This window comes from Crassostrea angulata, chromosome 4 (assembly GCF_025612915.1).
Source record: "Crassostrea angulata isolate pt1a10 chromosome 4, ASM2561291v2, whole genome shotgun sequence".
Lineage (NCBI taxonomy): Eukaryota > Metazoa > Mollusca > Bivalvia > Ostreida > Ostreidae > Magallana > Magallana angulata.
Genome location: NC_069114.1, coordinates 6,912,942 through 7,152,173, shown reverse-complemented (window position 1 = coordinate 7,152,173; position 239,232 = coordinate 6,912,942). Strand labels below are relative to the sequence as shown.

The following is a 239,232-nucleotide window of genomic DNA, read 5'->3' as shown; positions in this document are numbered from 1 at the left end:
GCCGGGTTTGAACCGATTGGTAAGCATTGCTTTCGGATCAATAAGGGAAAGATGAGGACCTGGAAAGTTTGTCAAATTTACAAAATAAAGTTACCGAAAGTTGGCATTGGAACCCACCTACCCCTCCCTCGCAGTACAGAATCCGCGCATGTTAGCTTCTTGTTTCACCAACGCTCAACCTTACAATTCAAAATTGTTGGTCATTAGGAGGATACTGCAAATCTAAATTATATTCGGATGCTCATACTTGGACGAAGGTCATCAGTGGATATGACTGAGCTTTTATAAAAAAAATAATAATACTAAAGTAATTAATTACAGCAGCCCCATCCAGTGAATGCATTTTAGACTATACCTGACACTGAGACAGTTTAAAGCCGCTTGACCCAGTTTACCTGTACTTATTAACCCTGACTTAATTATCCTCCGCAACGATTTTACCACGTTGGCTATTCATCGACATTGTGTTTCATTTTTAAACCAAACCGTTCAATACCTGCCCTTATGAACTACCTATTATTAAAGCTGTATGTAGACAGTGAAAGAGGACCGTCAAAAAAACAAACAACCCTTCATGATTGGCCGTGGAACAGTTATGTATAGATCTTAATTGGATGGTCAACGAAACGATCAATATATTTGCTCATTTTAATTTTTTTTAAATAAACAGTACACTTTTCATTTGTCGTTTACTGAACTATTTGAAAATGTTATTACAATTGAAAACTATTGGAGAAGAAAGGAAGCGAGAAGATACTTGATCTATCTATCTACCGTATATCCGATAATATTTGTGAAGATCTAATGTTCGCTCGTTTTCGCGATCTCTTTTAAATCGCAAATAATTGAATGCGCAGAAATTATATTCTGTATCATTTTCTATAAGAAACTTTCAAAATCGCAAAAATGACTGCTGCAAATTAAAAATATCATAGGCTTTCCCCATTTTAGGTCACAAAGTACATTTAATATGGATTTCTAATTCAGTAATACATGTATTACTGATTATTATTTTCTTGTACTTAGTCAGAATAAAGTCCCATGCCAAAAGAAAATAAACGACCCCCCCCCCCCCCCCCGAAGTATATACATGAAGATATGAAATTAAGATAACTTTTTAAAATGTCGTAATGTATTTCAAGTCAAAATTGAACAGAAATAAACTTTGATATTAGGTACTATCTCTCTTTCATTTCATCTTAGATCTAGCGTATGAAATGCAATTTACTCTTCTTCCCTTTGTCTGCTTGTAACCCCCCCCCCCCAAATTCTTCAACTCATTTTTCAATTCAAAGCATGTGATGTCTTCGCTGATTTGTATTTATTTCAATAATTCAACCTACAAAATTATAATGGATCTTGATATCTTATCATCAAAAAATACCGGAAATAGGTTAACGCGGAAGACCGAATTCAAATGCAGTACAGACTATAAACTTGACACCCGGTCTTCGCTCGGGTGCACCCTGTGCATTATCTACCTGTAGTGTAGTGTGTATGGGCAAGCAAGGCTCCGGTCTTTGCTTGGGTGCACCCTGTGCATTATCTACCTGTAGTGTAGTGTGTAGGGGCAGGCATGGCTCCGGTTACTGGTTCTGTGTTCTATCAGCACATTCTTCAATGGAACATCTTTTTGTGAAATTTGAAAAGTTGAAGTCGATAAAATCCGTTTAATAAAACAAAATGTTGTTTTGATTAGAGGTCAGCCATTTTATGACGATGTGTCATTCCACCTATAAAAGTTTAAATCTTTAGAGTAAAAGGACTAAATAGATTTAACCTACAGTTCGACTCATAATTGAATAAGAAATGAGAAATTGCATCGTGTGATTGACTGAGGAGAGTGATTTTTTGTGGACTGCACGTGTTCTGTGAGCTTTATCTGCCCTTCTTCTTCAGTTAAACTTGTACCGAGGCTGTAGTCCGGGTGTAATCATCGCCTGCAGTAAAATGATGGCCTGGTCAGATTAACTTAGTAGAAATTGAAATACATTTTATTTCATTTTATTTTCAGTCATTTAGCCACATGTATATAATTATGTTCCATGTGATCATAATCATTGTATATATGTAGATCTACATGTATAAATTAAAGGAACTTGTATAAATCAAACATGTGCATGTACATGTATGCATGCCATTTAATTATATGCACAGTAAGATTTTCCACAACCAGTCTTTTGAGTGCCAGAAAATGTGAATCTCTGGGTAATTATATATTATGTACGCTAGACATAGAGAGGATAAAACATATCGGAAATTGAAAAGTAATTCTTGGCTGTACACAATATAATACAAGTACACAGTATACATAATTCGCCATTAAGACACCACACACACGCGTTTCTTCACTTTGATACTCGCCAGCTCCGCTTCGAACGCACCCCCGGTCTTCTCATTCACCACCTGCAGAAGTTGGACAAGATCCGTTTTGACCCGGAAGCAGATGATTTTTTCCGGGGTCGGACAATTCCGGCCACAATAAATTGCGAATTCCCGCATCTGTTTGCTGAAGCTGTACCGCCTGATGTCGGCGTAATACCAGGTGTAAATTGGCTCGGGTTCGGACGACTCGTGGGGAAGCGGCACCCTTGGGCGCAGAATTATAGACAAGTTTCCCAAAATGAGTTTATAGCGTCTTGTTAAATTGAGTTCTTTCACATCCGGGGTTTGAATGATTGTGACGTCAAAAGAATATTCTGAAAAAAAAAAGATTTTAAGAATTGCTCAACTTTGAAAACAACAACTTTTTATGCTGCCTGTAAATCACTATACATTGTACACGAGACGTATGTAACTTTTACAGATATGTAAGTACAGTACTAAAGACATTGTAGGTGAAATAACTTTTGTGTTAATCAATGGTAACTACTCGGACATTTCCGTAACTACAAAATTAATATAACTTTAACTTTTAATCGGTTACGGAAAAGGGCGACCGTGATCCGAATGTTGTGTAGTAAAAAATCACTGGTAATTCAAATTTGTAAGGACTGAATTATGGATTTAGAATAAATTACTAATAAAGAAATTACGTCACAGACGAGCTTGCAGCTACTATACCTAGCTCAAGTTCTATACGTAACAAATATATATTAGAAGTAATTGGCATGTTGATTTGAAATCTTTTGTTCTGAATAAGAACTGAATATGTTTAAGTCGCTTTACGCCGAGTTTTCATAATTTAATTGCAGCTTGGATCATGTGAAATAAATAAGGTTTCACTAATTAAACGCCAGACCTAATTTATATAAATGGGTAAAAATGACAAACCGTGAACGTACATGTAGGTCAAGGACGTTTATATACTGACCTTTTATTAGACCTTCATACGGGGCCACTTTCTTTTCCCGCGTTTGTGCAATCTCAGAAACCAGCTCGTATTCATGAGGACCAGCTTGAATAGCGTCCACAAATTCGTAACCCTTCGGGTTTTGAGGTCCAACAGCCCCCAACTCCTCATATCCGGAACTTTTAAGGGTTTCCGAATTTTGTGTTTCCGTGGCGACAGGGTCATTCAAAGTTGAGGCGTGTGACAGGAGTTCGTAGTCTGGAGGGATTGGTTTAGCCAATGAATACACGGGGTTTGAGGCAGAGGAGGCGCGGTTTTGATTTTCCAAGCCGTTTACCGGGTCTTCATACACCTCAAACTGAGCAGAATCTCCACCATTCGATGCATCCATTTTTGTTTTAAATCATTCTGCTATATTTTCAAATCCAGTTATAATTGGAAAACTAAATCTAATGCTTTTATCACATTACATTCACGATCATTCTTCAAGCATCCCTCAAACATGAAGTATGGTTTTATTTATAATGACGAAATTTGCAAACTCCATTGTTTTCCACACTATAGAAAGGAACATTATTGACGTAACATTTCATTTGGCTATCCATAACAGGTGGACGTAATACAGTTGATGAAACAAAATCCTCCAAAAATGTATGTAGAAAATTCCCAATTCATTTGATTACACATGCATATCAGCCGTATCATTCACTGACGGATGTCATAATTAATTGTTCGTAGAACCACTACTAGTTCCGCTGTCCGATGTTATGTCCGCTTGACTATATCCGGTTCTTGCGTAACATCGTCACCTTCAGTCGGATGTTGGCCGGACGTCTGCTGGACTTTGTGTGGTGACGTCACACTTCATATAGATACATAGTGCTAGTAGCCTTGTTGAACCAGGCTGTCTCCGTAAAGAAACAGCCGAGCGTCTGGTTGAACGAGACTATGATACAAAGTTATATATACGGTTAACAAAAAATTTAAAAAGGGGAAATTCAGGTATAGTCTGGCCCAAGATATTTATGCTGCACATTTGGACGATTTTTTATAAAAATACACTTACCTGTGAAAGAAGTGCAATTGAAATAGTTGAAAGGGATATTTTTCAAGATAATTTCATTGACACATTATCATCTTTCACTCGGAAAAATTCACAGGAACGAAAACAGATTCCTTACGGAGATTTATAATGGGGAATGTTTACATCTTTTCTCCATTCAGAATACACTCGGAATACATCGCGCAATTTTTCAACGTTATCATCCGGGCTTGCTGCAATACAAAATCTCCGTAGACATCACATTTTTTTAGCATTGTATTGAAACCTGATAAGCTAACAGGGGCGTTTCGACTGAGAAATCTTGGAAATTTTTCATACTTTTGAATGAACATCGTTTGAATCCTGAGGTATTTATAAATATCAAGCAATTAAGCCAAATGTGAATCCAGAATATCTTGGGACAGAGTATAGTAACAATTTTACTGCGTTTTTTGGGATGATTTTTTTGGACTGACAAAAAAATAAAGCCGTGCATGTCGTTACCAATTTTTGCAAACAACTTTTGAACGGCCAAACACAATGTGTATATATATACATAGAGTTATTGCTCAGTGAAGAATTATACAGAGTGTATTATTATACTTTCATGTTAATTAAATACTGAAATCTGATTGGTTCAGACGCAGTTGGTAATCCGTTCTATTACCCTCAGCGTTAGCAACACACTTGACAACGGGTAACACAACGCATTGTCACAGGCACTATTGATATATTGTACATATTAAGCAATCTTAAAAAAAAACTCGAATTGTTTTATTTCACATTACATATCTATTATTTTAAAGGAAGAGGCCTTATTTTGGTTATCTGAATGTACGAATTTAATAAACAACCTACGACGTATTTATTACACGTGCATTCCTTTTATTTATGTCATTTACGATTTCTTAAAATAATTTTTTTTTCTGATTTGTTGTTTTGCGCTGGCATATGTGCGTTGGTTGTTTGTAGTTTAGATTATCAGAAGTTTCTAGAATAAAAGGGTACAAATATCTGGTTAAAAGATTTACGACAAATTTGATTCGAATGCAAGAGCAGTCAGGTGGACTGGACTCTCAGGCACAGAGCAACACGCAATGCTAATCTTAACATGTCGATCAAAATATTTACACCCCGAAGTTAACGAAAACAATTGATATACTCTACATCCTGTTCCCCCTTGAGGGTCCCTAAGTGGTCAATATTATATCCCATCTCCTCCCTGGGAATAAATCCGCGGCTAGTTTATCTATGTAGACACCTTAATGAGAGAGAGAGAGAGAGAGAGAGAGAGAGAGAGAGAGAGAGAGAGAGAGAGAGAGAGAGAGAGAGCACGGTAATATGGCCTATATATTTATTGCGATCACTAGCTCACTGGGTTAGATCATATACACTAAGATTAACAAATCCCTAACGATTTATTGAACGATAGACAAGTCTGGTGAATTCAAGTTCTAGAACTTGCCAAGTCATCGGATTTTAGAACATTTAATTTTGAAATACTTATAAATATTAGGTATTTAAAGTTCCGTTTGCAACGCCTTTAAGAATAATTGTAGAAAACACGCGAGTTAAAATACGCCGGATCTCACTACTATACACGTGTATTCATAAAGTGCCACATTACACATTTAAAAAGAAAAATTAAACGGGAAAAACAACTCCGGTGTCGTGTGAATAGCGTATCGATCCACGTGTGTAGAGCACACTAGCTCACAGTGAAGGAGCAGCAGATTTCATCATCTTTTTCAATCCCACGTTTGTTGTTGTTATTTTGAACACGACCCTGGGCCGGTGAGCAGCAGACAACAGACGGTAGGCTGTTTATCTCTTATATAACGTTCTTTTTAATCCTATTCATTAACTTAAAATGTAGCCCTTTAAAATTTATACTAAATTACTGAAATAGATAGGATATATGTTTTACGTGTACAGTATATATACATTGTAAAAGGTATGGTTGCATTTACGCCTGAAGCACGGTTCATGTTTTATTTTTTTTAACAGCGTTAACGACATGAACTCAATATTGGTATATTTATATTCTAACACTTAAAATAACTTTTGGAAACATCTGTTGGCTTACATTGATGACATATAGGAAATAAACAATCAGACTTACATCTTACTGTCCGCAATATGGGGGTACTTAACAGCTTAATGCCAAACTCTACACTATATATGTATGCACATACATGAAATACCAGGGTGACAATTTTAGATATTTTATGTTGTGATTGAAGAATATAAAATACAATTTTTTTTCACGCCAATTTGATTGAAATATTATTGATTCAGGCTAACGCAGTTCAAAATTTATCTTTCGACCAGTGATTAGTAATAAGCTATACATTTTGTACATTAAAGCTACACATATATCGATTGACGTATGGGTGGAGTTGTCATATTCATGGGGTGGGGTGTGGGAAGGGTGAAAATACAAAAAAATACAAAATTAGGTGAAAATACAAAATTATCCACAATATTGGCTGTATCATACCGCGTCATAGACGGAATGCGATTTAAGGTAAGGGAGGGGATGGGTCAACTCAAAATCTTGGACCTTAACTTTGCTAAGCTGACTCATGTGGAAAATAACTTGAAAATTAAACGTCTCTACAGGATCTTTTTTTCCCTGGTGAAGTGTAACACCCCCTCCCCCCACCCCCACCCCGACGAATCCTCCCCATAAATTAATTAACTTTGCAATCAAGCCATAATATAAATAAAGTTTTTATTGGAATGTAATATGTGCTATTGGTCCATGATTTCATTAAGATTAATATGAATCACTGATAACTAGATATGTTAAAACAGGACGTACCTGGGTGACATTTTAAATGATATAGAGCATCATTTTTAATGTTTTGCTTTCTGTCAATTGATAAATGACATTGCATTTTTCACATACGTTATAAATATTGAATTTTTGCACACGACTTAAACTCAGATGTAAAAGCAGGTAAACAAATAATTAGGTATTTTTTTTTCTGTGATCTTTTATGAATTGATTAACACCAATTATGAATGGAAAATTAAATTAATACAAAGAGGTAAATAGAATTAAAATTTGGTCAAGTACATGCGGTATGATGCAATAGCTTTTTCTAAAATACAAAAGTACATGTAGAATACAGTTAATATTTCCAGTCATGCAGTTTACGTAAGTACGCATAGAAGTACTATATCTCGTCCACGATATCTGCACAATATATCGACTAAGAATTAATAAGAATCGATAAGCCTTTACATATCCTTCTAGATATTTCCCCGTGTTCAGCGGTTCATGTTATTTTTACTGTTCTGAGTGTATTGGATGCGTGTATTTATCCTGTTACATGTGGTGCACGCGCATGTGTGGGGGAGGGGGTAAATAAAAAACAAGTGAAAGTCACAAAAGCTGTTGACCCTGTGGTAATGAAGTAAGTAAATATATATTAATTTATTTATTATTATGACTTGCATGAGATAAATGCGCTGTTCTGAAGGGGGTGGGGGTAATTCACATAGGTAAGTTATCGAAAATAATCCTCCTCCTCTATCCCTTGAAAACAATTTCTGGATCCGCGCACGTCATATCTATAAGTGCAAGCTAAAATCTAAAGTTTACCTATAACATCCGTGTTATAAATATACCTAAATGTCACTGATTTAACAATAGATAAATATAGTATCAGTACTGAATACCCCCCCCCCCCCACGTCCTCTGGAAAACAATACCGTTCCATAGTCCGGTTTAGGCCATGTTTTCATTTTACAAATATGATAACATTAATTTTACTAAATCTGAATAGTCCGAGTCTGTTAAAAATGGTTTGAATTTTTGGAATTTTTCTTTGTAACGATACATCGCCTGATATAGGATCAATTTTGATGCACGATGACCTTGGTTTCCATTCTTGTTCATCCAGAAAATTTTCCATTCAAATATAATTACGTGTCATATATTATTACTGATCCAGAGAAACATTTAAGATAATTATTGGTTATCATCAGTATCACTTCATAAAGTACTTAAAAAAAACTATGAGAGTGAGTATTACCCGGCGATCAATTGTGTTGATTTTTTGTCATTTTAGGTGCGGATAAAAAAAATTGTCATGTTGTAAATTTTGAATTTACCGGGTGGCAGTTAATACAAAATTTACAACATGACAAAATTTTCAAAAGGGAGGGGTGTGTTTATGTGTGTGCGTGTTGGGGGGGGGGGGGGGGTAGAGCCTATTTATTGTGTAGTATGGATATAACTTATTTCATATTACGCAGACCTAACTCAAAATATGGCAGAAAAATGGGAAATGGGATCATAAAATGACAAAATCAATACGGTTAATGAGAGCTACTGCATCATTAAGTAAACATGGTGTTCCAACACATAATGTATAAGACATACATGTATGCATATAGATATAGAATAGTCAGCGAAAATTTTCAATCAAATGGTATTCAACGGAGCAAGAATAGTTTGTGTTGATTGCAGGGACAAGGACAAATACATGAAACGTTCTCAGGTTCAAACAATTTGTCATTCCCATGCAACTTTTTAATATGCTGTTGTTGAAATAATTTTTTTGTTCATTTCCTTCAAGGCAGCATAGAAGAAAATACAATGGAGATGGAAAGAGCTATCGAAAATCGTGGATGCTGCCTCGTCCGGAAGTTCCGCAAGTCCTTGCGACGCCATCTGTTATTCATTCTGACTCTCTCGGCTGTCATCGTTGGGTTTACATTGGGCTTTTTATTGCGTCTGGCCGAACCGTCACCTGATGCACTGCTATGGCTGGGTAAGTGTGAACACAGTTATGGATAATTCTTTTTTGATGACCCAATGTTTGAAGACAGTAGATATGCATATTTTTTTATTCAGACGACCCACTGCTTCGATTATTAAACCTGAGTGACCTTGACCCTTGCATTGATTAAACTTTGATCTTCATTTTCACTGTATTTGATATATTTTGATTATTGTTTGGTATTAGATATAAATCAATCTTGAAAATGAAATAAGTATAAACAAATTAATTAAACAAATTATACGTCATATGTTTGCGAATAAATCCACAAAATGTTTTTTTTTACCAATGTTAATTTAGTAAAAGGAATGTTGTTTTCGTTTTACAGGTATGCCTGGGGAGCTATTTTTACGTTTGTTGAAAATGATGATCATTCCTTTGTTAGTGTGCAGTGTCATACACAGTGAGTGATACACCAGGTGTCATAACGGGTCAGCTGTTCACAGATGTTTTTATATCTAATGTTTTAACAGTGAAAGGCTATCTACTAAACAGATAAAAATAAAACTCTTTCCGTTAGCATTCTCGTAACTCTTCTTTTCATTTTAATTGTCTTTTTAGGCACAGCGTCTTTGGACCCCAAGTCTAACGGAAAGATCAGCATTGTGGCCTTCGCCTACATAATGCTTACAAACATATTGGGTTGTCTAATAGCAATAGCGCTGTTCTACGCCATCAAGCCAGGTATATAACGTCATCTAAATCCGAGCACTATATTTTTAACTTTGAAATCTAGAAAGCAATTGTTTGCTTCGATTAGTGTTTGTTATCAAATCTTTTCATTTAATAATGATAATGATGATAAATTATAAAGACTGTTTCTCCATACGATTCGTACTTGATTTTGCAGGTAGTGAAAGTCCCCTAGTTGAAGGCAAAACAAACGTATACGAGGCCGTCCCACAGGATATATTTGCAGATTTACTCAGGTAAAAACATATATATGTAATTATAATTAATGAACAATCAAGCATTTATAGAAGAAAAATATGAAGATGTTACTCAGAAAACAGCAAAAAAGTTTGATATTTTTCCCCATAAAGGAAATACTAGTATAGCAATTGTCAGCGTAGTCCATTGCAGTTTTATTTAAAAAAAAAAAAAACAATCCGGAATGTGTTATTTGTCAGAAAATTTTAAATAATTTTGCTTTTTCTTTTTCAATACAGAAACATAATTCCAGATAATATGGTGGAGGCAACATTTCAACAGACACAAACAAAATATTCCCATGAAATGGTAGAGCAATTTCAATTGGTTGATAATTCAACCCGAAAGAACATATCATCCAATCAAAATTCAACAATTCAAATGGTTCAGAAACTTGTGAAATCAGTAGGGAAAACAGATGGACCTAATATACTTGGTAAGTTCAACTTAATATTTTCTTACTATGATAAATCGATAGAACGTTGTCCGGTATTCAAAACTATATTATGATATTAGAAAGTATTATACAAGCAGCTTGCACCGGGCATTCAAATTATGCGTGTTGCTAAAACGCGGAACGGAAAACGGAAAAGAAACCGGAACGGAAATCGGAGAAATACTTTGACGTTTATCGCTTAAATATTGTATATATTGAATACAAACTTTTACTATGTAACATTTATTAATATTTTATAAATGTTTATTATTTATAGGTTGATTAATTATTTGATATCATTCTTACGATTATCTATCAACTAAATCATTGCATTCAATTTGCTGTAAAAAGTGCGAAACGGAAAAATGAAATGTACACACTTTGTGATTAATGGTTGAAGGGTTTGGTTGTGTTTTAAGTGACCTCGAAACTTGCTTGGGATTTTATACTTATTTAAAAAATTCGAACATGATGTACCATCATCCACATTAAATTTTTAGTGATCCATACTATTTTTAAAAATTATTAATAGAATTATGGATATAAAAAACATGACCGACGAACAACATCTACTATCATTGTTACGAGGTTTTGCTGCAACATCTGTTTGCTAACCTTTTCGTCCGCAATTTTGAAGATTATTTGTCGAAAACAGAATCATTTCATTGGATTCCTAACGCTCTAGATGTCCTACAAAGTCTCAATAGAAGTCTTCTAATATTGGCGTTTGTTTACCTACGTGATTGTACATTCCTGCAACTAAATCCAAATATAGAGCTCGATATGTTGTTTAGTTTGATAAACTGGGACTAGTGGTCAAAGCATATAATGTTAATTGTGAGAAAAATCATACATTTTTTTACACGTTAAGATGGATAACAGTTTAACAATATTAAAATATTACAAATAGTATATCGTTTTTAGTTTGTTTAATACATCTATCAAGTAAATAACATTACAATGTATATATATCATTTTCCCTATTCCTTTCCGTTCCGCTCTCCGTTCCGTTTTCCGTTTCCTGTTTAAGCAACACCCTTCAAATTATGTGTTACTGTAAATAATTGAATAATTATAATACGAGGGTAATTCTTAATTGTTTGAAGGTCTTATCGTTGCCTGTATGTTTTTGGGAACGGCTGCCGGAAAAATGGGAAAGAAAGCCAAACCATTCCTGGACTTCTTTGCCGTTAGCACCGAGGTGGTATTACAGGTGCTCCGATGGTTTCTTTGGTAAGGACATCGACAATGTGAATTCATTCTGTACAGATTCGTAATCTGTTTAAACACGCAGCTTTTAACACACGTTCAGTCTTTTAGAAGTTGCACAGTGTAACTATGATAGTTCATATCTTGAATATTTAACTCACTTAGGATGACACCGGTGGGTATATCAAGTCTGATCGCAGCCTCCATAGCAGGTACCCGTGACGTCACAGGCACCTTCTCCAGTCTTGGTCTGTTCGTTTTGACTGTGACCCTAGGGATCGTTCTTCATCAAGCGCTGTTTCTCCCCCTCATCTTTTTTCTCACCACTAGGAGAAACCCGTATACTTACTTTTTAAGTATAGGCCGTGCCTGGCTTATAGGATTTGCCGCCACTAGCACGTAAGTTTGACAATTCGCTTTTCTTAAAATAACCCAGATATAAATAAAAGATATCCGAATATTCGAGATTTTGAGGGTAAAATATTTAAAAAAAAAAAATAAGTAGTTGGGACTTACAAATCACTTCGACATATCCGTATTGTACTCGACATATCAGTGTTCGAGATATCGAAGTCTAACTGTAGTATACATAGTATACATGTATGTAATTACTAATGACGTATTTGTTTAACAGAGCTGTAGCCATTCCTGAAATGTTAAACGCTTGCGAGAACAAGAATCACATCGACAAGAGGGTCAGTCGATTTGTCATCCCTTTCTGTGTGACGCTTAACGCTGATGGCAGCGCCCTCTTTATTACAGCGGCGGCCATGTTTATCGCCAACATTTCCGGTCACCCGTTGACGTTTGGAGAAGTCGCCATTATCGGGTGAGTTCTGTTATATATTTAAAATACAAGGTTCAGATATTACTTTTCCCGCTCTCTGTTCAAGTAGATTTAATACAATGCATTACATGTACTCTCATAAAAATGCTAGTAGTATACCCTATTACTGACATGATGTCCTTTCCACTGTAAATGTAGTTTACATTACTGTCTATCTGTAATTCTACTTTATTTATTTTGTTACAGTTCACTCTACTGTATTTGCTTACAGCTTGCGTTACTGGTTTTTGTTTACAGCTTACGTTACCGGATTTTTGTTTACAGTTTACGATAACGTCTTTAGTCACGGTTTATATTATTTTCATTGTTTACAGTTTACTGACAGCCATTGCCAGCCTTGCCCTGCCATCTGTCCCTAGCTCAAGTATCGTCACCCTCATCATGGTCCTGTCCTCAATGAATGTCCCCGTACATGCTGTGTCCCTACTGTTTGCTGTTGAGTGGTTCTTGTAAGTATATTATAATTATCTACTGTTGAATTTTAGTACATTCGTCATTATGGTTGATAATCATGCGAGTTTTGGCACTCAAATATTATTTTAAATATGATTTAACCATACATAATAGAATACGATTTTAATAACCTTTACCTAGTTATTGTATTTGGTTTATTTATCCCGTTTTTATAGTATGTTTTAATGATCAACGCATTTTGTCGTAGATATTTTATTTTTAATTTTAGCTCATAATTTTTCATTATTTTTGTTCTTGCTTTAACCTTACGCACATTTTTATTTTATTCATAAAATAAGAAAGAAATGTCAAGATACAGAGCAATGACAGACATTTCATATTTCATTTCAGGGATCGAATTAGAACAACTTCCAATGTCTTAAGCCATACTCACTGCGCGGCCATCACGCATCATTTTAACCGACAGGGTCCAGGAAAAACGGAAGAACCGGAAATGATTGAGGAGGAAGTAGAACTTATAGTACATTCACCAGATGCGTACAACTCTTAATCTTCCGGATTGTGCAATATAAATTACAACAAATTACTGCCAAACAGCTTGTAAAACTAGGCATTGAATCTCAGTTATGTCATATATCATAATGTTGTGAAGAGTTATTTTTCGAAGAAAAAAAGATCATTTATTTATCTATTATTTTGTTTAAAAATATATAAGATCTTTATATTCACTGCTTTTTGTGATTATGAGCTTTTTACAAAAGGAGTTATTGTCTCTTTGTACAAGAAACCTCAAGTATGTTATACATACTACTGACGTTATATGTTGAACCGTTGTGATTGGTACTGTTGAATAAAATTCTATTTATTTTGCTAAAATATTGTAAAATTGAAAATCTGTTGGAATTTTATGAAACACGTGCTAGATGTCTCTTATCGCTAGTGCTGTTATACCAGCCATTGTATCCAGGGAAAGGCATACTCAAAGGTTTGAGAATTGGGCGGTTGTATGAAGATGACTCTCAATCTCGTGAAGTACACATGTACATGTACAAGCTGCTATATGCCATCGATATATTGTAGTGTGTACACTCTCATAACTGCTCAGAGTATACATTTTATCATATAAATTTATTTGGCTAAATGTTGAAAAAAAACCTGAACTTTATTTATTTTACAACGATTGATAAATAAAGTTCAGTTTTTTTTTTGTCATGTGTATTACAGTATCGTTATAACTCAAAAACAAATTCTCTGATTACTAAGTGTATCAGACAACAAGAAAGACATCCATGATATCGATGCTCTCAATAAGAATTAAAAGAATGGGGTTTTTTGTTTGCAATAGGAAGGAATCTGACAAAAATTCTCAGTGATGGGAACGTATTCTTGAATTTTCGATTCTTACATCTTATTATAGACTACAAACGGGAATTTCATAGAGCGTTGGTAAGTCAATGAAGCGTGCAATGCTGATTAAATTTACGTAGCATTCTTTAATCGATTTGTCATTTCTAGAATAACAGCTATACCATTTTCGTGCTTACAGATAACAGGTGTTGTAAGAAAGAACGAAATGATAAGTTTTTTGACATTTTTGAACACATTTATTTAGACTGATTCATAAATTAGTCAACTAGTGCAAAGAGTCTACAACAAATGCCTGCATGTATAATACTAGCGATCCATTCTCTGACAGGGTCTTCATGTAATACTAGCGATCCATACAGTCTCTGACAGGGTCTGCATTAAACACTGCATCGGCTATTCTTCATTACTAGACGACATCTGGACGTAGCCATCTTCTTTGGTATTTCAAGGTTTTCGAAAATCCCATTTTGTCGTTATTCGTCATGTGCGGGATATTTTGACTACATGAAGTTTGGAGTCCATCGGGATTTGTCCTGTTTCTCTTTCGTGGGAAACACGTCTCGGGCTCATTCCTAATCGCCAGGGATTAGACGACGACTTCATGTTCCATTTTCAGACAAAGTTCTCGTGGTTGAACATTTGCTTTTTCCTTGATTCCAGTCGAGTTAATCGTTCCGACATCTGAAAGAAAGAAAAACTCATTTGAAAATTTTACGTTCTTTAAATAATTATTTCAGTCTTTGAATTTAAGGCAATTAAAAGAAGCACGGTATCCAAGTGAAATAAAAGTTAAAAGCTATGGAATATTTAACAAGGTTATGCATGTACACAGGATTTTAAGTGCTATTAATTCCTATAGGCTGAATTCTGTTTCAAATTCGCTTATGTTGAGTTTTACCTTTTGAGCGATTTTCTGGGCGATGGTTTGACCTTGAAGTCTCTGAGCGGTGTCAAGGACGGTGTAGATGGCGCAGGTAGAAGTACACGAGTCTAGGAACTTCCTACAGATTTCCATCAGATCCGGCAGATCGTAGCGATGAGCAGCACACATCAGCTCTACAACAGATAAAGGAAAGATCATAAGTATTTTGTTTGACATAAAATAAGTTCTTATATTTTTTATTTCTCAGAGAGAGAGAGAGAGAGAGAGAGAGAGAGAGAGAGAGAGAGAGAGAGAGAGAGAGAGAGAAAATTGAATCGAACCTGTCAAGTCATATGGCTTGATGTCTACTCGTCCTGTATGGATGTAGTGCACGAGTTTTTTAAAGATGGACACGCTCACTTCCGGTATGTGGACCGTTGGTTTGGGGGTTTGTCCGATGTGTTTCTTACTAGACTTTTTCTTTTTAGAGAAGTGGGATGATTCTTTCACTGCCTTCAAGATCAGTTGATAGAATACCCTGTCAAAGAAAAAAAATCAGTTTTAAAATTTATTTTTCATAAACTTAGTCATTCATAAACTAAGTCAAACCTCTTGAATTTCTTGTTTCATGTAGTCTTTTTGGAATAAAACAAATTATGACAGTTTTCGGCCTAAATATGTATAACTCAATGTATATTGATTATAATCAATTTTGAAACTGATATAAAAGAGATCTATAATGAAAAAAAATGGACATACCTGCTTCGTGTAGACATGATGGATTTGACACCGTGGACGGGAGTCAAGGTGCTGCCAACCAAAAACGTGACGTCACAGAGGTCAGGCATATCCATGACAACGGTCAGAGCCTCGCTCACAGCCTCGGCATTTACATATTTCACGGAATCAGCATCGTCCTCGCTTTCAGAATCGGAGGAATCAGACCAAGCTTCCTCATTAAGCCACGCCCCTCTCTGTTTCCACGCCCCCTCTTCGTCCTCGCTTTCTGATTCGCTGATGCAGGAGTCTACGTCACTGATTTCAGAATCACTGTCGGAGTCGTCATTGCTTCTCCATGGTGACCATTGAAGGAAGTTCTTTCGTCGGTTGCTCTTTAAGTTTGTGTCCGAGTTGGAATCGTATCCGGACGAGAATCCTGTTAAATCAGACAAATCATTATTTGTTAAAGACAAGTAAAAAATGGGTCTATGAGCGATGTATGGAAAGTACTTGTTCGTCAATTGAGAATTAATCAAACTCATATACTAAGTCTCTCTGGAAGTAAAGGAAAAATGAGTTTAAGATTTTGCTTTTTTTGTTTAAAAAATCAAACAAGCTATATAAATTCATTACAGATGGTTCATTGAGTAAGAAGGCATGTCAAAAAAAATTTGTTGTTGTTGCAAGAACACCTGTGCATCAAGTTTGTCGCATAAAGACTTCGATTCTAACTGACACATTTCAATGACTATAAAATACGTATATTAACTACATGTATATAATATAATTTTTCCGTTGTTGGATTTTTTTTTTTGCATTTTTGTACGAGCATTATAGCATTGGTAATACCGAAATGTATTATTTTTTTAAATTTTATATCAGAGAGGCGTATTAGTTTCTTCTAAATATGGCTGGTGATTTATACAAATATAAGATGCAACTGATTTTATATTAATACATGACAACTAAATGGATTGCATAAATTATCTAAGGAATTTATTTTACTCTTTTAAGTTATACATGAAACTTTTTAAGTTAATAACCAAATGGGTGGGTAGATAGAACGAAGAAACCCATTTTATATTAAACACGTACCTTCAGGGGTTGTCTCTCTTTCCCCGCCCCTGTTGGAGCCCAGAAGACAAGTGGTGGATCCAAAATCTGTCATCTCCATACCTCTGAACGTATTCCAAATACTGTAGCTAAAGTGTGAATGTTAGGATGAATAATGGAATATTTCAAACACCCACGAGACTTTTATACCCTAGTCAGCGATGACAGAAGTTCGTTCACCCCGCTTGGCACGCTGACCACCGACCGTGACAGGTGTGACCGTTAAATCGGTGGTCAGCGTTGGGGGTTGACAAGCGAAGACGATTGGTTAATTGGTGGCAGAATATATAATTATCCTAATTAAGCAGTGTTGGTACAAATGGAATGATTGATTAGTTGTCGAATGTGACAGATATGTAGATGGTGTTTTATTTTTTAGTACAAAGTCTTGTAAACTGACCCTCCTCACAAACACCCACCCACCCTCACGTAAATTTTGCCACATACTAATGTATGCAAAACGGTTTGCTTAGACAACACAATAGAAAAGTTCTGGGGGCAAAATACCGTACACCAGGGCCATATTTATTACATAAATTCTAAAGAATTCATTGTCAGAGAGAGAGAGAGAGAGAGAGAGAGAGAGAGAGAGAGAGAGAGAATGGGGAGAACGGAAAAAAAATGTTGGGGAAAAAATTAGTTGTAACAGCAGGAAGGCGTTATAAACAAAAACATATTTTTTAGATACAAACGACAGATTAAATATGATGGGACTGTTTTATCGTTCATCAGTGCATTGGATGTTGTATTATCAACGTTTACTTTTTAAGCCTCATTAGAATTAAACTTTTTTACCAAAAAACCCTCTGATCGTAGTTTTAACAGGGCTTCATTATAATGGTTTATGTATACAAATTGGTATGGTAATTTAGCAAGGTATTGCATAATATAAAGCTGAAATGCACACTTTTTTTTACAAACCAACCGTTGAATATTATAAAAAATTAAAACGATAATGATCAGAATAGAAACACTGCATTTAAAAGAGAATCGGTTGTTGTCACTATACTTGATAAATCTCGCAGTGTCTACGGCATAAAATTATATGACAGATCATATTACCTGTATCAAACTCGATGAATAGAAAAAAAAAAGAGATAAGAGAGAGAAAAAATGGTTTTGGAGACAGCGAAAACGTATGCATCGTGGATAATTATGAAGTCAATTTTCTTTCTTAAAAACGATTCTTAAAGAAAGAAGATATGCAGATATTCAAATAAGCTAGCATATGGATAACAGTGACTAACTTACAACTGCGTTTTAGGATATCGTCTCCTACATGTGCCACTGATATAAAACTTCGGGGTGTTTGATTCTCCTGATTTGAACATATTTTATTGTATACATATAATAAGAATCGAACATATACAAATGGTTTGGACACAAGTTCTGACAACTTACTAGGTCTTTACCATTAAATAGAAAATTATACAAAACTTACAACTGTTATTGCATGATATAGAATTGCTATTACGATAAATGAAAATAGTTGATACACATGTATATACAAGAATAAGAAACATGCACATTAACAATATTAATAAAATCTACCAGTTTCATTGATAATTAATTGTACTAATGAGAATAATTGCTTGTTAATATCAAGGGATAATGACTCATCGCACCACAATAAAAGATGAGTATTAATTATATGAAAATGGTCTAGTTGACTAGTTATATCGGATTAAGGATTTCTCCTCTGATTCTCCTCTGAATAGTAATTTTATTTACAGTCATAAAATAATCGCTATAGATAAAAGATGATATGATTTTGACAGAATGAATATGCACTTTTCTGCTGTAACCGTACATAAACTTGTAAAAGCAAACTTGAAGTTTACAAAAGCTTTCGTTTTTATCCAACAATAGTTAACTAACTCCGTGGTCGACGACTTGGGGCGGGGGGGGGGGGGGGGTCTCATGCATCTATCTGCACTCGCTTTTTCTAAAAAAAAATGTTAAATCCTATATCTTCTATAGGTGTTTTTAAAGAGAAATGAGAAACCTCTGAAAAATTCGAAATTCCAAACCGAGTGTAATATACAAATCAGTCTATCTGACATGATTGATGCAGATAAAATTTTAATATAATGAATACGCCAATGGTCGTGCGATTTGAAAAAAAATGACACGGTTAGAAAAAAAACCCAATTGAATGAAGCAAATAGGATGTAACCAATAAATGGAATTCGTTACGAGGGTTGTTCGGAAATTATTGAGACAACTCGAATATTTTCTTTTCTAATTGACGAATTTTGGTGAAAATTGGCATTGACACTGAAGAAACGCCACCAAATAATAAAACAAACTAATATTAAAAGAATATTTAATATTTTGTTTACGACGGTAGATAAACAAGTCGGTGGTCGGGGTACCCGGCGCAGCTATGAACTCGGAAATTTAACAGCTTAAACATCTACTTTCTAAGTGTCCGTAGAATCACAGTTAATGATAAAAGAAATCAAATTAAATATGTTCATTTTGCTATTCTTTGCGACTAGCTTTTGATTAAGTTTCACCGATGTTCGAGTTGAAATACGGATATGGTACACAAATATTTACCAAACAATAGAAATCTGACAACGACTTTACATTGAATTTTGAAGTCAAGGCGGCGCATTGAAAACCGTCAAACTGGTTGAAAGCTCAAAAGAAGACCTTTTAAGGCCACGCATTGCTAAAAAAAACTTTACGATGACAGGACAAGTATAGAGCTTCAGCTCATCATATTTTTTTCACTGATTGTTTAACTAGATTAGGCCAATTAAAGGGATTAATTATCAAGTACTTTTGACACACTAACTGTTGTCAACAGTTCTAAAATATATAAAAAATAACTGCAAGAGACATTCACAGTAATTAGACTTTCGGGTAAAAATAACTCGATTTATCCCCTAAAAAAACAAGAATGAGAGAAAATGATGACATCTTGAAATGAAAACAAAAGATGAGAAATAAAGAATAATTCTTATTTCCGTTCGTTTGTAAGGTGTTTAAAACACAGGAGCAATAAGAAGCGTTGAAATGACGCTGCGAAAAGTTTGCGGTTGCGCCGGGTCACTGGACGAAGGCACGTTGGTCAGCTTACCAGGAATGATCTATTCATGCCATGGAAAAGAAAATTTTCAGATTGATAAGCATTATCCTTATTTACGTTTTGGGGAAATTTTAAGAGTTTATCTTTTTTATTAAAAGAATAATAGAAAATGTCTCATTAATTTCAGAACAACCCTCTTATGCATCAGTTTAACCTTACCGCAATAATGACTTTCATATTCATTTAACCAATGTCAGAGATGATTAGTATTATCCAGGGAACGTCAGCACTCTGTTACATGCACCGGACTCAAAAGGTCTCTGCCCCTTACTGCAGCATGCTCAATATAATAAAATTTTAATATAATGAAGACGCCAAGTTTATCTGCATCAAAATCAGACTTATAACGCAAGTTTGAAACGACCCAATTCAAAATTATGTAAAATCATCATTTCAGAGAGAGAGAGAGAGAGAGAGAGAGAGAGAGAGAGAGAGAGAGCTCGTGCCTTGTGGATGTATTTCCTAGAACTTTGGTACTTGTTGTCAAACATCAAATCTAAACGCTTATCGATTTTAAACTATCTTTATTAATTGAAAGATCAATAAGTTTTATAGATAAACGTGACAATCGAAAATAGAGTATTTTTTTCTGCATAGTAGCGACCCCCTCCCACTCGTATTGCGACCTACAATAATTATTTTGTTTGATAATTTATTTCCGAGGCCTTTTTTTTTTGGATAATAAACAATTTAGCAAATACCCGTACAAATTTAGCATTTTATTTATCGAAGACACATATAAACTAGACTCTTGTTGCAAAAGCAACAAAAAGGTCTTCCGTTTTGATATAGAAGTATCAATTTAACTGTAAGACATTACTTCTCTAACATAAATAAAAAATGGATACGAAAATATTGTGAATGATAAAAATATCAAAATTGGGTGTACTTCCTGTGACGACCGCAAGTTACGCCGGATAAAACAAAATAGTGTTAACACATGTACATACATAGGTCTATCATCCCACAAAGTTTGGTTGTTCAAGTCGTTACTGTTTTTGAGATCTCGTCGAAATCAGGTTTTTGGTCTCTGGACAGGAAACGGGCAAACGGAAGTGTTAAATTTAAATTGTATTCAATATTTCTTGTATACTTGCCTTTTATACATTATTTTTCATTTATCTAACTAAAATATATCAAAGGAAAACAGTTAAACTGATAGACAGCTCTTTTTTTAAACTCTTCCGGTATGGACCGGAAGTGACGGAAGACAAAATGAAACCGGTTAAACACATCTTCAATCAAATGATCGCTTATAGTTTCTGATATCTCGCGGGTACAAAATGTGTTTTAAAAAAGCTACCTGAGATAATCGAGATATCTCACCGGAAGTAGAAATTTTTTGTTGATATTACATCGCAGAGATTTCCTATGAATAGATTTATTCTTATATATTTATTCTATTGACAAAAAAATTGATGCGTAAAAAAAAATATTTTTTAAGTGCTTCCGGTGACGACCGGAAGTTATGACGAGCAAAACAAAAGTGTTTAAACACATCTACAGCTATAGGTCTATCATCCCACAAAGTTTGAATGTTTAAGTCTTTACCGTTTCTTAGATCTCGAGGTGACAAGCTTTTTGTCGCGGGACAGGAAACGGACGACCGGAAGTGAATTCAGAACATTTTTAATTAAAATCCTCTAGATCTTTTTATTTTCTGTCATTCCTGAAAATTTTATAAAAATCCATCAAGACATCTCTGAGAAATTCACGAGAGAAAAAGGGGAAAAAAATAATAATAATAATAACTAGACACTTGTTGCAAAAGCAACAAAAAGGTCTTCCGTTTTGATATACATGTACATGTATCAATTTAACTGTAAGACATTGCTTCTCTCACATGGAAAAAAAAGTGGATATGATAATTATTGTGAATGATATATCCAGACGTTACTTTCATGTAAAACAACGAGAATGAAAAAGAAATCAATTTTTGAAGTACTTTCTGTGACGACCGGAAGTAACGCCGAACTAAACAAAAATGTTAACCATTTGTACAATCATAAGTCAATTTTTCCTCAAAGTTTGGTTGTTCACATCTCTGCCAAATCTATGATCTCTTTGAAACAATATTTTTGTCTCGGGACCCGAAAACAGACAAACGGAAGTGATTAACAAAAAGAAAAGCTGGTATTTCTCGTACATTTGCTTAGCTTACATCACTGTTTACCAGGCTAGATGAAACACCCAAGAAAGTCAGTTAAACTGGTTAATAACATGATTTGTTTGAACCCTTCCGGTAAAAACCGGAAGTGACAGTTGACAAAATTAAACCCGTTAAACACATCCCCAATCAAATTTCTATCAATCATGAGAGCTTTGTGTCTCGATCATTTACAGTGACAAAAATCTCGCGGGCATCAAATTTGGAAAAAGGAAAGCTACACAGATATATTTAAGATATCTCACCAGAAGTAAAATTTATTTTCTAATTCAACATTATATAGATGACATATGTAAGATTATAAACTGATATTTTCATTAAATAATGTAAAATTAATAAAATATGTAAAAACCCAATTTTTTTAAGTGCTTCCGGTGACGACCGGAAGTTACGACGAACAAAACAATATAGTGTAAACACATGCACATACATAGGTCTATCATCCCACGAAGTTTGATTGTTCAAGTCGTCACCGTTTTTGAGATATCTAGGAATCAATGTTTTTTGCCTCGGGACAGGAAACGGACAAACGGAAGTGTTCGATGAAAAGAAAGATAGTATTTCTTTACCACTACACAACAGGACTTTATTGGCTATCATTTTGTCTTACATTGTCAAACAAAAACAGTTAAACTTTTAACCAACTTGAATTGTTTGAACTCTTCCGATGTGGACCGGAAGTGACGGTTGACAAAATAAGAGCGGTTAATCACATCTTCTATCAAATGTCTATCAGCCATGTAAGTTTAGTGTCTTGGTCACTTACAGTTTCTGAGATCTCGCTGTAATAATATTTGTTTTAAAAAGAGTACCTGAGATATTTGAGATATCTCACCGGAAGTAATTGTTTTTTGTGTATTAATCATCGGATAGATGACATATGAAAGCGCTTATTATTATATTTCAATGTTGTGTTAAACAAATAAAATGCGTAAAAACATAATTTTTGAAGTGCTTCCGGTGACGACCGGAAGTAACGACGAACAAAACAAAATTGTTTAAACACGTCTACAACTATAGGTCTATCATCCCTCAAAGTTTGGATGTTCAAGTCTTTATCGTTTCTGAGATCTCATTGTCCATAGCTTTTTGTCGCGTGACAGGAAACGAACGACAGGAAGTGAATTTTGAAAAAATGAAAAAAAATGCCTAGAGATATTATCATTTTCTATCAGTCCTTAAAATTTCAAGAAAATCCATCCAGCCATCTCTGAGAACTCTAGTTAAACTTTTTAAAAACTTGATTTGTTTGAACTCTTCCTGTGTGGACCGGAAGTGACGGTCGACAAAATAAAAACGGTTAAACACATCTTCTATCAAATGACTATTATCCCTGTAAGTTTCGTGCCTTGATCACTTACAGTTTCTGAGATCTCGGGGTTCAAACATTTGTTTTAAAAAAGGCTACATGAGATATTTGAGATATCTCACCGGAAGTAGAATTTTTATGTTTAGTTAACATCGGAAAGATGCAATATGAACTACTGTATCATTAAGTAAACATGGTGTTCCAACACATAATGTATAAGACATATGCATATAGATATAGAATAGTCAGCGAAAAATTTCAATCAAATGGTATTCAACGGAGCAAGAATAGTTTGTGTTGATTACCGGGACAAGGACAAATACTTGAAACGTTCTCAAGTTTCATGACGCAGGTTCAAACAATTTGTCATTCCCATGCAACTTTTTAATATGCTGTTGTTGCAATAAATATTTTGTTCATTTCCTTCAAGGCAGCATAGAAGAAAATACAATGGAGATGGAAAGAGCTATCGAAAATCGTGGATGCTGCCTCGTCCAGAAGTTCCGCAAGTCCTTGCGACGCCATCTTTTATTCATTCTGACTCTCTCGGCTGTCATCTTTGGGTTTACATTGGGCTTTTTATTGCGTCTGGCCGAACCGTCAGCTGATGCACTGCTATGGCTGGGTAAGTGTGAACACAGTTATTGATAATTCTTTTTTGATGATCCAATGTTTGAAGACAGTAGATATGCATATTTTTTTATTCAGACGACCCACTGCTTCGATTATTAAACCTGAGTGACCTTGACCCTTGCATTGATTAAACTTTGATCTTCATTTTCACTGTATTTGATATATTTTGATTATTGTTTGGTATTAGATATAAATCAATCTTGAAAATGAAATAAGTATAAACAAATTAATTAAACAAATTATACGTCATATGTTTGCGAATAAATGCACAAAATGTTTTTTTTACCAATGTTAATTTAGTAAAAGGAATGTTGTTTTCGTTTTACAGGTATGCCTGGGGAGCTATTTTTACGTTTGTTGAAAATGATGATCATTCCTTTGTTAGTGTGCAGTGTCATACACAGTGAGTGATACACCAGGTGTCATAACGGGTCAGCTGTTCACAGATGTTTTTATATCTAATGTTTTAACAGTGAAAGGCTATCTACTAAACAGATAAAAATAAAACTCTTTCCGTTAGCATTCTCGTAACTCTTCTTTTCATTTTAATTGTCTTTTTAGGCACAGCGTCTTTGGACCCTAAGTCTAACGGAAAGATCAGCATTGTGGCCTTCGCCTACATAATGCTTACAAACATATTGGGTTGTCTAATAGCAATAGCGCTGTTCTACGTCATCAAGCCAGGTATATAACGTCATCTAAATCCGGGCACTATATTTTTAACTTTGAAATCTAGAAAGCAATTGTTTGCTTCGATTAGTGTTTGTTATCAAATCTTTTCATTTAATAATAATAATGATGATAAATTATAAAGACTGTTTCTCCATACGATTCGTACTTGATTTTGCAGGTAGTGAAAGTCCCCTAGTTGAAGGCAAAACAAACGTATACGAGGCCGTCCCACAGGATATATTTGCAGATTTACTCAGGTAAAAACATATATATGTAATTATAATTAATGAACAATCAAGCATTTATAGAAGAAAAATATGAAGATGTTACTCAGAAAACAGCAAAAAAGTTTGATATTTTTCCCCATAAAGGAAATACTAGTATAGCAATTGTCAGCGTAGTCCATTGCAGTTTTATTTAAAAAAAAAAAAACAATCCGGAATGTGTTATTTGTCAGAAAATTTTAAATAATTTTGCTTTTTCTTTTTCAATACAGAAACATAATTCCAGATAATATGGTGGAGGCAACATTTCGACAGACACAAACAAAATATTCCCATGAAATGGTAGAGCAATTTCAATTGGTTGATAATTCAACCCGAAAGAACATATCATCCAATCAAAATTCAACAATTCAAATGGTTCAGAAACTTGTGAAATCAGTAGGGAAAACAGATGGACCTAATATACTTGGTAAGTTCAACTTAATATTTTCTTACTATGATAAATCGATAGAACGTTGTCCGGTATTCAAAACTATATTATGATATTAGAAAGTATTATACAAGCAGCTTGCACCGGGCATTCAAATTATGCGTGTTGCTAAAACGCGGAACGGAAAACGGAAAAGAAACCGGAACGGAAATCGGAGAAATACTTTGACGTTTATCGCTTAAATATTGTATAGATTGAATACAAACTTTTACTATGTAACATTTATTAATATTTTATAAATGTTTATTATTTATAGGTTGATTAATTATTTGATATCATTCTTACGATTATCTATCAACTAAATCATTGCATTCAATTTGCTGTAAAAAGTGCGAAACGGAAAAATGAAATGTACACACTTTGTGATTAATGGTTGAAGGGTTTGGTTGTGTTTTAAGTGACCTCGAAACTTGCTTGGGATTTTATACTTATTTAAAAAATTCGAACATGATGTACCATCATCCACATTAAATTTTTAGTGATCCATACTATTTTTAAAAATTATTAATAGAATTATGGATATAAAAAACATGACCGACGAACCACATCTACTATCATTGTTACGAGGTTTTGCTGCAACATCTGTTTGCTAACCTTTTCGTCCGCAATTTTGAAGATTATTTGTCGAAAACAGAATCATTTCATTGGATTCCGAACGCTCTAGATGTCCTACAAAGTCTCCATAGAATTCTTCTAATATCGGTGTTCGTTTACCTACGTGATTGTACATTCCTGTGACTTAATCCAAATATAGAGCTTGATATGTTGTTCAGTTTGATAAACTGGGACTGGTGGTCAAAGCATATAATGTTAATTGTGAGAAAAATCATACATTTTTTTTACACGTTAAGATGGATAACAGTTTAACAATATTAAAATATTACAAATAGTATATCGTTTTTAGTTTGTTTAATACATCTATCAAGTAAATAACATTACAATGTATATATATCATTTTCCCTATTCCATTCCGTTCCGCTCTCCGTTCCGTTTTCCGTTTCCTGTTTAAGCAACACCCTTCAAATTATGTGTTACTGTAAATAATTGAATAATTATAATACGAGGGTAATTCTTAATTGTTTGAAGGTCTTATCGTTGCCTGTATGTTTTTGGGAACGGCTGCCGGAAAAATGGGAAAGAAAGCCAAACCATTCCTGGACTTCTTTGCCGTTAGCACCGAGGTGGTATTACAGGTGCTCCGATGGTTTCTTTGGTAAGGACATCGACAATGTGAATTCATTCTGTACAGATTCGTAATCTGTTTAAACACGCAGCTTTTAACACACGTTCAGTCTTTTAGAAGTTGCACAGTGTAACTATGATAGTTCATATCTTGAATATTTAACTCACTTAGGATGACACCGGTGGGTATATCAAGTCTGATCGCAGCCTCCATAGCAGGTACCCGTGACGTCACAGGCACCTTCTCCAGTCTTGGTCTGTTTGTTTTGACTGTGACACTAGGGATCGTTCTTCATCAAGCGCTGTTTCTCCCCCTCATCTTTTTTCTCACCACTAGGAGAAACCCGTATACTTACTTTTTAAGTATAGGCCGTGCCTGGCTTATAGGATTTGCCGCCACTAGCACGTAAGTTAACAGTTTGACAATTCGCTTTTCTTAAAATAACCCAGATATAAATAAAAGATATCCGAATATTCGAGATTTTGAGGGTAAAATATTTAAAAAAAAAAAATAAGTAGTTGGGACTTACAAATCACTTCGACATATCCGTATTGTACTCGACATATCAGTGTTCGAGATATCGAAGTCTAACTGTAGTATACATAGTATACATGTATGTAATTACTAATGACGTATTTGTTTAACAGAGCTGTAGCCATTCCTGAAATGTTAAACGCTTGCGAGAACAAGAATCACATCGACAAGAGGGTCAGTCGATTTGTCATCCCTTTCTGTGTGACGCTTAACGCTGATGGCAGCGCCCTCTTTATTACAGCGGCGGCCATGTTTATCGCCAACATTTCCGGTCACCCGTTGACGTTTGGAGAAGTCGCCATTATCGGGTGAGTTCTGTTATATATTTAAAATACAAGGTTCAGATATTACTTTTCCCGCTCTCTGTTCAAGTAGATTTAATACAATGCATTACATGTACTCTCATAAAAATGCTAGTAGTATACCCTATTACTGACATGATGTCCTTTCCACTGTAAATGTAGTTTACATTACTGTCTATCTGTAATTCTACTTTATTTATTTTGTTACAGTTCACTCTACTGTATTTGCTTACAGCTTGCGTTACTGGTTTTTGTTTACAGCTTACGTTACCGGATTTTTGTTTACAGTTTACGATAACGTCTTTAGTCACGGTTTATATTATTTTCATTGTTTACAGTTTACTGACAGCCATTGCCAGCCTTGCCCTGCCATCTGTCCCTAGCTCAAGTATCGTCACCCTCATCATGGTCCTGTCCTCAATGAATGTCCCCGTACATGCTGTGTCCCTACTGTTTGCTGTTGAGTGGTTCTTGTAAGTATATTATAATTATCTACTGTTGAATTTTAGTACATTCGTCATTATGGTTGATAATCATGCGAGTTTTGGCACTCAAATATTATTTTAAATATGATTTAACCATACATAATAGAATACGATTTTAATAACCTTTACCTAGTTATTGTATTTGGTTTATTTATCCCGTTTTTATAGTATGTTTTAATGATCAACGCATTTTGTCGTAGATATTTTATTTTTAATTTTAGCTCATAATTTTTCATTATTTTTGTTCTTGCTTTAACCTTACGCACATTTTTATTTTATTCATAAAATAAGAAAGAAATGTCAAGATACAGAGCAATGACAGACATTTCATATTTCATTTCAGGGATCGAATTAGAACAACTTCCAATGTCTTAAGCCATACTCACTGCGCGGCCATCACGCATCATTTTAACCGACAGGGTCCAGGAAAAACGGAAGAACCGGAAATGATTGAGGAGGAAGTAGAACTTATAGTACATTCACCAGATGCGTACAACTCTTAATCTTCCGGATTGTGCAATATAAATTACAACAAATTACTGCCAAACAGCTTGTAAAACTAGGCATTGAATCTCAGTTATGTCATATATCATAATGTTGTGAAGAGTTATTTTTCGAAGAAAAAAAGATCATTTATTTATCTATTATTTTGTTTAAAAATATATAAGATCTTTATATTCACTGCTTTTTGTGATTATGAGCTTTTTACAAAAGGAGTTATTGTCTCTTTGTACAAGAAACCTCAAGTATGTTATACATACTACTGACGTTATATGTTGAACCGTTGTGATTGGTACTGTTGAATAAAATTCTATTTATTTTGCTAAAATATTGTAAAATTGAAAATCTGTTGGAATTTTATGAAACACGTGCTAGATGTCTCTTATCGCTAGTGCTGTTATACCAGCCATTGTATCCAGGGAAAGGCATACTCAAAGGTTTGAGAATTGGGCGGTTGTATGAAGGTGACTCTCAATCTCGTGAAGTACACATGTACATGTACAAGCTGCTATATGCCATCGATATATTGTAGTGTGTACACTCTCATAACTGCTCAGAGTATACATTTTATCATATAAATTTATTTGGCTAAATGTTGAAAAAAAACCTGAACTTTATTTATTTTACAACGATTGATAAATAAAGTTCAGTTTTTTTTTTGTCATGTGTATTACAGTATCGTTATAACTCAAAAACAAATTCTCTGATTACTAAGTGTATCAGACAACAAGAAAGACATCCATGATATCGATGCTCTCAATAAGAATTAAAAGAATGGGGTTTTTTGTTTGCAATAGGAAGGAATCTGACAAAAATTCTCAGTGATGGGAACGTATTCTTGAATTTTCGATTCTTACATCTTATTATAGACTACAAACGGGAATTTCATAGAGCGTTGGTAAGTCAATGAAGCGTGCAATGCTGATTAAATTTACGTAGCATTCTTTAATCGATTTGTCATTTCTAGAATAACAGCTATACCATTTTCGTGCTTACAGATAACAGGTGTTGTAAGAAAGAACGAAATGATAAGTTTTTTGACATTTTTGAACACATTTATTTAGACTGATTCATAAATTAGTCAACTAGTGCAAAGAGTCTACAACAAATGCCTGCATGTATAATACTAGCGATCCATTCTCTGACAGGGTCTTCATGTAATACTAGCGATCCATACAGTCTCTGACAGGGTCTGCATTAAACACTGCATCGGCTATTCTTCATTACTAGACGACATCTGGACGTAGCCATCTTCTTTGGTATTTCAAGGTTTTCGAAAATCCCATTTTGTCGTTATTCGTCATGTGCGGGATATTTTGACTACATGAAGTTTGGAGTCCATCGGGATTTGTCCTGTTTCTCTTTCGTGGGAAACACGTCTCGGGCTCATTCCTAATCGCCAGGGATTAGACGACGACTTCATGTTCCATTTTCAGACAAAGTTCTCGTGGTTGAACATTTGCTTTTTCCTTGATTCCAGTCGAGTTAATCGTTCCGACATCTGAAAGAAAGAAAAACTCATTTGAAAATTTTACGTTCTTTAAATAATTATTTCAGTCTTTGAATTTAAGGCAATTAAAAGAAGCACGGTATCCAAGTGAAATAAAAGTTAAAAGCTATGGAATATTTAACAAGGTTATGCATGTACACAGGATTTTAAGTGCTATTAATTCCTATAGGCTGAATTCTGTTTCAAATTCGCTTATGTTGAGTTTTACCTTTTGAGCGATTTTCTGGGCGATGGTTTGACCTTGAAGTCTCTGAGCGGTGTCAAGGACGGTGTAGATGGCGCAGGTAGAAGTACACGAGTCTAGGAACTTCCTACAGATTTCCATCAGATCCGGCAGATCGTAGCGATGAGCAGCACACATCAGCTCTACAACAGATAAAGGAAAGATCATAAGTATTTTGTTTGACATAAAATAAGTTCTTATATTTTTTATTTCTCAGAGAGAGAGAGAGAGAGAGAGAGAGAGAGAGAGAGAGAGAGAGAGAGAAAATTGAATCGAACCTGTCAAGTCATATGGCTTGATGTCTACTCGTCCTGTATGGATGTAGTGCACGAGTTTTTTAAAGATGGACACGCTCACTTCCGGTATGTGGACCGTTGGTTTGGGGGTTTGTCCGATGTGTTTCTTACTAGACTTTTTCTTTTTAGAGAAGTGGGATGATTCTTTCACTGCCTTCAAGATCAGTTGATAGAATACCCTGTCAAAGAAAAAAAATCAGTTTTAAAATTTATTTTTCATAAACTTAGTCATTCATAAACTAAGTCAAACCTCTTGAATTTCTTGTTTCATGTAGTCTTTTTGGAATAAAACAAATTATGACAGTTTTCGGCCTAAATATGTATAACTCAATGTATATTGATTATAATCAATTTTGAAACTGATATAAAAGAGATCTATAATGAAAAAAAATGGACATACCTGCTTCGTGTAGACATGATGGATTTGACACCGTGGACGGGAGTCAAGGTGCTGCCAACCAAAAACGTGACGTCACAGAGGTCAGGCATATCCATGACAACGGTCAGAGCCTCGCTCACAGCCTCGGCATTTACATATTTCACGGAATCAGCATCGTCCTCGCTTTCAGAATCGGAGGAATCAGACCAAGCTTCCTCATTAAGCCACGCCCCTCTCTGTTTCCACGCCCCCTCTTCGTCCTCGCTTTCTGATTCGCTGATGCAGGAGTCTACGTCACTGATTTCAGAATCACTGTCGGAGTCGTCATTGCTTCTCCATGGTGACCATTGAAGGAAGTTCTTTCGTCGGTTGCTCTTTAAGTTTGTGTCCGAGTTGGAATCGTATCCGGACGAGAATCCTGTTAAATCAGACAAATCATTATTTGTTAAAGACAAGTAAAAAATGGGTCTATGAGCGATGTATGGAAAGTACTTGTTCGTCAATTGAGAATTAATCAAACTCATATACTAAGTCTCTCTGGAAGTAAAGGAAAAATGAGTTTAAGATTTTGCTTTTTTTGTTTAAAAAATCAAACAAGCTATATAAATTCATTACAGATGGTTCATTGAGTAAGAAGGCATGTCAAAAAAAATTTGTTGTTGTTGCAAGAACACCTGTGCATCAAGTTTGTCGCATAAAGACTTCGATTCTAACTGACACATTTCAATGACTATAAAATACGTATATTAACTACATGTATATAATATAATTTTTCCGTTGTTGGATTTTTTTTTTTGCATTTTTGTACGAGCATTATAGCATTGGTAATACCGAAATGTATTATTTTTTTAAATTTTATATCAGAGAGGCGTATTAGTTTCTTCTAAATATGGCTGGTGATTTATACAAATATAAGATGCAACTGATTTTATATTAATACATGACAACTAAATGGATTGCATAAATTATCTAAGGAATTTATTTTACTCTTTTAAGTTATACATGAAACTTTTTAAGTTAATAACCAAATGGGTGGGTAGATAGAACGAAGAAACCCATTTTATATTAAACACGTACCTTCAGGGGTTGTCTCTCTTTCCCCGCCCCTGTTGGAGCCCAGAAGACAAGTGGTGGATCCAAAATCTGTCATCTCCATACCTCTGAACGTATTCCAAATACTGTAGCTAAAGTGTGAATGTTAGGATGAATAATGGAATATTTCAAACACCCACGAGACTTTTATACCCTAGTCAGCGATGACAGAAGTTCGTTCACCCCGCTTGGCACGCTGACCACCGACCGTGACAGGTGTGACCGTTAAATCGGTGGTCAGCGTTGGGGGTTGACAAGCGAAGACGATTGGTTAATTGGTGGCAGAATATATAATTATCCTAATTAAGCAGTGTTGGTACAAATGGAATGATTGATTAGTTGTCGAATGTGACAGATATGTAGATGGTGTTTTATTTTTTAGTACAAAGTCTTGTAAACTGACCCTCCTCACAAACACCCACCCACCCTCACGTAAATTTTGCCACATACTAATGTATGCAAAACGGTTTGCTTAGACAACACAATAGAAAAGTTCTGGGGGCAAAATACCGTACACCAGGGCCATATTTATTACATAAATTCTAAAGAATTCATTGTCAGAGAGAGAGAGAGAGAGAGAGAGAGAGAGAGAGAGAGAGAGAGAGAGAATGGGGAGAACGGAAAAAAAATGTTGGGGAAAAAATTAGTTGTAACAGCAGGAAGGCGTTATAAACAAAAACATATTTTTTAGATACAAACGACAGATTAAATATGATGGGACTGTTTTATCGTTCATCAGTGCATTGGATGTTGTATTATCAACGTTTACTTTTTAAGCCTCATTAGAATTAAACTTTTTTACCAAAAAACCCTCTGATCGTAGTTTTAACAGGGCTTCATTATAATGGTTTATGTATACAAATTGGTATGGTAATTTAGCAAGGTATTGCATAATATAAAGCTGAAATGCACACTTTTTTTTACAAACCAACCGTTGAATATTATAAAAAATTAAAACGATAATGATCAGAATAGAAACACTGCATTTAAAAGAGAATCGGTTGTTGTCACTATACTTGATAAATCTCGCAGTGTCTACGGCATAAAATTATATGACAGATCATATTACCTGTATCAAACTCGATGAATAGAAAAAAAAAAGAGATAAGAGAGAGAAAAAATGGTTTTGGAGACAGCGAAAACGTATGCATCGTGGATAATTATGAAGTCAATTTTCTTTCTTAAAAACGATTCTTAAAGAAAGAAGATATGCAGATATTCAAATAAGCTAGCATATGGATAACAGTGACTAACTTACAACTGCGTTTTAGGATATCGTCTCCTACATGTGCCACTGATATAAAACTTCGGGGTGTTTGATTCTCCTGATTTGAACATATTTTATTGTATACATATAATAAGAATCGAACATATACAAATGGTTTGGACACAAGTTCTGACAACTTACTAGGTCTTTACCATTAAATAGAAAATTATACAAAACTTACAACTGTTATTGCATGATATAGAATTGCTATTACGATAAATGAAAATAGTTGATACACATGTATATACAAGAATAAGAAACATGCACATTAACAATATTAATAAAATCTACCAGTTTCATTGATAATTAATTGTACTAATGAGAATAATTGCTTGTTAATATCAAGGGATAATGACTCATCGCACCACAATAAAAGATGAGTATTAATTATATGAAAATGGTCTAGTTGACTAGTTATATCGGATTAAGGATTTCTCCTCTGATTCTCCTCTGAATAGTAATTTTATTTACAGTCATAAAATAATCGCTATAGATAAAAGATGATATGATTTTGACAGAATGAATATGCACTTTTCTGCTGTAACCGTACATAAACTTGTAAAAGCAAACTTGAAGTTTACAAAAGCTTTCGTTTTTATCCAACAATAGTTAACTAACTCCGTGGTCGACGACTTGGGGCGGGGGGGGGGGGGGGGTCTCATGCATCTATCTGCACTCGCTTTTTCTAAAAAAAAATGTTAAATCCTATATCTTCTATAGGTGTTTTTAAAGAGAAATGAGAAACCTCTGAAAAATTCGAAATTCCAAACCGAGTGTAATATACAAATCAGTCTATCTGACATGATTGATGCAGATAAAATTTTAATATAATGAATACGCCAATGGTCGTGCGATTTGAAAAAAAATGACACGGTTAGAAAAAAAACCCAATTGAATGAAGCAAATAGGATGTAACCAATAAATGGAATTCGTTACGAGGGTTGTTCGGAAATTATTGAGACAACTCGAATATTTTCTTTTCTAATTGACGAATTTTGGTGAAAATTGGCATTGACACTGAAGAAACGCCACCAAATAATAAAACAAACTAATATTAAAAGAATATTTAATATTTTGTTTACGACGGTAGATAAACAAGTCGGTGGTCGGGGTACCCGGCGCAGCTATGAACTCGGAAATTTAACAGCTTAAACATCTACTTTCTAAGTGTCCGTAGAATCACAGTTAATGATAAAAGAAATCAAATTAAATATGTTCATTTTGCTATTCTTTGCGACTAGCTTTTGATTAAGTTTCACCGATGTTCGAGTTGAAATACGGATATGGTACACAAATATTTACCAAACAATAGAAATCTGACAACGACTTTACATTGAATTTTGAAGTCAAGGCGGCGCATTGAAAACCGTCAAACTGGTTGAAAGCTCAAAAGAAGACCTTTTAAGGCCACGCATTGCTAAAAAAAACTTTACGATGACAGGACAAGTATAGAGCTTCAGCTCATCATATTTTTTTCACTGATTGTTTAACTAGATTAGGCCAATTAAAGGGATTAATTATCAAGTACTTTTGACACACTAACTGTTGTCAACAGTTCTAAAATATATAAAAAATAACTGCAAGAGACATTCACAGTAATTAGACTTTCGGGTAAAAATAACTCGATTTATCCCCTAAAAAAACAAGAATGAGAGAAAATGATGACATCTTGAAATGAAAACAAAAGATGAGAAATAAAGAATAATTCTTATTTCCGTTCGTTTGTAAGGTGTTTAAAACACAGGAGCAATAAGAAGCGTTGAAATGACGCTGCGAAAAGTTTGCGGTTGCGCCGGGTCACTGGACGAAGGCACGTTGGTCAGCTTACCAGGAATGATCTATTCATGCCATGGAAAAGAAAATTTTCAGATTGATAAGCATTATCCTTATTTACGTTTTGGGGAAATTTTAAGAGTTTATCTTTTTTATTAAAAGAATAATAGAAAATGTCTCATTAATTTCAGAACAACCCTCTTATGCATCAGTTTAACCTTACCGCAATAATGACTTTCATATTCATTTAACCAATGTCAGAGATGATTAGTATTATCCAGGGAACGTCAGCACTCTGTTACATGCACCGGACTCAAAAGGTCTCTGCCCCTTACTGCAGCATGCTCAATATAATAAAATTTTAATATAATGAAGACGCCAAGTTTATCTGCATCAAAATCAGACTTATAACGCAAGTTTGAAACGACCCAATTCAAAATTATGTAAAATCATCATTTCAGAGAGAGAGAGAGAGAGAGAGAGAGAGAGAGAGAGAGAGAGAGAGCTCGTGCCTTGTGGATGTATTTCCTAGAACTTTGGTACTTGTTGTCAAACATCAAATCTAAACGCTTATCGATTTTAAACTATCTTTATTAATTGAAAGATCAATAAGTTTTATAGATAAACGTGACAATCGAAAATAGAGTATTTTTTTCTGCATAGTAGCGACCCCCTCCCACTCGTATTGCGACCTACAATAATTATTTTGTTTGATAATTTATTTCCGAGGCCTTTTTTTTTTGGATAATAAACAATTTAGCAAATACCCGTACAAATTTAGCATTTTATTTATCGAAGACACATATAAACTAGACTCTTGTTGCAAAAGCAACAAAAAGGTCTTCCGTTTTGATATAGAAGTATCAATTTAACTGTAAGACATTACTTCTCTAACATAAATAAAAAATGGATACGAAAATATTGTGAATGATAAAAATATCAAAATTGGGTGTACTTCCTGTGACGACCGCAAGTTACGCCGGATAAAACAAAATAGTGTTAACACATGTACATACATAGGTCTATCATCCCACAAAGTTTGGTTGTTCAAGTCGTTACTGTTTTTGAGATCTCGTCGAAATCAGGTTTTTGGTCTCTGGACAGGAAACGGGCAAACGGAAGTGTTAAATTTAAATTGTATTCAATATTTCTTGTATACTTGCCTTTTATACATTATTTTTCATTTATCTAACTAAAATATATCAAAGGAAAACAGTTAAACTGATAGACAGCTCTTTTTTTAAACTCTTCCGGTATGGACCGGAAGTGACGGAAGACAAAATGAAACCGGTTAAACACATCTTCAATCAAATGATCGCTTATAGTTTCTGATATCTCGCGGGTACAAAATGTGTTTTAAAAAAGCTACCTGAGATAATCGAGATATCTCACCGGAAGTAGAAATTTTTTGTTGATATTACATCGCAGAGATTTCCTATGAATAGATTTATTCTTATATATTTATTCTATTGACAAAAAAATTGATGCGTAAAAAAAAATATTTTTTAAGTGCTTCCGGTGACGACCGGAAGTTATGACGAGCAAAACAAAAGTGTTTAAACACATCTACAGCTATAGGTCTATCATCCCACAAAGTTTGAATGTTTAAGTCTTTACCGTTTCTTAGATCTCGAGGTGACAAGCTTTTTGTCGCGGGACAGGAAACGGACGACCGGAAGTGAATTCAGAACATTTTTAATTAAAATCCTCTAGATCTTTTTATTTTCTGTCATTCCTGAAAATTTTATAAAAATCCATCAAGACATCTCTGAGAAATTCACGAGAGAAAAAGGGGAAAAAAAAAATAATAATAATAACTAGACACTTGTTGCAAAAGCAACAAAAAGGTCTTCCGTTTTGATATACATGTACATGTATCAATTTAACTGTAAGACATTGCTTCTCTCACATGGAAAAAAAAGTGGATATGATAATTATTGTGAATGATATATCCAGACGTTACTTTCATGTAAAACAACGAGAATGAAAAAGAAATCAATTTTTGAAGTACTTTCTGTGACGACCGGAAGTAACGCCGAACTAAACAAAAATGTTAACCATTTGTACAATCATAAGTCAATTTTTCCTCAAAGTTTGGTTGTTCACATCTCTGCCAAATCTATGATCTCTTTGAAACAATATTTTTGTCTCGGGACCCGAAAACAGACAAACGGAAGTGATTAACAAAAAGAAAAGCTGGTATTTCTCGTACATTTGCTTAGCTTACATCACTGTTTACCAGGCTAGATGAAACACCCAAGAAAGTCAGTTAAACTGGTTAATAACATGATTTGTTTGAACCCTTCCGGTAAAAACCGGAAGTGACAGTTGACAAAATTAAACCCGTTAAACACATCCCCAATCAAATTTCTATCAATCATGAGAGCTTTGTGTCTCGATCATTTACAGTGACAAAAATCTCGCGGGCATCAAATTTGGAAAAAGGAAAGCTACACAGATATATTTAAGATATCTCACCAGAAGTAAAATTTATTTTCTAATTCAACATTATATAGATGACATATGTAAGATTATAAACTGATATTTTCATTAAATAATGTAAAATTAATAAAATATGTAAAAACCCAATTTTTTTAAGTGCTTCCGGTGACGACCGGAAGTTACGACGAACAAAACAATATAGTGTAAACACATGCACATACATAGGTCTATCATCCCACGAAGTTTGATTGTTCAAGTCGTCACCGTTTTTGAGATATCTAGGAATCAATGTTTTTTGCCTCGGGACAGGAAACGGACAAACGGAAGTGTTCGATGAAAAGAAAGATAGTATTTCTTTACCACTACACAACAGGACTTTATTGGCTATCATTTTGTCTTACATTGTCAAACAAAAACAGTTAAACTTTTAACCAACTTGAATTGTTTGAACTCTTCCGATGTGGACCGGAAGTGACGGTTGACAAAATAAGAGCGGTTAATCACATCTTCTATCAAATGTCTATCAGCCATGTAAGTTTAGTGTCTTGGTCACTTACAGTTTCTGAGATCTCGCTGTAATAATATTTGTTTTAAAAAGAGTACCTGAGATATTTGAGATATCTCACCGGAAGTAATTGTTTTTTGTGTATTAATCATCGGATAGATGACATATGAAAGCGCTTATTATTATATTTCAATGTTGTGTTAAACAAATAAAATGCGTAAAAACATAATTTTTGAAGTGCTTCCGGTGACGACCGGAAGTAACGACGAACAAAACAAAATTGTTTAAACACGTCTACAACTATAGGTCTATCATCCCTCAAAGTTTGGATGTTCAAGTCTTTATCGTTTCTGAGATCTCATTGTCCATAGCTTTTTGTCGCGTGACAGGAAACGAACGACAGGAAGTGAATTTTGAAAAAATGAAAAAAAATGCCTAGAGATATTATCATTTTCTATCAGTCCTTAAAATTTCAAGAAAATCCATCCAGCCATCTCTGAGAACTCTAGTTAAACTTTTTAAAAACTTGATTTGTTTGAACTCTTCCTGTGTGGACCGGAAGTGACGGTCGACAAAATAAAAACGGTTAAACACATCTTCTATCAAATGACTATTATCCCTGTAAGTTTCGTGCCTTGATCACTTACAGTTTCTGAGATCTCGGGGTTCAAACATTTGTTTTAAAAAAGGCTACATGAGATATTTGAGATATCTCACCGGAAGTAGAATTTTTATGTTTAGTTAACATCGGAAAGATGCAATATGTAAGCATTTATACTTATATTTCAATTCTCCGAGAAATATATTAAATGCGTAAAAGCGTAATTTTTGAAGAGCTTCCGGTGACGACCGGAAGTTACGACGAACAAAACAAAATAGTTTAAACACATCTACAACTATAGGTCTATCATCCCTCAAAGTTTGAATGATCAAGTCTTTATCGTTTCTGAGATCTCATTGTCCATAGCTTTTTGTCGCGGGACAGGAAACGGACGACAGGAAGTGAATTTTGAAAAAATGAAAAAAACGCCTAGAGATATTATCATTTTCTATCAGTCCTTAAAATTTCAAGAAAATCCATCCAGCCATCTCTGAGAAATCTTGTGGACAAAAAACGGACAAAAAAAAAAATAATAAGGACTCTTGTTGCTATAGCAACAAAAAGGTCTTCCGTTCCTCATGTATAGACATTAATCTGCACAAAAAATCCAGTTATCTTGTAAACAGAAAATGGATACATGTACATTTTGTCTTTCCTCAAAGTTTGGATGCTCAAGTTTTCGTTAGTTATAATATCTCGTTGAAAAAAGGTTTTTATCTAGGGACCGGAAACGAACAAACGGAAGTGATTTAAAAAACGGAAAGTAGATATGTTAGTTCATTTACCTACGTACGTTACTGTTCATCACATTGAGTAAAATGTTTTTAAAAAAGTTAAAAGTTTTTAAAAAAGTTCTATTGCTTTTGAACATTTCAAGTATTAACCGGAAGTGACGTAGGACCCAATGAAACCCATTAAACACATGTTCAATCAATGTCCATTATCTATATAAGTCTTGATCTATCACAGTTTCTTGTGGGTACTTTGTTTTTAAAAAAGAAGGCTACCTGAGAAATTTGAGATGTGTCACCGGAAGTAGATCTTTTTTTTTACCATGTGTACATGACTTTTTGTATTTCTATAGCTTAAATGTTACTTCCATGCTAAATAACCAAAATATTTTTAAAAATATCAAACTTGGGTGTACTTCCTGTGACGACCGGAAGTTACGCCGGATAAAACAAAATAGTGTTAACACATGTACATACATAGATCTATCATCCCACAAAGTTTGGTTGTTGAAGTCGTTACTGTTTTTGAGATCTCGTCGAAATCAGGTTTTTGGTCTCTGGACAGGAAACGGGCAAACGGAAGTGTTCAATGTAAATTGTATTCAATATTTCTTGTATACTTGCCTTTTGTACATTATTTTTCATTTATCTAACTAAAATATATCAAAGGAAAACAGTTAAACTGATAAACAGCTCGATTTTTTTAACTCTTCCGGTATGGACCGGAAGTGACGGAAGACAAAATGAAACCGGTTAAACACATCTTCAATCAAATGTCTATCATCCATGAAAGTTTCGTGTCTTGATCGCTTATAGTTTCTGAGATCTCGCGGGTACAAAATGTGTTTTAAAAAAGCTACCTGAGATATTTGAGATATCTCACCGGAAGTAGAAATTTTTTGTTGATATTACATCGCAGAGATTTCCTATGTATAGATTTATTCTTATATATTTATTCTATTGACAAAAAATGTGATGCGTAAAAAAATTATTTTTTAAGTGCTTCCAGTGACGACCGGAAGTTATGACGAACAAAACAAAAGTGTTTAAACACATCTACAGCTATAGGTCTATCATCCCACAAAGTTTGAATGTTTAAGTCTTTACCGTTTTATAGATCTCGAGGTGACAAGCTTTTTGTCGCGGGACAGGAAACGGACGACCGGAAGTGAATTTAGAACATTTTTAATTAAAATCCTCTAGATATTTTTATTTTCTGTCATTCCTGAAAATTTTATAAAAATCCATCAAGACATCTCTGAGAAATTCACGAGAGAAAAAGGGGAAAAAAATAATAATAACTAGACTCTTGTTGCAAAAGCAACAAAAAGGTCTTCCGTTTTGATATACATGAATCAATTTAACCGTAGACATTGCTTCTCTTACATAGAGAAAATAGTTAATATTATAAGTATTGTAAATTATGTATCCAGACGTTACTTCCATGTAAAACAACGAGATTGAAAAAGAAATCAATTTTTGAAGTACTCTCTGTGACGACCGGAAGTAATGCCGAACTAAACAAAACAGGTTACAAAGTTTGGTTGTTAAAAATTTGATTTATTTTAATCCTACCGGTGAAAACCGGAAGTGGCAGTTGACAAAATAAAACCCACTAAACATATCATCAATCAAATGTCTATCATTCATGAAAGCTTTGTGTCTCATTCACTTACGGTGACAAAAATCTTGCGGGCATCAAATTTGTAAAAGGGAAAGCTTCATAGAGATATTTGAGATATCTCACCGGAAGGAACAGTTATTTAAAAAATTTAACATTATAAAGATGACACATCTAAGATTGTATACTGATATATTCATTCCATGTAAAAGAAATAAATAAAGAAAAAACATATTATTTGTAGTGCTTCCTGTGACAACCGGAAGTTACACCGAACAAAATAAAATAGTTTAAAAAAATGTACATATATATGTCTATCATCCAACAAAGTTTGATTGTTCAAGTCGACATCGTATATGAGATCTCGTCGAAATAAGGTTTTTTTGTCTCGGGACAGGAAACGGACAAACGGAAGTGTTCAATGTAAATTCTACTAAATATTTCTTGTATACTTGTCTTTTGTACATTATTGTTCATCGAGCTCACTACAAATATCAAAGAAAAACAGTTCAACTGATAAAAAGTTCGATTTGTTTGAACTCCTCTTGTGTGGACCGGAAGTGACGGAAGACAAAATGAAACCGGTTAAACATATCTTCAATAAAATGTCTATCATCCATGAACGTTTTGCGCTTTGATCACTTATGGTTTCTTAGAACTCGTTTGTACAAAATGTGTTTCAAAAAAGCTACCCGAGATATTTGAGATATCTCACCGGAAGTAGAATTTTTTTGTTGATATAACATTGCATTGATAACGTATGTTTAGATTTATACTTCTATATCTATTCTATGGCAAAAGAATTTAATGCGTAAAAATAGTTATTTTTGAAGAGCTTCCAGTGAAAACCGGAAGTTACGCCGAACAAAACAGAATAGTGTAAACACATGCACATACATAGGTCTATCATCCCACAAAGTTTTATTGTTCAACTTGTCACCGTTTTTGAGATCTCATCGAAATAAGGTTTTTTGTCTCGGGACAGGAAACGGACAAACGGAAGTGCTTAATGTAAATTTTATTAGTTATTTTTTGTATACTTGCCCTTTGCATTTTATTGTTACTCGAGCACACTACAGATATCAAAGACAAAACGTTAAACTGATAATCAGCTCGATTTGTTTGAACTCTTCCTGTGTGGACCGGAAGTGACAGAAGACAAAATGAAACCGGTTAAACACATCCTCAATCAAATGTATATCATCCATAATAGTCTTGTGCTTTGATCTCTTATAGTCACTGATATCTCGTTTGTACAAAATGTGTTTCAAAAAAGCTACCTGAGATATTTGAGATATCTCACCGGAAGTGGAATTTTGTTGTTGATATAACATCGCAAAGATTACTTTTGTGTAGATTAATGCTTAAATATTTATTCTATTGAAAAGGAATTTAATGCGTAAAAGTTGTTAATTTTGAAGTACTTCCGGTGACGACCGGAAGTTACGACGAACAAAACAAAATAGTTTAAACAAATCTACAACTATAGGTTTATCATCCCACAAAGTTTGGATGTTAAAGTCTCTACCGTTTTTGAGATCTCGAATGTACAAGCTTTTTCAACGCGGGACAGGAAACGGACGACCGGAAATGATTTTTGAGAAAATGAAAAAAACGCCTCGAGATATTAACACTTTCTATTAGTCCTGAAAATTTCAAGAAAATCTATCCAGCCATCTCTGAGAAATCTTGTGGACAAAAAAAGGGGAAAAAAAAATAATAATAATAAAAAACCTTACAATCACTATAAGGTCTTCCGTTGGAAACGGAAGACCTTAATAATAATAAGAAAGAAAGAAAAAACCTAACAATCACTATAAGGTCTTCCGTTGGAAACGGAAGACCTTAATAACTAGACACTTGTTGCAAAAGCAACAAAAAGGTCTTCCGTTTTGATATACATGTATCAATTTAACTGTAAGACATTGCTTCTCTCACATTGAAAAAAGTGGATATGATAATTATTGTGAATGATATATCCAGACGTTAATTACATGTAAAACAACAAGAATAAAAAAAACTAGACTCTTGTTGCTATAGCAACAAAAAGGTCTTCCGTTCCTCATGTATTAATCTGTTAAGTCCATTTCTCTTGTAAACAGAAAATGGCTATAACATATACTGAGAAAGAATTCCAAAGAAATAAAAAAAAAACAAAAAGACAAAATGTCAATTTTTGAGTACTTTCTGTGACGACCGGAAGTTACGCCGGATCATATAGTACATAGTTAACATATATTCATACATTGTTTTGTCTTTCCTCGAGGTTTTGATGTTCAAGTTTTTGTAACTTATAATATCTCTTTGAAAAAAGGTTTTTAGTCTCGGTACCGGAAACGAACAAACTGAAGTGATTTAAGAAATTAAAAGTAGATATTTTAGTACATTTACCTACGGTACGTTTCTGTTCATCAAATTAAGTAAAATATTAAAACAAATCTAAAGTTAAAAAAAAACTTCTATTCCTTGAACGCTTCAATTGAGAACCGGAAATGACGTACGACCAAATGAAACCCGTTAAACACATGTTCAATCAAATGTTAATTATACATATAAATTTTGTTTCTTGATCTCTCACAGTTTCTGAGATCTTGTGGGTACTTTGTTTTTTAAACAGAAGGCTACCTGAGATATTTGAGATGTCTCACCGGAAGTAGAACTTTTTGTTGTTTATTTATAATGTATATATGAACTTTTGTATATCTATAGCTTAAATGTTACTTCCATGCTAATTAACCAAATATTTTTAAAAAATCAAAATTGGGTGTACTTCCTGTGACGACCGGAAGTTACGCCGAACAAAACAAACTAATGTTAACCCATGTACATACATAGATTTATCATCCCACAAAGTTTGGTTGTTCAAATTGTTACCGTTTTTAAGATCTCGTCGAAATAAGGTTTTTTGTCTCGGGACAGGAAACGGACAGACGGAAGTGCGCATTGTAAATTGTATTAAATATTTCTTGTATACTTGCCTTTTGTACATAATTGTTCATTAAAATAACTTAAAATATCAAAAGAAAACAGTTAAACTTATAAACAGCTTGATTTTTTTTAACTCTTCCTTTGTGGACCGGAAGTGACGGAAGACAAAATGAAACCGGTTAAACATATCTTCAATCAAATGTCTATCATTCATAAAAGTTTCATGATTTGATCATTTATAGTTTCTGAGATCTCGCGGGTACAAAAAGTGTTTTAAAAAAGCTACCTGAGATAATTGAGATATCTCACCGGAAGTAGAATTTTTTTGTTGATATAACATCGCATAGATTACTTATGTACAGAATTATAGTTTTATGTTTATTCTATGGAAAAGAAATTCAATGCGTAAAAATAATTATTTTTGAAGTGCTTCCGGTGACGACCGGAAGTTACGACGAACAAAACAAAATAGTTTAAACACATCTACAACTATAGGTCTATCATCGTACAAAGTTTGGTTGTTCAAGTCTTTACCGTTTTTGAGATCTCGAGGTGACAAGCTTTTTCGTTGCGGGACAGGAAACGGACGACCGGAAATGATTTTTGAAAAAATGAAAAAAACGCCTAGAGATATTATCATTCTCTTTCATTCCAGAAAATTTCAAAAAAATCTATCCGGCCATCTCTGAGAAATCTTGTGGACAAAAAAAGGAAAAAAAAAAAAATAATAACTAGACACTTGTTGCAATAGCAACAAAAAGGTCTTCCGTTCCTCATGAATTAATCTGCACAAAAAATCCATTTATCTTTTAAACAGAAAATGGCTGTACTATGTACATTTTGTCTTTCCTCAAAGTTTGGATGTTCAAGTTTTTGTTAGTTATGATATCTCGTTGAAAAAAAGTTTTTGTCTCGGGACCGGAAACGAACAAACGAAAGTGATTTAAAAAATGGAAAGTATAAATATTAGTACATTTACATACGGTACGTTACCGTTCATCACATTGAGTAAAATGTTTATAAAAAGTTAAAATAAAAAAAAAAGTTTTATTGCTTGAACGTTTCTAGTAATAACTGGAAGTGACGTAGGACCAAATGAAACCCGTAATACACAAATTAAATCAATGTCCATTATCTATAGAAGTTTTGTGTCTTGATCTAACACAGTTTCTGAGATCTTATTCATACTTTGTTTTAAAAAAAAGGGTACCTGAGATATTTGAGATGTCTCACCGGAAGTAGAACTATTTTTTAACATGTGTAGATGACCATTTTGTATTTCTATAGCTAAAATGTTACTTCAATGCTAAAACACCAAACTATTTCTAAAAAATCAAAATTGGGTGTACTTCCTGTGACGACCGGAAGTTACGCCGGATTAAACAAAATAGTGTTAACACATGCACATACATTGGTCTATCTTCCCACAAAGTTTGGTTGTTCAAGTTGTTACCGTTTTTGAGATCTCGTCGAAATCAGGTTTTTTGTCTCGGGACAGGAAAGGGCCAAACGGAAGTGTTCAATGTAAATTGTATTTAACATTTCTTGTATACTTGCCTTTTGTACATTATTTTTCATTTATCTAACTAAACATATCAAAGAAAAACAGTTAAACTGATAAACAGCTCGATTTGTTTGAACTTTTCCGGTGTGGACCGGAAGTGACGGAAGACAAAATGAAACCGGTTAAACACATCTTCAATCAAATGTCTATCATCCACGAAAGATTTGTGTCATGATCACTTATAGTTTCTGAGATCTCGCGGGTACAAAATGTGTTTTAAAGAAGCTTCCTGAGATGATTGAGATATCTCACCGGAAGTAGCATTTTTTTGTTGATATTACATCGCAGAGATTTCCTATGTATAGATTTATTCTTATATATTTATTCTATTGACAAACAATTTGATGCGTAAAATTTTTTATTTTTTAAGTGCTTCCGGTGACGACCGGAAGTTATGACGAACAAAACAAAAGTGTTTAAACACATCTACAGCTATAGGTCTATCATCCCACAAAGTTTGAATGTTTAAGTCTTAACCGTTTTTTAGATCTCGAGGTGACAAGCTTTTTGTCGCGGGACAGGAAACAGACGACCGGAAGTGAATTTAGAACATTTTTAATTAAAATCCTTTAGATCTTTTTATTTTCTGTCATTCCTGAAAATTTTATAAAAATCCATCAAGACATCTCTGAGAAATTCACGAGAGAAAAAGGGGAAAAAAATAATAATAATAAGAAAGAAAGAAAAAACCTAACAATCACTATAAGGTCTTCCGTTGGAAACGGAAGACCTTAAATAATCAATTTTTGAAGTACTTTCTGTGACGACAGGAAGCAACGCCGATCAAAACAAAAATGTTATCAATAACCATTTTTACAATCATAAGTCAGTTCTTCCTCAAAGTTTGGTTGTTCACGTCTCTGCCAAATCTAAGATCTCTTTGAAACAATATTTTTTGTCTCGGGACCGGAAACAGACAAACGGAAGTGATTAATAAAAACAAAAGCTGTTATTTCTCATACATTTGCTTAGCGTACATCACTGTTTGTCAGGCTAGATAAAACACCACAGAAAGTCAGTTAAACCTGTTAAAAACATGATTTGTTTGAACCCTTCCGGTAATAACCGGAAGTGACAGATGACAAAATTAAAGCCGTTAAACACATCCCCAATCAAATTTCTATCAATCATGAGAGCTTCGTGTCTCAATCACTTACAGTGACAAAAATCTCGCGGACATCAAATTTATAAAAAGGAAAGCTACAAAGATATATTTGAGATATCTCACCGGAAGTAAAATTTATTTGCTAATTTTACATTATATAGATAACATATGTAAGATAATATACTGATATTTTCATTTTATGTAAAATGAATAAAATATGAAAAAAAACCCAAATTTTTGAAGTGCTTCCGGTGACGACCGGAAGTTACGCCGAACATAACAATATAGTGTAAACACATGTACATACATACTTCTATCATCCCACAAAGTTTGATTGATCAAGTCGTCACCGTTTTTGAGATCTCTAGGATTCAAGGTTTTTTGTCTCGGGACAGGAAACGGACAAACGGAAGTGTTCGATGAAAATGAAAGTTAGTATTTCTTAACCATTACACAACAGGACTTTATTGGCTATCAATTTGTCTTACATTGTCAAACAAAAACAGTTAAACTCTTAACCAACTTGAATTGTTTGAACTCTTCCGGTGTGGACCGGAAATGACGGTTGACAAAATGAGAGCGGTTAACCACATCTTCTTTCAAATGTCTATCATCCATGTAAGTTTCGTGTCTTGATCACTTACAGTTTATGAGATTTCGCTGTCATAATATTTGTTTTAAAAAGACTACCTGAGATATTTGAGATATCTCACCGGAAGCAATTTTTTTGTGTTTATTAATCATCGAATAGATGACATATTAAAGCTTTTTTACTTATATTTCAATTCTGTGTTAAACAAATAGAATGCGTAAAAACATGATTTTGGAAGTGCTTCCGGTGACGACTGGAAGTTACGACGAACAAAACAAAATAGTTTAAACACATCTACAACTATAGGTCTATCATCCCTCAAAGTTAGGATGTTCAAGTCTTCATCGTTTCTGAGATCTCATTGTCCATAGCTTTTTGTCGCGGGACAGGAAACGGACGACAGGAAGTGAATTTTGAAAAAATGAAAAAAATCACTGGAGATATTATCGTTCTTTATCAGTCCTAAAAATTTCAAGAAAATCCATCCATGCATCTCTGAGAAATCGGGTTAAACTTTTAAAAAACTTGATTTGTTTAAACTCTTCCTGTGTGGACCGGAAGTGACGGTCGACCAAATAAAAACGGTTAAACACATCTTCAATCAAATGTCTATCATCCCTGTAAGTTTCGTGTTTTGATCACTTACAGTTTCTGAGATCTCGGGGTTCAAACATTTACTTTAAAAAAGGCTTCATGAGATATTTGAGATATCTCACCGGAAGTAGAACTTTTATGTTTATTCATCATCGGATAGATGACATATGTAAGCATTTATACTTATATTTCAATTCTCCGAGAAATATATTAAATGCGTAAAAGCATAATTTTCGAAGAGCTTCCGGTGACGACCGGAAGTTACGACGAACAAAACAAAATAGTTTAAACACATCTACAACTATAGGTCTATCATCCCTCAAAGTTTGGATGTTCAAGTCTTTATCGTTTCTGAGATCTCATTGTCCATAGCTTTTTGTCGCGGGACAGGAAACGGACGACAGGAAGTAAATTTTGAAAAAATGAAAAAAACGCCTGGAGATATTATAATTTTCTGTCAGTCCTGAAAATTTCAAGAAAATCAATCCAGCCATCTCTGAGAAATCTTGTGGACAAAAAACGGACAAAAAAAAAATAATAATAATAATAACTAGACTCTTGTTGCAAAAGCAACAAAAAGGTCTTCCGTTTTGATATACATGTATCAATTTAACTGTAAGACATTGCTTCTCTCAGTATTTCATAACCATTAGACAACAGGACTTAATTGACTATCAATTTGTCTTACTTTGTCAAACAGAAGCAGTAAATCTCTTAAACAACATGAATTGTTTGAACTCTTCCGGTGTGGACCGGAAGTGACGGTTGACAAAATAAAAACGGTTAAACACATCTTCTATCAAATGTCTATCATCCGTGTAAGTTTTGTGTCTTGGTCACTTACAGTTTATGAGACTTCGCTGTCATAATATTTGTTTTAAAAAGACTACCTGAGATATTTGAGATATCTCACCGGAAGTATTTTTTTTTTGTTTATTAATCATCGGATAGATGACATATGAAAGCGTTTATACCTTTATATCATTTCAGTGTTAAACAAATAAAATGCGTAAAAACATAATTTTTGAAGTGCTTCCGGTGACGACCGGAAGTTACGACGATCAAAACAAAATAGTTTAAACACATCTACAGCTATAGGTCTATCATCCCTCAAAGTTTGGATGTTCAAGTCTTTATCGTTTCTGAGATCTCATTGTCCATAGCTTTTTATCGCGGGACAGGAAACGGACGACAGGAAGGGAATTTTGAAAAAATGAAAAAAAATGCCTAGAGATATTTTCGTTCTCTATCAGTCCTATAAATTTCAAGAAAATCCATCCATGCATCTCTGAAAAATCGAGTTAAACTTTTAAAAAACTTGATTTGTTTGAACTCTTCCTGTGTGGACCGGAAGTGACGGTCAACCAAATAAAAACGGTTAAACACATCTTCTACCAAATGTCTATCATCCCTGTAAGTTTCGTGTTTTGATCACTTACAGTTTCTGAGATCTCGGGGTTCAAACATTTACTTTAAAAAAGGCTTCATGAGATATTTGAGATATCTCACCGGAAGTAGAATTTTTATGTTTTTTAATCATCGGATAGATGACATATGTAAGCATTTATACTTATATTTCAATTCTCCGAGAAATATATTAAATGCGTAAAAGCATAATTTTTGAAGAGCTTCCGGTGACGACCGGAAGTTACGACGAACAAAACAAAATAGTTTAAACACATCTACAACTATAGGTCTATCATCCCTCAAAGTTTGGAGGTTCAAGTCTTTATCGTTTCTGAGATCTCATTGTCCATAGCTTTTTGTCGCGGGACAGGAAACGGACGACAGGAAGTGAATTTTGAAAAAATGAAAAAAACGCCTGGAGATATTATAATTTTCTGTCAGTCCTGAAAATTTCAAGAAAATCCATCCAGCCATCTCTGAGAAATCTTGCGGACAAAAAACGGACAAAAAAAAATAATAATAATAATAATAACTAGACTCTTGTTGCAAAAGCAACAAAAAGGTCTTCCGTTTTAATATACATGTATCAATTTAACTGTAAGACATTGCTTCTCTCAGTATTTCATAACCATTAGACAACAGGACTTAATTGACTATCAATTTGTCTTACTTTGTCAAACAGAAGCAGTAAATCTCTTAAACAACATGAATTGTTTGAACTCTTCCGGTGTGGACCGGAAGTGACGGTTGACAAAATAAAAACGGTTAAACACATCTTCTATCAAATGTCTATCATCCGTGTAAGTTTTGTGTCTTGGTCACTTACAGTTTATGAGACTTCGCTGTCATAATATTTGTTTTAAAAAGACTACCTGAGATATTTGAGATATCTCACCGGAAGTAATTTTTTTTGTTTATTAATCATCGGATAGATGACATATGAAAGCGTTTATACCTTTATATCACTTCAGTGTTAAACAAATAAAATGCGTAAAAACATAATTTTTGAAGTGCTACCGGTGACGACCGGAAGTTACGACGAACAAAACAAAATAGTTTAAACACATCTACAGCTATAGGTCTACCATCCCTCAAAGTTTGGATGTTCAAGTCTTTATCGTTTCTGAGATCTCATTGTCCATAGCTTTTTGTCGCGGGACAGGAAACGGACGACAGGAAGGGAATTTTGAAAAAATGAAAAAAATGCCTAGAGATATTTTCGTTCTCTATCAGTCCTATAAATTTCAAGAAAATCCATCCATGCGTCTCTGAAAAATCGAGTTAAACTTTTAAAAACTTGATTTGTTTGAACTCTTCCTGTGTGGACTGGAAGTGACGGTCGACCAAATAAAAACGGTTAAACACATCTTCTATCAAATGTCTATCATCCCTGTAAGTTTCATGTCTTGATCACTTACAGTTTCTGAGATCTCGGGGTTCAAACATTTATTTTAAAAAAGGCTTCATGAGATATTTGAGATATCTCACCGGAAGTAGAATTTTTATGTTTATTAATCATCGGATAGATGACATATGTAAGCATGTATACTTATACTTCAATTCTCCGAGAAATACATTAAATGCGTAAAAGCATAATTTTTGAAGAGCTTCCGGTGACGACCGGAAGTTACGACGAACAAAACAAAATAGTTAAAACACATCTACAGCTATAGGTCTATCATCCCTCAAAGTTTGGAGGTTCAAGTCTTTATCATTTCTGAGATCTCATTGTCCATAGCTTTTTATCGCGGGACAGGAAACGGACGACAGGAAGGGAATTTTGAAAAAATGAAAAAAATGCCTAGAGATATTTTCGTTCTCTATCAGTCCTATAAATTTCAAGAAAATCCATCCATGCATCTCTGAAAAATCGAGTTAAACTTTTAAAAAACTTGATTTGTTTGAACTCTTCCTGTGTGGACCGGAAGTGACGGTCAACCAAATAAAAACGGTTAAACACATCTTCTATCAAATGTCTATCATCCCTGTAAGTTTCGTGTTTTGATCACTTACAGTTTCTGAGATCTCGGGGTTCAAACATTTACTTTAAAAAAGGCTTCATGAGATATTTGAGATATCTCACCGGAAGTAGAATTTTTATGTTTATTAATCATCGGATAGATGACATATGTAAGCATTTATACTTATATTTCAATTCTCCGAGAAATATATTAAATGCGTAAAAGCATAATTTTTGAAGAGCTTCCGGTGACGACCGGAAGTTACGACGAACAAAACAAAATAGTTTAAACACATCTACAACTATAGGTCTATCATCCCTCAAAGTTTGGATGTTCAAGTCTTTATCGTTTCTGAGATCTCATTGTCCATAGCTTTTTGTCGCGGGACAGGAAACGGACGACAGGAAGTGAATTTTGAAAAAATGAAAAAAACGCCTGGAGATATTATAATTTTCTGTCAGTCCTGAAAATTTCAAGAAAATCCATCCAGCCATCTCTGAGAAATCTTGCGGACAAAAAACGGACAAAAAAAAAAAATAATAATAATAATAATAATAATAAGAAACATTACAATCACTATAAGGTCTTCCGTTGGAAACGGAAGACCTTAATAATAATAAGAAACATTACAATCACTATAAGGTCTTCCGTTGGAAACGGAAGACCTTAATAATAATAATAACTAGACTCTTGTTGCAAAAGCAACAAAAAGGTCTTCCGTTTTGATATACATGTATCAATTTAACTGTAAGACATTGCTTCTCTCAGTATTTCATAACCATTAGACAACAGGACTTAATTGACTATCAATTTGTCTTACTTTGTCAAACAGAAGCAGTAAATCTCTTAAACAACATGAATTGTTTGAACTCTACCGGTGTGGACCGGAAGTGACGGTCGACAAAATAAAAACGGTTAAACACATCTTCTATCAAATGTCTATCATCCGTGTAAGTTTTGTGTCTTGTTCACTTACAGTTTATGAGACTTCGCTGTGATAATATTTGTTTTAAAAAGACTACCTGAGATATTTGAGATATCTCACCGGAAGTAATTTTTTTTGTTTATTAATCATCGGATAGATGACATATGAAAGCGTTTATACCTTTTTATCATTTCAGTGTTAAACAAATAAAATGCGTAAAAACATAATTTTTGAAGTGCTTCCGGTGACGACCGGAAGTTACGACGAACAAAACAAAATAGTTTAAACACATCTACAACTATAGGTCTATCATCCCTCAAAGTTTGGATGTTCAAGTATTTATCGTTTCTGAGATCTCATTGTCCATAGCTTTTTATCGCGGGAAAGGAAACGGACGACAGGAAGGGAATTTTGAAAAAATGAAAAAATGCCTAGAGATATTTTCGTTCTCTATCAGTCCTATAAATTTCAACAAAATCCATCCATGCATCTCTGAAAAATCGAGTTAAACTTTTAAAAAACTTGATTTGTTTGAACTCTTCCTGTGTGGACCGGAAGTGACGGTCAACCAAGTAAAAACGGTTAAACACATCTTCTATCAAATGTCTATCATCCCTGTAAGTTTCGTGTTTTGATCACTTACAGTTTCTGAGATCTCGGGGTTCAAACATTTACTTTAAAAAAGGCTTCATGAGATATTTGAGATATCTCACCGGAAGTAGAATTTTTATGTTTATTAATCATCGGATAGATGACATATGTAAGCATTTATACTTATATTTCAATTCTCCGAGAAATATATTAAATGCGTAAAAGCATAATTTTTGAAGAGCTTCCGGTGACGACCGGAAGTTACGACGAACAAAACAAAATAGTTTAAACACATCTACAACTATAGGTCTATCATCCCTCAAAGTTTGGATGTTCAAGTCTTTATCGTTTCTGAGATCTCATTGTCCATAGCTTTTTGTCGCGGGACAGGAAACGGACGACAGGAAGTGAATTTTGAAAAAATGAAAAAAACGCCTGGAGATATTATCATTTTCTGTCAGTCCTGAAAATTTCAAGAAAATCCATCCAGCCATCTCTGAGAAATCTTGTGGACAAAAAACGGACAAAAAAAAATAATAATAATAATAATAAGAAACATTACAATCACTATAAGGTCTTCCGTTGGAAACGGAAGACCTTAACTAGACACGATCTCGTTGCGAGCAACGAGGAGGTCTTCCGTTCGAATTTTAGAACGGATTTGACGTCAAAGACTTAAATTTTGACAACAAAACATGATCTGGAAATAGTAGTTGAGTACTAATGCTTTCCTGTAATGCTTTATAAGTTCTCTTACGTTGCTTTTTTAAATGCTTGCAATTCTTTCAATTGAGATAAAAATAAGATTAAACGTTTTACCTCTGGCCCCTAAAATCCCTAATTAGGTAACGCATGAGAAGATCATTAAATTGTTAGGTTAAATAAAAAAAAATTCAAACTGCGTAATTTTTTCAAAGTGCGTTGTATACCTTATTTTGCTTATGAAACCTATTAAAAACATCTCTCAGTAACTGACTATATAGATAAAAAGACTTCAGGCCCATCTTGATCCCTAATTTGAGGGGTCAGTCCCTTTTACTTTTCTTTCTTTTAATTTGAAACATATTTTGTTCAACACGTGTTGTTTAGAAATATGTTACCGTTCCTGAGATATACGGGAAAGAAAGTTTTAGGGACCAATTCATTATCACCTTAAAGGGACCGTTTAAAGACATTTTGAAGGTTGAATATTGTTTAGAACATCATTTTGAGCATCTTTTCATCTATACTGCATTTATATTTCCTTTCTGATATATTGGTGTTCAAATGTTGAACATTTGACCTCTGAAAACCTCTGATTACGTAACGCATGATAAAATCATTACATTGCTTGGATACATAACTGTAAGAGAACATTTCTGCTTTAATGACCTTTCACAAAATATCTCTCAGTAAACAGCTATAGATAACAGACTTTAGAGCCCTCTGGTCCCTTAATTTGAGATGCAAGCCCCCTTTTCTTGATATCGAATGAAATGTCAATATCAAAAGATATATTGGTGATCAAAATGTTCAACGTTTGACCCCTAAAAATCTAATTACCTCATTACGTAACACATGATTAAATCAATAGATTTCTTTGATACATAACAGTTAACAGTTAAGATCGACTCAAATTTTTAAATTTTTTACCTCACGTAATTTTAAATGACAACAGTTGTGAATATTAGAGATCACTTTGGAGAAATAAACAAGTATTGAAAATAATTCATGCCCAGGATCATGCACATGTCAAATAAAGTGTCTTACACATGTAAATCTTAATGTTAAAGCTGATTGGTCCGATTTTTAATAAAATATTTGTACGCTTTTAAACGATGGTTATGCTAAGTATGTGTGTAATGATATACGTTGCAGTGGTTTTCCTGGTCAATTAAGCCTTATTTCAATGAAAAAATAATATACCTTTTGAAACTTGTTGAATCCGGATGTTGTGTATTATTAAAAAATGTTGTGCAATCCGGATCTTGTCTATTCCGGCCGCGATGCTTATAATTAGTGAGAGTTATCTCCCGTAGTCCGGTCACTTATCGATCGATTGGCCTTCTGCGAGATAATTAATGCTCAATTATCGACAATTGTTTCTGTCGTCGCTATTGATTTAAACAACTGTGAATATAGATCCAAACTAGCAGCTCATTTCAGTTTATACCATTTTTTGCCAAAATTAGATAGGTAGATTATAGTTCACCCCATTTTTTTCCGGCCGTGATTCAGGATACCGCGGGAGTAAGACTGCCGATAACTTTTGTTATCCCCGTTGTATGGGTACACGTACAAAGTTGCATACTATTCTGTCAAAATTCTCAACTTTTATATATAAAATTCTCATTTATATATAAATATTAATCTATTGTTTCCTGCATAATAACAGTTCTCGCCATTAGTTAGTTCAGCCCACTGTTGACTTGTTAATGTTTTTTAACAATTTCCGGTTAAGAATTTTCAGGTGAATCGGATGATTGAAAAATTATCAATTACGATGATTTGATTGAAAAAGCTTTTCCATCGTATGTATTCCGTTATGGATTTATTGCCCCCCCCCCCAAAAAAAAAAAAAAAAAATGAAAATAAAAATAGGTACATGTACCGTTAATAAGATCGATGTAATCTAATATATTTCAAAAGAATTTTAAATTTTGCAAGAATACACGATCAAGACCTACTGCATTAAATACTATAATTTTTTTGCAACAAATATCTTTAAAAGGAAGTTGGCCATTCCGGCCAAGTTTTTTATCCACCGAATTAGACAAGTTTTACCGTACAATGTACAAATTTATTTACAAAATAAAGGACATAAAAGGGTTTCGCGTTATTTCGCCTCGTGTTTAAACTGGCCCCTTACGCCGAAGCTAGTATGATTGTATTACGATTTTGACAATAACAAATAAAATATACAGCATGACTATTTGATAAAAAAGTGTACATCTGTTCATTAATAGTTTTGAAGTTTACGTTGTTTATAATTGATGCAAAACATGCAGGATGAATAAACCCGGTCATTCGAAGGATGAGACCAAACAGTTAACCGTCCTAAACTATCCCATGATGTATTTATGGGGGTTTTGTATGCCCAATTATATTTATTTACTTTGAATATTTCTAACGTTAAAAGGCTATCAATTCCGTGTAAATACGAGTATCAAATAATTTTCCATGCAAACCAAATGAATGATCTTACAAAGATGTAATGGCCAATCGGAACATGCAGCCTAATAAAAATTTCTCCACTTATTATACTTCGAAACGTTATTTCAAATCAGCATCTAACAATGAAGGGAAATTGAAATATTCGGCGGATCTAAATGTTCAAATATTCTTATGATAAAATTTTGTATTTATGGCAAACGTAGATTAATGATATATATTTTTATCTCCTACAAGATATAATCGCACTTGTGTTTTGTATCCATCTTTTTTACACTCTTTGTAGCCAAATCTGTCAAATTCGTGGTCGTTTAACCCTCTTGTTTTAAACCACGCTGAAATGTTCACAATCGATGCGCTGTTAAACGAAAGAACTATTTTATGACATAGACAAGATCACAAAGAACAATTATGTACCACCTTTTTTCAATGACAGTCATACTATCTTTTTTTAAATTATGAGACCAAAACAGCATTCATTCGTAGGTTAAGGTATAATCTTTTGCAAAGAAATAAACTCATGTGTGCATTACAGCAAGGCGCAAATCTTGTGTATTGTATATCGGTATAGCTAGGCCGCTCGCTAGTCCAACCGCGACCTATTTCCTCGGCCGCAGGCAAGGGATCGGATGTTTAAAATTGTTTACATACACAGCTCGGAATCCAGATAGATTTTTAAATGCGACTCAAATTCATTGCATAGAAACAGTTCTTTTATTCATAATGTGTTTTACTAGAAAAGTATTAAACTGTTTAAACACTTTCCGCATGTAAGCTGGTTTACTGTCTATGGAAGTAGGTAAAGTCTTTAAAATTGGTATTTTTCTGTTTGAAGCTAAATAAATAAACCCATTGGTGCATTACAGCAAGGCGCAAATTTTGTGTATCGGATAACGGTAGACCGCTCGCTAGTCTAGCCGTGACCTATTTCCTCGGCCGCGGGCAAGGGATCGGATACGTAATTGTTCACATACACAGCTCGGAATCCAGCTAGATTTTAAATGCGACTCAAATGCATTGCATAGAAGAAGTTCTTTTATCCATAATGTGTTTCACCAGAAAAAAATAAAATATTCTAACCATTCCCGTAATATAAACTGGTACCCTTTATGTCAGTTATACGCACTAATACCCTGTTTATTTGCCAAATAAAACACAAATACATGGTAACAAGTCTAGCTTTTTACACTGATATTACGCAATACCCGAACAAAATATTATTGTTATGACATTAATTAGATCATAATGAACAACTTTTGCAGCGACAGCTATATCGAAATCTTAACCGCTTTTGGGTTATAAAGTGAAAACTTTAAAGGGTTCTAGGTCCCTAATTTTAGGGACCAGTCCCTTTTTCTTGATGTCAAACAAAATATCTCGTAAATATAAATCTTTTTTCTTCTACATGTCTTAACAAAATATTTACGAGAAAAGAGATAAACTAAAAAAACCAAGCAAAATTAGAACGCTTTTGTTATCTAGATTTTCGAGCCCTACCGAGCGCCGGCGTTTCTTGTGCTAGGAAAATATGAATGAGTTTGTTCAGAGAAGCAATCTTTTGTCTATCATCCCTGAAATTTTGAAATCGATATCTTTTGTAGTTTATGAGAACACTCTTGGACAAACCAACCCCCTAAAAATCATTAAAAGGCCAATATCTCAAAAACGGAAATGACGTCATCAACCAAAAAATTTTCCGATAAGGTTCACAACATAGTTAGTAAGATCTAAAAATTTCGTGCGAATCGGTTGAGCCGTTTCTGAGATATCACGTGCACAAAAAACCGTAAGAAAAAAAAAGAAGAAGAAGAAGAAAAAGAATCCGAAGAATAACAATAAGGTCTTCCGTTGGAAACGGAAGACCTTAATAAGAAACATTACAATCACTATAAGGTCTTCCGTTGGAAACGGAAGACCTTAACTAGACTCTTGTTGCAAAAGCAACAAAAAGGTCTTCCGTTTTGATATACATGTATCAATTTAACTGTAAGATATTACTTCTCTCACATAGAAAAAAAAGTGGATATGATAATTATTGTGAATGATATATCCAGACGTTACTTACGTGTAAAACAACGAAAATGAAAAAGAAATCAATTTTTGAAGTACTTTCTGTGACGACCGGAAGTAACGCCGAACTAAACATAAATGTTAACCATTTGAAGAATCATTAGTCAATCTTTCCTCAAAGTTTGGTTGTTCATGTCTCTGCCAAATTTAAGATCTTTTAGAAACAATATTTTATGTCTCGGGACCGGAAACGGACAAACGGAAGTGATTAATAAAAACAAAAGCTGGTATTTCTCATACATTTGCTCAGCGTACATCACTGTTTGTCAGGCTAGATGAAACACCCAAGAAAGTCAGTAAAACTTGTTAAAAACATGATTTGTTTGAACCTTTCTGGTAAGAACCGGAAGTGACAGTTTACCAAATTAAACCCGTTAAACACATCCCCAATCAAATTTCTATCAATCATGAAAGTTCCGTGTCTAATTCACTTACAGTGACAAAAATCTCGCGGACATCAAATTTATAAAAAGGAAAGCTACATAGAGACATTTGAGATATCTTACCGGAAGTAAAATTTATTTGCTAATTTAACATTATATACATGACATATGTAAGATTGTATACTGATATTTTCATTTTATGTAAAATATATAAAATATGAAAAAAACAAACAAATTTTTGAATGCTTCCGGTGACGACCGGAAATTACGCCGATCGAAACAAAATAGTATATACACATGTACATACCTAGGTCTATCATCCCACAAAGTTTGATTGTTCAAGTCGTCACCGTTTTTGAAATCTCTAGGAAACAAGGTTTTTTGTCTCGGAACAGGAAATGGACAAACGGAAGTGTTCAATGAAAATGAAAGTTAGTATTTTTAACCATTACACAACAGGACTTTATTGGCTATCAACATATCTTATATTGTCAAACAAAAACAGTTAAACTCTTAAACAACTTGAATTGTTTGAACTCTTCCGGTGTAGACCGGAAGTGACGGTTGACAAAATGAGAGCGGTTAAACACATTTTCTATCAATTGTCTATCACCCATGTAAGTTTTGTGTATTTGTCACTTACAGTTTCTGAGATCTCGCTGTAATAATATTTGTTTTAAAAAGAGTACCTGATATATTTGAGATATCTCACCGGAAGTAATTTTTTTTTGTTTATTAATCATCGGATAGATGACATATGAAAGCGCTTATACTTATATTTCAATTTTGTGTTAAAGAAATAAAATGCGTAAAAACATAATTTTTGAAGTGCTTCCGGTGACAACCGGAAGAAACAACGAACAAAACAAAATAGTTTAAACACATCTACAACTATAGATCTATCATCCCTCAAAGTTTGGAGGTTCAAGTCTTTATCGTTTCTGAGATCTGATTGTCCATAGCTTTTTGTCGCGGGACAGGAAACGGACGACAGGAAGTGAATTTTGAAAAAATGAAACAAATACCTAGAGATATTTTTGTTCTTTATCAGTCCTAAAAATTTCAAGAAAATCCATCCAGCCATCTCTGAGAAATCTGGTTAAACTTTTCAAAAACTTGAATTGTTTGAACTCTTCCTGTGTGGACCGGAAGTGACGGTCGACCAAATAAAAACGGTTAAACACATCTTCCATCAAATGACTATCATCCAAGTAAGTTTCGTGTCTTGATCACATACAGTTTCTGAGATCTCGGGGTTCAAACATTTGTTTTAAAAAAGGCTACATGAGATATTTGAGATATCTCACCGGAAGTAGAATTTTTATGTTTAGTAAACATCGGAAAGATGCAATATATATGCATTTATACTTTTATTTCAATTCTCCCAGAAATATATTAAATGCGTAAAAGCATAATTTTTGAAGAGCTTCCGCTGACGACCGGAAGTTACGACGAACAAAACAAAATAGTTTAAACACATCTACAACTATAGGTCTATCATCCCTCAAAGTTTGGAGTTTCAAGTCTTTATCGTTTCTGAGATCTCATTGTCCATAGCTTTTTGTCGCGGGACAGGAAACGGACAACAGGAAGTGAATTTTGAAAAAATAAAAAAAACGCCTAGAGATATGATCATTCTCTATCAGTCTCGAAAATTTCAAGAAAATATATTTAGCCATGTCTGAGAAATCTTGTGGACAAAAAAGGGGAAAAAAATAATAATAATAATAAAAAACGTAAAAATAATTTTTCTTATGTGCTTCCGGTGACAACCGGAAGTGATGACGAACAAAACAAAAGTGTTTAAACACATCTACAGCTATATGTCTATCATCCCACAAAGTTTGAATGTTCAAGTCTTTACTGTTTTTTAGATCTCGAGGTGACAAGCTTTTTGTCGCGGGACAGGAAACGGACGAACGGAAGTGAATTTAGCAAAATTTTAATAAAAATCCTCTAGATCTTTTTATTTTCTGTCATTCCTGAAAAATTTTTAATAATCCATCAAGGCATCTCTGAGAAATTCACAAGAAAAAAAGGGGAAAAAAATAATAATAATAATAAAAAGAAACATTACAATCACTATAAGGTCTTCCGTTGGAAACGGAAGACCTTAAAAACATTACAATCACTATAAGGTCTTCCGTTGGAAACGGAAGACCTTAATAACTAGACTCTTGTTGCTATAGCAACAAAAAGGTCTTCCGTTCCTTATGTATTAATCTGTACAAAAAGTCCATTTCTCTTGTAAACAGAAAATGGATATAACATATACTGTAAAGGAATTCCAAAGAAATAAAAAAAAACAAAAGACAAAATGTCAATTTTTGAGTACTTTCTGTGACGACCGGAAGTTACGCCGGATCATTTAGAACATAGTGAACATATGTTCATACATTGTTTTGTCTTTTCTCGAAGTTTTGATGTTCAAGTTTTTGTAAGTTATAATATCTCTTTGAAAAAAGGTTTTTAGTCTCGGTACCGGAAACGAACAAACGGAAGTGATTTAAGAAATTAAAAGAAGATGTTTTAGTACATTTACCTACGGTAAGTTTATATTAAAACAATATTAAAACATTAAAAAATAATAAAACAATATTAAAACAAATCTAAAGTTAAAAAAAAACTTATATTCTTTGAACGCTTCAAGTGAGAACCGGAAATGACGTACGACCAAATGAAACCCGTTAAACACATGTTCAATCAAATGTTAATTATACATATAAATTTTGTCTCTTGATCTCTCGCAGTTTCTGAGATCTTGTGGGTACTTTGCTTTTTAAAAAGAAGGCTACCTGAGATATTTGAGATGTCTCACCGGAAGTAGAACTTTTTGTTGTTTATTTATAATGTGTATATGACCTTTTGTATTTCTATAGCTTAAATGTTACTTCCATGCTTATTAGCCAAATATATTTCAAAAAAATCAAAATTGGGTGTACTTCCTGTGACGACCGGAAGTTACGCCGGATAAAACAAACTAATGTGAACCTATGTACATACATAGATCTATCATCCCACAATGTTCGATTGTTCAAATTGATACCGTTTTTAAGATCTCGACGAAATAAGGTTTTTTGTCTCAGGACAGGAAACGGACAAACGGAAGTGCTCAGTGTAAATTGTATTCAATATTTCTTGTATACTTGCCTTTTGTACGTAATTAATAATTAAAAATACTTAAAATATCTAAGGAAAACAGTTAAACTGATAAACAGCTCGATTTGTTTGAACTCTTCCTGTGTGGACCGGAAGTGACGGAAGACCAAATGAAACCGGTTAAACACATCTTCAATCAAATGTCTATCATTCATAAAAGTTTCATGATTTGATCATTTATAGTTTTTGAGATCTCGCGGGTACAAAATGTGTTTTAAAAAAGCTACCTGAGATAATTGAGATATCTCACCGGAAGTAGAGTTTTTTGGTGATATAACATCGCATAGGTAACTTATGTATAGAATTATAGTTTTATGTTTATTCTATGGAAAAGAAATTTAATGCGTAGAAATAATAATTTTTGAAGTGCTTCCGGTGACGACCGGAAGTTACGACGAACAAAAAAAAATAGTTTAAACACATCTACAGCTATAGGTCCATCATCCATCAAAGTTTGGGTGTTCAAAACTTTACCGTTTTTGAGATCTCGAGGTGACAAGTTTTTTCAACGCGGGACAGGAAACGCACGACCGGAAATGAATTTTGACAAAATGAAAAAAACGCCTAGAGATATTATCATTTTCTTTCATTCCAGAAAATTTCAATAATATCTATCCAGCCATCTCCGAGAAATCTTGTGGACAAAAAAAGGAAAAAAAAAATAATAATAACTAGACACGATCTCGTTGCGAGCAACGAGGAGGTCTTCCGTCTGATTTTTAGAAGAGGAAATGACCTTTCCTTTTATCTTCATCAACGAAACATATCAGGAAATGCAGATGTGATATTAAAGAGCGATGGATGAAGAATTATACACCCCGTTGGATCCCTAATTTGAAGGACCAGCCCCATTTTATTTCATTTTAAATAAGAGGTCTTTTGACCTAATAACACGTCTAATAACCTGTAATAAAAAGAAACCGAAGAAAAAAAAGAGGGTCACCCTTTGTAAACGGAAGACCCTAATAACAATAAGAATAGAAGGGTCTTCCGCTGAAGACGGAAGACCCTAATTATAAAAGACTGTTTTTGTCTAAATCTTAATTGAAGAGTGTTTTTCAACTTGAATTTTAGTCCTACAACCCTTTAATGTTGAATATTTTAGTTAGAAAATTAAATAAAAAGGAGAGAAAGAAATAAAGAGAAAGAAGAAATCTTGGCTCCGGCGAGATTAGAACACACAGCCTTTGCAGATGTCTCAAAACATGGCTGACGCAAAATAATTCCCGAATTTGTCTTTGAATTTGGGGCGTTTCCGCCCGGGAGAAGAGCTGAGTTTTTGTATGAGATGAAAAACAACGTGTGAGATGTCTGACTATTCAGGTTTGGTAACAGTGCGAGGTCATTTAAATATTGATGCGTGTTTGTGTCTGGAGGGGGGTGAAAAGACCTGAGCTTGATTTTCGTCGTAAATAAATCGAAAATACAATTTTGAGGTGTGGATCTCGGATTCGGTCATTACATGTAGTACAATAATCTAGACTTGAACTAGGTTGAAAATAAAGGTTCAAGATGACAGATCCAGTAAAATCAGGCCAGAAAAACTAAATTATTTTGTGAATAGGAGGAGGGGGGGTCGGTGCGTGTCCTGTGTAATATTAATTTCCCAGTATAGGCAATAAGCGCCGTTTAATCTCAGGAATTTCGTCTTGATTGTTAAATTCGCTGCATATTTGGCAGAAAATGAGAACGGTGTCCGAGGTTCATTTTCACGAATTTTCATTAGGATTGAATGAAGGGCTTGGGAGTTAATATATTTTTGCAGTACATGTCAATCACGACAATTGAAACTCAAATGCCAAAAACCTCATAACTCTGTTAATAATGAACAAATTGGTCTGGTAATTAGTACAGTAATCTAGAATGGTACTTAGTTGAATTTAAAGGCCCAAGATCAAAGATCAAGGAAAATCGGGCCAGAAAAACTTAATGATTTTATGAATGGGGGGGGGGGGGTCGGTCGGTGACTTCTATATTAAACGTATAATATTCTTAATATCACAAATAACACAATTTCTAAACAAAATACATATGTTAGAACAATGTATAAGCGTTGTTTGAAAGATGTAACTATTGATTTTTTAACATCTGTTTATCTTAGGCTCAAACACTCATAAACTGCTGGTCAGTTTTCCAACCTTGTCGCAGTCACCCGTTCGTTTGTATAGTTACGTGTATAAACTTTGGAGGTTTTTCTTAATCCCAGACAGGCAACAGATTTGTATCAGTATATAGACATGCACAAAAAAGGAAAAAGTACACCATCTTTAATAAAAATGACTTTTTAGCGTTGACTTCCAATCAGTATGAAGACAATCATTAAACAATGAATTTCAAATTGTTTGAATCCATAGACATTATCCCGTAACTTGAAATAAATACATGTATAATTTTTGGACGCCAATGTACATTTAGCCTCTATCCAATTTAATGCATGTTACCTGTACTAGTTCTTATTTAAATGCTAAAACATTTGTACTTTGAGAGAGAGAGAGAGAGAGAGAGAGAGAGAGAGAGAGAGAGAGAGAGAGAGAGAGAGAGAGAGAGAGGGAGATTTTTTTATAGTGTTTAGGGAATCAGTATATTAGCAACGTATGTCAATAAAAACATTTATATACATGCATGCGTGTATCTATATATGTGAATAAATACTAATCAGTCCTCCTTTTAAAGTAATGTTGAATACTTATTTAAACGTTGGTGCATTGCTAAATATTGTGTGTGTCATTGAGATGGCGGCATTTCTTTGATGCCGGCAAAGCGACCCAGCGTACTGCAGGGGTACTTTGGCGGCACGTCTTTGATGTCTGCGATGCGACGAGCGTTTGAATTTAGCGAACTGATGACAGAAACAAGCTATCTATTTGTAATTAAAAAAAGCCGCTATTATTTCTATATATAATAAATATAAAACGGAAAACATTAAAATCCATCATTTTAAAGATAAAATCGTTAAACAAAACAAAATTAAGAAAAAACCATCATTCGGCATGTTTTTGATACTGGCAATGCGACGAGCGTCTAAATTTAGAGAGCTGCTGACAGAAAAGAGCTCCATATTTGTACTGAAAAAAGCCGCTATTATTTTTAATTATGACAAAAATAAAACGAAAAAACATTCAAATCCATCATTTTAAAGACGAAATCATTAATCAAAACACAAATAAGAGAGAAAAAACATTCGGCACTCAGGGACTGAACCCGGGTCGTCTGGGCACAAGTCCAACACTCTAACGACTGAGCTACGCGGACCTTCGCTTCAGAAGTTTGGGGCCCAAAATCTCAAGAATGCGTGGATCGATTTTAAAACAAATTTCATATTTAGAAGTTTTGAGGGCGTCTCTATCGAATGAAATAATAAAAAAAATGCAAATCCAAAAATTTAAAAATTAAGGTTTTTCATTTCCTTCCGGTGACGACCGGAAGTGACGGCGGACGTTCGGATATGCGTAGTACACTGCGGCTGGACACTTTCTATCATCCCTGAAAATTTAAAAATTCTATCTTAAATACTTTTGGAGAAAACTTGTGAACAAGCAAAAACATAAAATTTGTAATATCTCGGGACCGGAAGTGACGACCAAAAAAATCCCATGTACTTTTCTTACAAATTTTGTCATAAACAAGATCTGAAAGTTTTATCAAAATCATCTGAAGCGTTTTTGAGAAAACGTGGGAGAAAAAAAAAAAGAATAATAATAATAGAGGAAAAGAAACAAAGCAATAACAATAAGGTCTTCCGTTGGAAACGGAAGACCTTAACTAGACTCTTGTTGCAAAAGCAACAAAAAGGTCTTCCGTTTTGATATACATGTATCAATTTAACTGTAAGACATTGCTTCTCTCACATAGAAAAAAAAGTGGATATGATAATTATTGTGAATGATATATCCAGACGTTACTTACATGTAAAACAACGAGAATGAAAAAGTAAACAATTTTTGAAGTACTTTTTGTGAAGACCGGAAGAAACGCCGAACTAAACAAAAATGTTAAGCAATTGTACAATCATTTGTCAATCTTTCCTCAAAGTTTGGTTGTTCACGGCTCTGCCAAATCTAAGATCTCTTTGAAACAATATTGTCTGTCTCGGGACCGAAACGGACGAACGAAAGTGATTAATAAAAACAAAAACTGGTATTTCTCGTGCATTTGCTTAATGTACATCACTGTTTATCAGGCTAGATGAAATTCCAAGAAAGTCAGTTAAACTTGTTAAAAACAGGATTTGTTTGAACCCTTCCGGTAAGAACCGGAAGTGACAGTTGACAAAATTAATCCCGTTAAACACATCCCCAATCAAAATTCTATCAATCATGAAAGATTCGTGTCTCAATCACTTACAATGACGAAAATCTCGCGGACATCAAATTTGTTAAAAGGAAAGCTACATAGGGATATTTGAGATATCTCACCGGAAGTAAAATTTATTTGCCAATTTAACATTATATAGATGACATATGTAAGATTGTATACTGATATTTTCATTTTATGTAAAATGAATAAAACAAATTTTTGAAGAGCTTCCGGTGACGACCGGAAGTTACGCCGAACAAAACAAAATAGTGTGTATACATGTACATACATAGGTCTATCATCTCACAAAGTTTGATCGTTCAAGTCGTTATCGTTTTTGAGATCTCCAGCAATCAAGGTTTTTTGTCTTGGGACAGGAAACGGACAAACGGAAGTGCTCAATGTAAATTGTAATTAATATTTTTTTGTACTTGCCCTTTCTACTTAATTTTTCATCAACTTCACTACAAATATCAAAGGAAAACAGTTAACCTGATAAACAGCTTTATTTGTTTGAACTCTTCCTGTGTGGACCGGAAGTGACAGAAGACAAAACGAAACCGAGTAAACACATCTTCAATCAAATCCATGAAAGTTTTGTGCTTTGATCACTTATAGTCTCTGAGATCTCGTTTGTACAAAATGTGTTTCAAAAAAGCTACCTGAGATATTTGAGATATCTCACCGGAAGTAGAATTTTTTTGTTGAGTTAACATCGCATAGATAACGTATGCATAGATTTATACTTATATATTTATTTTATGGAAAAGGAATTTTATGCGAAAAAGTAGTTATTTTTTAAGTGCTTCCGGTGACGACCGGAAGTTATGACGAACAAAATAAAATAGTTTAAACACATCTACAGCTATAGGTCTATCATCCCACAAAGTTTTGATGTTCAAGTCTATGCCGTTTTGGAGATCTCGTTGATACAAGCTTTTTCAACGCGGGACAGGAAATGGACGACCGGAAATGATTTTTGACAAAATCAAAAAATCATCTCGAGATATTGTCATTCTCTTTCATTTTAGAAAATTTCAGATAAATCTATCCAGTCATCTCTGAGAAATCTTCTGGACAAAAACTTGGAAAAAAATAATAATAATAACTAGACTCTTGTTGCAAAAGCAACAAAAAGGTCTTCCGTTTTGATATACATGAATCAATTTAACCGTAGACATTGCTTCTCTCACATAGAGAATTTAGTTGATATGATAATTATTTTGAATGATATATCCAGACGTTACATCCATGTAAAACAACGAGAATGAAAAAGAAATCAATTTTTGAAGTACTTTCTGTGACGACCGGAAGTAATGCCGAACTAAACAAAAATTTGTACAATCATAAGTCAATCTTTCCTCAAAGTTTGGTTGTTAACATTTCTGCCAAGTCTGAAATCTCTTTGAAACAATAGTTTTTGTCTGGAGACGGGAAACGGACGAACGGAAGTGATTAATAAAAAAAAAGCTGGTATTTTTCGTACATTTGCTTAGCGTACAACACAGTTTATCAGGCTACATGAAACACCCAAGAAATTCAGTCAAACTTGTTAAAAATATGTTTATTTGAATCCTTCCGGTGAGAACCGGAAGTGACAGTTGACAAAATAAAACCCGCTAAACATATTATCAATCAAATGTCTATCATTCATGAAAGCTTTGTGTCTCAATCACTTGCAGTGTCAAAAATCTTTCAGGCATCAAACTTGTAAAAATGAAAGCTACATAGAGATAGTTGAGATATCTCACCGGAAGTAACAGTTATTTGAAAATTTAACATTATAAAGATGACACATCTAAGATTGTATACTGATATATTCATTCCATCTAAAAGAAATAAATAAAGAAAAAACGTAATTTTTGTAGTGCTTCCGGTGACGACCGGAAGTTACGCCGAACAAAATAAAATAGTTTAAAAACATGTACATATATAGGTCTATCATCCCACAAAGTTTGATTGTTCAAGTCGACACCGTTTATGAGATCTCGTCGAAAAAAGGTTTTTTGTCTCGGGACAGGAAACGAACATACGGAAGAGCTCAATGTAAATTCTATTAAATATTTCTTCTATACTTGCTTTTTGTACATTATTGTTCATCGAGCTCACTACAAATATCAAAGAAAAACAGTTAAACTGATAAAAAGTTCAATATGTTTGAACTCTTCTTGTGTGGACCGGAAGTGACGGACAACAAAATGAAACCGGTCAAACATATCTTCAATTAAATGTCTATCATCCATGAACGTTTTGTGCTTTGATCACTTATAGTTTTTGAGAACTCGTTCGTACAAAATGTGTTTCAAAAAAGCTACCTGAGATATATGAGATATCTCACCGGAAGTAGAATTTTTTTGTTGATATAACATTGTATTGATAACCTATGTATAGATTTATACTTATATATCTATTCTATGGCAAAAGAATTTAATGCGTAAAAGTAGTTATTTTTAAGTGATTCCGGTGATGACCGGAAGTTACGCCGAACAAAACAAAATAGTGTAAACGCATGTACATACATAGGTCTATCATCCCACAAAGTTTTATTGTTTAAGTCGTCACCGTTTTTGAGATCTCATCGAAATAAGGTTTTTTGTCTCGGGACAGGAAACGGACAAACGGAAGTGTTTAATGTAAATTTTGTTAAATATTTTTTGTAAACTTGCCCTTTGTGTTTTATTGTTCATCGAGCACACTACAAATATCAAAGACAAAAAGTAAAATTGATAAAAAGGTCGATTTGTTTAAACTCTTCTTTTGTGGACCGGAAGTGACGGAAGACAAAATGAAACTGTTTAAACACATCTTCAATCAAATGTCTATCATCCATGAAAGTTTCGTGTCTTGATCGCTTATAGTTTCTGAGATCTCGCGGGTACAAAATGTGTTTTAAAAAAGTTACCTGAGATAATTGAGATATCTCACCGGAAGTAGAATTTGTTTGTTGATATAACATCGCAGAGATTTCCTATGTATAGATTTATTCTTATATATTTATTCTATGGTCAAAAAAAATAATGCGTAAAAATAATTTTTCTTATGTGCTTCCGGTGACAACTGGAAGTGATGACGAACAAAACAAAAGTGTTTAAACACATCTACAGCTATAGGTCTATCATCCCACAAAGTTTGAATGTTCAAGTCTTTACCGTTTTTTAGATCTCGAGGTGACAAGCTTTTTGTCGCGGGACAGGAAACGGACGAACGGAAGTGAATTTAGCAAAATTTTAATTAAAATCCTCTAGATCTTTTTATTTTCTGTCATTCCTGAAAATTTTTTAATAATCCATCAAGGCATCTCTGAGAAATTCACAAGAAAAAAAGGGGAAAAAAATAATAATAAAAAGAAACAGTACAATCACTATAAGGTCTTCCGTTGGAAACGGAAGACCTTAATAAAAAACATTACAATCACTATAAGGTCTTCCGTTGGAAACGGAAGACCTTAACTAGACTCTTGTTGCAAAAGCAACAAAAAGGTCTTCCGTTTTGATTTACATGTATCAATTTAACTGTAAGACATTACTTCTCTCACATAGAAAAAATAGTGGATGTGATAATTATTGTGAATGATATATCCAGACGTTACTTCTATGTAAAACAACCGGAATAAAAAAGAAATCAGTTTTTGAAGTACTTTCTGTGACGACCGGAAGTAGCGACGAACTAAACAAAACAAGTTAACCAGTTTTACTATCATAAGTCAATCTTTCGTCAAAGTTTGGTTGTTCGCATCTCTGCCAAATTTGAGATATCTTTGAAACAATGTTTCTGTCTCGGGACCGGAAACGGACGAACGGAAGTTTTTAAAAAAGGGCTCGTATTTCGCATACATTTGCTTAGCGTGCATCACTGTTTATGGGGCTAGATAAAACACACAAGAAGGTTAGTTAAACTTGTTAAAAACATGATTTGTTTGAACCCTTACGGTGGGAACCGGAAGTGACAGTTGACAAAATAAAACCCGTAAAACACATTTTCAATTAAATGTCTATCATTCACGAAAGCTTTGTGTCTCAATCACTTACAGTGACAAAAATCTCGCGGGCATCACATTTGGAAAAGCTACATAGAGATATTTGAGATATCTCAACGGAAGTAAAATTTATTTGCTAATTTAACATTATATATATGTAATAACTAAGATTGTATACTGATATATTCATTCTATGTCCTATATATAAATTAAGAAAAAAAAATTGATGAGCTTCCGATGACGACTGGAAGTTACGCCGAACCAAACAAAATAGTGTAAACACATGTACATACATAGGTATATTATCCCACAAAGTTTGATTGTTCAAGTCAATACTGTTTCTGGGATCTCGTCGAAATAAGGTTTTTTGTCTCGGAACAGGAAACAGACAAACGCAAGTGCTCAAAGTAAATTGTATTAAATATTATTTGTATACTTGTCCTTTGTACTTTATTGTTCATCGAGCACACTACAAATGTCAGAAGAATTATGTTAATTTGATTAACAGCTCGATTTGTTTGAAGTCTTTCTGTGTGGACCGGAAGCGACGGAAAACAAAATGAAAGCAGTTAAATACATTTTCAATCAAATGTCTATCATCCATGAAAGTTTTGTGCTTTGATCACATTTAGTTTCTGAGATCTCGTTTGTACAAAATGTGTTTTAAAAAAGCTACCTGAAATATTTGAGATCTCTCACCGGAAGTAGATTTTTGTTGTTGATATAACATCGCATATATAACTTATGCTTAAAATTTATACTTATATATTTATTTTATGATAAAGGAATTAAATGCGTAAAAGAAGTTATTTTTTTATGTGCTTCCGGTGACAACCGGAAGTCACGCCGAGCAAAACAAATAGTGGGAACACATCTACATACATTGGTCTATCATCCCACTTAGCTTGATCGTTTAAGTCGTTACCGTTTTTGAGATCTCGTCGAAAAAAGGTTTTTTGTCTCGGGACAGGAAACGGACGACCGGAAGTGCTCAATGTAAATTGTATTTAATATTTTTGTTGTACTTGCCTTTTCTACTTAATTGTTCATCGACTTCACTACAAATATAAAAGAAAAACAGTTTAACGGATAAACGGCTCTATTTGTTTGAACTCTTTCTGTGTGGACCGGAAGTGACGGAAGATAAAACAAAACCGGTTAAACACATTTTCAATCAAATGTCTATCATCCATGAAAGTTTTGTGCTTTTATCACTTACAGTTTCTGAGATCTCGTTTATACAAAATGTGTTTAAAAAAAGCTACCTGAGATATTTATGATATCTCACCGGAAGTAGAATTTTGTTGTTGATATAACATCGCATAGATAACTTAAGCATAAAATTTATACTTATATATTTATTTTATGATAAAGGAATTAAATGCGTAAAAGTAGTTATTTTTTATGTGCTTCCGGTGACGACCGGAAGTTACGCCGAGCAAAACAAAATAGTGGGAACACATCTACATACATTGGTCTATCATCCCACTAAGTTTGATTGTTTAAGTCGTTACCGTTTTTGAGATCCCGTCGAAACAAGGTTTTTTGTCTCGGGACAAGAAATGGACGACCGGAAGTGCTCAATGTGAATTGTATTTAAAATTTCATTTGTACTTGCGTTTTCTACTTAATTGTTCATCGACTTCACTACAAATATAAAAGAAAAACAGTTTTATGGATAAACGGCTCTATTTGTTTGAACTCTTTCTGTGTGGACCGGAAGTGACGGAAGATAAAACAAAACCGGTTAAACACATCTTCAATCAAATGTCTATCATCCATGAAAGTTTTGTGCTTTGATCACTTATAGTTTCTGAGATCTCGTTTGTACAAAATGTGTTTCAAAAAAGCTACCTGAGATATTTGAGATATCTCACCGGAAGTAGATTTTTGTTGTTGATTTAACATCGCATAGATAACCTATGCATAGATTTTTCCTTATATATTTATTTTATGGAAAAGGAATTTTATGCGAAAAAGTAGATATTTTTAAAGTGCTTCCGGTGACGACCGGAAGTTACGACGAACAAAACAAAATAGTGTAAACGCATGTACATACATAGGTCTATCATCCCACAAAGTTTTATTGTTTAAGTCGTCACCGTTTTTGAGATCTCATCGAAATAAGGTTTTTTGTCTCGGGACAGGAAACGGACAAACGGAAGTGTTTAATGTAAATTTTGTTAAATATTTTTTGTAAACTTGCCCTTTGTGTTTTATTGTTCATCGAGCACACTACAAATATCAAAGACAAAATGTAAAATTGATAAAAAGGTCGATTTGTTTAAACTCTTCTTTTGTGGACCGGAAGTGACGGAAGACAAAATGAAACTGTTTAAACACATCTTCAATCAAATGTCTATCATCCATGAAAGTTTCGTGTCTTGATCGCTTATAGTTTCTGAGATCTCGCGGGTACAAAATGTGTTTTAAAAAAGTTACCTGAGATAATTGAGATATCTCACCGGAAGTAGAATTTGTTTGTTGATATAACATCGCAGAGATTTCCTATGTATAGATTTATTCTTATATATTTATTCTATGGTCAAAAAAAATAATGCGTAAAAATAATTTTTCTTATGTGCTTCCGGTGACAACTGGAAGTGATGACGAACAAAACAAAAGTGTTTAAACACATCTACAGCTATAGGTCTATCATCCCACAAAGTTTGAATGTTCAAGTCTTTACCGTTTTTTAGATCTCGAGGTGACAAGCTTTTTGTCGCGGGACAGGAAACGGACGAACGGAAGTGAATTTAGCAAAATTTTAATTAAAATCCTCTAGATCTTTTTATTTTCTGTCATTCCTGAAAATTTTTTAATAATCCATCAAGGCATCTCTGAGAAATTCACAAGAAAAAAAGGGGAAAAAAATAATAATAAAAAGAAACAGTACAATCACTATAAGGTCTTCCGTTGGAAACGGAAGACCTTAATAAAAAACATTACAATCACTATAAGGTCTTCCGTTGGAAACGGAAGACCTTAACTAGACTCTTGTTGCAAAAGCAACAAAAAGGTCTTCCGTTTTGATTTACATGTATCAATTTAACTGTAAGACATTACTTCTCTCACATAGAAAAAATAGTGGATGTGATAATTATTGTGAATGATATATCCAGACGTTACTTCTATGTAAAACAACCGGAATAAAAAAGAAATCAGTTTTTGAAGTACTTTCTGTGACGACCGGAAGTAGCGACGAACTAAACAAAACAAGTTAACCAGTTTTACTATCATAAGTCAATCTTTCGTCAAAGTTTGGTTGTTCGCATCTCTGCCAAATTTGAGATATCTTTGAAACAATGTTTTCTGTCTCGGGACCGGAAACGGACGAACGGAAGTTTTTAAAAAAGGGCTCGTATTTCGCATACATTTGCTTAGCGTGCATCACTGTTTATGGGGCTAGATAAAACACACAAGAAGGTTAGTTAAACTTGTTAAAAACATGATTTGTTTGAACCCTTACGGTGGGAACCGGAAGTGACAGTTGACAAAATAAAACCCGTAAAACACATTTTCAATTAAATGTCTATCATTCACGAAAGCTTTGTGTCTCAATCACTTACAGTGACAAAAATCTCGCGGGCATCACATTTGGAAAAGCTACATAGAGATATTTGAGATATCTCAACGGAAGTAAAATTTATTTGCTAATTTAACATTATATATATGTAATAACTAAGATTGTATACTGATATATTCATTCTATGTCCTATATATAAATTAAGAAAAAAAAATTGATGAGCTTCCGATGACGACTGGAAGTTACGCCGAACCAAACAAAATAGTGTAAACACATGTACATACATAGGTATATTATCCCACAAAGTTTGATTGTTCAAGTCAATACTGTTTCTGGGATCTCGTCGAAATAAGGTTTTTTGTCTCGGAACAGGAAACAGACAAACGCAAGTGCTCAAAGTAAATTGTATTAAATATTATTTGTATACTTGTCCTTTGTACTTTATTGTTCATCGAGCACACTACAAATGTCAGAAGAATTATGTTAATTTGATTAACAGCTCGATTTGTTTGAAGTCTTTCTGTGTGGACCGGAAGCGACGGAAAACAAAATGAAAGCAGTTAAATACATTTTCAATCAAATGTCTATCATCCATGAAAGTTTTGTGCTTTGATCACATTTAGTTTCTGAGATCTCGTTTGTACAAAATGTGTTTTAAAAAAGCTACCTGAAATATTTGAGATCTCTCACCGGAAGTAGATTTTTGTTGTTGATATAACATCGCATATATAACTTATGCTTAAAATTTATACTTATATATTTATTTTATGATAAAGGAATTAAATGCGTAAAAGAAGTTATTTTTTTATGTGCTTCCGGTGACAACCGGAAGTTACGCCGAGCAAAACAAAATAGTGGGAACACATCTACATACATTGGTCTATCATCCCACTTAGCTTGATCGTTTAAGTCGTTACCGTTTTTGAGATCTCGTCGAAAAAAGGTTTTTTGTCTCGGGACAGGAAACGGACGACCGGAAGTGCTCAATGTAAATTGTATTTAATATTTTTGTTGTACTTGCCTTTTCTACTTAATTGTTCATCGACTTCACTACAAATATAAAAGAAAAACAGTTTAACGGATAAACGGCTCTATTTGTTTGAACTCTTTCTGTGTGGACCGGAAGTGACGGAAGATAAAACAAAACCGGTTAAACACATTTTCAATCAAATGTCTATCATCCATGAAAGTTTTGTGCTTTTATCACTTACAGTTTCTGAGATCTCGTTTATACAAAATGTGTTTAAAAAAAGCTACCTGAGATATTTATGATATCTCACCGGAAGTAGAATTTTGTTGTTGATATAACATCGCATAGATAACTTAAGCATAAAATTTATACTTATATATTTATTTTATGATAAAGGAATTAAATGCGTAAAAGTAGTTATTTTTTATGTGCTTCCGGTGACGACCGGAAGTTACGCCGAGCAAAACAAAATAGTGGGAACACATCTACATACATTGGTCTATCATCCCACTAAGTTTGATTGTTTAAGTCGTTACCGTTTTTGAGATCCCGTCGAAACAAGGTTTTTTGTCTCGGGACAAGAAATGGACGACCGGAAGTGCTCAATGTGAATTGTATTTAAAATTTCATTTGTACTTGCGTTTTCTACTTAATTGTTCATCGACTTCACTACAAATATAAAAGAAAAACAGTTTTATGGATAAACGGCTCTATTTGTTTGAACTCTTTCTGTGTGGACCGGAAGTGACGGAAGATAAAACAAAACCGGTTAAACACATCTTCAATCAAATGTCTATCATCCATGAAAGTTTTGTGCTTTGATCACTTATAGTTTCTGAGATCTCGTTTGTACAAAATGTGTTTCAAAAAAGCTACCTGAGATATTTGAGATATCTCACCGGAAGTAGATTTTTGTTGTTGATTTAACATCGCATAGATAACCTATGCATAGATTTTTCCTTATATATTTATTTTATGGAAAAGGAATTTTATGCGAAAAAGTAGATATTTTTAAAGTGCTTCCGGTGACGACCGGAAGTTACGACGAACAAAACAAAATAGTTTTAACACATCTACAGCTATAGGTCTATCATCCCACAAAGTTTTGATGTTGAAGTTTTTACCGTTTCTGAGATCTCGTTGATACAAGCTTTTTCAATGCGGGACAGGAAACGGACGACCGGAAATGATTTTTGACAAAATGAAAAAAACGCCTCGAGATATTGTCATTCTCTTTCATTCTAGAAAATTTCATAAAAATCTATTCACCCATCTCTGAGAAATCTTGTGGACAAAAAAAGGAAAAAAAAAATAATAATAAGAAACATTACAATCACTATAAGGTCTTCCGTTGGAAACGGAAGACCTTAATAAAAAACCTTACAATCACTATAAGGTCTTCCGTTGGAAACGGAAGACCTTAATAATAAAAAGAAACATTACAATCACTATAAGGTCTTCCGTTGGAAACGGAAGACCTTAATAACTTAGTTTGCACATATAAGCACAAACGAAAACATCTTCTGAGAGCACGTTTTGTATTTTGTGCGTAAAAAACACCAGCAACACAAAACAGTTTTATACCTTGGTTGATAAAAAACAAAAAAAGAAACTACCTGTAATATAAAAATAATTTGTGATTTTAAGATTCAGGTTTATTAACAGTTTTTAAACGGGCATAATTATACAGATTACAATTGATGTTTGATGAATGACGCAACAAGAAAATGGAAATAGTTTAATTCCAGTAAAATCTGGAATGCTATCTAAGCATAAATTCCTGAAAATAAACATTTGATTGAAATTAAATATTTGTAATGTTGAATTACTCTACAAAAAATACACACGATTAAAAGAAAAGGTATATGTGCGAGCATATAAACAAACAGGATTAAAGGAATGTTGTTGACAAACTTTAATTACAACGCTTGGTTTTTTTTTATTAAACAGGTGAATGTTCCTTATACGGACACAGTATTTACCTCATGTAGAGTGCATCAGTGTTCTTGGTGTTCGGGGGATGTAGAGTCTTTTTGTATATCGTGTCAATGTGGTCCGTGCCCCAGTGTAAAGAGAACCATTTAAAGGATATCATAACAATAGACCGTAATGATATGACATACATATACCGTGGTAAAATCAACAACATCCCAACACCAGAGTGTGAGACATCCCAGCAATGTTTACATTAAGTACTGTGTACCTTGTCAAGTTTTATTACGTGAACCCTCTTCTGAGGACCAATCGAACAGATTCAGACGTTTTTCCCTTGGAGAAAGTAAACACTGAATTCTGGATATGCAACGGTTCCCTCCGCTGGGCATCTAATGGTCGGGATGTATGAAGAGAAAGCAAGGGTAGGGAAGTTGCTTTGTAATTAACCCGGTACAACCAGAGCGGACAACTGACACAAACCTCGTTTTTTCCTTCACAATTAGGGCCAGGACAAGAGCCATGAGGAGGTTGTACTGACGCACTGTCACACATCCTGGTGTGTGGTGATTCCACCAAAACAGTACAGATGATAGACAACGGTCATTTCCTGTCATATCTACCGACGGAATCAAAAGAGATGGGTAGTCCAGACAGTCTGAGTTATGATGTCAACACTCACCGTCTCTTGGTCGGAACACAGCTGGACAACAAAAAGTTGTATGTCTACAGGTATATCACTAGATAGGACAATCTGACAGGTAAGTCTGTCATTCAGATGAAGAATATATGTATTAAGTATTATGCATTTTAATCTTAAATGAGATCTGCGTAAAACTTATTTATTTAAGAAATGAACTCAATATCTACCCAAGTTATACGAGTATAACCTGGGTTGGGGCAATTTACGCTTTATAATCCGCGAAGCGGATTATAAAAAAAGCGTAAATTGCTCCAACCCAGGTTATACTCGTATAACTTGGGTAGATATTGAGTTCTTTCCTTATAATTTAATTTTTCGTAATTTGCTGTACAAATTGAGTCCGTTTACTTTTAAAAATGATATTAATCTGTTCAAAATTCAATCGTAACGTCAAGCGGATTAGTACGTTTTTGACGTTAGTGCATTGTGACGTGTCTTGTGACGTGCAAACCAGGTTATACAAATTTAACTTAATTTTTCTATCCAATCAAATGCCGCGTTACAACCAGAATTAAATTATTGATGATATATCTGGCAGGTCTTTGCAAGTTGTTAAAGGGGCATGGTTACGATTTTGGTCAAAAATTATTTTTTTTTTGATTGAAATGTTTACAATGCCTAAGTAATGCATTTTTAATATGCAACCAAAATTTGAGTGTCATTTATTGAATTATGAGCGAGTTACAGAGCTTACAGTTTTTTGCTATGTAAACAAAACTTTTGTTTACATTTTGAATGTTGAAGTGAAAATTCCAGTTTTAGACCTAAATTGAATGTGTTAAACGCCAGAAACACATTGTATTAAAAAATGTATCAAAATGGGTACCACTGACTTTCCATACACTCCCTTCTTTTCATTTTGTTATTGCTTATTTGTTCTCCCCCTCCCACCCCCCTCCTCGCAAACTTTCCATTTTTTTTTACTCTGTTATCAATTTTGTTTTGTTTTTATTACATGTTTTTTCTTTTTTTTCTCATTTTTTCTCTACACTACATATACTTTTTTCTATTTTCAACCTTAGCAATTAACCATTATTTTTCTATTTTTTTCAATTTTCATTTTCCTATCATAAGCTACTTGTTTTGTTTATTTTTTTTACACTGTACCTCCTTTCAATGCTATTTATAATATCAATCTATTATACAAAATTCAGTTGCAATATATATATGTATATATATCTTATATGTAATTATATAATTACTCATATTATACCTTGACTACAGGAGAGAACATAAATAGGCATTATGCCTACTGTTCAATCCATTTCAATGTATCTATATACTTGAATAAAATACTTCTTATATTAAACTGTTTCTGTATGCCATAAATGAATAAAATAATAGACAAATCAGTTTGAAAAAGATTTTATCTGGTATATTGAACCTATGTAAACAAAAACGGGGCACGAGCCTTGTTTACATGACAAAGAATTGTACGCCCTGTATCTTGCTTAATAACTTTACCACTGAATCTCAAATGTTTATTTGATCATTTGAAATACATTTCTAAATCATTATCTTGGCGTAAACAAACAAATAAAAATAACAAATTAGTTAATTAAATTGTATGTATCATCTGCAATCTTTACATGTTCGTCAAGATGTATGTTAGTGTATTTGTCCGGATCAAATAGATGATAAAACAGAGTCTGATGGTTGACAGGTTCATTTTGTAGTAGTTTCTGCATGCCCATCAGATCCATGTGAGCACCAACGATGAAAGAATCCAAACAGTATACATAAATTGCAGATCTCATTCTGCTTGGATGAATGACAATTGAATTCAAACAATAAAAATAAAACAACCAATAACCAAAACCATTTTACTTCCTGTATTTTTGGGTAACTTCTTCAGGGCCATGGACATCAATTCTCCATACTGTGTTTCTCGGGTTACTAAGTGTACCTGGCTCTCCTGCTGATGACACTTTGTCGATTTGATGAACTGTAAATAAAAAACCCTTTATTGCTTAATATTCAGTAATAATACTTTTTTTTTATTAAGGTAAGGTTTGCGGCTTACATTTATAAGAAGTTGTACCAAAGATAATTATACCATTTTGTTAACTATATTTAAGGTTTTTTTTTTTAGAACATTTTATATGTGACTATTTTTGTGGTTATTTATGCTTGAAAGGAAAAAAAATTGTCACTTTTTATATTTTGATTCACTTTAATTAATTTATGATGAATTATCTAAAAATAGAATAAAATGCAACAACAGTCTTAATTTTGGACTACTATTATGTAAACGAAAATTTCTTATCTGAAACCTTTCCAAGTTCACCGATTTCAGGAACAACGTATCTTAGAATATGTGTAATCTGATGTTTCTAAAACATTATTCAAAACCATATGATGCGGACTTCGTTTCTGTGGAAATTAATGAATGTTTGTGTCCTGTTATTTTTTCATTGAAACTACAAAACCCCGCGAAATAAAAAAAAATGTGAAATCAATTATGACGTCATATAAATGTTGACATCATAGCTGAAATAAAGGGTAGTTGGTGTTACGTCACAATGAAAATGTGTGAGTTATCTTCCTATATTTACACTTGCAAATGTTTTCCCTTATATAACACTGTTTGAGCAATCCGCCGTTATTTCTGCATAACATCATTATGGGTCAAGAGGTCACGCTACGAGCGCGTATGAATACAATGACCTCGTGAGAACTAGGTTACTACTTTTACTACGAAAACAAATCCGACTGAAATCAACAGGAAGGCGTTTAAAACATACTTGCACATAAAAACCACGATAATTTTAGTACACAGAATAAAATCTGTTCAAAATACATTTATTTTTCAATTTATTAAATAATTAATTTGCATTTTAAAATATCCGTCTGCTTTTGGCATTCACTTCTCAAAACATGGCAGAATATGTTGATTTCAATATTAGTGAAAACGAGCCAGAACTATATCTATTGTTAGATAATGATATCTTGGCCTCATTGGATCTCCCATTTATGGCTCCTGTAAGTGTAGAAGAAACTAAAGAAGTTGAGGCTGCGCTCGAAATTTCAGATATGGAGGGCCTTCCTAGACCTTGGGTGCCTGCCCCCCCAAAGAGATTTAAATCTATGACTGAAGAACAGATTCAAATGTTTGAGGACTCCCGACAGTCTAATTCCACCAAACGAAATACGAAATGGGGAGTGAAACTCTTCCAAGGTATATGTTTGGCTCATTTAAAAATTATATCAGGAAACTTAACATGTCTAAAATTAAATGTAAAAAAACAACAACACAAATTTATTTACAGAAACTGATGATTAAAATTAACAATTTGAAAAAAATTAACAAAAAAAAGAATAAAACATACAATGATGATGTAGATATATCCTTGAAAATAAAGCAAATGTATGTTCTACAGATTTAATTCATGTATAACAAAACATTGACCAGCACAAAGGCATATCATTTTCTTTGATTGTACTACTGTACAATAACAGAAATAAAAAAACAAACCAAATCAAACAACGTTAATACAAACAAAACCAACAAATGAAAAACAATTTCAAAAATGTAAACAAAATAATAAACAGTAAAAATTAAACAACATTTAAAACAATAATAACAATTAATTCATTTAAAATTTATAGACTGGCACTTGGAGGCTTTTTCTGATGTCCTTGATTTCAAAACTGTCAGTGCAGATGTCCTCGCGACAAAATTAAGGAGATTTTATTGTGAAGCCAAACCGAAATCAACTTCCAAAAGATCAGAAGAACTGACGGATGTACAAGCTGAAAATTACCACAAAAATTCTTTAAAATCTATCCGTTCGGCAATCAATCGGTACCTCCAAGACCTTAAAAGGTCCATGGATATTGTTCGAGACAAGGAATTCAAATCAGCAAACCATACATTGGATGGAATGCTCAAAGAAATGACGAAAACTGGTGCATCAAGGGCTACCAACCACAAATCTGTCATTCATCCTGAAGACCTTGAACGAATTTCTTCTTACTTCCTTTCCGCTCCTTACAATCCAATTGTTCTTCGACAATGTGTGTGGTATCACTTGTCTATACATCTTGTTACGCGTGGATTAGAGTTCCACCATCAACTGCGAACAGACTCATTTCTTTTTCAAAAGGATGAGAACAATCGCCAGTATGTAACTCTTTGCCACGAAACACAACAGAAAAACTTCCAGGGGGGTATTCGATCAGAAGAAGCTCCATCTGGAAAGAGAATCTATGAGGTTCCTGAGAGTGAGATCTGTCCAGTTAAAATGCTACGTCTGCTTCTCTCTAAGACAGACAGCAGTGCTCTTAGTTTGTTCAACTCTTGTTTCAAAGATGCACTGCATAATCCTAGTGCAGATCTCTGGTACACATCAAAACCTCTAGCAAAGAGATCATTCAGTGGCTTCATGTCCGACATTTGCAAGTCATCCAAATGCATGAACACTTACACACCTCACTGTCTGCGCGCAACATCAATAACAGCCATGAGTGATCAGGGATTCGAGTCACGTCAGATAATGTATATGAGTGGCCACCGTTGTGAAGCTTCTCTTAAGACATACAATCGTCACCTGTCAGATGAACAAAAACGCTCAGTTAGTTCATGTCTGTCAAATGTTACTAACCCTAATCATAACAATCGCAAAATCACCAACTTTTCGTGTAGCTCATCTACTATGTCAATCGCCACAACACGAGCTCCATCTGCATCTCTCTCTGTTGTTCCACGAGAAGAAATCGAAGGTAACCCGACAGAAATGCCATCCTATGACGCTTCATGCAATTCTTCGGTCAGAACCACAATGTCTTCAGAAATTCTCGCCAAGTCCGTCTTCAATCACTGCGTTTTCAACTTTAACAAGTAATGGCCGACCGGATTACTTTAACGGAAGTAGTGATGTTCCGCGTTAATCCCAACCGTCATTTAATGAGTGGACGTTAATAATCTTTTTAAAATTTCTACTTGTTGTTAAGAATTGAATTGTTTTCACAAAATATTGTTAAATTCATTCCTTTTGTTGATTAAATGTATTACAACCGGCAGAACTATTTTTGTGACGCCATTTTAAACGAAGCGGCTATCTAGGTCAACACAGGAAATGAAGTATGGAGCAATGTTAGTGTCATAACTTGCAACAAATATAAATATAAGAAATAAGGTATCATTTTTTGATGTCTATCGGGATATAAATACGGGTTGGTACGTGATCAAATCTATCATAAAGCCCTTCGGGCTTTATGAGATTTGATCACGTGACCAACCCGTATTTATATCCCGATAGACATAAAAAAATGTTACCTTATTTCTTAAGTAACCGCAAACTTCACCCTAAACAATTTTTTCAACAAATTTTATGTAAAATTGAAATTATAAAACGCAAACTTGGATAAATTTTAAGTATAAAACAATTCTTTATTTCTTTATTATAAATATCTCTCCAAATTATCAGTAATTTCTAAATAAAAAGCTATTGTTTTTTAAATGACTGAAAAACATGCACTGAAGTTTCAAAATTATTCATTAAACACCAAGTTTTTTTGGTTAAAAAAAATAGAAAAGTTCATAATAGGAATTTATACATGTAAATACCGGTACATATTTTTAGACAAAATCATTGATTATGTGTTAAAGTAACCTTGATACAGTGATGAGAAGAACTAAATCCACAAAAATTATCCAGTGTAGGATCAGCAACTCTTTTTTTCTAATGTCAAACGCAAAAACCAGTGTCAGTTTTGTTGCTTTCTGTCAACACTCATTTGAGATGGACTACGGGTTACATCTATATTGTCACCTATAATGTCGCTCGACTTCCTTAGTTGATGTGTACCGGTAATTTGCAGAGATGATCAGATTAAAGGGTATCAAAATTTAATTCTATTCCAATCATTTATCTATCAATTTAATTTTGGTAGTCAGATTTTAAAAAATTCACAATCATCTCATAATTTTTTTTACTCAATATCAAATATAAGTTGAATGTACATATTTTACCTAAAAATATGACAGTATAAAGGACTGCAAATTGAGTCAAGCAAAAATCTTTGAAAAAGGTAAGTTAGATTAAAGCACTAGATTGTTCTCACATCGTCAGTAGCTCCACCGTGGTCTAGACCTGGTCCGAGATATGTTGTAAAGGAGACACGTGTGTGTTGTTGGAATTTAACATTACACATGAAGCGACCGTGGCTCTCTTTAGGTTGTTGTTAGAAAGTGTTACCATGCACTTGTAAAACAAAGGTGCCCACAACTTTATTTCTTCATTTACTTTGTCAAAGCTCAATGTTGCCAGGCCTATGCTGTCTATTTGCCTAAGCAAAGAACAGTAAACACTTGCGGTAAATTTGCCTATTTCCTGCTTTAGTTCTGTCGAACTGTCCTCTTTGGTGCATTTTAAATAGCTAAACTTTTAACAAGTTCCCCTAATTGACAACTGCAATCTTTTACCAGTTAGTTCTTACTTTCTCTGTTTTCTTTGTTTTGTACACAACCTGCAAATGATAGAATGATCTAGGTATTCAACAATTAGCATAGTTCACAAATAAAGTTCTATAATACAAATAAAGTTACAAATTAAAAAAAAAACACACTTGATGTGGACTATTGTTCCATCATCGACTAATAGTGCACATTTATTTAAAATGGTGTTTTTGTTTGTTTATAAATACAATCAATAAACTTGCTTGTTTTGCCTCTTCGTATGGTAACAACCAACTCCCTTAACCTTTTAGATCTAAACTACATCATGATAACACAAATGTAAGAAGCTAAACGTAAGCAATGCAGAGAATTTGATCATGAAACATAAATGTCTAATTGCTCATATGTCCAACACATTTTTACTATCTATAATCATGATCTAACACAACTTACACCGATATGTTGATAACAGAGTTAGGTAATGAAATGCCAACAATTACCATAATTTTACTTGGTGTGAAAGTCTTAATGATAATTGGTTTAACATTTTTTCTTTGGCGTAGCTAAGACTAGTCTCTGCTTATCCTCTTGCGTAGCCTGACACTCCTCTGGCTCAGTGTGTTCCTCCTTCCGTGGGGTTGTAAACAGTGTTTTCTTTGTCTTCCTTGGTGTTGGTGAGTGTACTATACTTCTCTTGTCTTGTGACTTTGGGGTTCTCGCTATATTTATAAGCAAAGCTTTTGTGTGTTTTTTCCTCAGAATCCCCAAAACCTTACCCTTTTTCTTCGTAGAGCGTCCATTTTATGTACTCCATATCAGTTTAAGTTTCTGAAACAATTTTATACGTTACAGTAATAAACTTGCACAAGTGTAGACATGTATGTTTTCTTTCTTCTTTTGCAGTTCCATATTCATGTTAACACTCTCATAATCGATGTCCAGGGTCACATTTCATAATTAATTGAAATGATTCTATGTACAAAATTCAACAATTACGACCAATTTGGTGACATTATATATAATAATGTAGAGTTTGATAATATGTCTCAAGATAATCATTTGACCTTGTGATTAAATGAGTGTTATTTGTCATTTCTGAATAACCAATTTTTGTACGGTTATATTATAACATCATATAGTTAAAATTAAAGTAAACTCATCATCAACAAAAATAAATTACCAAAGAGATTAAAAGGATGGGAAAAGTGGTTAAGAGTTAATAAAAGAAATTTAAATGTGTTCTCGCAAGTTATCTCCAGAGGATTGCAGGTTGCAATATGTACAATATCAAATTCGCACCATATAGTTTGTGTCATCGTCGGAAACCCACGGTTGATTACGCGTTGTTCCTCTCTCCATCAACCGTGGGTCCCTTTAAACTTCGACCCTCGTATTGAAGCACGCAAGTTGATTGGTAGCTCATATTGCACCCTGACTAAATTTGTCCAATCAACAAGTCGCTTTAAAAGCTCGTTCGAATCGTTACAGTATTTAATTGGCGATCGCAGAACAATTTGTATTGATAGCAAGGCCAAGATAATACAGCCTATTAAAACAGAATGGTTTCATCACTGTACGACTAATTTGATTAAATGATATTATAACTACTTGGCCATTAAAACGGGCGTTGAAGTTTAAAGAGACCCATGGGTGATGAGGAGAGGAACGATGCGTAATTAACCGTGGGTTTCCGACGATGAGTTTGTTTTACATGTGTTTTAAATTGAAGTTTAGGCAATATCACCCCTTGTCCTTACAGGAAATCGGTATATTTTAACTACTGTGGTTTCATTAATATTCAAGGGTATCAATTTTCGTGGATAAAGTGAAAATCACAGTTTCAAGGATATGTAAATTCGTGGCCAATGACCCTATCGATACAAAATGTTATTAGATATTGCGCTTCAATGAACATTAAATTTCGTGAATTTGTTTGATTTTGGTGATAGTTTTGTAATTGAATGTTTACACAAGGTAAACAATGATTTTTGGAAAGATGTGTTAAATTCATGGTTATGTTTTATTATTACCTATATTGATCACCCAAAGGCAAAATATAATCTTTTAAATTCTCCGGTGTGGTACAATTCAAAAATACTCATAGCAAATAAATATATGTTTTCATAAAAACCTGGTACAAGAATGGTGTAAAGGTCATACAAGATTTTTATGATGAAAATTGTAATTTTTTAAGTTATGAAGAATTTAAATGTAAATACAATCTCAAGAATATATGTAAAATGCAATACAACAGTGTTAAATCAGCAATTTTTAAGTTTTTTAAAATGTCTAACATTGACAGGACTTCTGTTCAAAGAAATCCTAATCCATGTATACCATTTTCCCCAAACAATCATACTCCATGAAAAGTGTACAAAAATTATTTACAATGTTTTGAACGAAAATGTGGTTGTTCCAATTGCTGTAACCTGATGGAAAACAGATCTAACAGATTATAATGTTGAAGATCTTACTGTATATGATATTTTTAAGATTTGTTTTAAAACTACCAAAGATTCTTCTGTACAATGGCTTCAATTTAGAATTTTACACAAAATTCTTCCAGTTGGATACTACCTTAAAAAAATCAATATTAAAAATACTGACACATGTGGGTTTTGTAAAAACAATGTGGAAACAATAATACATGTTTTTATTTCCTGTGAGAAAATACATACCCTGTGGAGTGAACTTAGTTTATACATTTATAGAAAGACCTCTGAAAGAATTGGATTTAATATGTCTAATATTATACTTGGTCAACTTCCATTGTCATTTCATAACAAAGTAATTAATTTTATAATTCTGTATATGAAACAATATATTTTTTGTTGTCTTATGTCAAATAAGACACCATGTCTGATTGGTTTCCTTTATCACTTCAAACTAAAATACAATATTGAAAGATATGCTGCAATACAAACTGGTAAACTACAATATTTTGAAAACTTATGGGATAGTTGGAAAGATATCTTGGCTGATGACATCTGATTTATTTTTATTACACTGTATCATGAATATTTTTTTTTCTATAGTTAATTTTTTTCCCATGTAAGCAAGTAACCACAAAATAATAAATTTCAGTGTTTATTCAAAAGTGTGTGTGTGTGTGTGTGTGTGTGTGTGTGTGTGTGTGTGTGTGTGTGGTTGAATGTCTGTTTTGCATGTCTGTTTCTTTGAAAAAGAAATAAATTAAAAAAAAAAAAGAGTATATATCAATTTAATTTATTTATTCTCCCCGGCCATATAAATGTAGTGGTACAAAAGAAACGCGGGATACAAACTACATGTTTTTACATTTTAAAGTAATACAGAGTTGGCGTTTGACAATAAGTTACAAAAATGTAAAGTAAATATCTGGTTGAGCATACCATTTGTTTGCGAAGAGAATTTTGACCAGGAGATATGAATTTTTAAACATTCAAACAGGTAGAAATTCGTCCCCAATATAATTATAAAATGCAATCGTAAATTACAAATTCTTTAATGACGAAGGCACTGTTCCAGTGACCGACTCTGAATTTGAAATGGTGTTTGCTCTTTCAAAATCGCACATTAATATTTATAAAGTTTTTAACTAAACATTTAAATTGTTCTTCACATACAGATTCTGTTTTATAAATTTTGTGATACCTTTACAAGAGTAGAGGATTTTAACATGCATCCCTTACCTGTTTCTATCTAAGCAAAGGTGAGTGAAACATATTTATCTTTTCATATGTCTTGTTCTAGGATCGGTTTAGAACCACCCACCCGTCTCACTGAGTAATTATACATTGGCGACTCATTAGCTTCATCTTTTCGTTAGAGAATTAAAAATTACTTAAAACACCAACCTACGTTTCAATTTTTTGCGACCAAGGTGTGAACTGTCTAATATGCAACTTCCATGGACCTAGTGACAATTGCAAAAATCTGCTTTTTAGACACATGTCTATGCATATATAAATGAAAAAACTCATTGCTGATTTCCTTAAAATATGAAGCTTTCAATTCCAAGCGATAATGGTTATCTCATTGGTTCTTTTAAAGTTTACTTTAAGTAGACTTTCTTACATGTGTAATATTGTCTTTGTAAAAGTATTATAACACCCTTCTAAAATGCGTAATAAAGCCCTTTTTCACAAAGATTTATAACGCCTTTCATCACGGTATTATAGCACCTTCTTACAGGCGTAATGACGCATCTTGTAGATGCATACCCTTTTATAGTATACATTTATATATTTTTATCGTCTTACCAATATATAAATCGGAAACATTTTTTATCCATACTGTATTGCATTTATACATTTAAAAAGAAATATTATGACATAGAGCGATAAAAATCCATACAAAATACCTACATTGAAATGAATATGTTTTGGATATACATTGAAAATATAGTTGTCTAGTTAACTTAGCATGCGCAGGTATTCTTATGGTAAGCCACCACACTGTGAATCAGACTGACATTGACACATACTGTAGAACCATTGAATTCGTGTTGGCTCAATTATCAGTTAATTCTAAGGAATAATATTTATTATTAAAGTTATCCCATTAACTCATAAAAAAAATAATAATTCACGCAAAATGGTCACACAAAATTTGATCTACATTAAAGGAACCAAACGTTAAGAAATAGATCTATCCTTAAATTACCAAGCATTTAAAATCTGCCTCTGAATTAGGGCACCAAACGTGAACAATCCTGCTCCAAATCAGAATCATGATAAAATAATTACATTTTAAATGAAGGTGCTTTTTTTATTCTTTAAGTTAAATCAAACATGGAACAGGTGGATGAAATGAGCCCTATCAATAGGAAACCACGTTTACTGAAAAGTCATCAAATTAAATATCACATCTACCTTAGAATTTTGATATAAATACTTTAGACATAAACTTTTAATTAGTAAAAAATCATTTCTAATATTTCAGATTTACAATTTGAATAGTTTTCAAGGCTAAACAAGGGAGTAATGGTATTTATTTGGCGTACACATTTTGATCAGCCAATGAACATTTTCGGTATGTTCTAAGTAAGTAAGATCTTATTAAGTAAATATATGCAATTTAGAAGGGGTTCGGTCGCTTCGAAAATTTTATTTGATTTGATTTAACGATTACATAAATTATTACTGAAAAAAACCCATTTAAGATGATAATGTGTTGTCATCATTAAGTTCCAAATCATGCAATTCGTTTAAAAACGAAAAACTACAAGAGTGAGTTCATGTGAAGATTTCTCGCTATCAATGGTGGATCAGTAAAATTTTCAAAATCGGAAGGAAGGTCAATTCATCGTGTAGTATGGGTATTACTTATAAATATCACACATACCAAAATTTCATATTTTGATAAGCTGTTTTATTAATTCAATAGGGGCTCGAAATTGCTTATCAAATAAACATGCAATTCTAACACAATGTAATAGATAGAGGACATTCAAGAGAAAATATTTCAAGCAAATGGTATTCAACGGATCGGAGCAAGGATGGTTCGGTTGATTTCAGAACAAGGAAAAACGTCTTCTAGATTCTAACAATTTGTGAATCCCATTAAAATTTTCATTCCAGTGTTCAATAAAATTCATTCCTTGTTTATTTCCCTCTAGGCAGCATATAAGAAAATACTATAAAGATGGAAAGCGCTACCGAAAATCGTGAATGCTGCCTCATCCGGAAGTTTCGAGTGTCCTTACGACGCCATCTTTTATTCATTCTGACTCTCTCGGCTGTCATCGTTGGGTTTACATTGGGCTTTTTATTACGTCTGGCCGAACCGTCATCAGATGCACTACTATGGCTGGGTAAGTGCGTTAACAGATGTTATTTCTTTTTTTGATGATACAATGTTTGAAGACAGATGATCGAGTGACATTGACCATTGAATTGATTAAACAATGACCTTTACTAATCACTGTATTTAATATATTTCCATGTCTTTGGGATTAAATCAGCTCAATCTTGATAATAAAATCAGTATCAAAAATGTTTGCAATTAAAACCACAATTTTTTTTACCAATGCTAATTTAGCAAAAGGAATGTTGTTTTCGTTTTACAGGTATGCCTGGGGAGCTATTTTTACGTTTGTTGAAAATGATGATCATTCCTTTATTGGTGTGCAGTGTCATACACAGTGAGTGATACACCAGGTGTTATAACGGGTCAGCTGTTCACAGATGTTTTTATATTAAATGCTTTAATAGTAAAAGGCCATCAACTAAAAAAATGAAAATAAGACTCCTTTCGTTTTACTTGTTCGATCTTTGTCAAATTATAGTTTATCTTTCAGAGGAGAATGGTCGGTAAGAGATGGGATTCATTTTGTTGTCTTTTTAGGCACAGCATCTTTGGACCCCAAGTCTAACGGCAAGATTAGCGTTCTAACCTTCACCTATATATTGCTTACTAATATGCTGGGCTGTCTGATAGCGATAGCGTTGTTCTACGTCATCAAACCAGGTATATAACGTAATATAAATCCAGAAAAAAAATCTCTGTACCTATTATACATGTATTTGTAAATGCGTTTCAATGTCGCAGTATTATCTTGTTTGATACAATATACATTTGTAATTTGTTTTGGTATATTTTATCAAGGATTTTTATTTGTCATTTTATCAAAAGACCCAAAAGGAAAAAAATTCAACATAATAATTAACAATCGGAATTTTTTTTTAGATTTTTAATGCACTCATTTTAAGTTTTTCTATAGAGAATAAACGAGAATAGAAATTTAAAAGAACCCTTTAATTTGATTCATCAAAAGACTCTCCTTGTTTTTGCAGGTAGTGACAGCCCCCTAGTGGAAGGCAAACCAAACGTTTACGAGGCCGTCCCACAGGATATATTTGCAGATTTACTCAGGTAACAAGTATACGCCTGCTATGTAACAACCGTTAATGATACAACGCCGCTTAATGCTATAAATGGCATTAAGCGTTGCAATTGCAACGCTTAATGCCATAAATTCTTGCATTAACAGTTGACATCTTCAACTGTTAATGATAAATCGCCGCTTAATGATATAATTGTATCATTAAGCGTCACAATTGCACAGCAGCCCTAACGCTTAATGAAACAAGCAAATATCGACATCCTCAACCGCTAATGATACAAACTTTATATCATTAAGCGTTGCAGTCGCACCCTTTAATGATACAAAATTGTAATAAAGAATGTAAAAACATCTTTATCTTTTCCTCAATTGGCTCAACAATTGTACATTAAGTACATTAAGTGGTAGATAAAATCTCTCTCTCTATATATACAGTACATATATATATATATATATATATATATATATATATATATATATATATATATATATATATATATATATATATGTATGTATATATATATATGTACTGTATATATAGAGAGAGAGAGGTGAGATGGAGAGAGAGAATCGATATATCAGACACAAATAGATAGATAAATGGATCGATGCAATGGTAGATGGATTGATGAACGGATAGATAAAATGATGAATGGACGGGTGTACAGATAGATAGATAGATAGATAGATAGATAGATAGATAGATAGATAGATAGATAAAAAAACATCAATAAGTATAAAACAGCAGAAAATAAACTGAATCAAACTCATTTTAATCAAGAGAAATTAAAAACAGTCAAAATGTGAAATATATTCTGAAACAAAAACTTAAAAGATTAAATGTTTTTCAAGTTATTTGATAAACTGGCTTTTAAATAATGTTTAAACATCTTATCATTGCTTTGATATGGCCTAAAAAAATAGCACACGCAGGGCATTAATGAGCATCAGTGTTTATTAAGACTCATGAACTAGCATGATATTGATGAAAAGTTTTATTATATATGACCCCCAAGTTTGTTCTTTGAATATCTTGTTTAAAATATTCGTTACAAAATTGGAAATGTCTACAGCTACTGTCTGGAAGCTGGGTACATGTAAACTTATTTCTTTTTTTCATATTTTGGTTTTTACTTTACTACCGGTAGTGTCAACATGCTCTGTTTCTGTATTTAATGTCTTGAACCTCAAACCATCGATTGTCAACCTCTCGAAGGTTAAGCCACGCATGGTGCCAAAATGGGGAAGCAATAACTCTTTTTAACTCTAAAACAAGTCCGCTTCCAGAACCTACAAGTCTTATTATTCGACGCACACTTACAGGTGAAGGGACAGAATGCAAAACATTTGGAGAAATGTACACCATTGGACATGGTGTGTCGTCAATGATGGTACGGAATAATGTGTTAACATTCCTAAGACGAAACCTATAACTAGGTTCCCTATCCAAAACAATGTGAAGTATTTTCCACCATATTCTTTCGGCAATTCGATAGACGCGCCGTGGATATGGCTGTTATTGGTTTCCTTGTTTGATTTCTTGGAAGAAGTACTTGGACACGTTTCATTGTCTGAGACATGGCGCTGATTGTTTACACCAGGGAGCATGTTCTCGTTGCATTTGACAACAGTAGTGGGTGGCCTTTTACATGTTGAGGGTGTTTCTTTTTCCAGTCCGTCAACAGCATTGTCACAGCTTTCATCTGACTCTCTAGGATGGGGACTATTGTATTCATCCGAAACATTTGGTGGACTGTTGGGGTCAAGTAGAAAATCTTTACTGCATTCGTCAACAGTAGAGGGGATACAATTACTGGTTAAATTTTTTTCTTCTTCTATATCACCAACATCATTGTCACAGCTCTCATCTGACTCTCTTGGAAAAGGACTTTTGTATTCATCCAAAACAGGCGGTGGACTGTTGGGGTCAAGTAGAAATTCTTTACTGCATTCGTCAACGGAAGAGGGGATACAATTACTGGTTAAAGGTGTTTCTTCTTCTATGTCACCAACATCATTGTCACAACTCTCATCTGACTCTCTTGGAAAAGGACTTTTGTATTCATCCAAAACAGGCGGTGGACTGTTGGGGTCAAGTAGAAATTCTTTACTGCATTCGTCAACGGAAGAGGGGATACAATTACTGGTTAAAGGTGTTTCTTCTTTTATGTGACCAACATCATTGTCACAGCTCTCATCTAACTCTATAGGAGAAGACCTATCCTCGTTAACAGAAATGTTACAGGCTGAAAACGTGTCATTTTCCTTCTGCTGAAAACTGTTTTCGCTCATCAACTCGTCTACACGACCATTCTGTAGTTCGTTTTCATTGTGTGTTTCAATATTTTCTATGATGTACTCTTTTGTTTGAGGATGTATGTCAATGCTGACATAGTGTTCACCCTGACCCTCTGGGAAATATCCAAGACAAAGCACGTTTAACCCTTCATCAAATTTTCCATCATTAGAAATAATTTTGCAATGCATTAAGCCATTTGCAGATATAATCAAAAATTGCAGATTTAGCTCTCGAGCTAATGCCTGCAAAGTAAGATTATCACCATACTCTCCGTTTTGTGACATTTTTTGAATATATTCTGCAAAATCTTGACAGACGAACGATCTATAGAACTCGCCATGCTTCTTTAAATGATCCACAGCACTAGTGCGGAGACTAGAAGCTGTTCTAAAAATGCCAATCATTGATAGTTGATGAACTACTGCCTCAAATTGGCAGTTACCATCTCCCTTAGGATCAAACAAAAGTGTGACTGAATCGTTTTCTATTAAATCTAGGCCTTCCAATCTGTCTGTATGAGAGAAAGGAATAAGATATTTCTTTCTGTGTTCATTGTTCATCGTATGCATTTTTCTGAACTTCTCTTTCTGTATTGTCTCACTTGTGATATTTTCAACCCCTACCCATTCTGTTCTAGAAGAACTCGACCTTGGATCTTGAAACTTAACAAGGTATTTATGAGATCTTAGCCTCCTTTCTACTATCCTTCCGGACAAAATATATCTGCGTCTTGGAATCCTTGATTTGCCTGTGGGGAAGCGAATCAGAACCTTTTCTCCAATCTCATACATTGATGGTAGTGACGCTTTCATTCAATATCGTTGCATTCTGTTTGCGCATCTTGCCGTCGAGTTTCTCACCCGTTGTTTCAATAATGAAATGTTTGGAGTAGCTTTGTGTTTTTGTGCTGTCGGCCAAAGTATATTTCAAACGGCGTCTGATAATTGAGAACTTCCATTGCTGTTGTGTTCATAGAATGCACGACTGTTGGCAGATCTGTTACCCAATTTGAACCTTTTGTCGAGATTTTGAGAAATCCAAGTTTTCTTCTTAACGTTCTATGAGACCTTTCGCACTTTCCTTGTGATTCTGGGTGATAAGGGCGACTAGTAATTTTCTTAACTCCCTTTTTTAATAACAGTGAGTCAAAGGATCCTTTAAATTCAGTCCCATTGTCACATTGAAGAACTTTTGGAGTTCCATATTCTAAAAAGACATCATTCATTGTTTTGCATACGAGTTTGCTTGATTTGTTTTGCAAAGGTCGACAAATCAAAAACCGGGAAAATACATCAATGACAGATAGAATGTACTGGTATGTCTGCCCATGGCATTGGACTGGTTCTGATCTCATATTTATGAGATCGATTTGCCATCGGTCACCGATATTTTTTGAAATGATTGATTTAAGTGGGGGCTTGTTGGTGAACTTAGCATACTGTCGTGCATATATTTTGCTTTTCGCTAATTCACTTTGGATACGATGTTCACTTATTCCAGTGAACTCTTTTTGAATCCGATGGTTGAGCGCTCTAGCGCCACTGCCTTGAGCATCATTGAATTTGTTTTTAACAATATTTTGCAAATCATCTTTTAATAAGACTCTCTTGCCTCGGAAATGTAAAACGTCCTTCCTAACAGAAAAGTCAGATTTAGCACGATAGAACTGAAGGACAGCTCTTTTCTGTTCTAAGGATCGTTCTTTGACTGCCACATTAAATGATTTGTTTATAAGTGATAGAATGGTATTATATCTTTCTCTTGAAAACGGACGTATAGATCGAGTTTTCTTGTCCATGGCATACTCTGTAAGAGTTCTGTCAAATAAAAAAAAATCAAAGATTATTACACAACCACTAATGCTTGATAGTAATGTTATAGACAAAAACATTAAAGAACTAATATTATGACAAAGGCAATTCCTTGTTTTTTCCTGCCAAACACATTTTAATGACCAATTTTTTTTTTTATTTCTAGTAACAGTTATGTGTATTTTATGTCTAACAAAAGGACTTATTGTCTATATGCAATTTTTTTTTTAACATGAAGAAATAAATTACTTTGTGATTGACATATCAAATGAAATAACGTACATGAATGTGAGTGTTAGCTATATTTTTACTACAGTAACTTGATCAAAGGGTCAGATTACATGGAGTTGCCAGACGCGGATCATCAGATAAGAAGTAACCCGTAGCGTCGAGTTTGATTTAATGATTCGCGCCTTGCAACGAGACGTGATCTGATTCTTTGGAACATGATCCCCTATGATAATAAATTCATTAGATACCTTTCCGCAAGGTAAAATACAAAACAAAACAAACCATCATACTTATTGAAAACAATTTAATTCAAAGTATATATTGAAAACGGTCTAACAAGCAAAATTGATTTATTGGGTACCACGTCATTAGCTTCAGAGCGGTGGTATAATGTAATACATGTAACTTCGCTTCGCTTCTTGTTTGATCTGCTGATTCACCCCTTGCTATTCCACATGATCCGAACCATTAGATCAAGTTATGATCATATATACTGTAAACCAAATTTTATTCGTGTCTGCTTTATTTCGCGATTAACTTTAGATAAACTGGTTTGCGACGACTAATGTTCGCTACCAAGCCTTATCAAGAACCCGTTGTTATACATGTAACAACCATACAACAACAACTGGTTTTTAGCGAGAAATATTCGCGACGACGAGGCTCTTATTACTTCGCGAAAATTTCTCGCACGCAAATAAATGTTGGTTAACAGCATATGCAAAACCGGAAATATAAATCTTTCGCTTTTTAAGCCGTTAGCGAATACGCTAGACGCTTTGTTCCAACTAACATTTGTGGTTACTAAGGCATGGAATGTATCATCTATGTTAGAAACCTTAAAGTAGCCCGAGTATCGCACTACGTCATAATATTGTTTCGACATTTACATAGCGTTTTAGATTCCCGGTATTGATTTTGCTTTACATCGCTCTTGTAAACAAAGGCAATAATAAGCAATTAGAACGGTAATATATATATTCTATGAGAGATAGAAATGATTCATGTTGAGAAACTCGATTCTGTTAAAGTAAAATGAAAAACGAAGTTTCTGATTAACCAGGGTCTCAGTTATGCTTATATCTTAGAACTTTGTTATGATGCCCCCCCCCCCCCCCCGAATTTTTTTTTCTTTTACTAAAACCGGTTTAAATTTAGAGACAGAAGCTATTTCGAATTTAATCCATCGTCAATTAATTAATGTTTAAATGAAATCTAACATTGTTGACAGATCTAAGCAGAAAACTGTATAAAAATGTGATTTTTCCGGATTTTTTTTCCGTCAGGGTCTACTTGGTTTAGAGCTTACATGTATAGCGTGAAAAGTAATCTGTCAACATATGATTTATTCTAGCAAATCTTGTTTCTAAGATGTCAATCTATAGACAAAAATTTAAGTTTAAGTCCATAAAATAGTAAAAAAAATGACCAAACACGATGCATGCATCTCATTTTTTAATTTTTTTTTTTTGATACATCAGGTCCATAAGGCATACTTAAATTTACTTACAACAATTTGCGCAAAATTATTGATGAGATATGGATTACATAAATGTTTATACTCTATTTTGTATGTCCAGTTCTAATTTTCCTAAAATTTGTAATTATTTAAAAACGGACGTCTGGCAAATTTCATTATTGTCAATAATTGTTGCAAGGGGAGAGGTGATAGAAAACAAACTAGCATGTAAACATACATATTGTCCTATGTATATGTATTGCTAGAATGTATGTCTATCATTTAAAACTAATCTTTTAATGATTGATCCCATTAAGTGCCAAGGATAGGACTACCTTAAATAAATGGATGGTAACGACCCGCATTAGTGGATTATTTATTGGAATACTTGTTGCAATGATCAATTATTCTAAAGCAAGTATAAAATACGAAACATATATATCAATGTTATTATCCAGCTTCCTATCTACCTGCGGTTTTGATAGAAAGTTCACATAGGAAATGAGACGCAATATTCTGAGACGTTCAATTTCCTATGAATGCACTTTGCTAATTCATGCGCCATGAGCACAAACGTCACCACGTGTTTTGAGTATATTTATTTCGGTAAGAATAACATTTAATGAAAAGTTCAACCTTATATAACCAATTGGATATGTACTTTTGAAAAATTATCAACAATGAATTATATCTACTCCTAAATTAAAAAGAGTTTTCTCTACAAAGTTTCTGGCACTATATTATAGCCGCGGAAGCGTACTTAATAACATGCTAATATGGCTATTTCATGTATGTTTCGTATCCCTGACTGAGAGCGTATATAATGGCTTTACAGCGACGATAAACATATATTTCATACAAAAAAAACCAGTATAAATATAAATATAAGCATTGGATGCTTATTTTTGAATGTCGTCGGTCCTATGACACACCAATGCAGTGCAGACAAATTATCATACCGCGCTAGCGCGCGGTATTCAATTTGTCTGCACCGCATTGGTGTGTCATAGGACCGACGACATCCAAAAATAAGCATTCAATGCTTAAAAATACAATCGTAAGAGCATTTATTTCTTCATAAAATATCAATCTTGATTCCAGTGGGTTTTTTAAGCGAGTTCTGTGTGTTTGTGTGTGTGGAGAGAGAGAGAGAGAGAGAGAGAGAGAGAGAGAGAGAGAGAGAGAGAGAGAGAGAGAGAGAGAGAGAGAGAGAGAGAGAGAATCAAATTGATTCATCAATCAATATAATAAAAGCTCATTACTGTTAACACGTTTACGGTTCTCTACATAATCTAATGAAATTACTAATAGTGAAGAAAACAAGTTTTACGATGGAATATGCCTTGCGAATACAATCCCGCTTTCATGAATATATATGCGGTTTATCTGTTTCTATACATTTGTTTATTTATACTTGTCTTTAAAGAACAATAAATAAATAAATATATTGTTACCTGCAGGTTTTATACGATGTCCAAATCTTGTACTAGAAGGTATCTTTGAAAGTGTAAATGGCGTTCTCTGGCGTTTGGAAGTGTTGGTGTTGCGCACTGCATAGTCAATTTGTTCCGGTCATTATTCGATGTCAAAAAAAGGGGGTCATTGTTTAGAACACAGTTCTATATATAAGTAATACATTTTTAGTTGTAAAAAGAAAAATTAGTTCGATTTTGTTTTGCGATTTTGAACAGCGTAATACGATCGATTCATCATTGCGGTGTGTGTGCGTGTGTGCGTGCGGGAGGGAGGGGGGTGACACATGCTCAATGATTTGATTGTTTCAATATTTCTAAAATTAAAAAAGAAGATTCGATATGTTTTGCTTTGTATAATATAAACATTGTACTAAACTAAAATTACCTAATTAAATTAAAGTTGCTTTTTTTATCGTTGTAACGTATAATGTCTAATATGCATGACAGAAATCCGAATTAAATATTACGGGGAGGGGGTCAATTTTGTTTTTAATCTTTTGACGGCATGTGTGAAGAACAATTCTTACGAAAATTTCAAAACATAATCTACACTGCTTACATTTACATATACGAGGATTGTCCAAACAAAATCGAGGACACATGTAATTTTATTCAAAATAACGGCACTATTATCAGGAAAGCATTATACTATTATGATAAAGAGTATATTAATGTATATGTATGAAAATCAGAGCAATGTACATTTTTGTATTGGAGTTATCATTTTATATACATTGCCTATACAGTCTGCATGTTGAGTTATAACGACGTCCTTAAAAAGTCGTAGTCCTGGGTTTACCCGAGAGTGATTTACCGCATTCACAGTCTGACCAGAAGGTACAATCGAACGCTCCATAAAAATTGCTTGTTTCACTTGTAGATAAATTAACTCGAAATATTCTATGTTTTTTCCTGTTTCCAGCATCATTTCTTTTTGTTTCTATTTGTGTTTTACTAAAAACAAATAGTGAAACGGACATTCCATACTTCAAAGAAAGTCACTATCCGTTTGAATCCTCACTGAAGCCGCGTTCCTACCCCCCCCCCCCCCCCTCCCAAGCACACACATATCTTACTCATTGATTGAATTCGATTTGTATCCAGTTGTCATATTGTAAGTTTTGAAGTTTAACTCACCAATAGTAATTTCGAAATAAACAAACTGAAACAAAAATATAAGGTTATTTTAATAGTGAAGAAATTCATAATGATTCCATGTAGCAAAAGAGATAGACGCCCACCCTCCCTACATCAAAACCACCTTAACGAACTCCGATCCTCAGCAATTTTCTATAACTCTAAATTGTCCAGATTTCTTTTTTATTCGTACCATAAATCTGCCATTTATATGTACAAATTTAATTAGACTTGCAGATTTAATATTAACCACATCTATTGAACGATCTGCTTGGCTTGGTGACTCCACGGAAACCTAGTACATAATGGTAAAGGGGTCCGAGCAATCGATGCACCTGTAAAACCGGGGTTTTTTCTTATTTGTCTCAACTTGTATATTTGTTCCATTATATCCATTGTAGCAAAAATTTTAATAACTTCATAAAATGCATGGATATCATAAAAAAAATTCTTTTTATTTTATTTCGTTTTTAAAGTTTGAAGGATAAATCACATTTTTATAATGAAAAAAAAATAGTTAGCCTGCGTTGATGTAGCCCCCCCCCCCTCCCCTCTCACAAAAATAAATAGATAAATAAATAAGACTAAGAGATACCATTCAATACCCCTTCTTTATAACACATGATCTATAAATTAGTTCGTAAGATTAGAGATAATAGATAAGTCCATTAGTTATATTACAAGAAAAGCTTTCCATTCGGCTCCCTTTAAGCAGCGGGCCTCCCATGGGCAATCACGCAAAAATCACGCAGTTGTTTTAAATAAGTTCATTATCAATGTTTTTTGTATTCGCTAATTTACCTGTGTATATAGGCAATCATGTGAAATTGTAAATATATTCTCGCTTTTTATATTTGACACAATATAGCATCTGATTTTTTTCAATGTACATCGTATGAATATGATCTAACAATTTGTAAAAATATTGTAAAAAAAAAAAGCTGTTAAAAGATTAATTTCACGCTATGAATTGTGAGCAAAGTGTATTTCAGCTAAAACTGATGTTACAGGCATGTAGCACCGTTTTTAAAAGTGGGGGGGGGGGGGGTGATAAAAAAAATATTAATTCACCTTGAAATATTAGATCTGCCTTGTTTAAGCAAATATTCATCCCATTGCTTTATGAACACAATAATATTTCAATCATTTTTACAATTTTGTATCATTAAAGGGTGCGACTGCAACGCTTAATGATATAAAGTTTGTATCATTAGCGGTTGAGGATGTCGATATTTGCTTGTTTCATTAAGCGTTAGGGCTGCTGTGCATTTGTGACGCTTAATGATACAATTATATCATTAAGCGGCGATTTATCATTAACAGTTGAAGATGTCAACTGTTAATGCAAGAATTTATGGCATTAAGCGTTGCAATTGCAACGCTTAATGCTATTTATATCATTAAGCGACGTTGTATCATTAACGGTTGTTATATTGCTATGATTAAAGAGATTTAAAGGGACTTGGACAATATTTGACTTCAAATTTTCAAATTCTATTTTTTCATTTCATTTAATGTTTATACTAATAAATATAATTCTTTTATTTAGAGGTTTTGAAAACGAAGCTCGAATATTGTCTTTTTTTTTTTTTTTTTTTTTTTTTACATAATTATGTGTTGTATTGGTGTAGGTTTCAATAAAATGTATCTTTCTTTTGTTGATACTAGTATTTATGAAGATATTGAGTTTAAATTGTTTTACATGTCATTTTGTCTAAGAAATGGTAATTCTCTACATTACATTTTTTGTGAACAACTATAAGACTCGAGCTTTGTTTACATAACAATCAATTCTTACCTCTGTATCTCGCTTGTAAATTAACTTTAACATTCAATATTTTGGTGAATGATTTAAAATGCATCAGTAAACCTTTTTATACATAAAAAATAAAAGCAAAAGTTTTGATCTCTAATCGCGTCCCTTTAAGGTCAGACGACACGTTCCTCGATCATCTTTTTTGTATCTCTTCGTAATAAAGAGTTCTATGATTTTTAAAATGATTAAAATTTACTTGTATATGCATATATGTATAGATGGCCGAGTGGTTAGAGACGTGGCCGCTCTATGCCAGGAGCGTAGGGTCTAGAGGTTGTGAGTTCAAAGCCCGGCCCAATACAGTGAATTTCGCTGTGCTGTATTATTTATTTATTTTTATCTCAGCAATTCAAGTGTATTTTTCAGGAAGATTATATAGGAAATTTCATTCTCTAGTATTTTACAGAAATGCCTGGTAAGGGTATCTTAATTTTTTGCAAGAAAACTTGTTAGAGTAGTAGTTAACCATTAACAAAATCCTGGAAAATATTATATAGAATCGTGGAACATGTAATATGACACCAAAGTCAAAGGTTAATTTGAGAAAATTACCAATCCGTTAACAATATTTTTGCGGGAGTGCGAAATGTGTTAAAAATTGACATCAGATACATTTGATTAGAATACATGTCGATGGACGCTTAGCTAATGGATGTTGATTTTTTAAAGGCAAACTGGGACAATGATATTGACGACCTGACTCTTTCTCAAAACGTTAGAGAATGAACGAATTAGTTTTCTTACTGAAACCGAAAACCAATGCATCCTGGAATGACATCCCCACGAAGAAGCAACATTCTCGCAATCCAAGAAGATTGGCCCGCGCGATTTTAATTGATTAAACAATAATTGTTTTGTTTCTTGCGTCAGTTTAATGAGATAAAAAAATCAAGTCGTTTCTGACTAATTCTAAAAATAAATAGATTTTTCCTATTATTGTAAAGTTTTGGTCATTTGAATAACAACAGCCCATTGAGAAGCGTACTGTAATTTATTGTACAGGCATTTTAAATGAAAACATTGCCGGTCATGTCACATTATCATACAAAGTACTCTTTTAAAACGCTTAATATAATTGTAGAAACCAAATTTAGCTACTACAAATAGTTTACAATGTCCCATTTGAACACATGTAAAACACAATTAAAATCTAATCACAATATCTTTATCAATAGTGCCTTATTTTAAACAATTTTGAATGAGTATTGTACGACAATATTTTTCTTCTTTATCACAGAAACATTTTTCCAGATAATGTGGTGGAGGCAACATTTCGACAGACACAGACGAAATATTCCCGTGAAATAGTCGAGCCATTTCCATTGGCTGATAATTCAACCCGACAGAACATATCAACCAATCAACCAGCACCTGAGGTTGTTCAAAAGATTGTAAAATCTGTTGAAAAAACAGATGGACCTAATATACTCGGTACAATCTTCATCTGTTCATAATTTAAGAATTTTAAAGACAAATAGAATATCATAAATGTTTTGTTACAAACTAATAAACGAAATACAGTGGCGTCATTTAAATTCGTGGAGAGAGGATGCCATTTTCGCGAATGATAGCATTTTTACTTATTCGTTGGGATGTAAATTTGATGCGTGTTTTCAGTTTCAATAAGAAAACTAACCTTTGATAATATATTTTTGTTGAGGATGTAAATTCATTGATAATTAACCCACCACGAATTCTAATGATTCCACAGTATATGAATCGTAATTTTAATGAAGTTAAAGTATTTTTAATGCACACGGAGTAATTTTTTTTTACAAGGTGTTATTCGTGTAGTTTTTGTCAGACCACCCGCCAGTCTATGAATTACACTTCAGGGCTGCGTTTAACAAAAAAGTACTTACGTCTAAAGACCAAATTAATGAATGCTTATTAATCACGTGCTAATCAACATTATAGTTTATGGTTGTGAAATATAGTTATTTCAATCAAAATAGTTTTAACCCAATTATTTTTATTACCATAAGGGAACAGGGAATAAAAATTCATTGATATCCGGGTATTTTTCAGGTGTAGTCGTTGTTTGTATGTTTTTGGGAACGGCTGCTGGCAGACTGGGAAAGAAAACCAAACCGTTTCTTGAGTTCTTTGCCGTTGGCAACGATATAGTTCTACACGTGCTCCGATGGTTCCTTTGGTAAGGCCAACATAAAACCCATTGGTAGCCATGTATATATTGTTTCTTAGTCACAAGTGAAAAAATTACATATAAGTACGATCTACGGTGCAAAATATAGTGCAGTATGAATCATTGTTTACATAGGATGACACCACTTGGTGCATGCAGTCTAATCGCAAGCTCCATAGCAGGTAACCGTGACGTCACAGGCACCTTCTCCAACCTGGGACTGTTTGTTCTGACTGTTACATTAGGGATTATTCTTCACCAGATGCTGTTTATGCCCGTTATCTATTTTCTTACTATAAGAAGGAACCCTTTTACATTTTTTATAACTGTTGGACGAGCCTGGTTGATAGGATTCGCTTCCGGCAGCTCGTAAGAATATTGTATGGCATTTGCTTATTGTATTCAGTATATTTTTAAAACGAGAAACAGGTTTCCAACAGATATAAGGATACTTGCAATTGCACGATAATATTGACAGTAAAACGCTTATTAACGAATAAATTATAATAGACTGCAAGCTGATTTAGTATAAATCCAATAAAAATAATATTATTCCAAACATACAATTATTTCATTTACAGAGCTGTAGCTATTCCAGAAATGTTTGAAGCTTGTGACAAAAATAATATCGACAAGAGAGTCAGTCGATTTGTCATTCCCTTCTGTGCGACACTTAACGCTGATGGCAGCGCCCTCTTTATCACTGCCTCGGCCATGTTTATTGCCAGCATTTCCGGTCACCCGCTGGCATTTGGAAAAGTTGTAACTCTCTTGTGAGTATCTTTAAAAAGTAATATCGATGGTTTCTTCCATGATATATGTCCAATTTCTTTGCTTACAATGCACAAACCCCCTAAGCCATAACTGTTTTGTTCATATTCTACTTATTGTCCTATTAAAGCCAGCCTTATCTTGTCCTTTTTTTAAATTTACTGTTCCTCTTCAGTAACTTTACATCACTGTATTTATTTACACTTTACGTTACTGTTTATGTTTACAGTTTACTGACCGCAATATCTAGCCTCGCCCTGCCCGCTGTCCCTAGCGCCAGTATCGTGGCCATTATCATGGTTCTGACTTCACTCAGCATTCCAGTTCAAGCTGTGTCCCTGCTGTTCGCCATGGAATGGTTCTTGTGAGTATTTAAGGAAGAAAAAACCAAATGTTCCAACATATTGATTAAATTAAATGACAAATACGTCAGTAGTCACAAATTTGATATATGGGGTTTAAAGATAAAGTACAATATTCCCAAAATATTTTTTTAATTCATCTTACTAAAACTTTAACATAATGTTTTTAAAAATCTTTTGCTGTAATTAAATGACATATACGTCAGTAGTAACAAATTTGATATATATGGTTTAAAGATAAAGTACAATACATTTATTCATTTCTAAAATATTTTATATTCATCTTATACTAAAATTTTAACAATGTTTTTAAAAATCTTTCACTGTGATTCTTCATCATAAAAAAAATGACATACTAGCAAATAAAGAATGAAAATTAAAACAAAATTTTAAAATTTATACTATCTTATTTCTTTAAGGGATCGAATCAGAACTGCTGCGAATGTTTTAAGTCACACCTGCTGCGCAGCCATTGCACAACGCTATTGTGGACAGGATCCCGGGACAACAAAAGAGCTGGAAATGCTTGAACAGGAAATTGAACTTGTTGTACATGCACCAGAGACCCGTAATTCTTAAGATCCCGTATTGCGCAATTAAAATAAACATTTGACCGCAAGATTAACATGACAACGCATCTCAATACTTCTGAATTTCATGATTGGATATGTGTAATCATATGAAACTTCATCTACTCTAATTCTTATTCACTTTGTGAAACACTGTTTATTTACTGCTTATTTAACACATAAGTAGACAATTAAAACAAAATATTTACTTTTGCAAGGATTCACTCCTTCTAAGTACACGAAATATTCATTTCATGGGCCATTTTTGTGACCTTTTTTGTTGAGATGTTTTGGAACTTTTTTACAAGATGAAACCAAAAAAATCTACCGTAAACTCGCGAAAGGTTTTTTGTGGGTTATTTGTAAAAGTATTTAAAGAAATATCTTTGCTGCTTGTTGACGGGTTTGCAAATGATTGGCTTGTTTGGTTTTCAGCCGGGCTTTGCTGAAAGCAGAGTCCTGGCTATAGGCAGGCAAATCGCCAATATTACTATAAATAGCACAACTTCAAAAGTAAACAAAAAACCAAACAGCTTCAGAGTAAAAGCTTCCGCTATACCAAATAGTTACACAAAGAGCCACGTGCACGTTTTGTCAAAAGTGTTGGCATTTTAATTGTTTCTTTTCTTTTTTTTAATTTCGAGATAATTGTCTATCTTTTTTAGTTTTCTTAGTAATAACCTGTTTTAAAAACAAGACTACGCATTTTGGACACATACAATGTGCATGAATTTCCATGAACTACTTTGCTGTGCGATGAAGAAATGGGGATTGAATTTATTACGGGCCGCCGGAAGGCGGTCCGTTATTTGATACACATTTAAATATTGTTACTGCGTTTCTGCGGGATAGTTCTTTTTTATTAATAGAATTAATACTATGCTTATTTTTATGAATTAAAAGTAAATTTGCATGTAGAAATATGTTTTATGCCTTTTAGAAAATATTACATATTTTTGTTTTACTCGTAAATGAAAAGTAGGTCATACTTAGTAGATTGTCGTATTTGGCGCGTTTTTATCGAGACTATAATCTATTCGGAAAATTTCTGAGTTCTTCATTCTTTTCAAAACAATGCATCAGGTATGCGGGACATACTAAAGACCTGAAATATTAAAGACCTGAATGTCATTTAATTTTATATAAATAATACATTTGAATTTCTATTTGCCGTGTCAAATAAAATGACTCTGCGTGTGTATTTATTATATTTCCATGTAAAATGTGGTAGAAAATATCATGAAATAACATTATATCAATTATTTACGCAAGAATATGACAGAAATGAAAATTTGAATTGACAGGAAAATTTGAACTAACCAATTTTTATTTTATTATGAGGTCCCTTGAAATCATATTTTAAACTAATGCATTAAAGTTTTCATTCAATACAATGCAACAACAAAAAACCCAGAATGGTTTGAAATACATAATCTCCAAGAGAAAAATGATGAGTTGAATTTTGTATTAGAGTAATGTACAAATCAATGTGTGTTCTCTATTACTTCATACTATGGCAATGATCGTACAATTTCAAATTAGAAATGCTTACAGTAACGAAATCGATTCTCTATGATAATAGTAAAATGTTAAACTTCAAAACAAGTTGCTGAATGTATATCAAAATTTACCATAAAAATTTGTATAATCAACTCTTATTTCTTCTTTTGTGGTGTGTTTTATGTAAACAATCAATAATTCATACAGCAATTATATTTTTTGCGGCCCATTTGACGCTTGCGTCAATATGATTTCTTGTCATGGTTGTTGCAAAATTAATTCAAGGCAGCACTATTGAACTTTTTAATTTCTACTAGACAGACAATATTTTGTTTTTCGCTTACAAAATTTGGTTGCTCTCTGACGCTTTGCCGACATTAAAAGCATGAGAGAAAGAGAGAGAGAGATTTTCAGTCTTTACTACACAATATGCATAAAGACACACCAAAAGAGCCCAGTTTTCAGTACTTCATTAAATGGACAGATCTCGAAAAATATTATGGTTTAACAATTTAAGGTACTCCGATCCTCAGCCTCAAAGTATTTTTTTAATCCTAAAACTGTTATTTATCCTTCAAACTTTATAAATGATACAAAATAAAAAGACATTTTTTGATGGTATCCATGCATTTTACTAAGTTTTTGCAAATTTGGCCTCAATAAATATAATGGAATAAATAACGTATGCAAGTTGAGATCAAATAAGGAAAAAGGGTTGTACCGGTGCAACGGTTGCTCAAACCCCTTTACTGATAGGTAGTAGGTATCCGTCAAGACACTAAGCCAAGCAATTCGTTGAATGTCTTAGTGTAATACTAGACTAATCAAATTTTTCTATATAAAAGGCAGATTTATAGTATGTATAAAAATTCCGGATGATTTAAAGTTATCGAACATTGCAGAGGATCGGATATCGTTAATTAACATCACATATGCACATCTACACAGTATGTCTCAAGTTATCACTTAGTTTTATGTAATTCTGTTCATCAGAGTAAATTTAAAAGAGTTGTGGTAAGAAAATCTTTTGTATGGACATAATCATAAACATACATGAATGCATGCAGTTACATATGTAAAAGATTGTTATACCTGCACTTTCGGGTATATTGTTGTTACCCAGTGCCGTCCGTCCGTCCGTCCGTCTGTCACGTTTTACTTTCTCAAACTACTCTTACATCTATAAACCATCAAACTGAACTCTTGGAGTTTGATTTGGGGTATCATGTTGTTTTGTAAGAAAGTTTAAAAAATTCTCTGTTAGTCCTGGGGGTCAAATAATTGGTAAAAAATGACGTTTTTTTCACAAAAAACCTTCTTCCTCGAACTCCTCCTACATTTTCAACAGTTGACAAATCATCTCTTGGAATATGTTTTAGGGTATCTTATAGATGCGCTATAAGGTTTTGGAATTTTCAATTTTGTCCTGGGGGTCATTTAATGGCTGAAAAATGACGTTATTTTTTTTTACCAAAAAAAGCTTTCAAAAACGTCATTTTTTCGGGCAGTAGCCAAATGATCTGGACCCGCCGTCACCAACTTTCCTCAAGTCATTACTCAGCCTGAAGTCTGAGTTTTTACCTCAAATTCATGCACTTTTCCTTTAAGGATTTGAGTTGAGGACTGAGCTGAGGGATTTAAAAATTGTGGTGACGGTGGAGCCAGAAAGTTTCTCTGCATGCAAACAAGATTCTCTGCATGCAAACAAGATTCTGAAATCCCCTTTATTGTTTTGGAAAGAGGTCACTTTGACACCCAAGTAACACCATTTTGAAGGGTATATAATAGGTTTTACAATATATTGTCTGCAGGCAACTGCAACTTCTAGAAAGTATGAGACGAACCCATAGATACCCATGGAGTTTGTCATCTCAATGTAGCTCAAGATAAAAAAAAATAGTCGACACAGAGTAAACACTAAAATTACAAATTTTAAAAAGACACCATAAGACAATGTTAAAATGATTTATTATAGCTATGCAATTGATATAGCAATTAAACAATATTTTATAAGCATTTTCTAAGTTACGTTATATCAAACGCTGAGGCAATTTTACTAGATCGACTAGATTTCAGTCTAAAAGCTGTTTCAATATAAGATAACCCATTAAAAATTGATCGTTAAGCAAAATTATGCAATAATACAGCAACGATAAAGGAAAATACATCGTGGTAGTAAGAAAATGATACAGTGGAATATGCAGTGAATACTAAATCGGTAAAGGTAAAAATGCTTCTGAATTAAATTCCTTGCGCCATCTGCATTATTTGTTATCTGCATATATGTACAATGCGAGCTGAACAGTCTGAAAAGCAGTACTAAAAGCAGGAAATAACATAAATATAAAAAATCATAGAGAAATATTACTCCAGTTTCATGTAGAGGAACATATCAATCCATGTTTTTTTTAATTTTTCTAAACGGTGGTTTTATAAGTGTAATTGTCAGATCTATTATAATCAGACCAGAAGCAGATAGCAGAGGGTAGGACTCTTTTCTTTACTAAATCATTTCTACGCACTGAAGTCAATTCCTTAATTTATCAAAAGTATGCACCTTTAAAATCATTTTAGATTAAATATCATCAGGATTAAAAATATCATTTGTATGCTATATATTAATAAACGAATGCCTAAAAAAAACCCCAACTATCATTAGTATATCAACAATTAATGAAATAATGGTATGATCTGTATTATTGACCTTTTAGATCCAAATGATAATTTCGTAACTTATGAATCGATTATTAACTCAAATGTAAAAACAAATTATTTAGAATATGGAGGCCTGAGGAACACGATTTTTGAATGTATAGGGACATGTAATATGACACAAGTAAAACAAAAGATTCAGCCATATATACCAATGCCCCTAAAAATTACCTCTGTAAAAAAATTGGAAAGAAGAAGGATATGATATGAATGAATTTGACTGGGGAAATATTTTTGAACTTCCATTTAAAGTTACTCTTAAATCTAAACTCCAATGGACGCAATATCAGATATAACATAGAATTGTTCCTAAAAATAATTATCTCCATAAAATTAAGCTTAAACACTCTCCTCTTTGTAGCTTTTGTAAATTAAACATTGAAACAATAGAACATTTATTTACAGAATGCCCTGAAGTTAAGGATATATGGTATAGAATTGAAGAGCTGTTCTTAACAAAATATAATGTCTCTTTTGTTTTTGATAAAAGTAGCATACTTTTCGGTAAATACAACAATAATAAGAAAAACAGAGTTCAGAATTATTGATACTTATTGTAAAACAATACATTTTTCCTGTAAATTTAAACCTATCAAAAAAAAAAGAAATTTATGCTATTAAAAAACTGCAAATATTTAAAATAGGAAAGAGATTGGAAAGCAATTTGTGATTTGTTGTAGGTAGCATATATATTAGCTATTATAGTACCTAGGAACCCAATATCCATTTCAATTATTACAAAAAGTAAAATATATTTATACATAGGTGATTCATAATTAATGTACATGATGTGATTGCCTGTCTGTCCTTTTTTCCCTTTTTTCTTTCTCTATCATATATAACTCTTTTGAAAAATATTATGCTTTATATTATTTTTTTGTACCATGTGATTTTGTAAAAGAGTTTCAATAAAATGTTTTAAAAAAACCCCAAAAACAACAACAACAACAACAAACCCCCAAATTTATGAAACTTAAGGAAATGTTGTCAATGCAAGCGCCAAAACTTTATATATACAAATATGTCGTTGTTAAGGGTTGCAGTTCATAGCTTAATAAATGGGCAATGATACAACTTATATTTGACGTTTGAAAAATGTCCTTTTTTGTTAGAACTTTAAGAAGATGACAATTTATTGGAGTCTGTGGAAACCCTTCTTTCCAGTAACTCTCCCTCCCCCCCCCCCCACTCGACCCCCGCCCCCACAAAAAATACCAGCTTTCATAGAGTCTAGATAATCTAAATATAAACCTTTCATTGTTTTCAAATAAATGGGCATATCCTGTTGGCATATCATTTCATTGAGACTGAAATGGTAATGTTATATGTTATATAAGGAATACTTTAATAAAAATGCTGCCAACAGAAACCTCGGCATGTTTATAACATTTGATTAATGTAACAGTTCTAAACCGTCCATGTAAATGCGCATATGAATGTTTTGTTCTACATGTATGTCAATTGACAAATGACAACGCAAATGTATTTGTATGCATTTCGAATTTGAATATCAAGCACACTAACAACATTAACTTTCAAAATAACCCCAAAGTATGTGGTTACATTTCCTGGTGATCTTAAATGAATGATCGGCCTTAAACTTAACAAAGGACGAGTGCACTAAGGGCCCCGGTTTAAAAAAAAATTAAATTTCAATGAATTCAAATTTTAGCATACTCTTTTTTTCTCACATCATCTATTGATATTTAAATCATAAGAATAAACAAGTTTAAGCGCTGAATTTAGTGTTTATGAAAACCACAAAGCTTTACAACATAGTAGGGGTAAGCCGACAATAGTGGTTTTGTATAGTTAATGGAGAATGGACATTCATTTCAAAACCTTTGTTTACTGTCAGCTGAACCGTGTACAAACATGTGGAAAAGACAAAATACGTATTATACATGCGCATTTATAAAACTAAAAGAAAAGAGACGCATTATACATTTAAAATTTCTGTGAAAACGACATTAGGCTGGTACCTAGAAATTGAAAAATGTATGAAAATTTCAAGATTTTTCCTATAGCGAGGGAAAGCTATTACCTTTCTGACCCGGGCATGTTGAACCCACGTATTGAATAAATTATTTTGAATAGTGGGTTATGTCCCAGTAGACTTACGATTGTAATTTGTGCTCACTGTAAAACAGGTACACATTTTAAATCGTTTTCCATCGACTTTGTATGGTCGGGATGTTTGTTTAATCACTATAATATGCAACTTCAACGTTTTATTCGACTTTTTTTTCAGACATAAAATAACGCATTAAAGCTGTTTGGTCCGATTTTTTTTTTGTTACAGTATCAATTTTTTTTCATACAAACTAATTATCTTAGAAAGTTATGGACTTTCTCCTATTTACACGAGCAGAATCAGTCTCCTTTCAAAGTTAGAAATATTCAAAGTAAATAAAAATAATTTCTTTTTGGGCAAACGAAAAAACAGACCAAAGTTCATCACGGGAATGTTTAGAAAAGGAAACCGTTTGGTTTCGTCCCCGGAATGATTGGGGTTATTCAACCCGCATGCTATGCATCGATAGTAAAGAAAGCAATCTTCAGAAATATTGGCGAATAAAACGTACACATGGTTATTTGTAATTTGTCTGATTATTTCGACCTTTATTTAATGCGATGTTAAAGTCGTAATACAACCATATCCGTCTCGTCGTCAGGGGTAAAATTTAACATGAGGCGAAATAACGCGGTGCCCTTTTATATCGTTTATTTGTTAGCAAATTTTGTACGTACTTTTCTTCATTGAAATTTGGCTTAATTGACTAGAAAAAACTACTGCAATGTCTATTATTATACATATACTAAGCATAACCATCGTTTAAAAGCGTGCATAAAATTTGATATAAAATCGGACCAAGCAGCTTTAAGTATAATTCAGCAAACGCGCCAATCGATCCACCAATAGAATAATCCCCTTTCTCTGATTAATATAGAAACAATTCAAATAGGTTCGGTACGATTTTTCTGGATTTTAGTCAAATCTTCAATTGTTTGAAATGTATGCTAATGTTGGTAAAGTTAAGCATGCATATAGATTAGAAGTATACATCAGTGTTTTAATACCCAAATGGCCACTTGCATACGTTTGGCTTAAGCCTGGATCAAGGTAATCTAGGCTTAAGCCAGGCTCAAAAATTTCAGAAAAATTTGCTGACTTCTGTCTTGCTGCCAATGTTTTCAATGAATGAGAAAAGCTTAAGCTGTAATTAGGTAAGATAGACTTGAGTCACAGGTTTGCAACAAAACTACTTCTCACCTGAATACAGCTTAAGCCAGGTTTAAGACAGGGTTACCTGATCCTCAGATCACCTGTTAAATCAAGGTTACCTGAGCTACAGGTGTGCAAGTGGCCATAAAACCTTTAAAATATGCCGCGGCTTATTTAACTTTCGGTAGGAAACTGAGGGCCTATTTTCAAAACTGTCTAATTTTCAAATCGCCGCTTATTATCAATGCAAAAATCCCGTAAACGATTAAATCATTATCAAAATAATATAAATACTTATTGATCGATTACGGACTATTTGACTGTTCTAAAAATGGTACAATGTATATTCAGGTAAACATCTTTAAGAGTTAAATGAAAAGTGGTAGAGTGTTTTTAATTCAATTTAATTTCATGTATTGAAATATGTATGCACTCTGATCACTGTTCCTTGCAGTAAACAAATTCTAGCCAGTGTATTCGAAATTATATAACCAGCCACCTGTTGACTTGTCGCGTGGCCAATGTTTGTTTACAATGTAACAGTATCCGGTGTGAGAAGCATGCACTGTCATATCCATTGGCGGATCCAGAGGGGGGGGGGGGTTCCGGGGGTCGGAACCCCCCCTTTCTCTGGAACATATAAATTTTTTGGAAAACTTGTAATGCCTATTTAAAGTCAACTGTCCCCATTTATAATATAAATACTGTAATTATTTCAAATAAATGCTTTTAAAATTGCTAATTTAAGGCCTTTTTTACAACGCACCGTAATTTACATGTACATGTATTTCTTATATGAAAAACCCTAACGATTTTTTTTTATCGAAAAAGGTACTCCCCATCAGCATCCGGTGCTCACATCTGTGAGTAAAAACATGTGGAAAATTTAAAAAAAATTAAATAAGCAGTGTCGCTAAAAACACAGATTTATTATAACATCTACAATGTATTGTCTACTCTATTTCTTTAAAAAATCGATTATAGTTCATTTTATGCAAGTTACGCTATTTTTCTGGAATGCTAGCTATACCGTACCTTCATACCCACATGAAACACAAAAGAAAGCCCTTTTTTGTTTTGTTTCCAAGAATCGGATATTATGTTACAAAATACCGTGTAAGGGGTTTATATATAAACCATTATGAAAATGCACAACTTTTCAAAACTTTCCTGAATAAGATCGCATCTGTACTAGTGCCGGGTGATGTGGCGCACCCATTGTACAGAGGTCACATCAAGTTCCCTGGGACGACTATTGCTTGTACAATTGTATTTCACATGTTCCATCTATTCAGCAGATAAACTATCCCCATTTTCGTCATATCCTATCAATTAGACCTTTATTTAAGAAGGCAACCGATAGAAATCAAAGTCAATAAATAGTGCAGAATTTAAACATCAAAGACATAATTTTTTTTTTACCAAAAATTCATTTTTATAATAGCTTGTCGTAATAAGTCTGAATTATTTTGGTTTCTTAGTGTTTCTTTCTATTAAGCATAGCATAGACGCACGTTCTCATTGCTGGAGACTTGGTTTTTTTTTTAAGGCTGGAAATTATGCAAATCTTCCTTACCTAAACCAAAACGCTCAATAATGCAGTGCACTCTGATATTAAAATAGATGTGAAATAGATATTGATGAGATAAATGTTCATTAAATTTACGCACGGAAAACGTTCAAAAGGCCTTGTTTATTGACAAATAATGTATTTTGCACGTATTGATTTTCATCAATTGGAACCCCCCCTTTTCAAAATTGCTGCATCCGCCTCTGATATCGGACTTCACGGTTTACCGGTATATGAGTATAAGAAGATAAGCAATGGATTATGATTTGTTTAAAATAAAAAATATTAACTTTATGTCCCGTATTGCCTTAGTTGGTTTGCATACCGATGGGCACTTTGAGAATAGACAGATCATTTGTATGAATTGATAATGACTAAAATCAACATTTACTGGCGTTTCTTCACAATGTTTTTTTTACAATATTCAAATAATTGGATAAATTATCAATTAAATAATTATCATTAGTGGTTGTTTTGGTTTAGTTTCACAAACGTACGTTATTACTTTCAAACAAATTACTCATGGATATCGATGACTTCTAAACCATTTCGTCTTTTTGGGGAGTAACATCGGGATTCTTTTTCAGCATAACATACACAGGTGAATGCTACACATGAGACTTTACGAAAGTCTAAAATATTTCAAACCATTGTCATGACTGGCCTTTTTTTCAAAACAGGTTTATTTTCGAGTAATTTTCAGTGTAAAAAATATGTGGCTTATATTCAAAACTGGCTTATTATTAAATCCGGCTAATTTTCAAGGTTTTAGGGTATTACGGCAAAAAGGAACTCGTTGATATTTTCTAAATTAAAACGGCACTGGAAAAGGGCAAATTCGCTATAGCTAAAGTGCATTCCTTCTTATTATCGAACCTTTAAAGAGGTTTTTCCTCCGTTTTATGTAGCTGTTGATGTTCACATTTAATCTGGAAATTCTGAATCATGTATGAATTCTACTCGATTTATATCTTATAATGCCAAATGAACTATAGTGAATAAAATTGTCAAAATTACAAATCGATATCTCTATGATCTATTTTGATACATGTACAACGACCTTGTCAGCAATTACAATCTTCTTTTGGGTCACATGTTGACTGACTTTTTTTTTAATACTTATTATTAATCCATAATTTATTAAACATCCCTATTTGTCTCCGTTTTTTTTTTTGAAATGTGACTCCAACATTTTCTACTCTTACGTAAAACATTAAATCTATCTGTACTTGTCAGCAAAGTTTTGAGAGGATAGATTTACTATTTATGTCTTTAATTTGATGCAACATTTTGTAGTAATCGTAACATATGCTTTTGTTTTTAAGTCAGCAGACTCACATTGACACATACTGTTGAATCATTGGAACTCATAATGGATCATTTTAAGGAGTTGATTTTAATCAACTCTCCTATGCACTTACCCGGGCAAAGCGAAAGTGAAACAGTGTTTGGACCTAAGCACAAATCAATACCGCTGACAACAATTAGTTCTTGAAAATAATCGATAAATTCGATGCTATGTATTCTGAAGCATTGTTTCTAAGGAAAACTTATTTATTAATACCATGAAAATAATAAGGTTTTAAATTGTACAAACAGTTTAGATATATTGTTTAAAGTCGTATGTATTCTTACGCTAGAGTTCAATGTAATCTCGTTCAACCAGACGGTTGGCTGTCTCCGTTAATATCCGACAAAACTCTCGAGTCTCTCTTGCTTGTCGGAGATAAACGGACACAGCCGAGCGTTTGGTTGAACAAGACAAGAGTTCAATCTTGCCTGGATCCATACAATTTCTCAGAAATATTTCGATTACTGATACTACCTGCCATGCAAGATGACATATCGTTGATTTTGAATAAATGATAATCGATAAATTCAACTCCCGTCAGTACTTCAGTACTTTGATTTATAAATCTCGTCGATCCAGAGGGAATTATGATGAATAGTGTTAATTCATTAATCATACAAGTAATACTAGGCTATTAACCTTTAAGAAAATTAATCATTCACCTAAATGGCCCAATAGAATTCGATCCACAATAAAGGAACCAAAAAATAGACATATCTTTAAATTACCAATAGAAATTGTTATCAGCCAAAAAAAAGAGGGTGTGTTCTATATAAGTCATATCATATTTAGTAAAATTATTGCGATCCAGAAGGGGTTCGTTCTCTTCAAAAATGCTATTTGATATGATTTAATCATTACATAACTTATTACTGAAGAAACAGATGTGAGAAAACTACCGGTTGACATCAGTAACAAACCATGCAATATTTAAACGGTAAACATCAAGAGTAAGATTAGTTAACTATTAATGATGTGAGTTCTTTGTCATTTTCCGGTGCGGATCAGTGACATTTACAGAATGGGGAGTTTGGGGCCACCTCATTGTGTAGCATTGGCATAATACTTATTCATATCACACATACGATGTGAGTCATATAAAAAAAGAAACCATTACCATTATGGTTAATGAAAAGGACGTATATATATAATTACAAATAAAACACGATTTCCTATTTTGAACAAATGTTTTATCAATTCGATAGGGGCTCGTAATTGCTTTTTAAATAAACATGCAGTTCCAACATAATAGAATAGATAAAGACTAGTCAGCGAATGTATTTCAATCAAATAGTATTCAACAGACCAAGGATAGTTTCTGTTGATTGCAGAACGAGGACAAATACATGTTCTAGAAACGTTTCTCCGGATTTTGTACGCAAGTTCAAACAGTTTGTGATTCCCATTTAATTTTTTAAGGTCTTCCGTTTCCAACGGAAGACCTTTCTATTATTGTGCGGGAAAGATTATTTTTTTTAGGGTCTTCCGTTTCCAACGGAAGACCCTCTTGTTTTTCTACTGTTTCTTTCTATTATTATTATTCTTAACATTCTTTTTCTGCCTTCTTTAAAGCTTTATTTCTCGAAAACTATTCGCCCGATTTGCACGACATTTTCCGGACTTATAGGACATCAGAGGGGATAAATGTTTTTAGTTAAATTTTTTGCTGACGTCACTTCCGGTTTCAGATATTGACGATTTTATAAATTTTTAAGGGTCATTTTGTCCACGCATCTCCTCCGAAACTAATCATGATAGAAGCTTGAAATTTTCAGGGATTATAGATGAATGTCTGTACATTTACCCCCATGCTTTCAATTATGAAAATTGCTTAAGGCCTTAAAGCTCGCCTGAACCTGAAAATTAGCACCAAATTTTTTCAGGAAATTTTTCCACTTTTTCTGTAATATCTTTTGACGTATAAATATTTTGTCAAAACATGTAAAGCAAAAGTTGTTTCAAATTTCACGGGCTTTCATTTGATATCAAGAAAAAGGGGCTGGCCCCTCAAATTAGGGGCCAAGGGGGCTCTTAAGCCTTTTTACAATAACTCTTTACTGAACAATAATTTGTTATCAATTGTAGAAGCAAAAATGTTTATTGTAGAGCTGTTTATCTATGCAGTACCTTGCCTAAGTCATATATTACGTAATTAGGGGTTTCAAGGGACCAGAAATTCAAAACTTTGATCACAAATATCTGAAAAAGGAGAAATATTTTGAAAAGCAATGTAGAACAAAAGTTGCTCAAAATAATGTTCTGAACAATATGCTTTCTTAATATTTTTTTGATTGATGGCCCCATTAAGGAGTTTAAGGGTCGGCCCCTAAAACACAATTGTTCAGATATCTCGAGAACGGTTAACAATTCGTGAACACTTGTTGAACTAAATATGTTTATATTTGCAAAACCTTTCATTTATTATCAGGAAAAAAGGGGCTGGTCCCTAAAGTTAGGGGCCAAGGAGGCATTAAAGTATTCTTACAATAACTCCTAACTAAAAAATAATTTGTTATTAATTATAGAAGCAAAAATGTTCATTGTACAGCTGTTTATCTATACAGTATCATACCTAAGTCATATATTACGTAACTAGGAATTTCAAGTGGCCAGAATTCAAAACTTTAATCATTAATATCTGAAAAAGGAGATATATTTTTAAAAGCAATGTAAAACAAAAGTTGTTCAAAATAATGTTCTTAACAACATAATACCATAAATTTTGTTGTTAGAGGCCCTGGTAAAGAGTTAAAGGGTCGGCCCCTAAAATACAGTTGTTTAGATATCTCGATAACGGTTAACCATTCGTGAACATTTGTAGAACAAAATGTTTATATTAGCGAAACCTTTTATTTTATATCAAGAAAAAGGGGCTGACCCTTCAAATAAGGGGCAAGAAGGGCTACTAAGTCTTTTTATACTAACTCTTTTCTGACCATTAAATTGATATAAATCATAAAGCAACAAAGGAGCTTTTATTAAGCTGAATTAAAAACTGAAATCCGTTTTGAAATCGGACGATGCATTATGAAAATATTGGGATTTAAAAATTAAGTTTTCCGGAAATTTTGATTCCACGTTCTTGGTAAAGAAAATAGAGTTATGTTAAAATTTAAAGTAACTCGTACCTAAAATAATTCGGAAATTGTACTTGAAGACATTCAGAACTTTTTTATTAAGTCGTTCTAAATTGTAAAGATTTCTGTTAATTCGTTCTTGAAATCATTCAGACATTGTTAAGTCGTACTAAGAATTATTCGATTTTTTAAAAATATTTTTTTTATTTTCTTTGTAGTTAGTTTTAGAACTCTGCTTCTTACAGGAACTTTTATCTTTACTCTTGACACCACCGGAAGACCCACTCGTTGCTTTGCAACGAGCTTTGCTCTAGTCTTTTTTTTTCTTTTTCTGACTTTTTTGGAGCGCTATTTCTCAATAACTATTCAACCGATTCGCACAAAATTTTCAGGACGTATGAAGCATGATCGGCGCTACATATTATAAAATTTTAAAATGATGACGTCACTTCCGGTTTCAGATATTGACGATTTCATAAATTTTTAAGGGTCATTTTGTCCACGCATCTCCTCCGAAACTAATCAAGATAGAAGCTTGAAATTTTCAGGGATTGTAGATGAATGAATGTAGATGTACCCCCATGCTTCCAATGATGAAAATTGCTAAAGGCCTCAAAGCTCGCCTGAACCTGAAAATTGGCACCAAATTTTTTCACGAAATTTTTGCACATTTTCTGTGATATCTTTTGATGTATAAATATTTTGTTAAGACATGTAATGCAAAAGTTGTTTCAAATTACACGGGCTTTCGTTTAACATCAAGAAAAAGGGGCTGGCCCCTCAAATTAGGGGCCAAGAGGGCTGTAAAGTCTTCTTACAATAACTCTTTACTGAATAATAATTTGTTATTAGTTAAAGAAGCAAAAATGTTCATTGTTGGGCTGTGTATCTATACAGTACCATACTTAAGTCATATGTTACGTAATAAGGGGTTTCAAGGGGCCAGAAATTCAAAATTTCGATCATTTATATATGAAAAAGGATAAATATTTTGAAAAGCATTGTAGAACAAAAGTTACTTAAAAAAATGTTCTGTACAATATGCCACCTTAATTTTTTTTTGTTCATGACCCCATTTAGGAGATAAAGGGCCGGCCCCTAAATCACATTTGTAAAGATATCCTAAGAACGGTTAACATTTCGTGAACACTTGTTGAACTAAATATGTTTATATTTGCAAAACCTTTCATTTATTATCAGGAAAAAAGGGGCTGGTCCCTCCAATTAGGGGTCAAGATGGGTCTCAAATCTTCTTACAAAAACTCTTTACTGAACAATAATTTGTTATTAATTATAGAAGCAAAAATGTTCATTGTACAGCTGTTTATCTATACAGTATCATACTTAAGTCATATATAACATAATTAGGGGTTTCAAGGGGCCAGAATTCAAAACTTTTATTATTAATATCTGAAAAAGGAGAAATTTTTTTAAATGCAATGTAGAACAAAAGTTGTTCAAAATAATGTTCTGAACATTATGATACCATAAATTTTGTTGTTAGTGGCCCCGGTAAAGAGTTGAAGGGTCGGCCCCTAAAATACTGTTGTTTAGATATCTCGATAACAGTTAACCATTCGTGAACATTTGTAGAACAAAATATGTTAATATTAGCGAGACCTTTTATTTGATATCAAGAAAAAGGGTCTGATCCCTCAAATTAGGTGCCAGAAGGGCTATTAAAACTTTTTATGCCAACTCTTTTCTGACCAATAATTTGATATAAATCATAAGCCACAAAGGAGCTTTTATTAAGCTAAATCTAAAAACTGAAATCCGTTTTAAAATCGGACGATGCATTACAAAAATATTTGGATTTAAAAATGGAGTTTTCCGGAATTTTGGATTCCACGTTCTTGGTTAAGAAAAATAGTGTTATGTTCAAAATACAATTAACTCGTACCTAAAATAATTCGGAAATTGTTACTTCGTACTTGAAGACATTCGGGACTTTTATCATTTAGTCGTTCTAGAAATTGTAAAGGTTTTTGTTAATTCGTTCTTGAAATCAATTAGACATTGTTAAGTCGTACTAAGAATTATTCGATTTTTTAAAAATATTTTTTTTTATTTTCTTTGTAGTTGTTTTTAGAACTCTGCTTCTTATAGGAACTTCTATCTTTACTCTCAACACCACCGGAAGACCCACTCGTTGCTTTGCAACGAGCTTTGCTCTAGTTTTTTTTTTCTTCCTAGACGCGAACTTTGAGGCTTCATATCTTGCTTATTATTGAACGGTTTTTGCTCAAATTTTCAGGGCTAATGTACTTTACAAAACACTATCTTAAGCAATTCATAAAATTTAGAATTCCCTTTCCGTTAAAGAGTTATTCCCCTTTTAAAATTTTTTAGGGCCTTTTGTTTCCAGACAAAGGCTCCGAGACTATGATAGCAGGGAATGGGAATCCAACGAATTTGAATAACAGAGACATTGTAGTTGTGCACATCTGTTTTTGTTTTTCGATTACGTTTTTTATTTAGGAAAAGGTAGGGGGTCAAAAAACAGGATTCAAAAAAGTGCGAAAATTTAGACATATTTTCCTTTATATCTTTTAAACGAAAAATATTTTGTTAAGACATGTAGAATAAAAGTTGTGCAAAATATAGAGGGCTTTCATTTGACACCAATAAAAAAGGGCTGGCCCCTTAAATTAAGGGCCAATGGCCCCTAAAAAAGTTTGCTTAATAACTCAAAAACGGTTAGGATTTTGATATGGCTGTCGCTGGAAAAGTTGTTTGTTGGGATCTCATAAAGGTCGCTACAATGTTATTTTGTATGTGATTTGTGTAGTATGAGTGTAAAAAGCTTTACATGTTAACATGTACCTGTTTTCATTTGACAAGTTAACGAAAGTCTTTGCGCGTACAGCTGGCATAAAGTCACCGCAGAAAGTATGCTGGTTTATACAAACGGCATTAATTCATAAGAATTGTTTTTTTTAGAATATACGTGCTTTTTTTAGGAGTTTAAGTCATTGTTGTTAAGTTCTTATAATGCTCAACCCTTAAAAACGGGATTTGGAAAACAAATCATTGTTTTTCTTTTCTAGTAAACCACAAAATATGGAATTAAAAAAAATCTATGCATTACATTTTAGTTATTAACTCCATACATTTAAAATCTCCCTTGAATCAGAGCTGGTGTGTACCATTACGTAAGCTCTCCCTCGCCCGCGGCCGAGAAAATCGGTCACCATGGTCGCGGCTGGACTACCTAGCGGTCAGGGGTTATCTAATACACGAGAGTTGCGTCTCTCATATATGATTTTATTTATCCGCAAACCCAAGAATTGTTTTCGTTTTGATTACACAATCATGTTTTTTTTATGGATTAAACGATTGGGTGTCAATTAAGAAATCGTTCAGTTAATTAATAAAAGCAATGTCATTCTCAATCTAAAGCAATAATAGATATAGATAAATTGTGGGTTTTAAGTTTAAAATAAATAACTTCTATTTGATAGAGTAAGGTCATTATACTGCAATTTTCAAGGCTTACTGGGTTCTGAGCTGTGTGGGTCTGTGCGTTGTACCTTTACGTAATCTATCGTTCGCCCACGGCCGAGGATCTCAGCCACGGCTGCACTACATAGCGGTTATTTATACACAAGATTCGCACACCGAGACGCACACTTCCATGCATATGAACGTGTTTGAGTTAATATAGTCGTAAATACAAGAACTGTTTTAATTTTATGTTATAAAAGTTTGTCCATTTTGTATTTATTTAATTAAATTTGAGTGTAAATGAATATTAATGAACGATATTAACCCAAATCGGAAACATCGTCAGACATAAATTAATGGTTGGTTCGTTTATATAAAATATTTTATAAACTGTACAAATAATGTTTTAAATCAACAACAACAACCCCCCTAAATATTAAACATTTAAATGATGATCATCCATAGCCCATGGCTGAGGAGATCCGGCACGATTGGACAAGTGATCCGCGGTCGGTTCGTGATCTTGTACCTTATCACGCGTTCATGTTTCATATTTTGGCATTTTGCACGGACACAACTATATTTTATTATGTTTTCAACTATTATTTTGGTTTAAGATGAAAAGATAAATTTATTTTACTTGTACAGTTGATTAAGCATCAAATATTTGGTGTATACGATAGCGTACAAGGTAGTTTAAAAATCAAATCAAATTATAATCAAAGTTCCATGTTACATGTTTGCGGTAGGTGCTAGCACGATAAAAGAATGTCCTGAGTTGAGGCATTCGATGATTATTTAAAAGAATATTCACATGAGTTTTAAACAACTTTAGATTAGAATCTGTCGGTCACATATTAATCACTTCTGTAGTTTTTCTACATGTTCGTTTCATTATGGAAGCGAACTCATTGCTGCCCCCCCCCCCCCGCCCCCCTCCTCCCGCCCCGCTGACAGGAGCTCGCGCTGTATTTTTTTTTGGGGGGGGGGGGGGGCGAAACGATATCAAGATCTGTCGAAAATCATTTTTGGTGGCTTCTTCTTATGTGTAACATTTTGTTTCACTTTCCCAACCGTTTGTTTATTCGGTCAGTCTGTGTTAATTCAATCGCCACGTGCGACCGAGAATCTTGTGTCGCTTCAGCGCACACAGCTCAGAACATATATAGCCCCGGGTCATCAATTGTTATGTAATTGAGTAACAGTTGGAATGGTGCTTTTACTACATAAAATATAAATAAAAAAATCATCCAGAAAAAATGTTACCGTAACTCAATAGTCAATACCAAAAATAAAAATCCGTATGATTACAAACTGAAATCGGTTTTTCAGTATTCGGCGGGATTTTATTTTTTCTTCTAACATTAGTATTTTTATTGGTTTCAGAGAATACGATGTAAAAATACAAACAGGAAATAAATCTGATATTATTTACATTGATAATGTTGAAAATATTTAAAATTAAATTAGTCACATTCGTTAGAAAACAATGTTATACAAACATCCGATAATTTTTTTCCTATGTCGTATCATTCGCGTAAATAAATATGTTCTGTACATATCCATGTACCTCAGAAAAAATTCAAATGAATAAACAAAAAAGAAAGTTGTAATTACTATTTCGGATTTTTTTCAAAGTAATTTAACATTGTATTGAAAAGAACAAGAAATAAAAATGATTTAAATTTTTGACTCAATCTTCGTATATATTACCGGCGCTCCTTACATGTATAACGGCGTTCAGTGTATATAGATTATCATGATCTATTTGAATTAAGTTCCATTCGTAAAGATTCCCTTAATAATTTATTGCATGACTGTGTACATTGTAGGCAAATCCCTGTGCGTTAATTACGTCTTGTTTTCCGTTAACATTGGTTTAAGTAATTAAAATAATTACTTGTAAAAATATCTATAATCGGGATTCCAAAGAACTTACTTCCCGCAATTCATAGAAATGATCAGTATGTTTTCTTTCTATGTTTACATTTAATTTTGTTCAAATAATTAATAAATTTTCTATCATTTAAATTGTGTGCTTCATCAGATACTGATTCCAATTACCTTGAAGTGATTAATTTTTCCATTGGCTATTGACAAAAAAAGAGACGCTTGACCATCCAATGAAAACAAATACACAGAGTTTGATTGACAGGTTCAGCCAGGTGCAGGTCTCACCCGATGTCCGAGGTTATGTGTGCCGCGAGTGGTCTCAATAAGAGTTATCGATGTAAATAAATTAAAAAAAGATACATGCTTATCAAAACATGCTCGTGTAAGTTAAAGTTGATTAAGGCTTGTTCCAACAGAAATCATGTTTTGCTAACTGTATTTAATATTTTTTATGTATAGCGAATTTTAATATTGTACAGTCATTTTACCGGTAACGAATCAGTATGCGGTTTCTCGTGCATGCAACTATTATTATCAAAATTCCAAATGTTTTTATTTTTTGTTTAAATCGCGTTTCTTTGTCCTTCTAAACTGTATCAAACTTCCGAAAATATAAAGGATGAATTACGGAGACAGTAATTTCAACACCCCCTCCAGTTTCCTAGTTTCGAATTCGTTTCCCAGTATCGAATTAAGCGCCCTTTATCACTTCTGACCGAATATTTTGAGGCGAATTAATTTCAAAAATATTCTAGAGGTACATGTTAATGGACTTATAAATGAACTAGGAAAAACGATTGTGGGAATATGTCATTTAAACAAATTATATGATCGTTATTTTTATCATACCGTTTTCCGGTCAAATTGAAACTGGACTTGAACAGTTTTCATTTCCGTTACTTTATAATATTGAATTTTCATAAAAACACTTTATGATAGTAATTGATGATAAGTAGTTGCCATTTTCCTTTGTTTTTCCCGTATATCTATCAATTTTTGCAGCCAAATAATACTGCTGTCGCAATGAACCGTAACTAGGAAAACTACACGTGGTTCTATTTGAAGTCGTAATTTCATTCAAAGCTCCATTATTTGATATGATGTATTATCTTTTTAAATGAATTATATTTACTAATTATTCACTAAATAGGGATCAATAACAAACTTATTTTCATAGTTAGGCTTAATTGTTTTCACACTTTCGTTTTTTCTGCTTTGAACATCCGGTAGCTCATATCTGGGGCACATTTTTAATTTGTAAACAATTCGGTAAATAATCGTGCAAATGGCAAACAACTTCACGTACTGATATAATATTTATTTCTGTGTTATAATCACCTAGCTAGAATTTTTTAAAACCTCAACTTTGTCTTCCACCAATAATTTTTCTAAAAATTATTCGATACTGGCAAATATTCGTTACCGGTAAAACTGTACCAGTACTGAAACATCGTATAAAAACGTTATATATACATGTACTCTGTAACTAGTCGTCTTTTAATACATATACCTTTCTTTTGTTTGTTAAAAATAAATTCAATTTTGTTAAAAGATAAGTATATCATTTCTTCTAGATGTTTTTTTTTTCATGAAAATACCTACAAGAGAGTTTTGCCAATCACAAACAGTTTAAAGTACATGTAATGTAAAACACGGGCTCCATTTTGAAACAAATTGTCAGAGAGTTCCGAATGAAATCTGATTAACGTTTCACATGGTTCTCGCACGCTTTGGTCGAAATGATTTAAACGCATTGTCCGAAATTCTGCACGCTTTGTCCGAAACGCTAAACGGTTTACACGAAACGCTTCACGATTCACACGAAACGCTAAACGGTTATTACGAAACGTTTTTCGCACGTAAGTCGCACGCTTTTTTGTTGTTGTATAGTAGTACGTTTCAGGGTCTGTAAATTTTGTCAGCACGCAACAATTCTAAATTGCACATTGTCTTCAAAAATTTACAAATATTTAAATAAAGAAGTTATCTTAGAGAAAAGGTTACGTGTTTTGTAAACGGGTTCGGTTTAAAAAAAACAAAAGACAATTCCTGACATGACACATGAGTACATACTGTTTATTACAATGCTTGCTACCCTCTGAAAATTTAACTCGCCATTAAATATCTCATTTTTAAAGCGCTAAGCATAGCTCAGCGCTTTATTGTCGTTAGACTTCTACTTCTGGTGCAACGAATAACCGCCCCCTATGAGCAGACGTTTACATCATTTAAACTGATTAGGGAACCAGTTTCAGGAGCTTGTGCACATAACTGCACGGGCTAGTACGGGCTAATGTGAATTTATTGTACGGGGCTTACATACATCATTGCAGGGACTACCACGCAGTGATGAGGAAATATATTGCGTATACAGAAGCTGAAATGTTATATACATATATATTTTATACTAGTATACAAACAGAAGCTGTGTTAGCGCTTTTCAGTACTATCAGTACTTTGATTTAAATAATGTTTGTTACGATTACATAAACTGTGTGCGACAAATAGTTTTCCTAAAACATTTTCTTATTTTCTTTTTCAAAACACGTTTTATATGCAGACTTTCAATCACAACACGTTTTTATAACAAAAGCAAGCAGAACTGAAAGTTTAGTAATTATAATCGTTTGACACCATATCACATATGTTTTCAACTCGCAGCAACAACGGAAGACCTACTCGTGGCTTTGCCACGAGCTCTGCTCTAGTTTTCCCTATTATTGCTGCAAATTCATTCCTTGTACATTTCCTTTAAGGTGTCATATAAGAAAATACAATAAAGATGGAAAGCGCTATCGAAAATCGCGAATGCTCTATCATTCGGAAGTTCCAAATGCACCTACGACACAATCTTATATTCATTCTGACTCTCTCGGCTGTCATCTTTGGGTTAACATTAGGCTTTTTATTGCGTCTAGCCGAACCGTCATCAGATGCACTACTATGGCTGGGTAAGTGCGTTAACAGTTGTTAAATATTTTTTTTTATGAACCAACATTCAAAACAGTAGATTTGGGATTTGTTATTTAGACAAGACCCACAGCTACAATAATTAAATCGGCCCTTGGCCCTTGATTTGAATAAACAATGACCATTACTAATCACTGTATTTGCTATACTTTCATTATGCTGGATTGGATAAAAAATAATCTGAAAATAAAAGCAGTGTAAAGAAATTAAACAAATTGTACGTAAAATGTTTTTGATATTTTTTTTACGTTTTACAGGTATGCCCGGGGAGCTATTTTTACGTTTGTTGAAAATGATGATCATTCCTTTGTTGGTGTGCAGTGTCATACACAGTGAGTGATACACCAGGTGTTATAACGGGTCAGCTGTTCACAGCTGTCTGTATAACAAATGTTTTATTAATTTATGACCATTAACCAAAGCTTAAAAATGAAACTCCTTTCGTTTTACTTGAACAATCTTTGACAAATTAAAGTTTTTCTCGCAGAAGAGAATAGTTGGCATAAGATGGGATTCATTTTGTTGTTTTTTAGGCACTGCATCTTTGGACCCCAAGTCCAACGGAAAGATCAGTGTTGTGTCCTTCACCTACATAATGCTTACAAACATGGTTGGCTGCCTCATAGCAATAGTGCTCTTCTTCGTCATCAAACCAGGTATACAACATCACCTAAGTAAAAAAATGATAATAATGATAATAGATATAATAATAGTTATCTTAATAGCGCCCCATATAATAAAGATTTCACTCAGAGGCGCTTATAGCAATAGCGTTCTTCTTCGTCATCAAACCAGGTATACAACGTCACCTAAGTAAAAAAGTAATGATAATTTATTAATTAGGATAATAAAAATAGCGCTAAACATTAATGCAGACAATGCTCTCTATCTGCAATATTTGTATATACATTGCACTCTGCATCGCAGTATATTCTTTGATACAATATAGTTTGTTTTGGCATACTTTTTAAGGATAGAGAAAAACATTTGTAACATAAACGTTGACAATCGGAAAAAAAGATTGATTTCAGTATGTTAATGCATTAATTTTAAGTGTTTCAATAGAGGATAAACGTTCATAGATATTTGAAAGGACAATTGATTCGATTTATCAGAAGGCTCCCGTTGTTTTGGAAGGTAGTGAAAGTCCTCTTGTGGAAGGAAAACCAAACGTATACGAGGCCGCCCCACAGGATTTATTTGCAGATTTACTTAGGTAACAAATATATTACACATTCTATAATAAAATGATTTAAACACATAAAAACAACACTAACCCTCTAAAGATACGACCATAGACAAACTAGAGGAATATCCACAGTAAAAGTTGCCAAACAATGAAATTAAAATTTAAAAGACGTTTGATTACAGTTTTGATCAGGGTTGAGTTTTATTTTAATTGTTTACAATGTTTAGAAAAGTATTTGTAATGATTAAACAAATTTTGAGTGTCAGTTAAGCTAAAAGCAAGGTACAATACTCACAATTCTTTATTATATAAACAAGGCGCATGCCATATGATTGTTTACATCGGTTCAGTATACATGTAATGTACCAATTCTTCTTCACGCTGAATTTTCTATCTGCTGATATTATTTGCCACATTTATTTTAGGTCTAAACCTTAAAAATTCAGAAAGTAAACAAAACAATACGTAGACTCAGTTTACATAACAACGAATCATGAGTTCTGCATCTCAATCCTCACTTGACGACTGGAGTTCAAGTTTTGGTCGACTGTTACGCGGGGTTGTTATGGGAGCATATGGGGAGTTTAGCGTCTTGTTAGTTTTATCCTTTGAAACGGATGTCAATGCAATAAAATCGGGTTGTACATCACTGCCACATTGGTGCACAATGACGTGACAGCTATACATTGCTAACGTATATTCCTTAACATAAATTGAGTTAAAACAACACTTTCCTGTGGTTTCCACAAAACAATAAACATATCAAGTAAGCAAAAGATTTCAGTTTTATCAACCGCTGCTAGAATTGTAGCGTTTTTCGTCCAAGGGTCTAAGGAAAATAACTCTCAGTGAATCTCATTTTTACTAAATGTGTCCTCTTGAAATAATACGAAAGGAGTAAAGTTTATTCACAGTTAAATATCATCAGTAAAATATTACAGTAATTATAAATCTAAAATGAAGTAAACATAAACGCAATCATCTTTCACACACAATAACTGACTGACTCACTAAATAAAATCGTTCCTTATATTAACTACATGCCAATTGTTCGCGAGGAGCAATGTTATGTTAATTTAATTTAAACATATTTTATTGAGTAATCAAATGGATTAGGCAACAGGCAAAGCCTATATAAACCCTCTCCAAAATACAAAGTCAAGAAGTGGTGTAATAAAATAATCATAAAATATAGTATATAGTATAATTTACCAGTTTACAGAGTGATAAATTATTGATATATTTGTATATAAGACAAAGGATAATTGGATAATAAATAATAAGCTTGACTTTTGTCATATGATGATAAATTAACTTGTTGTTTAGCATATACATGAACACATTCATTCCTACATTTATAAACCCATCACCTCATTATTTCATACCGACAGACAGACATAGAATATCAGTGTCATGATCCAGCCCATTTGAAAAAAAAAATCAAAAACGCTTAGTAGCTATAATATAACTATGAACATAAGAAACAATTCAACAATCTAAGTTGTGTGAAAAGTCAGAACTACCATAAAGAATATAGTTAATATGAAAAGGTACACTAATGTCATTAAATCAACATCAACTCTTTGTTGAGTGTATCTTGGACACTCAAGAAAAAAATGTATATTACTTTCAGATTCAGACCCACAGTTTGTACATCGACTATCAGCAATTAAAAAATCCTTAAATAAATGAGCATTTAAATTGCTAGCTTTATTCCGTAATTGACATAAAATAATATTTTCTTTCCTATTGCCAAAGGTGTAGTGTTTGTAAGTTTTGGGTATATTTTGGTTTTTGAGTTTTGACTTAAAAATAGACAAAGATGATGAATGTTTTATTTCTGCATCAAGATTATTCCATAATTTAATTGTAGACGGAATAAAGCTATTGTAGTAAGAAGTAGTCCGACATAGTAGCAGAAAGTAAAAATTGCCATTAGACCTAAGATTATATGCATGTTCAGTTGGAAAGTATGGTTGAATTAAGTCTAACAAGTACTGCGGTGCTAAACCATGAATTATTTTGTAGAGATGATTAAGCTTATGTTTATCCCTTCGAGATTGAAGGGTTTCCCAGCCAAGTTCGCTATATAAAATACTTATTGTTATTGTTATGTATACAAATAAACACAAACATAATGAAATAATTAAATGCCGTAACAGAACCCTATACTCTCCTTAGTGAAATATTTATTCATCAGTTTTTTAAAGGGACTTGGACACGATTTAACTTAAAATTTTCAAATTTTATTTTTGCATTTTCAATGTTTATAGTGAAAAATATAGAAGTTTATAATGCCATGTCAAAATTTGAAACTCAAATATCAATTTATAAGCAAGATACAGAGTTTATAATTCTTTGTTTGTAAACAAAGCTCGAATATTGTCATTTTTTACATATTCGTTGTATTGGTGTAAATTTCAATCAAATGTAACTTTCTTTTGTTGATAATATTATTTAAGAAGATATTGAATTAGTTTAAATTGTTTTTCACATGCCATTTTGTCTAAGAAATGGTAATTCTTTACATTACATTTTTTGTAAACAAGTATAAGACTCGAGCTTTGTTTACATAACAATCAATTCTTACCTCTTTATCTCGCTTGTAACTTGGTTTTAACATTTAATATCTTGGTCAATCATTTAAAATGCACCAATAAACCATTTTATACATAAAAAATAAAAATTAAATTTTTGATCTCAAATCGTGTCCAAGTCCCTTTAAGAACTTTTATTAAGTTTGCACGGAAAACTGTTTGTTGCATCAAAACAACACATAACACAGGACTCTAGCAGCACTTGGATCACATTCAAGCATTGATCCAACTATCGATACATGTAAAATTAAAAGTTCAATATTAACGGGGTAGTGTTGTTCTAGTCAGATTTTATATCATAAACAACGACATACGAAAGTCTGGTCGAGAAATAAAAGCAAATTTACATACCTTCTAGCGAAAAATTGATTTAACTTACATATCTCTCAGTATTCGTTTGTTCAATTCTCAATCAGTCAATGAATCATACTAAAATACTTTATTAGAGTCTTAGATTTTATGCTTTTGAATCTGTTTACAATGCATTCCGATCAAATCTTATTGACATTCAACTTACAGTCTTCATCAATGTGTAAATCTACGTAATACAATTCATTTGTGAAAAAAATGTGTCCAGTATTTCCTATTTGTTTTGGTACACGTTTCGTCGATAAAATATTTGAAAATGTACATAATAAATAAGATTTTTGATTTCACAAATTTGCATGTAACTTAGATCCCATATGCTTCCTTCTTAAGGATGGAGTCTTCTCTTTATTAGACCCACTTCTTATCTGAAGAAATTTATGAAATTTCGACAGTCATATAATCAAATGATTCTATCAGTTTAATTAAATTTTACTATCTTGTTTTTGCATCAAGGTCAGGTCAAGGTTATTACCCTTTTCCTCGACTTAAAGGATGATAAAAATAAATGTAGTTACATGTATCTGTAGTTATGTAGACATCTTTTTAAGATATAAAGTTTTTATTCTTCAATAAAATGATAGAATACCAGAATATCTATCAGCTTATACTACTAAATTGAAATAAATATTTAAACTAAAATTAATATTGTTTAACCTGCATTTCTTATTTATTTCTTAATTTTTGAAAATATTTTGATTATTTTTTATGCTTCCGATATAATAATATTTCTATTTTTACATATTATATAAACCTTCTTTAAAGATATAAATCGACGGAAACAGTAATATATTGACCATTTAATAAGAGAAACAATTCGATTATAAGTGTTTTTTTTCCACACAAATCTATTTATAAAATAGGCGCTTATAAAAGCTAATCAAAATGTAATTTGATAGGCAAATCATATTTTAAAAACATTATGAAACCCAAGTATCTTATCATTAGCTCACATTAGTTGAAAATTTCCAACATTAATGTTATCATTTTAAAATTGTTGAATATACTATGTAATCTACAGCCATTCACAATTGCATAAATATTTCATTTTCCTACGCCAATGTTCTGCCAAATTATAGTTCTTTTAAGATGCTAAAGTTTGATTACTATTTCTATGCCGAGATGTTTGATAATAAACAGATATAGAAATATGATATCTTAATTTCCTTTTATCTTGATTTAATGAACATTTAATCTGATATACGTTTAAGTTTGTACATACGTTTTTTTTGGAATAAATGCAACACAGGTGTCTTCATAACACATGCACATACAAATTTTTATAATATTGTTTAATGAGAAAAATTGCTATTGAATATAACACTTATAGGAAAATAAGTTGTATTTCTGAGCTAATTTTTTCATAGATTGTCTTTTCTAAAAATAGTCTATGCAGATAAAAAGTCAACAAATAGAGGTGTCCCGAAGATGGAAAATTGTACAGTGTTTGTTTCGGGTTGGGTAACAAATTATTTATCCGTCTCATTATTTTTGTTTTGAAAGATGAGTATTTCATTCATGGTATAATCCAAAAGGCAGAGGCAAGACCAGCTTACAGATGATAGTACAATGATATTGTCCTTAGATACAGCTAACACCTAAACCCATGGTCAATGGCATTTGAGAATACAGTCAAGAATTAAAACAGATAGTAAAAGACACCTCAGTCTCTTTAAATGTTTATCTGGAAATATTATATGGAACATGTAATATAAGATTCCCTATTGCAATTAAATATACTCACTTAACAAATATAAACATAACCAAATCAACAAAAATATTCTCAAAGTCTAAAAAATATTCCTCAATAGTACGCAAAGAGTCCTTTAAAGTTTTGCGGCCTGATACTTTTGACGCTTGTTAATTTTTTTTAGAAATAAGATGGATTTTTCCTTTAAACAAAGTGTTATTTATTTACGTTATTGTCATGTTTTGGTCATTTACATAAGGACCTCAATTTAAATGGCGTTCTGTAATTAAGTTTTTGAACAAACAACTTCAAAGAAAAACAACACATACAATCAAACTATTGTAGTAAGTACTCTTCTAAAATACTTTGTATGATTGTAAAAACCAAATTTAGTTATTATAGATAATCTTGAATTTCCCTTCTGAGTACATGTAAAACAAAATCTTATTTAATCACCATATTACTATCAATGTACCTAGTTTAAAAAAATCTTGAATGAGTATTAGTTGACAATCTTTTACTTCTCTTTTACAGAAACATATTTCCAGATAATGTGGTGGAGGCAACTTTTCGACAGTCCCAAACGAAATATACCCATGAAAAGGTGGAACAAGTTTCAGTGGTTGATAATGCAACCCAGAGAAACATCTCAACTAATCAAAATGAACATCCTGATGCTCAAAAGGTTGTAAAATCAGTTGGGAAAACAGATGGACCAAATATACTCGGTACAGTCTTCAAATGTTCATGATTTAAGACTTTTTACAGACAAATAGAATACCATTTATGTTTTGATACAAACTAAGAAACGCAATACTGTGGAGTTGTTTACTGAGGGACGCAATATATGAATCGTAGCTTTTGATATACAAGACGTAATTTTATTGTACACAGTACTTTTGAGACAGACAAAGTAATCATTTAATAAGCAGTATTTCGTGTATTTTTTTAATGGTTTGTGTCTGGCCACCCGCTTCAGCCTATGAATTACACTTTAGGGCTGCGGTTTACTAAAGTCCTTAAGAATAACGTCCAAATAAATAATGCTTATTAATCATATAATAATCTTCATTAATTTTATTGTTGTGAAATATAGTTATTTAAATCAATATAGTTTTGACTCAATTATTCTTACTGCCTAAGGAAGAAAATACCTAAAAATGATTATTCGGGTATTTTATAGGTATAATCGTTGTCTGTATGTTTGTGGGAACGGCTGCTGGCAGACTGGGAAAGAAAGCCAAACCGTTTCTGGAGTTCTTTGCAGTTGGCAACGAGATCGTATTATATGTGCTCCGATGGTTCCTTTGGTAAGGCCAACCCCTTGGTAGCCATGTATCATATTGTTTCTTACACAAGTCACAAGTTTTAAAACACCTATACATATAACTACGACCCACAGTACAAACTATAAAATAGTATAATATATTTTTTTTTACATAGGATAACCCCACTTGGTGTATGCAGTCTAATCGCAAGCTCCATAGCAGGTACCCGTGACGTCATAGGCACCTTCTCCAACCTTGGACTGTATGTTCTGACTGTTACTCTTGGGATTATTCTTCACCAGACGGTGTTTCTGTCCGTTATCTTTTTCCTTACCTTAAGAAGAAACCCTTTTACGTTCTTTATAAGTGTTGGACGTGCCTGGCTGATAGGATTCGCTGCCACCAGCTCGTAAGATGATTGTATGACATTTGATTTTTGTAACCAGTATATTTTTTAAAAACGAGAAGCAGTTTTCCATCAGATATAAAAATACAGGCAATTGTACGATAATATTGACATTAAAACACTTATTAGCGAATAAATTACATTAGAAAAGCAAGATAATTTAGCATAAATCCAATAAAAACAATATTATTCCAAACATATAATTATTTTATTTAAAGAGCCGTAGCTATTCCAGAAATGTTTGAGGCTTGTGACAATAATCACATCGACAAGAGGGTCAGTCGATTTGTCATTCCTTTCTGTGCGACGATTAACGCTGATGGCAGCGCCCTCTTTATCACCGCCTCAGTTATGTTTATTGCAAGCATTTCCGGTATTCCGCTGGTATTTGGAAAAGTTGCAACTTTTTTGTGAGTATCTGTAAAAAGAACTATCAATGTTTTTTCTCATGTAATATGTCCAATATTTTGCTTACACTGCACGAAACCTTAAAGTTAACATTATTTCTCCACATGAAAAAATAATTAGAACAAATATGTTCATTAATGTACCTTACCGTATTTTAAGCGTATTAAAGAAGCATGTTATGTAAAAAAAATGTAAATCTGAAATTAAAGTTAACATAGTTTACATAACTGTGTTGTTGATTTCTAGATTAAGCCAGTCTTGCCCCACAGGCAAAACGTAATGGTCTTTTTTATTCAGGATTGTAGAAAATGTCTTGTACGTAAGATCTTTTTGCTGTATGCAATTTTTTTGTTTGCTGTACTTTTACATCTACTTTTATGCTTACAAGTTCCATAAAGATAAACTTAAGATATCTTGCCCTGCAATTTGTTTTTTGTTACTCAAATCAATGGAAGTGTTTTGTCGGCAGTTATCAATCTCGACTTTTTCTTTACAGTTAAATGTAATATTTTGTCTTTCATTTACAGTTATTACTGGAATTGGCACCCAAACCTTATCATAGTTTGCGTAGTTTTTTGTGTATTTGTTAATTTTCGTTTTCTGTTTGCAATAAGCTGACATCTCAAGCCAGGCTTGTCCTGTCGTCTGCCGTTTACATTTCTCCATCTTCTTAGTTTACGTTACAGTATAGCTGCCCATCTTTTGTTTATAGTGTACTTATAGCGAGTGTAGCTCGCTGGCGCTGCGCCAGCACCGTCGCGAAGGGAGCTCTACCGACAAGGCGTGTGTGAATAGAAAATTCGGACAAGTTGCACATTCATTCAGCGGATTCTTTTGGCGTCAGTAAATCGGACCAGTAATGCATTGTTTTAATCATCCCAGTAGTTCCCTGTAATCATAGCAATTTTTATCACTTCACACTCTCACGAGAACCAGCAGGACAATAAAAACAATAACGATGTATACGACATACAATCAATGTTACCTCCAAAGTTTTTTTTTAAAATCTTTCATATCTCGGGGGAGTTTTAAAGAGTTAGACGACACTTTACGTGAACTTTGACGTCTCAATAAGGGGAAATTACTCTAACTGAAGTTATTGTAAATCTGCTGAAAATCCTCTCAAAATCTTGCAAAGCTAAAGAATGAGGACATTTCTTCAGATATAGGAACAGTTGTAACTTGCACTCATTTGCATGAATGCTAACATTTATTTTATTCACTATAATTACGGTAACGTTAGTTTCCAGAAACGTACACATAGCATCGTTTTTTTAAAAGGGGATGGGCGGGTGGATGGCAGCCTCATAAAGCATAATTCTCAAAATCATGAAAATTCTAATTCTTCAGCTCTTTAGCAGTTCAATGGTTTCTTTATTTTTAATTCCATTTATTACATGCTCCCAATCCCAAGGTGGGTTGGGGGTGCGGGGCAACTCCGTTTTCTTTGTATATGATAAGCAAATTATTTTAATGCGTAAATTTAAAATTAAAAAAAATTATTTTTTTTAAATTGGAGGGGGCAACTCCATGATAAGTCGATTTTCTATGTGTAAATTGAAAAAAAAAATATTTAACTGGGGGGGGGGGGGGGGCTCTATGATAAGTCAATTTTTGTATGTAAGTTCAAGAAAAAATGTCTACCGCAAAAAAGGGGATGAACTGACGTACGTTACAATCACTATAAAAGAGGAGATAGAGTGCAAAGAACATTTATATTAAAATCTGTATTATTTAACAACATTGTATCTGAGATTGAACTATTGTTCTACTTAAAAATAAATAAATAAATAACAAATCTTATAAACTATGATTATTGTAAATTTACTGAAAAATTAGGTATGTTTATTTTATTTTGCAATCTTTATTTACGTTGTTAATTTTATTTTTATTGATTCATCATAATTCATAGTTTGATCACATGCTGCGCTCGCCCCAACGGTCGCACCCTAAAACATATATTAGTCTTATTTTCCGTTTTTATCTGTGTTTACACTTTACTGACAGTTATAGCCAACCTGGTCATCACGCTTGTAGTTTAAGTTACTGTTACTCTTCAGTAACTTTACAGTACCGATCGGACCCAACCTAAAAGAAAGTAAACCCCAACTAAACCCTTGGTTTATTTTCTGGGCTTACTCTGGGTTTACTCCGGGTTTACTGGAGTGGACCCAGAGTAAACACTAAATAATCCAAAAATAAATTCAGAGTGGACACAGAGAGTAAACCCGGTCAGAGGTTTACCATTAAAAACAGACATTGACTGTATATTCAGATTATACAAGGGGCAGGAATAACAGGCAAGAGGATGATAGGAAAAAAGACGGATCTGCTTCAAACTTCAGTGCGTTAAGGTTACCTCAAAAGCAAATCAAAGTAAACCCAAAGTAAACCCCGGGTAAGCCCAAAGTAAGTCACGAGTGGACCCAAATTTTCAAAAAGCAAATCCAGAGAAAATCCCAAGTAAATCCCAAAAGTTAACTAGAGGTTTAGTTGGGGTTTACTCTTCTAGTGTTAGGTTTGGTGTGATAGATACTGTACAGAACTGTCTTTATTTACAGCTGACATCACAACTGTTTTCGTTTACAGTTTAGTGACCTCGATATCGAGCCTCGCCCTCCCCTCTGTCCCTAGCGCCAGTATCGTCACCCTCATCATGGTTCTGACTTCGCTCAACATTCCAGTTAACGCCGTGTCCCTGCTATTTGCCGTGGAATGGTTCTTGTAAGTATTTTAGGAAGACAAAAAACTCAAATGTTCCAACATATTGCATACATTATATGACGTACACAGCAGTAGTCACACATTTGGTACAAAGGTAAACAACAAATTCTTCGATTTTACTTTTTCTTTATCCTGCACTAAAGTTTTATTATTATGCTTTTTAAAAATCTTTCACTGTGATTCATCAAACAAAAATTAAATTATAGTAAATAAGGAATGAAAACTAAAAAAATAATAGAAAAATATTTATTCTCATTGTTTTTTAGGGATCGAATCAGAACTGCTGCAAATGTTTTAAGTCACACCTGCTGTGCTGCCATTGCGCATCGTTATTGTGGACAGGATCTCGGGACAACAAAAGAGCTGGGAATGCTTGAACAGGAAATGGAACTCATAGTGCATGCACCAGAGACCCGTAATTGCAGCGTTTCAGTTGACGAGGCACCAAAACAACACTAGGACCGGAAATAATTGAGGAAGAAATGGAATTCATAGTACAACCACCAGTGAAGTGTAATTCTTGAGGTCCCGGATTGAGCAATAAAAAAAAACTTGACCGCAGAGTTAGCATGCTTCTGAAATTTATGAGTGGATTGATGTGTAATCATACCAAATTTCATTCACTGTAACAGCTTTTCATTTTGTACAATACTATAAATTTGCTTATGAACACTTAACTAAACTAATAAATCAAAATATTTACATTTTGTCTTTTATAAGGATTCATTGCTTCTACGTACAGGGAATATTCACCACAGGGGACCATTTACTGACTTTTTTGTTGAGATGTTTTGGAAGTTTTTTATGATTTTTTTTCTAAACCACAAACTCGCAAATTTTTTATTGGTTTAATTTATATCAATATTTAGAGATATATCTGCTGATTGTATACGGGGTTGGCTTGTTTGATTTTTGGTTAATTGGAAAACGACTTTACGTTTGAGTCTTATTAAATGCCTCTAGCTAAATGATCTTTAAGAAGAAGATTTTTAAAACTTTTTCTTGCCTATGTAAAAAATGAGCCTCTTTTGCGACCCTATGCTACCCCTGGGGATTATGATTTAAACAGACTTGTATCATACCTACTTGATATTGCTTCCACTAAAGATACAGCTTTTCTTGCCAGATGGAATATGATAAAATCTATTTTAAAGAAATTTCTATATTTATTTCTATACAAAAATTCAACCATTAATTGTGCTCCCACCCAACCCGGAGATCGAAATTTGAATGTAGACTACCTACGAATGCTTCCAAACAAGTTTCAGCTTTTCGGGCTTAATAGCTTTTGTGAAGAAGATTGTAGCAAATGTTCTACAATTTTCATTATCTCTCTTTAAAATTGGTTGTGGCCTTTATTTTTATTAAACCTGTGTTTCCTTCACCTTATTAGCTTTGACCAAAGTTTGGTTGACTTCCCGTGCAGTGTTCTACAGTCAACAACTTGTCCGGGTTAATACAATATTTAACTTTAAAAAAAGATTTGGTGGAAATCGGCGTTGTGGTTCTGGAGAATGAAAGATAAAACGAGCCTAAGAGATAGATGCACTCGGTACAATAGGTAATCAGAAAACATTAATTTAATTTTTAACTCAAACGAGCTAACAAATGAAAACAAAAGCAAGACATTTTTTAATATCTAAATAAAGTACTGTATTTGAATTTGAGTTCCACATTTTCTAATTTCATTTTTTAATTGTTAACATCTAAAATTATAAATAAAAGTATTGTTAATGCGTTCTCAACTTTTAAACATTGAGTTGCAAGCAAAATACCTGAGTTTTCAGCTCATGTGAGCTAACAAATGAAGCAAAAAACAAGACATGCCTTGTTTAGACTTTAAACTCTGTACATTCATATAACTTAAAAACTGATATTAAATGTTTGGGTTACCATTAAAATATTCAAACAAAGCACTGTATTTTGAAGATAAATGATATATTCTTATAATCAGGAGTCTGGCAACTAAAACTACCTGGAAGTGTTTGAAGAGCCAATAAAACCCCAAGGAGGTTGCTATCTCAATGAGGCTAAAAATTAAAAAAAAGTCATCGACGCAATGTGAATAAAAAGAACAAACTTTAAGAAGAAACAAAAAAGAATGTTAGTATATTTTTAATGATTAAATGAAATTTGAGAGTTAGTCGTAGAGTTATAAGCAAAATACAGGGCTCACAATTCTTTATCCTGTAAACAAGGCTCGTGCCATGTACTGTTGGTATAGGCTTAATTTACTGGGGAAACATCTGATTTATCTATCTTCTTATTCAATTTAAGCATAAATAAACACTTCTTAACATTTAACACATTCATTTTAGGTATAAAGATCGAATTTTTACTTCAAAAATCAAAATGTAAACAAAAGCTTTGCTTACATAGCAAATACGTGTAAGCTTAGTAACTTGCTTCGAACTCAACATATGACACTAAACATTTTGGATGCCTATTGAAAATGCCTTACTAAAGTAGTTTGTTTTCCCTTGGACTGAAATGTCACACTTTCATTGGTTTAAACATAGCACGTGATTGCCTCATATATCTCTATATTTGTTCTGTGAGAAATAATATTAGGCAATATGGCCGTCATTGGTCGACGCTTCGCTTACTCATTTCGACATGTCATAGTATTTAATACATAAACCGCATGCCGTAAGTTCTTAAAGTATTAGGAGTAGTTGCTCCTTGAAATTCTTTAAAACTGGAGTAGTTGCCCTTAGAATATTGACGTCACATTGTTTTGTCTGGAGCAGAACAAAATGACAGCGTTGAAATTTGCTCAAATCTCTACAGAGGAAAGGGAAAAAAATTTAAAATTGAATAGCAACAAAACATTGTAAGTAAACATGGGTGAAGCAAAGATTTTTAAAGAGTATTTGAAAAGTGAGATTGACAATTCTGAAGAGTTTAAATAAGTTAAATTGGACGAGATGTTAGGCATCTTGTACATGGCTTTGCGTAGATCATCGCTATTTGTGAATAAATATGTCGCTTGATAGTCCTCGGGAAAACAAAACACCTTTTAGGTTAATTACTGACTCACTACGAAAATATATTTATTTGCTTCGCCTCGCCATCTATGAGATTGATCAACTCAATATATTTCCGTAGTGAGTCAGTAACTAAACTAATAAGTAATAATAAACATTAAAATCTAAAAAATGATCTTTGACTAAAATCGTGACCATGTCCCTCTAAAAGTGGTTTCAATATAAAATAATGAATCAAAAATTGATCGATCACAAATATTGTGCGATAATACAGCAACATTAGAGGAAAATACATCGTGGCTGGATAAATACATGTACAAATCAGAAGAATGATACAATGAAATGGCAGTGAAAAAAAAAACAAAGGCAGGAAAGGTAAACCTGTTTCTAAAATAAATGCATGTCATGCGCCATCTGTAGCATTTTTATATGTGTGTGCCACCCAAGCTTAACAATCTGAAAAGAATTACTGAAAATAGGGAAATTATATAAACATTTAAAACTTATGGGAAATATTACTCCAATATCTTGTAGAGAAACGATACAGGCAGGATATATAGATAAGGTGTCCCGTTTCAAATTTGCTAAATATTCTTTTCCTTTGTTAAACGATGGGGGGGGGGGGTTAAAAGCTACTTATATTATATGAAATTTCAATTCAGGTTGAATATTTTGCAATGAAATAATATATGTAGTGTAAAGTTTATTGATAATTTTTCATATACTAGTATTCTAATAACTGTTTGTATGAAAAATTGAAACACATAATTATGAAACATATATGCACTGCACTTATGCCTCCACCCCTCACACAAATTTAGAAATACACATTTTTAAAGTTTGGTGATTACTTCATTTAAATATGGTTGACTCATCAGACCTCAATGTTATGTAAACATGCATGATATTATAGCATATATATTTATACATTCTACAATTATTTTGCTTCTAAAGTTCACGTAATTCAATTTTTAAACACCATATTATGGACAGTAAGGTCAAAAGATTGCTATGCTGTATATTAATGTATTTTAAAAACTATGCAAGTGCAATGTCATAAGCGAAAATCAAATTTCACGCTCGCATTGAACAATTCAACGGTAGTACCTGTTACACCGTGTCTCTTCCTAAAATTGTCTTCCCAAAAGTCAACCAAATTATAATTCAGTTTGTGAATACCGATATATATTTTTAAGATTTCAGCAATCAACTTTAACTTGCTATGATAGACTTCATCCATGACCTCATCAGCAACTACATGTATAACAATACAATTGAAAATAATGCCAAGTCTGAATAGACTAAATATATCAGACTAAAATTTTTTTATCAAAATACTTTCTTAGATCTTTTAAAAACTTTTTTGAAAATAAGAGATTAAACAGAAAAATCAATAAATCAGGCATCCGTTTCATGGGAAACAGAAAAGAAAATAGAATGTTTTCGGAAAAAATATTTTCCACCTTGTAAAATATTTGCACTTATGAAAGCATTCTATCATGTGACAAATATCTTAAGAAAAAAAAAACAACCAATAAAATAACTTTAAAAAAAACAACGTAAATATCTAAAAATAAATCCTTAACTTTAAGCATAAATGAAGTGTCAATAAACATAATCTTTGATATCATTGCAGGTAGGCAAAGGAGACGCTATATCGTTGAGATAACCCAGAGGAACGTAAGGTAGGAAATTAAATGGTGTATAAGTGATCTACATGTTTAGAGTGTTGAGTGTTTAATGGTTCTTATGTTTATAAGACAAATCAAAATAAAACGCTATTACATTTCTACAGGCAAACTTTTTCTTTATTTCTTTAAATGTTATTCTTTTTGTGTTTACATTTCATAAATTAGAATATTAACACTATTTTTGCAAAGGAATGAAAGAATTTGAAGAGCAAAATGAAATGATTTGATTAATTATTGCAAATAATATTTATATGACAATGGAAAAAAACAATATACATGTACATGTCTGTCAAATATATAACTGTTTATTCATTAATTCTTTTTTTTTGGATAATGATGTACTCTTATCAAAACGCAGATAACACAATCAATGTATCAATGTATAGAAATTTAAAATCTGAGAAATACACTGAATTTAAAAAAGGTTTATATTAATCTAAAGTACTGCTCGGGAATATGTCGAATTTACAAGTAGTAAATCATGAAGATTATTCTCTCAATGTTTTATTCGTTTAATTATCGAGAATTAATTAGCAAAAAGATATTATATTCATCCGTATTTCTTTACTGAAACAAATATAAAGTAATGTTTGCTTAACTGTTTTGAATTAAATTTTATATTTTTGGGTTATTTTATCGTCCCTTTATTTTATAAATCAAAACATAGAAATGGAAAAAAAATCGACAGAGTTTTATAATACCCTGAATTTAAAGAAAAGGAAACGAAACTAGAATTCATTATGCTTGTTAATCGAAAAATGCACCCTTTTATTGTAATTCTAAAGGATACATATATATATATGCACTTGCAGTTTAAAGTCTTATTTCAGATTTTTTCTAAAACATTCAGCACTTTTATCAGAAACAGAACCGAAACTAGAATGCGTCATTCCAGTTTTCCGAAATACATGGAAATACCTGTTGAATGTTTAATTTCAGAAAATTATAAAACATTTCACAACGTTAATTCTTTCATTACACAAAACATAATGCTACATTAGTGATCAGTGAAAGGAAAAAAAAGACCCCAACCTAAATACTATTAAACCCAAATGACAACACTTTTAAAATTCAGGGTATCATATAATGATAACTTTATAATTGAACTATAGATTATGTTTACTTGTTGATTTGAAACATACTTTCGTTCCTGACTTATATATATATATATATATATATATATATATATATATATATATATATATATATATATATATATATATATATATATATATATATATATATTTATAGATATAGATATAGATATAGATATATATATATATATATAAGCTTTTATTTGCAGAGTAAATACGTAAAACCAATTCCAATTACTATTAAACCCATATGAAAACATTTAGATTTATGGCATCATTTCATTTTGTTAAATTGTTGTTTTGGAACATACTTTTATTCCTTACAGATATTATTTTGTATAATAATGCGTTTATTTCTAGATACCCAGCTTTGGTTGTTTTCTTTGGAGTCTCTGACTTTTTGATATTTTCGAAATGGTAAGTAATTAAACATGTTGTTGTATCCCGATGACACTAACATTTTCACTAGATAGTTTTGCTGGGGTGAATAATTTAGTTTAACTTATTGCTCAGTCATTTTTTAAACGAAATCTTCTGTTTTGCCCTGTCGAGCATGTATTTTTCTGCTATCTTCTCCAGTATTAAAGACTGGGATGTTGCGATAGAAAGTTTGTAAATTTAATGAATAAGTAATGTAATTATAAACGTGAGGATACTTTCTCTTGACACCTACTAGTGTTAATACCCTGCAGCATATTAAAGATATTAGTAGTTGCAAAATGTTAGCTGTATCGAAAAGCATGACGTTTATGCACCTTTTTTAGCTTTTAGATGGCACTCAGATGATTAAGTGGCACATGTTTATCCTGAAACTGTGTATCATGTCGACAGAATCTAAATATTTTTCAGGCTATTTGAATACTGAATATTAAATGAACAGTTGTTTTTGTGACAAATTTAGTGCTTAAATTTGCCTTTTCATCCGATGAATATTTCTCCCATAAAAATTCATGTGAACTCATACACCGTATGGTATTCGAATCCGATTATGCAATGTTATTCCCGATCACAAGGTAAATGCATCTTTTTTAGAAACTGTTGCTTTATATTACAATTATATATGTCTATTGCTAACAAAAGGACTGAATTGAATGTATTTGACAGAGGTGAAAAAAATAAAAACGTGCAATCAATTTGTCTGCATAAAGAGAGTTTTGAAAACATCAACAAGAACAATAGCCAACTCCAAAGTTGAAAACATTGACCATAGTAGCTAAATTTCTTTTGAAATAAATATCTTCTCGATCATCATGCTTGCAACTTTACATTTTGTTTACAATTTAACTGCATGTAAAATATTTTGAAAAAGAGGAGAAAATTCATCTAAAAAATAGCATTTCACTGTTTGGTCAATATAGCCTGTCTTAAATACACATAGTAATTTTGAGTTATGTATCTTTGCTGTCTAAAGTTATATTGTGTGCTAGCCCTGACAGAAAATGAAAATCAAAAGGTGACAATTATAGATACCCATATGTACTAAAATAAGCTTTGATTGTTTGCATGTGTTTGTGTCATTGGAAATAGGATGAAAAAGAGATCTTATGATATAAAAAGTAATTTTTTTGTTTTCACTCTAGCTTGTCTTGTACCGATTACTACGACCTGAAGAAGAAGAAAACTTTATGACCGATGGCTTGTCAGCTAAAGACATTAATTCTACTGTGAGCGTGAACGATCACGTTACAAATGGATCACGTGGGCCTCCATCTAGTTACATATCTTGTAGCAAATCTGAAGAAGCGATAATGGACTTTGCGTCTAAATCAATAACTCACCCACAAACAATTGTGAAAATTCAGATTGACCCGGACGACCCAAGTATCGAAATCATAGACCTGACGGACCCGAGGACTCGAGACGAGCTTGTATGCGACGAGAGCGGGAGAAACTTTGCCAGAAAATTTGACGAAGTTCTCATCGAAGGACATATTCCTCCAGAATGTATTTCAGTCTTGTCAATTGAAGATTGATTTTAAATGCAATCATCTAATAAATGACACTCTTTAGAAAATATTACACTTGAAAATATTTTGTTGTTAAAAATGTATCGACTTGGAACTTGTATAACATGAAAAAGAAATTTATCTCAATTGTAAGCTTATTTAACACCGTATAAGCATTACACATTGACTGTTACCTTAATTTTCCCTTTTATTTTCATTTTGTATTTTTTTTTGGTTTAAACTCCGCTAAAAACCTGTAAAGTATAGTTAAAATCAAGCAGTATAATAAAGGAAACGCATCTTTACTTTATTTAATTATTAACTGTCAAAGTATTTATTCCATATCAATGATCAAGCTTAAAAAAAAACTTGGATAAGAAAAATATTGACGTTTAATCATCTATAAAATAATTTAAAATCTTTTGTCAAACAAAATCATTGTTTATCATAATGGTATATAATGTAACCATACATATAAATAAACAAAAAAACATATCTTTCTCATAGTAAGTTAAAAACAGATTTAGAGAATACATTTTTAACCCAGCGCATGTACATGTACATATACTCGTATACGTTCATTTATTTTTTTTAAATAATTCTTTTATATATTTTTACTACTCTTACCCGATTAAAATGTTACCATAAACAATCGTTTAAGGCCTTCCTGGATATTAGTATAATATCGTTATAAATGAAATATCTAACCGTACTATAAAAATTAGTTCAACATCCAACAGCTGTTGATGTTAACAGCGAAGTTGTTTTTAACTCACTTAATTAATTTTTAGATAATTTCTAATTGCGTTACCATTATATGAAACATTTTGTTTCATCCGCTTTTTAATTATGTGTATTTTGGAGGCTTTCGTTGAATTTTTGTCCGTAAAAATAATTTTCATTACATGAAGAAAGTATGAAACATAATTTTAAAAGACATTTATCTAAAGGAATGATAAAAAATATGCATGCCTTCATTGTTGATTTTTTTATCATTATAACTACAATATAAAGTATGTGTAATATCTATTACTAAATATAAATATAAAATGTTATGTAATGTATATGGAAAGCGTATATCATAACTAATATTAAATAAACTTGGTTTTCATTTGATTTTTCTGACGTTTATTTTTGGCGATTCTTCATGAGGAGTTTTGTCTTTTTTTGTTTATGACTGATCTAGATGTACTATTGTTTACTCAAAGAGAACAAGCACTGGTAGATGCGATGAACCAGTCAACGTCTTTGTCGATGTCAAAGCCTCTAAATACAACAACAAAAACGTCAACCAAAAAAAATCATATTTTTAAGGATATGATTTTGTCCTACGAATTTAACACCAACATCAATTTATATGATTTATTAGTTTGACCAGATGTAGGTTAAATCTGCATCTGGTAATCAAATAATTGTCACCAAATTTGCATGGATGGTGCATCACATGATACCTATGCACTAGGCAAACTTGAATTTGTTTCGGATGCTGGAAAAAGGTTATGTTTTTTGGAGATAGATATTTTGACAGGTTTCAGATTAATAGCAAATTAAAATGAGTGAAAGTGTTGGTTACGATTTGAAGTACATATTTGCCATACCCTATTCAGACAAACAGTTTATATAGCTATCAATCTGTTACATTGAGTAGCTTCAGATTTAAAACATGATCTTTGTTACCACTTGGTATGTTCATAAAGGCATCTTAAGACTAAGATATGTCTCAGATTTTTCTTAGGAAAGATCTTAGTCTTAAGACGGTTTTTCGATACTGTCATAACTTACCATAGCTCTTTATTATTTTATGTTATATAAACTCAACAGAGCACATGTAGGTTTGAACCACCACTTCTTCAAATCTCTTGTCCCATATGGAATTTACTGATCACAAATAAACCATATAGGGATAACCATGTTACTATGGTGTCAATTTTATAAGTTGCAATTTTAACCTCCACCCCCCCCCCCCCCCCCCCCAATCCGTGCATGTAACACTGAGTGCAAAACAAGTTTTATAAATCCAGAAGATTTTCGGTCTCAAATTCTGATATCTATTTCTAAATCTTAATCAGCCATTTGTAATGTTATTTTTATAAAGTAAACAATAAGTTGTAAGTTTCATCTGATCGGATGGTAATGCCTGGCAAAATGATAATAAAAATATAGCTGATAAATCTATATAATTTCATTTTTTTTAAAGAAAAATTACTATTAAATTTGAAAAACGTGTATAAATTTATTCGTTAATGGGGCACTTGCTGTTCTCGATATATACAATGAAATTAATTTTCTTTCTTAATGAGAAAAATACAGCACAAATATAACGTTGAATTCAATAATTGACATTCCTAGCTTAATGTATTTTGTTATCTCTGGAGCATTCTCCCATCTTTGATTGCTTGTACATCAACAGAATTTACCCAATTTTGTTATTGAAATACAAACAACATTTTTATTTTAACATTTAAAAGTGACGTACATGTCTGATAGTCATTTTTGACAACGATGTTCGAAACCCGTTTATTTAGTCACTGATCTCCAAAGGACACGGCCTAGTTATCGGACCGGTCATCGATTTCTGTACGTTTTTCACTATGGCAACGCACCCATGTCCATTTTCGCCCGCATGGATTTCTAGAATGCGACTTAGCTATTAATGGTAAATCAGGTTCAATTATTAGAACAATATCAGCTTCACTAATGTCTTTATGAGTTCGGTTCCACTTTTTACGTACGTTTTGTCCTGGCATCCATTTGTTCATCCTTAAAGGGCCACTTGACTCCTAGGTTTGCTGTTGATTGTTGAATCATTTTGTGGTCTAGTAGTCCAACTAGTTCCATAAGCTAATTGTTGCCACCACCAAAAGTTCGTCACATTGTCTAATATTACTTCTTTATGTAGACCTCTTCGGCTACCCATCCGCTAAAATGCGTTAAGGAGCAAACTTGTATCAATTCCGTAGACTAATTCTACTTTTAAAGTCCAAGTAGCGTAGTGGACGGCAATGCACTCGCTTCTCACCGCTGCGACCCGAGTTCGATCCCCGTGACCGATAGTGGATGTATGTGATAGGGTATGCATATGGTGGTCGCCCGCTTCATCATCAATCATTGGACAATAAATAAAGTCAGTTTTAGACTACTTCTAAATGCACTGCTCTTGACATCACACATCACACATGTGAAAAGACAAAAATAGCTCTTATCTCATTGTTTTCTGTGTGTATGTTTCGTGATTAAAAGTCCTCTCTATCCAACGGCTGTTCGGAAGAACGCGTTCAATGGCTGCTTAGTATGAATAGATGGAAGGGGACTCATCAGTTGTTGTTTTGGTCTGACTTTGTTGCGACAACATTTATCATATCGTCTTTCCCACTTTCGTATTTCCTATCGTGTGGATAATATCCAAAAGCGTAATGAGGTCATAGATAATGCCGTCCACATCAATTACAGGATTGTTAGCACAGTACGCTGTAGTCGTCTGTATGTCATTCCTAGCACACTCTCTCTCTGCTTCTTTAGAATTAATATGTAAAAAATAGTCATTGCGATGTACATGGTTGATTTATTCATGCAAGTTTCCCTGAGGTTTGTTATCAAAAAGAAGATATATGATATGATATTTATGAACATGTTGGAAAATTCCTTCTCCTCCAACTTAGATCTGGTGTCAAATTGTCATATTAAAAAAAGATGCATTCATTATTCTTATTTGAAAGAAGCAGGAAATGTACTTAGTGACCTTATAATGCAGCAAAGGAATAACGCAAATATACATCTAAAGAGAATCACATAGATTATTTAAATCAATGTGTTTCCAATGTTTTTAATTATTAAATTGTAAGAAAATACTAGTAAATATCATATGCATCCATATTATATATATTATTAGCATAAACAATTGTTTGCTTAATTGTTTTAGATTTTGTTTCATCATCCTTATATTCTGTATATGGAAAGCATTTAAAAAGACAAAATCAAAATTACCTAATAGCCTCCTTTTAAGAGAAATCGAAACGAAACTAGAATGCATTATTCTTGTTTTTCAAAAAATGCACCTTTTTATTTGTGTCATTTTAAAGGTAAAATGAATGCTCTCTCTCTCTCTCTCTCTCTCTCTCTCTGCATTTTTGCGGAGCTATTCTAAACATTTAACTTGCATTCGTAGACACTTTGTCTAAGCAACTTAGTTTCACGTTTCACCAAGAGACGGTTTTGCCAATTGTTTTGTGTGTGTGTGTGTGTGTGTGTGTGTGTGTGTGTGTTAAATCTTATCTTGGTGAAGAAATATTATTAAAACTTAGAATAAAACACGGTTCATTAACAAACTAAACACTGGAAAAACAATTATTGATCAAGAGAGTTTCTGTTGAAGTAAAAATATAGTTGATGAATACTCTAAATGTACAGGTAGAAAATCACGGAGATTAATCAAATCATTTTCTCATGTTATTTATTTAAAAAAAAATACTAGAAAATACATATGCTTTACATTCAAGAAACTAAATTATTCCTATATCGTTGTGCTTGCCTAATCGTTTTTGGTAACTACGTTGTGTTGTATGTTTTTATCATACTTATTGACAAAATCTTTATATTATGGTACTTTTATTAGAAACATAATCGGAACTAGATTGAGTCATGCCTGTTTTCAAAAACTCATGCATGCACCTGTTGAATGTCTTTTTTGAAACTTGTAAACCAGTTCACAACGTTAGTTTTTACATCATACAAACGAAATTTATTTTCCAAACATATATAATCAGTTAAATCAAGTTATATGAAAATGCAAGCGTGTTTACAATGTATATAGATTATTGCGTGGACCCTAAGGTCCACGCAGAAAATATATAAGCGAGGTTAAACCGGATGCTATGGGGAAAATTCAGCCTGCGCATGAGCTAGCCTGGTTCCTGTACGTAATGGGTAGCTCAGGGAACCAGGCTAGCACATGTTTATCTGAATCGGGATCGGGATTTCGTGCCATATGGTATGCACACATAAGTTCAAAGGCGCTGTAATTGTAAAGTTGTCGGTAAACAGTACAGAAACAAAGTATACGTTTAATAAATGATTGGCATGTGATATGAACTATCAGTATTTTGAAATAAGTTAATGTTATGCCGAAACTACAACATGCATCAACTAGCATAATTTGCAATGTTTTGTTGTTTTCCGAATACACATGTAACTTAACTTTACTTTTATAGTAGGCGAGGCTAGAGAACTTCCCGATTAATTTTTTTTAAGCATTTAAGTATGATTGAATAATTATGTCACTGTATAAAAGTTAAAATCTCAAGAAAAATGCATCAAAATATGAAATTTTTAATTTACACAAAGCCGTCACTGCATAGTTATCAAAGTAGTGCGAATCGTAATGTGTGCGCAAATAGTAGAATTCCCCGAATGCCTGATACTATACATGCAAACTTAATTCATAGATAGATCATAATTATTTTAGAAGTATGAATCCTTTAAATTCTGAGATAAAAAGTCAGGGCTATACATACATGTATACGTAATACAACGTACAAATTAATGGTTAAAAGCAGAGGGCTAGAGTCGGTGGAATCTCTGATAATCTTATTGTAAGGCTTTCACGTTTTCGTTGGAAACACATGCAAATGGTCCACGTATTGTAGTCCTTTTTTAAAGGACAGCAACTTGTTGCACTTTATAAATGTCTTTGAAAAATTCTTTTATGTACTTTTTGGATACAATATCATCTGATTAAAAAGACTTCAATTTGAGAAGCCTCATTGTTTTCAAGCTGATAAAAAGTAACTTCTTTAGAAATACCATTTCAATTATTGCCAATTTTCAGAGAAAAAAAACAACATTAACCAAATACTATTAAAGCCAAATGAAAACACTTACATTTGTAATTGATGGCATCATTTCATTATGTATTAATTGCTGTTTTAAGAAAATACTTTTATCCCTTTCTGGTATTTTTTGTATAATATGTTCACGTTTATTTTTTAGATACCCGAGATTTGTTGTTTTCTTTAAAGTCTGATTTTGAGATATTTTCAAAACGGTACATGTAAGTCAACATGCATTATTTAGTTGTTGCCTGGTGACAATATACCATATTCACTTGATAGTTTAGCTGGAATGAAGCTTATATCTTATGGGAAATAAATTAATCAACACAACTGATTGCTCAGTTATTTGTTCAAATGAAATCTCTCTTCCCCCATCGATCCTCGATTTTTCTTATCTACTATCACCCCCATTCTAGACTGGGGTGCTGCAATAGAAAGTTTGTATTTTAATCAATATTTACACTTAACGTTAAGCAAGTTTACCATAACACCTGCCATCATGTTTAAAACCCTGCAGCAAATCAAAGAGAATAATAGTTGTGAAAACTTAACCGTGTCAGATATATAACATATACATATATATGTATCATATTTCTAGGGCTTTCAATTGACTTTCAGTTGACTGTTCCGTGTTCCGAGTAAACGGCCAATAATGTATAATGCCCCCCAATATAGGCTTGCCGCCCAATAATGTATTTCCGGGGGGGGGGGGGCATAAGTGTTTCACAAATTCTCTTGGTAGATGAACTTTACTTTCATATCTGCTAGCTATGCTTCAAAGACGTAAAAATACTTTTGTGTTTACTCTAGCTTTATTTATACCGATTACTACGACCTCATAAAGAAGATTTTGAGACCGCCGGCCTGTCAGCTAAAGACCCTTTTTCTACCGTTAGCGTGAATGATCACGTGACGTATGGATCACGTGGATACGCATCCAGTTACATATCTTGTTCAAAATCTCCTGAAGCGGTATAAGACTTTGCTTCTAAATCAATAACTCACCCACACACAATTGTGAAAATTCAGATTGACCCGTACGACCCAAGTATTGAAATCATATTAGGTCACATACCACTATTTTTACCCCGTGCTCATTGACCACGCAAGTAGTTCCATTCTAAAAATGTATGTATTATTTCAAAAATTCCTAGGGGTACTAAATGGTCGAATTTGGTTCCTTTTATGGCATGGATGGAAAGAAGAAGGTTTGAAAAAAAATACAAGCAGGAAAAAATTTAGTAAAATTATCTTTACAGGCGCAATAGAAAGGGTGTAAAGAGGCCAATGTTTACACAAATTCCAAAGTGAAAGTGAATTTTTCATGGTACGGGTTATTTTAGGGGCCATATCTCAGTCCCCTCTCGATTGATTTTCCTGTAGTTTGGATATGTTGTTAGACTAGTGTCATTCTATAGGTATGCTGTATTTGAACTCATTTGAGCCGGTGGAATTTTTTATATGATTTTTTTTTGTATAAAGGAATAAGAGGGAAAAATAATTGTGGTCTGTGTCCATAGACCTGACGGACCCGTGGACTCTAGACGAGCTTGTTTACGACGAGAGGGGGAGAAACTTTGCCAGAAGGTTTGAGGAAGTTTTGATTGAAGGATACATTCCTCCTGAATGTATTTCAATTTTTTCAATTGAGATTTTTACTGCATATGTTCTTCAGAATATGTAACAGTAACTTATACTGTAATGTTTCGAAATTGAATCTATATAACGAGTAAAACAACTCTTTCTCTAATGGTTCAAATGATATTTAAGACTTTTGTACATAGAAAAAAACATACATCCTCGAACGTGTTAATAACAAATGCTTACTGCAGGCTTGGGGTAATGCTAAATGTAATGGTAATGCATTTCAATGCATAACATATTTTCAAAGTAATGCTAGTAATGTGTTATGCAACAATTTTAGCATTACAAGTAATGGTAATGTAATGCATTACTTCCAAAAATCTGGTGTAATGCTGGCATTATATGGCATTACTTTGTATTACTATGCTTTTCTATGCAAGTTTATTTGTAAAATCGTGATGAATTGAATAACTGAAACTGTATTTGATTAAAAATTGTTTTTAAAGAAGAAAAATAATTCTTGAGATAAAAATATTTTAGTTGTATGATTAAGCATGTTAAAAAATAAATTAAAAATCCATTCTTAAATTTTCAATATAACTGGCTATATCAACACAATTTCATAACATTTTAAAAGTGTCTTGTTAAGAATTTTAAATCATTTGGAAAATGTACTCAAAATTAGTTGTACATTCAATTAATTCTTTACTGTGAAGAATGTGTCAACAGTACACAGTGTTGTTCTAAGTATCAAAACATTCTATTGTTTAAAGAGGCGCTAAACACCCCAATCACCACCCTTCTATTGGCTGTACGTGTTCCATTAGAATGGAGAACAGACATACACCCTTAAAAGCAAAAATGAATGCACTTAAAAGAACGCACTGTCCAACCATGATCTCTTGAAGCTTAAAACTTACTTTCAGTATCATAACCCATTTGAAAATAATTTTACACTCTCTCTCTCTCTCTCTCTCTCTCTCTCTCTCTCTCTCTCTCTCTCTCTCTGTTGTATACATGTATTTAAAGAACAATAGTTTGGACTGATAGAAAATACAAGATTCGTGTATTTTTCTATTATTACCTGAACACTTATATACATGTATCTTAGATTTTCACACCCGACAGGATGCAGTTGAAAGATGAAACCTGTGAAACTTTGATCATGTAGTGCAACAGCAATCTTGTATAAATCATTTAAGCAATATGAGCTGTATTTTTTTTAGAAATTTATTTTGCTGCAAAAACTTGCTTGTAAGGTAAGGCTGCATGTAACTTAAACTTTTATGATAAATAAGATTTGGAGAGATCATTAATTTTTGTGAGGAGAAAGATTTCTCTTCTAAGGAATATATATATAGCAGGTCAATTTTTGTATAGGACGACAATAATTCAATTTTGCTTCAATTTAAGCTTCTAAACGGCTTTTTCCACAAAAATAAGGCTAGCAGAAATTTAAGAACTATGTACTTTTGTCATTTTAGAAGAAAATAACATTTTCGTAACGAAAAAATTCAGCATGAAAATTGCAGCTCATATTTCTTTAAATTTGAACCCTATCGGTTATAGGGAACATGAACCGGTAAATATGTTTACACATGTTTTATTTATGAAACATTTACAAAAACTCTTTATTTGGCTTTTAAATTACTCTTTTAAAACTTATTCAATGACTTTTCACAAAGTAATGGTAATGTTAATGCATTACTTCTCTCATGTAATGGTAATGTAATGCATTACTTCAAGAAAATTAGGTAATGGTAATGGTAATTTAATGCCCTAATTCATGAAGTAATGGTAATGTAATGCATTACTTTAGAATGGAATTCGTCCCAAGTCTGACTTACTGACAAAATATTGGTCATTATATCATATCTTGCAATGATCAAAAATCATATTCATATAAAAAATGACATTTATCACGGTATAATTCATTATTCTATCATTTTTTTTATTTCTTTCAAACTGTGCCAAAAAACAAACTATTGGAAATATTAGCATAAAGAAGCACTGAGGGATATGTCATTGTTTTTGTATTATCAATTACAAGCTATCACTATCATTGTAATTACAATACTGAAAACATTGATTCATTTTTATCAAAGATAACCATTGCCTATTTGAAAAGAAAAGATATTATATTTTCATCGACGGGTGCATGGTTTAAAAAATAGATGAATAACCTTGAACATGCACTTATACACTTAGTTTTTTCTTTGAAATAATATAACGCTCACATGCTTAAAAATATTTCCATTACAAACAAATCGTTCAACGGTGGACATGATTTTGTTACATAAGAAATAACTAACCGCATCGAAGTAAAACTAGATTGAGCGTCTAACAATCTCTGAGAGTGATGATGATGACTGAATATTATGTAAATGTGGTTTATTCGCTGTGATAAATAATTTCTGCTGTTAATTTATTGTATCAATTAATTTGAGAATAAATTAATTTGAGAAATTTTACATTAAAAAGTTAGCAATTGGGGTTTACTATATTTTCTTGGCAATATTACACAGTGATATGCCAGCAGTGCTGTGCTGACGGCTCTGTAACCCAGCTGCTCTATATACAGATGAATCTAATGCATGGTGACAGATTCTGATAACAAACCAATTAAATTGTGTTTAAAACAAGCAGTTTATGTGATACAGTGGCTGCATTTAATTCCCCCGAAATTGGGGCTTCAACACCATTTATTTTGTTATTAAAAATATTCACTATATATACACGAGTAAACTTCATTAACAATTGTGGAGAGTTCGCCATCTGAGACTTTGTGAGGCATTTGCGCATTCGGACAGAGCTATTGCGATTATAGAAAATGAATAAAGCTCTTCGTGTGTGGAAATATCAATATTAATGGATATGCAAATATATATGGATGTGTCAATGATACAAGTCTTTCACACCCGCAAAAATTCATAAGAACGGCCATTCGTTGCCCACGTAGATTTACAATGGGACAAGTTACACATACTCTCCATTCAAAATTATCGATACTCCTCGCACAACCTTTGGACATTATCATCCGGATACTTTTTATGTCGTTTGGATCGAAAGTCCCCGTAACCAATTATTTTTTAACACGTATTCAGATCAGGTGTATTAAACCTGATAAACTAGAGGATGCCTTTCAAAACAGAAAAACAGTATCTTTTCGATTAATTGAATGAATTTGGTTTTAGTTGAAATGTATGACTATCGAAATCTTATGCAAAAACTGGTGAAAGCTGAAATTTACTAGGACAGTGCATACTAAATTATACAACATTATTCTTATAAAACACATACTATAAATCAATAAATTCCCACAAATCATATAAGAAACTTAAGGCTTTTATATATTTTCGCCATTAAAAGTGAGATCATTTAAACAATAAAATAAAATGAAGGTAGCAATCATTGCAGAAAAAATTTACATAACCCGCTAACGCGGGTAATGTATTTTTTCTGCAATGTCGCTACCTTCATATCCCTAATGAATCATCAAAGAAAGCATTTTATTGTTTATATTAACATCTTTCTTTTAGCCCATTGATAAATTGATTATGAAAAGTAAGGAAAATTTACTTAATTACTGTTAATGTACGTAAGTACTATAACTAAAAGAAACAGCCAAATCGTCTCCTGTGAGACTTTGAGTCTGACGTCGTCATGATTATTTTGTGCAGTCCGTGATTTTTCCTAGGTAGTTGTAGGTCTCGACCAATCGATAAACTGGGCGTGTCAAGTTTGGTCCTGTCACTTTCTTGTCAGTTTCAGCCGCAGTAGATTTCGACCAATCAATAAACGGGGCGTGTATATTTCAATCTGGCTGTTTCTCTAGAGCTATGAATAAACTATAAGTTTCCGTAAGAAATAGAGGGAATAATACTTGGTAGATGTACGTAAATATATACTGCACTGTCGCTCAAAAAACCAAACTTTAAGAATAAAAATAAAGTTAAAAACAAAAAATGGTTTGACGCAGACTTGGGTAAAATGCGAGCAAGAGTTGTTGCTCAAGGTAAACTATATTGTAAATCTCCCAAGGACCCCATTATCAGAGGGCACTACTATAAATTATACAGGGAATATAACAAACTAAGGAAGATGAAATATAGAAAATTTAGAAGCGACATTATTAACAAGCTAGATTCTTTGCAGATAGATGACCCAAAACAATATTGGAAACTTGTAAATGATCTAAGGGCAGAAAAAGCTGATTCAACTAATTATCCAGTAGAACCTAACCATTTTAAATCTTTACATACATCAGTGGACAACAACTTTGAAGACAGATTTAGAGAATTAAATTTTCTACTTGCAGAAAAAGAACGTAAACATAACATATTTAATAAACTAGACAACATAATAACAAACAAAGAAATATCTGCTGCAATTTCTTCTTTGAAATGTGGAAAAGCAAAAGGGTTAGATCTTATATCCAATGAAATGTTGAAAAGTGGACACACATTTCTCATACCTTGTTTATTGAAACTATTTAATTTATGCTTTTCCTTTAGTTATTACCCAGAGCAATGGGCTAAGGGATATATCACTCCTATATTTAAATCAAATGATCCCTGTGACCCAAACAATTACCGTGGAATAACTATAACAAGTAATCTTGGCAAACTTTTCAATACTTTTTTGAACACCAGATTAGATAACTTCCTAAGTGAAAATAATCTAATACACCCTTGTTGGATTCATAAAACATGCCAGAACCTCTGATCATTGTTTTATTGTTAAATGTTTAATTGATAAATATTGTAATACAAAAGAAGGTAGATTATATGCCTGCTTTATAGATTTTCATAAAGCTTTTGATAGTGTTGTTCACAATGGATTGAAACTAAAACTACTACAACATAATGTGGGAACAAAATTTTATTGTATCATTAATAATATGTATATGAAAAGTGAAGCATGTGTTAAACATGATAATGTTCTTACCTCCTCATTTCCTATCAAATTAGGGGTGCGTCAAGGAGACAATTTGAGCCCCACATTATTTCATAAATGTTTATAAATGACCTGCCATCATATTTACAGGGCTGTATTGACTCTATATCATTATACTCAAAAAACATAGACTGTTTAATGTATGCTGATGACATAGTAATCTTTTCATCATCACCAGAAGGACTTCAGCAAAAATTAATGCTTTAGAGAAATATTGTGATGACTGGGGTATTCAAATTAATTCCAATAAAACAAAAATTATTATATTTTATAAAGCTGGGAGAACAATAAAACATAAATTTAGTTACAAAAATTTCAATATTGAATGTGTACCAAGTTACAAATACTTAGGCCTTCATTTCGCAGTTTCAGGGACTTTCTCACTGGCTAAGGTGGAATTACACAAAAAGGGACTGAAAGCTTATTTTAAACTACGAAAAGACTTCCTGAGTCTAAACCCCGGGATATCGACTAGCTTAAATGTATTTGACCACACTATAAAGCCAATTTTACTTTATGGCTCTGAAATATGGGGAATCTTAAACGTCAATAACATAAAAATAAAACAGTCTAATGATATACTGATACAAAAATGTTATAACAACTTAATAGCTGAAACTTTACATCTCAAATTTTGTAAAACCATATTGGGGTTGAATAAGAAAAGTATGAACTATGCTTCACTTTCTGAACTAGGAAGATTTCCTCTACATTATGATATTGTCAATAGATTACTAAAATATTGCTACAGATTAGAAAATTTAACAACAGAGTTTCCTCTATTAAAAGATGCATTTGTATGTAGTAAAGAACTTCATTTCGCCCAAAAGACAACTTGGTATTCCTCTATTGAAAAGCTACTAAACATTCTTAATATTCAAAACATTATGACATATTCTAAAAAAGACTTTGTTACTTCTTTAAAACAATCTCAGACTAAAAAATATTTGATGGATTGGCAGTACTCAAATGAAACACTTAAAGATGGCAAACTTGTTACTTACTTATTTTTGAAAACTAACTTCAGACTGGAAAAGTATTTAACTATATTAAGACCTGAATACAGAAAGCCAATCTGTAGACTGCGGATATCAGCGCATAGACTTTTTATTGAATCGGGCAGATATAATAACACACCTAGAACAGAAAGAATATGCAAAAATTGTACACTTAATAAAATTGAAGATGAAGAGCATTTTCTTATCCAATGCAGCAAATTTACAAAAGAAAGAGAGGAACTATTTGATTTAATTTCATCTAAAGCAAAACATTTTACTAGTTTAGAAGATAAACAAAAATTATTTTGGATTCTAAACTGTGAAGAATTAGATATATTAAACTCTGTTGGTAAATTTTTACAAAAGGCATTGCCTTAATTTGTATTTCCTATTCAAATATTGGTTTTTTATTTTTTCAATCATATGATAAACTATTTCAAATTTGTATGTGCATTTTCATCTTCACATATTTATGTATGGTGTTTAACATAAATATATAGAAGACACTATACTGAATGTATGGAAACATACATAATTATACATATATATACATATATACTATTTAATTGTTCATGTCTGTCTTAGCTCTTTCAATCATCCAGCTCTTTCCCTCTTGTATATGTTTATTGAATGTTTTATGTTCATTGGATGTTTTATGTCAACAGTCTTCATGTTGCCCCTTGAGGGCCCTTAATTGGTTAATAAAGAAATTGAAATTGAAATTGAAATTGAAATTGAAATATACTATTGCTTATTAGTTTTGGTACTGACTAACTACAGAAATATATCGAATTAATCAATATTATAGATGGCGAGGCAAAGCAGGGCCGTATATGAGATTGATAAACCCGATATATTTCAAATTGTTCGAAAATCTTTGCTGCACCCTTGTACACTTGCAATGTATTGTTGGGATTTCATTTTAAATTTTTTGTCTCATTTCCTCCAATGAGGTTGGAGCAAATCTTGACGATGCAATCTTATTCCGCTCCAGACACAACAATGTGACGATAATTTAATCGGCACCTTTACTTTGTCCCAAGATATCCTCGAATTACATGCTGCTTAATTACTCGATATTTGTGAAAACCTTTGGGTTCAAACGATGTTCGTTCAAGAGTATGTCACAATTTTAAGCCTTCTCTTTTGAAACGCGCAGTCTAGTTTATCAGATTCAATACAGGGCTAAAAAATGTTGTCTACGGATATTTTCCATTGCAACAGAAGAAAGTACCCTGATGATAATTGAAAATTTGTGCGAGGTATTCTGAGTGACTTCCGAATGGAGAAAAGATGTTCAACATTTCATATTATAAATTTCTGTAAAAAATATGTTTTCGATCCTATCAATTTTTCGATGTAAAAAATGATAATGTGTCAATATAGTGTAGATATATTGGATTATCCCCCTTTTATTATTTTCAATTGCGCTTCTTTCACAGGTATGATTGTTGTATTTTCATTAAAAATCGCCCAAATGCAAATGTGACAGCTCAATAACTTGGAACAGGCTACATCTAATCTAAAAGTAATTTCAAAGAGCAATTATAAAAAAAAAAGATTCCTAATATCTTAAGAATTTACGAAACGTGCTTTCTGTATTAAATATTATAAATGCCGAGAAGAATAGGCGAAGCGTAGGCCATACTGCTGAATATCAATTATCTCCAGACGGACATGGAAACATATCTGGCAGTCACGTGCCATGTTAAAATCAATGATGTGCCGAGGTAAACAAAAGAAAAGTATCATGGCCATTTATAGAATACTTTTTATAGGAAATTTTATAATGTTATTTTTAGAACATACAATGTAGAAACATTACTCAGCGGATTTGAGCAAAGATATAAATAGAAGGCGCTTCTGTGCATCAGAGTCAGTCAGCTGATAGAGAGCGAGGCAAAAACAGTTAAAGCATGGTGTAATTTTTCATTTGCGGGATCCCAAACTACTGCGGGCGAATCACGCCAGTTGTCCTTAATTAGAACATAGTCCCGGAGCATGACTCAAAAAGGAGGGTTCTATAAAGAGGTAGGACATTTATCTGTTAAATCAGTTAAAAAAATAATGCTTGTATATGTTTTAATTTAATTTTTGTTGTTGATATATCGCTTATCCATAGTGTAGTTTTAACAAACTTATACGTTATAGTGCTTTTATATAATTTCTCTAGATCTGGGTTGTAACTACATATGTATCTAGCACTGTGTAAGCATGACGTATATAATTATGTATTTTCTGGTTTGATGACGCAATATTTGAAAACAGAATTGATGACTCAGCTTCTAGTTATAGAATGAAATGCGTTAAAGCGTTGCTATTTATAGAATAATCTTTCTCGGAAAATTCGTGTGGCTATTTTTAGGATGTTCTATTAATACCGTTCTCTGAAATTTTTTGTTGTTGTTGATTTATCGCTTATCAAATTCAATCGTTTAGAAGTGTTTGAAACGTTAAAGATTTGTTTTTAATCATGAGTAAAGTTTGAACAAACTTCATACGTAACAGTCCCGATACTTTTTTCTGATATCTCTACTTCTATATCTAGATTATAACTTTTTAGAGTTGTTTTAGTATGTATAATAATATATTTCTGGTTTGATGACAGTATTTCTAAATATGAAATTGATGACGCAGCCTCTAATTATAGAATAAATGAAAATTAAAGCGTTGTTAGATATAGACTATTATTTTTCGGGAAATTTGTGAGGCTATTTTTAGAAATGTTCTATTTATAGATCATTCTATTCTGATTGCTTCATCAGTGTTCGAAATTTCAAGAAATGCGCGTTTGTCGGTAGCTGTAGTTACTACTAATAGCGTCCACAAAATTTATTTATGCAGTCTATACTTCATGTAAATTTTTTCCCTATTTGATAACAAATACATGTATCACTCTATACTACATGTACATGTAATTTTTACAAAATTGCAAGTAAGATTATGTATCATAAACCTTATTTACAAACATATTTCATGACTATTGGATGTATATAAGTGAAGTTTTGTTACACCTTTTGCTGGTAATAAAACAATTTGGAATCTGCCCTTAATTAATTTAAGGCATTTTGAAAACATTTTTCAAAGTGCCACTGGGTATTTTTAGCTCACCTGAGCTGAAAGCTCAAGTGAGCTTTTCTGATCACCCGTTGTCAGTCGTCCGTCTGTCCGTCCGTCCGTCTGTCCGTATGTCTGTCCGTCTGTAAACTTTTTACATTTTGATCTTCTTCTCTAAAACCACTTGGCCAAATTTGACCAAATTTGGCACAAATCATCCTTATAAGAAGGTGAATATAAATTGCAAAAATAAAAGGCCAGATTGTATTCGAAGCGGAGAAAACCTCGAAACTGTAAAAAAAAAGGGGGGTGCATTTTAAAAAATCTTCTTCTCAAGAACTACTGAGTTAATCTTAACGTAATTAAGCATAAATCATCCTTAGGGAAAGGAAAATATAAATTGCAAAAATTATAGGCGAATTATGTTCCAAATTTGAGATAATTGCGAACATGCTTATAAAGAATGGCTCGTTATTCCATATATCGTAGACTGGCAATTCATTGCGATAGACTGGTCTTATGACAGGCATCGCCAGTCTACCGCATCTCGAAAACGAGGTTCTTTGTTAGAAGCTGGCAGTTTGTTGTGCAACAGTTCACGTGCGAATATAATCTATGAAACATGGAAATAACATTGGTGCCGATTATTGTGAAGTAAATTAAGGTTAAATATTTCAACGCGTTGTCATTTTCACTTGTGAGGGTGGTTTTAGCTTGTTTTGATTTTTTCGTTTCTTTTTGCTTACAATCGCCTCGTATTTGGAACATAGACTTCGGTAAATAGGCAGTTGATTGTTTACCTGCGAAAATGATAAAATCTAATGCATTAACAACGTACTAAAGTGCATTTCCCTCTGTTTTTATTGTTTATTAATTTCTAATTGTGTCAACAAGGATTAAACAAGGGAGCGACTTTGGTTGAAATAATCGATTTTTGATCGGTAGCTTCGTCGGAATTTCCTCCGAAAGAGAATTTGAAGTAGCCATGTATTCCGAGTTCATAATCGTGTAAATCAAATCCAAAGACAATAAAAAGATGTTTATGAATTTGAAAAGACGTTGTCACAGCCTCGGTTAAACCCTGTTGTGATTAATCACCCGCGAATGTCTTATCTTTAGAGGTTATAAATACGGGTGATGCAAACACGTTTACCGTGCATTGAAAATTACAATCGATAATCATTACATTTCTTGTTGATACTACAATTAGAAGGTAACTTGTAATTATTTAATAACTCTGCCAAATTAATGCAAAACCGTTTGTTTACAGTTATCTTCAAAACTAAAAACTGTTGTAATTGGGTCATAGGGTAGGACTAATTTTTTCAAAATACACAGTGCATAAACTGATTTTGTGTCACCTGGCTAACTCATTTGCAAATATTTTATCTATATAATGTATGAATGCATTAAAAAAATGAAATTAAACAAATTGGATAAGTTTTTAAAAGTTGCCTATCATTCTACGACTGACACTGAAATGTTTGTTGATCATTGGAATTGTCTTGCTAAACATTATATACTTGTGTACAGAAAAATCAAAAGGATGATGTGCTATAACTACTTTTTGGGGTCCTTTCTCATTTGATAAATTATTTGAAATCTGCAACAATTTTGGTATTTTTCAAACGAGTAAATAAAAACTTCTTTTAAACAGTTCTGACACATTATAATTATGAGGATATGCGTGCATTATCATTATTTTAAAGAAAATATTGCAGCAGAAAATCATCTTGGTTTGTAGCTGTTTGTTGTTTTTGAGGGAATATGAAATAATTGTTAACCTGACAATACATTAAATTATATAGCTTTTTAACACATCATGTGACAACATTTTCCAGTCAAATGTTTTAAACACAAGTTTACATCAGGTAAACAATTATTTAAGGGAAGACCAATTAAGTTTTTTACTGTAGCCTTAGCAACTTTTGCCACAGAGTTCAAACACTGCGTACTGCCTTCCAGACTAGCTGGCGATTCTCTATCCGTCAATCTTTGTTAACTTTCACATATGAGATATCAGCTGTGAAAATGAAATGTATCTCATCTGCATGGTGTATTCATAGAGCTTGGCATCTTAAATAAACACACTAAAAATATTCACTTAGATGTGGAAAATGAAAATTACACCAAATAAGACAATTTAAGTTCGATATTTTTTTTTCATAAATACCAATATACCAAACAAGAAATATTGCAGGTAAATGGTAACTACCTTTTCCAGTATTTTCATCATATAAAATAAATATGCATTGCATGGCCTCTAAGACAACATATTAATGAAATAAAATGTTGGCAACCTTTAATTGTGTAGATTCAAAATGTTTAAATTATGATTACACACAATAAGGTAGGCCCACAATGGGTGCTGATTTTTTTAACTGATATACGTCTTAGGAAATGTATGATTTTTTTTAAAGGACAGGTGACACAATCACAAAAACATTGACCAACAAGTTGAATTGTGAGTGGGATACAAATTCTGCAAAATTTTCCTTACTACTCCCATCTGTTTCACAGCTATTGCTGGAATTACTGAGCTGATAAGACGCGTGACCTCAATATGCATATCTGAAGCCTCTGAGATCGGAAACATTCGGTGCAACGTAATAGCCGACACACTGCCCATTCGCTGTATCTTTCAACCATAGGGATTTCTAAATTGCTCTTATCTAAAATCTGAAGTCATTAACTTTTGCTCATTGCTATTAAAAGTTTAAGAACCCAGTACATAAACAGAGTTATTCTAAACTTAGAAACCCCATTTCTGTTTCCTCAGCAATTATGAATGGGAGTAAAAATTGTGACCTGTACTGTTAACTTTTCATTGATCTATATACTTCATGCTGGAAAAAATATGTCAGATGTTGGATTTTTAAAAGATAAAAATCATCAAAAACATGGAATCATTGTTTCCAAAGAAAGGATTTTGTTTTTTCAACACATAGTAAGTGATAATGTATAGAGACTTTTCGTAACCAGGAATTTCACTGGTGGATCTTAAACCCTAAATAAACCCCAATTAAGTTAATTGGACTTAATAAAGGATTTTTTTATTTAAGAAGTATTACCAGAAATCCTGGTACCTGTAAGCAAATATGTTTGTAAATTTCTTTAGTTCCACAAAATCAGGGGTCTACCTTAATCTGAATACTAATAACCGAAACATCTTTTAATTTCATTTTTTAGTATGGTATTTGATCACGTTTGTTTATTGAAATTTAATTAAAAGAACTACCAATTTTCATTATCAGTAAAGACTGAAACAGTAGTTTTTTAACATAGTATTCAGGTTTTAAAAACTTATTAATCTCAGACTCCTTGAATTTTATCCAAATGTAATTTGAATATGATCATTTTTTGGTAGTACTTCTGAGTTGTGTATAATTTATTCTTACTGATCAAACCTAAAAAAAAAAAAAGCCCCAAACGAGCTGTTATGCACACTGATGACTTCTTATATACTGACATTAGATTCAGATGGACAATGAATTATTTTTTTTACAGCAACACCAATTGTTACAAATAGTACACAAAAAAGGATTTATATGTGATATAATAAAAATCTAACTCATCGTGCTCCCAGTTGAGTTTTTTTTAAAGAAAATAAATATCTATAGATTAATATCAACTTATTCAAATCAATGTTTTGGATCTGCAATATTGGATTATGCATATTCAAACAATATATTTCAAACTTTACTGAATACTGACAATCTGAACAAGTGGTTACCTGTCTGGTTGACAGGATGATAATCTGCTATAAATGATTATCAATCACAGAATCTTCAGATTCATTCTAATTTAATTACCTTTTTTTCAATTTCTATTACCACTATCTTATGTACACAAAATTTCTCAAAAACTCCATTAACCAATAATACAAAATGTAATCTTGTACATTCTATTATCTTACTACTTTGTTTTCAGGAGAGGGTTCATACACTAAACTTTTCAATAAAATATGCTTCTAATAAATTCACTTTATTCTAATAATGCTTTATTTCAAAATCATCATTTGCAACACAAATACACTATCCTGTACGTGTAAATAAATCTCGTCCATTGCTCTGTTTACTATGTAGCCGATAGCTGACTATGTCATCTTTGACGAATAACGCACAGGGGTTTCTTATCTCATTAAAGATCGGCAAAACTCGGAGATCTGTTGCAGCTGGGATTTTCAGCACACTTAATTTAGCTGTGTGTTCTTATCTGATGCTAGTCAAATGGAAAAATTGTTATAAACTGATTTGTATTTATCAAAGAAAATGTTTTTAGAAGAAAATGATTTTGTGTCACCTGTCCTTTAATCTTAAATGAGCTAATACTGTTCACATATGTGCAAAAACTGTAGGAAATAATATACCGGTGTTATATAGAAATAATACATCACAATATATTTTCAACCCTACCCCTTTATAACATATTGAGTTTTAGGTCAGAAAATTATCATGGTACTTAACTTTGCTAAATATTAAATTTTACTGTTCTTAATTATTTAACGACACACGAGACGTTCCTCAATTTTATATAATTTTCCTTGATAAATTATTCCTTATTTATTAACATTTAAACCTGTTAATTCCCAAAAATTCAAGGTTTATTACCAGGCTATTTTTAGAGCTATAATATTTAGAATTTTCCTTAAAATAGCATGCAGAATGCATTTGAATGCTTATAAATAAAGTCATAGTATATATTTTCAATTGAACACTTTATATCTAAATAAAAAAGTATCATATAACAGGAAAATATAACTATGGAATTACTTGGTGGAAATCTTCACATTCTGGAGATAGGAAAAAATAGAAAATAATGGAAGATAGGTCGCGTCGGACCGTAAAGTGTGTTAAGTCAATGTAGTTCGCCATTGTTGCTCAGGTGAGCGATGTGGCCCATGGGCCTCTTGTTTCAAGAAGTGTTGCCACACCCTGGTATATTTTAATAAAGAAAATCATTCCACGAAATATGGTGTTATCCGGTCCTACTATTGCGCAAAAGGTCGACTAGTATAATATGTAAACAAATCCGTCTACTTCATGTAGAAAAATGAGAAAAAAGAAATAAAGTTATAACTTTGAGAAATTCTAAAGCGTCATTAATACTTTTTATGGGGAAAGGCTCAAAGCCAGAACTTAAATGCTAACATTTCGAACTCGACCAGACTTTTTTATGGTGGTGGTGGGGGGGGGGTCTTTTTCCAGAGACATAAATAACAGAGATTAGCAACTGATCGAAATCCCGCGGTCCCTATTGTAAAGTGTTCCCAGTTTAAATTAGTATATCATTCTAATCAACAATTATATCGTTAAATAAACAGCTGAAACATATTACCAACACATTCAAAATATTATTTTTGAATGAGTTTATGTCATATAAACAATATTAAAAGAGAAGATTTAGGAGGCAGTTGGTCACCTGTCGTCCGAGATTTCGCCGATGTTTTATAGCTGGCCAATATATTTTCTATACATAAATCAAATAAAAAATAATTCAATTTTTGTTTCAAAAATTTCTAAAACATATGCACATTTTGCATAAAAACAATATACTTTTGGTTTAAGACCATTATCTCAGTTTACTAAAATGTAGTTCTCAAAGTAAGGTTGGTCCCGTAACATTTTTTAACAACAAAACGCGCTAATGGCGGAGTTGCCAATCTCTGTTATTTATGTCTTTGTTTTTTCTAAATACGACACCGGTCTGAGTTCATATCCGATATGTAACTCCAATTTCATTTATGAGCCCATGACACGAAACAATTTATTTTGAATCAACTTTACTCGTAACATAATCAAATCAAAGTACTGAAGTACTGAAAGCCGGGCTCTTTTGGTGTGTCTTTATGCATATTGTGTAGTAAAGACTGAAAATCTCTCTCTCTCTCTCTCTCTCTCTCTCTCTCTCTCTCTCTCTCTTCTCTCTCTCTCTCTCTCTCTCTCTCTCATGCTTTTAATGTCGGCAAAGCATCAGAGAGCGACCAAATTTTGTAAGCGGCTATAAACAAAAAATATGTCTGTCTTGTAGAAGTTAAAAAAGTTCAACAGTTGCTGCCTTGAATTTTGCAACAAGCATTATATATTCAATCCCCGTTTCTTCATCGCGCAGCAAAGTAGTTCATGGAAATTCATGCGCATTGTATGTGTACAAAATGCATAGCAATGTTTTAAAACACGTTGTTAATAAGAAAACTAAAAAAGATTGACAATTCTTTCGAAATTTAAAAAAAAGAAACAAAATGCCAACACTTTTGACAAAACGTGGCTCTTTGTGTAACTATTTGGTATAGCGGAGGCTTTACCTTGACGCTGTTTGGTTTTTTGTTTATTTGTGCTATTTATAGTAACATTGGCGATTTGCCTGCCTATAGCCAGGACTCTGCTTTCAGCACAGCCCGACTAAAAACCGTTTTCTCGACGGAACGTTCCGCTTGTTTATGGTGGCAGGGGATAGTTTCGCAGGAAAGACCCGTCAAAATTTTGAAATAAAGGGAGAACCTGGGGTTTGGCTGGTTATTTGAGGGGTATAAATTGGTAGAATATTTATTGCCATCATTTTGTGGATAGAGGAGCTCATGTCAATTTCATTGATATATGACACTTTAATACTGGTAGCACTTTTCATCAGATATGGAATAAAAATGCGAAACTGAGGCCAAAATTTTCACTTTCGGTTTTGTGCTTGAAAAGTAGGGTGGGTTCAGAACACGAAATGTCACTCGAAAAGAAGGTGATTGACCCCCCATCAATTGGTGATTATTTGCATGGGTATACATTAAGCTACAAATCCTATGGTAGTTTATGGCAGTTGCTCGGGACTGGAGCGTGGTTCTGGACCCGTGAAAATGTGAAAAAAGGGCAATTTTTCAGAAAATTTTGAGACCGTCCCTGGCTGTTCTTTATAGTGCTATATGTAAGTTGTACTTGTTTTATTCTGAAATGTTTAAAAATTCTCAAGAGTTGGGACCATGTGTCCCCTGCATGCAAACCAATTTTAGCAAATTTAAAAATCCACTGAAAAATTAAATCTCATATATGAGCACTATCTGCCTCACATTTCCTCGACCAGAAAAACTATCCCCTGCCACCTATATAGGAGCTGAATATGATGTGTCGTAACTCTAAAAAAAAACCCAATGCCACTATGCAAAACAAACACCCCACAACCGGTACATAAAAACTAACGTTAGTACATGTACAGAGCGCTGTAGTCATCTGTAAGTCATCAGACTGATCTAAAATATCTGAAATTTCCGTATATCTTTCCCGTGCTTTACCCCTCATTTTATTCCATGTCATCAATAGTTACATGTACGTTCAAAATATGTACACCGTATTTGCACAAACTTACATCATGATCTTCCGACCAATTATAACATGTCTAGGCTAAATGACCGCAAAGTACCACTACATTGTGGTCATCCAAGCGGAACGTGATTTAATGACAGGGTGTTACATGTGCTTTTCACACCTTCGTGGAAAAAAAATAACATGAAACCATTAATCGTATTTTTTCTTGTGCAACCATTTTATATATTGACATTATGTTAACCCCTTTCACTTCCTTTGAATTCACAGTAAACAAAATAAAACAAAGAAACTCCACATACAGAGAGGACAATTATATCTAATTCTCAATTCTTAAAATTGAGAAGCAGCGTTTCTATTTTCGTACTCTTGAATAAAGAAATATTTGAAAATAAACACCGAATTGTGACAACTTTGAAATGATGACTACAGTTGTGTTGCATCTTAAGGTATAAAACGACCGTCTCCATATTGAATTACCGAGCTTGTATACGTTTGAAGTAGATAAACAAACACTATAACTTATTGAACCCAACTAGGCGAATGTTTGCGTATAAAGCGCAAACATGTAACATATGACTGCATTTTGTTTATGGTGAAACACTTCCGTTAAATACTTTATCATCTGCTAAAGCATAATTTTTATATGTGTTTTCAATTAAGGTTTCGCTAGGGACGTGCAATGTATATACTTTATTAGTATAATTATACATTTCCTGGTTTGCCCGATATTTTTGTTCGAAAACAACTTTGGCAATCTGAATTAGATCGCATACACCGAGTTTTTATTTCTGTTGTTGGATGTGTCTTGCATGTAAAATATCAAGCATTTTTCCTTCTATAAAAAGACTTTAAGTGACCTATTATATAATGTAACACATTGCGTGATCTGTCAGTCGTCTCTAAACAAATAATTAAGCTAATTGAAATTCACGTAACTGCACGCATTCAGTTGAATTTGACTCTTTATACCGGTCTAAATCACCTACATGCTTCTAACGAGGCCATGATCCGCCCTGACTTCGTGTTCGTACCTGCACCTTGGCCGTGCCCGAGGGGGTATTTGACTTACCTGTAATGTGTATAGACTCTCTAGGTATATTGTCATCAATCCAGGAACAGACCGGCAAAAGGAAACGTCGGACTGAGAGACCAGGGGGACTAGATATAATAATAACTCTGTGGGACTGTTCACTACGCTCTATATTAATCGTGGTCAGTGTTGTTTATACCTTGAGACTTTACACAAATTTGTAACATTGTGATTGTCGGAGTTAGAATAGTTACTGTTACATGTAGTGAATTGTGAATCTTCAGTGATTATACAATCTATACACTAAAACCGTGAAATTAGTCTTTGTAGTGAATTGTTCCATCAGTGACCACACGATTTACACATCTTTTGTAGCGAGATTAGTGACTGTCAGTGGATTGTGAATCTCATTCTCAGGTAAGTCTTCAATCGTCATAGGTACTCTAACACCCCCCCCCCCCATTATAAACTTTGTCTCATTAATTAATAATTTTATGTTCGATACTTGCATTTTTTTAAATTAAGTATCTTATGCATATTTTCCTTTTAAAAAAAATGCTTTCTGTAAAAATATAATACTTTTGTAATCATGGATGTTTACAGATTTTTCCTCCTTTGACGAGACAGTCATTTTAACGAGCGTTTGACCAGGATTCGATGTTCTAGCTAGCGAATAGGTTGCAGTCGTACATACACAGGAAATTGTTTTCTTTTTTTCTCTGTAAGTATTGCTTGGTACTCTCAGGAACAATTTTCCTTCATAAAATAACATGCAGTAGAAGTTTTTCATTCAAGGGGGTAGGGGAATAATCTGATTGCAAATCAATAGGTACATAATAAAAAACTTTTTTTAATAGAGTTGCTTTTAAATAGGAGAAATAAATGCATTACTAAACAGGGTACTGATAGATGAAATTAAAAAAAATCTATTCAAATAAGTTGTGAATAATCTCTATTTAGAGGCTCTGCGTTATAAAAAGTCAATTAGCAAGTGAACAGTGCGACATTAGATGCAACTGTAGTATGGTGGGAGGGGAGGGGTAACTTCTAAAGAATTCAAGATTCAACTTTAATTTGTTTGTTAATTAAAGATTCTTCGAATACTGCAGGTAGCCGTTAGTTTGAAAGTTTTGCGCAGCAATAATTCATCTGAATAAAGAGTCTCTCTCTCTCTCTCTCTCTCTCTCTCTCTCTCTCTCAGTTGGAAACTGCATGTGTGTCTAAAAATAGAGCATACGAAAATAAACGAGCGATGTAGGAATTAAGTGCTACCATATACCATATTTCACGTAATTGTTATAAAAACTACAAAAAACACACCATTACCTGTATCGGCTTAAGCCATCTTTCGACCAATGTTTGTGCCTCGGGCATTTTTAGGAAGCATTATCTAATATAGTGTCTAGGTTATATTTATAAAATGGAAAACATATAACTAAAAATAGATTGCATGCATCGTATAAAAGCAAAATTAAAAACAAAACCCATGATTCCAGTAGAAAAGCTGAAGGTGAAGGTCTGTACAATACGATATATTGATAATGATGATCTATTTCATTTCGCAATTTGTCTTTGGAAAAAGACATTATATATATATAACTTGCATATAAAATGTAAATGAACCCCACATACCTATATGTCTGATAATTAAAAGAAATGGTGCTATTTTTTCATTTACAGATTTTTTTTTTTATTTACTGATCCTTAATAATTTAGGCATAGATATATGCAAATGTTATTGGTACATGAAACGCTCAGATCTCTCTTTCTCTCACGTATATTTACACAATATCTAGATTTATTGGAAACTATGTATCTAAAAATAGAGTGTACGAAAACAAAACAGCCCGCTCTTACCTTTACCGCATTCTATATAAATTATCATTCAGTTTGTAAAACTTTAAAATAAGCACAATTATCCCCGTATTAATTTATATATTTTAGACGCCTTTCGACTAATTTTTGATCGGCTTCTCATGAAAAAAAATATGAATCTGTTTAATGAAATGGTTTGTTTGTACGACCCTGAAACTTTACACGCCCGCTATTGAAGGGTGACCGCATTTCGTTTTGTAAACACTGGCGTTCCCGTTCATTCGACTACTAAATGTAAATGTAGTTCTAAATATTGCATGTATGTCCAGACCTTATACCTTGTATTGCCGAAATCAACTGTTAGTTTTAACTCAAAATTCTAAACAAGATCATTATTACACTCGGCATATCTTAGATTTCCCTATATCTTTATACAGGGCTCCTCTTCAAAAGGAATTCAATGCAGTCAAAAAAATATGGTACCAACAATCCAGCCTTAAGCTTCTTAATAACGATTTTAAAGTTAATTCTAATCTTAATTTAGATTTTATTTGATTTAGTTTTTTATATGATTATGAGATTTCTTTAGAGTATAATATTCTTAAATTTCACATATTAATCTTTTTTCCAGACACCCATTGGTTTATATTGGACCAATCAAAATGGTAAGTCGGCTTACAATACCCAACCGAGAAAGTTTACTTTTTGAGGGGGGGGGGGGGGGGGGGGAAGGGGGGGGGGTGGGTATAATTACCTTAAAGTTTGTAACTGTTATATCACTGGAAGGAAAGCAAGGCGACGCCTATAAATCTAGTATCGCCCTTTTAGCCAGTACGCTTTATTTTTATATTTATTTGAATTTTAGTAATCATTGAAATGTTAACTACTTTACATTTGCCAATATGATCTTAATGTATTACTTGTATGCAGATTGCGTTTCGAATTAAATTTGTTTATATCACTTACAGTAGTCCAAACAATTTGTTTTGATTCATGATAGATTTGTTTGTACCGACTACTGCGACGGGACGAAAACCCAGAGAATGGCCTTATTGCGAAAAATCCGAATTCTAATGTGAGTGTAGAGGAGCACGTAACCAACGGGTCTTATGGCCGCGCATCGAGGTACATCTCGTGCTGTAAGTCCCTGGATGCCGCGCGGAGCTTTGCTTCACATTCAGTAACCCGCCCTCGAATCATTGTGGAGATCCTATTAGACGCGAATACCGTAATAGACCTGACAGATGAGGAAACCCGTTCCATGCTTGTGCAGAACGAAACAGGAAGAAACTACGCCAGATGTTTTGAGGAAGTTCTGATTGAAGGTTACATTCCGCCGGAGTGTATTTCAATTGCACAAATTATTAATTGATTAAATTATTGGTGTACTTTAAAATTTTCATCGGCTAGTTTTAAGATTTTAATGTTTTATGCATTCGCTGGGTGTGTTGTTGAAATGTTTTCAAAAATGTTTATTGTTTATATTTATTGAAGTTTATGTAAATACTTAGTTTATAATAAATATTATATTGCAATTTAAGATGTCTTATTACATGCTGGTGCTTTTATTTCTTATTTCCGTTGATTATTTTCAAGTTCAAATAATGGCAGCACTTGGTGACCAATAACTACCATAATTCGCTGATGGCAACTAAATGCTGCCAGCGGTAGATCTATATTTCACTAACGGTAACACGGGCACTTGTTTCTGTAATAAAAGTTCACCCTGAACTTGAAAACAGCACATTTTCATTAAATAAGGCGTATAAATACCACAGGGTCAAACGATGTCGTTAAACAAAATCCTAAGAGTTCTCCTGTTAACCGCTCCTTCTAGCTTATGAGGTTTCATTATACAGCTTATAATTGCTAGCGCTCTCGAGCGCAAACAACAACGTTAGTCATTTTCACTGGAATACGCATGTTTGACTCCATAGTAGGGGATTCTGGGAATACTGTACTACTGTAGATAAACTGTACCATTTGAATTTCGTTTTATCATCTTCACATGAAGTTTTGTGTTTTATTGAAAATGTAAAAAAGTAACAGTAGCTTAGGTTTTGTAAAGCAAAGTTATTCTAATTATAATAAATAGCTAGTTTTATCTTAAATTCCTTCAAGCTCGGAAAACAACCTCGGATATGTTTTCCGAACTTTCCGAAAATGCCGGAAAGGCTCGAGAAGACAACAGTACCAATGGTTCTTGAAAATTTTCACCTCGAAATTGAAATTACAGTAGAAACCTAATGATTAAGGCACAGTCAATGACCTATGCCATTGCCGATGTGAAGCCCACTCTACATTCACAATTCTAAATTGAGACCCCACTCCAGCACAATTCCAGTAACCACTGTGCCTTCTTATTGTTAATTAATCGATTCAGGAATTTCAACCAATGTTTTAGAAATCTGCTTTTGTGTTTTAGGATGGCTACGGCGCTAGCTCACCAATCTTTTCAAAAGATAAGCTTGTAAAAAGTCTACGAGGAATGGGGATTGCAAGAGACATGAAAGTACCTAGATGATAGCGTTGAAAACTGTGCGGGGTGTCCCGGGTATTTCAAAATGGAAAGACTGTAAACATTTCCCATTACAATTTCCGTAAGACATTTGGTTTTGTTTCCAGTGCGTTCCTCTCAAGGTAAAAAACAGATGATGTATTTGTCAAGATTTCCCCCCTTTTTATCAATTTCGAACGTACTTTATTGACAAATACGTTTATTTTCATTAAAAATCGTCAAAAATACACAAAAACAATATCTTGGGCAAAATATACATGTACTAGTAGTATGGTAGTAATTTTAATTTCCATGAGATGACATTAGTACTTTTGTAAAGACCCCCCCTCCCCCCAAAAAAATTACTCCACCACCCATGGCAAACCCCCCCCCCCCCCCCATAAAACAACAAAAAGAAAACAAAACCCTAAACAAGCCAAAAAAAACCCTGTGTAAACAGTACATGTGTAATAATAATCGATCGATTGGTCAATCTATTTGAGTATGGTTTTAACCTGGAGTATGAATCAAGGTGTCTGAACAGTATTTCACTGAAGGTTCCAACCAAGGCCGAGGCAAAATAATTCCTGAATTCCCCTTTGATTATGGGGCGTTTTTGACCGCGAGAGGGGTTGACATTTTATGAGATGAAAATCAATGTCGAGATGTCTGACTATCTTAGATTTGTAAAAATGCAAGGGCATTTGATATTTTGATAGTTACGTGTTGTTTCCGATGGGAGGGAGGGGTTGAAAAGGCCTGGGGTTCATGTATAACTTCGAGGTAAAGAAAGTGGCATGCCTTGCTGGATGCACCTGTGTTTTTGCTATTAAATTGTGAATAAAGTGCTGTTTTAAAATGACGTCAAGAGGTATTTCCCAGATAATCATTTTGAATTTATAATTTTTATCTATAAAGTTGCACAATTATATAATAAAATTTAATACTGTAGTGTCATCTTTATATTCTGGGTAATATCTAAAAATAAATACTACGTCATAAAATAACATTTGGTTTATTTTTAGATATAATATAAAAGCTTGCAATCGCCTACTGTACCGTTCAGAAGAAAGAAAGGTAAAACAGTGCTTTTTATGCATGTTAATTATGGATTAAGTATGTAATGATATATGCGTAGATGAAAAAAACATAACTTCTTTTTTAAATTACATTTTATTTGTATTTTAGCATAAAAAATGTAATTATAATAGAAAAAAATTCAACGTATCGTAAATATTGACCACTGAACCCACTATCTATCATACTTTTTGATTTATTGTTATACTAATCAGATAGAAAAGATTTATTAACAGTATTTGTATGCGTGCATACCATGTAGTTTTATATAAGTACATAATCGATGTTTTTTTAAACATGTTTTAAAAAAAAAAAAAAAAAAAAAAGAAGAATCAAAACAAAATGAAACAGCTCGTTAAGAAGAAAAAGAAATGAAATTGAAACTTAACGTTGTAAACATAAACTTGTTAAAAGTGTTCCTTTATCGACAAATAATTATATCTGTTCCAAAAAATGAATATTGTTAGAAAACCAAAAACAGCGGTTGGATAATTTCCCCAAATTGAGGTAAATAACGTTCAGGTTGCAATATCTATTTTTTTATATAGAGATACGATCAATTTTTAGAAACTTCACAGAAATTACCATAAAAAATAATGCACCAATCATTGTGTCAAAAACAAATGGTGCATAATCTTCGTGAATATACTGTATATATACCAGAAATATGAAGATTTGCTGTTATGAAATAGAAAATAGTGTCTGTGTGATATTCAATGTGAACTACTAAACAATATTTAAAGATTATGCACGAACATTTGAAAATCTTTCTTACACACATATCAATTGAAATATTATTATGATATATGATTATGAAACATGATTTCACTGAATTAACTTCACGATAAGATTAAAATACACGTTTTTGTTACTTATTGAAAATTACTTAACAATTAATGCAAATTACAGTTTAACTCAAATATGACTTATCGACTTGATGTATAAGCGTATATTTTTGTTTTGTTTCAGAATTACGTTGATACTCACAATACTTGATTGTCTGAAGCATTAAAAATGGTAACTATTACACATGTTTCTTTCAAAAAGAGATGATAAGTATACACTTTGCTGGTGAAGCTTTGAGAGTTTTGAACAAGTATATTCGCCATTATCGTTATTATTGTTAATTGGAATTCAGATAAACAGGTTTTATTACAATTGTTACCCTTTTTATCTAACCTTTTCATTGTTTCATACAGATTGTTGAACGTTTTATGATAATATACAATATTTATATTTTTTCCTTTGACAAAAATGATAATTTGCATTCTTTTACTCAAGAATTATGAAAATATTCTGAGATAATTATAAATATAAACATTTCAGTAATATTAATATGCTATTTTGTTTGGGTTTTTTTAAAAAGATTTTATACAGATTGTTGAGAGCTGATGAGGATCCTGCTAAAGGTTTAACTGCAAAAGACCCAAACTCTGATGTAACTGTAGATTTCCACGTTTCATACGGATCGAATGGCTCTGACTCAAGATACATATCCTGCAGTAAGACTCTAGAAGGAATAACCGAATTCGCTTCTCATTCAATAACATTTCCAAGGAGAATTGTTAGGATAGAGTTAAATGAGAACGATCAAGACATAAATATCATAGATTTGACAAATTATTATGAGCGGATTCAGCATGTGTTTACCCAACGGGGCATAAACTTTGCAAGGAAGTTCGACGAAGTCTTGGTCGAAGGTAGGATCCGTGCGGAATGTATAACTTTGATATAAACTACACTGATTTGATGGATTCTGTTTGGTTTAGTTCAATGATTTATACGTTTTTTAACAATGGCCGTTCGTCGGTGACACGCATCATTGTGATAGACAGACAGGAAATGTTTTGTTCGAATCGTGTATTGGAAATTGTGTGTTAGGCTGATTGTGTTTCTACATTATATATACATGTACATGGATGTTAGCATTATTTTCAGAGTAGTATACAATTGAATAAGAGGACCATAAATATAAATGTTTACAGTTTTATTGATGAAATTGTAATTCTGTGTAATTTCTTCAATATTTTTGTTTTACATAAAATGTATATAATTTATGTTAATGTATGATTATTATTTAGAATGTACGCTGAAAAAAAATATTACAGTTGTAAAAATATGCATCAAGTGTATTTGACTTATATATACCTTTTTTATCACAATAATCAATTATTATATAACTTATATATATTTATTACTCAAACTATTACATTTGCAAAAATATGTATTTGTCTTAAATATGTTTTTATTCCTATTTTTCATAATAATCAATTATAATTTAACTTATATATTTTTATCTTTGTTTCATTTTTATTTTCAATGATTCATAACAGAACATCGTACTTTGATGTATATTTGACATTATTTATTATCATTATCATATCATATTATCATCATCACTATTATTATTCAATTTATTTTTATCAGTAAATTGTATCCAACATGTATTTAATTCTTTTTATATCTTAATTTTCAAGAGGTTAGTAACAGAAAATAAGAAATCTTTCTTAATGAATGTTAAATATACATATCCTATATCTATTGTGTCATGTTAAAACATTTTTGCTTTAAGGGTCAGGTGCTTGATTCAAAGGATGTAAAATTAAATGAATGATATGTTTTAATTTTGGACATGAATTTAATCAGCTATAAATATTTTTTCAATAAAACTTATTCTTCACAGTCTCTTTTTTTTTTTTTTTTTTTTTTACATGTAATGTAAATGTACATGCTAAACTTACACAATGTGTCTACAGGACAAGGTTAAACAGCTCATGACAAATAAGAGATTAGACTGGCCATAATCTGGACGTCAATGGTCATAGCAGCCATACCAAGTGACACTGAGACAAGCTTCCTCTATGAGAGAGATGTACAACATGATATAAACGTATTACATTTAGCTGTGTATTCTTTTTAGTGTTTTTTTTTTTGCGAAAGAGGCTCCCTCATAGTCAAGTACATCGCTAAATGCCTTTCACGTATGTATAAGAATGAAACGCCAACCCAAATTCACACTAACTTGTTGAAAAATTATATTCTGCCAAATATTTTACGAGCTAAATATAAAACGTTTACAATATATTCTTAAAAAGTTCTATAAGACATATCGACTTTACTTTGGAATGATTAATGTCAACGTAAATTAATGACTGAAAAAGGTGTTTAAGTAAATTGATTCATAAAACGAAACTAGCATTTCAGAGAAACAGAAAAGAAACTACCACGCGGGATATAGTTGGTTTTGTAAAATGGAATGGATTTTTGTAAACATCTATAAATATAATATAAAAACAGAATATCTTGCTAAATAAATCAACTTATAAAGATAAAAAAGAATTCCTAGATTGCGAGTTTCTTAATTCAGACTTTGCATTGAATGGAAGCACGAGTAAGAAAATTTTTTAACAGCTTTTCGCGTGAATAATAGTTTGATAATGCTAAAGCAAGAAAAGAAAAGGGAAACGTTAATATTAGTAATGAAAGAAATTCAGTGTATAAAAAATGACAGTATATTTTTAAATCGATAAAAATGTAAGAAGTTAAATACTGTGTGTGTGTGTGTGTGTTTTGGGGGTGGGGCTTTGATTGCTACTGTTTAAATTATATATATATATATATATATATATATATATATATATATATATATATATATATATATATAATAAAAAATAACAGAAAGCCGAATCAAAACTCTACCGGTTTCATTATAATCTTCAGGAGTTTATATGTATAAACAGGAAATATTATAAATTAAAATGATTTGTACTTAAAAGTTTATTAATACAAAAACTACATACGTTTTAAAATAGATAAATCGTCGTTAAATTTTGGAATTTAGCGACGACTGAATACTAAGCCCACCACATGAAATGTAATTTAAAGTAATTGTTGGCTATAAAAGCACTATCAAACAAGCAAACAATCAAATAGGTTATCTTTATACCGTTAAACATTTAAAAAATAACATTAGGTTGTATGTTAAATTGAAGAAGTCTCAATGGCATATTTTTTTTCAAATGACTAAACTGTGCGGGGAATAAATTAAACTAAGTAAACCTACAGGTAAAATCTGGTCATAAATCTGATTATTACTATGTGGGCAGATTTAAAATTTACAATATCTAATTATTTACCAAGTTACGCTTGTTCTTGTGCGCAGGTGGATTGAGTTGGTGAACACTTTCTTTACTTTTCTATTGGCCGTTGTTCCCATTGGCTAGTATTATCACCTTTTTGTACATATAAAACATTCTGAACACATAACCTTGTCTTTATTTTTTACTCGGTCACAACTATATTAACTAGTAACATCTAAGCCAAGGAAGGCGGAGAGAGATGCCAAGATGATGAAATGGCGAAAACAAGCAGCATTACGCTTACCACAGTCTAGAAAACAGATCAACTCAATTATAAATTCAGTAAATATATATACTTGTACTTATATTAACAATACCCGAAAACAATACAAGAAACAGCACATTCTTTTGTGAAAAAAAAATGTTTTAACATTTAAAATCGAAAGTATACCCTACTGAAAATGTAACAATGCCAGTGTAAGCGTTTAGTCGGGCTCATGGCATAAGATATCTACGGTGCACAGTTTACCGGATATTTACTGAGCAGCAGTTAAAATCGTTCTTCACACAAAAATGTACATTGCAGTTCCAAATTAAAAGAGAACGTAGAATGTATTGCATGTCGAATGGTCAGTGTACGTGTAAGTTCATATCTGATATTTAAATCTTGCTCTTTGTAACATTCTAATTCCTTTGAGTTTGCAATGTAAAGTTGCTGAGGCGGAATACCCTGCTTACACAAATAGGATATATCTTTCTATAGAACCATTTTAACAAGACCTTGGACTTTCGGTAGGATGTGACTATCTTTTTCTTGCGTCAAAACAAGTCAAAATGACGCTAGTTTCAAGTGAAATATACACAGAATGCGTAGTCTTAGCTCAAAAGCCAGACAAATCTTGTTGATTTCAAAGAACCGTGGCTGAGTGGCCAGAAATGAAATAGACAGGCCTTTGTCACAATGCTGTTTGAAACAACTCCCTTAAGTCCAAGCTTCTGTTAAAATGGTTCCAATTAGATGCTGAGTATGAGAATTGCCTTAAGAAGATGTACTGTTGATTTTGGTTGGGGTGTTAAATATCATAATTTAATGTATTTAATATATTTACGATCATATCAATATGTATATGTATCAATTAACTTATAAAGACTGTCAATTCATTATTAATGACTCAATGTATCTATCTTGTCTGATGTGATTCCATTTCGTCAAAACGTTTTCAACACACAAACAGTGAGTCCGGCTATCTCTACTTCGATGACTTTGATTTAAATCTAACAAACGGTTGATTGAAGGAATCAATAAACAAAATTCTTACGTAATCTTCCCTATTTGCAAACCGAAAGTGAATTTGGATAAGATATGAGTCGATGCTAAATATACCATCAAGGGCAGAACTAGCTTGAAGGTAAGTTTATAAGCTGTAAACGGTATCTAGGAGACGTTAGATTGGTTAGTTACATGTATGCAGCCAATGGTTGTATTTCAAAAAAATAATGTTAATTATTCCCGTTTATAATATAATAAAGAACACCAACATGTTTACACTAATTAATAAATCATAAATTCATATGTTGATATAAGTAGCATTTTTAAAATAAGAACAATATAGCATAACTAGTTTATTGAGGCGGAACGGTCATGGTCATTTGTAGACTGTATTAATCGACTTGAAATGACTAGCTCTCTTTGAAGAATAAGAAAATATTCAGTTTTAAACCTAAAACATTTGAATTTGATTTTTACTAAATGCTTAAATTCACGGCTAAAAATAAAATTTTGAATTTTAAGGTAGATCTGATGGGTAACTTGTTGCGAGTTCAGCCTCCTTAATTACACTGTACAAGTGTTGCTGTTAAACAGCTGAACTTGTGTATTAGGGTTATCATGATATAATAAAATAATAATAATAAGTATCAGAATATTTGAATATTTGAGATTAAAGTTTCAATGCACAAAGTTCTTTAAAAATTAGAGAATAGGGTAAATAAAATAAATCTCATTCTCAAATTTGATATATTATGTTATCAAGGTACTTAAGATCTATTATTGATTGCACTGTACATACATAAATACAAGGAATACGTTTAAAAAGGAATGCTTAATCTTCTAAATACATTGTATTTTCAGATATTCTGAAAAGATTTTAAACCTGTCTAAAATGGTAAGTCATCGAATATATATATATATATATATATATTACACAAATCTTCCACTTTATATTTACTTTTTCTTAGCATTACCGATACCTGATTACAAAAACCTACGCGAGTTATCTATCTTAACTAAATAATTACAATTGTTCATTATAAACTATAAAAATCAATTTCATTTTAAACTACTAAATTTGCTTTAAGCAGCAATTATCTAGTCGGTACTGTTCAGTCTGATATTGTCATTTCCCCAGAAAGAACAAAAGATATTATGATTTATAAACTTCTTGCTGCAAAAGCTTTTAAATGTATAAAGTGAAGAAAAATCACATAAATGTTGTCCTGTGCAAAATTGTTTTCGCTATACATAAGGGTAGTTCTGCAGTAAAATAAAACAAAGTAAATTGTCGTAAAAGGTAGACAATACTGTACATTGTAATTGTAAGATATGATTTGAGGTTAAGATCTGATTTGAGGTTAAGATCTACTAAGGTATTTGTATAAAATATGATTTACTCATAGACGATAGGACATATGATAAGATAATTTCGAGTTATTAGAGTTATTATATATATATATAATGTTTATTTATACTGTTCTTTATCACAAGTGAATCTTTGTAGTGGTAATTTTCTTCGTTTCATTTGTACAGGTATAATACCTTACAACAGTTTATAATAAAATTATGATTCAAAAGAATGTTATATTTTTGATTTAATAGTACGGGATAATACGATTGGTAAAAAAGAAAATTCTATACATTTTCCCCCTTATTACTTATATATGAGTTTTTATAAAATCACTTAATAATTATAACTCAATCATATGACTAGGAATTTAAATATTTATTTATTACCGATGTACCACTATAGTATCTATATTATCACTTTTATATTCTTTATTGCATTGCAATCGTGTTGTATAAATTCTAGGGTTATGTATATCGGCTACTACGAAATGATGAAAATCCGGAAATGGGATTGATGGCAAAGAACATATGGTCTAAAGTGAGCGTACAGGAGCACGTGGCATTTGGATCGCATGGAGTCGCTTCAAGATACATATCCTGTTGTAAATCTGAAGCAGCTGTACAGAGACTTGCTTTTTTATCCCGCACAAATCCAAAGAGGATCGCGCTGCTTAAGGTCGGTCTCGTCTTCTCAAACATGAAAATCATAGATCTGACGGATCCACGTGAACTTCTCTATCATTTAGAAGATCCTAGGGCTATTAGGCTTGCCACTCAATTTGAGGAAGTTTTGGTTGAAGATTACATTCATAAAACATGCTTTGTTCGTTATATTCCGTATAAACCGATAGTTGCAGGCATATATTAATACTGAAAACATGCTGCACGAATTGGAAAGTTAAAAGTTTCTCTTCTTTTTGTAGTTTCTAATAGATCAAATAAATGATGTAACAGTATAGATTTGCTCATAAAAAGTAATTATGATGTTTGTACACGTGTGCTTGTTTAATTAAATAACGAATATAAAGCTTGAGTTTTTATATTTTTTTCAAGGTGTCAGATGTAAAAGACAAATATTAGTAAAGGAAACATGCTATTTTCAAATTTACTTAAATCAGTTCCGAAACATTAGTCATTGTGGAGGAAATCGCCCAGTATTTTTATAAGTGTGTAACTAAATTGTAAACGATGTTATCAAATGGTCGATGTTTGTTGCCATTTTTATATAGTAACTCAGTGCTTTAAAGGAGAGTTTGGTGGTGTGTCGATAGTGATTTTGAGTAATAATTTTTTTTATTGGATCAATATCTGCTAGAGCTTGCACAGAAGAATTTATTAGAGTCTATTTCATTAATTTTAGTTAGTCTAAAGAATTCGGGTGGTTTCCGTGCATCATAATGTCATGTATTTAAATTATGTATAATATAAGTTATTTGAAATGCCCCTGGAGGTACTAATGGAACATGTAAAAGTAGCATTTTTAATTACAATGATTTGTCAAAATATCTTAAATTAATATTATATGTATAAAAGTTTGATATGCAAAGGTAAGATTTAGTCACTCTATATACATATTGATCTATTTGCATTTTTCTCATTGATCATCAACCATACTAATGTGATAAAATGACGTAATTGTGAATTTCAAACTAAACCATTACTAATATTTTTAAGGTACCGAGTTCATCAGGTAACCAGCAATTGGTCTTCGACTCTTTGTCTGTTGTCGTCTGTCGTCTGTTAACAATTGTACATTTTTAACTTCGTGAAAACTACAAGGCCAAGTGTTACTATTTTTGGGTGTGAAGCATCTCTATGGTAAGAGAAATTTAAATTTTTGAAATGCATGGCTCTACAACCCCCAATGCGCCATTGGTGGGGCTACATATGCAAAAAAGGTAAAAAAAAAACAACTTACAACCTCTTGTCTACTTTCACAATTGTGGGGGGGATAAAACTAAAAACTTAGGTATAACGTTCATGAAGCTCTATATCAAAATTGTGAGATTGTGAAATTCATGGTCCCTAGATTAAGGGTTCAGGCCTTTGGGTGGAGCCAATATTTCAATTTTGTAGATATGCATTGAATATTAGAAAAAAAATCTTTTTCTCTATTCCCACATTTTAATAATGGTTATGATGTACATGACGTCACCAAAATTGTGAAATTCATGACCCCTGGGATAGGGGTTTAGGCCCTAGGGCGGGGCCAATATAGCGTACAGTGAAAATGTATTTAATCTAAGATCTTCTTTACTCCTATATATGTTTGAAAAAAAAAATAATTCATGGTTATGTGTTCATCTACCAAAAATCAAAATCTACCCAAATTGTGAAATTCATGGCATATGGGTCATGGGGTTAAGGTTATAGAGCAGTCCAATATAGCCACATAGCAAAATTTATTAATTTAATATTTTTTTTGAACTATCAAAGTTGTGGGAGATAAAGTCATGCATTGTTATTAGGTTCATAATTTTCTGATGATAAATTGTGATTTTTTTGTCCATGATAAATGGCTTAGGTCAGGATTTTTTTTTAACCGTGGGTGAGGGGTACAAGTAAACATGACTATGTATTGAACATGTATTTTAATTATGGTAATTATTTAATTATGGTAATTGCTGATTTTCATCGATTTACAATTATGATTTCATCTTGAAAACTACAAGGTAAATGTTCACTTTGCAAAAGTGAAAGATGAATGCATTTTGTGTGCATCATAAATGAAACTGTGAATATTATAAAGGATTCACTATCCATTAAAACTCGTTTTTAACGAACACAGATATAGCTAAATCTCGGATAGAGTAAAGTTTAATTGAGTCCCCGGTAATTTGCAAAATTTCACGGTTATAATGAATTCGGATATAATGAATAAATGAGGATAATGGAAACTGATTTTGAGTCCCGTAGAGGTAAATAATAACGAAATTTAATACTTAAATTTAATACTTTTAGTAAGAATTTCGTTGCAGCTTAAAAGGTTGCAATACCATTTAACATAGTAAGTTGAATAAATTTATTTTCACATAAATTCTTCAATTTACAATCTGATTATTAATGTATTAAAAGAATATATTTTTATTCTAAGCCTCGATTAGAAAAAACTGTATACAGACACATGCATTATTACGTATTCGGATATAACGAATTACGAATATCACGAAGTAGTTCCACTGGTCCCTAGGACTTCGCTATAACCGAGTTTTACTGTATAATTAAAGGCCTGCAGGTCTCTTATAACCAAATTTTTATAATATTTAGCCCCTGGAGCTAAGGTATAGATAATCTGAGATTCCCCCGACTCTTTTTACATTTTCATGAATGAATGTTTTTCAAACATCAAATAATAAAAAGTGGGAAAACAGTAAGGGATTTCTCAGATCTTCTTGAAAATGAAGCTATGACATGTCAATCTAAGAGTTATGGTACTTAGATGTTAAGGAATATTATACAAAGTTAAAAAAAAAACGAGTCCACATATAAAAGTACAAAGTAAACATAAATGTGCAGTAACAATATGATGTTGATTTCAGTTTGCCATTATGGGTCCATGTCCTATATTATTATTTGTATATAGAATACAAACATAGCATGGTGAAATTAGAAATGAATTGGATTAAATTAGTCTATACATGTATGTTCTCTACTTTACTGATGGATACATATCTCTTCTCTTCTCGTCTGGTGCAGGTTCTGACAATCGTATCTAGGCTTAATCATTTAAAAGTCCTTTTATTGGACATAAATGGACAGTGACCACGCCAATCAGTAATCGATCTTCTTTTTTCTTCATATCTAAATTCATTTTATGCTATGCTTTGGATGCCGGAGAGTGCTTTTAAATAACTTTCAGTCCGTCAATTACTATTATGTCTTATTGGTAAAGACTTTGATGCCCTGTGGAGATGTATTTCAAATTAACTTTCTGCATTTTGCATGGTAAGAAAAAACAGTCTTTTAATTCAGAAAATCTAAATAGAGTTGGCGCATTTAGTTTTCTGTTTCGTGTTTCTTGTTAACATTTAAGGCCAATTTTAACGAAATTTATTAATTAAATTGTGGAAAATGTGAGTCTTTATACATAATAAAATTAAAAAAAAAATTTTAATGTAATGTTAGTAGTGTCTTTTTATAACAATTTCATGTAAACTTTTTTATCAATAAATTAAAAAAAGTAAAAGATGTCATGAAATGATGTTTCCTCTTTCCTTCTTCTAGTATTGATTATTCCTAAAGATGTATCGTCACTGTGTTTGACTTGGACGTCGTCTGCTGATGACATCATTAGGTCTCATTGCTACTGGTATGTAGAGCTGAGCAAGGCCGTTTCCTTTTTCGAGGCCGATGATATTTGTGCATCAAATGGAGGTCGACTTGCCCCATTTGTTGACAGCTGGCAATATTCGATTATAGAAAACATGCGCCCATACACAACGTAAGTTTCATCGGATATTTTTTTTATATTTTATATGTAATATAGTTTTTATATAGATACTAATTATACCTTTAAAATTCCATTTTCTTATTCTTCTTTTTAATGTTTTTTTTTTTTGCTATCTGTCTTAATTTCGATTGGTTTTGCCACAGCAAACGAAAAAGTTTGCTATTGTTGGCATTCGTCCTAATTGTGAGCTTTGGAATTGAGTATTGGGATCAGTGCTATTCTTAAATTTTGCGTTTTCAACCCATGTACTGATATTGAAGTCAAGGATCTGGGATATCACTGATTATTTTAGTTAAGTATTTGAAATGTTTAGCACGCTACACTAAATAAATAAATGTCGTAAATTTTCGCCTGAAGGTGTGACTGACCTCTGGATCATGATGAAGTTCCGGTTTTAAGTCGCCGTTTTATCCATTTATGACATGAATGATTGCAATTAATATCACACTTTAAAGCGATAGACAATATTTTTTTCCAATGTATAACTAATTTTAACATGTTTCTCCATAAAAAAAAAATACAATTGTTATTAGTTTTAATTTTCTTATAGTCTTATGTTAAATGATACTCGGACTAAATATAAGAGAAAAAAAATTAAGAACTCACTTTACAATTATCTAATCTAATTAAAACTTAAAACTTAAATCAATCAATATCAAAATTCACAATTCTAAAATAAGTAGCAATAGAATTTATACATCCAATTGTCCGTATTAAAGCATTCTGAATCAGAAATAATGTCATTAAAAGGCGTTAAAATTTGAACGGTGAAGACAATAAACTGTATAGATTTCAGAGGTGCAGGCGCCCTTATAGCCTCAACCCAAAATACACACACGTTGTATGAGTTGCCTCAATGAAAGCCCTTTTTCGCATTCGGTTGAATACGCTTTTCTATTTTTAAGTGTATTTGCTTTGAAGAGTTATAATTTTGAAATCAAATTGTGTAAACAATGTGCAATTAAAGCTTAATTTTCTTTTTCAACTAATACAATTCAGCTTGTTTGAATCTAAATCCGTTATTATATTTTCATCGTCTATTGATACAGTTCCTATTATCTTCCTTCGATTATGTTGACGTTAATTTGGGTTGATCAAAATACACAGATTCTTTTTTCTGTTGACAATTTTTGATATTGGTCTAAGGTTACTGGGTAGATATGTGGGTCAACATGACATCGCTGTCACTCTGTAACTCATTGTCAGTCTAACAATCGAAAAGTCACGGTCAATCTCACAACCAAACTCACATTTAACGAGTATTCCTTCGAAAGGAATGATCGGCATGTAATATCATTGGTCAGTTTCACGTTAAGGTAATGCAAAAGCATTACATACAAAATAATTCATTAACAGGATATATCATACTATTTCATTTTGTTAATTTCCGAAATAGCAAGAAATGAATAAACTTTACTCTAAAAAGGCAAAGTGTACTTCCAATTAATTATTTTTAAAAGTGATTTGAATAACTATAACTGACGATATAAATGCTTTAATCTCAAGGCAAATGAATTAGAATAATGTTTTGTAGTAATTTACATATTCATAAAGATTTAAAGGAAGCTGGCACTGCAAAGTAGATAAAGTAGTTCGACGCACAATGCGTGCGCACATAGTAATAATTGAGGGATGCCTCACACGGACACAACTGTGATCGGCCAAAACCGATCGACCATAAAAATTGAAAACTCCATTTAAAAACTTACGGTCAGTCTTACAATCGACAACCACAGTCAATCTCACATAAGAAAATCCACGGTCAATGTCACAAAAACTCCCGGTCAGTCTTACATTTAGAAATGTACGGTCATTCTCAAATACAAAAACTCACGGCCAGTTTAAAATTTAAAAACTCATGGTCAGTCTTATTACAGTAAAAAAAAATCAAGGTTAATCTCACATACGGAATCTCACGGTCAATCTCATTCACAGAAACTCGCGGACAGACTCCCGTTTTGAAACTCCCGGCCAGTCTTCCGTGTGGAAACTCCCGGCCAGTCTTCCGTGTGGAAACTCCCGGCCAGTCTACCGTGTGGAAACTCCCGGCCAGTCTTCCGTGTGGAAACTCCCGGCCAGTCTACCGTGTGGAAACTCCCGGCCAGTCTTCCGTGTGGAAACTCCCGGCCAGTCTACCGTGTGGAAACTCCCGGCCAGTCTACCGTGTGGAAACTCCCGGCCAGTCTACCGTGTGGAAACTCCCGGCCAGTCTACCGTGTGGAAACTCATGGCCAGTTTTACGTCTTAAAACCTCACTGTCAGCTATAGTCTGTCCCAAATTATTTTTACAGCATATTTTCTTAAATCATTCGATATTTATAAATACTTCTTGGTTCAGACGATGTTCATTCAAAAACATGAAAAAAATCCCGAGATTCCCCCTGTCAGGATTCATTACACGGCTAACAAAAAGTCTATGGGGATTTTCTATTGCTAAAGAAATGAAAGTACCCGGATGATAACATTAAAAAATTGTGCGAGGTATTCCGAATGACTTCCAAATGGAGAAAAGATGTCAACATTTCCAATTGTAAATTTTTACGAGGGAAAAATGATAATGTGTGAATGACGTTTTCTTGGAAATTTTCCATTTCATCTCTTTAAATAAATTACTGCACTTCCTTCACAGGTTTGTGCATTTATTAAAAATCGTCCAAAAGTGCATCATAAATCTTCTAGGACAGACTATAGTGTGTGTGTGTGTATATATATATATATATATATATATATATATATATATATATATATATATATATATATATATATATATATATATATATATATATATATATATATATATATATATATAGTCGGAAACTCCAAGTCAGCCTTACATACCATCGGAAACGCAGGGTCAATCTCAGATTTAGAAACGCACAACCATCTTCACCTTCACATTTGGACAGGCATGTGCTCAGGCTTTTATTCGGAACTCACGTACAGTCACACATGCTTTTACTAACCATTGACAAACTTGTAAAGATTTTCCGTTATCCTTTTTTGTCTTTATCAAACCAGGAGGGAATAAAACTCTTTTTTTTACGTATGATAATGATAATCAAATAGCTTCTCATGTCTTCTCATTGGTTTTAAATGCATGTGTCAGCAGTAGCGCGATAAATGAGGACTCCTACTATTACTTATTAGGTTAGTTACTGACTCACTACGGAAATATATTGGGTTGATCAATCTCATAGATGGCGAGGCGAAGCCGAGCCGTCTATGAGATTGATCAACCCAATATATTTCCGTAGTGAGTCAGTAACTAACCTAATAAGTGTTTTGTTTTCCCGAGGACTATCAAGCGACATATTTATTCACAAATAGTGATGATCTACGCAAAGCCATGTACAAGATGCCTAACATCTCGTCCAATTTAACTCATTTAAAATCTTCAAAATTTTCAATCTCACCTTTCAAATACTCTTTAAAAATCTTTGCTTCACCCATGTTTACTTACAATGTTTCGTTGCTACTCAATTTTAAATGATTTCTCCCTTTCCTCTGCAGAAATTTGAGCAAATTTCGACGCTGCCATTTTGATCTGCAATGTGACGTCAATATATTCTAAGGGCAACTACTCTAATTTTAAAGAATTTCAAAGGGCAATTACTCCAAATACTTTAAGAACTTATGGCATGCGGTTTATGTATTAAATACTATGAAATGTTGAAATGAGTAAACGAAACTTCGGCCAATGACGGCCATATTGCCTAATATTATTTCTCACCGAACAAATATAGAGATATATGAGGCAATCACGTGCTATGTTTAAACCAATGAAAGTGTGACATTTCAGTCCAAGGGAAAACAAATTGCAATGTGAAGAAGCCATTTATTATAGGTCATGCACATATTACTGAAAGCAAGATACTAGTAACTGATTTCGCAATGAATTCAAATCTGTTTATACTTATAAATAATTGTTAGAATTTCCACTGACCTGCGCCTTCTTGCTGTACCTTAAAACTCGTCCTAATTTTTGTAAATAAACATGACGTTAATCGTACTATTTTGCTGTATCCTCGAAATTCGATGAATTTTAACAACAAAATAAAACAAACCAACAAAATACATCATTTAAGAATTCAAACGTGTTAATAAAGGGATACAGAGTCTCAAATTATTTATATCATTGTTAGTACATTTTGTATAAAATGAAAAGGATAAATAAAATACCTACCGGGTATATCATTGTCCATTAATGATACATTATTTTCCTGATGACTGAATAGCTATGGCCATTTTTAGATTGTTTTTATCTCCTGGAGAAGGTGAACCTTGCACAGAGACATAGAAAACTATTTAAAATTTTAATGCTAAAATATTTGGATTATTTTGGATTATTCGTATATAGTTTGATATAGTTTTTTTTTTAATCTTATCTAAATGGAAGATCTTAATTAGGTGAAAGTTGTTGACCCTCCAGCCCCGTTAAGTTACACATTTTATTTTCTGTTCGACTTACTGGTCATGACTCACCCGTCAGTTTGAATTAATGTACCTTTTATGGAAGTTGTGAATATAAATTAAATCTGTATAAATGCTTCGTTTTAAAATTACTTTATACAGGGAAATATTCCCTCCGGTTTGCATTTGCTCTTTCGACCTTTTTCATCGGGCGAATTAAAGACTGAGCGAATTTAATGTCTCAAATTATATCTTTTTGAACACAGCTATTTCTGGGCGTGTTCAAACCGGGTTGAAACAATTTGCAAGTGTTAAAGGACAAAAAACTACAAAGGCCCGAAATAACCCTGTATATTCACGTATTATTTCAGGCCAGATACTTTTATTGGAGTCATAGATATTGGAAAAGAAAACACTTGGACCCAACTAGATGGCACAAAAATAGACAGCTCGTTCACAAACACATTCGATTTAAATAATAATCAACCGAACGGCGGAAACAGTCAGAATTGTATCGTGATTGACATGGAACCTCACCATTACTTCCGGCCCGACAAAACCCAAGACAAGTCTTGCTTCTCGTCGTTTAAAACGACGGCCATGATCTGCTATGCAGACAAGAAAGGTATATGATTTTTTCCAACACTGAAAGTATAAAGAAGATATGAAAGTTGAAAACTCTACAACCCCTCTGGAGAAATACTGGATACTGTTAATGCTGACATGAATTCATAAAAGCATTTGGTCGCAATATTAGTTTCGATCGCTCTGCTACTGCCACTTGGGTATATATACCGGTCAAGAAAGTTACGGTCGGTTGCTTTCCGATCGAGGCATTCAGGTTGCACGGACTTCTAAATGCATGAACTACACATTGCAGTAAAATGTTTGTAATAAAGAATAAAGGAAACAACAATCAATAAAATACAAAATATATTTATTCTTTGAAAGAATTTCCAAGGTACTAGTATCCGTATTATTTTGAACAGATAGTGCTGCCTTACTTCACATGCACATCGAACACGTGTGTCGTTGATACAGAGTGCACAACGTCTGCATCTTTTTGAAAACCCCGGCGGCACTACATCCAACCCAGTAGCTAATTTATAGTAAATCCAAGAAAATAACAACGTAACAGCGACTCTTTTCCATCGGTTCTATAAAAACGCTCCGTTTCCATGCGATCATTGACATTGCTCGATCACTCACAGTGTGTTGTTGCACATGACTGTGCAATGTTATAATATAAACAGGAAAAGGGTCTACAATTACCGAGGATTTTTTAAGTTTATGTGCCTGGATTTTGGTTCGTCTTGTTTCGTCGTTCATTGGAAATATTCCTTGTTAGTGCAGTTGTTGTCTTATTATTATTTTTGTTCAAAACGCGTTTCTCAATGTCTTTTCGTCTAAGGTAACGTGTTCGGGTGTATGAAATACCTGAATGCGGTGAAGCATGAATTGTGCTCTCGGCCTTATATAGGGGGTGTGTAGCGATGAGCAGAACAGTAGGAATCGACAACTAATATGGCGGTTGTCGGAGATAAAAGGGAAATAATGCGTATTTATGAATTCATGTCAGCTTTAAACATTACATAAACCTATGAAGAAATCTCAATGGCCTGTTTTTATTTTATTTACTCGTATTTTAGACTGTATCACTGCCCTCAGAACAACCGTTATATTTTAAAGTGTATGGTACCTGCATTTAAAAGATCAATATTAGGGAAGAAAAAGTTGACCATTGGGTTTAAAAAAAATAATTTTGTAGTTCGTTCTGTCCAGTCCAGATAGAGTTGTGATAAGAATTGTTATTTCGTTGCAAAACAGACTGTCGCGCTAAAAACTTCCTTAAACGCGCCATCGCAGTGTATGTATATTATCCTATACATGTGTATAGATCATATGACTGATTTTATTTGAGATCATTAAAAGAGCCATCATGTGAGAATCAAATATGGCGAAATTATAAAAATTATAATAAACACAAATTTTGTTTTAATGACTTGATTTCGTTTTGAGAAAGGACGTCGTATTGTGCGATGTTGCGTTAAAATGGAATAAACTTTGTTTAGACGAGCTCAATTACAGTGTATCTTCTTAAATCTTTCACAAAAATGTACATTCTGCAACGGAGAAATAATTTTAGGGATAATAAACAGGATGCACCTGAACTAGCCAAAGTATCTTAGAGTATCGAACGTAGATTAAAATTGTTACAAAAATTGCCCCCCCCTTTCAAAGAAAATTAACATACTAAATAAATAACAAAATAAACAATTCTTGACAAAGCACTTTGCCCTCTATTCTTTCGCCAGAATTCTGCTACGTTTGGATGTCGGTAAATGACGGGAAACTCCGCGAGCACTGCTACTGGCTGACCACCAAGCCAAGGTCCAGCAGTCGTTGGAATTTCATTGACGCACTCTCTCTGTGCACGGCAGAAGGGGGCACCCTGGCACCGGCAATAGACGAGATGCAGCTGGCATTCATCCGGGAAACCTTGACAGGCATATTCCAGTATGGTTTTTAAATTATTGTTATTTTTAATCAAATGGGGATTCTCGAAAACACTATTTTCCCTTTTTTGGGAAGGGGTCAATAACGTGATTTATTTTTAAAAATTAGTACGTTTTAATTTTTACAAATTAATACATCAAACTTGGTTTGGTTATACATGCATCATGCAAAGGCAAAGTCTTTTTCTCGGTTTTCCTTAGAAATTCACACATTTGAAATTCGCAATAGTCATTTGTACGGTAAAAGAGACGCGTTTAAAAAAAACAAAAAACACAAAGTTGCCTTGGATTATAAAAAACACAAGAATAATGATAAACTGATCCATATTTAGACCACATTGTCATGCATCTATTTTTTGAAAGTCATGTGCCACAGAATTGTCCTTTTAAAATTGTTATTCAGTGTTTTGTATTTTAGGCTAATAATTTTAAAACTAAACATGCAGCGTGCACATGTTTTAAATATTATAAAAACACAGCTAGTATAGGATGCAATGACAAAGCTGCATTTTATACACATGCGCAGATCACCGAATGCCACTTGTACCGGAGTATGGATGGGATCCAACACCATACGTGGATATACCTGGAATTGGAATAACGACCCAAATTTCCTCTCCATTCCTCTGGGAAATCTAACTCCCGAAAAATGTCTGCGTCTGAAGAAAGACACGCTGGATGCAGCGTACATCTCTTGTAACTCTGACCTCTCAGATGTACGTGGTGCCGTCTGCTTCAGAAATACTACAGGTCTAGATTTCATTTTTTTCTTTTTCTTTCACTTTTAATTGTCAAAACAGGTTTCCTTATAAAAATGAAAATATAGAAGCGATGAAACATTGGTTTTTGTTTAAAAATGTGTCATGAGGACATGTCGTCATAATGATTAGCGCACGGTCTTATAGTTTGACGGATTCGATCCGTTAACGAAGTTTGTATCTTGGTGAACATTTCAACGTTGATTTTTTATAATATCTTTTATATATCCAAATATATCCATTCATTCATCCTCCCATCCATCGATTTTGTTGTTTCATCGTTCACATTCGTTGAATATCAATTTTCTTTTATTCCATTGTTAAGTTGATCGGCAAATCTAATGTTTATCAAATTTCAATATCCTATTACATATTGTATCGATGGCAACGTTTGCTTTTGCTAATGTATACATTGCATGATTATCCTAGTAACAACCATTTTTCTTAAAATCACGAAAATTGATGCCCACGAATATCATGATTGACTACTAATTACAATAATTATATAACATGGGTTTGGTTACAGGACAGATACTGACAACTCCTACAACAACAACACCAACAACGACAACACAGACACACCCACCGACTACATCAACAACATCTACAACCACTACTACAACATTACCAACGACAACAACAACTAGCGCGACGACAACACCGCCAACAACTAGCGAGGTCCCCAGTGTCCTTAACCTGACATACCTAGAACAGGTCAAGGTCGCCCTGACGGTGGACCCTAAAGAAACGAGTGGTACTTGTATAGTATTTATGTAGTACTTGGGTTTTATCATTGTTCGGTAAGCACACAATTTGTGGATTTCGTTGTTGATCAAATCCATGAAATCAAAGATAATTGTAACGAATTGAAAGTGAGAAAAGTGGGGTTTTTATCGGTAAAGTCATTGTTCGGGAATTTACGTAATCTTTAAACTGCTGAGTTATTTCTAAAATCCACGAAATTGAGGCTAAATTATATGATCTGCAAAGTACATGTAATTGGGGAAATAGCTACGGTCCTAGAGTCGCGTCCTTTTTGTGTTCCTCGTGAATCTTGCGAGATTTAGTCCGAGGTTAATGAAGAAAATAATGACTATAATTTAAAGTAATAGGGAGTTTTAGAAATCCTTAATATGTATATAATTATTAATTAGTATGATAAGTGTAACAAGTTAAACCAAGCGAATAATGTGGCACGTACTCTTTTATGATACTTTCTTGTTCAATACTACAATCGCGTTGATTGACAATAGTTTTCTTGAGGGTGTCAATTTCAATTATTATACTTTCATGTTAAATACTGAAATCTGATTGGTTTAGACGCAGTTGATAATCCGTTCTATTACCCTCAGCGTTAGCAACACACTTAGCAACGGGTAACACAACGAATTGTTACATGCGCGTACAGTTCGCCATAGAATTCATGTCATTTCTATAGAAAAGTAGTAAAAAGTTCTCTAAAATTAAGACATTCAGTATAATAAAATAAATAGTACCTGTTTGGGAGGATAACAGTTGAACATTGACACCCCTCGAAAACCAATGTCAACCTCCGCTTCGCGTCGGTTGACAATGGTTTCCTCGGGGTGTCAGTTTCAACTGTTACCCTCTCAAACAGGCACTATTTATATACTGTAACCCTTCCAAACAGGTACTATATTGTAACGACTTTACTAACATTATACCCGCCTTATATTTTAACAGCCTTATATCCGACAGTATAGAATTATTGTGTTACACAGGCACGTAGCATCGATTTTGAAAGGGGGGCCAGACTCATTCCAAAAAATCTTGACAACTAAAAAAAAAAGCTACTTCCCAAAATCGTGGAAAATTGTGATCCGTTGGTGGTGGTGATGGTGGAGGGGGGGGGGGTTAGTAAGTAGTAAGTAAAATCTTTGTTGCGGCAATTAGTTGGATGATACGTGTCAGTTAGAAGTAGATGCATGATATGCTGCTATTTGATAAAAACTTCTCTTTCGATTATAACAGGGACTGTTTTTAAGGAACTAAAGTTGAGTGGGATTTTTTCAGTATTTTGTTGATCCTCCAGCTTCATTAATATTGATACAAGTAATGGACAGCGTGACCTGTGATGTTATATAAATCAATCGATACCGTCAAAAGTCTCGCATTCCTTTTAAAACCAATTCAATAGAAACAGCACACCGGTCAATTCCCAGTTCAAAGTTTTCGGGGTATATATATATATATTAAGGTCTTGGGGTCACATATTAATCAATACACCACGTGAATAATGAAAAGGGCAGATATGACAAGAACTTGACAAGTCATGTAGTTTCATATGTATGAAAAAATAAATCGATTATAACAACAAATTATGCTGATTTGTTCCCTTTTACATTTACAGCTTTTAAGGCCACCCTTAACTGCGCAGAGGACAACCGCTTTGTGTCGAAATGTATGGGTTACACCGGGGTAGCGGTCATATCCGGGATATTTGTGACAATTTTATTCTTAGACGTCAAACTCCTGATATCATGTAGATAAATGGCGAGGAGTAATCAAAATGAAGATTCGAATTTTCTTCTTTTCTTAAGTACAATTTTGCATAATATTTACTGTTGTGCGATTGTTGAAGATTCTACTTTCGAATTGTTACATGAGGTTTATTTGATATTCGCATTGATCGTGTTTTAATGTATCTAAATTAAAATTTTACCATATTGTTTGATGTTTAACAATAAAAATCAATTCGCTAATAAAGTTGACTGTAAAGTGACCTACACGCTATTCAGAAATTTTAGTACGCATTAATCATAATAAAATGAAAACAAATCGATGTAAAATTATTGGTCTGCATAAACACTTACTAGCTAAATATTGCAAAATAAAAGAGAGTAAATCTTATAATTCATGAATTAATAACTCTTCACCAACGAGAGTAGTTTACCTCAAACAAATGAATGTCCACATGTACATCTGTACAAGTGGATAGGGCTGTGCCTTATCTAGATGTATGTAACAAGATATCGTATATACCCATAACTACAGTACTTACATGTGTCATTATAACTGATTGGTCCGAATTTTTTTTTCTTAATCATCTATTACAGTATTAAATATTGTTCAAAACAAAACAGTTATCGTGAAAAGTTATAGACTTTCACTTTTTTACAGCAGCAGATTTTGTCCTTTATCTTTCTAAGATATTCAGAGTAAATAAAAAAATAATTTCGTATGATACATCTACAGGAATACGTACAAAAAAATCTCCATCAAACGAACAAAATTGACACAGACATTCTAAGAGAATAATCATAACTAAGCAATGCATATCTCCTGCCAATATCCCGAATTTTAAAACAAATGTCGTTTAATGTGCTTAATAAAACTGGAGAAAATTCTAGAAAAGACGTTTTTAATGAACAATTAAGCAACATTTATAATAATAAAAAAAATAATTGTTTAAAAACAAATATTTCATTTCTGTGCATCCATTTGTTTGTCTACTATACAGCAATGTTTAATTTGTTTACACCCACAGAACCTCAAACTTCCCACACATCCTCAAAGTTTAAGATAAAAATGTAACATAAATAACAATATGATCTTTAATGGGGACAAAACATGTAATATAATCCAAATTTTTATTGATTCATTTAAGACTAGCAGCTTTTATTTAAAAATCATCCACATATCAACCGTAGATACATTGTATAAGTTGAAATTTAAGATGGTAAGATGGCTAATTTAAAAACTTTACTAAACTGAAATTGATTTGTTATATTCTACATAAATACATTTCTACAAAAATACAATATAAGTAGTTTTCATTTTGTTTCGTTTTATTAAAAACACGATGGCAGTCTTGTATATGGAGAGCGACTGTAGTAGCCCAATGCTCCACAAGAAACGAAGAGGACAAGAAATAACGAAGGACACTTGCATATACACGTGAATTAAGTTATTATCCAAGAGTTTCTAAGTTACTGATTCTTATGAGAAATGTGATGTATAAACATGGTACACATACGTAGTAATGAATAAACAACAAACCCTATAGAATTAAAGAAATAACCGCTAGGTCTAGGCCATCACCTGTTAACTTCTGTCAAACAGATTAGTTAATATAAGACGCAAACAACTCAATGGTACACTAATTGATTATTTAAATAATTCAAATGAAGTAATGAATAGATTGTTAAATAGAAAAACTGATGTAACATTATTGTTAGAGGTTTAACTGTGTTTCGTTTAAGAAAGGTGATATGAGAAAGTTAATCTTTTTAACAACGCACAAGAAATGAATTCCTGCTACAACTTACTTTTAATACTTGCTTTTTTCGTTAAAGGTAAGATTTTGTTAAAAAGTTTTTAGCGTAAGTTTATCTTTTTATAAGTTCTCTCTCTCTCTCTTTCTTTCTCTCTATCTCTATCTCTCTCTCTCTCTCTCTCTTTGGGAAGCAAGACCGAATTAATTTATTAATTATTCTTTTTAAGTTTGATTAATAAGCTAAAGAGTAATTATGCGTTGTACTTTCATTTATCCGGTGGTATAGAGTTCACTGCCAATTCAATTTCATGTACATACGTATATACATATTTCTGCTCCACCAGGCTACAACATCCACAAAAAATCTTAATTCTATAAGATAATTATTTTGTAATGATTCGTCAATTTAAACCAAAATGTTACACACCCTCAAGGATGGTGTTTATGTCATGTTGTAAATTTTGAATCTACGGGGTAGCAGTCAATACAAAATTTACATGACAAATTAAATATTGTATTTACTACCACCCGGTAAAAAATTTACAACATGACATTTACATTAACTGTAAATTAAAATGAAATCAGCAACTCGAAAATTTCGGTGAAATCTGGAGGATGACAGAACGCCAAATACTTTAAATTCGATATATCTAAAGAAACACCAGGCTGCTTGGAATGGATTTCTAAAGGAGATGGTAGATACCGGAGACATTGTTACTGGTTCGAAAGAAGCTCCTATTTAATGGGCACCTTTGCAGCAGACGACTATTGTGCCAGGATTGCTAATGGCGGACGCCTCGCGCCGTACATAGATTCATTCCAGTACAATCACCTGCTTAGTTTACGGCCAGCGGACGCGTAAGTTTTAACCTAGTTTGCAGTTAATTCTAGGTACTACTTATTTGAAAGAATATATACTCTGTATATGATAATTAATGTGATTTTCAAAGAAAAAAGTTCTTTATGGCAATTTTGATTAATTAAAATATTTAAAAATATTTCTGCTATTTGCCATAATGATATATTCCTTAATTTCTTGTTCAGAAAAGATGCTTTGGTCGCATGCATGTTTTATACAGCGGAAATATATTTACACCATTTAGGATGCATTATGGCTTTAACTTTGTTTACTACGTCAGATTTTTTTAACAAAAAAAGACATATTTTTCTGTATTTTTAGATATACAACAATCTAAAATATGCTATTAACATATTTGTTCTATTTTACATTTTATAAATTTGCTTGTTTTGTTTTTGTTTTTGTTTTGTTTGTTTGTCTGTTTGGGGTTTTTGGTCTTAAACAAACCAAACCAAACAAATACTAAATGTAATTGATTATTCAATACATATGTATATTTACGTTGAATTAAATCGATTTTATAAGTCAAGATCAGATGTATGCTTAAGTAAATATTACACAAGCTTCAACTCGGTTAAACAGTTGTGTTGTACAGCTTGTGTAACAGTATTCTCTAATCCAAATTATGCAATTATAGATACGAATTGCAAGTTCTATAATTTAGGGTAAGTTCCATCTAAACTGTGAGAGCGATTGTGTTTTAATATGTTAAAGAAGCAAAAGCAAAGGGTCCAGATTCTGTAGTGCTTCTAAACCATTCCAAATTCGTGAATTACTTGATAATCTAGGGATTATTTTTAAATCTAGAGAACATTATTATCTTTCATAAGAATGTAAGAGAGCCTTATAAACCTCTTGTTCGTAATGCTTAGTCCCATATCATCCTAATTTAATTCTGATAATGCAGATTGGATTCGTGGAATGCGTTCTTTGGCAAATGGAAACAAGAAGTCCTTTTCCATAACTACACACAACGAATTCAGATTGTGTAAATAAAAACTGATCATTCGTTCCTTAAAAAACTCATAGTTTGACCCAAAAACAATCGCTTAAATTAGCCGATCAATTTCTGTCGATTTTTTAATATGATTTTATAATGATCAATAGAATACGCCAATAAGTCGAAATATACCAAGAAACCTTTCGTTGCAAACCCTTAGAGGTTGGGCAAATTTTTTAGCTAAAATGACAGGACGTATTGTAAAGAACTATATATGATATTAGTCTAATTTGGCCCCCAAAATTCGCTGATTTGAAAGTGATTCAGGTACATTAATTTGTCGTGTTATTTGATAAAAGAGTTGACATAAAATATGTTTTTCATCTATATATTTGATTTATATGCACTCACTGGCAGTATATGACGTCAGAAGTGAAGCTATTTTTATAATTCAATCAAAATCAGTCAAAAATTGACATTTTTCTTATCTTTTTTTCGAATGGTAAATAAAGAGCGACTCTTTGAACAAGAACGAACTTTTTATCACTTATAAGTACTGAAGAGATACACCATTGGTGAAAATATTTTGTTTGTTCAAGCAGTCGCTCAATGTTTCCTTAAAGAAAAACTGCTTAAAAACAAGCCGTTTTGTGCTAAAAATGCAAAAATGGCGGGAAAACGTAAATTTTATGATATCATGTTTTTAAATTGTGGGCAGTAAAATCAAAATGAAAATTTTGAAAAAACTTCAGATGTATACTTGTACAAATAAAACTAAGAAATACAGTAAAATGACAATGTTTATTTAAGGGGGCCATTTAGGCTCAAACCATATATAGTCCTTTATTAATAATCTCTTTCACAGAACAGACACGTTCATTGGAACTAACGACATTGCAGTAGAAGACACGTGGGTTAATTTCGACGGAACATCTATTCCCGGGAACGGATTTCTTTATACGATGACGAACTATCCGGTTTCTCAACCTAACGGATTAACCAGCCAGAACTGCGCAATCATCAATCCGAGACCTGGAAATTCGGTCTACACTACTAACCAAACTCAAGACCGTTCCTGTACTTCATCCTTATCTACCGACATGTTGTGTTACAGAGAAGGTGAGACTTGTGTGATATATACATCCTGTTTAAAGGGTTGGTGTTGTAATGCCTTCTTGTGTAGACAAAAAAAAAACCCAATGGCTAGCATCTCAACATCTGCTTCTTAAACTTTTAAACTTTTGATGGTGTTAAATGTAGCTTAAATCAATCATACATTTAAAGTATTTTTGACAGCATGTCTTCATTTGGCAAAAATCATATTTGGTTAGGAACAGAATTCCCGATTATCACCCCGTATATCTCACGAAAAGTTAAAATAATCAGTCAAGTATATTTTGCTAAAATAAATTTGTACAGATTATACAGGACAGTGTTTGTCATGGACCTCCACTGCAGACTCACAGTACAGACGTCACTGCTATTGGCTGACGTCAACACCGCCAGCGGGCGCCACAGACTGGAGAGTGACTGACGCCATGACCAAGTGTCAGTGCGAGGGGGGACAGCTGGCACCGGTGATCGACAACGTTCAATTTTCGTTTCTTACAAACTTTTTGAGCACTATATCAAGGTTTGTGACCAGCTATGTAAAAGGTTTAGTCTCATTTTCATATTTTTGATAGGAAACAATATTTTTGAAATATTTTAATGCATCTAATGGACGTCTAAAATATGTACACGGATTTGTTTTAATTCAACATTCATGTTCAAGTGCTTTTCAAATTTCAATCGAAAAATATGTTACACATTTTAAAATCGAATCTGCCTTAAATAAATAACTAAATTTTAAATGCATGTATTTTAATATCTATCAATGTCATGCTAAGACTGCTAAAGAGAATAATGGACGCTTTTTTTAAAGTTAGGATGTGTAAACTATTGACATGATAGCATTTCCCTATTTCAAATCAACACTTAGACGCAAAAACTGCTTTAAATTGCCAAAATACTAAGTAAATATAAACTTATAACTTTTATTTAAAACCGTTTATACCTTAAAATATAGCACAACAGGCATGTCAACTGGTGCGTGGTTTGGTGTACATAACACCAAGGGAACTCCTGCCAACTGGAACGGAAATCCATCTATAGCCTCGTTTGCATCGCCCCCTCCAGCTGGAGAATACTGCTTTATGGTGTCTACCGGAGGAACACAAACATGGCGACCGTGTAGCTACACTGACATTACTGTTGTATATGGCGCTATTTGTTACAAGCAAGGTATGAGATACGGATAAGAATATCAACTTTTTTTTAAAATCCGTAAAATGCATTTGACGCTTTATCGTATTCAATTGTTTTCAAACGTGTTTTCTTATATGTTTTAAATATATGATTTTGAAATAAACGGAAAAAGTGCCGTAAACAAATGTAAGACTTCAATATTATTTTTCAATAATAATCAAAACATATATTTTTTTTGCTTATGTAAATCATTTTGTATTGTCTTGTAAATCATACATAAATGTAAACGTTTAAACTTTTATAACTGGAATTCATTCGAACAAATTTGAAATTTGCGGTAGCAGCACCCGTACCTAAAACTTCCAATGGGTCTACAAAGTCTGTAGAGGAAATGAAAAGGGAACTCACTATAGATCCAAAGGAAACTAATGGTAATTATGAAATGTGCTTTTAAAGTTGTCAAAAAGATACAAATATAGTAAAACGAAATTCACTGATGCTGAGCAAGGTAAATAAAGTCGTATGATCGACATTTTTTAAATGTAGAAGATTCGATGGGCGTATCCATTTTTGGACTGAATTAATCTCCTTAAGATGAGCTCTATACAAAACTATTGGAAAGTTTTTCATTTTATGGTAAAAATTTTTTACCTTAAATATACAAAATATGATTTGCGCGATACTGGTTGACATCAGATCTTATAATCTTCAGAAGAGATGATGCTTTATTCATTAGCTAACGAGCCTCTATAAGCAAAAAAAAAAAAACGATGGGAAACAAAAGACCGATAAACCCTCAAACTATGTTAAAAGTACACAACGAACATACGGAAAATAGAATTTTGAAAGTAAAGTTCAAATATTTTAATAAAATAGTTTAAGATACAAAGAAATGAAGTGCTGGAAAAAAAAATAAAGGAAACATTTTTATTTACCGATCGCAATATCAATGATAAAAATTCTTTTAAAACATTGATGGAATGCATATTTGCTTCCTTCATGATAACGTGTACATGTATAAAACATTTAATTGTTATGGCTCTAAAATTTCCGAATGGTTTTAAATGTTCACAAAACGATTATACATGTACGCAATGATAACAATAGAGATAACGCACTTAAAAAGTTTTAATGATAACCTGATTTTTAAAATAAATTACTGAAAGATTGTAAAATTAATAATATGCTCATAAAAGAATTAAAGTAAAGAAGTGAAAGATCACAAAAGTTAAAACGAATTTTTATAGAAAATCACATATACAATGTAAAAAAAACAAGTTTCATATTATTTTTCCAGCATTCAAACTGTCAAAGATCAGTGTGTACGAGGACCGGCCTACAGCCAAGGGTATCGGCATCCTTGGCATTGCCTTGCTTGGATCATTCTTTGCTTTCATCATCGTACTGGATTGTCAACGTTTAGAACAATTGTGTTCCCGAAAAATAGACGCAACAAATATTTGAGATGTTTCGATGGCTATTCTTCCTACATACGAATGTTTTTGAATGACTAAACCTTTTCCAAAGAAGACTATTGAATTAATGACCAAAAAATTGTCTTTAAAATACTATTCAATCAGATCTATTGTAAAATTGTGTTTCTTTTAGTGCTCAATTCGTGGTTCTTTTGTTGTGGTGTATAGAACACAATTAAAGGTATCTTTCTTTTACGGCTTTATTTAGGTTAAAGCCATACATACTTACATTATTAACATACACGTAATTTTGGTGTATTTATGAATGACATGTAAAGACGATCAATCAAAAACTATCTATGTAATGTGGTCACAGTTTTCGATCAGGTATAACTTCACTTAGGTCTCTGAAATACAAGGTGAAAAATAAGTAGGAATGTATCATGTCTTCAAAACAAACGTTGAATATTTGTATGTTATTCTATAACTTATTTCGCGTTTCTAACTTTACATGGACGACGGGGTTTTTTTTTTTGAAAAGTCGAAAAAGGAAGTTAACGTATTATTTAATCCTGAGTTAAATGCTTCATGTGATGTATATAATGATTTCTGAAAGTCATCTAGACACAGTTTTACCAGCAGGAAGAAAATGCCATTAAGAACAACTTGTTCTTGTAGTCCATGTTTAATTAGACCACTCCTAATGTATGATCTGATACTCACCACATCAAGGGAAACCAATTGGAATCCTCATAACGTTTATGATTCATAACAGAAAAAGAGCATTTTGTTCTGGTATAAATTTAAAGGGTTTGACATGGCGGGGAGGTACATGTATTTCCAGTGACGTCATAATAAGGTTCGGCGCAGTATGTTTGAAACATGAAATTATCCCCTCATCAATTTCTAATATGTTTAACGGTGTAACCGTTGGGACGAGCGCAGAAGAAACCACACATCTGTCATTATTGTTAAATGCAACCCGTGGACTTGCCCTAACCAAAAAACTTTGGCTTTGTCTCGAAAACTTATACCACTGCAAGGCAACCGAAGTTACAAAACTCTAATTCCAATGGTCCATTCCTAACAAACTGCCACTGAGCATTAATTAAATGTTAAACAGACTAATTAAAATATTTTTATAAACACAAAGCTGTTTGTTTCTTTTTATGTAAATACAATTATTTTTTATCATTACTTTACCTTTAAATAATGATCATTAAAATCAGTAAACAATAAATTGTGTGTCTGTGTTATTTCTCATTCTATTGTTATTATTATTCCTTACTGTTACCTGTGCTAATTATTTTCCTCTGTGACATCAATTTTTTTTTGTACGCTCTATAAGTGTTGTAGACATGTGCCCTCACTCACTATAGTGTATGATATCCAATATTTTTGAAATGTTTGACCACATATGCAACTATAACAAATACACGTAGATATTTTAACAGTTCGATTGTTTTCCTTTTATTTATTCATTACAAAATGACGTGGCTGCACGTAGATCTACATGTAATAATGATTGGACTTTTCCTTTTTAATAATTTTTTGTCACCTACCTAACGTTTGCATATATGATTGGATCAATATGACAGTAAATGTAGCATGGAACTTGCATGTGTATTTACTAAGCAAAACAAATTATCAAAACAAAACTAATTAGCCAAAGAGTCACCGTTACCACTGATACTGAGTACTTCCTACACGTTACAGATGCTTGATCCACCTCTAAATGTATTGCGGGAAATTAAAGCGCGAGATCACTGTGACGTCATATTTAACTTTCTTTTGAGCTCGACAGTTTTCGTAAATTGTCGGACAAATTCGGGAAAGGAAATGACGTCATATGTCGATAGGTACAGGTTTTTTTACGTAAGCATATGTGTTGTTTACTTTAATGTTTTTAAAAGGATTTTTTATATTTAAATGAATATGATGTATGCGATTTAGAGGTAAGAATTTTCCTTAGAAACGCTTCCTGTTCGACCATGTTGCTATGTACCGCAAAGGATCACTGGGATAGTAGAACTTTTTCACGTGGCCTCATAAAAATTTCTTTGAACAATGTGCAGATTTCAACTCGAATTTCCTCCGTTCGTACAAGTTGTCTATGGAGCTCGCTTCGCGAGCGGCGCTTCGCGCCGACTCGCTGCGCTCGCTATGAATTGTAAATGAAAATTCAGTGTCTCTGAAAATTTAAAATAAAATCACTTTTAAGTTGGCAATTACAATTGAAAAAAATCATTTATCTTAACACTTTTGTATCTAGTTGTCTGTTCTTGCTGGCATATAAGTAGTGGTATAGCTGAAAGTGCTTTACAAGAACACTTTGGGTGGCATCTAATGTCCAACATTTATTCAAAATAAGGGGCAGGGTATATTCAGTGGATAATAAATAGTTCAATAAAAGTGTTAAATTTTATATTAATTTGTCTTTAGGAAATAATTTTAACAAGAACTTGGACTTTGGGTAGTTGTGGCAAACAGTAATGTGACGCCAGCCTGTCAATTTCATTGCCAGCCACTTCGTCATTGCTCTTTGAAATCCGATTTGACAGGCATTTGAGCTAAGATTACATATATAATCGGTGTGTATCACTGTATATCACTTAAACCTAGTGTCATTTTTCACTTGTTTTGACGCAAGAAATAGATAGCTAAGCCCTACTGAAAGTCCAAGCTCTTGTTAAAAATGGTTTTAAATGCATCCTAATGAATAAGAAAGGGGCAGCAATGATTTTACCTCGTTCACCGAGTTGATAAAAATGACTTTTTGCAAAATAAAAAGGTTGCAACTTTGGAAATTCAGTTAAAAATGTTCAAGAGCTTTCGCAGTGAAATTGACTTTGTTTTGTTTCTTGACTCATAAGTACGTAGTAAGGCAAAACGGGACTTACTATATAAAACAACTTTAATCAAAACTTGTAAATTGGATTTATATTCTTATAGTGATTAGATACACTGATTAAAAAATGGGATTGGGAAAATAAAAACAAAATCAATGAAAATTAAACTTGAATGCTGTAATAATGAAAAAAAATTGGATAATTAGATCATAGAATTTAAGGTTCACATTAAAATTACATTCTTTATCAGGATAATTAGGGTCCCCCACTACACCGAGACTTATACTTTTTAAGACACTACGTCACAAGATGGCGATTTAAATGTTTTGTTAAACTGTTTGTATCAATCATTCAGATCTATATCGTCTTAGCTCAGTGGTTAAAGTATCACGTTTGTGAACCGCAGGTCATGAGTTCGAATCCACCTTGGGCTTTTGTATATGTTTACTGAATGAAATTTTTGAAAATATCATTTTTTTATCTAAAACTTAAAAATCAGATTTTTTCGCCAATTTGACATATATACTTCTTATCCATCATGCTATCTATCATGATCAAGTAATTTTCTGTTGATTTCAGAAACTTTTTCAAGGTGTAGTGAGGTACCTTAACAAGCTGTTATGAAATAAATTTCACGTGATATTATTTAAGAATACAATGATTAATATAATTAAAAAAATTCAGTCATTTTATCTACGATAAATCAGCTTGTTGTTATGAAAATAAAAAAATGAATTCTTATACTTATGATTAATCTGTAGGTCAGATGAGAATTCCTAATTTTACAGATAGAAGGCCTTTACTAGACACAAGGCCTTTTCAAAAAATATGAGAAGACTTTGATGTAAACTCCTGACGAGTAAAAAAACCCAAACACCCCAGTTCCATATTAACATTAAACAAACTTCTCTATGGCCTACTTTAAACTACTTCATCTATATTACAGTGGAGTAGCAGAAAACGGATTTTGGTTTTATTGATTATCTGCACTTGATAAAAACAAAACTCAATAGATATGCCTTTGATGATTTTTTAATAAAAATCATCCCATCGTTGTCCGGGAAAATTTGGTTTGTATCTTCATTTTCTTCATTGAGTAAATAAAAAAGAAACACAGCGTTTAGGGAAGGCCAAGTAAACAATTTTCTATATGCCCTTCCGTTTCGTTATGAACACGTTTATTGTTTGTTGCTTTTCTTACGAAAAAATCATGTTTGCCAAAGAATAACGGTTTAGGTTTTGCATTTCACGTCCGTTTAAATCTGTTCTAATTTACGCAACAAAGCAACAGAATAAAAAACGCAACATTTTATTGGATGCTCTTTATGTGAGGAGCCCATATGCTGTAAGGATTTGTGCTTTTATTCTAGAAAACGGTAGGTAATTAGATCCAATCACGCATTTAATCTTTTATAATTCTTACTTCTCGATTTTTCAAAATGTCATGGTGTTCTTAAAAGATTTAAGACTATTATTCATAGGCTCTACCTTAATTATGTTTAGGTAAATTTCTTAAAACTAAGAAAAAAAAATGATTATAATGAGAGTAATGCTTTATCATAGCAAAACTGCATTTATTGGCTTATGAGGAAAAACCTTTCAATGTACTTGTTTTTCAAGAGTTGACATTCACCTTGCAAGCTATTGAATGCACAAACTATTTAATTAAATCAATTAATAAAACGTAACGTGCTTGGAAATACGTAATACTGAAGAATAAAACATAGTAGGCCAAGAGTACCATGAGTCTAAATGTTGTTCAAAAATGCAAAAATGAAAGCTTTCTTATAAAGTTGAGAGCTCAATTAAATTAATTTCACAGTTTTATAAATCATTTATATCAAACACAAATGGGTAATAAATTGTTAAATAAAAAATGGTAGATCTGTGTATCTAGAATATTAAGTCCAATTATTTGTAAAATAAAAAATATTCACGCTCAATGACTTATTTTATCATCAGAAATGAGTATTATTCTGCCTTGTGCTTTTTAGATCCGAATAAGAAATCAAGAAACTAACTGGTGTTACTTTACAGTGATTGTTCATGATGTTATAGCAGTAGTGACATGACTTTTGATAGAATCTTCGGTTTTGCAGACATAATTCTTTCTGTAAAGTGTAATATAGAACATAACGGCATTTATAACGTTAAAACCATAATAAAGACAGGATAATGAAAAGATATGTATTAGTGAAATGTTAAATCACAAACATTGAACGATGCTTAATGTAAAATTTCAAAAGCGAAAATGAAAAGCCAGGAATTGGGCTGTTGCAGTGGTTTAAATAGTTTAAATTTACTAAGAAGGAAACAGATTGTTGGTGTTAAGTCAATAACAGATCTTTTAAAAATATTTAAAAAAAACTTTCTTTAATTATTTATCAGACTTATCATATTTTTCCTTTTTAATATACAATTAAAGTTGTTTTTTTATAAGGTGGATCAAATGAATATCTGCTATAAATTACTCTTCATATGGCCATGGAACTTTTTCATCAAAGGTAAGGACTGACTGACTTATATCATGATGACAATTGCAACTAAATTAATGAAATAAGACAAAAAAAAGAAGACAATCTTGGTTTTTCGCAAAATAATCTCTCTCTCTCTCTCTCTCTCTCTCTCTCTCTCTCTCTCTCATTTGACTGTAATTTGAAGAAACAGATGGCTGCCTTGCATGGATTTCGTCGGCAGATGGCAGATACAGGAAGCATTGCTACTCGTTCATAAGAAGTTTGACTCCAATGAACACTCTTGAGGCAGACGACTACTGTCGATTAACGACTGGTGGACGACTGGCGCCGTACATAGACTCATTACAGTACAACCACCTGCTTAGTTTACGGCCAGTGGACGCGTAAGTTCTAACCCGATATCACTAGAAATTATCCAAAAAAAGTTTGATACTATAATCATCTATATTTTTAGGTTGTTCGTGTTTGTGGGTTTTTCTTCTAGTAAAGTAATTTTAATATCTAGAAACAGAATTTAACGACAAATTAAATTAGAAACTGTAAGTAATATTTTATTTTTATTGGCATGGGGCTTCTTTCTTTACACTTTTGCTCTGAAATTACAATTTTTAATGAAGTGAGTTATCATCTATAATATATCATCGAAACAGAAATAGATATAAACTTTTGTGAACTAAAAAAAGTATTTTAGTTCTTCAACTTAAGATTTATCAGGAGTTATCTGTGAGTCTTCAACCTGTTTTGTAATCTACATCTGACTGTGAAATCGAAAAATTTAATAAAAGCATGAATCTTTTGTTTACTTCTAGCTGTAGAATATATTGAGTTATGTATTAGATACAATGGGAGCTTTTATTTTCCTTAATTTTACAAATAGTTTGTGTATATGCCAAAATATGTAGATAAAACTGATATCATTTGTTATCGGACTGAAAATAACGATCTACTAATTAATAGAGAAATCCTTGAGTATGCCTTGAACATTATGAATTAAGCCAAACCTTTTTGATACTTTAGATATTTGGGATGAAAGTGCATGGTAATAATAATTCATATATGTTATGCTGAAAACCAAATATCTTAAAATTTAAGTTAACGTTGTATTCACATTTATTTAAAATAAACCGGAGTTTAACTAATGCCTTAGATGACAATTTTCGTATATTTTATATAAAGGAAACTTTACAAGATGCAACATCTCAGGAATATTGTTTCTTTATTTTCTTTATGTATTTTATTTCATGATCATGGAATTGAGCTATGCGTGTATGTAAAAATAAGCAGCTTTACCAGGAGAATCAATACAATTTATTTTTTTCGGACCGAGACATTATTATTAATTGTGATTCAGAACGCTGTTGAAACAAACAAGTTTGAAATCTAAGCGGTCCATTTTCAACCAGTTTATGGATTGATTGAAATACTCCAGAAACTTTAAAAGTATAGAATGCACAAAATATTCATTATTTTGTCAGACTCCAATTCTCTTAACTTCTCTAACGAACTTATAAACATTAACGCTAACTTATTTACTTTTATCAACTCCTCGTGATCAATTCAACGATTTTTAAAAAGAAAAATGTATCTTTAAAAAAATAATTGTAAAACCCAATGATTTGTAGTCTGCTTGGCGTCTTTTTTAGAAACTTTTTAAACAAGACCAACGAAACATGAAATACATACACTCATTAAACTGTAATTATTTTCAAAGACTTTGAAGTTTATGTATCCAAGAAATATTTTGTTCTTCATATCTTCTAGGGAACGATATGTAAATCTATACAGTAATGGGAAGCTCTGAATATAATTCGGTATTGAAGACTTACGCTGTTTAGGTGGTTCTCACCGTGGTCGTAACCATTCTTCAAGAAATTACCTTTGCATGACATTTCGTCCGTTTGCTTTATTTTACTATTGTATAGCTCACGTTTTATCATAACTAAATCTTCAAATTCGATGAGGTTTTACAGTAACGCAAATGAATATCTAATTTTTATTTTTTTCACTTTTGTGTGTCCTTTAAGTCAAATCTGAACATAACTTGTCCAAAATTTGGTTTAAGTATAAATACGTAGTTGGATTTGAGGAAAGGTGAGGTCACCAGTTGGACTTTTTGTTAAGTAACACTGAATAGTTTGCTTTATTTATTTGTTAATTGGGGCTTTAACTGCGTCTAGCTACAGTTACATTGCTAAATACATGCATTGCAATTAAGGTAGTTTTTTCAAGGCTTCTTGTATTATTAATATTGGATGTGAATTTGTATCACATGACTATACAAAATGACTGAAATATTTGGAATACTTTTTAAGCAAATAAACCCTTAATGATAAAGCAGTACAAGCGAATAGAGTAAATTCAATATTCACTAATTTAGAAACATAATGCATTTTGTGTGGTTTACTTGTATTTTAATATTTTGATGAAAATGTTTCAAATGGTTTATATAATAAATGCTCTGACCTGACTGTCTTACAGAAAGGACACGTTCATTGGAACCAATCATATTGCATTGGAAGACACGTGGGTAAACTTTGACGGAACTCCGATCCATAATAATGGATTTATATATACGATGACAAACTATCCCGTAGATCAACCTAATGGAGGAACCGGACAGAACTGTGCTGTTATTAATGCAAAACCTGGTGATGCGACATACATTCCAAGCGAAACCCAGGACAAATCCTGTACAACACATTCATCAACTGACATGCTTTGTTACAACGAAGGTAAACCATTCCAACTGTATGTTGAATCCTTCGTGTCAGGTTTGCTTAGAAGTATACATGATTGCAAGAATACCGTAAATCTGGAAATTTTTACCGTAGATAAATTTTTAGCTAATTTGCGCGTGCTCTGCATTCGCAAAATTTTTTTTCCTAAAAATTAATCAACAAAAAAAGTAATAAAATTATTGCCGAAGGCTGGTCTCTTTTCCTTACTATATTTAATATTTTCCGCGGTACGGAGATTAGCGGAAAATAATTGTCTTGTTGATTCGAGTAGAAAATTGTATCCAATGAAATTCATAGTTACGAGTCACGTGGTGACGAGTGTATGATTGGTGTTCGAATAGCACGAGAAATCAGTTCTAGCCCGTCTTCTTACAAAGACGCATCTATCATGGACGAATACGGGGATGCCGGTATAAGTTCCGAGGTTTAGCAAATAATTAGCTCCGAAGTTAAAAAAGCAGTGGAATCGTCCCAAAATCAAATTTTAAGCAGCATGAAGACTCTGATAGACAGCAATTTCAAGAATTTTCAATCGTCTATGGAAACAACACAGAAAGAACTCTCGTCATCGCAGTTAGCGAAAATAGAGGAGAACATTTTTAGCAGTTATAAGTTTAAACGTCATGGAAACGAAGCGCAGTACCGGGGAAACGCACAGGTCATCACTAAGCTGAGGGAAGCAGACGCCAGTTTGGACAGCGCCAACCTTGGCGTTGAAAACATAAACACCGCCCGGACAAAGATTGGTGAAGGTATTGAACTTTTAAATGAGAGACAGAAATTGATAAAAAAAAAAATAGCTGATTCTAGTCCTTTAGGGTGGTAGGTAGTAGCTGAATACCAAGCTAATCCCATCGCTGACGATTCTGACGATGAAAAAAGAATAAACATGGCGCAAAATAAAGCAGAGTAAAAGGACAAACAACAAAAGGCACAGCGGAAACCAACAAACGACTATTCAATGCCACACCCATACAAGAAAGACAACTCTAGGTCACCTACGGTCAAGCCAGGGACGTGCTATCGATGCGGGTTTAAAGGTCACTGGGCGAGAGACTGTAGAAGGAAGCTCAACGATTCGGCAGAGATAAGTATTGTTACATGTAATACATTCAGAAATTCAGATAACAATTCAGTTTCAGAACAAAACTATTCGAATTCACGCCTGTCGACGTCGGTCACGGACGAGTGCACTACTAACAAGGTAAGCCCTGTCGGGCATTTAAATAGCTGTTTATCAAGGTGGGTTGAAACAGGTGTGGACAATTACATTAGAGATATAATTTCTCATGGATATAAAATTCCTTTTAAAACAATTCCAGAAAGTGTCGAATTAAAAAACAATAGATCTTCATTAGAAAATGTAGAATTTGTTTCGTCAGAAATCGAGTTTTTGTTGGCAAAAAATTGCATTTCAGAGGTGAGTACTAAGCCAAGTGTGGTCAATCCGCTTACTGTTGCATATAACAGATCAGGTAAGTCTAGGTTAGTCCTAGACTGTAGACATGTGAATATTCATTTGCATAAATATAGGTATAGATATGAGGACGCTGAAGTAGCGAGAGACGTGTTTGATATCGGTGATTTTGTTTTCACATTTGATCTTAAGTCAGCATACCATCATATTTCTATATTTGCAGAACACAGGCAGTATCTGGGCTTTAGCTGGAATATCAATGGTCGGCAAAAGTACTATGTATTCAATGTTCTGCCTTTTTGTTTATCTACAGCTGGTTACATTTTTTCAAAAGTTACTAGGCATTTTGTTAAGTACATGAGGTCCAATAATGTCAAAATTGTCATGTATTTGGATGACGGTTTGGGAGGCAGTTCTTCACAGTCGGACGCTTTTAGAGTCAGTTGTTTTGTCAGGGATGAGTTACAAAAGTTTGGATTTTTGTTAGCTCATGAAAAATGTCAGTGGTTTCCGTCTCAAAACGTGAATTGGTTAGGTTTAGAATGGGATTTTCAGAATGGTTTTGTCAGGGTGTCTCGGGAGAGGATAAGTAGGACAATGTCTTTAGTAAATGATATTTTGATCAAATCAAAGCGTTCAAATATGTTTAGTGTTAGACTTATTGCATGTCTGACGGGTCAGATCATAAGTATGAAAGCTGTTTTTGGAAATGTAGTCCGAATTATGACTAGATTTTTATATTTTTGTGTAGAGACGAGGGCTAGTTGGAATAGCAAAGTATTGTTGTCAGAAAATGCAATTCAGGAAGTTTTGTTTTGGTCAGAAAGCATAAAGTCATTGAACTGTAGCGGTGCATTGTTTAGAAACATTGATTTATCAGAAACGAGAGATTTTGAATTATTCAGTGACGCATCAGATGTAGGTTATGGGGGTTATATTAACCCAACAGTTCAGCGTTCAGACAAGAGTTCCTCACAGCAGGGTGGGGATATAGTCCTACAGAAGGACAGAGTTACTGTGTCTGGTTCTTGGAGCCAGAGGGAATGCAATAAGAGTTCTACTTGGCGAGAATTAGAATCAGTTCATAGAATAATAAACACGCATTCAGATGACTTAAAAGGTTCGTCTCTGGTTGTTTACAGTGACAACAAAAATGTGTCTCATATTTTAGAGGTTGGCAGTAAGAAAGAGAATTTGCAATTAATTGCTTCTGATATTTTTCAGTCATGTAGTTACAACAAAATTACGTTAATTCCAAAATGGATCCCGAGATCGGAAAATCAAGAAGCTGATTTGATCAGTAGGCAGACTGATAGAGATGATTGGGGCATTAGAATTTCAGTGTACAATTATTTGTGTGAAAAGTATGGTCAGCATGACATTGACGCGTTTGCAACGCATTACAATACAAAGTGTTCAGTATTTTACTCAAAGTCTTGGTGTCCTGGTACTAGCGGCATTGACGCATTTAATTTTTCATGGACGGGATGAAATATGTGGCTTGTCCCTCCACCAGTGTTTATTTCAAAAACAATCAAAAAATGTTTGTCAGAAAAAGTGTTAGGGAAACTAGTTGTTCCTAGGTGGATTTCAGCTCCTTTTTGGCCTTTGTTACAAAACTGTTCAAGTATTTCAGATTCGTTAGTTTTGCAAAGAACTCATATAATAGAGAAGGGAAGATATAAAAAGGGGGTATTTTGTAATGATCCCCTTCAGTTTGACATGGTCGTTTTCAGATTTAATCATTAGATTATTTTATTTTGACAGACATCGGGATACGACAAAAAATAATTGATGACGTAGCCAGAAGCGGAGCCGGAAATAACGACATTTTGAACGATTTGGCATACAAGATGTCCGACTATATTCTTCAGGGGAAGAGTTTTAACACAACGAAATCTTACCATAGTAGTTTTAAAGGATGGAAAAAATTCATTCAAAAAGAAGGATTTGAGTGTTTACCCGCACAACCTGTTCACGTCGCATTGTATATTACACAATTATTGGATCAAAGTTCATCTTCTCATGTGGTCAATCACGGGATCTATTCTTTAAAGTGGGCTCACGAATTACATGGATTTGCCGATCCTACCAGCAATTCTTATGTCAAGCGCATCGCAACCCCCAAAGTAACCAGAAAGGACCCTGTCTCATCTGATATATTGATTCGTTTGTGCAATTTATATATCGAATCTACGGATGTGCTGATTGTAAGAGACTTGGCCATGATTTTGTTGAGTTTTGCCGCTTTTTTGCATTATGACGAATTAAGTAGCCTAAAATGTTGTGACGTAAAATTTGTTGATGATTATTTATGTGTGTACATTAATTAAAGTAAAACCGACCAATACCGGCAAGGAAACGAGGTGTTGGTCGCAAATGGTTCCACAAGTGCTTGTCCTGTGAAAATGTTGCAGAAATATGTTATGTTGGCAGATATTAATTTGTTATCTTCAGATTTTTTATTTAAGCCAGTTTTCAGATCACATGGTATTGCAAAGTTGATATATAAAAACAAAAAGATTAGTTACACTACTGCAAGGGAAAACATTATTTCCAGGCTCAAAGAGGTCAGTTCTGGTTTAAATTTTAAATTAGGTTTACATTCGCTTCGATCAGGCGGAGCTACAGCTGCAGTCGGTTCAAATGTAAACGAAAGGTGTATTAAAAGACACGGGCGCTGGAAGTGAGATTCTAGTAAGGACATGTATGTTGTAGATCAGTTAGAAAACCGATTGGCAGTTTCCAGAAAATTGGGGTTATGATTATCATAAAGTTTTTCACATTTTTGTTTTGAATTTGTCATCAAATGTTTTTTATATTTTGTTTTTTCCCTGATTCATTTCGTCGCCTCACCCTAACTTTGGTGTTTTTCTATGCATTCTGGGCTAGTCGGCAAATATATATTTGCTTGTCATTTTTGTAAGAATATATAAGACTTAATATTTTCCGCGGTACGGAGATTAGCGGAAAATAATTGTCTTGTTGATTCGAGTAGAAAATTGTATCCAATGAAATTCATAGTTACGAGTCACGTGGTGACGAGTGTATTATTGGTGTTCGAATAGCACGAGAAATCAGTTCTAGCCCGTCTTCTTACAAAGACGCATCAAATTTACATCAATAAAAAATTGTTATTTTTTATTTTTTATTATACTATGATTTAGAAGCTTAAAAATTTTAATATTTTTGTTGTAAAGTCCCTGCACTACCCTTGAGACGGCGCGCATTTGTGACTTTGACATGGTTTGGGACACAGGTTTCCAGAGATTTTTCTATTTAATAGTTTTTTATTTCTGTTTTTTTTTCCGGCCGGTCACGTCGTCGATGAAAGGTTCAAATATTTGTTAAAAAAGAGTGAGGCAGTGATTTTTTATATTACAGTATATGTACATGATACAATTTTGTATTGTTCAGCTTAAAATAAACTTCTGGCTCCCCCGTATGCATTCTGGGCTAGTCGGCAAATATATATTTGCTTGTCATTTTTGTAAGAATAGATAAGACGAACAGGTGTCCGTAAGTAGTGGTCATTTAAAAAACCTGTTTATATAACCAGGCAATTACCCCCAAGCTATAACCAGCGTGTGCAGAAGGGCTTCACTCAAAATCGGTATCTTCGGTTGACTGGTAGCTTCATGTCTATCTTAAGTGTACATGTATACTGATGACACTGCATGCATGCGTGATTTATTCATAGATATGATATGTACCTGCGTTACGCAGAATGTAGCGTTATTTTTTTACCCCATTCACATTGTACCGGCGGAACACCAAAATTCACGGAATACGAAAATTTGTACAGTATTTTGAATTTCTCGCTGAATGCCGCCATTTTCTTCTTATTCTCGCTCGCTTGACACAGGAAAACATCACCTGTGTTTGACACGTGACCCATCGATTCTTGTGTGGTGTACACAAACCGTCGCATGTGAAGGTGTGAACTGCTAATTGGGATAATTATCTTGCTATAAATCCGTATCAAGATACCCTTTTAGGTAGTTTTGTTGCATTTGCTGCTGTTATTGTGTATATCGGTAATTTGAACAAGATATAAATTGCAGACATCAACTCTCACATGATACTATATGAAGTTGGTAAACATATACGATTCGTGAGAAAATTAGAGGCGGCGGTAATATACGATATCCGAAGGTTAGCTAACATTGTGCATGTCAGTATGTTGACATTTAATATTTGAGTGCTTTTTATTTTTAGCGCCGAAGACAATTCGCAAAAATTTAAAACGTAAAAATTAATCTTTATGACTCGAATTCGCAAAAATAAATCGACGTAAAATTTCCAGATTTACGGTATCGTTACTGACATGCTTTGTTGCAACGAAAGCAGACCGTTTTAATTATGTGAGCCAAACCATTTATGTGGGATATCCTTCAAAGTTCACATGATAGAAGGAATATCGTTCTTTACAGTGACGAATATTGAGGGGGGGGGGGTGTTTCAAAGTTTTCTAAATGGTTTATAACAATTCAATTTAAGTATTTTTACATTACTTAGTGAATTACTTCAAATACTTATCCCTGTCCCATCAGCATAAACAAAATCAGAAAATATACTAAACATCAGCTTAACACTTGCGCACAAATGATAAACAAACAGGACTTTTCACATCCATTAAAACGTCATTTCAGTTTCACATTATGGTGTATAAGATCAGCTATCGAGTTTAAAAAAGCGCTGAGAAAAGACAACAAAATTATTGTAACATAGCTTATATTTTACGACGTTTCTGCTAAAATAAACACTTCAGGCTTTTTGAATGAATTCACACTGTGATATTTAGGCATTATCATTTAGGAAGATCTTGGAAGAATGCGTTGCCATCTTGATGTTTAAGGAGGGAGGAATTATTTCAATATTGAATTAGTTCTAATATTGAAAAGCTTCAAACTCTATATAACTGATGTTTAAATGCTTGTAAAAACCTATAGAGTGACCATAAATGTAAAACTCCCATTTAAAAACTGTGCACAAGAAATATTGAATCGTTTGTCATAAGTAGATCCAAACATAAGCATCAATAAGAAGAAAGTAAACTCAGAAAAATGCACGAATAATGTTTTTTAATATATGACAGATTATACAGGACAGTGTTTATCCTGGACCTCCACAGCAGACTCAAAGCACAGGAATCACTGTTACTGGTTGACGTCAGCACAGCTACGGGGCGTCAAGAACTGGAGAGTGACTGACGCCATGACCAAGTGTCAGTGCGAAGGGGGACAACTGGCACCGGTGATCGACGACGTTCAATTTGAGTTTCTTACGAATCTTTTGAGCACCATTTCTGGGTTTGAGATTTATCTTCATCCTGCTCACATAATTTTTAAATACATTACAAATCTTTTCTAATATATTTTTGTTTTTTGTAATGCATATAATGGAAATCTGATGTAATCACAATATCTTAATTCATTTCATTATCCAAGTGAAAGAAATAATAAAATAATGATTTATTTTTAATTCAATGTATCTAAAATAGCGAACGACACATATATGTTAACTTCTAGTAAAGTGTATAAGAGATCGACTTTTTTAAAAAAAAATTACCATTGCTGTTAAAATCCTGTTGTATGTAAAATTTATTTTATAGCATTTTTGTATTAATAATTGATGTTATAACCCAAAAACAAATGAAAATTGCTGAAATACTGATATAAAATGATGATAAATATTATTCCTTAAATTTAGCACAACAGGCATGTCAACTGGTGCATGGTTTGGTGTACACAACATTAAGGGAACCCCTGCTAACTGGAACGGAAGTCCATCTATAGCCTCGTTTGCATCGCCCCCTCCAGCTGGAGAATACTGTCTGAAATCAACCGCAGGTACACACACATGGCAACCGTGTAGCTACACGAACATTTCTGATGTATATGGCGCTATTTGTTACAAGGAAGGTATGATTAACAGCAATAATATCAATGATATCAATTAATTCTTATGTTCTGTAAAAGACATGTCTAGCTTTATGACGTTTGATATTCTCAAGAGTGGGGTTTTTTCATATTTTCAAATCATTATAAATTTAAATAAATTATAAGCAAAAGTAAAACTGTAATCATTACTTTTTATATAATATGTAAGTCATATGCATGTAAAACTGTGTTGCATTTAAAACTTAGAGTCATATTTAGATTTTAAACGAATAAAACTTATGTAAACATTGAAATTCATGTGAACAAATTTTAAATTAGCGTTAGCAGCGCCGGTACCTGTAACCGCCAATGTCTCTGCAATGACTATAGAGAAATTAAAGAAGGAACTCACTATAGATCCAGAGCGAACTAATGGTAATGTTTGAATGTGCTTGAACATTCATTAATGCAAACTGATACAAATGCAATGAAATGCAATATAGAGTTACAAAGCCAGTAGAGTAGAAAAATGATTAAAAATATTAGGCAGATATGATGCCAAATTTCTTTTTTTAAACCAGTCTAGGTAATTCACAAAAAAGAAGCATTAGATAAATGGTGAAGAGAAGACATATAAATATGTTATTAACATTAAAACTAGGTTAAAGGACAAGAACGAGGACAAAGATGAAGCTACAGACATTAGTATATTTGACAGCTTTTTACAGTTATATTATAAAGTAATTTTGGGTAACAAACAATAGTGTGATCGGATATAAAGGCAAAGGAAAACTAGAATAAAAGTATGCTGTTTGCTTCAGAAATATCATATTATAGAACATGGCTTCCAACCATGACATCAATTAAATAACAAAATTACTGATATCTTGTGCAATATCGTCATACTTAAAGAGAAGTAAAATAAAAATATGATATATTACGAACAAAATTCAAACTTATTCATCAAAAAGACATCTCATAATTATAAAAACAAGTTTTACTCTTTTCCAGCATTCAAACTGTCAAAGATCAGTGTGTATGAGGACCGGCCTACAGCCAAGGGTATCGGATTTCTCGGCATTGCCTTGCTTGGATCACTCTTTGCATTCATCTTTATTCTGGATTGTCTACCGTCAGAAAAAAAAATATGTCAGAAACACAGACGCGAAAACGCCTAAGATATAGAAGTATTGAAGGCGATTCTTTCTATGAAAACAATTTCTGAAGAAATAAGCTTCTCTAAAAAAGAAAAAAAGAAAAAGACATTTGCATTGTTTCCAACAAATTGACTTTAGACAACTTTTTTATAATCAGGTAGTAAAATGATTTGTGCTTCTTTTAGTACCCACATTTGTTATTCTTGTGTTGTATAGAACATAATAAAACGTCTATAGGAGTGAAAATATATTGGTATGGTGTCTGCTGTTTTATCTAATTCAATGTATTCCTTTATACATGTACTTAAATAAAATACTTATTAAAACAAGATTGGCTCTTTCCCTTTCTGAATTGTGTGTTGTTTACATTATCAATACTTATATTACTAACAAATCGTATACAGGGACATTTTCGACCCATGCATTGTTTTGTCCCTTCACATTTGCAAACGATTTGGCTTCCGTTTTGAATATCCCTACATAATTTTTTGGTAAAAGAATATCATTCTAGACATTTGAATTCGCAAAAATTTGAAATTTGCTCGCAGATAACGATCAAGGGCAAAATGAGCGAAAATAAAACCGGGACAAATATCTTTAAATATACAAAAATTACATATTAGCACATGAAAAGTTCAATATTTTGGTTTTAGAAATCTGTCTACGTTTATTTTGGTCACCGTTTTTAAACAAGAATTATTTGTTTGTGAAATCCAATGTGAACTATAACTAAGAATGTACTATTTTGTATTTGTATAATGACAGTTGAGTGCGAAATGCAAAAATTTGTCTTTCTTATATTAACTAAGTCGACCTTTTTCTTTGAAAAAGGTTTAAAAAACTGTAAAAATGAAAACATACTCAATGGTTTAATTATTTCATTTTGATGTATAATTATATAGAAAACCATTAGACACAGTTTTCCTCAGTAAGAAGATATAATATTAAGAACAACTAGTTCTTGTAACCCAAGTTGAATTAGGCACCGCCTTTAGAAATGGATTAATTTAACACAGATAGAACAGTATACACGAACGATACGATAAACTGCTACATGTAGGAAAGATATACAATGGTCATTATAAATGTACAGTCGGTTTAAACGATCTTCACGATTAACTTTATAAAGGCAGAGTTTGATAAAAACACTTACGAATAAATATAAATGCAGGATTTCGTTTCATATAGAAATGCAAAGTTGTTAATCCTAGCGGAGTTATTTCTAGAAAACAGTCGATCGCCGCCAACATTTAAGCCCAACATCAAGTCACACGGATAGTGAATTGGTTACATTACAATTTGACAACGCTTTAAAGGTAATAAAACCTTTAATTAAACTAAATGCGCAAATAATACCTCACTTTGGGAAATCTAATAGGATTTTTGTTCTATTGCGTTTTTGCCTAAACAATTTATCTAACATATTAACATTCACAAGAGCGAGAGATGAAAAATCAATAATCATAAGTTTGATAGCATATAGCATTATGGTTTGGCTGTGCTAACAAAAGTCGTCGTTTTATTCTTTCATTTTGCGTTGAATCAATGACTGCACAGTATATAGGTATCAAAGTATCTGTGATTAATTTGTCATATTAACTAATTGTACTCATCAAGGTCACATCATGGCTATCTAGATACATCTTTGCATCAATAAACAACGCGACTCTTGATAAAAGAAAATGTGTCTTCATATTAGTTCCTAAATTTCAGAAAAAAAAAAATTCAAGAGATTCTACTTTTGTTTTTTGTTTTTGTCCTTTATGCATATGTATTTTATTCAGATAATCTAGATATATATTCAGTTCAGAATTTTTTTAAATTAATACTATTTTTCATCATCTCTAGCTTACATATTCAAAAGTTGAAAATTATGTAGAAGTTCATATTAATGATAATGATGATGATGGTAGTGATTTATCTTAAACAAAACTGTACTCATATCATTTATGGGTGTATTATAATTCTAGTCAAGTGTTAAAATACCTAATTGTTATAGAATTGACACCTGAATCTGTTCTACTGCCTGATTTCCCTCGTTCCTATATCTGTCTATAAGGATTAACGGGTAGAAACAAGATTAAATCAATTATTTTAGGACGATTGATCAAAATAAATACAAATTTAATCAGATCTATACAAATGGACCAATTTGATTGTTGAGTCAATGACATTGTAAAATTGGTGCATGCGATTTTTAACAATGATATGTAGTGATAACAAAGGGTGTTCAAAATCAAAAGTGCAAAGGAAAATACAAAACAGGGGCAGAGCAAACACGGACCTCTGAAAAACGTTAAAAGTACAATAGGTCCTATTAAGGAGTAAACATTTGACCGGTCACATTCCGTGTACTTTTGTCTTAGTCAGAAAAACGGAAAAGTCTCTACACAATTAGGTTATTAATGGTATAACAATAAGTAAGAAAAACGTAAGTCTGCATGCGACACAGTGGAAGATTTTATTTGTCGTTGTAAAAATTATGTTGAATAAATTGTTATAAATTTTGTATAGTAAAATTAATTCATAAATTAATTAATATATTAAGCCTTATAGAGACGCTTTCGGTTGCTTGGGTAATAAAAGAAAGTTTCAAACAAATTAATCCATACGATTAATGCGTATTTCTTTTTTAATAACTTGTGTACATCAAGTTTAAAAATGTAAGTAAATATTTAATCAAGTCAGACAAAGTTCACCATAAGGGTTTATCTTAAGTTTTGTTTCAAAAGCATTAACTCTTTAAACTACAAGCGCATATAGAACGCTTAATTCTAATGAATATTTGTTGAAATTATTTTTAAAAAGCCTTTTGATATTACACGGGTGTTTTTTTTTAATTTGAATTGATCTTTCAAGCTACTTAATACACAAACGGCACTGGTTCTTACTCTGTAACTGGTTTACATGCGACTCTAAATCGATAAATTCAAGAATACTGTCATGTTATTTAGCTATTTAGAAATGAAAATCAACAGATCAGGTCAAGTTTATAGCGAAGATAAATATCTTTGGAAAAAGAAAAGCTTATTTATTAAATACAATTTTAATTAAGTAGATCTCAATATTTAATTATTTGCAGAGTTTCAGAAATTCTAAATACTACTCTATCAAACACGGTGGATAATTGATTTATTAAACTTTAAAAAAAATACACCTGTGTACTAAAACACTAGGACATACGTTTTAAAATGAATTTACAGAAAATGCATTCACGGGGAATGTGACCACTTTTACTTTACGCTGAATATATATTATCTTCTGGGTAGATTTGTAAAGTTTAATTTGCATTGCAATTTTGGCTCTGCATTAAAAGTTAGGGAACTAAAATGTTACGCTCTCCGACGATTCTGTATGATTTTATAGCATAAGTGACATTGATTTTGAATAAAGCCTCTGTAAAATAATTCCTCTTTTTGTTTATCTTTTTAGGCGTAATATAACACAGGAGAAGTATTGCTATTTATTGGATGATTTAATCAATGTTTTAGAAATAGTCAGCATAGTTTCACAAAAATCCACGGCTTAGACAAAGTAACCACAACGCTAATCAGTGTTTGCAAGCAAGTGATCTCCGAATGATGGGCATATTTCTGGGTTGAAAAAGGCAACAAGTCAGAAAGCCTCTATCGAAAGTTTGAACATGTAAAATTCAAATTTGTATGAACAATCGACGTTTTGCATATTGATAATCTCTAATACTAATTATTATTCAAATGGCAATATTTTTTTTCATCTATTTCAAAATTTCAGTTTGGCATATTTGAGATTAATATAAATCAATTTTCAAAACTCAGCTCATCTAAATCTTTTAGAAAAGGAAATGAATTATATCGCAGTTCATTTTGGTTATGAATTACAGCTCTAGTACGCAAAAGATACAATTCTTTTATCAATTCAAAAGAACCAACACTGACATTTTTACCTTTGCTATGCAAACATTATGTCACACACATGCTAATTAAGATAAAAGGCACATGGTTGTTTTTTTGTCTTTCATTGATTATTTAATCTTTAATTTTATTTAAGTAAAATAACCTTTGGATTTGAGCAATGCCATTTATGGATTTCTTTAAAGAAACACCTTATTTGCTTTAGTTGTCAATCTTCTCTAGTTTTGCTAGACCATGTTTTTTTAATAATTTAAGGTAAATTTTATCTGATAAGGTGGATCCAATGAATTCCAGTTATATTTTACTCATCATATGGGGTTTGTTGATCAAAGGTAAGAACTGTTTCTTCTTTTTTCAATCAACCATGATAATTGAAACTCCGTTTACGAAATTCAACTTAAAATGGAAAAAAAATTGTCGCAGGTTAGAAGTAAATCTCTCTCTCTCTCTCTCTCTCTCTCTCTCTCTCTCACTCTCTCTCTCTCTCTCTCTCTCTCATTTTTGAGAGCGATTTGCATGAAAATTACAGTTGGGTGATTCGATTAAAATCAATCTGTGAAATTTTATAATTCCTTAAAATTCCAAAATTAAAACACATGCAGTTTAATTTCAATATTAATATCTATTATCAAAAATTATTTTTGTAAAGTTAACAGTTTTTGTAACATTATTCAGTCGTCGTCAACCCAATAAACTTCTTAGAAATAATGATTTGCATTAATATGAGCTAAACACACTTGGAAAGTCCAGAGTATATGGATTGTGTACTGTTTAATGATAGCTTGTGTGATAATATTCTCCAAGAAACAAAACCAACGATAGAATTCTACACATATTGATATACCAAGTAAGAATGATTTAGTTGCATGCAATTTTAACTCTACAAGTTTATTTTTTTTAAAGACAGAAGCATACTATCAAAGAAAATGCAATATCTAACAGGATGTCCCAGAATATCTGATGCCAATTAAAATTCGTACAAATTAAACAATATTTGTCCAAAATTTGTAAATTATGGTTCAAATAAAAATGAAATCATTCAAATTTTTTCCATATAAAAGGGCGGGGGGGGGGGGGGGGGGGAGGTACTTTTCTTTTTATTATAACATCACACAATTGCATCATATTTCCTTGAATGAAATGATTTTTTTTTCAAAACCAATCTGGCAAGAGAACAGGCATCTTTAGTTTAAAGACTGTTTTATCAAATTTAGTATCCATTTATTGTTATAAAAATTATGCAAAAGAATACCTTGAGAAAAAAACTACCAAACAACAGATTCTTCGAATAGTGAGAAGGTCTGAATAAACGGAACCCGTACAGTGGCTGTTGCTAGGAATTTTACTAACCATCTTGACGTTGTTATTGAACAAAAAGACGTCATTTAGAGCACTCTCTCGAAAACTGTTGTGTTTTTTTTATCAACGAACAATTTGTCAATAATTTATTAATATTTTTGAAATTTGCTGAGTGAAAATTTACATCATGTATCTTTATGACAATGCATTGATGTTTTTGTTAAATAATTCTAATTAAAAGTAATTTACAGAGAAAATGATATCATATATCATGGGACACTGTATATTGCATAGATCCAATAGCATCCTTAATATTATTATATCATGTTCATATAGAAGGAATTGGCTGCCTTGAATGGATCTCGTCGGCAGATGGCAGGTACAGGAGACATTGCTACTCGTTTATAAGAAGTCCGTCTCCAATGAACACTCTTGAGGCAGACGACTACTGTCGATTAACGACTGGTGGACGACTGGCGCCGTACATAGACTCATTCCAGTACAACCACCTGCTTAGTTTACGGCCAGCGGACGCGTAAGTTCTAAGCAATTAGCATACGGAGGTTGTTCTCTGCAATCTTGAAAAAAAAATTTTTTTAGATGAGCTCTTAACCAAACAGTAACTGTGCATCAATATGTTTCTTTTAGTGCTATGGTGCATTGCATTATACATGACCCCTCTGCACTGACCATTCAACTTTCAAACAATGGTGTGTCCCATCCACTGTTTGTACAAACGAATTCTTGTACAAGCATATTCATTTTAGAATAACTGCATTTTCAATAACAAGAAATAATATTTATTTACATAAGATAATAAACATGTTTCTCTTTTAACCTTGTCATATCTTTAAAAAGCAACTCAATTTACCCACAAGTTCTAAATATTCTCTCACCTTAATTGCAACAGATAATTGTCAGAAAAGTCCTTAAAATTAAAAAAAGTAATTAAAATCATGAATCAATTTCAGAATGGTAACGATATTCAATGCGTCAAGTTATATTTGCCTTGATTTACGTTTTAAGAATTCTTCCGAAATATTATTGTTATTGAATTTAATTAAAAACTTTCAAACGGACAAAATGCAATGTTTAGCTTAAATTTTCTTTGCTTAATAATTTTTTTTTTAAATATACAACAAATTTAAAATATGTCGTCATTTAATACTCACTGTTTTTTAGATATGAAATGATTTCAGTAATATTAATGTCCAAAGTTTCAAATATACAATTTTTGACAAGTTTCCTTTTGTGAATTAATGTTACCTACTGGTACTGTACCAGTTATCGGCTAAGACCAGTTATCGGCTAAACTGAGAGTTCGGGTTTATAGCACGCGACAATCCAAGATTTTTTAATTCAGTCGTCTTTTTTGACTATAGAAAAGTAAGTTTGCTGGAAAACTTTCTTGAATATGTTTTTTACATGAGCTTAAACGATCATTGTTTACCGTTGATTTTACATCTTTGCACTTTCAGCAGTGGGGGAAGTGACGTAATAAGTTAAATATAGAATATTACCTCTTTGTGATACGTTATTTTATCCCTTCTTTGATTTGACATATAAAATCAATACATTTAACATGTATAAACAAAAGGAATTCACGAATTTCCGAGAAATTCGTAGCGCAATTGAACGCCTGATTGCACAATTATGTATTGAATAGTATACGATTTGGTTTATTACCGTATGATAATAAACGAATTATTTTATGAGTTTTGTTTATAATGTATCATGACCCCGAATACTTTAGGCTGACCTAGCAAAGGGGCATAATTCAAACTACATTTAGCAGAGTATAAAATCAACATGAACACGGATTTTTACTATGTTATTATCACGAAGCCGATAACTGGTACAGTAAATCGTAAAATCTCGGCAAATTCGGGGCGTGCTTAAAAGCACAAAACAAGATGTTTTGGGTTCTAAATAATGATATAAACTAACAGATTGATAAATAAGGAGTTCACTTTTTAAAGTATGTGAAGTTTTATCCAAAAATATCAAGAAATAAGAAATTACAAAAAGAACACGTTAAATTTTAGCCGATAACTGGTACAGTGCCAGTATAGATAAACATTATTTTTGCTGGAATTGATAATTTAAAATATTGCATTAAGACAAGCGATCAATGCTTAGTATTGAAACTAAACAAAGCCATGTTTGAATACAATACAATTAAGCATAGGTCTCGACGTAATGAGCGTTTTAAAGGCGCACCTAAAGAGTTTTAAATGTCTTAAAATTTCTATCAACTGGGTCATAACAACAAAACTAATCCAAATGGTGTTGCCTTTTTAAAAGGAAGGCGATGCATTGATTTATTTAACTAATTGTATAGAATAGATATGCAAAGATATGTAAAAAGAGCAATAAGAGCTGAAAGTATACATACACTTTCGATGAAAAACAACTTTTATAAATACAGAAAACAAAAATACCAATCCTGTATATAATGGATCAAACTAAACTGTTATTTTTTCAAACCAAGTTATATGAATATAGATAGACCCGAAATCAACTAAAAATGTAAAGTATGCTAAATACGAGAAGATGAAATTCGATTATTAATTCGACAGACGTCGATCTATATCTATTGAAACCAAAGAAAAATGAATTGTTCAAATAAACAAAACAAAACCGCATCATTTTATGTTGTTATTTAGGCATATCGATGTTGATTTATTCTAAAAGAAAGAAATGCTGATATATAATGTATAAGAACCACTCTTAGATTGTAACAAGAAAACATTGCATATATTTCAAAACAAAACTTCTCAAAAATTACAAAATTCCACATTTTTCTTAAATTTATGTTAACTAATACATAAACTTTTTACATACTTTTTAAATAGACATTTATCAAGATCTAGAGAACCAAAGGGGTACAGCGCACTTAATATACGATTTCGCTCCAAATATAGCGTTTTTGAAAACATCAGACAATTTCCATATTATTCAATACTTTGTTAAAATATATTCAAAGAAACGCAAATTACACAAAATAACATAAAAATTCCCACTTTGCAAAAGTTGTTCCCCTTTGTGGGATCAACCAATAGGTCAAAAGGAAAAAAAACTTTTCTCTTCTTTATGCTCCGAATCATTTTATTCCTTCGATGTGTGAGTTGCCCCAATTTTGGGCAATCAAAATTCACAGCGGTAATGGGTTTCTAATGTCAAATTACGAAGTAACAACCCTCTAATCTTCAACGGCTACGGTGAGAAATATATGGGTTTTTCTCTAAAGATTGCGGCCAAGGGACATAACTTTTGAAAAGTATGGATTTATCTATAACCATGCTCTAAGATCGACTCTTAATTATCTTAACCACATAATTAAAATAGCCAGGGTTTTGTCAGGGATATAAAGAAAAATAGTATGCGAATAAAAAAAAAAGTATATTTCACAATTTGAACCACTTTAAACCAAAAAAATATCCGATTGTAATTATGTTCTAGAGGTAATTTTGAACAACTGTTCATTTAATTAATGTTGGTTTAACATGATCTTTGTACTGAAAATTAGAGAAATATTTCAATGAGTTACATTTCTAATACACTCATGTTTTTAGCAATATAATTAAAAAACATCCAATAAAAGTGTTGGATGGGTGCCCTAGCAATCTGATTAAAATCAGATCTTCGTGAGCGGATCAAATGATCTGCTTTTAATCAGATTGGGTGCCCTAGTTGTAGATTGGAAGTCTCTCTCATTTTGTGGCCGCTGGATCGATTCCACATGGTAGTAATTTTTTCACTTACTTGAATCATGATAAAATTAAGTTTTTAATACATGTTTCTAATCCGCTGGATTTTTTTCAAATTGTCTTGTTTAATTCAGCCTGAGTTTGAGCACACTCAATATCCACAGATCTCTTAAATAACATCATACATTTATGTATATACAACTGTACACTTAGATTCATTGCATTTTGCTGGAAGTCATCGCGGTTCCGAATACCAACTTACACTGCACACATAGTCTTATATATTCATTTCTCGGTGCAGGTTTTTCGGGTTTAAGATAAATCAAGTATTAAAGACACCATTATAAAAGCAGTATCTACGTTAAGAAATCATATAGTGACCGGTATCTGAAGCTATTATATTCAGTAACAGGTACTTTCCGGTGAGAAAAAAAAGTGTAGATGAAACAATGGGAAAAGGCGTTATACCTCTTTTATTAGCATAACATATAGTTAATAATTTTTTTTGCAGGGTAGATGTAAAAACCCAAAGATTTGTAGTCAGCTCGGCCTATCTTTTAAGATAAATCAATTATTAAAGACACCATTATAAAAGCAGTATCGACCTTTAGAAATCATATAGTGACAGGTATCTGAAGCTATTATATTTAGTAACAGGTACTCTCCGGTGAGAAAAAAAAGTGTAGACGAAGCAATAGGAAAAGGGATTATACCTCTTTTATTAGCATAACATATAGTTAATAATAATTATTTGGCAGGGTTGATGTAAAAAAAACCAAAGATTTTTTAATGACGCCTTTAACATAAAAACCACGAAAAACACATATTCAACATTCTGTAACTTTTTACAGAGACTGAAATGTCCAAGTATTTTCTTTCCTCCAGAGAACAAAAGCTAGATCTGTACAGAGTTTTTTTAAAGCAGTACAGACGTGTACAGTATGTTCACGATTATTCCTTGATTTGAAATGTATTACATTTTTTACTGATAAAAAGGTCTGTATTGTTCTTATAAGAGAAACTCTCAGTGCATATTATGTTATGTGTTGTATTCCTGACTGTTTTATGAAATTTTTTGCATAGTTCTTGTCATTTTTTAGCTTATCAAAAGACCATTCCAATTCCGTAATCAATGTGTTGTGTTTTAATATGCTGTGTTGAACAGTGCACCACCATATCAGCTGTCTATAAATTCTCTTAACTGAATGTCTTTCAGAGCAACCACGTTCATTGGAACCAATGATATTGCATTGGAAGACACGTGGGTAAACTTTGACGGAACTCCGATCCATAATAATGGATTTATATATACGATGACAAACTATCCCGTAGATCAACCTAATGGAGGAGCCGGACAGAACTGTGCTGTTATCAATGCAAAACCTGGTGATGCGACATACATTCCAAGCGAAACACAGGACAAATCCTGTACAACACATTCATCAACTGACATGCTTTGTTACAACGAAGGTAGCCCCTTTTTTATTATGTTTGCCAAATCCTTTGTAAAGGAGTTCTTCGAAATATAAATGGTTGAAAGAATATCAATCCTGACAAAAATCTCCCTATATAATGAGATTTGCAAACTTCCATCTGGCGGTATTGACAGGTTTAAATGCTTTTATTTTAAACCTTCACAAATTAGAGAAATTGCACTTTTAAATTTAATCGCAATAAATGTTTACTTCACCCTTATTAATGAATTTTTTTTTCTAAAATCCTGAATATAAGCTTTAGATGCACGCTTAAATAAAAAGAAAAATCATTATGCTTCCTTCTGAATTTTCAAATTTACTTAAAGCAGGTTATCAAGTGCGCAGCGTCATTCCAGTTTCACTTGAAGAAAATTAGGATCAGCTATTGGGGCTAAAAACTGCTTACCGCGGAGATCTATAAAATAGGCGTCGAAAACACATTGAAAGTGGGTGGGGAAACTCATCAGAAATCTCGCCAAGTACTGCTTTAAAAAGAGGATCTTTAAACATCAAATCTGTGGGGGTGTAACTGCAGTGCATTGTAAAATTGAAAAATTGTTTTATGATGGTATTGCTTGGCTATGTGCTTAGGTTTATTATCCATCGAATTAATGAAATTATTGGTGAGATTCTTAAATTTAAATTGGTAACTGATTCATCATTATTATCTCTATCTTTGGGGGGAAAAAGTGGCGGGGCTATGTTCCCTAGCCCCTTCCCTGATTCCGGCGCTTATATGTAATTATCAAACCTAAGCGCGTACTTCACGAGATTTCTGCTCAAATACAGTCCATGTTCTCTGCAGATTTCATTTGATGCTAATAAATAATCATTAGGACAGGCAACAAAAGAACGCGTTGGCCTCATTGTTTTTAATTTCAGTAGGAAGGGGAGGACCTTTATTTCTATCATAAATATTAAGGAAAACTTCTCACCAAAATTGTTTTCTAAAACGTTTGTCAAAATTTTATCAGTGCCCATCAAAAATTAAAAGTAAATATAAAATGTAATTGCCCCATTCATCCCACGGAGATTTATGATAATCAGTCAGTATAATTATTAAATACATCTGTACAGAATATACCGGACAGTGTTTGTCCTGGACCTCCACCGCAGACTCAAAGTACAGGAGTCATTGTTACTGGCTGACGTCAACACCAGGAGGCGCCACTGACTGGAGAGTGACTGACGCCATGACCAAGTGTCAGTGCGAGGGGGGACAACTTGCACCAGTGATCGATGACCTCCAGTTTGCGTTTCTTACGAATCTTTTGAGCACCATTTCTGGGTTTGAGACATACTTCTTAAACTTTTCTGGTCCTATTTTTATAATTCTTTTATTGAATTATTATATTGGGCTTTTCTAATTTTCAAATATTATTTAATGAACCTCTGATGTAAACATATGCTTTTTGTTTTTTTTTATTTTGACATCAATGTCAAAACATTTTTACCATTTTTTCATCTTTTTTAAAATCCAATTCATCTGAAGAAAAAACGAATGCTTTATATTTTGTTCTGTATCTGAGACTATTGCTATTGAAATGGTGACCATGTGAAATATTGACATAATAGCACTTTCTTATCATTAATTACATTTTTACGCAAACAAAATAACAAATGGCTGAAATACTGAGATAACAATATTGATATTGCATAAAATATGTACACTTTAAAAAAGCACAACAGGTGTAGCAACCAGTGCTTGGTTTAGTAATCACAACATCAAGGGAACCCCTGCCAACTGGAATGGAGATCCATCTACAGCCTCGTTTTCATCTACTCCTCCAGCTGGAGAATACTGTTTTCTGACATCGACTGGAGGAACACAAACTTGGCAACCATGTAGCTACACTGACATTGCTAATATAAATGGCGCTATTTGTTACACGGAAGGTATGATATAAAGTACTGATATTTAGAATAACAATTATTTCTTAAAGTCTGTAAAATGCATTTTACTTTATTGTATTTAATGCACATTTTGTATTTTCAAAGTGGTTTTTTTAATTTCCAAATAAATATAAATTTAGCATAAAGGATTGAATGTTAGTTGGATTTGTTTCTTTTTTATAATTTTTTTTGTTTTGTTTTGCATTTTAACTTGCTATACATGTAAATAAAAGTAGGTCTTTTATAAAACATTGAAATTCATGTGAACAAATTTTAAATTAGCGTTAGCAGCGCCGGTACCTGTAACCTCCAATGTCTCTGCAATGACTATAGAGGAAAGGAAGAAGGAACTCACTATAGATCCAAAGGAAACTAATGGTAATGAAGAAATGTGCTTGAACAGTTGTCAAAACTATACAAATGCAATGGAACACAATATGAAGATGCAGAACCAATCGTACATAGTATAATAACGTTAAATGTTTGATAACTTTTTCAGAAAGAATGTTAGATGGACATAGCTGTTTTTAGACTACATTAATCTTCTTAAGTATAAGAACTTTGTATAAATAAATGGGGAACATATTTAAATTTTAAAGCTTAAATATGTGAAAATTTTCTTTACTTGATAATAATTCATAGCTTACAAATCAGATCTAAAATTCTAAGGCAGATCTGTAGGCACTTTTGTTGACTAAACAACCTTTTTCAACCACAAACAAACATTAAAGAAATAGACGGATGACTTTCATAAACAATGAAGGTAGCTAAAAGTTGTATACAGCTGAAAAGGAAATAGAAATATGATATTACGTTTCAATTATTTTTCGGTTATATTAAAATGAAATTTTTTAAGGCACCAAGAAATGAATTGCCGGAATAAAAGTAAGGGGAAAAAGCATGGCAATGGAAATTATTCGGTTACGTTAGAAATATATTAATTTATGCCTTATTGCTTTCCTTGCATGATAATAACAAATATTGTTGTCATGGTTATAAAATTTTCAATATTTTTTGATGAAAAGTATGCATGGAAGAAAAATAATGCGAGATAACACTTTATTGAATCAAAAGGGGTAATATACTGATGTTTTTATCAAATAAGGTATAAGTTCAATTTTTTCAAAAAAAAAGTATAGTTAGATAAAGAAATGATATATCACTAAAATTAATTAAAATAATTTCACAAAGGTATGAAATTACATATGGTTATGAAAACAAGTTTCATTTCCTTCCAGCATTCAAATTGTCAAAGATCAGTGTGTACGAGGACCGACCTACAGCCAAGGGTATCGGCATTCTCGGCATTGCCTTGCTTGGATCATTCTTTGCATTCATCATAGTACTGGATTGTCAACGTTTAGAACAATTTTGCTCCCGAAAAACAGACTCAACATCTGCTTGAGAGCCAGACGTTTCGATGTCGTTTGTTTCGGCAAACACAATTTTTTGAATGCATAGGGATTTGTTTTAGTAAGACAATTGCAAAGATGACCATAAAATTGACTGTGAAATACATTTTTTGTAAGGTCTTTTTTTGATGTTTTATACTAACCGTTTATCTTATATTGTGATCAAGGATGGAGTCAACTACATTCAAAATTCATTAATTATATTACCATTACTTGCTTAAACCATCCATTTAATTACTATCAACCAATACAAGGATTTTCAAATGCAATTATTTTAATAACAATTACTTTGCAAATGAAATTAAATTACAAATCATATATAAGGAAAAAACATTGAATAAATTGGGATATACACATTTTTTCATGGAAGTTTATTAATGATTTAGCTCAGTACTTACACATGTTCACAGTAGTATTTAATGTTCATTTACTGTTTAGTATTCATGTCATCTAACATACACCTATCATGTCTACACGTCGTTTCTGAGACACTAAAACTGAATATCTTTATCCACTAAAGTTTTCTATATAAACACATTGAAAAAATACCGGAAAATCTGGGGTTGAGAGCAGACTATAACTTTTATCAACAAAATTCAAGATAGCTTTCAACAAAGCAAAATTTGAATTAAGTTTGTATGTTAAGAAGGAAAAAATAATTTAAAAAATAATCATTTTTTATTAAAAAAAAAAAAAACCTGTTAATTGTTATATGCTAATTATTAAATTGAATGTTTATTATATGATATATATCTGTCTAGTGCTCTATTTATCAAATGATAGTTGGTCTGTTGACGATTAAAGTTAATTAAAAATGTAAAATTTTATCGTTCACTTCAATATTTTCTTAAAATTAGTCAAAAGCGTACTTATCAAGGACTTAAGTACAATTATGTTGTAAGTATTACTTACACACATCAAGAAGCTTGCTTGTTTGTCCATTGTGATTTAACGTTTGAATAAATTATATTTATTACATTGAAAATTTATCTATAAACGTGAACGTTTTGACTAAACACGCACGAATATTGACAATGATTGTAATAAGTTATATCTTACCTTCTGCGAAATTGTAAGGAATTTATTTGTTAACTGTGCTTAATTGGATATTATGTATATCTTACACACAGTCATTTTAAGTTCGAATTCCATCTCTAATCGAGCACTACATGTATGACGGCATTATTTAATTATTGTGTAAGGTTGGTTTTCAATATCAAATTCAGACTTTTTACATTGTAATAAAACGCTTGATTGTCATTACATTTGTATATTTGCATTTTATCATTAACACGAAGGCTGTCGATAAGATATATTAATTTTGTGACATGTTTTGTAGTTGATCTTCTTAAGTTTATACGTGGTCAGTAAATGCTATTCCTTAAAGAATTTACTGACCACGTATTAACTACATTAGGTCAACTTCAAAACATATAACAAATAATATACGCATGGTCGAGATTTTTTAACAACTTTTTAAGTTAAACATTTGAAATACGTTAGTAAGGTATCTTTAATAATCAACATGAATTTAGTGACGGTTGTCAAGTTATGATTATTATATTAATGATAAACGTCAGTCAGCATACAAGCTAGCGGAAGATTGTATTTGTTGACAAGGTCATTGTATCGACCTTAGAACTTACGAAATGATGACTTCGATTCAGACTATTGATAATCTTGTTGTATGAACTTGTTTGTCAGTAGCTTGCCTCGTTCTAGTATTGTTAATATGTAGAGCCCTTGCGTTATCGAATCAACTGAGAGACAAAAAACTCAATTTGCAGGTGATAAAGGTATGATGGTACATAATTAAGGGAAGTTGTTGAGAGAAAAAAATTAAAGTTATCAGGTTTATCATATAGTGGTACATGTAAAACAAACCAAAAATAGAATATGTTATTCCAAGCCGGTTTTATTGTTTTCCATTGGAATTTGGTATAATAAATAATTTCGAAGGGCAACGAAGCGCTCCGAAAATTAAAAAAAAAAACGAGGTAAACAAAAGTGCTCAAGTGTTAAAGCGATATTGATGTGGGTCGACAAGTAAGTTCAAAATTAAATCGAAATCAACAATGAATATTCTTATTTTTCAAAACGTTATTCTTAACGATCATCATACGGACGACTATGAATATATAGGTGATATTTACACCTACCCCAGCATCTTCGAAACATTTACCAGCAAAATAAAAAAAACGGTACTAGTATTTGATTAACTCTGATAATATTTAACAGGCAAAATACATATGAGAACAAATGTCTTGTTCATTTAATTTCACGTCTGTTATTTTTATGTTATGGCATGGTATACATATTATTCATAAATAACGTATGTGGAAAAACTATTTACAACTTCTGGACTCCTTTGGCTTAATTCAGAATGAACTCTAGAATTCTACCTTTATATGGATAACGAAACGACAGAAAGTTGCTAAAGAATTGTATTTTACTTTTATGATTAAGATTGAAATCTGATTGGTTCAGATGCAGTTTATAACCCGTTCTATTATCCTCAGTGTTAGCGAGGACAACACAACGAATTTTTACATGCGCATAAATTATGCGCGTACGGTTCGCCGTAGAATTCACGTTATTTCTAAAGAAGTCAGTTATGCGTTCTTTCAAAATAAGACATTCAGTATGATAAAATGAATAGTGTCTATTTATTTAATGTTATACTTGTACTATTTTTTGAGAACGGAATAGAAATTGGATATAGGACAGTCGATGTTTATTCCAAAAGGTTTGCATCACCCAAGACAGTTATTTCTAACTAAACTGTTGAACTCAACTTGGTATTTCCTGGTGGTAATAGCGTTTCTAACAAGGTTTTATTCATTATGATTGTAATTCATTTCTACAACGTAAAACAAATTTAATAAAGATACTGTTCATCCATTGCATCTTCTAAATATGACATACCCTACATCACAGACTCCATCATAGACTCCATAGGCCCATTTGGGAAGTTCTGAACTACTTTACCTCCAACAGATCCGTTAAATCAGAATCGCTCACTTGTTCAAAATGATTTATTGCAAAATATCGTACATGCCAAATTTAACACTTTTACAGTTTTAACGTGTCATTACCGTAGGTCATCTAAGCGTAATTTCTGTTCACTTCTATTGTTTTTATTCCTTTTTTGTTTCCATAGAAACTTTCCTTTAGTTATAATTTTGTCTATTGCGTTTAGATCTCATTTACTTCCAACGATAGAAGAAGCTCGTTTTTCTTAAAACTGAAAATGGCGAAAAGTTCCAAATTTATGAACGTAAATGCAAATAGGATTTAAACCTTATAGAATTTACGTAATTGATCTTAGCATGGATAACAAACTAAATCACACGAAACAGTCAATATATAAAAGTATGTACATCTTTATTTCTCTAACGACACAGTTTTTATATTTTTATACATTAAATACTCAATGTTTAAGTAATATACATTTAATATGTTAGCCATGTTTTTCATCTTCCTTCTACAAAAAAAAACTTTTTGTTTCCCCTCTTAGTTACAGTTAAACACTTTAACTCGCTATGCGGCAGAAAATTGAAAAGCCACTAAGTTGCGATTCGACAAAATGTAAAAAAAATATGTGCTACATATGTAGTTACCGTATATTAAATATCTACAGTAAATAAAGTTTAACACCAAAAAAGAAACAAACCAACAAAGTGTCATATGATTTTCCAATTCCTTGTTTTGCCATGTATTTGTGCATGCATCTTTTTTCCATATAATTGAAGAAGAACAAGTCCCATTCTGCAATAAGTAGCATTTTGTATTTGATGTTTTGGTATCTGTCTTAGAGACATTTGGTAAGAGTGTAGGCCCCGTGTAGGTCTCCCACAACGTGCTGACAGATACCCAATATCTGCCAAGATATGTCTTTGATGCGTAGAGGAATGTATCTTCCTATATCATAGAGCAGCAGTGTCTGTAGGTCTGTCAGTGACTGAAGACACTGGGACCGGTTACCTAATCTATAATTGCTTAACACATTTAACATGTGAACCAGCACAAAGGGTGATACATACAGAGTAAGACTGTCATGTTCTTGACGCACAGTTTCTTCAAAATGTAGTTCAGTTCGGTATAAAATGTTCTCATTCAAACACATTAAAAAATTCATCCATGATATATTCATTCTCTTACCCAAAGGTAATCCACCTACAACATTGTTGTATTTGTTTCTGTCAACCAAACCATTATATATAACATACGGTTCTGAGAATGACTGCTTACAAAATCTAGTTATATCCAGAACCTTATTGTATTGACCAATGCTATAGTAATGGATTCCTAAGTAAAGTATGTGGGATACGCAACCTATCCTTTGAAGAGAGTTTTAACATTTCAGTGATCATTTTGTTTATCCTATACCACATTCGATTTGTCTTTTTTGATGTGTGGTGAGCTACATAAAAGGCAGTCTGAACGTAATATTTGGACATTATATACTGTAACGTTAACGACTGGATCTGCGAGAGTTGAAGTTTTGATAATTCGGTAATCGAACTCAACAGTAGAAAACATTCTTCTACCGACTCCACTGAAGCATCTGTTCGAAGTATTTCTTTTCTAATACACATGTCTATATCAACTGGAGACAAAATATGTCCTGCTGAGAACGATTGTCCATATAATGGATTGCAAAGTGCTGGTAATATAATGGACCTCAGTTTAGGACTTAGCAGCATACATAGCTCTTTCATCTCATTGTATCCATACAACTGGGAAAATCAGGTGAAGCACCAAATACTTTGTGTTTGAACATATTGTTTTCTGGAATAAAGAAGTTTGGACAATAAGAATCAAACACACACTTACACAAGCGTTTAAAACATATCGATAGGCAAGTCAGTAAATTTTTAGGACACCAAAATAAGTTATCCGGATTGTTTTGAATCTCCCAGAAAAAAATGGTTTTCATAAAGTAGGAACACAATAAGGAATCTCCATTCGTTAAAGAGAGCACCTCTTCCAAGAAAATTTTTAAAATTCCATAGCACAAAAACTGAGTGTGGTTCATTGAGTAAACCATTGAATAAACCATTTTTTGCTCTGCCAGAGAAAAGGAAATTCTCCACTCCAGTTGATTGTCATTTGAGTATCTTTTACTTCCTATCGGCATCACATGATAACCATTCGAAAGTATTTCTTTTAAAACACCTTGGACTGGCCAACCTTGATTTTGGCATCTATCAAACCAGGAAAGCGCCGTCTGTGGCCAACGTAGAAAAGCAAAGCACATCGCAAAATCACATTCTTTGTTTTCATAATAATAATTAATACAAGGCCCGTGAGTTCGCACACTTTCTCCACCTCAGTTCTAAATCGTTAAAAACGTGTTTCTAAATTTGTCACTTGATATATATCGCCTGTTTTTATATGTGACTATTGACAATGAAAACCATTGTTTATGTGCAAATACTGGAGACAAGAGTTTTAACAACACAAACCCAGGCGGAGTTTCGGAATGCTCTAAAAGAATAACATCTACACCAGAAGTCTGAGAAGTCTCATAATGAGATAGTTCGTCAATAACATCACAATCAGTGAAACATTGCATAGCATCGATATCTGTTGACTTGAATCTGAATCCCTCTTTAAAACTACCAGTGAATATGTAATTCATATGTTTGTCCATTGGTCTTTCTATTGTCGCCCACATGTCCGCCACCTCCCTCCTGATGGTTACTTCTGTCGGTGTCCCTAAACATTCATTACAACACAGACGGACTGACGGATGCAGAGAAAAGCTATAGTCCCCTCCGGTTAAACCAGTCGGGGACTAATAAAATTCTTTCTTTGGTGATTCATTTGAGATATGAAGGTAGCGATATTGCAGAAAAAAATACATAACCCGTTAGCGGGTTATGTATTTTTTTCTGCAATGATCGCTTCCATCATGTAACCCGCATATTTATATTTATTTTTTTCTTTTAACTACGAGGGTCAATCAAAATACACGAAGACTTTTGCAATAGCTTTGTAACTTAACGTCATACTATTATTAAATCTAG

At 32.8% G+C, this 239,232-nt stretch overlaps 14 protein-coding genes, 1 long non-coding RNA gene and 1 pseudogene across 20 annotated transcripts; 12 read left to right on the top strand and 4 right to left on the bottom strand.

The window, feature by feature from the left end:
- Positions 1 to 1,988: 1,988 nt before the first annotated feature.
- LOC128180186 (uncharacterized) lies at positions 1,989 to 6,515 on the bottom strand. Of its 2 annotated transcripts, none has more exons than XM_052848077.1 (3): positions 6,457 to 6,515; positions 3,314 to 4,238; positions 1,989 to 2,699 (listed from the first exon to the last, which is right to left on the bottom strand). In XM_052848077.1, exons 2-3 carry the CDS (start codon positions 3,681 to 3,683, stop codon positions 2,323 to 2,325), a joined length of 747 nt encoding a protein of 248 aa, XP_052704037.1. In that variant the 5' UTR covers positions 3,684 to 4,238; positions 6,457 to 6,515; the 3' UTR covers positions 1,989 to 2,322. The 2 variants fall into 2 exon arrangements, with proteins under 2 accessions (XP_052704037.1, XP_052704038.1); XM_052848078.1 differs by having other exon boundaries at positions 3,314 to 4,154; positions 6,457 to 6,508.
- Positions 5,880 to 13,846, top strand: LOC128180177 (excitatory amino acid transporter-like). 2 transcript variants are annotated; one of them, XM_052848068.1, is made up of 11 exons: positions 5,880 to 6,149; positions 8,928 to 9,118; positions 9,456 to 9,530; positions 9,689 to 9,811; positions 9,978 to 10,056; positions 10,297 to 10,493; positions 11,600 to 11,726; positions 11,868 to 12,101; positions 12,337 to 12,531; positions 12,864 to 12,998; positions 13,354 to 13,846. In XM_052848068.1, the coding sequence occupies exons 2-11, from the start codon at positions 8,944 to 8,946 to the stop codon at positions 13,511 to 13,513; spliced, it is 1,500 nt and encodes a 499-aa protein (XP_052704028.1). In that variant the 5' UTR covers positions 5,880 to 6,149; positions 8,928 to 8,943; the 3' UTR covers positions 13,514 to 13,846. The 2 variants fall into 2 exon arrangements, with proteins under 2 accessions (XP_052704028.1, XP_052704026.1); XM_052848066.1 differs by having other exon boundaries at positions 8,924 to 9,118.
- Positions 13,847 to 14,601: 755 nt separating this feature from the next.
- LOC128180185 (serine-enriched protein-like) lies at positions 14,602 to 17,218 on the bottom strand. Its single transcript, XM_052848076.1, has 5 exons — positions 17,009 to 17,218; positions 15,953 to 16,349; positions 15,535 to 15,731; positions 15,230 to 15,387; positions 14,602 to 15,012 (listed from the first exon to the last, which is right to left on the bottom strand). The coding sequence occupies exons 1-5, from the start codon at positions 17,085 to 17,087 to the stop codon at positions 14,944 to 14,946; spliced, it is 900 nt and encodes a 299-aa protein (XP_052704036.1). The 5' UTR covers positions 17,088 to 17,218; the 3' UTR covers positions 14,602 to 14,943.
- Positions 17,219 to 24,010: 6,792 nt separating this feature from the next.
- Positions 24,011 to 28,956, top strand: LOC128180176 (excitatory amino acid transporter-like). The gene is made up of 10 exons (XM_052848065.1): positions 24,011 to 24,224; positions 24,561 to 24,635; positions 24,794 to 24,916; positions 25,083 to 25,161; positions 25,401 to 25,597; positions 26,705 to 26,831; positions 26,973 to 27,206; positions 27,449 to 27,643; positions 27,976 to 28,110; positions 28,466 to 28,956. The coding sequence occupies exons 1-10, from the start codon at positions 24,050 to 24,052 to the stop codon at positions 28,623 to 28,625; spliced, it is 1,500 nt and encodes a 499-aa protein (XP_052704025.1). The 5' UTR covers positions 24,011 to 24,049; the 3' UTR covers positions 28,626 to 28,956.
- A 757-nt stretch (positions 28,957 to 29,713) lies between these two features.
- Positions 29,714 to 32,318, bottom strand: LOC128180184 (serine-enriched protein-like). Its single transcript, XM_052848075.1, has 5 exons — positions 32,109 to 32,318; positions 31,053 to 31,449; positions 30,635 to 30,831; positions 30,342 to 30,499; positions 29,714 to 30,124 (listed from the first exon to the last, which is right to left on the bottom strand). The coding sequence occupies exons 1-5, from the start codon at positions 32,185 to 32,187 to the stop codon at positions 30,056 to 30,058; spliced, it is 900 nt and encodes a 299-aa protein (XP_052704035.1). The 5' UTR covers positions 32,188 to 32,318; the 3' UTR covers positions 29,714 to 30,055.
- Positions 32,319 to 76,580: 44,262 nt separating this feature from the next.
- LOC128180178 (excitatory amino acid transporter-like) lies at positions 76,581 to 104,447 on the top strand. The gene is made up of 11 exons (XM_052848069.1): positions 76,581 to 76,953; positions 88,895 to 89,089; positions 89,345 to 89,419; positions 89,623 to 89,745; positions 90,072 to 90,150; positions 101,587 to 101,780; positions 102,378 to 102,504; positions 102,631 to 102,864; positions 103,077 to 103,268; positions 103,496 to 103,630; positions 104,048 to 104,447. The coding sequence occupies exons 2-11, from the start codon at positions 88,921 to 88,923 to the stop codon at positions 104,205 to 104,207; spliced, it is 1,488 nt and encodes a 495-aa protein (XP_052704029.1). The 5' UTR covers positions 76,581 to 76,953; positions 88,895 to 88,920; the 3' UTR covers positions 104,208 to 104,447.
- Positions 82,947 to 87,482, bottom strand: LOC128180611 (uncharacterized; annotated as a pseudogene).
- A 3,686-nt stretch (positions 104,448 to 108,133) lies between the features above and the next one.
- LOC128180174 (excitatory amino acid transporter-like) lies at positions 108,134 to 137,125 on the top strand. Of its 3 annotated transcripts, none has more exons than XM_052848063.1 (11): positions 108,134 to 108,182; positions 125,730 to 125,924; positions 126,201 to 126,275; positions 126,477 to 126,599; positions 127,081 to 127,159; positions 132,320 to 132,513; positions 132,969 to 133,095; positions 133,229 to 133,462; positions 133,678 to 133,869; positions 136,457 to 136,591; positions 136,858 to 137,125. In XM_052848063.1, exons 2-11 carry the CDS (start codon positions 125,756 to 125,758, stop codon positions 137,048 to 137,050), a joined length of 1,521 nt encoding a protein of 506 aa, XP_052704023.1. In that variant the 5' UTR covers positions 108,134 to 108,182; positions 125,730 to 125,755; the 3' UTR covers positions 137,051 to 137,125. The 3 variants fall into 3 exon arrangements, with proteins under 3 accessions (XP_052704023.1, XP_052704024.1, XP_052704021.1); XM_052848061.1 differs by having other exon boundaries at positions 108,169 to 108,246; XM_052848064.1 differs by lacking the exon at positions 125,730 to 125,924 and having other exon boundaries at positions 108,164 to 108,246; positions 136,858 to 137,124.
- A 4,072-nt stretch (positions 137,126 to 141,197) lies between these two features.
- LOC128180189 (uncharacterized) lies at positions 141,198 to 177,149 on the top strand. 2 transcript variants are annotated; one of them, XM_052848082.1, is made up of 8 exons: positions 141,248 to 141,263; positions 142,724 to 142,780; positions 151,620 to 151,724; positions 159,478 to 159,706; positions 173,316 to 173,530; positions 174,413 to 174,464; positions 175,434 to 175,481; positions 175,831 to 177,149. In XM_052848082.1, the coding sequence occupies exons 7-8, from the start codon at positions 175,479 to 175,481 to the stop codon at positions 176,197 to 176,199; spliced, it is 372 nt and encodes a 123-aa protein (XP_052704042.1). In that variant the 5' UTR covers positions 141,248 to 141,263; positions 142,724 to 142,780; positions 151,620 to 151,724; positions 159,478 to 159,706; positions 173,316 to 173,530; positions 174,413 to 174,464; positions 175,434 to 175,478; the 3' UTR covers positions 176,200 to 177,149. The 2 variants fall into 2 exon arrangements, 1 of the variants encoding a protein (XP_052704042.1); XR_008243201.1 differs by lacking the exons at positions 151,620 to 151,724; positions 159,478 to 159,706; positions 173,316 to 173,530; ... (1 more) ...; positions 175,434 to 175,481; positions 175,831 to 177,149 and adding an exon at positions 143,944 to 145,231 and having other exon boundaries at positions 141,198 to 141,263.
- On the top strand, positions 171,525 to 172,430 carry LOC128180188 (uncharacterized). The gene is made up of 2 exons (XM_052848081.1): positions 171,525 to 171,555; positions 171,891 to 172,430. The coding sequence occupies exons 1-2, from the start codon at positions 171,553 to 171,555 to the stop codon at positions 172,260 to 172,262; spliced, it is 375 nt and encodes a 124-aa protein (XP_052704041.1). The 5' UTR covers positions 171,525 to 171,552; the 3' UTR covers positions 172,263 to 172,430.
- A 2,735-nt stretch (positions 177,150 to 179,884) lies between the features above and the next one.
- Positions 179,885 to 182,187, top strand: LOC128180190 (uncharacterized). Its single transcript, XR_008243202.1, has 3 exons — positions 179,885 to 179,952; positions 180,675 to 180,708; positions 181,630 to 182,187. It is a non-coding gene; the product is annotated as an uncharacterized LOC128180190 (long non-coding RNA).
- Positions 182,188 to 184,884: 2,697 nt separating this feature from the next.
- Positions 184,885 to 197,070, top strand: LOC128180180 (uncharacterized). The gene is made up of 7 exons (XM_052848071.1): positions 184,885 to 185,111; positions 185,391 to 185,607; positions 190,398 to 190,651; positions 192,342 to 192,543; positions 193,069 to 193,292; positions 193,827 to 194,054; positions 195,672 to 197,070. The coding sequence occupies exons 1-7, from the start codon at positions 185,078 to 185,080 to the stop codon at positions 195,809 to 195,811; spliced, it is 1,299 nt and encodes a 432-aa protein (XP_052704031.1). The 5' UTR covers positions 184,885 to 185,077; the 3' UTR covers positions 195,812 to 197,070.
- A 393-nt stretch (positions 197,071 to 197,463) lies between these two features.
- LOC128180182 (uncharacterized) lies at positions 197,464 to 205,317 on the top strand. Its single transcript, XM_052848073.1, has 7 exons — positions 197,464 to 197,616; positions 198,194 to 198,395; positions 200,202 to 200,455; positions 200,756 to 200,969; positions 201,405 to 201,619; positions 201,928 to 202,014; positions 202,881 to 205,317. Exons 1-7 carry the CDS (start codon positions 197,568 to 197,570, stop codon positions 203,045 to 203,047), a joined length of 1,188 nt encoding a protein of 395 aa, XP_052704033.1. The 5' UTR covers positions 197,464 to 197,567; the 3' UTR covers positions 203,048 to 205,317.
- Positions 205,318 to 208,594: 3,277 nt separating this feature from the next.
- On the top strand, positions 208,595 to 211,492 carry LOC128180608 (uncharacterized). The gene is made up of 3 exons (XM_052848737.1): positions 208,595 to 208,707; positions 210,803 to 211,072; positions 211,360 to 211,492. Exons 1-3 carry the CDS (start codon positions 208,595 to 208,597, stop codon positions 211,490 to 211,492), a joined length of 516 nt encoding a protein of 171 aa, XP_052704697.1.
- LOC128180183 (uncharacterized) lies at positions 211,275 to 215,953 on the top strand. Its single transcript, XM_052848074.1, has one exon. The coding sequence runs from the start codon at positions 212,024 to 212,026 to the stop codon at positions 213,968 to 213,970; it is 1,947 nt and encodes a 648-aa protein (XP_052704034.1). The 5' UTR covers positions 211,275 to 212,023; the 3' UTR covers positions 213,971 to 215,953.
- A 7,676-nt stretch (positions 215,954 to 223,629) lies between these two features.
- LOC128180181 (uncharacterized) lies at positions 223,630 to 233,261 on the top strand. The gene is made up of 7 exons (XM_052848072.1): positions 223,630 to 223,743; positions 225,047 to 225,245; positions 229,637 to 229,890; positions 230,973 to 231,183; positions 231,577 to 231,791; positions 232,071 to 232,166; positions 233,027 to 233,261. The coding sequence occupies exons 1-7, from the start codon at positions 223,695 to 223,697 to the stop codon at positions 233,191 to 233,193; spliced, it is 1,191 nt and encodes a 396-aa protein (XP_052704032.1). The 5' UTR covers positions 223,630 to 223,694; the 3' UTR covers positions 233,194 to 233,261.
- Positions 233,262 to 239,232: the final 5,971 nt, after the last annotated feature.

Bases quoted from the DNA above. Each gene is read 5' to 3' on its own strand.
- LOC128180185 (XM_052848076.1), bottom strand. From the start codon at position 17,087: ATGGAGATGACAGATTTTGGATCCACCACTTGTCTTCTGGGCTCCAAC. The intron at 16,350-17,008 runs GTACGTGTTTAA...CTGATTTAACAG, and splicing joins AAGAGAGACAACCCCTGAAG to GATTCTCGTCCGGATACGAT. The intron at 15,732-15,952 runs GTATGTCCATTT...TTTCTTTGACAG, and splicing joins ATCATGTCTACACGAAGCAG to GGTATTCTATCAACTGATCT.
- LOC128180178 (XM_052848069.1), top strand. From the start codon at position 88,921: ATGGAAAGCGCTACCGAAAATCGTGAATGCTGCCTCATCCGGAAGTTT. The intron at 89,420-89,622 runs GTGAGTGATACA...TTGTCTTTTTAG, and splicing joins GGTGTGCAGTGTCATACACA to GCACAGCATCTTTGGACCCC. The intron at 103,631-104,047 runs GTGAGTATTTAA...TATTTCTTTAAG, and splicing joins TTCGCCATGGAATGGTTCTT to GGATCGAATCAGAACTGCTG.
- LOC128180608 (XM_052848737.1), top strand. From the start codon at position 208,595: ATGAACACTCTTGAGGCAGACGACTACTGTCGATTAACGACTGGTGGA. The intron at 208,708-210,802 runs GTAAGTTCTAAC...ACTGTCTTACAG, and splicing joins AGTTTACGGCCAGTGGACGC to AAAGGACACGTTCATTGGAA. The intron at 211,073-211,359 runs GTATGTTGAATC...TGAAATTCATAG, and splicing joins GAAGGTAAACCATTCCAACT to TTACGAGTCACGTGGTGACG.
- LOC128180180 (XM_052848071.1), top strand. From the start codon at position 185,078: ATGTATTTCAAATTAACTTTCTGCATTTTGCATG. The intron at 185,112-185,390 runs GTAAGAAAAAAC...TCCTTCTTCTAG, and splicing joins AACTTTCTGCATTTTGCATG to TATTGATTATTCCTAAAGAT. The intron at 190,652-192,341 runs GTATATGATTTT...TTCTTTCGCCAG, and splicing joins CTGCTATGCAGACAAGAAAG to AATTCTGCTACGTTTGGATG.
- LOC128180177 (XM_052848068.1), top strand. From the start codon at position 8,944: ATGGAGATGGAAAGAGCTATCGAAAATCGTGGATGCTGCCTCGTCCGG. The intron at 12,532-12,863 runs GTGAGTTCTGTT...CATTGTTTACAG, and splicing joins GGAGAAGTCGCCATTATCGG to TTTACTGACAGCCATTGCCA. The intron at 12,999-13,353 runs GTAAGTATATTA...ATTTCATTTCAG, and splicing joins TTTGCTGTTGAGTGGTTCTT to GGATCGAATTAGAACAACTT.
- LOC128180176 (XM_052848065.1), top strand. From the start codon at position 24,050: ATGGAGATGGAAAGAGCTATCGAAAATCGTGGATGCTGCCTCGTCCAG. The intron at 26,832-26,972 runs GTAAGGACATCG...TAACTCACTTAG, and splicing joins GTGCTCCGATGGTTTCTTTG to GATGACACCGGTGGGTATAT. The intron at 27,644-27,975 runs GTGAGTTCTGTT...CATTGTTTACAG, and splicing joins GGAGAAGTCGCCATTATCGG to TTTACTGACAGCCATTGCCA.
- LOC128180181 (XM_052848072.1), top strand. From the start codon at position 223,695: ATGAATTCCAGTTATATTTTACTCATCATATGGGGTTTGTTGATCAAA. The intron at 229,891-230,972 runs GTAGCCCCTTTT...ACATCTGTACAG, and splicing joins CATGCTTTGTTACAACGAAG to AATATACCGGACAGTGTTTG. The intron at 232,167-233,026 runs GTAATGAAGAAA...ATTTCCTTCCAG, and splicing joins AGATCCAAAGGAAACTAATG to CATTCAAATTGTCAAAGATC.
- LOC128180182 (XM_052848073.1), top strand. From the start codon at position 197,568: ATGAATTCCTGCTACAACTTACTTTTAATACTTGCTTTTTTCGTTAAA. The intron at 197,617-198,193 runs GTAAGATTTTGT...ATATATCTAAAG, and splicing joins ACTTGCTTTTTTCGTTAAAG to AAACACCAGGCTGCTTGGAA. The intron at 198,396-200,201 runs GTAAGTTTTAAC...TCTCTTTCACAG, and splicing joins AGTTTACGGCCAGCGGACGC to AACAGACACGTTCATTGGAA.
- LOC128180186 (XM_052848077.1), bottom strand. From the start codon at position 3,683: ATGGATGCATCGAATGGTGGAGATTCTGCTCAGTTTGAGGTGTATGAA. The intron at 2,700-3,313 runs GTCAGTATATAA...TTTTTTTTTCAG, and splicing joins GTATGAAGGTCTAATAAAAG to AATATTCTTTTGACGTCACA.
- LOC128180184 (XM_052848075.1), bottom strand. From the start codon at position 32,187: ATGGAGATGACAGATTTTGGATCCACCACTTGTCTTCTGGGCTCCAAC. The intron at 31,450-32,108 runs GTACGTGTTTAA...CTGATTTAACAG, and splicing joins AAGAGAGACAACCCCTGAAG to GATTCTCGTCCGGATACGAT. The intron at 30,500-30,634 runs GTTCGATTCAAT...TATCTGTTGTAG, and splicing joins CAAGCCATATGACTTGACAG to AGCTGATGTGTGCTGCTCAT.
- LOC128180174 (XM_052848063.1), top strand. From the start codon at position 125,756: ATGGAAAGCGCTATCGAAAATCGCGAATGCTCTATCATTCGGAAGTTC. The intron at 127,160-132,319 runs GTAACAAATATA...TCTCTTTTACAG, and splicing joins TTATTTGCAGATTTACTTAG to AAACATATTTCCAGATAATG. The intron at 133,096-133,228 runs GTAAGGCCAACC...TTTTTTACATAG, and splicing joins GTGCTCCGATGGTTCCTTTG to GATAACCCCACTTGGTGTAT.
- LOC128180183 (XM_052848074.1), top strand. From the start codon at position 212,024: ATGCCACACCCATACAAGAAAGACAACTCTAGGTCACCTACGGTCAAG.